General features: G+C 47.6%; 2 protein-coding genes and 1 long non-coding RNA gene across 9 annotated transcripts; 1 reads left to right on the top strand and 2 right to left on the bottom strand.

Moving 5' to 3' along the window:
* Nucleotides 1-21,531: 21,531 nt before the first annotated feature.
* On the bottom strand, nucleotides 21,532-37,949 carry LOC144097429 (uncharacterized). Of its 2 annotated transcripts, XR_013307018.1 has the most exons (6): nucleotides 37,650-37,949; nucleotides 32,945-36,613; nucleotides 30,553-30,668; nucleotides 27,738-27,893; nucleotides 23,865-23,974; nucleotides 21,532-21,621 (listed from the first exon to the last, which is right to left on the bottom strand). It is a non-coding gene; the product is annotated as an uncharacterized LOC144097429 (long non-coding RNA). The 2 variants fall into 2 exon arrangements; XR_013307017.1 differs by lacking the exons at nucleotides 30,553-30,668; nucleotides 32,945-36,613; nucleotides 37,650-37,949 and having other exon boundaries at nucleotides 23,865-23,972; nucleotides 27,738-27,790.
* A 70,241-nt stretch (nucleotides 37,950-108,190) lies between these two features.
* On the bottom strand, nucleotides 108,191-216,730 carry LOC144099520 (sphingomyelin phosphodiesterase-like). Of its 6 annotated transcripts, none has more exons than XM_077632883.1 (14): nucleotides 216,580-216,730; nucleotides 175,642-175,783; nucleotides 157,661-157,836; nucleotides 153,840-154,031; nucleotides 152,631-152,789; nucleotides 145,391-145,621; nucleotides 143,879-144,048; nucleotides 139,492-139,602; nucleotides 133,277-133,357; nucleotides 132,401-132,488; nucleotides 122,399-122,481; nucleotides 120,899-121,106; nucleotides 109,475-109,665; nucleotides 108,191-108,738 (listed from the first exon to the last, which is right to left on the bottom strand). In XM_077632883.1, the coding sequence occupies exons 3-14, from the start codon at nucleotides 157,817-157,819 to the stop codon at nucleotides 108,624-108,626; spliced, it is 1,788 nt and encodes a 595-aa protein (XP_077489009.1). In that variant the 5' UTR covers nucleotides 157,820-157,836; nucleotides 175,642-175,783; nucleotides 216,580-216,730; the 3' UTR covers nucleotides 108,191-108,623. The 6 variants fall into 6 exon arrangements, with proteins under 6 accessions (XP_077489009.1, XP_077489010.1, XP_077489011.1 ...); XM_077632884.1 differs by having other exon boundaries at nucleotides 175,642-175,801; nucleotides 216,580-216,680; XM_077632885.1 differs by lacking the exon at nucleotides 216,580-216,730 and adding an exon at nucleotides 216,437-216,455.
* Nucleotides 209,066-210,294, top strand: LOC144097430 (arylamine N-acetyltransferase-like). The gene has a single exon (XM_077630150.1). It carries the CDS (start codon nucleotides 209,330-209,332, stop codon nucleotides 210,248-210,250), a length of 921 nt encoding a protein of 306 aa, XP_077486276.1. The 5' UTR covers nucleotides 209,066-209,329; the 3' UTR covers nucleotides 210,251-210,294.
* Nucleotides 216,731-268,484: the final 51,754 nt, after the last annotated feature.

Here is a 268,484-nt window from a genome sequence, read left to right on the forward strand (position 1 = left end):
CCCAGGTTCGAACCCGACCACGGCGGCTGCGTTTTTATGGAGAAAAAAACACTAAGGCGCCCGTGTGTGCGGTCGAAATTATTCCGGAGCCCTCCACTACGGCGCCTCTTCTTCCTTTCTTCTTTCACTCCCTCCTTTATCCATTCCCTTACGGCGTGGTTCAGGTGTCCAACGATATACGAGACAGATACTGCGCCATTTCCTTTCCCCCAAAACCAATTATTATTATTGTCATTCTTACATTTCAAATATGTGAAAGAGAAAGTTCAGCTTTTAACGGCTAATTTAGGCAAATTGTCAAAAGCAAACAAAGGAATGAAAGGAGAGCACTTAAAGAAGTTATATACTTTAGGGATAGAAAGAATGATAGTGTATGGAGCCCCGGTAAGGTATAGTAATAAGGTGGTGATAAATCGGAAGCTGAAGTCAATCCAACGAATTCCTCTAATTCTTATAACTAAGGGTACAGAACAACGGCGAACGTAACACTTAATGCAATAGCGAACATACCTCCAGTACAATTAAAAATCCAACTTGAAAGGGACATATACGAAATAATGCAAGGAACCAAAACATATCAGTTTAACGATCAGATATACGCAGGTAAAGATATAGCAAATAAGTTCGATCTAGGGGCGTATCATCCGGCAGAGAAACTAGCCTATGATTATACAGAAGATATTAATTCAGAAGCAGATCATAAAATATATACAGACGGGTCACAAGTAGAAGACAAAATAGGTGCAGCCTTTGTGGTGTTTGATGCGACAGGGGCACAGGTTGAAGCAAAGCAATTTAAGCTCCTTCAGTATGCAAACAATTTTGATGCGGAAGTCGTGGCAATAAAGAAGGCTATAGAATATGTGAAAAAAGATGAGATAAGCAGAATTCAAATTCTCACTGATAGTCTCAACACTGAAAAGGCAATTAAAAACCCAAACAGTAGAAACCCAGCAATTCAGGATACTAAACTAGAGCTCAGTAAATTGCAAAACCAGAACATTACTTTAACGTATATCAAAGGGCACAGTGGACATAGAGGAAATGAATCAGCAGACGCTTTGGCTAAGGATGCTGCGATGAAAGGAGAACAGATAAAAATTCCAATATCAAAACAATATATATCAAGAAGCAGTTGACGAAGGCGATGTATGATAAGTGGAATGAAATGTGGAATCAGGAAGGAAAAAACAGCAGTACATTCGAGTGGATTGGAAGCGTTAAAAATTTCCCCGAACACTTCCCAACCAATCATTACACATCGCAGGCAATCTCTTCTCATGGGAGATTCCCATTTTATTTCTATAGATTCAATATCTCAAATTCATTGAAATGTATGTGCGGAGAAAACGCCATAAATTTTGATCATTATCTGGAAAAATGCCCAGTGACAAGGAAGGAAAGAGAACACCTAATCAAAAGATTGGGGCCCAATTTAGAAATTAGGAAACCAGAGATAATCAAGCAATTAGATAATTATAACATACATAACAATATGGTACAAATAATATTAGAAAAGTCGTATGAATTACCATAATAAAAAAATTATCACAGACAAAAACAACGTTATAACAGGATGGCATGCCTCTTCACCGTGTGATGGGTGTGGGGGCCCCCCAAGACCAGCCTGGTGGACACTAGCTGCCCGCCCCAACTGCGCACACACGGGCGGGGAGGCGCGCATCAGAGTATAAAGGCAATAAATGCACTAACATTCAGTGACCAACATTTTGAGGAACCAGTAAGGTACACCAAGTGTAGTGTATCGAACAATGTATTGAAAATGTATAAAGTCGACACTAATAAGGAAGTGTTGAAATAGTGATGCGTACGATCAATAAATGGCAATGTGGTGTGTGAATTAAATGACATCAGTAAACACAGCGGTGAAGACGCTGGAGGCGTCGGTGGTGCATGCTGGCGTAAGTGCAACGTGATTAGGATGTGGCGTCAAAGGAGTGTGGGGCAACAGGCTTCGAAGTGAGGGACAAGTCGGGCCACAGCAAACTAACAGCGGTAAAGAAAACCGGAGTGGTTGTATGTGGTGATGTGTGTTTTAGTTAACTGTACAAGATGAAAGCAGTGGCAAGGCATGAGTACACAGCAATAGGCACTGCACCGAAGTGAGGGACAGGACATGTTAAGCGAGAGGAAAAGAACAGCGTTGAAGTAAACCGAGAGTTGGTGTGTGTGTGATCACAGCAGTGAAGCATCTGGAGTGGTCGGTGGTGTATGATGTTGTGAAACGTGCGTCATGAACAGGAGGTGGTGACAATGGAGTGTGCGGCAATAGGCTTCAAAGTGAAAGTGAGACATGTCGGGACACAGCAATCTAATAGCGGTAAAGGAAACCGGGGTGTTTGTGTGTGGTGTGATGTGTACTGTAGTGATTTGTACAAGAGGAAGAGGAAAAGTGGCGACAAGAATGAGTGCACAACAAGAAGCACCGGAAGGAGGAAGACGTCAAGTGACAAGAAAAGGACAGTGTTGAGGTATACCGAGTGTTGTTGGGTGTGATGCAATGTAGTGAAAAGGTGCAAGGAGAAGCAAAGTGGAGTCTAAGTGAGTGTTGCGGCAACAAAGCGACCGGTATGCAAAGATATGAATAACAAGTGGTGAAGAAAGGATGCGTGTGCTGCCACGAACAAGAATGTGAGGCGTGTAGGTGTCAGAAGAAGGCATGGAGCGCCAAAGCAACTAGAGTGTTGTGTGTAGTGTGCCAAGTGCTATGGTGATAAGTGTAATGCGAAGTAACACATTGAGGTGTTACGAGGAGTAAATCATGGTGTGAGAAGTGCAGTGAAGAATAGGAAGACACAAGAAAGCAACTCGAAGACAAGACAAGCCGGTCAAGACTAGTTGAAACAAGTGCAGTGCAACATTGTATTGTGATATTAAAAAAAGGGATCAATAAACGCCGCTAGTCCGGCCGGCATCGCTCCATTGGCTGGGGACGCTGACGATAGAACGCACTTCTTCCTTTTTTCCTCTTTTATCCCTATCCTCTTCCCCTCCACCCTGTCCTCTTTCATTTTATTTTTAAAAATTCTTTGGTACTAGACCTTTTTTATACAATTTATATTGGTATTTTCATGACACGAGATACATTAGTGGTGCGGGAGAGTCCCAATCAAGGGCCTCAATCTACTCCGCCCCTACTCTCTAGCGAAACCACAACCAAGGAAACGGGCTTGGCAAAATCAACGGGAAAAGACCCTGTTGAGCTTGACTGACTCTGTGAAGAGACATGAGAGGTGCATCATAAGTGGGAGGTCGCGGGATACGGCCTCGCTTCGGCGGGGTCCTCGTGGCCGTCAGTGAAATACCACTACTCTCATCCTTTCTTTGCTTAATCGCTAGAGCGGAAAGCGGACCTTTGTGTTGTCCACGCTTCTATACCAAGTGCGAGGGCCTCCGTGAACCTTCGGGCTTTGCGGAAGGCCTGCACGATCTGTTCCGAGGACAGTGTCAGGCGGTGAGTGACTGGGGCGGTGAGTTGGGAATTTGACGTGGCCTCGCACGCAGGCTTGTCGCTGCGGGTAAGGCGCGTGCTGCGCTCCAGGGCCTCTGTCCGAGTGGCTTTTCACGCTGTTCGTTCGTGCCAGGTGGGTCGTATGGTGGCGCGTATTTAACGAGTGCACGCGGATTTTTTCCTGGGTGCCCGACGTTTTCTCCATCCCTCTGTCGTTTCCGCCGTCGCGCCCTCTCGTCTCTCTTGTGACCGGGCATGGTCATTTTCCCGCATATTTGTACAGGTTCATGATTGCGCCTTCCCAGAAGTGTCCGTGTGGAACCCCTGATGGTAGTGTTACACATTATTTGAATGAGTGTCCATTCACGCGCGATGCGGTGGCCAGGTTGCCCGGTCACGGGGAACCGCCTTCTGCTGCGCTTTTTCGTCGATGGCTTGACGATCGCCGCGCGTCTGCCATCCTGTGTCAAATTGTATCCACAGTCACTGCTCTCCTTCATATGTTCGCGGGAGATGTTAGCGTTCCCTCACCTTTTTTTCGGTTAGCCCTGCGGCCGGACGGCCGTTCGGGCCTGTCCGTGGTCTAGGCATTCAAAACTCCCGCTAAACCTTCTTAGTGTTGAGGGCGTGTCCTTGAGGTGCCCTCTCCTCTTTGGGGTTTTGTTTGGCCTCTGTATAATGTGTGTCTGTATTAGGTGTCATGGCCCTCATAACTCAGGCCAATAATTATTTCTGTTGAGGGCGCGCCCTTGAGCCGCCCTCTCCTATTTGGCCTTCTTTTTCGGGCCGTCCTCTAGAGAAAAGTTTCCGATTTCTTCCCCGATGTGTCGGTTTTCTTTCCCATGGCATTGTGCTTTTTCGGAGGAGCCTTTCTGGCCATTCGAGGTGGGCGATTCATTGTCGTCCGCTCCTCTGGGAACCACATGCCGCGGTTTTGTTTGTGTGTGTGTGTGATTGTGTGTGTTGGTTTTTAATGTTTTTGTTAAGAGTGTGTTTGATTTAGAATTTTTTTTCATTTTTCTTTTCCGGCAGGAATTTTCCTGCACCACTCCTCTTTTCTCCTTCTGTGTCTTTTATCTTTTGCAGATCTCTTCTGTTCATCTCCTGCCCGTCTCTTTACTACCTTGCAATTCACCTCTTCACTCTCATCTTTTTCTTTCCTTTTGTTTTCTGTGTCTATTTGTCTTTTCTTTTCCTTTTGGGCACCCTTATTCTGAATAAAAAATAATTTTTCATCAATAAACCAGCCCGCGCGGGGATTTTTCATCCCTCTGTGCTCGTTGCGCCCTTAGGACACCATTTCAGTTACCGTGCCCACCATTTTATTTTTATAATTGGCATTTTCCACCAAATTAAATTTTTGGCCGCTTGGGCCCTGTTCATTTTTATTTGATAGGTTTAAGCCTGGTGATGCTTTTTGCAGGTACAGGCTACTTCTCATTCCCACTTTACTTTTCACGTTGCTTTCCTCCATTTAACCGGGAATGAGACTTCGATTGGGGCGGTACATCTGTCAAACGGTAACGCAGGTGTCCTAAGGCGAGCTCAGCGAGGACCTCAGCGAGGAGCTCAGCAACCCCCGGTGCGGGCTGCAGCTCCTGCCTGCCTGCTGCCGGTGCCTGGGCCCTTGGGCCCGGTCGTTTCCTGCGGACCTGTCACCATCTGCGTGCCTCTTTGCGGAAGCCGCCGACGGTTTTTCACCGCATTTTTCGGGGGTTTTTTGCCGCATTTTGCGGCCCTTTGCTTGGGCGCGGCGCTTTTACACCGCGGCCGGAGAGGACGAACTTTCTCCTCTCGGGTGCCTGAGCTGCGCCGCTGCCTTGGGGCCCTCTGGGGTCTTCTGAGGCACGCTTTTTGCCCGCGGTCCCTGTTCGTGGTCCTGCCTGCGGTGCTTCGGCGTGCTGCGCGGTCCTGGTCCGCGGTCCTCCGGTCGCCTTTGCGGTCGGGGGCTCTTTTGCGGCTGCCCGCTGGACTCTGCCTGTTCGAGGGCCTCCGGTGACCAGCGGCCGCTGTGCCCGCCTTTTTGGCGCCGCGGACTCGTCACCCTGGACTTTTGGGGTGATTTTTCACCTTTTTACTTTCGGCACACGGACTTCGCGCCTCGCACTGAGGCTTGGCCCTTGAGAGGCCTGAACCCACCGTCGATGTGTCGCGGTGGTGGTCGGCCGCTGTATCTACAATCGCTGCGGTCATGAGCACAACGGGCGCTACCTCGTCTGCGTCGCCCACTGGGGCGAACCGTCCGGTGGTGGCGCTTCGTTTGCTTGTCACCGGGCGCGACCGCGGGCTCGGGTGCCCCTGAGACCCGGTCCGATCACCGTTCTCGGAGGCCGGGGACGACCTCTGGGCCTCTGTCCCGGAGCCCCAGCCCGCCGGCCGCGCCGTTACTGCGACTTCAAGCGAGGAGGCCTCCCTGGCCGGGGAGGCTGCCTCGCCTTCCTCATGTGACCGGGACACCCGGTCCTCTGCTGGGGTCTCGGGCCCTGATGGCGCCGGGCCTGGCCCTGACCTCCTCTGGCATCCTCTGGTTTTGGCCACGCTCGGCCGATGGGGATGCCCGCGGAATCTCTGCGCTCTGCTCAGGTCCTTTTTGCAGGACCGGGAGGTGGTGTACCGCTCTAGGGCGGGAGACGCGGTGGCGCGTCCCACCTAGTGCAGTCCGCAGGGTTCCCCGTTGTCGCCGCTGTTGTGGAACATTGTCGTGAGTGGCTTGCTCGCGTTGCCGATGCCGGAGGGCGTCTCCGTCCAGGCGTATGCAGATGACGTCGTCATCCTTGTGCCTGCGGACGGCAGCAACGACATGCAGACGGGTGCGGAGGATGCGCTCGGCAGGGTGACGTCGTGGGCGAAGGAGGCGAGGGTAACCATCTGTCGGGAGAAGACGGTTTGCGTGCTGTTTTCCCCTCCTCGTGGGGGGATGCGCCACAGCCATCCCAGCATCCCACTCGACGGTAGAGGTTTGACTTTCAAGTCCTCCGTTAGGGTGTTGTCTTCGACCGCACCCTCTCCTTCCTGTCCCATGGCGACCGTCTGAAGGAGCGGGCCGTCTCGCTTACGGGGCGCCAGTGTGGTGGTCGCCCAGGCCGCATTCGGGCTTCGGGTGCGCGTGCTCTCGGTGCAGCGGTCGCCGCTTCTGGCCTTCGCGGGAGCGTACTGTACCGCGAGCACGAGGGCGTTGCACGTTCTCTTGCATGCGCCGCCCCTGGCCATGGAACTGGACCTAATTTGCGCGGAGTTTGATTTGTTCGATCGGGCCAGAGACGTCACCTTCGGTGCGCCGGCGTTGAGCGCTTCCGAGGTGGCGTCTCCGTACGACGAGTCGCTGGTGCACCCGGCTGCGGCGGTGCGGTCTGGGCAGTTCGGTTGGGCGTGGACGATGCGGTGGCGTGGGCGTCGTCGCCCGCGTTTCACGTCTACACCGATGGTTCATTCTTGTCGTTCGCGGCCGGGGCGGCGTTCGTTGTATTCGGCCCCACCAGCCGGTTGAGGGAGGTTGGTCGTTTCCGCGTGAAGGATGCCACGGACTCTTATGCGGCAGAGGTGGTGGCCTTTGCGGAGGCGGTCGATTGGGCGACGAGGTTGTTGGAGGAGGGGTCTGTGTGTTTTTACACAGAATCTTTGCCCCTGCTGTCCGCTCTCGCCTCCCTGTCGACTGTCGACGGGCGGATCGCGTCTCTGAAGGAGGCGTTGCGCGAGGTGGCGGCGCAGCGGACCATTCGCCTGTTTCACGTCCCGGGTCACCGGGGTGTGCTCGAAAACGAGTTGGCAGACGTTTTCGCGTCTCGTGCGTCGCGCTCCCCGCGGATTCGGCGTGTGAAGCGTGCCAGGGCGTCGGTGCGCTCCGCGTTCGGGGCGGTGGTGCGCTCCCGGTGGGCCGAATGGTGGAGGGAGCATGCCGACGGCACGGGAATAGCCGACTGGGTGCCGGACGTGCGGAACATTCTGGAGGCCTTCCCGCCGCCCCGTGCTTTGACCACCCTGCTAACGGGCCACGGTCGGCTTCCGGCCTAGTTTTGTAGGTTTGGTCTAGCATCGTCTGCGACGTGTCCGTGCGGGGACACCGTGGGCGACGTAAGGCACTACTTGTCATCCTGTTCCCTGACGCGGAAGATCGTGGCCCGTTTGCCGCGATGTGGTGGCGGTCAGGACAATGCATTTTTGTAGCGGTGTTGGCGAAACAGTGCGCGGTGCCGCGCGCTTTTGGCGCGCGTCGTTGCTGTAGTGTCGGCAGCGTTGCCAGAATACAGGAGAGGCGAGTGGGATTTTTTTTGTGCTGCTGGAATGTGTCTTTGGTCGCGGGGCCTTTGTGGGCCGGTCGAGGCGGGTGCGTTGTGCCCGCCCCCTGACCTAGTGCATCCCGTGGCTTGTCTTATTTATTTATTTATTTGTATGTATGCGCGTGTGATGGGAGTGTGGTTTAATCTTGTTTTGCGTGTTTTTGTTTGTGTGTTTTCGGGGATTAATTTTTCTTAGGTTTTATGTTTTTTTATTTTATTTTGGACAATTTCTTATGGGGGTTTGTAAAAATCTTTTGTACAGTTCTTTGGGTTGGGTTTGGTTTTTTTCCCTGCGGTGTTGGTACTTTTTGCTGTGATTTTTTATCTTGACAGGTCTCTCGATTGTGGATCTGGTGCTCTGTGAAGGTTCTTGAACTTTCACACCTCTAACCTTCACATCTTTAACTTGTGAAGACGTGAAGGACTTCTGGCTACCATGCTGTGGTCTTTTGCATTATTCTTTTGGTCCCCGGATTTTTTTTCCTTAAGTCTGGAGATTTTTTTTCCGGGGGCTTCTGTGTCAATAAAATGTGGTTGCTTGTCAGTAATTCCAACTTGCGGGCGGGGTGGGTTTGTTTTCTCGCTCAGGTGGTTGTGGTTCTTTTGATTTCCGCCTCTTTTTCTCTGTTTTTCTCTTTTATTTGTTGTTCTTTATTTTCTTATTTCGGGCACTTGTTTTGATTCTTTTTGTGAATTATTAAAGCAGCTCACGCGCAGGGTTACAATCTGTGCTCGCTGTACCCGACGCCTTTCAGGACATCGTTTTGCGCCACGTGCCCGCCTTACTTTTTCGATTGGCTTTTCATACAAGAAATTAATTCCGCGCTTTGGCCCCTTTTCTCGAGGGCCCTGTTCGTTTATTTTTACCAATTGGTTTAAGCCTGCTTAGAGCCCAGCTGGTCCAGGCAAATTTCCCTCACCTTTATTTTTTACTTTGTTTTTCGTCCGCCGAGGGTTTCACTGGGGAATCAGTATAAGGGGCGGTACATCTGTCAAACGGTAACGCAGGTGTCCTAAGGCGAGCTCAGCGAGGACAGAAACCTCGCGTAGAGCAAAAGGGCAAATGCTTGCTTGATCTTGAATTTCAGTATGATTCGAGGCCGCTTCACAAGCATTCAGCAGCAGCGGCCCCGCCGGAGCTGTTATCCGGACCCTAAAACCTTCACCTTAAATTGCATGTAGTTTTTTTCTTTTTTCTTGCATCTTTTGCCATTTTCATTCTTTCTGGTAGCCGCTGCTGCTGACTGCTCGCTCTGTCGTGACAATAGAAAAAATGACACACGTGTCTTGCATGCAACGAAGAGCTTTCTGAGGATGAAGTGTTTCTAACGTGCTCGGAATGTCAGTATATGTATCATATTGGCACATGTTCGGGGCTAAATGAAGCCACATACAAAAAAGGCAGAAAGTGCAAAAAAGCATGGAAATGCCCAGCATGTAAAACAGCTAAGGCCCGAAGCAACCAGAGTGGTAAGAAAACAAGCGAGGAACCGGAAGCAAATCTTGCAAGTGAAATTGCGGATATCCGTCTCGTTCTCACAGAAGTACTTAAGGTTAAATCAAAAATCGACACACTAGGAGAGATAAAGGCCACTGTGGATGCTATTTAGCAGTTTATGCAGGAAATTTCCGCAAAATATGACTAAGTTTTGTCAAAAATGAAACAGCAGGATGCAGACATATCTGCCCTCGGAAAGCTCGAGGCTCAGGTAACAGAACAAGAAAACCAGGTATTAAGGCAACAAGTTAAAGAACTAGAGCAGTACGGCAGACGTCAAAATTTAGAAATACTTGGGCTGCCCCCCCCCCCCCATGCTAATGAAAACCTACTGGAAAAGTTAAATGTCTTTGTCACTGATATCGAGCTTCCGCTCCTGTCCGAGGCAGATGTTGAGGCTGTTCATCGACTGCCCTCACAATCTATCAATGACAATGAAGTCGGGGAGAGTGTTAAGAAGGTTGCACCTGTTCTTGTACGCATGGCTTGCAATAAAGGACAGCTAAAGGAAACGAGACCTAAAATATTGTTCAATGAAAACGTGACTGCACAGAACAAGGCGCTCTTTTGGAAAATGAATAAACCGGCAAAAGAAAAAGTATCAGTTTGCCTGGCTAAAGAATGGAAAAATGTTTGTCGCGGCCCCTGCAGCCGAGTTGTCAGGACGACAAACGATCTGGATAAGGTAAGTTGAGTAACGGGCGGTAACTGATAGCACTGAATGACAGTCCCGTTCACATATTCTTACCATGATGTGATTCAAACATTCAAAGCACCTACGAGAAAAACATTTTTTTTTATTCCATCTCAATGCTCAAAGCCTTCGGAATAACAGGATTCTGTGAAAATCTTTCTGAATGCATTAGGCCATAAATTTGAATTTTTAGCTTTTACTGAAACTTGGTTCACCAACGATTATGATGCTATAGAGTTTCCAGGATACAAATGCGTATCAATTTCACGGAGTGATAAGAGAGGGGGACGTGTGGTAATTTATATAATGAACTACTTAAATCATGTTACCATACAAGATTTTTGTGTAATAAATCCACACCTTGAGTGTCTGATGTTAAAGTGTGTCGGTACCATATTTGCCGTTGTATACAGGCCGCCTTCTGGATCACAGGCTATTTTTTTAGCATTTCTTGAAAATATGTTAGAGCAGTGCATGCTGTTCAAGTTGCCTGTAATTATCTGTGGTGATTTCAATATCGATCTTTTATTGCTTGATTCTAATCAGCAAAGAATGCTTGATATTTTTGTCTCGTTTGGTAGTGAAAATGTAATACATATGCCAACTAGAGTGACAGACATGTTCCATACTTTACTAGATGTGTGTTTTGCAAGCTACAAAAAAGATGGTGTGCAAGCAGGTGTACTAATAGCTGATATTAGTGACCATTTACCTATTTTAATGCTCTTTAAACCCTACTGTACACTACAGAGTGATTCCAAAACATGTGCACCCATTACATACAGATACATTAATGATGCTAAGACCACAGTATTTAGAAACTTGGTAGCAGAAACAAGCTGGGCAGATGTTCTTCAACTGTCTGACCCCGTCGCAGCATATGACGTCTTTATTAAAACAGTTACCGAGCTCTACAATCAAGCCTTCCCTACAGTATTCAAAAAGTGTAAAAAGCCAGAAAGTCATGGATAAATGCCGCCCTTCTGTAAAGAATTAGAGAGCGTGACAGACTGCCTCTTTTATCGGAACGAAAAATATGGACTGTTTGACTGAATATAAACGAATTAATAATAAGTTAAGCTCTGATATTAAAAAAGACAGGGCTTGTTATTACGAACACAAGTTACTGATATCTGCAACAACCCAAAACAAGTATGAATACAGTAAACAAGCTAATGTACAACAACAAAAGATACGGCATCTCTGAACTCGTTATAAATGGTGTGCCTTACACAGGGGCGTCGCTTGCTAGAAAACTTGATGACCACTTTCTCATATCAGGGGCTTCAAGTAAATCTCAGGCAAGTAACTGTGATTGTACAACGTATATCACGTCCTACATTCAAAGCTCAATGTTCATGTTTCGAACTGCAGAATTAGAAATATGCATAGTAATCAAAAACTTAAAAAATAGCAGTGCATGTTGTGCTGATGACATTACCGTTCAACCTATAAAACCTATCAGTCACATAATTAGTCAGCCACTTACGTATATATGCAACCTGATTTTGAGTACCGGAATATTTCCAGATAAATTAAAAATTGCTAAAGTCTCCGTCATAGACAAGGAAGGTGATAGAAATGATATAAATAATTATAGGCCAATTTACGTCCTACTAATCCTCTCGAAAGCAGTTGAAAAAGTTATAAACATCGGGCTAATGAACTTCTGCAAGCGAAACGATATCATCTCCGAGCAGCAATCTGGATTCCGAAAAGAGAAATCTGAAATGGCGCTAATAAAAATTAAGGACAAGGTAACAAACAATTTTGAGCAAAAAATATATACAATAGGTCTTTTTCTAGAAAAAGGCATTCGACTCCATTAAGCACCGTTTTACTGTACAAGTTATATAAATATGGCATTAGAGGAACGGCACTCACATTAATAAAGAATTACATCTTAAATCGTCACCAGTACACAAATATTACGAATGCAAAGTCCAGCTTAGGTCAGATACAGCACGGAGTTCCGCAAGGATCAATCCTTGGGCCGCTGTTAATTCTGCTTTATATAAATGATATCATTAACGTGCCGTCTACACCAGAAATCATACTGTACGCTGATGATACCAATCTATTCAACTGCAGACAAGACCTAGAAGTCCTCCAAGCAGAAACCAATATATGGCTGGAAAATTTGTCGACGTGGCTCCACGGTAATGAACTAGAGTTAAACACGAAAAAAACTAAGTACATTATATCCCGCGCTCGTAACAACTGCATAAAACAAGAAATACTTATTCAATTTCGCGATGAATCTATCGAACGTGTAACATCACATACATTTATTGGTGTCATATTTCACGAACACCTAGACTGGACACCTCACATTGAAAAAGTCCGCATCGGTATCTCTAGGTCCATTGGTATCATGTATAAAATAAAGGACATTTGCCTATATGTCTAAGCCCCGCCGCGGTAGCTCAGTGGTTAGGGCGCTCGACTACTGATCTGGAGTTCCCGGGTTCGAACCCGACCGTGGCGGCTGCGTTTTTATGGAGGAAAAACGCTAAGGCGCCTGTGTGCTGTGCGATGTCAGTGCACGTTAAAGATCCCCAGGTGGTCGAAATTATTCCGGAGCCCTCCACTACGGCACCTCTTTCTTCCTTCTTTCACTCCCTCCTTTATCCCTTCCCTTACGGCGCCTGATCAGGTGCCCAACGATATATGAGACAGATACTGCGCCATTTCCTTTCCCCCCAAAAACCAATTATTATTATTATTATTATTATTATTATTATTATTATTATTATTATTATTATATGTCTAAAGAAACAACTATACTACAGACTGGTACATTCGCGTTTCCACTATTGTCTTGTCTGGGGCACAGTACCTAAAACAAGCATAGAAAACATATTTATTACAAAAGAAATTTTTGCGACTAATAGATACTGCACCATACCTTAGCCACACGGCCTCATTGTTTAGGAAACACCGACTGCTTACACTGTGGAATGTTATAAACAAAAAGATAGCGTTAGCTACTTACGTACAAATGCATTCCGATCCAACCACTTTTTGTCATCAATAGCTAACAAAAGCACACACCTACAACACCCGGCACATATGTTATAATAAGTAAAAAATAAGTACAAACTACGGCACCCAGAAACTTAGCTACCGAATTTCCAGTTTTTTAAATTATCACCATCCTGCTGTAAACATTATTCAGGAAAGTAAGTCATCAAAATCTTTCGAAAATAGCATCACTATGTATCTGCTGTCACTCCAGGCATAACCACTACTTTCGTCTTTACCGCAGCGGTGGCCAAGTGGTTGAGCATCCGCCTCGCACGCGGGAGGTGCGGGGTTCGATCCCCAGTGCCGCCGGGTACCCACCGGTGATAAAACGGGTACAAGCTTTTGACTGGTCTGGTGCTCGGCTTATTTAGGGTGAAATGCTTGGAAAATGGGTCTTCGACCCAACCTTGAGAATTTGAAAATACCTTGTGCCATGGCGCTCTTTGGCCATAGATGCCCTTGCGCCATAAAAATCCATCCATCATCATATTTTCGTCTTTATTCTGTTGTTTCTCACAGTATTTTCCCAATTGCACATAAATGTTCAATATGAAATAACTCCAGTTTCAATGTTAACCAACCATTCTGTATTTCATCGTTTAGTGTTTATTTTATGCGCTGAATGTCTTGTGCTCTCGAATGGGAGCAACAAGGGCGCAGACTATGTCAGGCATCCATATGCCTTTTGGTCTGCGCCCTAGGCAACCGTACCACACGTTGTCTAAATAAACTCCGACTCTTTGACTTCAGTATTGGAGACAGCGGAGCTCCGCCATAATACTCAGGTGGCGTGCGATAGGAGGGAGGAGGACACGCCCTCCCAAATTGCACTGCGGGAGGAGGCGGCCACTTTGGATCTCGGTGGGCCAGACGATCGGCCATTCGCGCGCGACGAAATTGCGTTGGCGGTCTCACGTGTGCGTGTCGGGACGGCGGCGGGACTGGACGGTCTCACGCCTCGGGTGGTGCGTGCTTTGTGCGAGGACCACCCGCGATTCATCCAGCTCGTCTTTAACGCGGCGCTGCGGGTGGGGCATTTTCCCATGGCGTGGCGGCCGCATGGTTTTTCTGCCAAACCTCAGTAGGAGTCCGGAACTGACCACTTCCTACCGGCCCATTGTGATCAACTCTGCGCTCGGGAAGGTTCTGGAGCGCCTCCTCTATGGCCGCCTATATCATTTCATGGCGGCTGGTGGTTTTCATCACACTGCCCAATTTGGTTTTACTCGGGGGCGTGGCGCTATTCAGACGCTTTCTGCCCTCGTTTCTAAACTGCGGGAGATTCGGGAGGCCCGTCGCTACTCACTAATGATTCCCATTGATTATCAAGGGGCATTTGACAGCGTGTGGCATCCTCTGGTGCTGGCCATGCTCGGTCGATGGGGATGCCCGCGGGATCTCTGTGTTCTGCTCAGGTCCTTTTTGGAGGACCGGGAGGCGGTGTACCGCTCTAGAGCGGGAGATGCGGTGGCGCGTCCCACCTTGGGCAGTCCGCAGGATTCCCCGTCGTCATCGCTGTTATGGAACATCGTGGTGAGTGGCTTGCTTGAGTAGCCGATGCCGGAGGGCGTCTCGATCCAGGCGCATGCGGATGACGTTGTCTTTCTTGTGCCTGCAGATGGCAGCAAGGATATGCAGACGTGTGCGGAGGATGCGCTCGGCAGGGTGGCGTTGTGGGCGAAGGAGGCGAGGGTTACCATCTGTACGGAGAGGACGGTCTGTGTACTGTTTTCCCCTCCTCATGGGGAAATGCGCCGCAGCCATCCCAGCATCCGATTCAACGGCAATGGCTTGTCTTTCAAGCCCTCCGTTAGGGTGTTGTCTTCGACCGCGCCCCGTCCTTCCTGTCCTATGGCGACCATCTGATCGAAGAAGCGGGCCGAGCAGCTCTCCGCGCTGGTGTCTGTGTTCCTTTGCCTTGGCGGGGCGTTATCACCGGCGCGCTTGCGGCAAATTTATCGCCAGGTCGAGCTTCCGACTCTTGCTTTCCCAGCTCCTGCCTTGGTGCCTGTCAGCTCTGGCTCGCGCACCCCCCAGTGCGAGTGCCTGCTCCTGCTACCGGGCCCTTGGGCCCTCCTATACAAAATGTCCTATGGCCGGCTATAGACATTTGGCATAAATAGCTATAAACCTTTCTTATTTCTATCTATAGGTGTAGATACAGGGTGATATATTTTTCTATATAGAGCTTAAGACAGTTGTATGGTTCCAAAGCTGTAGCTTCAGTGGCATAGATTTTTCAATAGCTGGCAATAAGCCCCTCTGTGGGTGCTTATAGACGTTCATAAAAGGACATAGACGGACATAGCTTTTTGCACAGACGCCCATAGGACGTTTTTGTATGGGCTGGTCTTTCTGCGGTTCCCCAACCACCTGCGGGCCTCTCTATGGAGGTCTTCGACGACGTTAGCGGTTTTCCAACCGCATTTTGCGGTTTTTTACAAGTTTTTTCGGGCCCCCCCTTAGCCGCGGTCGCCTTTCGCCGCGGCCGGGGCTGACAATGAAGTCATTTTTTCCGGCTTCCTGTGCTGCGCTGCTGCATCGAGGCCCTCCGCGGTCCTTCCAGGCGCGCTTTCCGGCCGCGGTCCCTGTTCGGGGCCCTACCTGCCAGAGTCCTGCCAGGCCCGCGGTCCTGGTTTGCGATCCTCCGGTCGCCTTCTGCGGTCGCGGGCCTCCGACGGCCGGTCATGGTGTCCGCCCTTCCCCGCGGCGCCGCTTTGCCGCGTCGGATTTCAAGGTACAGATTCCGCCCTGTTCCCGCGCCCGACTCCGTTTCTTACCGGCTTCCATTTTTTGGTACGCCGGTGATTTTTTCCCCTTTCACTCGGAGCTCGGACTTCGCGCCTCGCTCTGAGGCTCTGCCCTCCGTCGCCCTGTTGCGCTGGTGGTCGGGACTGGTCTCGGTCGCCACCGCAGCCATGAGCGTGTCGTGGCGCTTCACCGCCTTTCCCCCCGACGCGACCACGGACTCGGGCACACCGGAGGCCCGGTCCGACCCGGACCACTCGCCGTTCTGGAGGCCGGGGACGACCCGGAGGCCGGTACCCCGGAGCCTCGTCCTACCAGGCGACCTCCCGCTACGCCTCCGAGCGACGCGGGCTCCCTGGCGGGGGAGACTCAGCCGCATCCCGGACTTGTGCTCGGATCCGACGCCCCGCCTGACTGCGCGTTGCCCACGGGCAACGACCACCTGCGACAGGTCTCCCGTCCAGACGGCGCAAGGCAGGGGCCTGTACCTGACCAGACCATCCCTCCCGGTGACGCTCCGGAAGCCGGTGCCAGGCTCGACCTGGCTTTTACGGCGATGCCGGACTTTGCGACCGTCACCGAGCTTCAGGAACGCCTCACTGCGTTCCTGAACACCGACAAGAACAAGATATCTATTCAAGCTCGCAAGCACACCTCGCACATGTTTGGCGAGCTAGTACTGCGTTGCGCAGCATATCGCGCACTGGCGTCCGATGCCAGGGGTCGAGCGGAGGTTCTTCGCACCATGTGGTCGGCGGAGCGCCGGGAGTCGGACGCCAGAGCCCGTGTCTCCGTCGCGGAGGCGCGACTCGAGGTGGCGGCCCCGCTCGTTTCGCGACCCGCGCCGCCTGCAGACGTCCGGCCTCCTAACTTTGCGAAGGTCCTCCAGGGCTCGGCGCCGCAAGCTCCCACGCCATGGAGTGTCGACGCCGTCACAACACCTCGGCAAGTAGCACAAGATCATGCTGCATTTCTAACGTCGGCGTCAAACGTGTCGCCGCGCAATTTAATCACGACACTCAAACGCAACATAGTGCCTGAGGACGCGGGCATAGGCCCTGTTTTGCGCCCGACGCCTACTGGCGTCACTGTTCTCGCGAAGGATCGGGCGGGCGTAGAAAATGTGTGCCGCGGTGCGGTCCAATGAGACCACGCGTACAGTAATGATCGCTCGAGTGGCGGAGCGGCGTCAGGATCTATCGCGGCGATCCTGACGTCGCCAACGACGAGGTGGTGCGCCAGTTAAATGCCAGAAAACGCGGTTTGGACTCAGACCCGCGAACGACCACCCGTCGTTACACTTTCACGCAGCGGGACGGGGCCAGGACGCACGTCCTCTCCCTCGCCCCGGACGCCTTCTCGTTTCTAGGGAGAGAGAGGGTCGCCATCGGCTGGCCCTCGGCCTTCGTGGCCGAGGAAACCCACGTGCCGGTGTGCACTTGCTGTGCGTCCTACAGCCACTCGCAGAGGGCATGCCGTCAGGCCGATCATGCCGACAAGGCGGTCTGCACGAAGTGCGCCGGCGCCCACCTGGCCGAGACGGGTGCCGTTCGCGCTGGCGTGCGCTGAGTGTCGAAGGGCGGGCCGCGAGGGGTCCGCGCATCCCGCGGGTGCGGCGTCCTGCCCCATAAGGCAGCAAGGGTCTCCAAGTTGCACGCCAGGACCGATTATGGACAAACTTAAAACGAGGCTACCAGCGACGAGTGGGTGGGCGGCCGCGCGTCATTCTTGCTTCTTGCGCAGAGTTTCGCGCCGCCGTTTCACGTATTCTTTTCTTATTTTTTTGTTTATCCTCTGGCGAAGGCATTGCACTTTTCTTTATTCCTATATTACGCAACTTCACTGCGACGCTCTATTTTCGAGAGCTTGCATCTCTCGTACCTCTTCCTTTTTGTTTATTTTCTCTTTCGCGCTTTGCCTTGGCCGACGCATTTCTTTTCATATATCTGGCGCGGAATGACCGCCCACTCGGTTCCCTGTACCTCGCCTCTGTTCTCGCCTTTCCCTCGTTCCCGTCCCGGTCGCCGTCCTCCCTATCGTTTGTGGAGGGGGGGGGCGGGGGGAAGCGCTCGGGACTCCTGTTACCCATGCGCCAGCAGTCTTCTTGTGGTCCTGCTTTCTTTTTTATGGTCTTCACTTTTCATCTCCCTACGTTTTTTCATGGCGTTTATTTCCCTTCTTTGATACAAGCGAATTTGGACCACTGCAGGCGCGCGACGAAAATTCTAGTTGGCAGGATAGAGGACGGAGATTTTGACTTCGCCCTCCTCTCCGACCCCTACGTCCGCGACGATACGATACCGTCTGCTCCCCAGGAATGGGCGGCGTTTGCCGCCCCGACCGGCCCGCGGTGTGCCATTCCAGTTAGGCGACCCCGCGTACACCTTTTTCCCACCTACGCGTCCTCGCGGGTAGTGGCCGTTCGGTGCACGCCCTGCACGGCCTCTTTTCGCCGCCGCACTCTCCGATGGCTCCCGTCCTCGGAGAGGTTTCAGGCTGCCCTCCCGCTGGCAGCCGATACTCCGGCGGTGGTGGCGGGGGACTTCAATGCGAAGCATAAGGTTTAACGCCCAGAACTTTGCGATGCCCGCGGTGGCAACTATTACGCTTCGCCTCGGCCACCGACCTCGTAGTGCTGAACGACCCTGCGTCTCCGCCCACCTATTCCACACGATACACAGACAGTTGGATTGGTGTAACGCTTGCCACTTCCAACATGGCGCTCGCGCGGTTTGCCTGGTCGGTAGCAGACGCGGAAACTTTCCAGGAACATCGCCACAAAGAGGTCCGTTTCGGAGCAGCCGACGTGCCCCGGGATAAAATTTTTGACCACTCGCGGTTTTGCCCGCGTTATGGCCGCAAGGCGTAATTGATGATTCTTTTCCGAAGCGGTCGGCGGCGACCTGCGATCGGGAACCGCATTGGAAATGACGATAACAAAATTTCATGAAATTATCTACCGCGAGCGCCGCCGCTACTCGTCCGCCGGTGGGGAGCCCCCCTCGGGAGGAGGGAAGGCGTCCTGGTGGACGGCCGGGCTGGCCCTCGAGCACAAGCGCGTGCGCGCGCTGCGCAGGCGGTATCAGCGGGCGCACGACGACTCGATTCGCGCTTATTTAAGGGCCGACTTCAACGCGGCCTTGGCCCGGTTTAGAAACCGCGTCGCAGCTGCGAGGGAGGCGGCCGCGCGCGAGCTCGCCCGGGAGGCCGCTTTACAAAACCTATTCGGAAGACCGTTTAAGAGGGCGTTCGGCCGTTTGCGCGGACCCCCTCTGCTCCCTCCGGTATTGACGCCGGAAGGAGGTCTGACCAATTCTGTATTGGAGACGGCCGGCACCCTGCTCAAAACACTCGTTCCCGGTGACACGACAGAGTTCGATACGCCTGCGCATGTGGCGGCTCTGCGCGCAGCGGCGGCCCGTCCTGTCTTGGGCGGTCCGGAGGACGTTCCCTTTCAGTTTGGCGAGGTCGAGTTGGCTGTCTCCCGAGCCAAGCTGGGAACGGCCTCGGGCCTCGACGGGATCATTCCCCGTATGCTGCGCGCACTTTGGGCGGCGCATTCAAATTTTTCACTATTCATTTTTAATGCAGCGCTCCGCCTCGGTTATATTTCCCCCGACTATGGCGGAGGGGAAAATCTTCCTTTTGAAGCCCGGTCCGCCGCCCGATGTCCCCGCGTCGTATCGGCCCATTGTTATAAATTCTGCCGTGGGGGAAGTGTTGGAGAGGCTGCTATTTAATCGCCTGTATTATTTTTATTGCGAAAGCAACACTGCTCGAGGTTTCCGCTCTTGGCCGCCGTCCCGGAGAATCCATCACTGACCTTTAGCGTGACCTATGTGTGACGTCATACCAGCTGTGGAAAAGCGGGGCCCCAAATCGGCTCGTCGCGATCGTCCCAGCGAATCCTCGATGCTGCAGCTGCACGCCGCTGCCGCGAGGGGCGCTCGCTGTACGTGACGTCATGCCAGCTGTGGAAAAGCGCCCCCCCCCCAACTCGGCTCGTCGTGATCGTCCCAGTGAATCCTCCACGCGCCGCTGCCGTGGGGGAGGCGCTCGCTCTACGTGACGTCATGCCAGCTGTGGAAAAGCGGCCCCCAACCGGCTCGTCGCACTCGTCCCAGCGAATCCTCCACGGTATGTCGGATGACGTGTATAAGGTGAAGCTGCAACGATGTGCTGCAGCTAAGAAGCGGCGGCGTGCAGAAGAAACGGATGAAGAGCGGGAACAACGTTTAGCTAAACGGCGTGCATATTGTAATCGTTATGGTGAGCGCGAAAGAGACGCAACGACAGAACGAAACGAGCAAGAGACAACGCGCTCAAGAGACGCCGGAAGAACGCGCCGCAAGACTCGAGAAGCGTCGTAACGCAGATGCGGCTAGAAGAAATGACACCTCCCTTAGTGACTCTTCAACTGCGGAAGAGACCGCTTTGAATTCTCGAGAGCGTCGGAATGAGACGCTGCGTAGACGACGTGCCGAGGAAACGAAGCCTTCGCAATTCGACTTGGGTTAACCAGAGCTAAACCACACACAATTTTTTGAGCCGTCGTGGACTGCATCACGAGGCCCAATTCGGATTCACGAGAGGGCGGGGGGTTGTTGAGGCCCTTTATGCCCTCATTTCAAAATTAAGGCAGATGCGAGACGCCGGCCTGCACGTACTGCTTATGTCCATAGACTTCCAAGGGGAATTTGACAGCGTGTAGCAATCCGTGGTCCTGACATCTCTCGCCGACGGGGGGTTCCCAAGGAACCTCTGCGCGTTGCTCCGGTCATTTCCACCTGACCGAGGGGTGGTTTTCCGCTCCTTCGCGGGAGACGCGGTCGCGCGTCCCACCCTGGCCAGCCCGCAGGGATCCCCGCGGTCTCCGCTGGTGTGGAACGTAGTGGTGCGTGGCCTTTTGGCGGTGCCCATGCCGGAGGCCGTGTCGCTCCAGGCGTATGCGGACGACGTTGTCGTTCTGGTGCCTGGAGCCAGCCGAAAGGAGCTTGAGCTGTTGGCGGACGATGCGCTCGGCCAAGTCGCCGCGTGGGCGAATGAGGATTACCATCTCGCGCGACAAGACGGATTTCTCCTCCCAGGAGGGAGATGGGCCGCACCATGCTCGCAGTTCACCTTGGTGGCGCCCGCCTGTCCTTCAGGCCCGCCGTCAAGGTGCTCGGCGTCGTCTTCGACCGCACACTCTCGTTCATTCCCCATGCAGAGAGGCTCAAGGAGCATGCCGAGACGCTGTCCGCCCGCCTGGCGACTTTCCTGCGCATCAGCGGCACACCGGCGCCGGCCCGTCAGAGGCTGCTTTAAAGCCAGGTCGTTTTGCCGACACTCGCGTACGCATCGCCCGTTTGGTGCACTGTAAAAAAAAAATGCTCCGCAGTACAGAAAAACCCGCTGGTAATGCGTTGCCGGAGGGTTTTCCGCAACATCAGGTACGGACTAAATGTCAGAAACAGACTCCGTATGACGACTGTCACATTCTTGGTAACGGAAAGTTATGCTATGCTATGCACGAGACCAAAATCGTTTTTTCACAACGAATGCTTGTTTTGTTCTTATTGAAGTTTCCGCAATAAGTACGCATACGTCCTCCATTCACTCGGGAGTCATTTCATCTAGAGCGGAAATTATCTGTATTGTAATTATGTACTTTCTGTGGTAAATGAAAATGCGTCTTTGTATAGCTTCTGCCCACAATGTTCACTGCAGATATAGCCGTCTAGGTGCCGAAAAAATAAGTATTATGTACAAGGCTTTCCTTTACGCATACTATGTATTGCATACGTACAAAGAATGAAGCTTAGAATGAAAGAGTGGTAAGTGTTTGGGTGAGTACAAGTACATACGTTTTATTTTCATGGCAAACTACACACATTGTACATCTGCACATTGCTGTCGGATCCATCTGAAAAGCATAAAAAAAATCCTCATTTAGTAGTCACACAACACCAAATATAAATTTCACAAATACATTTCAACCATCCGCTATTGAACAATCGGCTTTCGTAGAAGCTTGCAAAAGCCATTCACTGAGAACCAACCCGCTATAATTTATTGCCCAAAATTCATTTCTCATAACAGTAAACAGTAAAAACCACAGGTCCAGAAAGAAGCAGAGAAAATGCGCTTTCCCGGGCGGCACTGTGCGCATGAGTCTTTACGGTTGTCTATCATTTTGTGCAAATAGAAAGTAGCTCAGGATGGGCGCCAGATACAATTCAATGCAGGCGCCTAGATTGGTAACATCTGAAAAAGGCCAGACACTTGCCGAATTTATCGTCCATTCAATTTGTTATAGGCAAGACAAGACGAAGTGAAAGTACCGCACTCAGTTTATATCCAGTTCCCGGGCCGAAAAACGCAGTAACATCGACGAGTTCACTTCAAAGCGAGAGGCTCCACTTCAGAGCATGCCGCCAAGTTGGCTGTCGAGCATCTGCTGCGTACACTATGTGCTATATGTTTGATGTCACCGTCCGGTTTCTTCTACCCTTTTCACCGCATCCGAACTGCCACTTCCACTTCAGGCGTTTCAACCAATCAGGTGTGCCCGTTGCGGCAGATTATGACGCTTTTTATTATGACACAAACTTGGAATACGGCCCCAGGAAGCACACTTCTCCCAAACCGCATGTTTTCACTCATAGTTTCCATTATCTCAGCATGTGCAAGAAAATGCACTAATATCTGATGTCAGTGAAAATGCAGTCACACATACCAGAAGCAGCTCATTAAGGCATTCCAATATCTCTGCAGTGTGCCTCACGAGGAACGGATGCTCAAGTTTCAAAAAAGGGCTCGTTGCAGAAATTTAACCAAAGACCGTTGCCATGTGAACCTTTTCAAAATGATGACCCAGAAAGACGAAGTGTCCTCATGTGTCTGATGCAAAAGAAGGATGAAGGCATGAGTCTTTTTGCTTTTTGAACAGCTGTGATACATTTTTTACTGGTACTGCTTGGCGCAGCTTCAGTCTCCTTGACATTTTGTGAAATAATTATGTATCTGCGAAAGATCTCGCTAGCAAGAGAGAGAGAGAATGAAAAGGAAATGCAGGGAGGTTAACCAGATGTGAGTCTCCGGTTTGCTACCCTACACTGGGGATGGAGGATAGGGGTTAGAAAGATGACAGAGAGGAAAACGCAAAAAAAAAAGGAACATGCACACATGGAGACACACACACACATGGCGTTCCAGTTAAAGTCTTTCACACAGGCCGGTAGATTGTAAGAAGCGCAAAAGCGCTTGCACGGCACTAATGGAGAAGCAAAAAGACCCATGTCCTAGGCCTTTTTTTTTTACACTAAAGGAAGGCTCGCCTTTTAGGGTCATTGATTACGAAGAGGTCCATGTGGCAACAAACTTTGAGAGAATTTCTGCAATGGCTCTGTGTTCTGATGCCTAAGAATTTCTCATGAGGTGCCCTGTAGATATATCACAACACCTCAGTGAGCTGTTACCAGCCCTGTGAGTGCACTGTCACTTGACATCAAGGGTATGTACTTTTCCTCGCCATATGCAGCAATGATGTATATGGCAAGCGAAAGCATAAAAGATTTCTAATGTGCAATTCCAGATTGCTTGCGGAGGAAAGCACAAGAGTCTGGCCATGCTCAGCTGTTACCTTTGCTTCTTGCTTGAGTTCTACAGTGAGTACTACGTAATGACAGAAGGAGTCTGCATCAACTCATATTTAACACCTGTCCTGTGCGACCTCCATCTTGCATTACATGACAGGCAACTTAATAACACCCTTCATGCAAAGAGTGTCATCAGGGTCGGTGTGTTCTGTCAGTTTCCTGGTCCTGTGGTTTGTGCTGTGTTTTCTACTCTTAAATTATTTACTGCCTTCATTCTCCACTCCATGAAGCCTGAATGTGCTACACGGGGCTGCTCCACGCGTCGTGGAGCAGCCCAGTGGCCATTTCTTTTTCATACATCGGAGGCACTCAGCTCGAAAGCCATGCTTACTATATTCAGCAAACAAGGGTACATGTGAGACACATCATTAATAACCTATTCTCACAGTGGTATCTGGTGCAAGAATATCTAAATACTACTCAATTTTTGCTTAAGTTTTCAGATACACTTTTAGATTAAAAACATAATTTGGCTACATTAGCAGAAGCACAGCACCAAGGTACTCACCAATTGCCTGAAGCACTGTACGCAAGTTCACGTGCCATCATGAATACAGCACACTGTCCACGTCTTCATAATGCCATGTCACTCCAGCACTTCGGTAGCAAAATTTTCCTCTAAAAAAAAGAGTAGTTTTGTTTATGTTAGACTGCTCATATTTAATTTTACTATATACTATGTACTTCTCATTGTACTGCCCCAGACTAAAAAATACCAATGATCATCACGCTTTGAATTATGTCATATGATCACCAAATTTGGTGTAATTAATATGTTCTTAGAAATTCTGATAGAAATAAATCTGACAAAATATTATTTCAGAAAATGTGGCACAAGGAAGAAGGACGCTAGCTAGATAACCTGGATGTATGTTTTCAGTTGTATGCAGCCATTTGCACCATTGCACACAAAATGTACAATAAAGTGGGTTTTACCTTTCCAAATGGAATTTCATGCTGCAAACATTTAAGTAAAAAAATTTCAACCTTCCATTCTGCATAAAGGAAAGAAAATTCCTCTGGTTTTTTTCACAAGCCTCTGCAAGTACACAATTCAGTGAATCTACTCTACAAGTACTTGAATCTTGAATCTATCAGCACGAGACAGGGACGAGAAAGGAAACAAAACAGGCACTGACTCGCAACCGAAGTTTATTGAAGTGAACAGGGAGTATATAGAAAAGCCGCACACCACAAACTACACAATTACACATAAGCTACATCACAACATAAGTAAAAGATTGCCCTTAACATTCCTCTCATCTAGACAGTCCAACCCGCTGCATGTTAATGCTATGGGCAGCACACTCACACATTCGTCACCGAGTCATGTGTCTAGCCTCGATAATTTTCCGGTTAATCTGCTGTGAACGTAGCGCCAAAATGCGTGTTGCCGAAAGGAATGGCTAGGAGCCTTCACATCCCTTGCAATGTGCAGATAAGTTACAACCCCTACCTATATCCAAATACCTCTTGTGCTCCTGTAGTCTTACATTGATACAAATTCCAGTTTCACCAACATAAACCCAACCACATGATAATGGTGTCCGACACACCACATACATTTTGCAAGGCACATTTATGTTGCCACGTTTCACTTGACACATGTGCTTTTCCCTAACGAAATACAGAAAATTATTAACAATTTTACACATTGTAGACAACTTATTAGGGCCGACAACACCATTTTTACGTCATACCTTCTGGCCACAGTCTTCAAATTTTGCAACAATTTATGTATGTACAGTAACACAGTCAGTCTTTTGGCATCTCACTGGCTGGCCCCGGCCTGATCGTGCCAGTCCCTGCGAAGGGGTTTCAGCTTTTAACATGCTTAAGGGAAGAATGGCGCAGCATCAAGTAACGAGGACAGCAGGACAGCACACCCACGCACAAATGCCAACCCTGGAGCAGATACAGAATACAAGAGTGCATGATTGACATTCAGCGTTGACAGTCAAGGAAACGAGGAAACACGGATTTGAACGCTAAAGATTGAATAAGCCCGAACCTTGGCTGCCAACGCTGAATGTCAAGCACGCGCTCTTGGATTCTGTATCCGCTCCAAGGATGGCACTTGTGCGTGGGTGTGCTCTCCTGTTGTCCTCGTTACTTGATGCTGCGCCATTCTTATTTTTAGCATGTCTGACCAACTTGCCCAATCTTATATACTCAGCTTTAACAATTTATCGCATGCTCCTGCAATAGCATGGTTGGGAAATCATGCTTTCATTAGCCTTAAAATCTTCACTTGGAAACCAGTTGTCAAGCTGTAAAAGCATGGCTTCGCCAATACCGAGCCTAGACTTGACGACGCAATGCTATCTTTCACTAGCTTAGAATCGTTCGACCAGCAGTCAAGTAGCTGCTTAACACTCCTGGGTGAATATAGCTAGCACAGGCATGTGCAGAACATCAAGGTAAGGTTCAGAAACCGCAGCTCTTTTTGTTGGGACATTTTCTCCAAGGTAAACTTAAGACAAAGGTCTTGCTCCTTAAACAAGTTCACAATATGTACAGGTCCCACACTATCGCAACATTTGTAAAAGACCAGAAAATCATAGACGTAGCGAAAGATTTTCCCCCCAGCCTATGCAATTTCTTGGCAATCATTCCATCCACCCTGCTTAAGACAGTATTGCTTAGCACAGGGGCAACCTTCGAATCGATACATTTAGCAGACTTTAGAACATATGCCGCACTGCCATACTCCACAAACATGCTCTTCCCTTCAAATAAAAGGAGGCAAGTGCCAAAAAAGACTTATGTTACACATCCGTTCCTAAACACAAGCTCATCGTTGTGCTCCAATATACACATTCATAAGCTTTTCACGAGATCTTCATACGGGATAGAATAAAATACATAGACCCTAATCTACATTTCTACATCTACATCGACCCTAATCACAAGACAATCTGCTGGATTGTCATTCTTAAGATACTCAACCACACTGCGAACTGAGTACAAGAAATGGATCTTCAAGATGCGAAGTAGACAGATGCTTTTGCAAATAACCAGAGATAATTTTGTATGAATCCTTTTCTGAAATTTATCTGAAGAGCATGTTATTAAATAGCATTTAATTAAGAGCATGTTTGTAGAGTAGTGCAGTGCGGTATGTGTTCTAAAGTCTCGAATATGCAGTGGTTCGAAGGTTGGCCTTGTGCTAAGCGATATTTTCTTGAGTAGGTTGGATAGAATAATTGTCCAGAATGTGCGTGGGCTGGGGGAAAAATCTTTTCCTATGTCGATGATTTTCTGGTCTTTTATAAAGGTTGTCATAGTTCGGGACCTGTACATCTCAAGTTGTTTAAGGAGCAAGGCCTTTATCTCAGGTTTACCTTGAAGCAAATGTCCCAAGAAAAATAGCTAAGCTTTCTGGACCTTACCTTGATGTTCTGCACACTTCATGTGTGCTGGCGAGTGTTAAGCTGCTATCTGGCTACATGTCGACCATTCTAAGCTAGTGAAATATAGCATTGCACTTTCTGGCGCGGGCTCAGAATTGATGAAATTATGCTTTCACAGCATGACTAGTTTCCAAGAGCAAATTTTAAGGTTAACGAATGCAGGATTTCCCAACCTTGTTACTGCAAGAGCATATGATAAATTGTTAAAGAAGCTGAGACAGTTTCACGGTGACCGGCACAATCAGGCTGGGGCCAGCCAGCGAGATGCCAAAAGACCAGTTGTGTTACCGTATGTACATAGATTGTCGCACAATTTGAAAAATGTGGCCAGAAGGTATGATGTAAAAGTGGCTTTCTCGGCCCCTAATAAGTTGTCTAAAGTATGTAAAATTTTAAGAATAATTCTGTGAATGTGGCTCGAGAAAAGTACACGTGTAGAGTGAAATGTATATGTGCCTTGTAAAATGAATGTGGTATCAGATATTATTATCTCGTGGTCTGGTTTACGTAGGTGCAACTGGAAGGCGTATGAATATAAGACTACAGGAACACAAGAGTGTAGGAGCTTGGCTAGGTGGTTAGGGTAACTCTTCTGTACACTGCACGGGATGTGAAGGCTGCTACCCTTTCCTTTTGGCAACACGCATTTTGGCAGTAAATTCAGAGAGATTAAATGGGAGATTATCGAGGCTAGACACATCTTATGACTCCGTGACGAATGTGTGAGTGTGTTGTCTATCGTGTTAACACGCAATGAGTTGGACTATCTCGATCAGGGAAATTGTTGAGGGCAATTTTTGACTCATGTTGTCCTGTATGCTTATCTGTAACTGCGTGGTTTATGGTGTTGCTTGGCTTTTTATATATTCCCTGTTCACGCCAATGAACTTTAGTCGCGAGTCAGCACCTGTCTTGTCTCCTTTCTCGTCCCTGTCTTTCGCACTGGTGGATTCACCGCGATGGCTCACCTCTGCAGAAATCCAAGGCATGACATTTTCCTCTTCACACTTGTGGTTCAGCGCATAATATGGCTAAGGCTTTTCAATTCCAAGGAAAGTTCATGGCTCCATTTAACACTGCCTCCTGCTTACAAGACACAGAGCAGCAATCATTGTAGATTCTACCTGCGACACAAAGAGCAAAGTTTTAGTTTGAGTGGACTAAACTAGGAAAGAAGCACAATATATCTTTAGCCAAATAACTGAACTGAAAGAAACAGAGGGTAGTGTAATAGTGAACACACTGATATATTGCAAGCAAGATATATGCATGATATATTGTAATATCCAACACTGCTACCATTGCCTTAGCAAACTACTTCATAAATAACAATAAATGCAGTATCACAAAAATACTGATAACATACTATTAGTGTTAATAGTAGCAGTGCAGGTTCCATGAACAAAAAAAAGGACCCAGTGCTGACTGTCGTTCCCACAGCAGCCTAGTGACCAATGGCCGGTGTAAAGGAAAGAGGAGAAATGACTTAAAAGAGAAAGAGCCAGGGGGAAGGAAGATAGGTATAGAAGGGCTTAGGATATGATAGGCAAATAAGGTTGTTTAGATGGTGAGCACAAAATAAACATTACCACACAAGTAAAGACATACAAGACCAACCATATATATCATTGTGCAGTGGCAAACTTGATGCCATTTAGCCCAAAATATGTTTTCAATAAAGTGATTATAATTATTAATAGCATAACTGACCGAGTGAAACCAAAACAGGGATGAACAAGGAAGTTGTTTGATATTCTGGCAGAAATTAAAAGAAGAAAATGGATCTGGCCAGGGCATACAATGCAGAGAATGAATCACTAATGGTATCTTAGGGCAACAGAATGAATTTGATGGATTTTAATGGCACAAGGGCATCTATGGCCAAAGAGTGCCTTAGCACAAGTTAATTTCGTCTACTCAAGGTGAGATCAGAGACTCATTTCCCAAGCATTTCATTCAACGTAAGCTGAGCACCACGCCAGGAAACAGTTTGTGCATTGTATCGCAACAAAATGAATTTCACCAGAAGCGAAATACAGCAGGAGATAGCTGATTATAAGCTCACTAGATAAGATTAGAAGATTTCTGATAGTGTGGCATGCAGCTGGTGCAAGACACAGATAATTAAACTGGAAGAGGCCATTGTCCTGAGGTGAATGCAAACTAAGCAATGAAGATAATGAAATTCGCTACACTAGAGCAGTTAAGAATCAGCTCAAGAGATGATGCAAGTTTGCTCAGTGAAAAAAAATCATATAAGTTCACCCAAAAATTGGTATCTTGGCGGTATCAGGCTGCAGGTGCAGATGAATTAATCCTGCCTCAGAGAAGAGCTACATAGAGCACAAAACATTTTAGGCCAGTCCTACACTGACAGCTGTTAATAAATATTTTAAAACTGTTTTTCATTGCACAAACAATAATACCCAGTTTGTGTTGGTCATGTGATTATGTTACTGAGGCTCTCCTAAAAATTCTAGCCAGAGCTAAAAAATACAAGCTGTCTCAACTTAGTTTCTATAGCAACAATGAAGAACTTAAACACATGCAGATTATTCAAGTAGAAGTTTTATTTTTCATGGCGTGCCCTACAAATTTTAAATTATACTGAAAAGTAATAGAGTGGAGTGCTTGTGCCACAAAAACTAAACCTCAACAACAAAGAGAACACAAGATAAAGGCAACAACATATTGCTCAAAATTTGAATGCTTGACAGAACAAATATGAAAAGAAAACCTCACCACAACTGGAACAAAACAGCGTGATACCGAGTACACATTTGAAAACCGTTTCATCCAAATCCCCAGTCTGGTGCTCCAGCACTCGTCAGCCAGCATGTCATGAAATGTACCATAGTTCTGGTAGCTGATCCAGCATTTTGATATGTGAACAATAACCCTCAATGACCACCAGGCTGAATACTTTCAAGAGGCTGTTCTAGTAACAAGACTGCAGTGAAACACTTAGCAAGTTATGTTGGCGTAATAATGCAAACCGTTAATCTGAGAGTTCGCTACCACGCAACTCTGTAGTAACTCCTAAAGTGTTGCAATCGAATGCAAAAAAAGGACTGCCTATTATATAAACAAAAGTCAAGAGGCTGCAATGCAATGCCACAACGGAAGTGCTGCAATACAGCAATAGCGATACAATGTACACTTTAAGCAACACAATGAAACATGATCTTTTATCCTTAATTATCAGAATTTAAATATCTGTTTTCCTTGCTCTCTTGCAAAATTAAGTTTAGATCGTGAAAGCGCTCAAAAAGACAAGGCTACAGGAAGAGATTTCCACACAGTGCGCTTACTTCCAGTGTCTTTTTGAGCACATCCACTATCTAAACATGGTAACCCAACTAGTCTAAATGCTGTCGTTATTCCAAAATTAAGCCTTTCACAAAGTGGGAGGCCCTTTCCCCATACAAGGCGCACCATAACTAATCCAACACTTTTTTCATGATATGTTTTCTCTAAGAATAAACACTGCTTGAAGATTTTGCAATAATACTTGTCTTTTCGATTCTACGAATGTATCATGCAAGTGTTCAATGAAATGACCATCTGCCCATCTTGATCATTGCTCAAAATCAGAGTATAATGCACCACGAAGGGCAGGCTCTGCTTGATTTTTATGTTTTCTTAATGAAGCATGTACATGCAACCCTTCTGCTGGCTTGTATGCAGCAGGTTTGTCTAGATAGGCGAACTGTGGTTTTGCTATAAAAATGAAATGATACTTTGGAAGTGAATGGCTTTCTAAAATGCATTTAACATACATACCGGGGCTTTAACAGCACCTGGTGTAAGCAACATCAGTGGGGGGACCGCAGGAGTGGCCTAGTGGTCCGAGCATCTGCCTCGCAAACGGGAGGTGCGGAGTTCGATCCCTAGTGCCACTGGGTAACCAGCGGTGATACAATGGGTTGTCTCAATGGCCAGTTAAAAACTTGAAATAACCATGCTGCAATATATACAAAAAATGATTTGTGTGCTCTCTCTTACATAACATCAGTTAATCATATCATAGTGTTGGTAGCACACAAAATGCATCTGCAGAACATAAACATGCACTGTTTTTGTTAATATCTTACCTGCTATGTGCTGTTATGGCATGTTATGTGCTGGGAAAGCAACAGATAGTGAGCAATGTTGTGTTGCAGCCTTTCTTCTGGTGGAATTTGAATCATGTGAAGTGCAGCTGAAACTGTTTCATACATAAGTATATTTCATGCAACACAACAAAAAGTGCCCAGCCCCATCATGAGTTGTGAGCATTTTACTACTCTATTTAACATATGATGCAAGTCAGTGACGCTGGAGGCACAAAACTAAATACTGTGAGGTAACAAGAGCTAATATGAACAATCATGCCTTTAAGAGATATTGTCAATATACATTTTCCTGAATGAACTAAAGTTATCCTTAGAAGCATTCAGAGGAAGACAATTTTGCTAAATGCCTTTTGCCAGAATAGGCCTTTTATGAACCAGCTGCAAATGAAAAGACCATGCTATGCATGCTCTAACGCCAAAGTAGTTGCATACAAGCAGTATACTATACCCCTAGTTTTATGGTGAGCCTGTACTGCACAATTTTCACGCAAGGTAGTGGAAAGTATGTGCCATGACACAGACCTTTGCTTGCTGAAACTGGCAAATAAATACTGGGTTTTTAAGGCAGGAAAGAAGTTACAAAGTTCCTTCTGCAGGTTTTGAACTTCAGGCTAGTAATTTGAAAAATATCAATCCCTGACCTGCAATGATTGAAGTTTTTAGCAAATAACATTTTCATTGCAACAGTGGAAACGCTCTTTTATTTGAGGAACGACTTTTCAAAAGCCTGCGTTTCTTGGTGGCTGTCAAGTAGCCCTGATAAAGAGAAAGCAGTCACGACACACAACCAAGCCCCCCCATAGCACATTTTCAACTATACCCTCATGACGTAGCTTTAAAGTAAGTGTTAAGCAATACAAATACAAATTCCTTGATCTCCTTCATGATTTATCACTGGTGTATACATACAAAGATAACCGTACAAGATGTGGAGTGCATGGTAGAGAGAGAGTAGGCAGATGGTTTCTTGACACTCACAAAGTGCACAAGGGAAGGAAAAATCTCAGCGTGCTTGCCAACGTTTCGACAAGACAACTTGTCGTCTGGGGTCAACATATACAGAGGAAACAGAATCTCTCAAGTACAGGGTTGTCCACTCTTAGTGCGAACATGCGAGCACACGGCTGTGCTCTTTGGGCCACTGCGTCTGACATTGCCGCACATCGAAGTGTAACGGATGACACGTAGCACCACATCCAGGTGCATCTCCTCCTGCGCCATTTTGCAGCGATGAGTGGCTGCGCCGCACGCAGTAGACCTCTAAAGAGTGCGGCCATGCGCTCACATGTTCGCACTAAAAGTGGTTAGCTCTGTACATTCCAGAAGTGGCATAATTATTTGAAAAGGCCTTGCACATGGTCAGAGGTTTCCCAACCCATAATTTCCCCCTCCTTTCCTGCTTTCTTTAATTTATCGTTATACTTTAACCTTACTCCCTGCACCTCCTGATGTCGGAACCTTCCTCGGAACCTTCGCTGCCACACTACTTCCCCTCCCCCTTCTTTTTGCCTTTTCTCCAAACCTGCCCTCATTTTCTCTTTTTCCTTCAAATTATTTGCCCCCCCCCCCCCCCCCCCTGGTATTTTATTCTGCCATGCTGCTTAATTCCTTGAGGCAGAGTAGCGGTGCTGTGAGGGAAGAGGTTAAAAGGTCAGCCCCCCACTCCCTCCCCCGAGCAAACCTAACAAACGCAAAAGATTAGGCAATGGCATGTGACAAGCCAACTCGTGGTGTGTAGAACCAAGCCACGCCGTGAAAATAAAAACATCAAAAACGAACGCGCTCACGAACGCCGCGGATACCTACACTTTCAGCCAACTGTGGGTTACCAACGAGACGTCGTCGTTCTAACCGCGTTGTGTTCTAAAAACAGCGTCCCGCACAACACATGAGTCTTATTCTGCAACAAGGAAACGGCACCGAAAAGCAGGAAACAAATAGCAATGAATTTTGTCGCAGTAGTTAACACTACGTTCCGCTGTTTCGTCGTAGCAACAATCGTCCCGGAAGTGAAGACAGTACAACGTAAAAAAAAAAGTAGGGCTCTTCAGTGTACTCACCTTATGCGAAGTTCGATTGCAAGGTGGCCCTGCTGCCCGGACGACGCTGCCGGCAACGGCTGCTAGCATGGCGACGAACATGAGAGGGCTCAACACGGGAGAGTGGCACCGATTCACAGCGTTTGGTTCCACCGGCGTTGCCCAAACCAACGCCTCCTTTACTTTGAGATGCCTGGCACGTCGACCGCGCCTCTATTGTACTCCCTGGGCCACTGCGCTTTTCCGGCTTTCCGCTAGATGGCGCTGGCTTCTGACACTATGGTCTGCCGAGTTTTTGATAGAAAAGCACTGCACTAAGCCAAGTTTTGAAGATAAAATAAGAAAATGCATGAAGTAAAGCAAAAATCACACTTTTTATTTAGTCAGTAATGCAAGCACGCCTCAAAGCTTCAATGCTTTGCGTGACAACGGCTTGTTTTTGTAGAGTTTTGAAACTGCATTTTTGTCGGTGAATTTTATACATATGAGGTGTACAAAAGCCTTCCTGAGTTCATCACTGCAGCTCTCACATTTCAATACAGGCAAGCCTGTGATCACATTCACGCTTTGATGCAAGCATTGCTCCAGAGGTCTCAAGAGAACTTTTCTATCTGCTAACATTATCTCCACGTATTTCTTGAGGCCATAAAGAACTTTGATGAGTTCTTGTGTCGGGTAGTGGAGGCCACCTCTGTCTTGGTGGGAAATCAACCCATCCATAGGAGCATTTCCTTTTGCTTTTCGAACTAGAGCCACACAGTTCTCACACGCAATTTTTTCGCTCACTACCCGAGATATGTATCCTCCAACAAGTGCAAGGGCTGCCATATCTGGTGTCGGCAAAAACGACATCGACGATAAGCAAACTTCTTTCAGTGTTTGTTGCGCCCGATTGGCGTTCACACAGACAGCTGTTGTGCTGCCCCTTCCTTCACTTTCAGTTACACTCTGTGCAGAGCAGAATGATGCGGAGCTGCTGACATTGCTTGTGTCGGATGATGCAACGATTCCAGTCTTTAGGATCTTCTCCAGTCCACAAACAACACTTCTGACATCCATGACATCGTTGCAGCCCGCACTCCGGCGGAGAAAACCAAACAGATTCTATGGGATCGCTTGAAAACTTCCTTGTCAGCACAAACATGAAGTTACATTCATTCAAAAGAAACTGAATGCATTGCACGTTGGGAGACGGTGGTGAAAACTAGTGCATGATAAGTCTCCTTGGTCAGGAAGTTCTCTGGTGGGCTTGATTTCTTCAGGATTTCGATGCACTCAAGGAAGACGAGCTGTAGCCAGTGAAGTCAAGGATCTTCAGCATCCGAAAACTGCCTAGTGTAGGGGTTGTTTTGGTGAATATGCTGCTGGCAGTTGCTGACATCCATTGAAGTGAACCACCTGCACATGTTGGTCATAAACTCCACCGTAGGTCCCACACTTGAAAACTTGGCATCACAAGTGTGTCCTGTTTGGTCTTTCAAGAAACTCAGGCCAGCGGTGACAGGAGGTGAAAAAATTTGAATTGCGGCCCTTACTCCCATTTTCTCGATGTTTGATGGGTACACATGCTTTCTTGTGAGAAAGCGAACTGGCTTGACCTAGGAGCCTTGCTGCATTCTATACAGGTCCTTTAGATAGACAGAGGATATTTCTTGCTGACCTCCCATTTGTTTTGACAGGAACTGGGAGCGAACATTCTTGATAATATGGCTCTGATCAAAGGCAAGAAATAGGCGTCTTGAAGGATCAGCTGGGTGGCGTATCTGGGTTTGAAGTTGACCTAGTGACATCAGCTCCATTGCAGCGACATTTACTTTATGATTGTCAGCTACTAGGTGCACAATTTTGAATCCAACCTCTTCTGTATTTCTGATTACATGCCGCACTGTTTTTGCAAGCATTTCTCCGGAACACCCCTTTGTAAAAAAGTACCCTACCGGTATCTTGAAGCTTGCATGCAGTCCACACAGCAAAAAGCACAAAAGAGCATTTGCAAGCTGACACGTTCCTGATGCTGGCAGAAGATGATTGAGGTCGGAACTCAGATCAATGTCTCCAAGAAATACATCGCGTTGCTTGTGGTATTCAAGTTTCTGTCGGATGCGCATCTCATCCACAACGAGACTGCAGAATTTTGACTGGGGTGTTGGGAGACACTCCACCTCAGCACACAGCCTTCTTTTGACAAGGTCACTAAATCCAACTTCCCCAGAGGAATTTCCCAGGTATTTCCTCAGTGTATTTCGGCATGGGAAAGAGAGCAGCTTTTCGGTTCTCATATGCTCGTAGGATTTTGCTGAGAGGTGGCGCAAAATAGTGCACTGCCTAATAGTCGTTTCTGACCATGTAGGCTTTTTGGCCTTGTAATTAATAACTTGATCCAAAATGATTTGGGCCTTCGTGCACGCAAGTTCCGAGTCTTTCACCACGTGAAGAAACTTGCTAACGTGGCAATGCTTCTTCAACTGTTGAAGCTCTTTCTTGTACGTATCAACCGTTGAAAGCAGCCTCTCTCATTTTGAGCCTTCAATGCCTTTTCCTTCTCGCGCCATTTTTTGCACTGCAAAAAAGCCGCTGAAGAAACACGTTCGTCGGTCTGCGTGCCAAATGACCTCATGGAACGTGCAGTGCGGACGAGATATGGCAGTGTCTCTCCGGACTAGCTGTATTGAGACCCGCAGCAGAATTTTCATTGGCAAGGGACGTGCTGCACTGCTGCGTGAAGTCTTGAGAGGCGACACTGCCGGTGTCAGACGCGGAAATATCACAGTCAGCAGTCAACGTTGTCTCCGGCACATTTTTCTGCGCTGAATGAACACGATTTTCAGGCGTGCAATTTGACGCCGATTTTGCTGGTGAAGACTCTCGTTTCCTTTTCGCAATGCTTCTCTCATTTCGCGGCTTCAGCGGTGCTGGCCTGAGGTAAGAGGGGTATTGGGGAAACACGCTGGGCACAGTACCTGGCTTCAGCATGCGCCTCTTGGTATCTTCGCGAAAGTCTCCGTCAAGAAAATGAAGGCTGCAGACAGCTGAGTAATTCGATGTATCATTTGGCTGCCAGTTCTTCCTTGAAATTACTTTCAGCCATTGTTCCCTCAGCGTTAGGTCCGCAGGTATCTCGTGGAATGACACCCCAGTTTGCTTCTTTCTCTGGCTTGACGTGCAAAACGGCACGCAACTGTACCGCATGACTAGTTGATTAACGCTTCCTCTGCGATTATAAAATCGAGCACTAAAGCGGCAAAACACATACAATAAAAGTAGCACGTGGGGCGCCGAGAAAAACAACGATCAAAACAGCAGTGCTCCTTCCGAACGGGCTACCGTGAAGACTGCGCGGGTGCGAGGGCGCCGGCCGGATAGTGTCAGAACAGAGCGCCGCTCTGTGGCGGCGGCGCGCGTAAACCGGAGAGGGTATGAAGGGGGGGGGGGGCTCGGTGCTGACGCGCCAGGCATCTCAAAGTAAAGGAGGCACTGCCCAAACACACCCTAAATACACAACGCATCCTAAGGCCAAGCCCGGACGATTCTGTCTCGAGATAAGCGACTGCCGGTCGAGGGAAACTGACTGCACGTTCTTCAAAACGCTTTCCTCTACTGGCAGGCGATGAGCCACAGCACTGCTGTCGTCACGAACAGATGCCGTGCCTACGGCGCTAAAACTTTCACTGAGAATGCTCGCCAGAGATGCTACAAAGGGGAAAAGCGAAAGCTCTTACTTACACAACCGCCGCACTGAACGCTACAGACGCCAAGCCGCGTCTAGTTGCCCGATACAACACAGCTTTAGCTCTCTAAACAGGTTCAAACGTAGTTAAACCACGGGTAATTTTTACGCGACAGCGTATACAGCTCGTTGGGTGGAAACGCCGTCGGCGTAGTAGTTGTCGGCACCGCGCGTCTGAAATATTCCTTCCCTCACGGCGCGGTTCGGGTGCCACCGAGAGTTGAGATAGGCGTCATTTCCATTCTTTAAATTGCCCAACGGGCAAGGCGTCGCAACGCGCCCCCTGGCAACGCTGCAGCACGCTATCGCGTCCAACTCTTAAACACGGATCTTAAGTGACCTTCAATTTTTATTTTTATGATTTCGAGCGACCTTCCGCCGGAACATTCGAAAACGACGCTTTCAAAACACCAAACTAGAAAGAGATTGTAAAACACGGCCTTGGGGTCCATTAGAAGAGAAATGTGCGAAGGTACTCAGCTCAATGCTATCTCTCGTGGCACGCTAAGCATCGCTTCGAATGATGACAAAGGGTCAAAGTACTGCGCGTACACACGCTCTCTCGAATGTCGGGAAGCCAAACGCAGACTCAAGCACGGTGCAAGCCCACATCAGAAAAACACCAACACAACATTTTCCCTCCGCACACAAAAGTGCTGGCATAAATACGTCGAGTACAACGCGGAGTTCAAATGCCTTCCTGATTAGTTAACTAAGTCGGTTACTGTTTCTCGTGCAGCCAGAAGTACGGTTTACTTAACGCGTCCGAGAAAGCCCGCTGCAGTGTTCTCAATTCGAATGCCCGTTATGATCAGGTGAATTAGGCCCAATCAGAGCGAGAAAAGTGTGAATGCAGTTCACGTCGCGCCAGCGCGTCGACATCTATACTGAGCGTCGTGCTTTCGTTCCGGCTATGGAAGCAAAAACGTGGCACGGAAGCGCGAATAGTGCTTTGGGAAACGCTAAAGCAAGGGCAGTGCAGAACGCTGACAAACTCACGGCTTCCGCAGTCGAGGCAGGAAGACAGTGGGGGCAATCCATCAGCGGCGGAAGCCACGGCCGTGATCAGTCGAGACAAACGGCGCCACAGCACCTGGCACAACACAGACATCAGCCAACAAACGCGCACAAGACTTCGAGGCAGAATGACTGGGGATGCTGCAAAGCCGAATTCACACTGAAACGCAGGCCTTTGTCCGTCCCTGGACGAACGTCGCTGCTGGCCAGCGTGAGAGCGCCCTAAATTCGTTCTCCCTTATGCCCTGCTGCCGCACGCTCTGTTCGAAGCGCGTGAAGAACATCACTATAGTTCGACGCACAGCGCGATGACGCCAAAGCTCTTCGTCTCATTGGTGCAAATCTCGGCGGTAAGCGACTTTCACGCCACTCGCGGCGTAAAGACCAACTGCTCGCCTAGAGCCGTGGCCTCCGCGATCGAAGCGCGCTTTTGCTCCGGCCATCCCACTCGCACGGAGAGAGCGTAATTCGAGAGAGCGGTGCGACTGCTCCTCTCGCCGCACGGTGGCGCGCTTAACCCATGCTCGCTTAACCCAGAGCATGAAAAATATGTAATGAATAAAGCTAGTAGGAATGCAGCTGTCATGAAAAATAGGGCACTGTGGAATTACAATAGGTATGAGGTGGTAAGAGGGATCTGGAAAGGGGTGATGGTCCCTAGCCTGACCTTCGGGAATGCGGTCCTGTGTATGAGGCCAGATGTTCAAGCAAGGCTGGAAATTAGGCAACGGGGAGTAGGGAGGTTAGCTTTGGGAGCACATGGCAATACACCAAATCAGGGGGTACAGGGTGATATGGGATGGGCGTCTTTCGAGAGCAGAGAGGCTAGCAGTAAGATAGCATTTGAGGAACGATTGAGAAGGATGGAGGAAAAGCGGTGGGCTAGGAAAGTTTTCAGATACCTGTATATAAAGAATGTTGACACGAAATGGAGAAAGCGAACTAGAAAATTGACAAGCAAATATCTGGACAGCAGTAAGGGGGCAAATCAGCAATTATCGGTTAAGAAAAAGGTTAAAGGAACAGAGAGAGCTTTGTGGAAAACAGGGATGCTGACGAAATCGGCACTAGAAACATACCGGACCTTTAAACAGGAAATTGTCAAAGAAAATATCTATGATAATTGTAGGGGAAGTTCTTTGTTGTTTGAGGCCAGGACTGGAGTTTTGCGGACTAAGAAGTATAGAGTCAGGTACCAGGAGATAGACACTTTGTGCATTGCGTGCGGAGAGGAGGAGGAAACGGCTGAACACTTGATACTTTTCTGTAAAGGGCTTCACCCTACAGTGGAAGGCAGCGGGGCTGACTTACCCAAGGCATTGGGGTTTAGGGATAGTGAAGGGAAAGTGGATTTTAAGAGGTTAGAAGTAACCAAGCGAAGGTTATCTGATTGGTGGCTAAAAGCAAGACAGGAGTAAAATTTCACAAGACATGGCTAGGTGGCGTGAGCCACCGCCCGATGTAAAGGGTTCAGCCGTATCCATCCATCCATCGCTAGAGAGCCGGAGGCGCGCGGCATATAGGCTCCCTAATGCTCGCTTTCCCTGCGTGTACCACGAAAACGCAGTTGCCGCAGGCCTGTGTGCGATGCGCGCTTGAAAATTGCCGCACAGCAGCGCCGGCAAAGGACGTGGTAGCTTGCTGGTGTAATATCTTCCTAAATTCGGAAGCAGATCGCCATTAGAGTGTTCGTTGTGCAACACGCACGTATTTTTTATTTTTGCATTTGTATATGGCACAAAACATGAAGTACTTTACATCTGAGCACAGCGGTCTATTTTAATTTTGCTATTCCGGTAAAAATTAGTTTAGAGCCTTAAATTATAGAGAGAAATGAGAGTTCTGTCGGTTTTCCTGTGCAGCAATGATATTTGATCTAAACTTTAATGCATCCAATAAACGTTTGCTTTCGGCGCTTGTAGATATCACCCGATACATTTTCCCTGCCGAATGTTGGGCAGGGCCGTGCACAACAGCCTGGAATGCATGATTTTTCGGCGCATACGGATTGAACCAAGGCAAATTTAGACTTCTTTTTTCCGCGCGCTGTAAGCAAAAATGAGGACAAATAAATTATTTGGAGATACATAGGATATACAATACTTTATTTACAAAGATTAAAGGAGATCTATAATGTTTCTCACATAGTGTTAACTCTAAACACGGAGCACTTTCCTGTGGAGCGGCTTGCTGGCGAGCTTTTTGCGGTAGGCTGCCCTGTCTGTGACAGTAGCGCCTACGTTAGATAAGAGTGGCCTCACGAACTTATCGAACACCACAGATACTGTGCTTGCGGCGTGGTCCTCCCTCGCTTCGCAAACAAAAAGAGGGCATTGCTGAATTCTCGGAAGTAATAGCTCAGCCAGCTGCTGCCGCACGTTGCTTTTTTTTATATGCGGCAAGGCAATATCAACAGCCTTCTTAATGGCCACAAGAACGCTCACGAGCTCTGATCTTGGGTAGGTTAACCTCCCCCCCCCTTGACTGTAGGCTAATGAGCCCCATCAGCAACGGACTCCCATCCGACTGGTGGAGGGCAGGGCAGAAGCTGCACGTTCTGCGTTCTTCAACAGCCCTCGCCACGAACCCTGCTAGGTAAGCGATGCTGGCATTTGTGATGCTTGATGGCGGCCGCTGCACTGAAATAGAAAATGCCCATATTAGTATCCCGAATTTTCAAATCATAGGCATTGTTGCCACTCAGTTATTATAGCCTTAACATAAAGCAAAGTGGTCGCTTTTTGGTTGCACTTCATGGGTGGAGTAGGTGAACGAGTGGGCACTTACGAGGCATCGCTTTCAAGGATGTGAAGAGCTCATCGATTTCCTTTACAAAATCTTCAGTTCCCGTGCACCTGAAACATATGTATACAATTCTTATGAGACAGATATATGTGCTAGACAGATGACTACTGGCAAACTAGGAGCTAATGAAGCATAAGCTCTTGGAAATCATTTCATGCAACCTATACCTGGTTGAGGCAACTTGCACTGTTTCGATCGAAACATGTGTGGTTGCCTGCACTGTTGCTTCAGCTGCAGCATCTTGTTCAGAGGACGCCGCAATCAGGGGGGCACCATGTATACTGCAATATGTGTAAAATAGTTACCACACCTAGTAAGCAGGAGCCAAATAAACACAAAAAAGCTTGTAACATTGCCCATGAGCACAGCAGGTTTTGCATGCTCATGTTGTCTGAACTGTAAAAACTTCCAGACAGCGCGCAGGCTACAACACTTGCATTGTGAAATCGTAGTCGTACAAGGGACTAAAGAGGGATAAGCTCTCTATTTTTCAACAAGAGAGAGTGACTGTTCACAACTATGAGAACTTGTTCAAGAGCTTGAAGAACATATGCCTACCTCAAAACAGTCTGTCCGTTTTCAATGTTTGAAGCTTGTGATGGGCAAAGGCTGCTAGTCCGCAAGATCCTCTCCAGGCCAAAAGTCACGGCTCTAGCATCCAGACAGTCGTTACCGCCAGACATTTGGCGCAAAGAACTGAAGAGGAGCTCAACGGGGTCGCTTGAGAGGTTCCTTGTTAAAACATAAAAGAAGCCGTTCTCGAGGAGGTACTTAATGCATAATACAGTGGATTTGCTTGTTAGCAAAAGAGCTTCATAAGTTTCAGCACTAAGAAACTTTTTCCCGCTACTTTTACAGGCGTTGCAGATAGTTTCGAGGTAGTTGGGAAACTCCTCCTCCAGCCACTGTAGGCGTTCGTCAGTAGCGCAAAAGAAGTGCATTTGGTCAGGCTTCCTCTTATGCACATGGGCTGTTCGGTTTGCCACATTGTGGATAGAAAACCACTTCTGTATCATCTTCATGAAGAATACTGTTGCGTCTGCATTTCTGAACTGTTCCGCCTGAGGGTGGTAACCGGGATAGTCTTTCAAAAAGGAAAGCGCCGAGATGACTTCATCAGAAAATAGTTGCACGGCTCTTCCCACAGGCATTTTCTCGAAATTCGTAGGCTCTATATGCTTCTGTGTCAGAAATCGAACTGGTTTTACGATTTCTTGTTTTTGAAGAACATAGAGCTGCTTCACAAATTGCCCAGTAATTGGCTGGCTTCCATCCGTCATGTCCCCCTCCAGCAAAAGGCTTCGCACGTTTTTTATAATATGACACTGGTCAAAGGACAAGAAAAGGCGTCTTTCTGGATCGCATGGATGACTGACCACTGGCTTGAGCGAGCCGTTGCCCAGGTGGCGCATCATTGTAACGTTAATCTTGTGGTTATCGGTTACAATTCGGGTGACGTAGAGCCCACACTTCTCAACTTCAGCAATCACTTCTTGTGTCAGGTGATACAAGAGCTTTCCACTCAATCGGTTAGTGAAGAAAAAGCCACAAGGAATTTTGTACGACGTGGATAGGCCTGTTGCAACAAAACACAGCACTTTGTTCGCAAGCACGATGTTGTTTACATTCCCTTCTGTCCCAACATCTTTCACAGTCTGCTGACCAAAAAAGCAGTCCATCTTGCGATCGTAAATGTATTTAGAACTTATAGCCATTTCATCTACAATAATTGAGCAAAATCGCGCTTGCTCATTCAGTTGCCCCACCTCTTCCTTTAGGCGTTCTTTCATCACTGGCGTGATTCCACTTTCACTGTTGGATTTGCCAACATAGCGAAGGAGCGTATTTTTTGAAGGCAGTTTCAATAGGCCTCTGTTACGTATGTAGCGGTATCCCTTCGGGGACAAGTAGTACAATACTACACATTCACGGACAAAGTCTGGTGACCACACGGGCCGTTGCCTTGACGCGTTGCCGATCTGTTCTATTAGGCAGTCTTCTAAGCAAAACTGAGATGTGCCCACCTTGTCCAAGCACTTTCTCAGAGCCGTGTGCATAGTGTGGTTTTCAAAACCATTGAGCCTTTTTTTTAGGCGCCTGTTTTCTTGTTGCAGTCTCCTCATAGCATCTGCTTTCCTAAATAACTGCACTCTCATTCGGTTGATATTCCGTGAATCTGACTGCTTGCGCGGAAGGAGGTCATCGGTGGTTTGCGTTGCGCAATCAGCTGTCCCTCTAGACTGCGGCAGTTCACCGACTGCATCTTGTGCACTTCTTTCCTCATATTGTGCACCTTTAGGATTTGCTTCTTCATCTCCTTCCAAAGGTGTGTGAGTCAGGCTATCTTGATAAACTAGAGGAAACGAGCAGGCAGAAGCCGACGAATCGCCTCTGTTTTTTTCGCGAGCACAGGCTGTATTAGCAGCTTCATCATGGCCGGTCGATAAATTAGCTGTCCTTTTCAGATCTGGAGGAGTATCCTGCGGCAGTCGCTCCAACTTGCGTCTTTTTCTTGGCTGTTGTGGCTGCATGTAGCTCGGGTAACCGGCGAACACGCTGGGAACAGCGTCCCGTTTCAGGCGCCGCACCTTTGCGGACCCCGAAGAATAATCCGATTCTAAAAAGTGAAGGCTGCAGACGACACTGCTTGCGGACTTGTCATTTGGCACAAAATCTTTTCTTGATATGGCCTTCAGCCATGCTTGACAACGTTCCTCATTCGCAGGGAATTCATAAAAACTTAGTCCCCCTTTCTTTTTCCGGCTGGAGCGGCATAAAGGCACACAGCAGTACATTTGTCTGAAAAATAATGAAACAGCATTGCAGTGCAAAGCTATAATGGCAGATAACTGTGCAGTTCTCATCACACAACAAATAATGCAATAGCAGGATCATATTAGCTACGGGAAACCACGTTCACATATGCATCATACCAAAGCAAAGCTTGGGAGTAATTCTTGCTTCGAGAGCAAAATAGCTGAGCTCAGAACTACTGACTAGTGTAGTGGCGTATAAGTAATACGCGAGCGCTTATCTTGATTCATTATGTTGTTCGAGCCAGCGAGAGCTTCGCAGTCATATAGCGCGGCAACTTTTGTAACACGTGCACACACTCATAAGAAAAAACTCAGCGCGATGGCATGCAATTTAGACGACATGCTGCACGGTGAAAGCCTGCGTTGCACCCATCAACTCTTATATTACCACAAAAGCTGCATGCAGAAGCAATTCGCAACTGTTTAACAACGTACCTCAACTTCTTGGTCGCTTCAGGAAAGAGTCAGAAAAAAACATTCAGCGTCGAAGCACACCAACAAAGCTGGTGCAGCGGCTGAAAGTGCAGGCAGTGCCGGCCGGGCGAGCGCCTCTCGATGCCTGGGCTAAGACCGCCACCTCGCGGCGTTTTAGGGAACTAGCAGTATTACACTCTTCTGCTGGGCGAGGCGCCGAATGGGACGGCCGGAGCAAAGGCGCGCGCCGCCGCCGTAGCAGATCGCGGCAGCCACGCTAGAGCAATGCCTCCTGAAGAACATGCCTGAAACGTCTTCTCGATTTCAATGGGCCCCGAGATCTCCACGACAATGCGCAGACTGGCCGCTAGGCGGCGCTAAAAGATGATCAGCAATTTAGGTTTCCATTGCTGGGAGACTGTGGTGTGCGTCGCTCGCTCATGTGCTGTTTCATCCTTTTTTCGGGCTTTGAGCAACAAATTTTACTTTGTTAATGACAAAAAAACATGTTTCTGAATGTCTCAGCGTGCAGCAAATGCTTAAGAAGTCTGAGCTGATTCCACATAATACAGAAAGAGGATCATGAGTTTCGATTTCGAAATCTGAAAGCGTGCTCTGCACGCCGTTCTATCATGCCGTTAGGACCTTTTGTCTGCTGCATAATCAGTAACTTTTTAACGATTTACAACGAGAGGAACATGTACGAAACAGCCATATTGCTTGAAGTGGCCAGAAATGATGCAAAATAAGTATTTACACTGCATGGTGCATGGTTGTATTGTGTACCTGCCGATGGCAAGAAATCAATAACTACTTCGGGCAAACAAAAAAAGGAATATAATTGATGACATAGAATAAGGATAGGAGGAAGTCCGGAATTATCTGAGCTCCCAACTGTAACGAGGTGACTCGTGGGAAAGGAGGACTGCATGGCGCTCAATGGATGGAAGCCGGAGACGTCGCGGTAACCTGCCTGGGGAGTCGTTGGCCCGCAGGGGGTACATTCCTCACATTTAATGTTCTTAGAACTTTATGAAGCGCGCGTCTGTTACAATCTTGTTGCGGAGCATTGCGAGAGATGTTTGGATCAGGTGAAGCACATCTTGGAAGGCCCAGCCTGCGTTGTTTCTGGTGATTTTTCCGACGAGCTTTCGCCGAACGGTAACACTAGAGTCTTTATTTAGCGACACTAGGTAACACCTTGAATAACGTAGACAAATTTCAGATTAACCCATGCTCCTCTTCTCTATTCTTTCCGCAAGAAACACAGTTCACTAGGTTCCTGCGTGATGCACACGCGCAAAGTGACTTTGGGAGTAACACAGAAGGCCTGACTGACCGGATTTCTCCAAATCACAAGCACGTGCGTTAATGAAATGACAACTGAAACAAGGCAAGTATCAGGCATGGCAAGCGACTTGTGAAAATACAGTATTGTGCGTTTTTATCGCTGACTCATTAAAAATTCCCCCGCCTCAACCGCTGGCTCATTTGCGGTGAAACTGCACACAGAGCTTGCGTATTATGGTAACTTTTGTATCGTAGCAAGTTTGACAATGATACTTACTTAGTTCAGGCGCACATGATGCGAAAACGTAAGCGTCTACGAGAGATCGGCGAGCCAAAACCCGCAGGCGACGCTTTTTCGCTGAGAACCGGCAGTGGCGCCATCTGTTTTCGGCAGCGGAAAGCGTCACGACTAGGCCGCCGAGGCGAGCGTTGCAAGGAGCGCGGGCTCGCCTCTTTAAATCAGTTGTTTTGATATTTTTCCGCTCAATTAGCCGAAAATGTAAGCGCTTCAGTTGAATCAGGCGCAAATGCCGAACGGCATATTCAAAGGGCCCGCGTTCTGCCTTGTTGATGATGATTCGTCCTTCCGGTGTGGGGACCAGGCATCGTAGTCGTAGGCTCTGGGGCACAACCTTGGTTTCCTTGCATTTCTTGGCGAATTCCAGGTGTGTCTGCAACACCGAGATGCCTTGCATGGTCTTGATGTATTTCTTGGCAAGCTGCATAGCTTCTAGCCCGAAGTCTGCACGGATAGATTGAAAACTAAACATTTTGACAGATTTGCCTGTCTGGTTGGGTTTTAAGACTTATAATAAACTGCACAACTCCAACCAAAAATTTTAACTTTAACCCAACGTTTCGAAGCCGACTCGACTCCTTCATAAGGGGTGACTGAGGGCAATAGCTAAGCGTCTTTAAGTATGGAGGGGAAGAGGGGGAGGTCAAAGGAACGACAGCTGTGACGCGAAAGGCGCAGAGGAGGGGGAGGGGTTTAGGCTGTTAGTCACGCTGGCGCACTGCAGGGAGGTGGTGACGCGACTTTTTTTCGTTGAGTTGAAGAGGGAAGTCCCTGGGCATATACTGGAGGCAGGTTTCCTTTTGTGCGGTTGATATTGTTCGGGGTGGTTTGGATATGCCAGGATTCCAGAAGGAGCGTTTTGTGGTAATTTGTTTCGGTTCCGAGGATGCAGATTTCTTCGAAGTTGATTCTATGGTCGCAGTCATCGGAATGTTCGGCTACTGGATTCAGTTCTCTTGCGAATTTGCGGACGTCGTTTTTATGTTGCCGAATTCTTTCTTTGAAATTTTTGGTTTCGCCGATGTAGCTTGTGCCTGCGGGCAGTCGGCGCATGGAATTGTGTAGAGAATGCCTTTGGCTCTTTCTCTCGGCGGCCGGTCTTTGTGAACAGTATAGTGTACTAGAATACTCTAGTATTCTAGTTCACTATAGTGAACAGGTATGCAAAGCGCCACAGTGTTTGTGGGCTTGTGCGCAACCTGGCGACTCGATAAAATTCCCCGTCAAACGGGGAATTTTACCGACAAGTGAAAGGAACACCAATGGGAGCATCCATCTCTTGTCGTCACGGCCACACGGCAAATCTAATGTCATTCCCATCGAATGACATTTGTTCGACTTAATGCCATTTATTCTGCGTGCTGCGACACCGCCAAAAGTAATGCCATTTGCAAATGATGGCGATTACGATGGAGAAAAAGTGCAGCATAAAAACATTTAGATCTATGCTTCAATATGTTTCGAAAAGTATTGTTTTGCGAATGGAAACCGATTTCAAAATTTTAATTCTCGTTTCAATAACGCGTTGATCACTGCTTTCGAACCCGACCGCGGCGGCTGCGTTTTTATGGAGGAAAAACGCTAAGGCGCCCGTGTGCTGTGCGATGTCAGTGCACGTTAAAGATCCCCAGGTGGTCGAAATTATTCCGGAGCCCTCCACTACGGCACCTATTCTTCCTTTCTTCTTTCACTCCCTCCTTTATCCCTTCCCTTACGGCGCGGTTCAGGTGTCCAAAGATATATGAGACAGATACTGCGCCATTTCCTTTCATCAAAAAACCAATTATTATTTTTATGATCACTGCTATCCACCAGGAGTCCAAGCCAAGCCAAAGTTCCGCCAGCGGCGGCAGACAAATGGCGGATGTCACTGCGTCGCTTTGTGCAATGGATTCGCGGCAGCGGAATGCGATCGCTGCGAGTCTATGCTTGCGAGCACAAAGACGCAGCAGGCTGGCCCTGTACAAAGGCAGATTAGCGCAGCTGAGGGTAGCCATACGCCATCAAGAAGCAGTGAGCGCTGACCTTGAGGATCGACTTATCGCCAATGCCTTCGCGATAAGTGCAGCTATTGCTGAAAGTTTGCCAGCGGTGCCTCGAGAGCGATGGACATTCCAGAGGAGCGAAAGATGGTTTGAAGAAACTTTGCCGCACTTGGGTGAACTGCATTTTCGACAGTCGCTTCGCGTCACTTTTGACACGTTCCGCTATATTGTTGACGCGCTGAGCTGTGTCCTGGAACGCGCTACTACAAATATGCGGGAAGCCATTCCGGTTGAAAAACGCGTAGCGATAGGACTCTACCGGCTGCGTTCCAGCGCTGAGGACCAGACCATCGCCCATCTATTTGGTGTGGGACGGTCAACAGTGAATCTCCTCACCAAGGAGTTTTTTGCCGCAGTCATTGATGTGTTGGGAGGGGAGTGGCTTAACATGGTCAGCCGGCAAGAAATGCCCAATCACATCCGTGAATTCTATGCGTTCAGCGGCTTCCCCCAGGCTCTCGGCGCCATGGATGGATGTCACATTCCCATCTCACCACCACAAGAGCATGCAGCTGATTACTACAATTATAAAGGGTGGTGTGTTTTTATCTTTTGTGTGTTTAATCTGAAGCCATTAATCAAGCAACCAGGCTATTCTCTGCCGCTTTTTTTATGTACTGACTTCTGTGCCTTCAATTCAAGGTCTGCGAGCTTAGAACAATGCTAACGGTGCCTTGGTTGATGACAGAAATATTGCCATGTATTTTTGTGCAGAGAAAAATTGCGAAGTTCCTCTCGTGATTGTTAAGTGCTAATAATGTCCAATTTGTTCTGTTTCATGCAGGCACAGCATCATTCTTTTGGCCATTGTTGACCACAAGTACAGCTTCCGGTACCTGAATGTGGGGAGCCCTGGAAGATGCCACGATGCTTTTGTGTACGGGCGGTCACAGCTCTGCAAACACATCAAGAGTGACTACTTCCAGCCACCTGTGTCCGTCATCGAGGGAGTAGCTGTGCCACCGGTGGTGCTTTGCGACCAAGCTTTCTCTTTAACTTCAAATCTTCTCAAGCCGTTTGCGAATGCTCTTTCAGGCTCGAAAGAAGCACAATTCAATTACAGTTTGTCAAAGACAAGAAGAATAGTAGAGAATGCCTTTGGACGACTGAAGGCTCGCTTCAGATTCGTCATGAAGCGAATGGAGTGCAAGCTTCCAACCGCAAAGCGAGCCATCAAAGCAGCATGTGTTCTGCACAACATCTGCGAGGCTCTAAATGACCCCATAGAACAGCAGTGGGTGCAGGAAGTGCACGAGTTTCATTCCTTGTATGCACAACCTGTGCATAACACAACTGAACCCAGCAGCCATGGAAATGAAGTCAGGGCAGCCCTTGCCACTTCATTCTCTAAAAAAGAAAGCCTCTGCAGAGCATCCCGCAGAGCAGGAATCTGAGGAGTGTTTAGCTTGCAGCAGGAAAAGATTGCACACGCTGTGAACCAATGGTCCAAGCTCCGAACTTGCAGCTGTGCTTCAAAATATGTACAACTGCAGCTTCTAGTGGCAGGTCTTAATTTTTTATAGTACATTCAACACCGCAGCTGCTTTTTCTTTGTTACAAATGGTGTATATGTGCTTACTGTTACAAGATGTGTGCATGGTTCAGCAGTTTAATCCTCGTTTCAATGACGCGTTGATCACTGTTGTGGCACAGTCTGTAGCCATGTTCATACTTAAACTGATACAAAGTATTCACTAGTTGCCTTCTGTCCCTATTGTTTATGATTTATTAGCCCATTTTGATCTTTTATTCCATTTTTTCTCATAAGGTGCCTTGTAGTATTTTATGTTAAGAGTTTTTGTATAAATCTTGGTGTGCAAATCCATGAGCACGTCTGTACAAACTCCAAATGCAAACCTAGCCATCACATGTGCAATGAAATTCCGGCAAGCTACAAAAATGGAGCCTGTGTGTTCAGCTGCTACATGCAATATTTTGGCATGTGTTGAATGTTAAGCTGCTCTCGTCATGTGACTTCTTACCATCACTGAAAGCACCATGCAACATAAACAACCAAAGTGCCAGTAATTGCTAATTTTATTTATGGAAGCACTTTTCTAATAATGAAATCATGCGCTCTTCCCTGTCAGCAGCCTTCTTTTCCCGCTCGGCAGCTTCTTCTTGCATCTTCAGTGTTCTTTCCCCGAGCTCAAATTCTTTTTGCTTCGAATTTTCGAATGCAATACGCAGCTTCCGCTGCTCTTCAATGCGCTGGCTCAGTAAGATGTCCCTTTGTGGCCTTTTTGGGCGAATGCACGGGGACCGCTGCTTAACCATCAACTGCTTCTCCGCTGGTGTTTGTGGTCCCGTAGAAACAGTTCCTTCTGAAATTTGGTCAGGGCTACCAGGGGTGGAAAGCTGCAGGGGCGATGGGCCGCTGGGTCTGTAGGACCTGAATATACGGGGCTTTCGTCTTGCCCGTGCACCATGCTGTGGAAAAGCTGAACCAGTAATACATATCAAATGTTGGTATGCAAAGACAAAGTAATCAAGAGCTTGAAGCACAATAGATTGACACATCATATAGGTGTGGCTTTAGAATCTCTATGGCAAGGGCTATAGTCAGTGTTTAATCACAATCACAAGCCATGACAGACAATAATATACAAGCTATGTTGCATACTGTGATAAACATATATTCACCTTGTGTCATCATCATATGAGTGTTGGTAAAGAAAGGTGCGGCTTCAGAACGGTACATTCCTTCCCCCCCTTTCCTTTTTCAACTTATGCCTCATGGCACACTTCTCGAATAAAAAAAAAAGAACGGTACACTCCATGGTACATGCCTTTCTTGGCGAACAAAAATAAAACATTTTGTGTCACAACAGTACTGACTGAAAACCATGAAGGTGTAGTACTGACTGAAAACCATGAAGGTGTGGCGGCAGTTCAGAGACTCTGTACATGCAGCTCTTTTTCTTACCTGCTCAGCTGTGGCTTCCTGGCGACAGACTGTCTCTTCCGCCAGGCTTGAGTCATTAGCAGGAAGTGTGCCTAGGAATTGGTGTAATTCCCAATAAAATTTCCATGCTACTGCTCCTTGCCCCGTTGTTTTCTTCCTCAGCTCCCTGGAAAAGATGGTTATTGTTCATGAAGTTTTCAGAATTGCTACGAGAGTACAATGTTTAAGGAGAGAAGGACCGTGGCACCATGATAAAAGCCACTTTGATGAAACAAATCGGCACACGGTCGTGCAAGTAAACGCTTGATTCTGTTGTTTTTTCAAGTTGGGTGCTGTCACTTTACGCAGCGAGGACTACTAAATGCAAAAAAAAATTCGGCGGTAAACAACTAGCACCTTAAGGCTGTCTGGTTAGTCAACTTTTCACCAGAAATTATCAGCAATGGGCAGTGACATGAAGACGGAACAGGACGCGCACTGCCGTTGCGCGGGTGTCGTCTCCGCGTTCTATGCCCGTGCTGCTGCGCGCTGCTGGTTCAGATCACGTACTACATAACGAAAAAAAAGGCAGTGCTTACCTGTACTTGTTCCCAGGTTCTCGATTTTTGCCTTGATTGCCTTAAGCGGCTTTTCAATGCCCTCTGCGTGGAGGGCTTCGCGAATAGCAGCATAAACTTTCGCGTTCCTCTTTGTCCGGCGCAAGTCACAAAGGTGATCCTGCCACACTTTGATTAGAGCGTAAGTCTCCGACTCTGTCCACTGAGCTCGGTTTTTTGCTCCGCCCTCGGCCATCGCGGATCCAGCAAGAATAAGTAACAAACAACTCCGAGCGCACAACTACCGCAGCAGTTGACACAGCCAGCACCCCGGACTCCGGCAACACAACGCACGCGCCTGCCGCTGGCTCATGGGCGGGCTACGGCTGGCTTTGGGCCACGCTACACAAAAAAAGCCAATAAACATGCCTGCTCGTCCATTCCGGTTGGCTGGTAGCGAGAGTGACAGTTTTATTTTTTCTGGTGCTATTCGGTATTATTATATAAATAAATGAACGACCACAGAATTATACGGGCGTTGAAATATTATAATGCTTGTGTCACGTTTGAAATTTATGTTCGGTGCATATTCTCACCAAGTCTGGTGTCGAGGGAACAAATTAGCTCGGAGTTTGCTGGCGAATGAGTTCTCCAAACTCATTCGATACCTAATGTCGTTTTCATCGAATGTCATTATATTTTCTTGTGTGGCAGCAAACTAATGTCGTTTTGAACGAATGTCATTCGATGGAAATGACATTAAATTTGCCGTGTGGCAGGAACACATCGAACAACGCATGGAACACATCGAACAACGAGCCCTCAACTCATTCCACCCGAAACCCATTTTCCTCGGGTATGTCGACGACTGCTTCGCCGTCATCAAACGATCTGAGACTCAAAATTTCCTTCGTCATTTAAACTCCGTAGAACCTGACATTCAGTTCACGCTAGAGGTGGAACAAGGAAACTCTCTGCCTTTCTTGGACGTCCTCGTGTCCCGAAACGACAATACCCTTCAATTCTCCGTATACCGCAAACCAACGCACTCAGGCCGGTATCTCCACTTCTCTTCGAACCACCCGACAGTACATAAAGCATCAGTGGTGAAGACGCTGTTCAGAAGAGTTGAGACACGCTGCAGCACAGAACTTGACAGAAGAAAAGAACAACGCACCATATTCAAAGAACTCATCATGAACGGCTACCCAAGACTTTATTCAAAAAACCATTCGACGTCAAAAACAAAACATTCGTCACGGAATCAACGCACACAGACCAACGCTATCACCAAAATACGTCACTTTACATTATGTCGGAGCTGTCAGCGAGACCATCGCCCGAATCCTGAAAAAAATCGGGTCTCCAGGTTTCGCACAAGCCCGCAAACACTGTTGCGCTTTGCCTACCTGTTCCAAAGACCGGCCGCCGAGAGAAAGAGCCCAAGGCATTGTCTACAAAATTCCATGCGCCGACTGCGACGCAAGCTACATCGGCGAAACCAAAAATTTCAAAGAATGAATTCGGCAACATAAAAACGACGTCCGCAAATTCGCAAGAGAACGCAATCCAGTAGCCGAACATTGCGAGGACTCCGACCATAGAATCAACTTCGAAAAACCTGCATCCTCGGAACCGAAACAAATTACCACAAAAGGTCCTTCTGGAATCCTGGCATATCCAAACCACCCCGAACAATATCAACCGCACAAAAGGAAACCTGCCCCCAGTATATGCCCAGGGACTTCGCTCTTCAACTCAACGAAAAAAAGTCCGGTCACCACCTCCCTGCAGTGCGTCAGCGTGACTAACAGCCTAAACCCCCCTCCCCCGCGCCTTTCGCGACATAGCTGTCGTTCCTTTGACCCCCCTCCACCTCCCCTCCACACTTAAAGACGCTTAGCTACTGCCCTCAGTCACCCCTGATGAAGGAGCCGAGTCGGCTTCGAAACGTTGGGTTAAAATTAAAATTTTTGGTTGGAGTTGTGCAGTTTATTATAACTCGGCTATAGTGAACGTATTCTAGTTCACTATAGCCTCGGCGCATGCCTCTACATTGCAGCAAGACTTTCATTTGAGCTAGTTGGTTGAGCTTGACATGGTTTACGCAAAAAGCGTACAGGCACTAAAAGACGAAGACAAGCCCACTCAAGACAGGACAGGCGCCTGTCCTGTCTGGAGTGTGCTTGTCTTCGTCTTTTAGCGCCTGTACGCTTTTTGCGTAAACCATGCCTCTACATTGCTTCCGCGCTCAAAACGCGAGCATAGTTAGGAAATAAACGTAACGGTATGCGTTGCAGCATACTGCGGATACCTCGTCTTCCAATCTCTAGGCAGCGCCACCATCTAATAACCTCCGTGAAGTGGCCGCAAAACATGGCGCGTTTCAGAGGGGAGTTTCGGAATGGCAATGTATGATCAAAAAGATGTCACCTTCTAAAGAAGTTGCCTGCTAGAATCAGGGAACTTTAGACTGAAATCTATACGAAATTAGCACGTAACAAAGTATCGCCTATACAAAGTTTAAACTGTATAGTTCACTTGAATAGGAAGCATCTTGAAACTTCTCCATCTCACTCAACTGAAAAGGCAGTTGATTTCTCTAGTCAGCGCTCTCAAAATGACACTAGGTGGCATCTACTTACTTACCGCCACTATGTTGCTCGAAAATAATAATAATAATATGCTCGAAAATAATAATAATAATAATAATAATATGATAATAATAAGTTTTGGGGAAGGAAATGGCGCAGTATCTGTCTCAGATATCGGCAGACACCTGAACCGCACTCAAGGGAAGGGATACAGGAGGGAGTGAAAGAAGAAAAAGGAAATGGCGCAGTATCTGTCTCAGATATGAGGAAGCGTCTTTTGCAAATTCCATTTCATCATCTGGGCTTGCCTGTGTCTTCCGCGGTTGTTCTTTCCATTGGCGCTTCTTTGCTTGGACGAAGCGACAGGAGTGTGCGCTCTGCTGTGCAAAATTTTCTTCAAGAAACGCAGCGACTCCCATTCTAATTTCTTTTTCCTGATCTCTGTCAGTAAGGCATTGCAACATTACAGGCATTGTGTACTATTATGCACATTAAGCAATTGTCCCGTCTTCGATCTCCAAGTTAACTGGACCCCTTTCCTTCCCTCTTCCAATCTATCAGACTACATACTATTTCCACTGCTTTTCCCGTCAAAAATTTCCTAAATCCAGTAATTAACCGCCTGTGTCTTGGCCACTCCCCCGTAGTGGGTATGTGCCAGCAACGTCTGAGGCCTTCCTTCCTTCCTTCCTTCGGCAGACACCTGAACCGCGCTCAAGGGAAGGGATACAGGGGAGTGAAAGAAGAAAAAGGAAATGGCGCGGTATCTGTCTCGGATATCGGCAGACACCTGAACCGCGCTCAAGGGAAGGGATACAGGGGAGTGAAAGAAGAAAAAGGAAATGGCGCAGTATCTGTCTCAGATATCGGCAGACACCTGAACCGCGCTCAAGGGAAGGGATACAGGGGAGTGAAAGAAGAAAAAGGAAATGGCGCAGTATCTGTCTCAGATATCGGCAGGCACCTGAACCGCACTCAAGGGAAGGGATACAGGAGGGAGTGAAAGAAGAAAAAGGAAATGGCGCAGTATCTGTCTCGGATATCGGCAGACACCTGAATCGCGCTCAAGGGAAGGGATACAGGGGAGTGAAAGAAGAAAAGGGAAATGGTGCAGTATCTGTCTCAGATATCGGCAGACACCTGAACCGCGCTCAAGGGAAGGGATACAGGGGAGTGAAAGAAGAAAAAGGAAATGGCGCAGTATCTGTCTCATATATCTTTGGACACCTGAACCGCGCCGTAAGGGAAGGGATAAAGAAGGGAGTGAAAGAAGGAAGGAAGAATAAGTGCCGTAGTGGAGGGCTCCGAAATAATTTCGACCACCTGGGGATCTTTAACGTGCACTGACATCGCACAGCACACGGGCGATCGGCGATATCATTTATATGGTGTGGGCGTGTAGTAAAAACCCTCACCTCCTCCCTTCCCTTACCCCTGCCCGAGAGGCATGGGAGCCTGCCCTCCTCAATTGCTCTGCACTGGAGTCCCAAAAGGCTCTAGTAGAGCGGGCGCGAGATGGGGCCTCGTCGTGCGGTGTTCCGGACTAAGGAAACCGCCATAAAGAGGGGTGTTCGGACCCCAAAACTCGCTTTCTGAGTATTAAGAAGTCTAAAAGCAAAAGCTTTTGCTACTTTCATAGAAGCGATTTCACCGTCACCGCGCGTTTGACCTCGAACGTCCTTGCTGAGCCGCTGCCATAGCAACGCATCACCGCAAAAATTTCTTTTGTAATAAATATGTTTTCTATGCTTGTTTTAGGTACTGTGCCCCAGACAAGAAGACAATAGTGGAAACGCGAATGTACCAGTCTGTAGTATAGTTGTTTCTTTAGACATATAATAATAATAATAATAATAATAATAATAATAATAATAATAATAATAATAATAATAATAATTGGTTTTTGGGGGGAAAGGAAATGGCGCAGTATCTGTCTCATATATCGTTGGACACCTGAACCGCGCCGTAAGGGAAGGGATAAAGGAGGGAGTGAAAGAAGAAAGGAAGAAGAGGTACCGTAGTGGAGGGCTCCGGAATAATTTCGACCACCTGGGGATCTTTAACGTGCACTGACATTGCACAGCACACGGGCGCCTTAGCGTTTCTCCTGCATAAAAACGCATCCGCCGCGGTCGGGTTCGAGCCCGGGAACTCCGGATCAGTTGCCGAGCGTCCTAACCACTGAGCCAGAGGCGGGTTGCTAGATACCGCAGACCAGCCGTTCCAGGCGAGCGCGAGTGACGCCACCGGAAGTTGGACGGCTAGTCCTGAAAGTAGGAAGTCTGCTGTGTATTAACGCGAGAGCGTTAAGAGCCCCGTGTCGCAGAAAAGCTAGTGTCGTCGGCGGCGTTGGCAGTGAGCGAAAAATCCCTCCTCCTCCTCCTCATGCTGAAAAACAGCGCGTACAATACAGGGACGAAGAAAGGAAACTACAACACGAGCGCGTTGTCCTCCTCCTCCTCGCAATGTACTCCACTGCCCCAACAGATGCAGCGCCTCCCGCTTGACTCGTTCGGGCGCAGTGGGGCCGAGCGGGCACGCAGGAATCACGCGGTGAGCGGCGAACAACGCAGCGCACATCCAAACCGCGGTCACCACGAAGCTTGCGGCTTGCTGCCCGTTCGTTCGGCGCGGAAGCTATGCTGGCGTTCGTGGCATCGGGTTTGTCGACAACGATGTGCTGACGAGCTACGACTGCAACTTGAGTCCCGCGCGTTTCGGCAAGGCGCCTGGCAGCGCTTCTACGTGGTTTGCCACTCCGCGCGTCCGTTTCACCGTACGTACCAGAGCGATGTGCCTAACGGGCGAGGCGTCACGCCGAACGGGCGATGCCGTTCCTGGTACTCTCTGGCAGTGCTGCAACACGCTGTCGCGGTCCACTCTTATAAGCGAAGCTTAAGCGTCCTCCTATTTTTTCAATGAAAAAGCCGCATTTTTCATTCTTTGCAAAATTGTAAAATTGCTGTTTAGGTAAAGGAAATGGCGCAGTGTCTATCTCACACAACGACGGACGCCTGAAGCTCGCCGTAAGGGAAGGAACAAAAGAGAGAGAGAAAGAAGAAACGAAGAAAGAGGTACCGTAGTGGAGGGCTCCTGAATAATTTCCACCACCTGAGGATCTTTAACGTGCACTGACATCACACAGCACTCGGGCGCCTTAGCGTTTTGCCTCCATAAAAACGCAGCCGCCGCGGACGGGTTCGATCCCAGGAACTGCGGTTCAGTAGCCGAGCGCCTTAACCACTGAGCCACCGCGGCGGGCATTTTGTTCGCAATTTTTCGGGTCCCCGAGAGATACAGAGACAAAAATAACTTATTCCCACCCGTCAAAAAAAATTAGCTGTGATTGAACTACCGCTAAACCTGGTTAGAGAGCGAAAGCTGTGCTTTATCGGGCAATTAGAAACAGAGAAATAAGTTATATTCCCACCCGTAAAAAAATTAGCTGCAGTCCAACTACTGCTAAACCTGGTTAGAAAGCGAAAGCTGTGGTGTATCGCGCAATTAGACGCGGGTTGGTGTCTGTAACGTTGACTGCGTTCCGCACACTGCATTGGCAGTGCGCCTACGCTGCCACCCTAGCTCCTTTACTCAGTCGACCCACATCTGCGATCGACTCCCACCAAAATTGCTCGCCACTTGGAAACACTTTATCACCGACTTCGCCTGAATGCTGCGTTTACAAATGCTTTGCGATACCGTTTCAGACACACAAAAAGTCCACTTTGTGACAATTGTGTCTCGATCATATCTGTGGAACGTATCCTGCTTGAGTGCCCTGCGTATGCTAACGAGCGTGCGTGCTATGAGCAGTGCATGGAAAAACTCTCCCCAGCGCCTCTAAGAATGGACAGTGTTTTAACGCGACAGCGTTAAAGGGACCCAGAAAGGGGGTTCCAATAAAGGCGCGATATGTGTGGGATGTTAAAAGACGACGGTTCATAATTATCCCCCAGCACGAATGATTTTAATGCGTTTTGAGGTAGCTGAGTTATATGCAGACAAAATTTGAACTTCCGCATCTTCGGGCCTTTCCCTGTCCTCTCGCACGCCAAAACGGCGCCGCTCCTCCGCCGGCCCCTGCTAGCCACCAGATCTCCCTGCATTGGGTGCCGGGCCACTCCGGCATTGAAGGCAACGACCTGGCCGACGCTCTGGCCAAGTTTGCCCACACCGATGGGTCCCCGGTATCCTTTGCAGTGACTCAACATGACTTTGCCCGCCCCCTCGTCATGCAGATGGTACGGGCACTTCACCCCGACCGGAGTATTACAGCCTACAAGCCCTTCCGCCGGCTCTCAGACCAGCTGCCCAGGCGGGACCGAGCCCTCCTCCTGCGCCTCCGCATGGGTTGCACGTGGACGCCCTCCAGGTTGTACGCGTGTGGCAGGGCCCACTCTCCTGCCTGCCCCTCCTGCGGGGACACGGGGATGCTCGGCCACCTCCTGTTGGCGTGCCCGACCCATGATTACCCCAGGCGACGACTCGAGTCGGGATACCGGGCACTCGGTCTCCCGTCTACCACGGAGCACGACCTCCTCTTCCCGGCTCTCAGCTAGCTCCTGGCGCATCGGGTCCTCCTCTCCTTCCTCGAGGAGACCGGCCTGAGCATCCTCCTCTAGACCTTCGCCCCGTCCAGCACGAGGCGATGGATCTGAGTGGACCGTTGCTCATTCCCCCTGCCCGGTGCTTGCAGACTTTCCCAGTGCACCGAGGCTCCCCTCCCTGTTGGACGCTGACGTTGCTGCGGCGGTGCGACTCCAGAACGGCTTGGGACGTCCACGGAAACTGCGGCGGCCCTCCCCCTCTCCCCCTACATCCCCTACCGCCCCCCCCCCTGGTCCCCAAGAGTGATGCCCTAAGGGCCAACATAAGTCGGGACCAGTATCCCCCTCCCCCCCTTCATGGCAACAACCACCACCACTCACTCGGCCCCTCTCCTACCTCCACCGGCTGCGACGCGCGCGGAGTGGCCGCGGCCGCGGTAGCGCGTGACGTCTGAAAGAATTTGGCGCTCTGAACCAGTGATTGCCCCCGGCTGCTGACGTCATCTGCAAGACGTGGCGTCGTCTGCCAGGTTTTCACGCGAAAGCGGGAATTTTTAAAAATGCATCGTGAATTTCCCGCTCGCTTCTCAGGTCTCGTACCTGGCATTGGCGCTCGGTGACCTGTACTATACATAGTGCAAGCATTTTAAAGCCAAGCTCAAACACCCCTTTCTGTGGCCCTTTAAGGACGCCGTGTCACAAAAAAGCCGGTGTTGTCGGCGTCGGCGTCTTTGGACGTGAGCGAAAAATTCCAGAAGCATTAATAAATAAAACGGAGTAGGAAATTGGTGGAGTTGGGGAATCGAGCCAGAGCCTCAGAGTGCGAGACCAGCGCGCTAACCACTCCGCCACGCCAGCTTTCTTGTGTCTTTATTGCCTGTTTCGACAGTTTACAACAAATCACAAACATGTTCTGCGCTACATTCTAAAACATCAAGGGTGGACATGCGTTTCACTCACGTGAGAAAATCAAAATTGTTTCAAAGAACACAACTCTCCCATCAACTCGATAACTTCACCTCCAAACATAGCTCTTTGTACACTTCACGCAGCTTAAATATGTTTTCTTTGAAGTAATCTCGGACAGACCGCGCATCTTCATCGCAGTGTCGTACAGGCATCCTGCTTCACCAAATGCTGTGCAGGCCAAGAAGGAAAATTACATCGTATTTATAAAGATCCGGCTCAACGTCCAGGAATCGTATCTCATACGGCGTCAAGGGTAGGTCTTTCTTTTTGTACGCTAGAGCACGTCTCAAGAGAGCAGCGCCTCCCAGAAATCAATAAAGACGTGTTCTATTGACTCTGGTTTGTGACATAACAAGCAGTCAGCACCCCTAGCTAAAAAGAATCCCTTCTCCTCCATCCATGTTTTAACCGGCAACGTACCAGTGTGAAAATTGAAAAACGTCTTCACACCCGTGAGCACCACCATTTTCCTTACTCTTCTTAAAACATTTCCTCCTTGGCCTCCACTATACAGAGATCGATATATTGGCTCGGGAAAGACACAGTCAAGCAAATCTTTTAGCAATTTCTTACGCGTGACATTTGAAAGGTATTCCAAACTGAACCGACCACTTAGAAACCGGAAAGCAAAGACCACTACTTTCAAAAATCTACTTGCACTGTATCGGATCCCGTCTACAGTGGAAATAACATAGTTTGGCAAATCCGAAGAAAGCCTCACTTGAATAAAGGTCCACAGGAAAGGGTCGCGTTGGTCTCGGAGAAACATAAATCTTGAACCACCTGCCTCAGGTACAAGTGTGGCAAAGAAAGAACCCCCTTTTCTCAAATGCAGAAATAAATTATCACGTTTAGTCCTCACCCATGAGGATCGACTGCCAAACAAAAACGGCGAAGAGACGTTGAAACTTTTGAATGTTAAGTCGAGAGCACGAAAGGGCCTGCAGCAAATATCAGAGTTTTTACACTAATATGTTTGCGCGCGCGAATATGGACAGCTCCTTTCCCGACCATTTCTGTGTACGCGTGGACAGTTCTTGAATTTTCTCCTTCCAAAAGTCATCGTTATTTCGATACTTGTCAACAGGAACACATAGGTACTTGAAAGGGACATGTGACCATTTTACACTTGCATGAAACAAAGGCGCTGATGTTCAGTTCCCATGCCAAAGGCCCGCACATTTGTCCAGGTTAACAACACTAATGGTTACATCAAAAAACCTGCGAACAATCGACATCGTATGGTGTATGCTGCTGTGATCGCTACAAAAAATTGCCACATCATCGGCATAAGCCAAGATTTAATTCCACATGCTTATAGTTCAAAACCCCGAATAGAGTTGTTTTAATTACAATCCGGAAAAGTGGCTCTAGGTACAGAGCCAAAAGTAGCGATGACAATGGGCAGCCTTGCCGCACGGATGCTCTCACGGCATTTCTGTCTGTGAGCTCTCGGTTAACAACCAGATTCGTGGTACAATTACTATAAGCCATTTCAGCCCCTTTTAAATTTACTTACCCGACACAGGTATGTCGGGGAATTTTAAAAAGAATGTCATGTCATACACGATCAAAGGCGTTCTTTAAATCAATCTGCAACATTGCGGCTCGCCTAAAGTCAGCGTCACAGCATTCCGATATACTTCAAGTGGCATGAACATTCGTGAAGGTGGTCCGCCCTTGAATTCCACACGTCTGGTGGGGGCCAACCAAGATGTCCATAACTGACTGTAAACGTTTGGCTAATACTTTCATAAAAACTTTTAATCAACATTGCTAAGCGATATCGGCCGATAACCAGTAACTCGCTTAAGCTTAGCAGGAGTTTCAGTTTCCGGTATAAGTACTGTATGCGCACGAGAAAATGACGGCGGTAAAAAACCCATTCTAAATGACTCTTCGTAAACGCGTTGTAAAATGGGAGCCGTTTCGCGCTTGAACGCCTTATAAAATCCCGCTGTTATCCCATCAGGACATGGCGGCTTCCCCAAGTGAAGCTCATCGATAGCATATTCCAATTCCGCTCTTGATAAGTCGGCAGACAGGAAGTCAGTGTCTTCACTGGTCATTTGGGGTAACAGATTTAAAAATTCAACCTGAAAAGCCTGTACATCCGCCGATTTGGAAGCGAACAAATCACGCTAATACTTACTGAAAGCCTCGATCCCTTACCACCTTCGGATTTTCCGTCAGAGTACCTTTGCTTTCAGTTTCTACGATATCTTTCCTTCTAGCGTATCTTTTTTCAGTCGTCAAATTCCGCCAACTGGGCATATCATCTGCCAGCAAGCGACCAGTTCGTGTCCGGATTGCAGCTTCCTGGCATTTACACTAAGTATGAGTCTTCGGAACTGGGCCGGCAATTTATTAGGAATTATTAAATACCGTGTTTTGCAAAAGTCGCGGGCCGAATGGTGTTCTCGTAGTGACGGATTTTGCAACTAAAATAGGCGTCACTAGCTCAGTGACGTTGGCAGGACACCACACGCTGTCATTCCCTAGAGCCACGGCCACCACGACGTCACGGGCACACTTCCGGTAGCCGTGAAACTCGTCTGCTCGTGCCGCCACGCGAGCCCCTCGGGCAAGAGCGAGCCAGGTCACTGCCTTCGCGCATATGGTTGCAGTTTACCTCTGCCGCCTCTTTCTGTCGGGAGTTCCGGAGCCACCCGCAGTGTCTTTTTCGTACGCAACAACAGACGAAAAGCAAAAGAAACCGACGCGCGCCGCAATCCAGAAAGGCGAAGAAAGACCGCGGAGACGCTGCCGATGCTGCTGCCGGGTCGCTGGGTGCGGCAACCGGAAGTTTCAAACCGAACGTCAGCGGATGACGTGTTCATAGGCGGGGCCCAGTCCCAGACCTGTTTTCTTTTATTTTTTTTTCGTGCCCCGCGTGAACGAGTTGAGAGGAGAGGGAGGAGCGTAATTTTTAATCGTCTCTGTCTTGGTTGTTACTGATGCTAGCTCAATGATTTTTGCACTGGGGTGACGAGTGATCGAATACCAATCTCTCGTCTGCTTTATGTAACCTCAATTAATTTATTGCATAGTCCCTTTCACTTCGCTGATAAGGTCGGTGTATAGTCCCGGAGCTCTATTTTCCTATAAAATGAATTTTTGCAACATCTGTTTTAGGTTCTTTGTACAGCTTTTTCAGCATGTTTAATTTCTACGGACTTTTCGATAGCGCTCATTTTGACATCAACTTTAAGTTCCTCCCACTTTTCTGCCGATCTTTTCTCATAACTCAACCAAACTTTTTCTAACACGTTCTCTGTTTCTAAAAGAAACGTGTCGTCCTTTAATAATTTTGCATTGAGCTTCCACAAGTCTCAGCATAATTTCGCTTGAGGTGCCAGGTTCCTTCCAATGGTGAATATGATACTACAGTGATCGCTAAATGTAACCGGTTCGACGATGTAGTTATCGCAAATCGCCGCTCGCTCAAGGGAAACGTAAGCACTATTTAGGCTAGCATGACTGCGCCCTGGGAAATGCGTATAATGACATCTCATTCCTCCCTTTGCAAACGGCTATGTCTTGAAGTGAATACTTTTCAATGTTCCCAAGCTCTAACCGTGTGCTTGGCGCATCATAGCCTAAGTTGCTTTTGCGCCATAAAAATCAATATAACTAACTAACTAACTTTTCAATGTTCTCTTTCAAGTAAACAGCACTTTCGCTTTCGGTGACCGCTGAGCCTGATCAGTCATCTGCACTGAGAACACAATTGAAATCCTCCAAAAGGATGACAAGTCTATTGCATTCGATGTGCGCACACAGTTCCTGGAAGAACAAAAGACGTTTGCCCGGTTTTGTAGGAGCATACATACAGATATCTCAAATTTTCCTCCCCGTACAACAGACATCAGAGCACAAACCTGCCCCTCGTGCAACACACGGCTGCTTGTTCCTCGATATCAAGAGAGTTCTTAACAGAACACAGCCCGCTGATGTCCCCACTGCATGACTAACACGCATGTTATAACGCGACTTGAACTGCGCAACTCGTCTGTCGCGCTCTCACTATCTTTGTTTCTTGTACTGCAAAAATGTCAAGTTCTTTCTCATACAACAGACGCCTAAGCTGGCATTGTTTATGCCTAGCTGCTACTCCACGCACTTTTAACGTGCCGCCTTTTAAATTTGACGGAAGACAAGCCACATTCCTGAGCACGAACAGGATACAGGTGGCTTACCAGGCGTGCGCCTTACCCCATAAGAAGGAGCGATTAATCGCGCGCGCCAGCTCGATGGTTTGGAATGAAAAACGTTGGCAGTGGCTTAGCTCCGCTAGCCAGGATATACGTAGCGGGAAGTACGTTTCCCTGGCGGAGCTTGTTGTTCTGGTAATGCCAAACGAAAAGTGTCATACATTGGATTACTCAGTGGCGTCAAGTCCTTTTGGTGCCGCTGTCTGTCGCACACGCTACAAATGTGTCCAAACAGATTTTTCACAAAGTGTGCTTCAAATGTCCGGGTCGCGGATGCACTTTCGTAAACTCGAATGCTAAGATCAGTCACAAGACGGGCCTTCGCATCCTCTTCGGTTGGTTCCCGCTGACTGACGCCTTCCATAGGCTCCATCTCGGCGACTACGCGGCGTCTATTACGCTCGGCAGTCTGGCGTATGCGTTTCGCAAAGCGTTCCTCTCTGTTCTGGCGTCTCCGCTGCTCTTTTCGCCTTCTGACGCTCTTTCTCTGTTGAGCAGCCAACTGCCATGTGACCACCTCAGGATCGGAGGAGTTGTTCTCTTGTCCATACCGCCCTTTAGCAGCGGCTGGACTCTCCTTCTGTGCATTCATATCAAGCGTCGCGATACAGCCGCCGATTAGATCTCCGCCTTTTATACGCAATTGTGCGCATGCGACGACGCGCGGCTCGTGTGATAGAGCGGCGTGCGGCGAGGCGGTGGTGACGAACGCGGCGCCCGTGTGGGGTCTCTCTTGTTACGATAGTATCGGCGCATGCGCAACTGCTCATCCGCGTGACGTTACATTCACCTTCGACAGTGTAGCGGGCGCGCGGGCGCGGCGACGAAGCGTGCGGCGCACCAACCGTGCGGCGCACTATCCTTCTCCGGTTCCCATGGTAACGGCGCATGCGCCCAACTGGCCTCTCGCATGTACCGCGAAATCTCGACTGGTACTCTAGTGTAGCGTAGCGTAGGTAGTGTAGTGTAGCCTTAGCGTTTTGCCTCCATAAAAACGCAGCCGCAAGGTCGGGTTCGAGTTCCCGGGTTCGAACCCGACCGCGGCGGCTGCGTTTTTATGGAGGCAAAATGCTAAGGCGCCTTTGTGCTATGCGATGTCAGTGCACGTTAAAGATCCCCAGGGGGTGAGTGAGTGAGTGAAAAACTTTATTGAACATTTGCGTAGTTCGGCGGCAGCAGGATCCGCGTCGTCTTCATATCAGGCGATCCCGGAAGCCGTCTTCGCAATGTCGGGCCCTCATTCCAGGGCTCCGCTGAGCCGCGCTGCCTCGTAAGCTTGCTGCACCAGGGTCCTATGGACCGTGAGCTCGCTGCTGACGAGCCGGCTCTCCCATTGCTCCGCACTTGTGTGTTTGTGTTGCTGGAATTTTATGTTTCGCTCACACTCCCATGTGATGTGGTACAGCGTTGGTACCGCCCCGCACCACGGGCATGTGGCTCTGTATTGTGTCGGAAACATCTTGTTTAGTAAGTGTAAATTTGGAAAAATACCCGTCTGCAGTCTGCGCCACTCGGTAGCCTCTTCCTTTGTTAGTGCCTTGTGTGGCGGAGGATATTTATACCTTAAGCCCCTGTATAGGGCCAGGTGCTCTGCATACCCCCCGTCGCAGGCTCGGGTGCAAAAGTCGTCCGGTAATCCCGCTCGGAAACTCATCGCTCGAGCATGGCCGTCCGCTCTTTCATTTCCCTTAATACCTGCATGTCCGGGTATCCAAACCAGGCTGTGTATGTGTTTTGTGTCTGAGACACGCGCTTTTCTGAGTATGTTCATGGCTGCGGCACCTATCCTTCTTCTAGTGTAGTTCCTACATGCCTCTTTCGAGTCTGTAAGTATGTTTAGAGATTTGTTTCCCTGGGAGCTGCAAGCGACCGCTAGAGCTATGGCAACCTCCTCGGCTTCTGTTGCTCTGCCGCTGCACAGGTGATCAGTTCTCCCTGGTGGTCGACTACTACAGCCGCGGCCGTGCGCTTCCTATCCATCAGGTACAGCGCCGGGTCCGTGAAGACTGTTTTTTCCAGATTGGCTAAGCCTCGCTCGATATACTCGGCTCTTGCTTTCCGTCTTCCTTCGTGCAGGTTCGGATCCATGTTCCTGGCCAGGGGTGTGACCCGAATGGCTTTTCCAATTCCATCCGGGACGTCCCTGTACCTGTCAAGGCGCTCTTGTGTTTCCACCCCTATTCTTTTCAGCAGTTCCCGGCCTGTTGGCGTGCCTCGGAGTCTCGTATACTGTGCCCTGATTTAGGCCTCCCTCAGCTCTTGGAAGGTGTTACTAATCCCTAGCTGGAGTAGTTTCTCGTTCGGTGTGTTCCTAGGTAGATGCAGGGCGGTCTTATATGCCTTCCTTAATATTACGTCTATCTGTTCCATGTCGGCTTTGGTTGGTATCTGGTAGGGCAGTGAATAGGTGACACGGCTGACTATCAGGCTGCTCACGAGTCTGAGCGTGTCTTCCTCTTTCATGCCGTACCGCCTATGCGAGACTCTGCTGATCATTCTTCCTACCTGCTCTGCTGCTTTACTTATTAGGCTGATGGTGTGGCTGCATTTCCTGCTTCTTTGCAGCCACATACCTAGCACCCTTATCATGTCTTTCTCTGGGATCCTCTGCCCTTCCAGGTAGACTTCTAGCTCCGCTTTAGTGGGATGTCTTCCGACTCTCAGCAGCTCCGATTTCTCGGTTGAGCATCTGAGGCCTCTTTCTCTGGTGTACTTCTCCACGCACGCGGCTGCTTCCTGTAGTCTGTCCTCCTTCTCCCCCAGAGAGCCCTGGGTGACCCATACCGTGACATCGTCGGCATACATCGCGTGTTTTATCCCTGGTATCCTCTCGAGTTGCCGCGCAAGCCCGATCATCGCAACGTTGAATAATATCGGTGAGATGACCGATCCCTGGGGAGTGCCCTTGCATGGTGTGCCGAAAGGGTCGCTTCTAAGGTCTCCAAGCCCGACTGTCGCAGTTCTATCGCTTAAGAAGGCCCTGACATAATTATGGACTCTTCCTCCGCAGTTGGTGTTATTGATTCCCTCCATGATGGCGTTGTGGCTGACGTTGTCGAAGGCCCCCTTTATATCGAGGGCCATGACCACGTTTTTCCCTGCTTTTGGCATCGTGGCTAGAACCTCCTCCTTAAGGTGTATTAGGATGTCACCAAAAGGATTCAAACACATCTGGAAGGAGGAAGGTTATACCCGGGTAGCATGTACGGTTTTAGAGCGAACCTGTCCATCCCCAGGGGGTCGAAACTATTCCGCAGCCCTCCACTGCGGCACACCACTCTTCCTTTCTTCTTTCACTCCCTCCTTTATCTCTTCCCTTACGGCGCGGTTCAGGCGTTCAACGATATATGAGACAGATACTGCGCCATTTCTTTTCCCCAAAAGCCAATTATTATTATTAGTCTAGTGTAGCTCCTGCTACAAAAGGCGCTCTAGTGAATACGGTGTTGTCTTAAACGGGCGCTTTTCCTTTACATACGGCGCGGTTTGGTATCCACTGAGATATGTTTCCTTTCCTTTAATTATCCGGGCAAGGCGTTGCGCCGAACGGACAATGGCGTTCCGTGGATTCCTTCGCAACGCTGCAACACGCTGTTGCGTCCTGCTTTAAAAGACGAAGCTTAAGCGTCCTCCAATTTTTTAGGTCACTTACCGCCGCATTCAAGAACGACACTTAAGCTTAAAGTACGACTTAAAGGGACACTGAGGAGAAATTGAAGTTGGCTTGTATCGATAGAATACCAGCTCCTGATCACAAAAACGCCGCTCTTACTGAAAACAAAGCTCTTGTAAGGTAGAAAATAGTAAGAACCAAAATACAGGTATCGCCGCCACAGGCCAAACTCGCAAGTACAAGCGTGGTGACGTCGTAGGACAAGAGAAGCCACCTGGGAGGAATTATCCTTCCTACATGGGGCGCGAATCTCTGAGGCTGACAAAAAAAGATTTCGCGGTTCAATATTGAAGTACGTTTTATTTTAAAATTGATAGTGCACTTTTATCACACAATGAAGACAGACAAAAGGCAACCTGAATTTTGGAAGCAAAGAAAATTGATGCTTGGCGGCGCCACAGGCGGCCAAGAGAGTTTCGATTTGTTAAGGCGCATCGCGTCTATGAGCTTTGCGTGCCCCGTGGTTTTGTTTTTGACGCCCCTCGATTTACAAGCGCCGAACAGCAGAGGAACTCCAAGTGCCGCTTCAGGTGCTAGTTAACCTTTGAAGGAGCCTGTTAAGGCTTGTCAGATGATCGCCACGGTCGATGAAAAACTATGATGGCACGATGGTCGGTAATTGTACAAGTGTACAATTGTAATTGTACACTTGTGTATTTGCACGCTTGCCCGGCGAAACATTCCCGGATGTACCAGTCAACTTCAAACTACTTAACGGAGATCGTTTATTAGGGACGAGAGACAAGGTACAAGGCAGTTCAGAAAAACTGCTGATGGCCTAGCTCTGTTAGACCAGGATATACGCAGCGAAAGCGCGGAGATTTCTGTATCGGAAGAGTGCATTCACTAGATGCGCCTTTATTGATAATTGCTACTTGAGCCGTCGTGGCGGTGTGGTAGCGTCTCCGCCTGCAAATGGCCCTGGTTCGATTCGGAACCTCGGCATAGGATTTTTCTTTTACTCAATGAGTGTGCGGGGGGTTTCAGTAGCTCCCATAGATGCCGCCACCGAATACGTTGGTTAGCGGTTAAGCGCATGCTATGTTAAGGCGCGTTTATGCTCCGGCGTAACACACGCGCGCGCGCGCTGCACGGCGACGTCACGTCGGCCAAAGCGAGACCCTCAATACTCCAACTGCGCTTGACCGCCGACGCGTTCGGCGGCTTGGGCGCACTCTGACCGCACTGGCGGGGAGGCTTGGAGCATGTCTATTTCGCGCCGAGTGCGCCAGCCGCCGCCGGCCCGGCCAGACTGAATCGGCCCCGCGGCGAGGTGCGCGTTGCGACGTAATCCAATAACTTCGGCAGTTGGGCGGAGCTGTTCTTTTCGAGCTCTCGGCTAATTTGATCCATTCACAGTACACATCTGACGGTACATGCAAGTGGGCGAGAGAGCCCGATCCAGTGGGTCCCGTACCTCCGAAGCCGTTGAAGCGTCGTACGTCGGCTGTACTTTCAAGCCGCCTACTTTAAACGCGAGCGCCCTTGATCATCCCCCCCCCCCCCGTTTTTGTGGCAAAAAATAAATAACTTGCCCCTTGCAACCGTAGGAGACCTCGACGCCACCTGCTGCACCGTGCAACCGCGCGTCCAAGGAATCACAATCCGTTGGCCCCAAAGCCCCGGCCAGTCTCCGATGGGCGCAACGCGCCGACCTTGTCCTGGCGCCTCGGGACTCCCCGCACTGGGATTATGATATTTAGTTTGCAACGGCTGCTCACTGAGGAAGGGGGAAACGACCTGCCGGCGCCTAACCTAACCGTGCTCCCTCAAAAGCATCGCACGCTATGTGGGGCTGATGTCGCTGAAATGCAGGCCGGAAATTTTGCGAGAACTACGTCTTCGGGTTCGGGAACGGGACCCATCGCAACGCTGGCAAGACGCCGGTGCAAACGTAAACAGAGCGACGGTGGCGACCCCCGATAGATGTCTTCAACGTGCGGCGGCGGTGGCTTTCATTTCGGCAGCTGCTAGACCAAACCGCTAGCGGCCAGAAATCGCGGAGTCTCCGTTTACGTCACGTTCACGACACTCCGTCCTGTGACATCATAAGAGTTCTCGAGTTTGAATCGGAGCGGCGGGAAAAACTTTTTCAACTTCGAATCCAAATTTCTTTGAAATAATTGCATCTTTCGCTCCCGGACAAGCGACAACAAAGCCATGAAATGCCGAACGATCAGATTTTGCTAACAAAAAAAATTTGATACGGTTCTCCTCAGTGTCCCTTTAAGTGACTCTCCGGTGCTTAAAGCGTTTCATAAACAGCACTTTCACTTAAGTCAAGGTCAAAGGCGCACTTATCGACCCGACAACTTAAGCTAGGCTCTCTGCTAGCTTAAGTGACTTTCCGCTTTCCGACATGGCCGAGTCCTACCGCAGTTTTTGGACTTCGTCAACTTCTGTGCTGCCCCGCCGCGGTGGCTCAGTGGTTAGGGCGCTCGACTACTGATCCGGAGTTCCCGGGTTCGAACCCGACCGCGGCGGATGCGTTTTTATAGAGGAAAAACGCTAAGGCGCCCGTGTGCTGTGCGATGTCAGTGCACGTTAAAGATCCCCAGGTGGTCGAAATTATTCCGGAGCCCTCCACTACGGCACCTCTTCTTCCTTTCTTCTTTCACTCCCTCCTTTATACCTTCCCTTACGGCGCGGTTCAGGTGTCCAACGTTATATGAGACAGATACTGCGCCATTTCCTTTCCCCCAAAAACCAATTATTATTATTATTATTATTCTGTGCTCGCGCCACCGATATCGCCGAGGACAGAGCCTACAGGTACGCGCGCGCTCCGCGGCCAGTGCTCAGGGATGGGCAAAACCCCATGGAGATATACAGTATTGTGCGTTTTTATCGCTGACACTCAAAAATTTCCCCGCCTCAACCGCTGGCTCGTTTGCGGTGAAACTGCACACAGAGCTTGCGTATTATGGTAACTTTTGTATCGTAGCAAGTTTGACAATGGTACTTACTTAGTTCAGGCGCACATGATGCGAAAACGTAGGCGTCTACGAGAGATCCGCGAGCCAAAACCCGCAGACGACGCTTTTTCGCTGAGAACCGGCAGTGGCGCCATCTGTTTTTGGCAGCGGAAAGCGTCACGACTAGGCCGCCGAGGCGAGCATTGCAAACAATATTCTTTAAAAGGTAAAGCCTCGTTAAATCATTCGTTCTGATATTTTTCCGCTTAATTAGTCGAAAATGTTGTAAGCGCTTCAGTTGAAGTAGACGCAAATGCCGAACGGCATATTCAAAGGGCCGCGCTCCTTGCAACCCTCGCCTCGGCGGCCTAGTCGGGACGCTTTCCGCTGTCGAAAACAGAAGCCGCCACTGCCGGTTCTCAGCGAAAAAGCGTCGTCTGCGGGTTTTGGCTCGCCGATCTCTCGTAGACGCTTACGTTTTCGCATCATGTGCGCCTGAACTAAGTACCATTGTCAAACTTGCTACGATACAAAGTTACCATAATAGCAAGCTCTGTGTGCAGTTTCACCGCAAACGAGCCAGCGGTTGAGGCGGGGAAAGTTTTGAAAGTGTCAGCGATAAAAACGCACAATACTGTACAACGACGCCGAATTCTTGAGCCGGTACCGCTTCTCGAAGCAAGCGGTGCTGGAGCTGCTTGGGAGGCTTCCGTTGCGCGCCAACACCGACGAACGCGGTCTCCCGGTGCCGCCGCTGCTTCAGCTGCTGGTGGCCTTGCGGTTCTACGGCGCGGGGACCTTCCAGATCGTCACCGGCGATCTTGTGAACGTGTCTCAACCGACAGTGTCGCGGATCATTGCGCGCATATCGCACATGATAGCCGAGTCATTGTTCGCGGAGCTCGTGAAGTTCTCGAGCGCCGCCGAAGCCCCGAGAGTTATGGAGGAATTTTACGGAGTGGCGAAGTTCCCTGGCGTGACCCGCTGCATCGACTGCACCCACATCCCGATAAAAAGTCCGGGAGGAAATGACGCAGAAGTGTTCCGCAACAGGAAAGGACACTTCATCAATGTTCAGGTAAGTTCTGCGATGAAGAAATTTATGTTCGGCGAAATGAGAAAAAATAATGTTCAGTATTCGGCGGGAGGCACCATTTAATGCTTCGGAATGCCCTTCGCGCTATAATTGGTTCCAAGGTATTGAAGTAGCGTGATCTTTTTTTTTTCCCTTGAGCTAATGACGGTATGTCAGCCACCCTTCGACACCATGCTTGGAGAAGCCAGCATTTCAGTTGCCCTGGCGCAAACAGGATTCGAGGCTGCGTTACTACCGTAATTGTATTTTTAATTTTCTCGCCTCCTCGAGTTATGTTAGTACTGATAAGGTAAATTCGTATTTTCACCATCGTTACGCTGTTTCTGCCGATAATCACAAAAATAACAGCATAACAAAAGAATATGTTGCTACTAACGAACAGTTCTGTGAAAAATGCTTAAATAGGCGATTTTTCCTGGATTTGCAGCTGAGTACAGGCAGTAGGAATGTTGTGTTGTATGCGAACTTAATTCTTATTTTTGAGTAGAGTAAGCTTTGGCAATAATTACCTGGTCCTATTTCATCACAAATAAGCCTTCGTTTTAATTGTTTTCAATGCAGAGGTAACCTATTACAGTAGTGAGTTGTTTTGCATATGTAGCACATGCCTTCAGTAATATGACAGGCATGAAAATAACATAACAGTACGAGACAAGTGTGCATTGTTGCTGCAACTTTTTATGCAGTGTCCACATATATAAATTGCTCAAAACAAGCAGTGTTGATGTTATATGCAGGTGGTTTACACAAGCACGCATTTTTATTCAGCTGCCCAACACTATTTACTTCCATATTCCAGAATAACATTCTGGCCGCAGTGCAGGTCAAGTCGATCTTACCCGTGATAATTTAATTATTTTGCAGGCACTCACAGGTCCCAAACTTCCGTTTCTGGACCTCGTTGCCAGCTGGACCGGTTCCGCTCATGACAGCCGCATTTTTGATAACAGTCGGGCCAGGGTGCAGTACGAACAGGGGGACATTCCCGGCATCCTCCTTGGTGACATGGGCTATGCATGCAGGCCATACCTGACGACTCCGTTGAGAGATGATGTTCTACCAGGAAGTCCACAGTACAAGTAAGTTCAAGCTGTAGTTTTAACAAAGGTAAAGGCAGCTCTCAATAAAGAAAACGTTTATTTTTTACAGGTACAACAAGTCACAAATAAGAACGCGATGGACCATCGATCGAACCTTCGGGGTGTGGAAGCGAAGGTTTCCATGCCTCGACATGGCACCACAAATCAAGACGGCCATGGTGACTATCGTGAATACGGCATGTGCGGCGCTGCACAACTTGGGCCGGCTGCTCAAGGACCCCGTCTCACCCGCTCTACTGTACGATGCCACTCGTGATTGTACTGCGCTTGTTCCTGTCTTTGGAGCAGCCCAGCCGCCAGCCACAGTGCCACTAGTAGATTCGGCAAGTGGTTTTAGAACCAGAGACAGGATCATTGCCCTGTACTTTCATTGAGGGGCATCATCATGCTGGACATACAGCTTGCAGAAGTAATGTGTGAAGGACAACTATCTTTTTCTTCGCCTGGTTTCTACATAAAAATCTACATCCTAGCCTTTCCTTCAAGAGTACACTATTATCCGTGGAATATTCTTTCTTGTTGCATTGCACATGTTTCAAATATTTCTTAAAATCGGTATAAAAATCTTAAATTGTGGTGCTTAATGACCTGAAATGACATGAGTTATAAAAGAGGCTCTAATGGAAGGCTTGGGAATAATTTAGAACAACTGGACTCGTTTAACATGCGCCGACATGAATAGCACGACATACGCATTGTACACTTCTCTGGTTCTTGCATTTTCGCCCTTATTACCTGCGAAAAAACTGTTTCCCTTGCACCTGTGTATTTCTGCTTTCACAATATTAGTAGTGTTGTACTGAGACTGTACTGTATCATTTTCTGTATCATATATCTGTATCATAATGTATCATATTGTACTGTATCATATTTCACTGATTTTTTCATGCACTGTTGCAATACACCAGTTTTTATTTCCTTATTTGTTGTTGTGTCCGCCAGGTAGTTACGCGCAGTGACCGAATGCTCAGCGAGTGCTACCTTGGACGACCAACAGCTGGGCGCCCCCTCCAGCTGTAGTGAACATTGTGCTGTGCGCGTTTTTATTGCTTCACCATGAACTAATCACGCGCGCAACCTGTACATATTTATTATTGTGTAAATAGTTTTTGTGTACATTACCTCTCCGCCCTATCCTATCTTGCTGTTCCCTCACCTCTTTCATTTCATTTCTTCATTATGCCTGCTATCCTTTACTTCTGCTGGCCCAACTCAGGTGCTTCAGTACCGATGGTAGGCTAGCAAAAATCTTTTCCTTTATTTTTTATTATTATTACTTTAATAAACCACTTAATTACTTGCTTGTTGTACATTTTTAAATGATCCACCGAGCGTCCGGTTCAAGCCTTCAGACATTTACAGCCTCGGCGGCATATGATTACGTATTGTTGCAAATGGGTCGCAAGCCCCAAGGGTAGCGTTGGCCTGGCGGCCTGGGGCACAGCTGGAAACATCCGAAAGTCCTGGCAAAGGATGAGTCGACTGCCAACAGAACAACTTGTTTATTCTAGCATCGCAAAAGAGCAGCCGGTCAGGGCGACCACGTTACTCGACGGAAGAAATCGAAGCCTCTCTTTGGCGTCCGGGGCAGCTGCCTTTATACCCTCGTAGTCGAGGGCAAGAAGGAACGGCTCGGGATGAAGCGCACGAGACGGCGACGCACGGACATGTTGAGACGGGACGTGTCGCGTCCGCCGGGCCGGCGCCGGTCAGACCTCCTCGCCTCCCAGTTGGGGAGCTCCTCTCCCCGGCTGCCGCGCTTTGACAAGCGTGGGCACCAACATGCACACACACACACGCACACACGAAGACACGTGGCATTGAAACCTGCCTGGACGCGCTTGGCGGGAGGCGTTGCGGCAGCACTGAACGGGCCAAAATGACCGCCACTTTGAACGAAGCCCCGGCGTCCGTTGCATCCGCGCCGGCTATACCGCGCGTCGTAGGCGAAACGTAACAGACCGCCCCGCCGGGAGGAGATCCCGATGGTCAGGGGACTGCATCCGCTGTCCGGAGGGATGTCGCTCGATGATGCTCGTAATCGAAATCGGTCGTCCCTCGGCGTTACTTGAGCGCAGCGCACAGAGAAGGCCTCGTTCTCAGGTTCAGGTTCACACAGGATACTGCAAAGTGACTTCGGGAGAGTTGCCATTTTTGTTCTCGTTCCCAGTAAGCGTTAGAACTACGCCGAAACGCAACCGCTCAGTCAGCAAGCACGAGACAACCCTCACTAAGCTCTGCCAGGCTCCTTCCCCTTTTATACTACTGCCTAGTTCCTTACAGTAGTCAAGCAGCACTCAGAACGCGTCCACAAATGGGAAAATTGCACTAGAAAGCACGTCATCACTTTGAAACACTAAACAAAAGCAATATGTTAAAAATCCTGCCTCAGGAAGAAAACATCAGTAACAAACAACTTTGAGGCGGATTCCTACGTTAGGGGCCTCGACTTAAGCCATCGGCGTTACCGTTGAGACTCCCCTTTTTGTAACGCACCTCAAAGGAATATTGTTGCAAAGCGAGGCTCCAGCGCAGGAGGCGGCCATTTTTGGGAGAGATGGTCTGCAGCCATTGGAGAGGGCAGTGATCCGTCTCAATGATAAACCTCGAGCCGGCTAGGTAGCATGACAATTTCTGAACGGCCCACACGAGACACGCACACTCTTTCTCGGTGGCGCTGTACGCCTGCTCACGACAGGTCAGCTTACGACTAGCATACAGGACGGGGTGTTCCACTTCTCCATTTTCCCGTTGGCACAGTACAACGCCCATGCCTCGCTCACTAGCATCGCACTGAACAACGAACCCTTTTGTGTAGTCTGGCGATCGTAGCACAGGCTGGCTTGTTAGGGCGCTCTTTAGGGCGCTGAAAGCTCTTTCCTTTGTCTCGCCCCAGACGACTGTTTGGGGCTCTGTTTTTCTTAGAGCATCCGTCAGGGGAGCCGCGATATCGGAGTACCTGGAGATGCACCTCTGATAGTAGCCGGCGACACCTAAGAACGACCGAATATCGGTCTTCGTGCGCGGTTGCGGGAAGTCTCGCACAGCGGCCACCTTTATTTCAGAGGGGCGGCGACGACCCTGTCCAATCACGTGACCGAGGTAGACAACCTCGGCCTGTGCTAATTGGCACTTGGGAGCCTTGACTGTCCAGCCCGCTTCGCGCAGGCGGGTTAGCACTGCCCGCAAGTGTGCCATATGCTCAGACCAGGATGCGGAAAATATCGCTACGTCGTCTAAATACGGTAAAGCGAATTCTTCCTGTCCCCGCAACACTTTGTCCATGAGGCTTGAAAAGCAGTATGGCGCATTCTTCAAACCAAAACTCAAAACTTTAGGACGGAATGTTCCCATTGGTGAAATGAACGCCGCATACCTACTAGCCTCTTCTGTAAGTGGAACCTGCCAATAACCCCTGACAAGATCTAGTGTGGAAATAAACTGAGCGCTACTAACTTTCTCAAGGCGCTCCTCGATGTTAGGGATCGGATAAATTTGATCCTTAGTGATGGAATTAAGCCTGCGGTAGTCGACGCAAGGACGAGGTTCCTTGTCCGGTACCTCAACTAAAATCAAAGGGGAGTTATAATCACTCTCACCCGCCTCAATAATACCGAGCTGTAGCATTTTCTTTACCTCAGCCTCCATAATATCGCGCTGGCGGGGTGACACCCGGTACGCCTTGGATCGTACTGGCTCTGGGGAGGTAAGTTCTACTTCATGAGTAAGGACAGAAGTCCTACCAGGCCTCTCAGAGAACTGACCTTGAAACTCTTGTAAGAGTCGGTGTAGTTCGGTTTTCTGCTCAGCCGACAGCGGTGCTTTAATGATTAAGTCACTAATGACCTGCTCAGTGTCTTCCCTGTTCGTCACTGAGCCTAGTCCCGGAAGCTCGACCGGAAGCTCTTCTAACTTTCCCGTGTCGGGCATTTCCTCTCCAGTACCTGGTGCCTTCAACGCTACAGGCTCAATTTTATCCAGTTCGGACGTGCTCGGAATATCAGCTTGCTGCGCCTCCGACCCTTTTTCATTGTTCGACAACGTCGGCCCCGCAACTACCGCCTTTGCAGCGAGCTCCCGAACTCTCGATCTGGTTAAGGCCTGAACGCTAGCCTCACCAAACAAAAGCCCCTTCTCGCGCAGGAGGTGATCTGACCTGTTCGAAAATAGGTACGGGTACTGGGGGGGGCAGCATAGATGACACCGCGGCCTCCGTCTCAAGTGCTCCGAAAGGTCCTTCAATAAGCACTTTTGCTACGGGCAGACACACGCTATGAGCTTCCACGGCTTGCTTGATCCATGCGCACTCGCCCGTGAACATATCGGGTTCTACGTAAGAGGGGTGAACTACATCCATTGTAGCTGCGGAATCACGAAGCACTCGGCACTCTTTCCCGTTCACGAGGAAGTCTCGCATGTAAGGCTCGAGAAGCTTCATGTTCTCGTCAGTGCTACATAATGACAAACACACGACTTTTCTTTTTGTTTCTGGACACTGCGCCGAAAAGTGACCCGGCTTCTGGCACGTATAACACACGCGCGCTTGCCTCCTCTCGAACCGCTTTCTGCGTTCGGCTTCGGCTGCCGCCGTCTCCTTACGTTCGGTAGGACTGCTTTCACTCGCATCCGCACTACGTGTGTCCCCCCTTGCTCTTATGGGTGTGGACTTCGGCCTCTCAGACTTGGAGCCAAATTCACCCTTTTGACCGTCCTTAGCTCCGCGAGCCCGACGCGTCACAAACTCCTCGGCTAGCTCGGCGGCTCTAGCCACTGTACTAACGTCTGGCCTATCCAAGACCCAGTACCGCACGTTCTCAGGTAACCGACTATAAAACTGTTCTAGCCCGAAACACTGCAGAATTTTCTCGTGGTCACCAAACGCTTTCTCTTCTTTGAGCCACTCCTGCATGTTTGACATAAGCCTGTAGGCAAACTCTGTATATGACTCACTTCTGCCTTTTTCATTTTCCCGAAACTTCCGACGGAACGCCTCCGCTGACAGCCTGTACTTTTTTAGCAGACTCGATTTCACTTGGTCGAAATCCTCTGCCTCCTCTCTCTTCAAGCGAGCGACTACGTCGGCCGCCTCGCCGGGTAACAAAGTGAGCAAGCGCTGTGGCCACGTTTCCCGAGAGAACCCCTGCTTCTCGCACGTTCGCTCAAAGTTAACCAGGAACAAACCAATGTCCTCTCCAAGCTTAAACGGCCGCATCAGGTCAGTCATTTTTAACGATACTCGTTCTCCTGCACCGTGTGCCTGACTTCCATTACGAGCGCGTTCCATCTCTACCTCGAGACGCTTCATTTCCAAAGCGTGTTGACGGTCGCGCTCTTCTTTCTCTATCTTTTTGTTCTTTACGTTCGCGCTCGTCTTTCTCTTTTTGCTCTTTACATTCGCGCTCGGCTTCATCTTTTTGCTCTTTACGTTCGCGCTCGTCTTTCTCTTTTTGCTCTTTACGTTCGCGCTCCTCTTTCTCTTTTTGCTCTTTACGTTCGCGCTCCTCTTTTTGCTCTTTACGTTCGCGCTCGTCTTTCTCTTTTTGCTCCCTCTCCTCAATGGTCTCAAGGCATTCCGACAGCTCGTCATCCTCAGCCTCCAACTCAAGAATTGCCCTTAGCAGTTCTGGTTTTCTGAGTTTGTCTGAGACATCCAGACCCAACTCTCTTGCAAGCTCCAGAAATTTCGGTTTGCGCAACGACTTCAAATCCATGGCTGCTCCGAATGCTGCTTTCTCTACTGCCTACTATTGTCTTGCCGCAAACTAACCCGGCAGCAACGACAACACAATTACCTGCTCTGTTTCTGACACTAACAAAAGCCTGGCAAAACTCAGAAGAAGAAAGTCCCGCACTCACCAAACCTCGCAGCCAAGAATTCAGCGCAGTCGTTCCGCTGCAGGCAACCAGTCATCACACAGGGCTCGTTGCACTGCTCCCGGATGGTCGTTGTGGTGCTCAGCATACAGTTGACCGCATATCTTCGCTGCTGGCCTCCGTTGTCGCGATCTCACCGCTGGCAACCAGTTGTTGCAAATTAGTCGCAAGCCCCAAGGGTAGCGTTGGCCTGGCGGCCTGGGGCACAGCTGGAAACATCCGAAGGTCCTGGCAAAGGATGAGTCGACTGCCAACAGAACAACTTGTTTATTCTAGCATCGCAAAAGAGCAGCCGGTCAGGGCGACCACGTTACTCGACGGAAGAAATCGAAGCCTCTCTTTGGCGTCCGGGGCAGCTGCCTTTATACCCTCGGAGTCGAGGGCAAGAAGGAACGGCTCGGGATGAAGCGCACGAGACGGCGACGCACGGACATGTTGAGACGTGACGTGTCGCGTCCGCCGGGCCGGCGCCGGTCAGACCTCCTCGCCTCCCAGTTGGGGAGCTCCTCTCCCCGGCTGCCGCGCTTTGACAATCGTGGGCACCAACATGCACACACACACACGCACACACGAAGACACGTGGCATTGAAACCTGCCTGGACGCGCTTGGCGGGAGGCGTTGCGGCAGCACTGAACGGGCCAAAATGACCGCCACTTTGAACGAAGCCCCGGCGTCCGTTGCATCCGCGCCGGCTTACCGCGCGTCGTAGGCGAAACGTAACAGTATGCACCATAATTCTTCCTGCTTCTAATAAATGCTAATTTCATTCAAATTGCTTAGCGAAACCCTCTAAGGACATATAGTTTTCAAGCAAGGCAGGAATCGCTGATTAGCATGCACCTACACCCAGCCACACAGCTACAAAAAATTATGGTCGGTGACTGCATTCCTTCACTTCTATTGCAATACCTGACCACAGAAAGCTTTGTTGAACTCTTGAGTATGTAAATTGTTGAACAAAGCACGGATAAGTTATGACGAAGATGCAGCGAATCATGCAACTCACTGTGCACACAGCTGCCTCCAAGAAACCTTTAAGTTTCAATGTCACTTGGAAGAACGGGCAGTTGGAGCCTAGATTTTGATGTTTAAAAACACCTGTGCCAGCACTTAGAAAAACCTACTCACTGTGCACATCCATGAGTGGTGCCGGAAAATTAGGATGTTAGACACAAGCGGTTTTTGCAAGCCACTAGCTCAAGCCCCTAATTTTAAGTGACCTCCTGGACGTACAGCTTCTATGTTATGGATATGAGAAAATGCCAGTGGAAAGCTTTGTATCACACAAATTTGCATTCGTTGCGGCCAAAGGTACCAAAGTGTGAAAAGGACATTGTTCTATCTTTCTAACGGCCAAGTGATACATAAATTCATCCCGGTACAAGGACCAAGCCTATGAATACTGCCCGTTGGGGCAGTTGCTCTACAAACCAAGCTAATCAGGGTGGCTAGCAGACGCCAGTGCAAGACTGAACTGGTCAACTTCGAAATAAGAATGGGGAAATGACGCGGTTGTCCTCGGTGAAGGCTGGCAATATGGGTCCAGTAATGTTGGCAGTGGTAATCAATGAACCACTCAAGTGGCATATCAGTGAAGAAACACCCCAGCAATGGTCTGTTTTCACTGATTCAAAAGCAGCCCTTCAAGCTCTACAATCTGCTCTTCGTCATGGGTTCCATGAACAACTTGTCGCCGAAATCCGAGAGCTCCACCACACAGCCATCAACAGAGGGCACGATATTGTTTACCATTGGCTGCTAGGACACAGCGGCATCACAGGCAACCACCGTGCGGACGAGACCGCGCGAACTGCTCACCACGGGGGCGATTGTGTGTCCAGCCCCATCACGAGAGCCGACGCAGCACTGTTGCGGGATATCACGCTTGCCGCGTAGAATTCAGGCCAATTCTCACATTCGCGTTTAAAAACCTTATACCCAGATCTAAAGCTTCGGCTTCCATCTGGCCTACCGCGATGTGAAGCAATTTTGTTGCGTCGCCTGTGGCTTGGTGTAGCTTTCACCAAGCACTACTCCTTCATAATAGGTATGTGTGACAGCCCTGCTGTGCCGTCTGCGGGCGTGATGAGACTATAGCCCACATTCTTTGTGAATGCCCTGCCTACAGCGCCGAAAGACAGTCTCTCTGCCGTGCACTGGAGAATCTAGACCTGCGCCCACTGACGGAAACGAAGATTCTCGGCCACTGGCCACGGCGGTGAAGGCCTGCAAGGCACTGCTCCGCTTTTTGAAGACTTCCGGCCTGCACTATAGGCTGATTTTGCTGAACGCTGTGACTTTACATACAGACTTTAATTTCCTGCAACTGTCTTTTCTCCTTCATCTTTTTCTCCCCTCACTACTTTCCCCCCGTGCAGAATAGCAAACCGATTATTCACTGGTTAACCTCCCTGCCTTTCCTCCTCCTCCTGAGAAAGCCATCCCACCCATTTTTTTTATGTGTAGTTTGCGAGTTTATAGAGTCTCTCAAAATTTGTTCAGCATATGCCATAGTTTGGTGAATACAGTGTTTTCCACAACTCAAGGAAGTTTTGTAAATTGCACTGTTACAAAATGAAGAAAAAACCCTGTGTGCACTTGCTGCTGCATTTTATTTGCTTATTTATGCAATACCCAGAGTGGCCAACACTGGGGCATGAACATCACACACAAGCAAAAACTTGACAGTGTTCCCCAGCAAAAGTGTCCATAAAGTGAGTTGGCCGTAATAATGAATTGTGAAGAAAAAGAAGCAAATATTCTTTAAATAAAGCGTTGGCTGCAGCCTGCTATAGTGGCACGTGGAAATTGGAAAACACGGGAGCGTTAGTGTAATCGCGAGTAGCTTTAAAACCATCAATATCAATATACAAGGGGTAGAACATCTGGTAGAGGCACTTGGGATTTGGTTGTGATCGCTGTCCATAATAACAAGACAAAATACATATGTCCCAATAGGCTATATGCATTTTCACCCTGTCCATTGTCTCGACATAGACATTGCATTTGAATGAGGCATAAATACAATCCAAAAGTTTGGTCCCAGAAAAGCTGCCTCTTTCAATAGGAATCAAATTAACATGGCCTGACTGTACATTAGATTCAGCAGATGATCATACATGGTACAAAGCTGTAAAGAAACCTATGCGCTATGCAAAAGAAATAATGAGAAAAACATTGCTGGAAAACGACTGTTCCAAACAAAGGAAGAAAAGTATATTTCAAAACAGCATTCATTTACATATGCAGGAAACCTGGGAATTAGCAAAAAATAGCACTACGTACACTTCAAAACATCAAACAGGAAATGTAGCAGAGGCGCTTTTTAAACCAGCTTTTAGTCTAACGCCGTGGTTCCGGGAAAGAAGTGGCTGGACCACAAGAAGGTTTAAAAAGTGCAGTCAACCAACCCCGTAGGAAGTGCCAAGTCGGCCTCAAAGTGGCAGTTACGTCCTTATGAAATAACTCAAGGCAGGAGTGCCGCGCTCTTTTCCTCTATTGATTAATAAGAGCGACAAAACATTTGGTTCAAACAGAACACATTACTAAAACCATACTCACAACCATGTGGCAGCTGAAAGCAGAGTCTGCATGCTTATACCCTGCATAAAACCATACTACAAACTGGATATAGCATTTGGATATCTTTAAGGGGGTTTAATGTCCCAAACTGAGTCGGGTTATGAGGGACGCAGAAGTGAATGGCTCCGTAAATATACACTCCTTGGGGTTTGTTAACGTGCACTGACATCACACGGTACACAAACCTGCCTCCACCAAAATTCAACCGCAGCGGCGGGGATCGAACCTACGGCTTTTGCGTCAGCAGCCGAGCGCCATAACCACTGAGGCAATGCGGAAGGTTGACTATCCTAAACACCACAAACATCCTGTAGTAAAAAGCAACTAAGAGAAGCTGGATGAGGTTGAAATTCAAGTAAGACTTACAGGCGCTGTGAAACACCTTCCGAGGAGAGCACATCAGCTCCCTCAATCACTGCATTGGGTTGTCATGAACATCCTAGACAAGTAATACACCTCTACACCTGCAGAGAACCCACAATTACGCGCCAAAGTTGGCCAGCACTTCCCGGCGAATTTTTCATGCTCGCACCCTTCTCCGTCGCTCACAAATGCGTATACAAGTTGAGAGATGGCTACTGGTTACATTCTTTCAGACGTCGGGCAGCTACTATGGCCGCGGCCAGTAAGCCGCGTAGCTCTGGTGGGTCAGGAAGCTTCGCACCCCGGAGGTGGGGCCGGCGGAGGAGCGCCGACCTTCCAGACCTTCCAGCGTGCAAAGTGTGATGAGAGGAAAGAATTCAAATTTTGACTGCAGAGAGCTCAGCCGCTACAAAGCGCATTAAAAAAATTCTTGCTACACAATATTCGTGAACTGGCGTGCTTTAACGTCCCAGGCATATTGTAACTTTACTAGAGCCCCTTTCAGAGCTCCTATAAGAGGTTACAAATTTTTCACCTGCTGCGATGGCTCAGGGGCTATGGTACTAGCCTCTTGGCTGTGGCAGCTGCATTCGTTAGGGGGCAAATTGCAGACTCCTGTGTTCTATGCGATGTCAGTGCACATTAAAGAACACCGCAGAGTCTGGCATTATATCGACTTCATCTGGCTCCTTATTAGTATACCCCCCCCCCCCCCACTTCATCCCTTCTCTCAGGCGACCTGGCTATAGTTGCAGCGCTTTCATTTTTCAGATTATGTCCCCCTGCTCCACCTCCAACATCACCCTCCTCAAAGTTACCCCTTTACTGCTTTTATTTGCAGCTCCAAAAGGATCTTTTTCGACCGTTTCACGTCATTCTTAAGTTTAAGCTTTTCCATCTCAAGCTGATGGATTGCCGCTCGCTTTGCAAGCTTGTCGCGGTGGTCTGCTCGTAAGAGTCGAATCCGCAGCCGGTGCTCTTTACACTTTTGTACCCTCTCAGCAGAAATATTATTAAGGCGAGCTGCTAGCTCTTGCTCGACCAGCGACTGCCTATGCGTGCCCGCAGTGCGGCTGGTACCTGCTGTGCTTTCTGCAGAGGCAGCAGGAAGCACAGAGGGTGCTGCGGCTGCCGTTTTGGCTGATGTTAAAGAGGCTGCCGTGGCCACTGGCACCTCTTTCATTTGTTCATCTTGCTGCCGGCTACCCTCTTCATAGTGCCAGGACCACAGCGGGCCCTCTGCATCACCTAATGTGGAGGAAGTGCTTGCGATTAGACCTTGAAATGAAGGCAACTCCAATGCAATGTCGCTTTAGATCAAGAAACACTTCAATCTTTGCTAGTACTGTAGGCTACCTTAGCCTTTGAATCGTTTACAATGAAGTGGGTACTTGAAATGCATTCTGCGCTATTTTGTACGCTTGTATTCGTTGCTTTCAATGTCCTTTAGGTGACATTTTACCATTTTGGGTCGTGCAGTAACTCAATCAATGCTTCAATGAGTTCGTTTATGTGACAAAACAGGAGGCATAAAACATGCACTCAGCCTGCTTCGAAGGGAAACATTTCCGGAATACATTTGTCACATACACTGCCAATCATGCTCCTTGGATGACCACCTTGGAAAATATGTTCGGCCAGTGCATTCGCACCTCTTAGCTGTAACTTTGATAACATTGGTCACACAGCCCAATATTTTAATGGCAGGTCAAGCCAACACAGATGCCACAGAAAATTGGACATGGCTACAGCTGTTATGCACACTTTAATAATAACAGAAGAGCTCATATGCTCAGAAAAAAAGAAAATAATAAGCACAGAAGCAGCCTACAACAGCAAAAATGGTCAGGCACAAGCGAGAGGCAGGGATGCTGCAATTCATTTTGCTGGTGTGTTTCATCTAATCCTCTAGGCATAAAAACAGAAAAGCAGTACATACACAGAATATGTAATCCAGGAAAAATAATTTCATATATATTTTTGGAGCTTGCAATACAATATATATATATATATATATATATATATATATATATATATATATATATATATATATATATATATATATATATATATATATATATATATATATATATAGATTTAAGAGAAGTGGGCACTTCTACAAAGACACTTTTATTTATCAACGTTTCGACCGCGGTACAGTCCTGAAGAAGACCGCACCGCGGTCGAAACGTTGATAAATAAAAGTGTCTTTGTAGAAGTGCCCACTTCTCTTAAATCTTTATTCTGCGGAGCCAACGCAACCTACGTTCGTAATATATATATATATATATATATATATATATATATATATATATATATATATATATATATATATATATATATATATATATATATATATATATATATATATATATATATATAACAGTCCTACCACTGATTCCTGGAATAGCAGCCTCTTGAGTGCGCGAAAGCAGGGCGGCCACCGATGGTGTGGGTTGGGAGTCGCCGCCTGTGTCTGCTTGGTGGCGATCACTGTCGAAGGGGTTCGCCAAGCAAACCCCCATATGGGATGCAACAGTGCCAACTCTTTGCAGCTCTTCAGTGAGCTGGCTGGGGGCCGCTGAGCCGCCGCCTAGGTATTCATAGAAAGCGCAGTTACAACCACTGGAAAAATCCCTCGATGAATATTCAAAAACACTAAGCACATTCAATATGAACGCCAAAGTATCTTTCGGAATTTAAGCGCTATGAAGCAACGAAAACATGCATGTTTATTCGCGCAAGCAGGAGTCTTTTTCTCTGACAGAAGCACGATATTTGCATATGTTTAGTAATACTCTCCGGGTGAAACAACCTTAAACATGCTGACTCCAAGCTGCGGGTGCGTGAAAGCTAGATACTAACTGTGGCGGTGAAAACGCACAGCAAGAAAATTGGCAGTACCAGTTCCAGCACCTCACAATTCACAATTGGTAGCGAGGTGCTGGAAGTGGCAGAGGAATAGGTTCACTTAGGGCAACTAGTGACAGCTCATCGGAATCATCAACGGAAATAATAGAAGGATAAGAATGGAATGGAGTGCATATGGCAGGTTTTCTCACTTCATGAATGTCAGTGTACCACTGTCCCTCAAGAGAAAAGTGGAGGCTAACGAAAAGGGTTCAGCTTAAGTTAAGGACAACACAGCGAGCGACAGAAAGCAAAATGGTAGGTGTAACGTCAAAAGACCAGAAGCAGGCAGAGTGGGTGAAGGAAAAAACGCGGGTTAATGACATACCAGTCTAAATCAAGACGAAGAAATGGGCTTGGGCAAGGCATCTAATGCGAAGGCAAGATACCGCTGGTCCTTAAGGGTAATGGAGTGGATTCCAAGAGAAGGCAAGCGTAGCAGGGGGTGGCAGAAGGTTAGGTGGGCAGATCAGATTAGGAAGTTTGCAGGCATACGGTGGGCGCAGCTGTCAAAGGACAGGGTCAATGGGAGAGACATAGGAGAGGCCTTTACCCTGCGGTGGGTGTAGTCAGGTTGATGATTGTGACGATGTAACTGAATGAGCAACAGGAAATTTCTTAATGCACCTGTTTAGAGTTTTATGCTACCGTCTGTAAAGCATTACCCAGACGCGAAACAGCTCGTCACATAGGTTGTAAGCTTCCATGCCGTCGCACAGCGTTATTAATACATAACTTTAGCCTTCATGACAACTCTGGAAGTGCATAAGGAGAGAGACAACTGATTTTGAGGAAAGAAAATGACTCAGTAACTGTCTCACATATCTCCATGGATACCTGAACTGTGCCTACAGGAAGGGATAAAAAAGGGAGTGAAAGAAGAAAGGAAGAGATGCTGTAATGGAGGTCTCAGGAATAATTTTCGACCACCTGGGGATATTTAATGTGCACTGACATCTCACAACAGCGGGTTGCCTTTTGCGTTTCGACATCAGACTGCATTTCCCTTTTGAAGCGAAATCTTCACTACATCGTGCTTCGATTTCCGTGTGCCTAGTTTTCACCTTCAGCCAGGGACTCCCGAACAGGGGGGGGGCAAGGAGCGGCAGTTCTCCTCCCCCCAGCCTTTCTCCAGAGAGGGCAGCCGCTCCCCCCCCCCCCCCCGTGCCTTCAACTTCTTTTCAATTTTAGGGCGTTATTAATGTAGAGCACAGTGGAGCTGGGCTCACTGGCTTCATAGACAGCCTTTAAAATGCTTAATTTAAGTAACCTAAATCCATCATGTCCCAACAGAAACTGTTAATTAACTGAGCTTTGTTCATGACCATGATTACTAGCATTGAAATAGTATGGACAAACTTTTTTTAATGCAGTCGATCACTCCTCATGTGCACATTTAATATATATATATATATATATATATATATATATATATATATATATATATATATATATATATATATATATATATATATATATATATAATTGCCCACTAAGCTTCTGAAATGCATGTTTGGACAGGGAAGTATGAAAATATAAACAAAAAGTAATTAAAATTCAATAAACATTTCATGAAAGCATGGAATAAATAAAATAAATTCGAAAACCTGGACACCCCACTCGGAAAAAAGTTCCGGAGTCCCTGCCTTGAGCTGAGGTCAAATTATGAAAAAAGGAAATTCAATCAATATCAACGAACGGGAGGGGAACCCGCGGCTGCGCGAACAGATCTTTAACGGCTGTTGGGCGAGACCAATACGCTGCCGTCGGAGCTGACACAACTCGTGTTTAATTGCACCACATTCTCGCGCCGTGAATTAGAGAGCGTCGTCTTCGACTTTTATTTGCTCCGTCCCGCGGCACTGCCTGCTCACCGTCGTCTTCTACGTACCACAAATACTTGCTTTCGCTCAGATTCGAATGTCGTAAACATTCTCTGTAGTTCTTTTTTTTTGAGGGGCGGAGGGGGAAGCTAGTCATAAAATGCAGGCAGCAAGCAATCGAACAGTTCTGTAATCTGGGAGGGAACCTCTGAATCCGTCAGGAAAAAAAGAACTTACCGGTCTTAAATATCTCCCGGTTGTCGCCCGCTTTCCCCTTTCGTCACTTATTTTTCAGTAATGGCTGCATTTGGGCGAGTTGGTTTTCCATTCTGAACGTAAAAGCGCAAAAACACAAGGACACAGACTAAGGCAGACAACACGAGCGCTTACTTCCAACTAATTTTATTTTATGCAAGAAGCGAAATTTATACTCTTGATAAGTGTCTGCACATGCTTACAGGGCAATTACCACAGAGTTATGACTGATACCAGTTATCATGTAACACATATGAAAGACGTCAGATATGCCATCTCTTTTTGGGACAGCAGAATTGATGGAGCACTTATGCAATCATCCCCAGCTCGCGCTATCTCCAAAGCTTCAACAATTTCTCGGGTAATTTGGCATTTGTGCACGTAAAGGACTTTGCACTTGTGAAAGAGAGGACGACAACCCTCTTTACTTTTTATTTTGCACTTTAAACAATGAATGCTCACGTGCCCCCCTTTTTTGTTGTTCACAACGTAGTCATGCTCGCTCAACCGCTCGTTCAGGCATCGTCCCGTTTGGCCTATATAGTATTTTCTACATGATAAGGGCACTTAATAAACAACACCTTCTTTGCATCTCACAAACGGCTTTTGATGCCTGATTATGCAACCAGTTTTTCTTTGGTTTCCTGAAGTACTTTGCTTACATAATGACATCAGCTTATTTGGGGAAGAGAACATCACGTCAACGTTTACCCTGTTACCAATTTTTTTGAGATTGTGTGAAATCTTATGTTTATAAGGAATGACTGCAAATTTCTTATTGGCTTTTGTCTCTCCGGCTCGTCCTGGCACTTGGCTTCCCATTTTTTCTTTTTGACAAGTCCTTCCGCCACAGAAACCAGCAGGTGTAACGGATAACCCACATCTTGCAATTTGTTGGACTGCAGGAGAAGGCTTTCTTCGATTGCATGTTCACAAGACTTCTTTATACAATTAAGAAACCCTAAACGAGCTATGTTTCTTTTTATAAGCTTTGAGTGCGCGGAACTGAAGGGTAAGGGCATTTTTCTATCCCTGGGATGATAAATCCAGCAAGTGTGGTCTACTAGAAAAGTTAACGCTTTCTCGATATCAGGTTAACTTTTCTAGTAGACCACACTTGCTGGATTTATCATCCCAGGGATGGAAAAATGCCCTTACCCTTCAGTTCCGCGCACTCAAAGCTTATAAAAAGAAACGTAGCTCGTTTAGGGTTTCTTAACTGTATAAAGAAGTCTTGTGAACATGCAATCGAAGAAAGCCTTCTCCTGCAGTCCAACAAATTGCAAGATGTGGGTTATCCGTTACACCTGCTGGTTTCTGTGGCGGAAGGACTTGTCAAAAAGAAAAAAATGGGAAGCCAAGTGCCAGGACGAGCCGGAAGAGACAAAAACCAATAAGAAATTTGCAGTCATTCCTTATAAACATAAGATTTCACACAATCTCAAAAAAATTGGTAACAGGGTAAACGTTGACGTGGTGTTCTCTGCCCCAAATAAGCTGATGTCATTATGTAAGCAAAGTACTTCAGGAAACCAAAGAAAAACCGGTTGCGTAATCAGGCATCAAAAGCCGTTTGTGAGATGCAAAGAAGGTGTTGTTTATAAACTGCCCTTATCATGTGGAAAATACTATATAGGCCTAACGGGACGATGCCTGAACGAGCGGTTGAGCGAGCATGACTACGTTGTGAACAACAAAAAAGGGGGGCACGTGAGCATTCATTGTTTAAAGTGCAAAATAAAAAGTAAAGAGGGTTGTCGTCCTCTCTTTCACAAGTGCAAAGTCCTTTACGTGCACAAATGCCAAATTACCCGAGAAATTGTTGAAGCTTTGGAGATAGCGCGAGCTGGGGATGATTGCATAAGTGCTCCATCAATTCTGCTGTCCCAAAAAGAGATGGCATATCTGGCGTCTTTCATATGTGTTACATGATAACTGGTATCAGTCATAACTCTGTGGTAATTGCCCTGTAAGCATGTGCAGACACTTATCAAGAGTATAAATTTCGCTTCTTGCATAAAATAAAATTAGTTGGAAGTAAGCGCTCGTGTTGTCTGCCTTAGTCTGTGTCCTTGTGTTTTTGCGCTTTTACGTTCAGAATTATTTTTCAGGTTCTCCCAGCATTTCTTCAGCTGGAGCCATGTCCGTGGGCTCACGTTGTGACTGGAGTTGAACTGGGTTTCTATAAGCTCCCACTCTTTCCTTTTCCGTGCAACTGACACTGCATCAGTTTTCTTGTTTTCTAGTACGGCCTTGTGCTTGTCGGCGAGGTCGAGGAGAAGAGCTCGCTCTACTCTGGAGAAGTTTATTTTGTACTTCTCCGGTTTCTCCATCACGCGCGCGTCGCAACACAGCACCAAAGAATGACGCAGTACAGAAAACAAAACACACTACAAATGTCTACACACTATCAATAAATATAATACAAAAATATATACGATACAAGCAGTGAATTTACAATTAAAATGCGCGATAACAATACAAAGCAGAGACAAAGAGCTGGCGATGCTGGCGATGATGCAACCGATGGACGCGCGCGAGCGGAAAGACTACGACGTCGACAGGAGCAGTACTACGCGCGCTACTACAGTGACGTCTTTGTCTGTGGCCAGACAAATTATATTAGTTCTCCAAAGCTAGCTGAAAAAACTTTTTGTTGTTGTTAAAACGTCAGTTGAGACTTGTACTATGTATTAGCAGTGCTGTTGTGGCGCTTCTGTTCTTTATTTGTTCATGAATTTATTAGATATGCAGAAATGTTTACTTAGCCTCGTTCCCATGGTGCCTGCTTACATCTAAAAGCGCTACTTTCATAAGTGTTGCTTAAGTGCCGTTTTTGAAACTTCCTTCGCCACTCATACTTTACTCAGAACTTAAGTCACGAACTTAAGTCACACCTTAAGTTTCATTCTTGAATACGGCGGTTAGCCTGTCCTAGTCAACAGAGACATTCAATGAACTTTTTGTTCGCGTATTTAAAGGAAATTGGACATCTCAACAAGCCCTAATTTCATTTAGCAGGTTGCTCTCGCATTTTTCTCAATTTTTATCGAAGAACTTTGTTACGCCATTTATCAGATTTTGAACCTAATCATTTCCTATGTTACATCCTTTCTCGCCAATGCTCCTTAGTAGGCATTTAATGGCCGCATTTTATGTTCTCACCTTATTTTTTCTTTCTCTAATTTAACCTTTCTCGCACTCCTCTCTCCGTCTTTACCTCCCAAATTCCCTTCTGGTCTGCGGCAGACGACCTCTTGAAGCTCGTTGACGCGCTGTTTGGGTTTCAGAGATGTGGTCTATCCGCATCAAAATACCTGCTGCGAAAGCTGTGGTTGCAAAATGTGCATCTGTGGTTAATCACCACTACTTTTTCGAGACATGCACATCATTGCTCAATCCCATGACAGACAGATTATTCCTGTTTTGTGATCTATGCCATGTCAGTTCTACAATTTCAACAGAGAAAAGTGCAGGGAACTTTTTTGTGATTCTTGATCTAAAGAAGCAATTTTCAGGACTTATTACTAAACTGAAGGATACCTTTTTCAAAATCTTTGCCAGCTGAGGCAACAAGCACATGGAGGTTGTCAAGTGATGCACGATATAACCAATGGCATCATTCCCCGAACTTCGCATCAGAAAGCGTGCTCACCTGGTCTGATGTTACGGTCGCTGCAAACACTGATGAAAGCTCTCTCTTCAAGTCATCAAATGCATTAGTTTGGCCTATTCAACTGACAGTGAATGAGCTGCCTTTACCAAAGAGATATCAAAACACGGCACTGGCTGGATTGTCGTTCGGGCACGAGCATCCAGACATGCGGTTGATCCTGGGCAAGTTTGTTTACCTGTTAGTTAGGACAAGTCAGACACGTTTGGGAGCATGGCTCGACTTCGATCTACACCAGAGTCTATGCTACATGCATCTGCGTCGATGCCCCTGCCAAGGCATCTGTGGGCAACAATGTCCAGTTTAATAGATTTTTCGGCTGCCCGTGATGCCTTTCATGCGGAATGAGCATAGAAGGTATGCCTTTCATGCGGAATGAGCATAGAAGGTATGCCAAATTCCGCTAAATATAATGCATTCACAGATAGCATGGGCATAGAAGACAGAGCTGATTGCTTTCTTTTATACGGTCAAAATATTACGCGCATTGTGAGAATGATTGGTCCATCATTTGCAATATTACGAATGTAGAACAAGGAGAAGCACATAATCAGGCTCCACCGCTAAGGTCTGCACCTTGGCAACAGCAAAAAAATGGCTACAGCTGACAATCCCAATATTTGCCTTTTACTTCAGTGTTTTTTTGCTCCTTGTTACTGGGTGATCTTATGTATTTTTTCATGTAATCACTTTCTAGAACGCCTTTTGCCTTGTATTTCCTGGCCCACATATATTTCTTGCCCTCGTCTGTTTCGGTGACAGAGGTTCTGATCTGTTTTTTTTTTCATTATTACGTTACTTCTCGATATTGGTTCACACCCAGGGTTTATAAGCTACTCAGTGCCCTGCACATTTATTGCGAAGCAATACTACTTTAGGTCGCACTTCAGCCCTTTCCGTAGCGAGGCGGTGGTAGGCACCATTGACCTTTAGCGTGACCTCGCTGCGTGACGTCACACCACGTGACCTAGAGTGACGTCACACCAGCTGTGTAAAAACGGGGCCCCATCTCACGCCGTCGCGAGGCGAGGCGGTAGCCACCAACGGCGGCATAACTCCCGCTCCTCTCACCAGGGGCGCTACGGTCAGAGTGACGTCACATCAGCTGTATAAATGCGTCGCAATCACCAGGCTTAACCAAGCTAAGCCACGGCCGTTTTTTTATTCTTATCACATGCATGTATGCTGCATCCCACCTCCAATATCAGTAAACCTCTGTCATATTTGTGTGTATGTGCAGGTGGGTTTGCCTGTATGTTTTATGACGCATGAGCAAATAAGGCTGTCTTGTGCTAAACACAGTGTTGACAAAATAACTGAAGTGCTGACGGACTGCTAGTTTTAAAGGGTTACAGTTCGTTTTTGATATTTCCTTACGCTAAAAATCTCTAAACACAGTGTTGACAAAATAACTGAAGTGCTGACGGACTGTTAGTTTTAAAGGGTTACAGTTCGTTTTTCATATTTCCTTACGCTAAAAATCTAACACCCACATTAAATTTAACTTTGAATTTCCTTGCTGGAGTAAGTTGAGGTGCAAAGGGATACGTTTACTGTAAAATACATTAAGATGCTTTTTTCTTCCTCTCTTGAAACTTTGCATGAAAATAAAATATAGTTTACTGCAACCCGTCCCTTTCTGTCCTCTTCCATCTTACGTTGCATAAATTAGAATAGCCATGTTTTTCTTAAGGCTTTTACAATAGCTAATAATTTAAGGCAATAATAATAATTTAATGCTTTTACAATAGCTATTTTCTTCATTTCTTTTCTTCCCATATTACTTATTGCAGGCAGATGGCTATACCGCGACTGTGCGCCTGGTACAGAAAGGACCAAGGGGCCATCACCACCGGCAAACATGCCTCACCTTGACCTTGTGTGGTGCTACACAGTTAAATACATGCACTGTGTTCTTCTGGGTATCACCAGGCAGCTCACGAAATACTGGCTAGATTCTTCCAGCAGCCATGAGCCTTACTTCATTGGTAAGTGTACACAGCGGCAAGTGGGAGTGAAGCATCGGAGTGTTTTTAAATTTTATTTCTCGAAATAGAAACTAAAAATGGAAGATGTTAAGCATGGCAGATGGCTTCTAGTGTACCTATCATGTCTAGACTTCAGTGTTGCGCCACCTTATGACAAAAGTTTTCGGTACGAGTACAAAAGCGAAAGTGTGCACTAACACGACACCATCTATTCTTGCAAAGCATTGCAAATATTGCAATATAGTATTCATTATTCTTCAGCAGAGCAGGAATCATTGTATTGTAAAATAATGCAAACCTTTCAAAATATTCATATTTTGGTTCTTGTGCTTGAACTCGCTTTATCACCGTAAATGCCCCCCTTATTTTGCTGTGTATCCCGTATGGGATGGTAAGAGCAAGAAAATAAATACGGTTATTTGCACAGTTAAATGTGGACATTATACAGCTCAAATGATGAACACGTGACTGGCGGCATTGTCGGGAAGAGCTGGGTTACGAAAATGTACTTCAACAGCCTATCTGGGAGTTGTATATTAGCACTCATTGGGACCAAACTCAGCCTTGGCAAAGCATCTTATATTTGCAAAGAACGTTTCGTTATGAAGCTTGGCAAGTTAACATGTTCTGCCTTAGGTTTTCACTTTGCCTAGTTGGGTATCACCTATATGTGTTGTTTCTCAGATTGATAACCGCGAAAATCATATGCTGTCTTTTTCAGCATATGTCTGTTGCATAAGAATTGATACTCAATGGTAAGGCTGCTTCTTTCGTTGTACTGCAGGACGCCCAAGCTTACTTCAGGAGCTCAACAAGCGACTTCTAAGCGTACGGCCGCCTCACCACTTCACTCGCCTGCCCCGCAACTTGCGGGAAAGGTGCTATTCGAAAGCTCATGAGTGGAGAAACTGGCTCCTATTTTACTGCATTCTTTGCTGTCGCCACATTCTCTCGGAGGGGTACCTTCAACACTTCGGGCTGCTCTCAGAGGCAATATTCACTTTGCTACAAGAGTGCCTCACATTGGAGGTAACACATCGTGGAGGTGAAAGCGTTATCTCAATCCCAAGCCCAGAAGTGGGGCAGTAGCGCAGATTATGAACTGTTAACTTGCAGAAAACCAAAGCAGCACAAATAACACGATGACGAAAGAGGAAGAAAGACAAAAAAACATGCGCAGACTTCAGCACGTGCTTTTCTCTTTGTCGTCAACCATTTGTTTGCACTCGTTTGATTTTCAGCGGCTTGCTTGCTGGCACTTTAATATCTTGCCTTGGTTAGGTTTTTGAACAGCTACCTTGACTAATCATATCAGATGGACTGCGTGCTACCATTCATCTCATATACCATTTTGCCAGCTATGGCAACAGCCCTTCAATAGAACCTAAATGTATGTGCTGTGTAATGTGAGCACAAATTAGAACCTAAGGGATCTAAATTAATCCGAAGTCCTTCGTTATGGCGTCTAATAGCTTATGTGTCACTTCAGGACACTCAAACACCACAATTAACATTTCGGTGCAATAACTGCTTGTAACAGTGCAAAGCCCACTACGCGTTTCGGTATACACAAGCAGTAAAAAGAAAATAACACTTCATCTGAAAGAGTGTGCGGTTGCCGTTTTTTTACTTTCGTTCCATTTTTTTTTTCAAATTATTATCTTTGTCATGGTTTTTAGCTTTTTTTACATGATTGAAGTGTGCATCTTTGAAAACATGCTAGCAGAGGAAGTGTTGAAGGTTGCTTCTTAAGGCGACATTTCCTCAAAGCAAGAAAAGAAGAAAAATGAGGGATGATGAGACACTTATAAAATTTAGAGTGTCGAAAGGAGGGATGTGATTTTAGATGTCTCAACATCACTATGGTGTGCTCCTACAGGCGGGTTGCACTGTACTGGTTTTATGACAAAATAGTCGTCAGCATCAGCCACTGGAGGGCAAAGGCCTATCCAATGTCTCTCCAATTAACCTTGTCCTTTCCAGCTGCGCCCACGTTATGCCTGCAAACTTCCTCATCTCATCCGCCCACCTAACCTTCTGCCGCCCTCGCCTTCTCTTGGAATCCACTCCGTTACCCTTAAGAACCAGCGGTTATCTTGTCTTCGCAGTACATGCCCTGCCCAATCCCATTTCTTCCTCTTGATTTCAGCTAGGATTACATTAACACGCGTTTGTTCCCTCACCCACTCTGCCCGCTTCCAGTCTCTTCACGTTACACCTATCATTTTTCTTTCCATCGCTCGTTGCGTTGTCGTTAACTTGAGCAGAACTTGTTCAGTATGTTCGTAGATCGTGACCAAATACAAACTCCCTCTTTCCTGAAAAGGCATCCGAGACCTTTCCTGTCGGAAGCCTTCTCTTTCACCCCCCCCCCCCCCCCCCCCGCACGTTGCCGCCGTCATCCCCGCATTGAGTGCTACTGTGAAGAGCCCCCTCACTCGAACCGTGATTGACGGTTGCGTCAATGGCGAAAACGTAGGGGAAAGCGCCGCACGCCAGGGGTGGCGGTGCGCTCAGCCAAGAGGGTAAAAGGAGCCCCGCTTCCACGCTTTGGGTCGCACCAGCGAAGTGCCGCGTCCGGGCACGCGTCGTTCCGCCGTTTTCAAACGACGCCATCGTTAGCTCTGCTGAAGGGCGACCTGTTGCAAACATACAGCGGCACCGGCGTGCATGCGTTTCGAGCCGTCATGAGATGGGTGACTGCTTCCTCGATGTCTAGAGAGATGGCGACACGGAGGCAGACCGTGCACAGGGCATCTTGTTTTCTCCTTCGTCGCTCGCTATAATCGGGATACGCTCGTACGCCGGCCACCGAAACCGCCACCAGTGTGAATGTGCATTTGGCTGAGTGCCCCTCCGGCGTGAGAGACCTCGCCACAGCGGCCGCAGCGAGTAAATGATTCCGACCATCTTCCCACAAGAGGAGCCGACACGGCCGCGTGTTTCCCAGCACGTGCATCTTTGTACAATGGGAAACCCTTTGGGTGGATCCTTGGCAGGCTCGTCTCCGGCAGAGTGGCGCCGCTCTATCTTCTGAGGGGTAGGCGTCATACACTTATAAAGATGAATGTAACGCAAACAAGCGTCGGCCTTACAAATGCATTAAGAAGATTGTATTAATGTTCGACCAAACAAAAAGTAGCATTGCTCAAATGTGCTACCTGGAAAATTCACAAATGGTCATCAATAAAATCAGGGCGCGAGAAAAATGATAGGAAAAAACTTGTAAAGGAAGGACAAACATGATGAGCTAGATGAGGCGATTGCTACCGCGCCCCCCAAAAAATCGTAAGCTACTGCCCGCCACATGTTCGCACCATATCCACTGATATTGATCCCATGTAGGACCGAAACATTATAACAATGTTACTTATTTTGCTTTAGTCGAGAGTTAATGTAAGTTCTTGATGCACTTTTTCTAATGTTTTTGCAATGTTATATATTTAACGTTTTTATAGCATATATAAAAATATAGCACTATATAGAAATCAATAAAAATAAATGCATCATTATCAAAAATGTTACAGCAACCTCCCACTAGCATTCGAATCCACCAGTTGTGACGGTAAACAGGTTGACACTTTTCAAAGACGAACTACGGGGGTGGCACTTGAGCTCCAAACACAGCACAGCATTCAAGTCATACGTTCGCCTTCGAACAGATACTATCGTGTAAAGCCTATACACCCGTTACCAACGGGTGGCTGGTGAGTAATAGTGACGAATAGGTAATAAGAAAAACTTCCTAACGAAATATTGGAGCTCTGCATATAGAATGCATGGCAGACACAATATAAGAGATTTAGTTCCAACGTATAGCTAGTCGAACATTATATTTACTGTAGGAACTGTGATAAAAGGCGTGGACGAATATTTTGGACTTTTGTTTGTATATATGATTCCAACATTGTAATAAAAATAAGAGGACCATACTAAAACAATGCTCGTTTAGAACATTAAACTAATGTTTTGGCACAAGATATAACATTGTATGGCAATTTTAACAATATATTAACATTAAAAAGTCACAATATCAAAATAACGTTTAGCTCAATGTTGAACTAATGCTTTCTTTATAACACATAATGTTATTTAATAATGTTCAACATTAATATAACATTCCAATCCGGGATTTAGCGTTACAGCCATTATTCCAATGTTCGTTGTGACCCGCGACCGATCCACCTCGCAAGAACGCTATTGTAATCGAGCGCCCTTTACATGACGTCCTTTACGTGCGTATATGTTTGTTTCTGTGAGTGCCATCTTTACATCTTGGGTCCGGAGCCTCGGCGCGGTGATTTAGCGGGTAGTGCTCACGACTGCTGAGCCCGAGCACGCGGGTTCGATCCCGGCCGATGCCGCCGCGTTTCGATGGAGGCGAAATGCAGAAGGCGCCCATGTACTGTGCGATGTCAGTGCACGGGAAAGAGACCCAGGTCGTCGACATTATCCGGAGCTCTCTACTACTGCATCCCTCATAGCCTGAGTCGTTTTGGCACTCTAAACCCCATAAAAACACACAAGTTTTACGACAGAGAGGCGAGTGTCCCTTCCCCTCGGAAGTCGCGCGGCGTTCCTTTAACCCCCAAAGTGCGCACTCGGGGACAGTGGGGCAAGCAAGCCCTTGCACGTGTGCGAGCCTCGGTGTCTGTTTGTGCTTCAGTGTTTGTAAGTGGCCGGTTGTCAATGGAGCTGAGAACAACCAAGACAACAGCGGACGAGAGAGCGGCGAGCAGTGTGTGTGCGGTTGCTGCACTGTGTGAATTCTCGAGCAAGATCGAGCGATGTGTATGAAGCTGCGAGCGTGCATTTATCCTGTAAATAAGTTTGCGTGGAATATGTACTCTTTTTTTTTTGTTTTCAGCGTACGCGTTCAACTGTTGTTCCATTCAATGTGATATACTTTCTAACACTATCAACCACGAGGGACTCCATAGCCAGCTTTGTCTCGTGCGGTCCCGAATGATGGACATCCGACGCTTCTTCAAGCGTCAGCGGTTGTCTGACGAAGCGTTATCCAACTGCGCCCCTGAAGATTCTGGTGTGACATGTGGCAACGGTGTAGCATTTGACCAGAGCGATGCAAGCTTTCGTCACCGGACAATAGCTGATGTCGTCGACTCCATGGAAGGAACTCCTCCAACAGCGAGCTCCACTCACGCAGTAAGGCGAGGCGATTCCATTTCTCCTTGCTTGGGATTGGAGTCCGAAGACAACAGCAAGAAAACAACTTGCCTCAATAATATGAATTAGGAGAGTTTATAGGCAAAGCTAAACTCACTGGCATCCCGGACTTTTTGAAGTTACGTCTTCTTACTAAGCCATGAACGCCAAATGTTACATACGACTTTAAGAAGGATGTAACACCTGGAAAGAGGCCTTTCGCCACCAATGGCAGGGAGATTACGCCTCTTGCAGCTTGCGTACTCAGTGACAGCGAAAGGCGCCTTTTGTCGTTTTTGCATCACTCCTGCTCCGCGTGTTCAACGGGGTACTCAAGGTAGTTTAATCGTGCGTGCTCTCAGTAACTGCAGAAAAATGCACGAGGCGTGCAGAGATCACGTAAAATCTCAATGGCACCAGGAGGCAATGACGGCCTCACAGAACTTTATGAACGTGATGAAAGGCAAGCAGCTACCCGTTGTACAGCAGCTGAACAGAGCCCTACACGAGCAAGTAGAAAGGGATCGTGACAAACTATTTCCAATAGCTTGCACCATTGTCTTTTCCGCGACGCATGACTTGCCACTTTTCCTCAAGCACTCCGATAGCGGAGTCTTCAATAATATCCTTGACTTTAGGGTGGAAGCTGGAGATACTCGACTGCAGGAGCACTTCGCTTCTTCTGCTGGCAATGCTAAGTACACTTCTGTCCGTGTCCAGAACGGGATCATCACAATCTGTGGCGACATCCTGAAAGAGTTGCCGAAGTTGCCGAGAGAGTTGAGAGAGTTGCTGAGTTGCCGAAGCTAACACAGCGTTTGCTTTTTCCGTTCTCGCTGACGAAACTGCAGATATTTCAGGAACAGAGCAGGTGTCTATAGGCGTTCGCTTTATTGACTAGGCGGGAGCGGAAGTGCGCGTTCGAGAGCAATTTTTGGGATTTGTAGAGCTGGAGCAATTAAACTCCGCTTGCATCGGCGCTGCAATCTTGAAGCATTTGACGAATACCGGGCTGATTCTTTCGAACCTCGTCGTACAGGGGCACAATCGATGCTCTACAATGGCTGGAAAAGAAGCAAAGAAGCTGGAGTGAACAAAATAATAGAGAAACAGTTCCAAAAGGCGCTATTTTTCCACTGCGCAAGTCACTAACTAGATCTAAACGATCTGCACGACGTCTCTGAAATTCGAAACACAATTGGGATAATCAAAAAAACCATAAACTACCGCGAGATCGTGCTGCGGAGAAAATTGGTGCCCAACATTCCGATGCTGTGTGAGAAAAGATGGTCTGCAAAATACAAGTCTATTAGGAACTTCTCTCACCATTACGTGGCCATAGTCGATGCACTCGAGGAGCTGCTTCAACGGAATCATGCTCGAACGCTGCAACTAGACAACGAGCTCACATCCTGTACTGCGCAACAACAAGCTCATCTTTCATCGTCTGCTTGCACATTGTAGCGAAGTGCAGCGCTCGGCTCGAACCAGTTACCAACGTTTTGCCACCTGTATCCATGGGCTTCCATTCTGTGCATGACCACATCACTGAGCTGCAACCTATTTTTCGCGGCCACCGGACAAACGCTGTAGAGGAGTTCTCTGACATCATGAACGCAGCAAGGGAGGCAGCCAGTGACTTAAATGTGGCGACATTTCTATCAAGACCAGTCTCTCTTCAGGCCCACCGAGACAACTACGGGATTCAGTCGCCGGAGGAATAGTACCGTGTGGCAATATATGGGCTGTACTTGGACTCTCTCACTGCTTCTTCAGCTCGCCGCTTTTCCGAAAGCAATGAGAGGAGCCTCAAACTTCTCCAGCTGCATCGATCAAAATGAAGCACTTGAGCCGTGTTGATTTCGCTGCCATCGCCGAAGAACTCGAATGCTTTTACGGCATCGACAACTTCAAGGAAGAGGCCATCTCTTGGTACGAGATGTGGTGCAACAAAACTGGAGACCCATTAGAAATAACTTACAGCGAGCTTCTACATCTGGCCAAGACATCCTTTCCTGGTGTTGCAAAAGCTATTGAGGTGGCTCTGGCTTTGCCAGGTAATACTTGTACGGTCGAATGCTCATTAGTACAATGAGGAGAGTGAAAACCTGGCTACGCTCAACGATGACAAACGACAGGCTGGACGGCCTTTGTATGATGAGTGTGCACCGAGAGCGTGTAATGAAGCACAGAAATGACTTTATCACCCGCGTCATCACGCAATTCGCCCAGAAAAATCCGAGGCGTGTGCAGTTGCTGTTCAAGGAAGACACACTGAGTTACTGTAGTTGCGTGTTTGTGATAATATTGTGCTGTGTGCTGGTCATGAATACGGGTGAGTCGAGAATCCGCATGCAACAAGACTCAGCACTCTTCTCCACGAAGTAATAGTATCTTTTACATTTTTTATTAATTTAAATTGTTTGCTCGATAATAAACTCCAATGTATCTCTCCAAGTCACGCATTAATTTGCTATTTGTATTTTTCTTTCAGGTGTGTATTTTACTTATTTATTTATTTATAAATAAATTAAAATATTACTCCGCAGATAGTGCCTCTTTGCTGCGAACACACCGGTGACCCCCCCCCCCCCCCCCCGCAAAAAATTCTGCGGACGCCCTTGTCGTCCCCTCGTTGGGCTTATTGGTGGGTGGCTGGGACTACGGCCGAAGAACACGCACATTTTATAGCTCCCCCTACCCAAAAACGATCCCCCTCACACTAGAGTGCGGACCGAAGTAAGAGCTCAGTTCGGAACGAAAAAAACAAGAAACCTTTCAGCAGTAACACGCATTTAAAAGCGGAAAAACCAGCCAGGAAAATATCTACATTCATAGTTTCTCTGACGGATGCCTTGAGCCTTGGATACAACGTGACGAAACTAGCCAGCGGTGACATACTCTGTGACCAAGCACAATATCTGAAGCTCCCAAATGTAACAAATTTTGGATGCATCTCTGTCTCTGTTAGTGCGTGTCGACAGCTGGACGCAAGGTGTGATTTCTGAAAAGAGATTTTCTGACTCTCACCGAAGAAGAAACATTGGAAGGTCTTAAATTCCAAAATGTCACTGAAATCCGCCGAATAAACATCCGCAATTGTGATAAGAAAATACCCACAAAGCACATTGTACAGACTTCTGCCTCTAGCCAGGTCCCAGAATTCATAGATATGTAGTATCTGAGGATAACTGTACGATACTTTCTCCAATATCCTCGACAGTGCTTCAACTGCCAAAATTTCGGCCATGGCTCCCAGACTTGTTGCGGCCGCAAAGCCTGTGCTGAATGCGTATCAAATGATCACAAATCCGATAACTGCAACGTTGAACCAATGTGCGCGAACTGTGAAGGGGACCACGTACCGCGTGTACTCGCGGTCGCGTTTGACCTGGAAGAACGAATAGGAGATAATAGCCATAATGACAAAAGAAAATATAACTTTCAGTGAAGAACGTCAGAGCTTCAGTCAGACACATCCTTGTGCACGGCAAGAATAAATTTCGCACCCCACCGGGCTTCAGCACCTGCCCGGGCCACACACAGTGAGCCTGAGGGAGGGCCATCCACGCCTCGGGCAGACGCAGCGACAGCTGGCCTGCCACCGTCGAGAAAGGACCAGCCGTCCTCTGAGTCGGCCAACTGCAGGGATTTCCCCAATCGGGAGAGGTTTGCTATACACCGGTGGGTTCTCCGCTGGCCTCCAGAGCCTCTAGTGAGGCAATGGACGTAACGCCGAGCTCACCTCCGCTGCAGCGGCGGCGGAGCGCTCTTGGACGAAACGAGGAAAAAATAACAATAATAGGTCCTAAACAAACAATGTTTGCGAAATAAAGCCCCAGGAAATCATGTCATTCTAAACAAACTGGAATTGTAGGGGACTATCAAATAACTCAAACGACATAAAATACATCTTAGCCACATTCTCACCTGTGGCCTTATGAATACAGGAACCAAACTCGGGTCCCCGACACACAAATATATTCAAGAAATATATCTTTCGCCGCTACCGAGAGAAGGCAAGCCGGCTCTCAGACGGCATAGACATTGTAGTATAATAAAAAATGCCGTCGCAGCTCGCGAGCTTGTACTGAAGACTTTATAAACTTGAAGCTGCAGCAACAACTCTGCTTACACAATAAACAGTAACACTGTGTTTCACCTAAGACTTTACACAATGAAAGGGTTTTTGAGTTGGATGTTTTTTCGGCAACGCAATCAATGCATCCGTTCGTGCTATGTAAGATGCTAGTGAATTGAGATGACGGTGTTGAATAAGCCCGGACATTGAACGAGGCATAGGATGAAGGGTGAATAGATAAATCGCACAGCTTTCCTCTGTACCCTTTGGAGACATTTTTTAATGTCTCGAACTTAGTTCGACGAGTTACTAGCACTGGAGAGGTCGCTTTGCCTGCAAGCTTCTTGAAAGCGCGTGTTTTTGGGCGTGATGCAGCCAGACATTGTTGGGCCACAGCTCCGAGGGTAACCGGGTTAAGCTTCTTGATCTCTTAATATACTCCGTCCTTTCACACAAACACTGGGGTTCTGACAGGGCAAGCCTTGCACAAATTTGTGCCTCTGGTTCGATCCTGTTTAGTGGTTGCGTAGTGCATGGTTTAGTAAGGCTGTCCTACATTTAATTCAAGATGGCTCTGGCACTCCACAATATGAGCGGAAGAGGCTGGCGCCGACGTGGAGAGAAAAAGGAGGAAGGCGGCTTACACCTTACAAACGTTGACTCAAGGCAGAAGAGAATTGTAGACTGTCCTGTAAGGATTATTCATGTACTCGGTTCATGTGCTTTCCTTCCTAAAACGTCGCTGTTCACTGTTGTTTAAAAACTCACGAACAGTTATATCCCAGATTACATGTGTGAAAAAATCCAGGAGGAAGAGGAAGACGAAGACGATGTTCGATCGCCTGTCGCCTCAGCTCTGTTTATTTAGCTAATTTTTCCTAATTTACCTAGTTTTATTTGAATATTCAAGGACGGCAGCATCTTCAAAGCGGTACTGTACCTACGGGAAGAGTACGGCTGCTCCGGCGCCGGCAAGCCTAAAGGGACCACGCCATTCAAAGGACGCTGGCTCGGAAGAGGCGGCCATGGCTTCCCAGGCTGTGGAGCGACCAGAACATGGACTCGACCATCCGTCCAGCGAGACCTCATCGCTTAGTGGGGCTGAGTCAACGATCGTGGACGATGACGAGTCAGTGGCCGATATGGCTGACGTGGAAAACGAGGGCTTCAAGTTGGTGAGTCATCGCAAGCAACGAACGGTAGGGATCCCGGTAGTGGTTGAGCCCACAGAAAGGGGGTTGATTTAAGAGAGAAGAATCCCGTCTTACTTCTCGCGGCCATTCAATCACTGCTGGGATCAGCTCTGATTCGAAGACGGTTCACCATGCACGGGGCTCTTCAGCAGGATGTCTCGACGGAAGAGCAGGTTGAAAAGCTCCTGCAGAGCTCTCAGATTTTTGGCATCAAAGTTAACGTGCGATTGCCCCATTCCTATATGAAGAACACCTGTGTTATTAAGGGTGTACCAAAGCGGTATTCAGAACGCGACCTACTTGTTTATCTGAAACCACAAGGTGTGCTGCACGTGAAACGACTTGTGCGTCGTGTGGAGTCTCCAGGAAAGGAATGGGCTGCGAAACCTACCAACTCTATCGTGTTGACATTCGCTCCCAACTCAGAGCGCCCCGAAAAAATTGATCTGGGATTCACAAAACGCGCAGTTGCAGATTTCACTGAAGCTCCTACACGGTGTTTTAGATGCCAACGGTTTGGGCACGTGGCCAAAGTTTGCACAAAGGATCGATGCTGTAAGCGGTGCGGAGGCGACCACGACTTTAGAACCTGCAGGGCAGATTTTGCTTGCGCCAGTTGCGGTGGCGATCATCCAGCGAGTTTCGGAGGATGCCCCTTCCGTGTGAGCGCTCTGCACCGTCGGATGTCCTTTATTGCTGGTCCAAAACTCCCACCGACTGAGACGCCTGTCCCAGGATTAGACGAGCTCCCAGTATTGGAGTCTGATGTTGTTGCGTTGCCCAACAATGTCCCTAAGAGACCTGAGTCCAGCAAGACGCCAAGGCCCAGTGCGCGCGAGTCGACTGTTCGACCTCCAGCAAAAAGTGTCCATGTCCCTGAGCGGCCGGATCACAGCCAGACTCCACGGCAAGGGGGACCCTCATTTGCACAAGTGACAAAAAATACCAGCTACTGCGACCAAGAGTGTGTCTCCGTCGGCATCTTTTGTCGGTGTTGTGAGTGCGTTGCGCAAAATAAGGAGCTCAAAAATCAAGGTATGTCTGACCTTCTTCATGTTTTGTTTGGGGCCCTGCGTTCACATGTTCCAGCAATGGCGCCTGGTAACCTGAAGAACTTCCTTCAGCTGGTGCTTTCTTTTGAGTCCCTAATTTCCACATTCGCAGCAAACTTCCTTGCGAACTAAAATAGATGGAGCTAAACCTCGTGGATCTCATATGCACCGAAAAGTGCCGTTTATATTGCAGTGAAACTGCGATGGGATTTTAAGTCGGTTAGCTGAACTAAAACTATTTTTGAAAGAGACTTGTGTTCCAGTATTGGCCCTGTCAGAAGCTGGCCTGCCAAGCGGGAGATGTTTGAATGGATATGTCGCCCATAAAAACTGCAGCATAAAGTCATTTCCTGCAGGAAGTGCTGCGCTTTACATAAGAAGAGAAATTCCACATGTTTCTCTAAGCGTTGCCGATCTTTGCACGGATGACATTGAGGTAGCGGCTGTGAGAATACAGCTCGGCTCTCGAACCCTTTCTATTGCATCCGTGTACGTGTGTCTCCGCGGAAGAAGGCAGCATTAGATTTGTTTCTACAGCAGCTCTGCGACCGCTGCCCAGCATCTAGAATCATCTGCGGAGATTTCAATGCCAAACATGCCGTTTGGGGTGACAGGAACACGAATTCCCGTGGACGCAAACTTGTAGAGGTTATTGACAATTTGGACCTGTGTGTTGCCAAAGACAGAAGCCCCACTTTTTTCCGGCCTCCAGCCTCAGCGACAGCTATAGACCTGACACTGCATTCACCTGACGTCCGCGTGAGTTGGTCAGCAGCGCCTGACCACATGGGAAGTGATCCCTATCCGATTTTTGTGTTTGCTGCCGACTTTCGTATGCATGGTCCTAAAATTAGCAACGTGGTCAACTGGGACAAGTACAGAAAGCACCTAGAACGTGTTTCTGGTGATGTTGTTGACAAAATGCTTTCTAGTAAGCTAGTAGCAGCTACGGCGGTCAAGTTACCTGATCATTTTCCGGCCCCGGATTTAAAACTAAGGAACCTTTGCGCTGCGAGAAGAGCGGAGCGCCAACTCGTGCGGAAGAAGGACGACAGGCAACTGAAGACGACCTTCAATAGGCTGAATTCTATTAGACGGCACACGAACAAGCTGTACAGGTCGCAATGGGCCTCATTCTGTGCTAGTTCGACTGTGTTCTCACCGATAACGAGAATATGGCGAGTTATTGGCAGCCTTGCTGGAGAATCTCGCCCTTCGAAGCCTTTTGAAGCTCTTGCAATACGCAAAAAAAAACTATTGCGTGCTTGGGAGAGTAATTTGCAGACGCACTCGTACGCGATGATTCTGGAATAGATATATATACACCACCTGCTTTCTCCAGGTCTATCATGGACGTCCCGTTCACGCTTCGTGAGCTTCAGACTGCGCTCAGTGGCCTGCGGCGCCGGTGTTCACCAGGTCCCGACGGCATCACCAATCAAATGCTGAATAATCTGCCCTCGCAACTCAGAAAGGAGCTCCTCAACTTCATCAATCGAGTTTGGGAGACTGGCGATGTTCCTCCGTCATGGAAGGTGGCACATGTAGTTCCAGTACTGAAGCCTGAGCCTGGCAAAGACATGACAGACCTAGCCTCGTATCGCCCTGTGTCATTGACCTCCTGTGTAGCTAAGTTGATGGAGAAGCTGGTAAATGAGCGCTTATCATGGTGGCTTGAGGACAGCAAGGCACTGCCATCATGTATGACAGGATTCCACCGAGGTCTTAGTGCCCAAGATAGCGTCTTAGACTTGACCAGTCACATTGAACACCAGAGAGCTTTCGGCCTTTCCACCTTAGCCATTTTTCTTGATGTTGCGAAAGCTTACGACAGCGTGCTTCAGAGCTCAATTCTAAACAGTTTGCAAGGCATGGGCATACAGGAACATATGTTAAGATTCATTTACAAGTTTATAAGTGATCGCGCGGTTCGTGTACGGTTAGGGAGTACGTTAAGCACCGAAAGAGTTCTATCACGAGGTGTGCCTCAAGGAAGTGTTCTTTCCCCCACGCTCTTTAACGCCGTAATGGCTGGCCTACCCGATTCGTTGAAAAAAAGTTGCAGGCAAGTGCGTATGTCACTTTATGCTGACGACATCTGTATTTGGATTACTGGCTACCAACACAAGCGATTAGCCCTGATAGCTCGACAGGCTATACTTTCGGCACAAGCTTACCTTCAAGGTGTGGGGTTGTCTCTGTCAGTGACAAATCCAGCTTTATTCTGTTTCCAGGTGTAGGAAGACATCAAGCGCGTTTGAAGATAGACCTCGGTCACTCTTACATCCGTCAATTCAACCACGCGCGTTTCCTGGGCGTCATTATTGACTCCCGTCTACAGTGGCGAAAAGCTGTAGACGCGATTGCTTCATCTGTATCTTCTCGTCTCAATGTGATCCGTAGAATTGCACGTGAGCAATGGGGAAACCATCCTTCTTCAATGGTAAAACTTCATGAAGCGCTGGTGGTCAGCCGGATAATGTATCAATTACTTTTAATTTCCCCCTCGGCATCACAACTTGAGCGTCTCGAAGTTGTCCACAGAAAGGGCCCAAGAAGAGCCAGTGGAGTTCCCCAGGCGGCTGCGAATAAGGCAGTACTTCATGAGTCCCTATCGAAACCTCTTAGCCTTATCGCTTCTCAGAGACTATTAATGCATCTTGACCGCTTAGGAGAGACGGTAGCTGGGCGATCCCTTCTCAAGCGGCTCTGCAAGAGATATGAGTCGAAGGCTTACTTGGCACTCAATACTCTTAGTTCTTTAGGCATTAATTTCCGAAGGCAAAGGAAACGGTTGAAACCCCCTGGTCTTTTCCGACCCTCGACTGTGAGGTCACAATTCCCCATGTGAGCGCAAAGCGCAGCTCTCCTTTGGCAGCAACGCGTTCGCTTGTACTGGAATACTTGGAAACAGAGTATGCCTGCCATCTTCAAATTTTCACGGATGGTTCTGTGGACAAGCCCAAACAAGCTAGCGCAGCGGCTTTTTACATTCCTTCTTTCGACTGTAAGTGGTCCGTACGCTGTACTGCTGTAGTATCCTCCACAACGGCTGAAAGTGTTGCTATTGAGGCGGCTTTACGGAAGTTAGGGTCTTGTCCGGCTCAACCTGTTGTCATCCTAAATGATTCAAAATCTGCCCTTCAGAGGTTAGAGTGCGGATTTCCTACGGACGCCTTGTCTCTAAGCTCTCTGCACTTGGTGCAGAATCTGCACAGCAGATGCTTTAGTCTACATTTCCAGTGGGTGCCCCCTCACATAGGAGTCAACGGTAATGAGGTGGCAGACAGTCTCGCCCATAAGGCTCTCAAGGATTCGATCAAAACAAGTACCTCAAGATGGGAAAAGTCTCTGCAGGAAAACGGTGCTCGATCACTTCAGTACCCTGTGGAGTGCGTCCCACAAGCCATGTGTGACCATGGGACTGAGAAGATCTCAGGCGACCCTTCTACATCGAATTCGCACGGCCTCTGCTCGCACTCCTGCATGGATGCATAAGACCGGCATAGCATCGTCTCCGCTCTGCTCTTTATGTGCTGTGTGCGGGGATATCGAACATTATAGTATGTACTGCCCAGAGTACAACGCGGAAAGGCATGTGATGTTCGCTTCCTTCAAGAAGACAGGAACCCGTCACAGCACAGTGCAGGACATTGTCTACCCGAGTGGAAACCAGACATGCAGAAGAGAGGCTGCACGCCTTCTTTTAACATTTCTGCAGAACACGGACCTTGTTTTTAAATGGTGATAGCAGGAACGGACTATGGCCTACTTTGATTGAATGCGTGCGTAGATGGTGTCTTCCGGAGTGGACCACTTTATACTGTGAGTGAATGTGTGTATGGAGTGTGGCACTACAATGGCCTATGTTCTACTGTGACCGAATATGTGCATAGATGGTGACTTCTGGAGTGGACTGTGATGTGAACTGTGTGGATTGATTGTGTGCATAGATGGTGACTGCAGGAGAGAATGTGTGCTATTATAAGAGACTGTGCGCTTAGCGGGATAGATGGGTAGATGCGGCATTGTTAATATTGAAGGGACGCTGCGGTGGAGCAATTGCCGGCAGATAAAGCAAGGCTAACCCCACCTGTACCATTCAACACCTCAACCTCAACATTATGATATCCCACAGAAGGAACTCAGCTAAGGTATTCCGAGGTTCTAATGCTTTCACCGCGTGGGCTGTTGCTTATGATTACCCGAAAGCAAATTTGAAGGAATCTGTGAAAAACGGAACAACGCTGCCGGGCCTCTTCAAAGGATCATGTGGTTGGCAAAGGTAGTGGAGTCTATGCGTCATAGAACTTTTTACCGCAAACCGAAATAAAAAGAAGAAATAGACAGAAAGAGAGACGGTCATTTTATTTAAGAGGGCAGGTCAAGCGCTCTGCGTATCCTGCGCTTGGTTCACCAAGGCGAGTTGGTTTCCAGGCTGCACCGGTGACAGCCAGGAACCCCAAGGGAGAGTAAAGGAAAGGGTGTGAAATAGGTAACTGGGACAGAGGAACAGGAGAAACACCACGGAATATTTCTTTCTTCATTTTCGTTTCAGTTCTCGGAAGCAAGGCTTGCGATGGCACGTAAGGAACAAAACCACAAACCCAGGCCCCAGTAAAATGAGCACTACCACACTTTGTCAGGTACTGCTCAGTGCAGAAAACATCTGTCTGGCCCATGATTTCACACGATGTTAAATCAAACGAGTCCAGTGTCACGTTGCTCTCCCAATTGTGGAACCAAGGGTGCGCTCTGTATTCATAATGGTTAATTCACTATTGCAGGCATCTCCTGAGGTCAGCCGACTTCGACGTGCGCAGCTTGCAAAGCAAGGTTCGACGACAGGAAGAGTCGCAGGGCTTCGCAAGAGGATCCTCTTTTCGGTGGAACCTGGGCAGGAAAGAACATGAAGAGCTGAGGTTATGGCATACAGTCTTCTTAATCACTCTTAGGCTGCGTGTAGAACCGTGATGTTCATCTTGGATCGGGATATTGTTTATGGGCGACAGCACGAAGAACAAATCGATGACCGTTTTTCCGAAACTTACACAATTCATTCGTCTTGGATTAATGAAGTCAGCAGCAGCCTGAACCAAACATTTTCGTGCAGCTAGGTTTCTTTACCAACTTAAGGGATATCACAGACTGGAAGCAAAAGAACGTTTTGGTTGCAGCAACCAAGAAACCAACGGAGAAATGCAGCTGCTCCGGAGGAACAAAATTTCAAACCAGGTCCAGTGCCACGGCGCCCCCGGTGCATCCTAAACACCACGGAAGTGTTGCGCTACATACACGATTTCAGCAGAAGGGGAGGGGGTGTTATGCGCTAAAGGGTGAAGTAGTCTACCTGTTTTAGTCTGGCCTGTGTTAGGAAGGCAGTGTACGAGTGATATAATCAACGATGTGGTGAACTGTACTATATTCTCAAAAGCGCCCACTCAAAATGCCGACATGTTGGTTGAGTGGGGCTCTATGTGGCCTGCGAGATAGAGTTATCTGGTACCACTTGCAACACCGCCGCCTTCACCGCCGGCAGCGCAGTTTACGCCGGAGAAGATTCCTTATAAGGTTATCGATGTAAAGCGTACGCTACTGTTTCTGCTACTGCTTCTCCTCGAGGGCTCACCTGTAGAACTTGTTGAAGAGCCGAACATCGCTCTCCATCTTCTGCACCAGGGCATCCCACTCTTTGGGCTGCAGGGAGGTCATGCCCCAGGCGCTCTTGGCCGTGTACTCCAGCTGCCACAGAGGCTCTCGCGTAGGGCTCAAGTTCGCCTCCGTCACGTTCATCAGGTAGGTTTCGTGGTCCAGGACGGCCTGAGCACAGAACACAGTTGCCATTCTCTGCTGCCAGTCTGACTATGAATCGTGCCAAGCTCATCTGCATGCAGCGTTCCTTACTGAACTTCAAGTTTGCTTACTACTTGTACAGTTCCCGGAGTACTATGTGTGATACAGACTTTAGAAATGTCAATGCTATTCTTTTATCATCCTGAAAGTGTGATGAATGCTGACAGTATTTGCGTATTTACTTTCATTTATTAAAGCAAATCAAAGCGCCTGTTTCCTGAGATAGCATGGGGGGGGGGGGGGGGTGGGGGGGGGGTCGGCTGTACTCTCAGTCACGGCGAAACAGGGCCGGATTAAGAAAAATGGGGGCCCTGGGGTAATGCGCATGCAGGCCCCCTTTCCCTATACTGACCCCCCCCCCCCCCCCCGCCCCTGTCGCCTGCTACGCTACTGGAAAATATGCCATGTTTTGTTTTAACTCCACCAAGTTAAACAGAATGAAGTCCGTTCAACGGGATTACTATTATTGTTATTATCATAAGTAAAACAGCAAAATTTGCTTGAAACGCGTGCTGTTGTAAACACCGACACATATGTTCACTTTGTAATTAATCTGCATTCTGTTTTCAGCAAAAGCTAGGATTTAAGGAAAAGTTTAATGCACTCAAGACGAACAAGAACGCAGAAAAGACAACACAGGTTCTTAACTATCAAAAGCAACAAGATAACAGTTCTTTCGCTAAAAATCACAAGAAGAAAAAACAAGGGACAAACAATGAAGATTTGCATATCTTGAATTACACTGCTAAACGTTTCATTGGCAACGTGGAGGCTGGGAGGGGACACAACGAACTTATTGGAACTATTTATGTATAGCGCGAACAGTCCTTTTTTAAAATGGCATCTTTCGCGTCTTCGCTTTGGCGAAATCAGATATAGTCTGTTCGAAGGATAGATCGCGGAGGAGGTCGCTTTCAATGGACATGATAGCAAGCCAGTTCACCGTGTCGTCAAGGGAGCTCGAATGAAGGCGATTTTTTATCAGCGATAACTTGGAAAACGATCGTTCGGTGTCACAGTCTGCCAAGGGTATGCTTAAGTACATACGCAAAGGAATAGAAAGGTTCGGAAACACATCAATATGCTTTCTTTCGTGCAGCAACTTCATTATTCCCACGAAACTCGTATCCTGGAAAACAGAGTTGTGCAGAAAGTTCGCAAACTGAACGATTTCAGTGGAAAATGTGGCTCCAAATCATTTTTGTAGGTTTTCACCAACTTCTCAGCCTGCTGTGCCAGAGAGGCCTCGCTCCCAACTTCTGTCAGCAATTTTAGGAATCCGAAGTTTTCGCGGAGTTCAGTGTAGGCAGCCTTTTGCACTCGCAAAGAAGAGCCTGGACTGTCCAGTACAACATTGTAGGTCTCTACGATAAACTTTTTTCTACCTTGTAGCGCACTATCGCTTTTTCCGCCCAGGGGCTCACTCAAAACGATGCGTTTGCCCTCATCCTGATAACATTGATCGGTACTTAGCGTGCGTGCTCTCTCTTCGAAAGTATCAAAGAGAGGTCGCAAAGAATTAACAAAGCCTTCTAGAGAGCTCAGCAGGTCAACAGCAGTTTAACTGTCTAGGCCCGGTTTCTGAAGTGCTACGTTCGTTTTGTCAAAGCGCTCCAAGATTTCACTCCAGAAAATCGCCATGAATGCAGTCTCTAGTTTTGTCATTTTCTTGAAGAGAGAATGCGCTTCGTTCCTAGTGTCACCGTTTTCTTCCTCGTTCTTTGATATAGCTGCAAGACAACACAAGACTGCATTGAAATTTTTTAGAATGACCTTACATAATTCAGCGTGTATTGACCACCTGGTCTCAGAGAGACTTTTCAAAACAAGCTGCTGGCCAGTTCCGCCCATGCTGTGCAAAAGATACCTCCATCGCTGAGGTGAAGCAGCAAAGAACACATACAGTCTCTGAATTACAGTAAAAAATTTGACTGGTTCAAGGCAACTGTCAACGCTACACGCGCCAACAAAGTTCAGTGAATTACCAGCGTACGGGACGTAGACTGCCAATTAGTTCAGGTATTTGATTTGAGCTTGCAGTCCTTTGCATTTTCCTGTCATATTACTCGCATTACCATAAGCTTGGCCCTTACAGTCATCAACTGAGATGTCATTGGTCGTCAAGAGGGACATCATGGTATCGAAAAGATACAAGCCGGTATGCGATTCGATTGGAACCAATCCAAGAAAGCGTTCGTACACTTTTCCATTTAAATAGTATCGTAAAACAACTGACAGCTGATCAACGTGAGTAAGGTCTGGAATCGAATCAACAATTGAAGAGAAGTATTTTGCGCGTTTCACTTCGTCATCGAGACGTTCCTTGACAGCCTTTGCTATATGCTCGATAAATTCATCACAAATGGTTTTTGACAGATACGATGGGTGACCTTTTCCTTTGATCTCGTAGCGTTTGATGTGCTCCTCTAGAAAGGAATCAAACTTGGCAATGGCCTCAAACACTACCATATAACTGCGATTTCTCGGTGAACCAAAAATCTCCTCACTGCCCCTAAACGCTAGTTTGCGCTCAGCTAAAAGCTTAACTACAACGACTACGCCCTTCAACACCTCTGTCCAGTAAGCGGTCTCAGCGACAAGATGCTTAATTAGCTCCTTGTCAATTGTGCTGCTCGAGTTAGAGCGGGCGGGCCATGCTGCCACGCAGTTCCGGTGCTCGACGCTATTTCCATGTGCGCAAACCTTTCCTTCTGCTCTTTTCTAACCAGAAAAGCCGTGCGCGGTGAAAGCACTGGGGTTGCTTGGAATCGAAAATAGTTTTTGCACATGAAACTGTAAATGGAACCTTTGGACTCCGAGTACATTAACCAGTGTAGCTCGTACGCCTCTCCATTTACAGCCTTTCGCACGAAAAGATTAGGCAACATATAGCGTTTCTGAGTATTGTATTGCCTTTCGGAAGACGAAAAATTTCCTTCGCGATTTTGAAAATACAATGGCCCTTTTTCAAGGCATACACTCCGAAAGCTGTCAGTAATAACGTCCTTCCACTTAGCAGGGTCACTTCGGAGAATCTCGCAACGTACCTCTTCCTGCAGAGGTGTCTGTACTTCTCTGTTGCCGCAACGAGAAGCCGTCTCATTCTTCCTCTCGAGGCACACTTTGTGGCTGGGAACATTATAATTTGAAGCCAAACTAACAGGAAACAAGTCAGTCGGTTCTTGGAGTGTTTCCTGGCGCTCGTCAGTAGCAGGAGGCTCATCGGAGAGGTTCGGCACCTGTTGATCAGCAGTAGTAGAAATCGGGCGTGGTGGACCAGACACCTGGAGCTCTGTGGCAGGGGTCCGGTCGAGTAGCATAGACGTTGCTGACTCAGTAACAGAACAGGGCTCGGTTAGCGTCGGTTGCTCAGAAATATGGACGACCGAGGTTGGCATCGTTTTCACAGATCCGGACAACCAAGATGAGTCAAACCTTGCATGTTATCAGGACACCGTGGTGTCCTGATAACAAGCACACAAGTCCCCCACACAACAAGCACACAACAAGTTGGCAAGTGGCCCACAGAAGCACAGTCGGTACTATTGGGAGTTTAACACGGACTCTGGGTAGAGCGATCATACTGCCCCGCAGTAGCGGCATTCAGTAGGTACTTTGGCATATTTCGTAGCTTCTTTTCACGCTCTTCTCTTTCTAACTTCACCTTTCATTTAGACGCACCACTTTGATGCTTCCGACCGAGCATTTTTGCATGAATGGATGCTAATTGTTCACCGCACCGGGCACTTGGTCAGTCCGACGCGACCGCAGGTGTCCAACGGTGGCCGCCCCGATGACTGGCGCACGCTGCCTGGATGGTCCGTGGCTGGCCGAGAGTGGTGCGTCCCCCGGGAGCTCCTCAGCGGGCGGGCTTATGCAAGCTTAACCGGCGGCTCGGGGCTGAATCGCAGTCCGCGATCAACTTCCTTTCATAGGCGCGCGTCGCGTCCGTCTGTTACTAGCACCAAAGCAAGCGTTCACATACGCATAGAGTTCCTTGTACAAATTCCCTCCTTCTCCGTACAAACTCAGTCCTTCTCCCGTTTCGGTCCCATCTGCCTATTGGCTAGGAGCAATCGTCTGTTCTGGGAGGTTCTCGATTTTTCTTTCGCCCTTTCGACGCCGAGCGCGAGAATGAAGGTGAGTGGGCGACTCCTAGCGCCGGCGAAGTTAAACGCCCTCCGTCGCCTCTGAGTCATCTTTTTCTACTTCTCTCTGGAAAGTTCGGCGGCCAGTCTGACCTACTTTTCCCGTCGAGCGCGGGCGAGGGCGCGCAGCCACTAGACAGGAATGGGCCCTGTAGACAGGCCTTTGTGTCCAGCTCTCTAATTTCCCCCTTCACTCTTCCACAACCCTAGCCCAAACAGTGAACGTTCCATGCCCCACGGCACGCGGACAAAAGCACGTGTGACGTCTTCTTTCCTTTCCTGCCTGGACTCTGCCATCAGACTCATCATCATCTGCTATCGGACTCATCCTCCCCCGCCCAAATTACCATCACGGTAAAGAAAAGCTGAATGAGAGACTGTTGGGTACTGCTGCACATCCTTTCCATAAGAAGGACGACGGCGGAACTATTTGAAAGGTTGAGGGTGGCGTGGTGGTATCGAGGGGCAAGGGAGATTTAGGTCCTCATCCCATATTATATGTTTTAGGTGTTTCCCCCTTCCCTTCCTTTCTAGACAGCACTAGACAGACGGACTCACAGGAAACCACAAAAACTCTTCCAAGCAAACGCACCTCACTTCGTAAGAAAGAGGGCCCCGCCGGGGTGGCGGGGGATTCCTGTTTTTGCAGCTCGAGAAGCTCTCTCCAAATGATCAGGCTAAACCACGGAGGAAGACTATTTAGGAGTGGAAACTTCGCTGTCTGCGGCGACCAGAAAAGGTCACAAGCCCGCGGAGCCACTATCATGCTGGCGGCGCCTGGCGGCCTGGAAATTACCGCCGTTTCGGTTGCCAAGGCAACCGGTCGAGCGTGTTGCTCCCGTTTGGCCGCGCGCGCCTGACTTCTATTGAGGGCACTCTCGCGCGTTTCTTTACCGCTGGTAGCCAGAAGAGCAACTGGTGCTACGCTTCAACCATTTGAGCACAGTAAAAAATAAAACGTGTTCTTTTCCATGACCGCTATAAGATTATCAGTAGACACTGGTTGTACGCAGGGCTTTTGCTTGACATCCACGCAATGACTTTGATTGGATGGGTATAAGCGCTGCTGGCATTCGCCAAAGGCAAACACGACATCACGTTCGTCGAGTATGAGACCACGCCAAGTTTCATCTGCTGGAGGAGAACGCGGGCGTCGTACGGCGCAGCGCTTATGACTACACATCAGCCGCGAAGGCAACAAGCCGCTACAACTTCTCACCTTGCTCACCTTCTCCCTGCAACACTTGTAACAGCTTTTGCAATTTCGAACAAAACACCTGCGTGCCATCTTATTCTAGCAAATTCTGAAGGAGGCCGCACTGCGCGTAGCAGCGCTGTTAGTATTACAGCCCTCGGACACCGACAAGAACTGTTGCTGTTTTACTTAAGGGCGCAGAAATACAACGTCACGACGTGCCCGCTGAATCAAACACCCTCGTCTGCTTGTCGTCTGCTTTGAGCGCGCGCCGGAGCAACAACCAGGCCGGAGCCGCCTGCCCGGGCGCTGCATTTTTTTTTTTTTCACTGCGGCTTCTACGACGCGCCGCATGGCGCCGCCACTGCATACGGCAACGTCGGCGCTTATAATTGCGACCTTATCTGGTCGCCTGCGCTCGCTCGCGCTGACGGGAGTTTCACCTCCTAAATAGTCTTGCTCCGTGGGCTAAACGCATGCTGTTACATTAGGCGGGCGGCCCCGTCTGCTCGTTCTGGTTTTCTCGCTTCATACATGTCTCTCGAAGTTCCGTTGCCCATGGTTCCATATAGTAAGGAGGTTAGAATAAATGGGCCCCCTTCTCCTACTGTCCAAGGTGATGCCTTGGGCTGCAGTCCCCTTAGCCACCCTTAATCCAGCACTGCTGCGAAGTCCGATAGTCCCAATAACACACCCTAAAATTTCAGCGGGAGCTTCAGCAGGCGACTGTATTATTCTGAACTCCACAGTCGATTTTCGTATGTGCGTACGTGTGCGGAGTTTCATTGATTTAGGCGTTTAGAAAATAAGAAGGGTAAAATCAGAGTTCAGATCAGAGAATGCAGCTCTACGTAGCAAATAGATAGTCCTTCAAATTACTCGAAAAGCGGCCAATTTAGTCTGAAGACTGTTCACCAGAGCATGAAGCTTCACTAAAAATAACATTTAGCGACAATTTGCGGCAGTACTACTTTTCTATTAGACCGATTCCCCCACATGCGCCTCCTGTCTACTCTTCGTTTGAGTTTACACTGGCAGCTTCTCCTTACGAGATTTATTACATACTGCCGGAAGGCTCGTTCTCGATGGTGGATAAAGCAAATTGTGACTGACTCTGTCCTGCTATTATATATTTCACACTTCATATCACATTTAGGGCTACTTAAACCTCATAAAGACCAGACGACACTGCCATCTGGTGTCACCCCAGTAATTATCGTAGTTTTTATACATGTCCAACCCAGAGATACTATATGACGGTCGTCATCGAGTAATAATAATAATTGGTTTTTAAGGGGAAAGGAAATGGCACAGTATCTGTCTCATATATCTTTGGACACCTGAACCGCGCCGTAAGGGAAGGGATAAAGGAGGGAGTGAAAGAAGAAAGGAATAAAGAGGTGCCGTAGTGGAAGGCTCCGGAATAATTTCGACCACCTGGGGATCTTTAACGTGCACTGACGTCGCACAGCACACCAGCGCCTTAGCGTTTTTCCTCCATAAAAACACAGCCGCCGCGGTCGGGTTCGAACCCGGGAACTCCGGATCAGTAGTCGAGCGCCCTAACCACTGAGCCACCGCGGCGGGTATCGTAATCGAGTAGGAATTATAATTCCGACCACCTGCGGCGACCACCCGCAAAAGAATCCCAGCGCATAAACGGTCTTGCTTTTATTTATTTAATTACAGACAGTCTAAGGGCCGAAGCATTATCCAGGGTAGTGGGTTATTATAATGCACTAACATAACAGGTGATCAATCACACAGGCGGCATATGGCTGTTCGGTCTTCTACTTTCTAATCAATTGTCTGTCACCCACACCGTAACTGATCAACTAGTTCTTTTTAATTTATAAACATCAAACGTAGAAAAACAACACATAATTCCCCTAGGCCTTTCTTGGTTTTGGAGACTTTTGGCTCCCTTTGAATCAGATCAATCAGTTACACAATACTAGCCAGCTCAGTTTCATTATTTAGAACGCAATGAAAGTAGCTAACGTTACCAATGCTTGCTGTCAATGCATGAAAGTGGTTCCAGAACGTGAAGTTTTAAGAGGAACAATTATTTTTTAGAGTAAAAATTATTTTTGAGAGTAACAATTATTTTGCTAGAACAATTATTTTTGATGGCGACTAAGACGAGGCGAGGCGTAAGTTTCTAACGAGATAAATTCTTGAGCTAGTATAGACTGATGATAGTTTTATAAAACAGACAAAGGCGGTAGGCTCATCAGCGAGCCACTATATGTTAGGCTGATTGAGATAACATTTCACCAGTGTAATGCTAGCAGTTCCACTGTAGCTAGAAAGAGTGAAGCGCCCTGCATTAGTCTGAGCCATTTCAAGTTTATCGATTAAACTGACGTGATTATGGTCACAAATCGAGTTGAGTGCTCTAATTTCGACCGTTGTAATGTTTTGTGCAGGAGGAGTTTTAAAAACGAAGCGGAGAGTGCCCATTTTCTTCTTATATATGATAAAGTACATCTGGCGCTATTCATAACGTAATTATTGGGCAGGTTCAGTGTATAATTGTCTATGTGGACGCAGCTAAGTATTTCTTGAACGTTACTGTATGTAATGGTGGCCCATTAAGGTAGTGAAGAGGAATGAGCATGTGCATCCGCCTCGCACGGGGATGTGCGGGGTTTGATCCCCGGTACGGGATCTTCAGTACCGACCGTTCGGTCTTAAGACGGGAGCAGTCTTCCAAGGAAGAGTCGTGATGGCCAAAGCAGATGGCGCACTTCAAGGTAGTCGCGCAGCAGATGTCGCCGCTTTGTGTCTCGGAGCACCTCTGGCACACGATGGAGTTGTTGCAGGCGCCGCTCATATGACCGATCCTCATGCACTTCCTGCACTGTAGGTGCTTAAGGACGAAAGGTTGAGCTGGGTATCGAAAATGCCAAACCTTCATGCATGATGGCACACAGTCACCCTTGAAGGTCAGCTTGATAGATTTAAACATTCCCAGGCGCTGGACATTGATTATTGAAACGCTGTTGGTCGCCGGATTGATTAACATGGGCAAATCGGTGTTGAAAATAGCGATGTACGCCATCCGCAGTGGCGCTGTCTTGTCGCTGATATTGTCGAGTTTGGCGATAGCCGTCAAGCATTCTAGTGCGCTCCGCTCCTTGGCATCAATGGCAATCAGGCTTTAACGCGAAAGCTTTACTACGCCATGTCCCGCGAGTTTCGCCGACCGCGTATACATTTGAGATTCAGCGACCTTCAGCGCGCGCGTGGCGGTTGCAGCTACGTCGAAACCGATGAAGAGCGGGACCTTCGAAAACAAAGGAAAGGCGCGTAACTGTCCCCCTGGGAAAGTGGACACCTCAGTCGCGCTTTAAGCTACGCGGCGGTAGTGACATATGTGCGCTGCATGCGTTGGCAATGACAATGTTGCGGCAGAAACGCGGCACTGAAGCTATATGTCGTCGGCGTTCATTGTGTTCCTTGGCGTTGGCGTTGACACTTTCTATAATGATTTTCAGGAAAGGAAGGGCGCATAACTGGCTCCCTGGGTCAGCGGGCGCCTCAATCGCTCTTTGAGGTACGTGGCGGTGGTGATAAAGAGGGATGTGGGCTGCACTGCATTAGCGCTGACAACCTTGTGGCAAACACCTGGCACTGCAGCAATAGCCCGCGGTATTCATTGAGTAACGAACCCCTCGCGACCAACCATTAATTTAACTGCCAAGGTGGCAGGGTGAACGCGCTGCCTATCCAGTGTGCGGAACGCACTCGAAGTTAATGACGCCAAGGCGCGTCTAGTGGCCCGATACACCACAGCTTTCGTTCTAACCAGTTTCAGCAGCAGATACACCGCAGCTAATTTTTTTGAGGGTTTACTCACGTATTTGATCGCTCCTGCTATTAGTCTTTCCAGATGCACAGAGGTGGCTTGACTGTTCAGGGGGTTCAGTTTGTCGGATGGTTACTGTGGCACAAGCAGTAAGCACCGGAGCACTTCGTGACCTGATTATCGTTAACGGGCTTGATGAAGACAACTCGGCGTGTCTGCGCCGTCCGCGCTTGGCCTTCTTGCTAATGACCGGTGCGAACCCTTCCGTCGTCGGTCAAGGAGTCGTTACTTGGCGCCGAGCACACCACAGTTCCTGGCTTCTTGAGTCACTCAGATGGTAGAGGCGCTTTCTCTGGGCGGCCGCTGCCGACCCACCGGTTTGCAAAGGAGGCCTAGCAGTCTCCACTTCCATCGCCGTGCCAAAAAGAGAGCGGTGCCTCCCTGGTTATGGCGCAAATACCAAACTGCAGAGCCGTGAAGACAGCGTTCTGAAACGAAGCAACTTCTTTGTCGTTCCCTTGAAATCAAACAACGCTGCATATTTAGACGAATACAAAGAAAGACGTGACAGAATGGGCACTGTCATGCCATTGTGAGGCGGATGCTTCGGTGTCCTTGTGGTGGCCTTGCGGTGGCCGCGCGGCATAAATTCTGCCTCGCATTCGGAAGATGTTGATTTCCATCTTCAGTGCCGCCGGTAATCAACCGTTTTTTTTTTAATGTAGAGAGGTCCCCTCGCAAATTTGTGCTTAGCCTTCTAAGGGGGTCCTGTCTCAAAAGGCGATGTATATAGTGGCTCTGAGCACCATTGCCAACGAGAATACCTGGCGCCCTTTACCGACAATGGACGGCACCATCGTGGAAAGTATACCGCAGCCATGGGAGGTACCTATCATGAGTGTAGCCAGGTACTTGCGGGTAAAACAGGTACGAGCGAACCACCCGGCCTGGTGCTCAGCCCTTAGAGTGGGTCTGCAACGCTCGGAACTCGGGAATACCGCAGGAGGTCAGCAAATCTCGGATCATCCGACCTGGTCTGTGGGAGGGCATCCTGGGTGTATCGGAAGGGAACGCTCCGGCATAGATGGCCACAGGTGTTCTCCGGCCAAGTTTTCGGCTGCTTAGGAGGCTCCATCTGGAAGGGGCGCCTATGGCGTTCCTTCCTACGGAGGTCGCAGGGCTTCCCTGCCTAACCATGGATGGCGTTGTGGTTTAGCATTCGGCACGGCCGTGGGAGGCACGTTGGTGTCCCCGGGAACCCACCGGTAAAATAGGTACGCGCCCGCTCCTGTACTGTGCGCTCGGCCATTAAGGACCGCAACGCATGGAATGATGACCCAGCTCCTTCTGGGAAATTGCCCTTTGGGGCGGCGATCTCTTACCGAAGCAGTGGCCTTGACGTAAAGCATATGCCCCACATTCATAAGGTGCTGGATTTCATCCCCAGTGCCGCCAGGTACCAACTGGTCTTCAAATGCGTACAAGATTTCGCCCGCCTGGTGCTCGACTCTTCTGGGATGAAATGCTTGAAAAGGGACCGTCGTGCTTGCTGCCAGTATCCTATATACCCAGAGAGTCGTTGTGGTGGCTGATAGGCTGCTAATAAAGCAGCGATTTGTTTGCACGATATGGTTCTGTAGGTCCCTGTAATTTTGTGCTGCAACTCGCCGCATGTCCTTCTCGCTTCCATCAAAGGGGCAGGAACACCTCATGGCTCTCTTTAAGACACTGTTTACACCCGAGGGAACAAATCATAGGAGGGGGCTTCCTAGCTTCTATAATTCCTTCAAGACTCTGATCTGGATTCCAAATCGTGACAGAAGCATTTGATGGCTATTTTGGTCGATTGTGTGCACGGCGACATAGATCGGGCAGGTCAAAGATTTATACCTGAAATCCTCGGGCTTGATTAATATGGAAGTGCCACTACGGTGGAGGAATTTCCGGCTTAAGAATCATGAGGCTAACCCCACTGCAGCTCACAACAACCTCAACCTCTCTTATGAACACTTATGAACAGAAGGGCTATGAAAGCACTTTGCTCACCCATGTGCTGTTGGTGTAGTTCCCATCAAGGACGTAGATGCGGAAGGCAGGGTGACCCGAGTTGAAGGTGGTGGTGCTAGGCGCCACATAGGCGACCGCGTACGGCCGCTGGCGCTGCGATCGTCCTCTGCCGACGAGTTCGTAAAAGAGCTCCAGCTCATCGTTGTGTGTGTGTCCGAAGAACTGGGCCCGCACCGTCGACTCAAAGCTGTGACAGGTAAGGAAAGGGCGTGATGCACAGACATTTCAGGTATCGAGAAAAGACTGGGAAGTCGTTGAAATTTATGAGTACACCTTCGCCGGCCCCAAGGGACAACTAAGGCGCACCATGCGATTTAACAGACCTTCACTAATTTAGTGTTAAAACAAAATAGCGTTTTCGCCACTACACATATACATTCTCGTAATGCGTTTTCGACTTTTAAACAAGTACTGCTCTCGCCAGCGCAGCAACAATTTGTTTTTGGTGGCGTTTGGTTGTGTCTGTGGGCTTTGCTTATTGTTGCTTGCCGTAACGTGAACAGAAAGCTGCTGCTATGGTGTCTTCAAAGCGACGGCACAAAAAGCGAAACCTGGTGCGACCGCCTGTGCAGAATAATGAGCCAGAAACGATTGCGAAGGCACTCGATGGGCCTAGAGCTATCAGTTCATTGTACACTGCCATATGGTTTTCTGGCTAGGTACACCTTCGATGTTTTCCAAACGTGGACTCCTCAAACGCACGCTTTCATTTCGTTCTCAAATTTGTAATAGATTACTGTTTCTCAAATGATTGTCCGGCTCCAGTACTGTGACGAAATCCAGCGCGTAAACATGCAGGAAGTCCTCTTGTTCCCTTTTGGACATTCATGGGAACACGGCTATTAGATACGACCGTAAAAGTGAATCTATTCTGCTCCAAATTTCACGAGCACAGGCAATTTTCCAACTGTCACTTCAGGGGTGAGTGACATACTTTTCCAAGGTCTAAGAGGTCTCAAAAGCACGGAAAGTAGAAATTAGCTAAAGAATGGTGAAGACCAGACATGCCACCTTTAGCTTGTACATACACCGCTGCATGCACTTCCTAACAATGCCACAGACATGTAAATACAGTGGTTCTTTACATCAAGTGAAAAGTTTTGACATCGCCTCCAAACAAAACAAATTTGTCTAAGGTTGCATGAAAAATATCAGCAACCTCATCGGTGCTGTAGTTGCTACCGCTTGTTTGGCCAGTAGAAAACTTATTAGGCCGCTAGCCCATTACCTCCAGTCGCAATAGCGAGCGCTGCTAGCCCGGTACGTGTACTCCTCCTCTGTCCGGACACTCGATCCTTCGTGAGGTATCATCCACTTGCCAAGATCCAGAGTCCTCACAACAGAATAATATTATGTGGACTTCCAGAAGCAACATGTTTCTCCTCGCAGCGCTCGCTTTATTTAGCGGATGTCCACCTCTGCACGAGAGCACAGATTGAAGTGCTGCAACAGTGTACATTCAGCATCCGCTCTACGCACCGTCTGATGATGCTGTTGTAGTTGGCGCTCCAGACGTGCAGGCAATCGCCCTGTCCAGGAGGGATGTGGCCAATGATGTGGACCTGTGCAAAAGAGGTTGCATGCTGGATACTCCTCGCGAAACACTAGAATTTCAGAAATTCTAACCGCATACGATACATTCCAAATGATGTGACTACTACTCATGCCATATAAAAAATACATCATTTGATTTTCGATATGTATGAAGTTGAGGTGAACATCTTTTCTTCGCAGGTAACAATTACGCAGGCATCATTACGCGCGTTAAAGGCGTTGTGAGAAACGCTGATGCAGCAAACAACAGGCAGTTTAAAAGCTTTCATGCCAAGCAGGTAGAAGAAAAGAATGCATTGGTAAAGCCAGGAATTTGAACAAGTGGGCATCGAACCGCCACTGAATTTTGAAGATGAAGCTTACCGACCGCAACAAGTGGCTTCCTGCCTGGCTCTGCAGAGCAGAAAAGTCACTAGGGGGATGCAGGTTTGAGGAACCCTACGGCAGCAGTGCTAAAGGCGGGTGAACATTTAACAGCGATAGCTGTTAAGGCCAGCTTTGGCGTTTTTGTTACCTCGGTGTCTTCGCCGTAATACTCCAGGTGCAACAAGCCCCACTGATTGGTTATAATGGAATGGCATCAAATAGTAGGAGCGTTATTGAATATAAGAAATCAAATTCCCAATCAGTTCAGAGCACCAGCTTCACCTTTCTATGACTCACTCTCATATTCGTTATTGTCTCCTGTTGTGGGGCACCACTACTGCTTCGAGTACGGAAAACGTATTTATCGCATCGCAAAAAATACTCAATTAGAACCATAGATTGTCTTCAACCTAGTGCACGTAGTCTTTCCGGGACAGTTACAGAATATTGAGGGTAGGCCAGCTTTACAGGCGCAAGCTTGCGACCTACATGCATACCGAATTAAGTAAAGGTTGCCTAAATTTTGAACGAACGTACATGGCAATTACTCAAATTTTTGAACACAGAACGATAAATTGCAGGGAACTGAAGCCGATGACGGATTGCGGTCAGTATAAAATACGAAAATACATAAACTTAACAATAAAAAGGATCCAATCACAATAACTGAACGATAGCCACAGGTAGCTGCGTTTAAGGGCGCTCTGACCGAAGCAACGCTTCCTTGAGTTTATTCAGTGTACTACTGTCCTCACCAAGTGAGAGGTGAGTTTAAATATATATGCGCTTTTTCAACACATGGCTTATGGGGTTCAATGTCCCAAAGCGGCAGAGGCTATCAGAGCCGCCGTAGTGTAGGGCTACATATGATTCTGATCACCTAGGGCTCTTTAACGTGCACTGACACCGCAAGATTGCACGGGCCTCTAGTATTTGGCCTCTACTGAAATGCGACGAACCTGAATCGTTTAGGTCTGCATCCGAGCACCATAACCGCTGAACCACCGCGGCGGCTTCCTCAACACGTGATTGGTGCTTTCATTTTTCAATTTTGTGCCTCATGTGCAGTTGTCTCTGTGCGATATGAAATTGGCAGTTAGGCCGCGGTGCACCCCGGGCACCTGGACCGCACTGTATGATCGACACCAGAACCGACGACCGCCCCATGACTGGCAGCAAGTCCGCTGTCGACCGATTGCTACCGACTGCAACATTTCTAGACAAAACTGCGCGGCTGCTGTGTGCCTCAAGAGGGTGTCAACTACAACAGCTGCTGGCTTCATAAGCAGCGATATGACGTGCGTTGGCGGGAGTTTACCAGTTATGCACCTCGAGCGCCTACCTAAGAAAATCTTCTCTTGCAGGTGAACGCGGAGTTACATACTTGTGAACCCTACGACATACGGCGAAACGTGTGCGTTGCTGCCGAACGACAGCCCTTGTGTGTGTGTCCCTGCTTTGAATTCTGTCGAATTCAGAATTACAAAGGGTACGCGGAGTAACACGAATCCCGCTCAGTTGTGTTCTTGCAGTGAGGTGAAAAAAGAGCTTAAATCCACCAGGTTACCTCAGGAGGAACTCATAGAATTAAGGCAAGAGTTTTGTGACCTCAAAACACTCAAGGAGGAGATTCAAGACATATAGTCCTACAAAACAGGGATCTTAAAAACCAACCAGAACTCTTTCGAAGGCTTGAAAAGTTGCAACACTCTATGGGTTCCGATAACCTCGAAGTAGAACGCGTCCCTCTGGAAGGTGACGCATTGGCTATCATAAAGAAAATCGGGCATCTTGCAGCAGAAGTGGTTGACGAATGCGCCATTGATATTTGGTTTGGTTTGGTATATGGGGGTTTAACGTCCCAAATCTACTCAGGCTATGAGGAACGCCGTAGTGAACGGCTCCGAAAATTTCGACCACCTGGGGTTCTTTAACGTGCACTGACATCGCACAATACACGGGCCTCTAGAATTTCGCCTTCATAGAAATTCGACCGCCGTGGCCGAGATCGAACCCGCGTCTTTCGGGCCAGCAGCCGAGTGCCATAACCACTCAGCCACCGCCGCGGCGCCCATTGATATATGCGATTGAACCCCAACTGCCAAGCATGATGAGTCAAACATAACTGCTCGTTTTGTGCAGAGAAACAAAAAGAATGCCTTGCTCGCCAAAGCCAGAAAGATGATGTCAGACAACAAAATGCTTGGCTTTGAGCACGACGAACCTGTGTTCGTCAATGAACATTTAACAAGGCTCGCCAAACAGCTTTTCGGAACCGCCATCAAGAAAAGGAAAGATGTTAATTGGAACTTTGTGCGGATGAATGGCGGCCCGACAAACTAAGTCGTCTCGAGTTCTGCGAATATTTTCTGTCGACGACTTCGATAGCAAGACCACTTTAACCAGTTAGCAAGACCACTTTAACCAGTTATGTTGCACAGAACTAGCCAAAAACAAAACAAAATTATATGCGAGCACTATGGGAACACTTTGCGGCAAGGCGAAAGCCTTTGGCCTTGACGACTACAATTCTAGTTTCGCAGGTTCCCATACCAGTGGCACTCCCAAAGTCTTCTACCTTGCCACACTTTCGATCTATAGACGTCGTCGGCGCTTGCGGTCTGCTTCTCGGACCTTCTCTTCTTCTCTGGCTTCTGGCTTCTCTAGTGGTGGCGCGCATGTGGCGCGACCAGCGCGCGCGCCATTACCATGATGACCTCGGGTGTGACGTCACCCTTTCCCGTCGCTATATCGATTTCCGCGCTATATCGACGCATTTTGGTTGTTTTTGTTATTATTTCGCTATAATTGGCTGTAAGTATTTAAATAATCACTCTACAGTCATCAAACTTGGCGCGGAGGTCCCATTTTGTCCCCTCAATCTGATGCCGCCGTTCGTTTTCTGCTATTCTGATTAGTTGCCGCGTTATTCGTGAAAGACAGCGTTACACCGGACACGCGAGTAGGAGCCATTAAAGGCTTTCGCCTTGAAAGGAAACGGCTGGACACGTACCCATGATTATGTCTGGTGATAGTACAAGAAAGTATTATGGCTATGCTTTCTTTAATGAGACACCCTTCACAGGTGTTTTTAAATACTTCACCTGGTTACGCGCAATATCAGAAACAAACACGATAAACTACTTGATTTATTTACAAATACCGCACCTCAGTTTGGTTTGGTTTATGGTGTATAAACGTCCCAAGACGACTCAGGCTAGAGAGACGCCATAGTGAACGGCTCCTTAAATTTTTACCGCCTGAGGTTCTAAATTTAATGTGCACTGACATCGCCCAGTACACGGGACTCTAGCATTCCGCCTCTGTCGAAATGAGACCGTCAAGGCCAGGATCGAACCCGCGTCTTTCGGGTCAGCAGCCAAGTGCCTTACTACTGAGCCACCACGGTGGCTGGTGCACTTCAGTTCAATGTGATACTTATTTCAGAAACTTGGTTAGCAAGTAATGACAACCCACCGCAGCTTGGCAAGCACGTGTATCATTGCCGTGCCCGAAATTCAGTGAGGAGGTGTCGCAATCTACACCCAAAGGCGTTTACCGCATGAAGTGGACCCTGAATTTTCTTTCATCTACCAAAACCTTAAGTGCCTGACAATTAGCTTGAAATCAATGATCGTTTCAGTCATATACTGGCCGCCTTGCGGAAATAAAAGAATTTTCTCTTGCCGATGATATGTTGAACTGAATGCGCAACAGAGGGGATAAGTTGCTCTGGCGTTTTAACCAATATTATGAATAGTATGCTTCAGATTGGGGTATTTGTTGATGAGCTCTAGATAGCAAGAGTGCGCCTAATTTATAAGGGTAGGAGTCATTACTCAGCCAATAGTTTCCGTCCTATATCAGTGCTCCCCGTCTTATCAAAAGTTTTCGAAGGTATTAAACATGAGACTTGGTTTTATATAAAAAAAAGTAAAATAATCAAGGAGGGACAATACAGATTCCCAAAAAGCAAGTCAACTGAACATGCATTATTAAACATTAAAAAACAAAATTATACACAGTATGGGCCCCGCCGTGGTGGCTCAGTGGTTAGGGCGCTCGGCTACTGGTCCGGAGTTCCCGGGTTCGAACCCGACCGCGGCGGTTGCGTTTTTATGGAGGAAAAACGCTAAGGCGCCCGTGTGCTGCGCGATGTCAGTGCACGTTAAAGATCCCCAGGTGGTCGAAATTAATCCGGAGCCCCTCCACTACGGCACCTCTTTCTCCCTTTCTTCATTCACTTCCTCCTATATCCCTTCCCTTACGGGCGCGGTTCAGGTGTCCAACGATATATGAGACCGATACTGTGCCATTTCCTTTCCACGAAAACCAATTATTTTTATCATTACACAGTATGGTACAACGTCTGTTTACAATAGGGATATTTTTGGATCTACAAAAGGTGTTTGATTCGATGGGCCACGAAATATTGTTTATTAAGCTTTATGACAGCGGTACACGAGGCGTTGCATGAGACCTAATGAGAATTTATTTACAAATAGATCCCAGTATGTCACAACATATAATGCATCTTCGCCAAATTCTAAATGTACTCTGTGGCGGGCCACAACGATTATTTTTAGACCAATATTGTTCACTCTGTGCATCAATGATGCATCCATATATACCAAAATGACCCAAATTAGTTATGTACAGAGGTGATACCAATTTTTTCTTCTCTGGCAGATTACTCCCTCCACTTCATGAAACAATGAATAAGTGGCGAAACTCATTGTTCCTCTCACTGGATATTAATAAATGACGGTTAACCTTCAACTTAAACTAAACATGTAATCTTTGCACCAATAAATAATCCGCTATGCTGTGAAATTGCCGTGTGCTTCCGCAGTTATCAATTACATGAAGTAGTGAAGCAAAAATTTTGGAGTATACAGTTTCAGAGCAACTTACCTTGCAATACACATGCCAGCCGGCTAGCAGGTGAGCTAAGCCAAGCAGCTGGCTCCCTTACAAAAATCATCTATAGACAGTCTGTAGACTTATGTACTCTATTGCCTTCCTATAGATATTTCTTTTTGTCTATTCATAGTCTATAGACTGTCTATATGCAAAGTCTACTAAAAGTGTATGGCCATAAATCTATAAATTGTCTATAGACTCTATGGGATTTGTATTGCCTATAGGCTGTTCTTTAATGATTGTCTATAGAGAGTCTGTAGACATTATAGACAGCTAGAAATCTATGGACAGTCTATACACTCTCTAAATAAATTTTTGTAAGGGCTGTCTTTATAATACTTCCTCGTTCTGCATTGACCAAAAACAATATTTGATTACAGTCCGTTATACTCCGGGCTCTCTTATGGCGCACTGGTCTGGAAAACTAAAACAGCTCAAAATTATATTGAGTTAATATCATTAAAAAAGATAACTTTGATAGCATTTCAAAACTCCTGTGGCAAACCTCACCTTCTTCTTGCACGTCCACTCTTCTCAAAACATTTCTTAATCAGGTCTATTATTATAAACCGTTCCCGAACATAAAGAACAAGAAGCTTTATATAACTACAACACCATTCTATTCAGAGACACTCAGAAGGACACCTTTCATAAGAACAAACTGCGGCCAGCAAGATAGCAACTACTAGACACCGCTTTTGGTGAATCGTGCCGATACGTTTGTCAGTTTTAACAAAGCAGTGACCAAAAATTTTCTTAAAGCCCTACTGCTCAAACATGACATTTCTTTTGTATAGTTTCCAGACTGTTCATTGTGCTTTTGTTGCACCTGAAAAATGTGTGTTGTTTCTTTTCACAATTTTTACCAGTGCCAAGTACTATATTTAAAAAAAAATTAGCGGTGTAATCTGTGCTACGCCTAGATTAATCGACTGCAGGAATGCACGCGTGCTGACCCATATTCTGTTACCATAAACAATGTACAGTTTTTGAGGAAACCATACTGAGAAATTCTGGACAAAGGCATTATTGAGCGGGAAACCATTTATGAACGCATTTTTTTGTTCACATAATCTATAATTTCACTGTAACAATCAGTATGTCCCCAAATCACCGCTCAGCAGCCTTGAATTTGTTTCTATTCACGTTTCTCCAATCGTCAAAAGCGTTCCCCATTAGTTTTCCTTAAATGTTCAATGCGATCTCTGGAAACACTTTAAAAGAAAGATTTTGCTACATATCAGAATAATGGACCATTACCTTCAATATTTCCATGACAGTGTCTTACAGTTTTCCAATTTCAAAATTTTTGCCCGATACAGCTGAACTTGTTACTATCAATCACCTGTGTGTTCTGTGCTGTCGCGCAGGGCAGCAAGTAACGGCATGTGGCAAATGAAGTAAGACATGCTGGCTACATGTACGTGTCGTGCAAAGATGCAATCAGTGCAAGATGCACTTCTGGTAGTGGCTTGAACTGGGTTGCTAAATATTGTGGACCCGAGTAGTGCGCGCATGAACACTGGCAACGACTGTGATTTCTTAGGGTCGACTTTAAAGCAGCCGCAGATGATGAGGGGAGCGTCCGGCGCCCGCGCAATGCATGGGCCCACGTTCGCGTAGTTCATAAAAGCCTTTCCCGCGAAATCTTTTATGTCCTTTTGGGCGGTACGCGCGCTCATTGGTCCCGAGATACCGTATTTTCGACAACCCGGCAGACAAAAGGCGTCATCTGGCGCCACCAACGCTATTCTTGTTTGAATGGCTGCGTACCGGTTCGCGGCGGCAAATCCTTAGCGCCGGGGAGTACGCGCTTGAAACTCTCCCAGAGTAACAATCTTGTGCCCTCATAATGTCATTATTGTAGGCAGTAATTAAAAAAAGTTTGCAGTTAGTACTGCATCACTTGACGACATTTGAAGTAATACAACAGACGAGAATTTCTTAAACTCCTCTGAACCTCGCTAGGGCACCTATGGATGTGCCGTAGGCTTGGTGCAAGGAAACATGATGGAAACTGTGTATTGAAAATGTATCCGTTAAATGCATTCCTGCATTAATACCTCCAGTATCAGGGTTTTTATTGTTTTTTTAATGTGCTTAATTAAATTTTGATCTTTGGTTCTTGCAATACAATTAACAGTATGTAAATCTTAAACCGTTAAATGTCGTATTTCAGATATTTTTTACTTTTTCCATCTTGCGTAGCCCACATTCCATGCGACCAGATTTCTGTTTACGATTTGTATTCATGTTTTGAAGTGCTCTTGTCGAATGCTCTTAAAGCGCGTTCCTTTGCCTGCTCGCCGTACGTCACCCGGAGCGAAAGCCTTTGCCAGGCATTGCATGCAGTCTTTAGCTCTTTCGCTCCGGCTTTCTGTAATGGAAAAGAACAAATAAAGGTAAAGCCGCAATACGTGGATACTGACCGTCCTATGAATTTTGTTTTTTTGCTTTTGTTTGCTGAATTCTGTGAGAGCTTGGTTTACCATTTTTTTCTGGATATGAGTAAAAATAGATTATGCATTTTTTATTTCGTATAGTGCTGTTTTCTCCGCATGCAGTTTACATGGGCTTCCGTACCCGCTCAGGCGCTAGGAAGCACCTTCAGACCGGGACAATTTGTTTCTAAGTTCCTTGTGCAGTGAAAGTAAGAAACTAAGGGTTGCGGACTAAAAGTGCTTTCTTGCGCATGACCGGCTACAAAGAAATAAAGAAAAAATGATTAAATTCAAAAACTGTAAGGACAATTACGATACTCTCTAGACCGAAATTTGAGCTCCGCTCTGTATGTGTTTTGATTGTGCTATATATTGAGATAAAGAATTCGTGAGATACGTGTATGTATGGACATCTACAAAGCACTCTATTTTCCACGGATATTCGTTCAAGTAACACTCCTCTCCCATTCTTTCACTGTCATAAAGGCGGCCTTGTGGTCAGAGAAATGGATGGAGATATGTTCAGCCTGCTACACCGATGCACGGTTCATAAGCAGACTGTTTATGCAAGGGCGGCAACGTTGTGAATGACGTGGCCGACACGAACACTCTATCGCGTGCAGCTCATTCCCGCCAACGGAGCGGAGCGTGGCGCGACTGCGAGGAGGCAGCGCGCGGGGGCGCGCGCTGCCGCAGACCAACCTGCCTTCCCATCGCCATCCACCTGCAGTTGTGGTGGACGACAGCGCGCACGGCACGCACCACTCGGGCCCATCTACGAGCGAGCGGCGGTCGTTCGCTCGGCACAACCGGCCTCGAGGGGAGCGCGTTCGCTATCATCCCTTCACCTCGCTCCTCTCACACTCGGTTACACCGACGCGACTCAACCCATGAACGGGCGCACAAGAGCCGCGCTCTAATACTGTGACGTGATGACAGCGCACCAGGTTGTTTGTTTAAAACACAGTGACGGCCCTCTTGACAATACTAGTTCTCCTCTCTCTCTCTTTCTTCTCCCTTTCATCTCCCTATTAAAAGTGCGCTTCACCGATTCTCTCACACAAGACGCCGCGTATACGGACGGGGGGACAAGCGATCGATCGTGCGTGACCGTGGTACATGGTCTTGCCTGATGGACACCTTCTCACATCCCTACCACACCATCCATGTTACTGGTTACCGCATCCGGTGACTGCAAGACTGTCTGCAAAATGGCAACGTCATTTTTCACCAACTTAGGGGAAATTCACATTACCAAAAGGGTGGTAATGCTGCACCACAGGAGTAAGCATCCAACAAATATTTTTAGTCTAATTTTTACAATAATATCTCGTGCAACAGACAGTCAGCTTCCAAATGAAACTGGTCACTATGATAAAAAGTGTAGGTCATGGAGAGGGGGTGACTTATGAGGCCACCGCAGCTGATGTCGCTGACCCTATTGACATACCACTGCTCGGAGCTGAGCGCCTCCTGCCTAGTCTCGACCAAAATATGCTCCTGAGCCCGCCAAGAGGCAATAAATCAAAAACTTATGCACCGTTATTTGGCCACGCCAGCAATCGAAGCTTCAGCGTTTTGGTTGCAAGGAATGTTACCCACCCCAAAACAGCAGAAATCCGAATAGCCCTGGTGCGAGTCTTGAGGGATGTATTCAATGCTAACGCCTACTTTTATCCGCTGAAGCAACGTTGCAAGCTATGGCGGGCCGAAACAGAATGCTTCAGAATAACTTTTACTACGTGGCAAACCTGATTTCACATCAGCAGCTTTCTGCACTTCGTTCCCGTCGAAGTGGGTCCACCGATGACTGCGTGCTCAGTAGTTCAACGGTGTAGCCACTGAGCCAGAGTGGCTGGTTTGCGCTCGCAGGTGCCGACGCTATGGACACAGGACGGGCCATGGCGGAAATGCACGTACTTTCCAGCCAGAAACATGCCTGAGAGCAACTGATACCGATACCCGCAGTAATCGGCGTGAATTGAAAGTTCGCTTCCTGTTCCCGCTGAGCCATAGGACATGCGCCAATCACCGTGCTCGGTCATATTCGCTCAAGCACAGCAATGGTGGGGGCGTGGTGTCACTTGAGATAATCACAGACAGCGGAAACACACGGAATGCAAGCGGACTAGGTGCCGTAATGTTATCATGGCACCGTAACTATCGGATGTTTCCAGATCAAAACGACACGAGTTACCTTTTCACCCTTGCTCTCGGAATCCTCCAGCTCGTTGACGAGAAATGCCAGCTGCTCGGCCGGGTCACGTGGATCCAGCAAAAGCCACCTGCATTACCAGACGCCGACTTTAGTGGCTGAGGTGTGTCTTCGAATTGCACCTAAAGGGGTCTGCGTTGTCACAATGTATGCGATTTTTTTTTTTAAACGGGCACACGGCCTAATCGTTTGCTATGGGCGGCGTGGAATCGGCTACCCTGGCTTGTTACCCCCGACTATCAGACCTCAGAAGGGTCACGAACCCGCATGACCGATTTTACAATCTTTGGGGCAGTTCGCTATAAGCAAGTCGTCTGGGAAATTCTGCGAATATTCAGGCAGACCGTGCTTGGCAGCCTCGGTCGTTCGTTCTAACAGCGTGAATTGCTCCGTAGCCGCCGTGTTGAAGCGGCTCTCCGCCTTGCATTGCATGCCGACGTGTTAAAATATAACACCGTTCATGCCTAAATGTTACTTTCGCAGCTTTCTCGTAAGGAAATGATTTTGCATAAGAGTAACTAAACGGACTTGGAAGTTAACGGAATTAGTAGTCTACAAACAACGTATTCTAGACATTAACCTGTTTTAACTATTGTACAGGTGTGATCATAAGTAGCAATGTTAGCAATGGACGACACACTGGATAGCACTCTCACTGTTGCATACACTTAGCTCTAGTGTTTGCAAGAAAATATTACCTGCAAATTCAGTGCACCTCCAGCAGTACTATTTTTTTTTATGAAATGAAAGAATGAACAATGATGCCGTAAGTCGTCGATTTTCCTGTATATTGTCCTTAAGCAATTTATCTTCCTTTGCTGGCGATTCTAATTTTTTTTACTTGAATGAAGCACTCACCAGTTCAACGTGTTGCAGTAGTTCATGTTGAGTGAAATAATCTTCAACCCCGGAAACGGTCTGACGGCGTAGAAGGCTCCACTGTTTGTATAAAACGGGACGAGAAAAAAAGCAACGAACGATTAATAGCCACCACACAATTGCTTTCAAAATAAATTCGCCTTCCTTGCAGTAAGTGTAAGTGTTTCGCATGTGTCCAAATCCCCTCCGAAACCGAGCAGCACGCTGCCACAGTACTGAAACATGCTTCAAGTTACGAAGATGGAAACGCATATGAAAGAAGCCAACAGTCGCTAAACCAGTCAAAGCGTAGGGGAATGTTTCCATACTTTTTTTTTTTGCTTGTGTCGTTTTTCAACAGTAAACTAAAAATTTCCGGGGCGCTTAAGGAACTTATGTTCAAGTAACACGAAAGTTTTGGAATTTTGGTCCAGTTCTACTCCGGTTTTATTTTAATTCAGTGCTATTCTTTTGAATTCGGTGCAGTTGTAAGTACTAGAACTGGTTATTTTTACCATTTAGTAATTTTCCTCCTTGGATTATGTCACAACAATTCGACCAATTTCGACTTTTTTAACGGAGCCACTATAGAGCGACGGCGGGTCTCGTGTCGATGAGCCATCTAGAGTTGTCGCATTTATAGTGTAGTTGTTTAACGGCTTATATACCGGATGTCCCAGCTAACTTGAGCCGAAGGTGAAAAGATAAATTATTAGAGGCAGGCGAGTGAAACAAGTTGCATATTGGTGACAGCCATCTTGCGCACCAAAGACAATTTTTGTTCCTAATTTAATTAATGGTTTAATTAAGTTTAATTCTGTAAGTTATTAGATATTGGCTTTAGACAACAAATTACATTTAAAGAGTTGTCGAGCACCTTCAGAAACCCCCATTCCATCATTTACCATAAGGAAACCCTCACGTGGGTCTTTTTTCCGAGCTCCAAAGAAAGCCCGCGAAATACAACATAAACCACGTGACTAACGCACTTGCGCGCCACGATCGAGCCTATGGACCTCCTTCACCCCGCGACGTCACGAAGATGCGGTGGCGCTGATGTTAGCAGCGACTTTCGCATGGTAGGCAAAACAGGTTCCGCTTGCCCGTGCCTACCGCAGCTGCCGCAGCTACCAGCGGCTGCTTCAAGCCTGTGCACTGCAGAAGCAGCATATATTGACCAGCTGCGTCACTGCTGGATCCGCGTAGTAGCATAAAAAATATTAAATTAGCCTCGATAGGTTTCTCGCGCATAAATGCCGCATTCGGAAACTGGCTAACAGGCATTGGGCCACGGTAGTAAAGCGCGAAGTCTGGGAGTCGATAGGCACTGCCACTCAATGCACTTAATAGCATGCAAGTTACTACGTTCATTCACCTTAACTTCAGGATAGTAGGCTGATAATTGCTCAAGGAAAAAAAAGACATATGTAGCTGCACACGTACTTATCACCTTGAGCCGGAGTGCACGGGGCGCCGACAGGTTCACTCGCCCCCAAGGAATGCGTTTTTTTGTTAATAGCACACCATGTTTAAATGGCGCGTTTTGTGACATTTAATAGTTACTTGAAACTGTTTCTTGATATGACGACGTAATTATTTCATTCGAGTAGAAAGAAGTCTGGTAAGTTGTGCCAATCTTGCGCGGTCGCGTTGGTGTGCTTAGAATAGCGTACCTTGTGCTAAACGCCATATGCTTTTTCATTGCATCATGCATGTGTCATGTTTCATGAGATAATACATGATCGCGAAGCTTGTTTGGAAAGAAGCAGCCGCAGGCGTGCTACTAACAGACACGTGGCGAGATTGAGAGGGGACGCGGCATGAAAAGTGTTTTCGTTATTCATGCATGCGATATGTAACTAAACTTGGTGAAAATATGAAATTCCTACGTTAGTTTCAGTCATTCCTTTTATTTATAGCTATGCCTGGTGCAGTTCTGGGTAATTATAATTAACACCGTCGTCAAGTCCCCCCAAGGTCTCAAATAATTGAGTAGATAGTGCGCAGATTTTTTATGCCAGCATGTGCATAAAGCCCTGTTCTGTATGATGACGCGATTAGTTCTTTTTCTATATGATCAGTACTTATGCATGCATAGTTACATGAATACGTTTCTTACAAGAAATAACTAACACAGTACTGCACGTGTAGGGAAAAATCACCGCTCCTCAACGTCTCAGGAATAGTTTGCGACAAAAGGAATCATTTGATTTTCATGCGAATTACGAAGGTGAGTGATCCAGTCGCAGAAAATGTGAGAGGTCAGAAAACGAACCTTAAAGTTTATTCCCTCGTTTATGGCATCTTCGCTTTCGCTTTGGTCAAAGAAATGCGGCACTGAAATCAAAGAAATTACCTCACAATTTTTGACGACCATACTTCTAAAAAGCGTAATTTATAAATTTGTACTCAATATTTTGCTATAATTTTTCGTCACGAAGCTAGACTTCAGGGCTAGGAAAGAAAATAATTCTAGAACTCAAAAATTTTCACCAAATTGACCAGCTTAACAAGAGGACAAGTCGGCCTGGCTGGTGCGTGGTCATGCGGCTAAAAACAGCGCTAAGCGAGACAGGAGATCGGGGACACGACGCTGTCCCCACATTTCGCGCAGCGCGACACGTACGTATGTCAGCTAGCAGACGATGAGCGCATGTCTGCTCCGACGAAACAACGCCAGCACTTCCCCTCACTGCTGTCCCAAAGTAAAATCATTCCGGCTAGTGCAGAGTGTCAAAACTTGTTTTATTCAATGCCTAGCGCATAAATAAACGGCAGGAACGCTTTCTACATGTTTACTACTAACCATATATACAATACACAGTGGCAAACTATTTCTCTTTATAGGCCGCACGTGGACAACGCGAGCTCATGTACTTCGACAAATTACTAAGTTGGAAGCATCGACCATTGCTATGATTCGCAGAAACTGGAAACGCGCCTACAAGCCTTGAAAACCCGCGCACAACACCTATCCGCGACGCCACTCCCCGACCTTTTGCCTACCACGAGCTGGCTAGCGACTGCAGCACCACCTCGTTTGTTTACAAACATGCAGGAGGTCCATATGTTGGCGGTGGTTTCTCGTCGACGTCAGCAAGTGCCCCGCATGACCGTGCAAGTTGCCGCCGCCAACATATCGGCCTCCCGCTGGTGCGGGGCGATCGAGTCAAGGCTGCGGGTGATTTCGTTTTCTCAAACCACGCTTGAGAGCAGCACAATCGTGGCGCGCAAGTGCGTTAGTCACGTGGTTTATTTTGTATTTCGCGGGCTTTCTTTGGTCCGGGGAAAAAAAGACGGACGTGAGGATTTCCTTATCATAAATAATGGAATGTGGTTTTCTGAAGGTGCTCGACAACTCTTCAAATATCATTTGTTGTCAAAAGTCAATATTTATTAATTTTGATCATTAAACATAATTAAAATGTTAATTGCGAAACAAAACTTGCGTGTGGTGCACAAGATGGCTGCCACCAATATGCAACTGATTTCACTCGCCCGCCTCTAATAATTTATTTTTTAACCCTTGGCTCACCCCTGGGACACCCGGTATAAGTGATTAGAAAGTAAAAGAAAAAACAACCACATGCCGAAGGCGGGATCGGAACTACCGACCTCAGAAGTTTACGTACAGTGCTCTACGAAATGAGCTACAGCAGCGGCTGTCCGACCTTCTACATTGAGAAGTATTTACGTTGCGTTTAACCTGAACGCGAGAGCGTTCACTAGCGCCGTTCTCGCCCACAGCAGCGGACGTTGTACGCCCCGTATTACCACGAGGGTCGCGTGGAACGTGATCGAATGGAGAACTCTTTTTCGCTACCTGTGGCATTAAGAGTGCCAGAACCGACGCCCTCGTTAAGCTATTGAGAAGACAAGGATTGGGAAACGAGGGGCTCGTTATAATATAAATATGAAAGAAGCGAATGTCACTGAACCAAGGAAAGCATAAGGGACTGTTACTATCCATTGTTTTATTTTAATTGGGTTGACCAATGGGAAATTCATAACGGTAATTAAATAATATTTAATAAATCCAATTATAGTTGAAATCAGGTAAGACACACCTATATATGTCTCTAACCTCATATAGAAAGCAAAAGGCAGTTTTTACGAGTTCCAAAAATTATAAACTCTCAATATGCCGCTCGTAACAACAAAATATTATAGGATTGCACTGGTCTGTTCACCAGCGAAAATGAGAAAGCATTTCCCTTTTCTGGGTTTCTCCTTCCATATATCTTTTTTTATTTTTAGGATTAGTAAATTTATTCTTTAATTTGTTGTCTTTGTGTCTGATTTTTTGTTTTGTTTTGTTTTAATTTTTATTTTATATTTTATTTTTGTATTTATTTTGTGTTTTTATAATCTCTCGCACGTTGCAACTTGTCTGTCCGTCAGCTTGAGAATCCCAATAATTCAATTACATTAATTATTAATAAATCAATTTTTTGCTCTCATTATAACCACAGCATATTTTTACACTCTTTATTCAACATATACACAGAAAGCGACGCTTCGAACGAGAAAATTTAAATCAATTTAATTACTTAACAAATTATCAATCTCACCCCTGCATATTACACACTCGTTAATGTATTACCCGACTCCATAAAACTTTTTCACACTTATCTAATCAGGCGACGTTTTCGTGCTGACAGATTTTGCTGACACATTTTGCTGGCACGTTTTGCTGACAGAACAAAGTCATATAATGATTCGGCATTAGAAATGTACACTCTGTTGTAGCTATACATGCATTGAACAAGGGCATGCTATTTTAGCAGATGGCATGTGGTTTACCAGCCGTTGCCATTATACCGTGGATTAGTGATGACAAACTTAGGCCAATATAGACAGCTTACTAGAATGGCAAAACCAATTCTGGCAAACAGCGGGCTAACAAAGGCAAATATGACCTATAGTAGCTTTAAGTTTAGGATGTCTTCCACAAGCAATGGTAAACAGTAGGAGAATTCTGTCTAACCTCACCCATTATAGCCAGGATTTACGGCGACACAACCAATACTGGGAAAGCAACGGCCAATCAGGCCCTTCATTGGATGCGTTAACGAGCGCGACAGACAATTTCAGATACTCAATGGCAACCCTGGGCCTACTTAGGGTCACACTTTGCTCGCGGATTTCTAATATTGGCCCACGGTCATGCACTACCTGGGACTGGCACCAACTTTTCACCGCAACCTCATAGCAGTGCTCGCTGCTGCCAGTTCTCGGACCAACTTTTCACCGCAACCTCAGAGAAGTGCTTGATGCTGCCAGCACTGGGACCAAAATTTCACCACAACCTCATAGGAGTGCTCAGTAGGTAGGTAGGTAAAGTATAATGGTTAAAATCAGGGGAATGTTTCTTGAGGCTTTTGGGTGGGGTCCTCGTTCCAGGGCTCCACTGGCTTGAGCTGTCACACGAACAGCTGTCAGTGCTGCCAGTACTGGGACCAACTTGAAATCGCAACCTCACGTAAGTGCTCGGTGTTGCCATTACTGGGACCAATTTTTCACTGCAACCTCATAGCAGTGCTCAGTGAAGCAAGTACTGGCATCAACTTTTCACAGCAGCCTCATGTCAGTGCTCGGTGCAGCCATTACTGCGACCAATTTTTCCCAGCAGCCTCATGTCAGCGCTCGGTGCTACCAGTACTGGTGCCAATTATTCACAGGAGCCTCATGTCATTGTGCTGTGCTGCCATTACTGGAACCAATTTTCACTGCAACCTCATAGCAGTGCTCAGAGAAGCAAGTACTGGGATCAACTTTTCACAACAGCCTCGTATCAGTGCTCAGTGTTGCCAGTGCTGGGACCAAATTTTCACCGCAGCCTCACGTCAGTGCTCGGTGCTGCCAGTACTGGGGGCCACTTTTCACAGCATCCTCACGTCAGTGCTCGGGACTGCCAGTTGTGGGGCCAACTTTTCACTGCAACATGATGACAGTGCCCAGTTCTGCCAGTACTGAACACGCCGTACAGCTGCGCTTTTCGCTAGAATTACGCAATGCGTTCTTACAGGCACTTGAGTTGCCGGAGCTAGCAGCAATCACGCGAGCATCTAAACAGTGTGAGCAAGACCAGCAGCACATAACGTCCGCTCGTCATCCGGAGCATGCTGTGTGTTGTCCATGGCACACGTATTTCACCGTACCAGGTGGCTTGCATCCTAGGTAAAGGCGGTGCATTCTGTCAGCGTATACCTCACCTTTTGGTGGTCAGCCTTGCGGATTCGGGCAGCCACTGAGACCACTGGGACGCCAGGGCGTCGTACAGCCACGCGACAGACCGGTTTCCCTTCACCGCTGGGATAGGAAAGCTGCGGATAAAAGATTTTCGCCATCAAGTTCACGAGCCCAAGACGCAACCAGTGTCAAAGCAGATGATGAATATCAAGCAGTGGCTTAGGCCCAAAGAACGTCAAGCCTTCTAACTCCCGAAATGCAATCGTAAAAAATGCAGAAAAAGGAGATCTTTAATGAAAACTGCACTATAAAGGCGACACCCACGACAAAGGAGTTGAAGCAGTGCCTCTTACAAAAAGGAACTCCAGCATAACAGATTTACTGCATAGGTAAGAAGAGGCGATAATAAAATAGCTGTTGCGTCGTAACACAAAAAAAACGCGGGAATATTTGAAACACTGTGAGGGCATTCCTCGTGATTTTGGCTGTAACCTCCCGGGAAGTTGACTGCATTACTGGTTACACAAAGCTCTTTCAGAGTAAAATAAACATCAAACCAGCTGTTCATGTCTTGGCGACGAGGGCTAGTTTTCCTTCTTTAAGACATGCTTTTGCCGCCTGTTAGGCACAAAAATTAATTCGAGGCAATACAGAAAAGTAACGTGAACGCAAAGCTCATGCCGACAATTAGGTTGATGTATCGCATTTAAGACCTATTTTTACTGCCTTGATCGCGAACATGTCTGCGTTCTGCACTGCGGTTCTAAAACTCTTTTATGCTTTTTCTACGATGCCTTTAAGGATCAGGCTGCAACGCAGCAGTACCCATATCGCTGCCATTCCATTTACTTTTGTTGCTACCGTTCAAATCCGTGTGCTTATTCGGCACCTTTCTTTAACACCGCATAACTCCTTGGAACACTCCATGAAACGCATAATAAAGCTTTCGAAGCAAAGAACTTGGCGGCAATCTTAAATAAAATATGCGACCACATTTCGATTGTCTTCTGTGGTGCCCACAACGAGTTTGTAGTGATCTTGCAATTTTCCCGCGAGAACTCTGGTTGGAACCGGTTCCATTCGCTTTCTACAGTGCTCGAGTACCTTCGATTGGGTTATCATATAGAATTATGCTAATCCGACCCACTAATTTTTCTAAGTTCACCCACTTATACCCAACTAATTCACCTTAATCAATTTTTTTTTAGGTGAGCCCATTTCCTAAATTTTGGGTGTCCTTTGGAATATTTACGAGTGGGTCAACTTTCCATTTGGGTGTCCTCAAATTTTCAAATTTCGTGGTGCACTTTGATTGCTCCACTGGCGGTCATGGGGTGTTGATGATGTCACGGCCCTCTCAATAGCATTCACAGACTGCAAGGAGTCCCCGTACCACTACAAGAACTGGGGTGCAGCGTTTAAGTGATGCGGCCCTGCCACGGCAGGTGGCTGTTTCAAACAAAACCGCTGGTGGGGCTTGTGGGACCCAGTTTGCAGTCCCCGAGCTCCTGTATGGCTCATGCGCAGCACCACGTTGTGTAGGTGGCAGCTGCATTGAATTTGCAAAAGGTGGGCAGTTCGCTCACAGTTCGGTGGCCAGGTTGTGGCGACGTCACAAGGTCACGTGGCCTCGTGTTTGGGTGCTTTACAGCGCGCAGAAACACGGACGAAGGAAGACAAGACATGACGAACGCTGATTCGCAACTGGCACTTTATTAGAGAGAAAAGCATCGCAGAAAAGACTTCTCGCTTCCTAAGAAAGTTTCAGTTGTGAGTCAGCGCTCGTCGTGGATGGATGGAAACAACTTTATTGGACAAAACAAAGGCTGCCTGGGTGATCTCCTACTGGTGCAGGAGTCCACGGGTGCGAGCTCCACGTTGGGCTCGGCCCATTAACCATTTCTTGGCAACAGGCTGAGCGGTCAGCAAAGCAGCCTCCCAGTTGGAATGAGTGAGGCAGTGGATGAGAAGGGAGGGAGGAAGGGAGCTGCCTGCGGAGAAGGGCCGTATCTTGTCTTCCTTCGTCCTTGCTTCTTCGCGCTGTTCACCACGCAAGCATGTCAACCAACCAAACTGTACAGCTTGCAGTTCTTACTCACGTCTCTCGACCAATCAGGTAATTTCGTTACGGAGAAACCGGAAACTACATGACGAGAACCTAAATACTATCGCATTAAAACGTAAATCAGTTTCTCAAATCTTTGAGGCTGCTTCCTTCTTTTGAACAGAAATTCATTCTCCTGAGGCACTTTACCAGTCTGTTCAGTCAGTTGCCAGCAGTGTGCAGAGACAAAGCTTTGATGCCTTTTCCTTAGAGGGGTAAAAACATCAAATTTTTGTTATATATTTCTGCTTTGGAATTATGCGTAAGACATTATAACCAGTGATGAGTGCGTGAAATTTGCCTACATTCAGTAAATAATTTATAACAGAATTTTTTCGCTCATGCGGTTTCGGTTTCAGGTTGCCAAACGATGGTTAAGACCTCACAAATGAATATGAAGTCACGTGAGGCACAGAATAATTTCTGTGTAATCGCTCTTTGTCCATTCGCTGTCATTTCGCCTTTATTTAGCAGTTTATCGTAATAGTGTCGTGAATTAAAACGACAAAACTCCGATTATACTGCAGCTCTTCTATGCATCAGCTAGTGGTGGTGGTATGACACGCTTATTAAACAGCCTTTATGTGCGGCGTTTAACAGGGCCTGTCCCAAGGTGGCGTGGGCGCGTTGCTGCGTTGAGTCCTGGGAGGCGAGCCAGACGGGCGACGGTGAGGTGGGGGGGTGAAGAAAGGCGGGGGACTGGAAGGCTGTTTAGCACACTGTAAGGTAGTGTTCTATACTCGCGTATGTGTGAACAGTATATGCAGGTGGGCTTAGCGCGAGAAAGCAAGGACAAGAGAGGGACTCAGGACAAGCACACGTCTTGTGTACTTCTCTTGACCTTGTTTGTCTCGCGCTAAGCCCACCTGCAAGTCAGGACTTACCAACTGTCCCAAAACTCTACTTTTCTCAGGTATAAGCAGTGACGTGTGCAAGCGTAGCGGTACAAATTTGGTTTGACTGGCGTGAGAAGCAGACTGAATTGTATTTGGCGACGGCTGCGACCTTCACGGATCGATATGGTGGGGTGTGGAGGAGGTAAGGAGGCAAAACAGCTAAGCCCAAGTTTTGCTCCGTGTAGTAGTCGTGGACAGTGAGCCTCACGTGACCTCATACTCGTAGCGCACAACCATTGTTCGGCAACCAGAAATCCAAATTGAAAGCGAAGCGCAAGAAAAAATATTGACTGCTGGCGAATTCCACGTATTGAACCATGTCTACTAATGTTATACAAATGTGCCGCCGCGAAGGCTCAGTGGTTTTGGCGCACGGCTGCTGCCCGAAAGATGCGGGTCCGATCCCGGCCGCAGCGGTCGAATTTCTATGGAGGCGAAATTCTAGAGGGCCGTGTACTGTGTGGTGATGTCCGTGCGCATTAAAGAACCCCAGGCGGTCGAACTTGCCGGAGCCCTTCATTACGGCTTCCCTCAGCGCCTAAGCCGCTTTGGGACGTTAACCCCCCCCCCCCCCCCCCCCCCCCCCCCAAACCAATCGAATGTTATAAAGACCATTCCAAAGAAACAAATGCAGAAGCGAAAAATTTAGAATCTCCGCCACATTAAGAGGCTGCTTGTACTCGAACTATGACCTGGAAAGCCAGGTAGTTTGGCAATTCGGTGCACGGCTTACACGAGGAATCAACGCGCTTCCACGGGGAGCTGTCTTGAGGCGTATGGCCACACATGATGAAAATCCCTGACGAAGACATAAAGGTTTCGGTCCAGTGTCTAGGGGAATCCGCTAAGGTGGAGTAGATTTGTAATAAGGGATTAATCTTTTATTAGTAATTACTCATAATTACTCTTGCTTTCTTTAACTGCGAAGTTTCTGTGGGAGCTGTAAAACTTTCCTTTGTAGCCATATGGCTGCGCCTAGGTGGATGCTAATGAATAATTAATCCCTTACTAGACAAGCATTTCATTTCCTCTCGTTCTTCTTCAGCTTCCCTCTTTGCGTTGTCTACAAGCCTAAAGCGTTGCAGCTATGCTAAACAGGTGATGATGATTGCAGATTTGTATGGCACAAGGGCATCTATGGCCAAAGAGCGCCATGGCACAAGGTATTTTCGACTTCTTAAGGTGGGGTAAAAGACCCATTTCCCAAGCATTTCACCCCAAATAAGCAGAGCACCAGACCAAGGGAAAGCTTGAACCCATTGTATCACCAGTGGGTACCCGGCGGCACTGGGGATCGAACCCCGCACCTCTCGCATGCGAGGCGGATGCTCAACTACTTGGCCACCGCAGCGGTCTAGTGCTAAACAGGTGCTCGTGCTCGAAATGACACTGAGAAGATGTGTTCTCTACCTGTCGACGGGGTTACCCTCGTGGTTTCCCAGCGCTGGGAAGATGGGTACGCCAGGCAGGTACTTCTCCAGGGCATCAACCGTGTACTGCATGATGTCCAGGTTGCGGGCACGCGTCGTGTTCCATATGTTGTGCGCCACCATGTCTCCTGTCCAGATGACGTAGTCGATCTGCGTACAAGCGCGCACGCACACTTTAGGCGGGTGTTCTTTCGAGTTACATAAGGAAAACCGAGGGCCGCAGGAATCAAACGCAATCACCACCCGAGTAAACAACACAACGTTGCGCCTCTTTACGATCCGCTGTCGTGGACACCAGCCGTGATTCGTGATTTTTCGGAAAGGGTCCTGCGTAGGGTACTGCCACCTACCGGCTGTGTAACGATGTCCTGCGCGAATCTCTGGAATTAACCCATAACGATTCCGAAGTTTGAATCCCTTCCTATAGTACATGCACAGCCCCGCTAGAGCACTAGGAAGGCACGCTGTCATTCCTTGCGAACATTTGAGGCTTCCTTCTGGGCTGGATTCGCCCTTGAAAAGTACTAAAGTGCATGAGGGATAGTATATCCCCCCCCCCCCCCCCCGGCCCTAGGCGCCTCGTCACTGACGCCAATGAACTCTGCAGTGCCGCGTTCGTGCGCTAAAGACAACTACGCGTAGCACTACGCATGTGTATATATACCACCGTGTAGCATGTATGCAAATAATCAATGACACGAGCTGATTTTCGACACTACGGGCATATCTTTGCCTTTATAATGTAGATATAAGAATGCTGAAGGAGAGTTTAAAGTTTAGTTGCTTGATGCTGACCCATGCCTATTGCGCATCGCAATCGGAGACATCACAAGAGCAAACTATGCCTAGACGATTTTATCAGCGCTTGCGCCTACAAAACAAGGCATAGCAGCGGAAAACTTCTGGGAAGCCTTGAAGGCTCACCCAATACGTAGCCTTCCGCTCGAGGTCGTACACAAAGTACTCACCACCCGAAAATAGAAACTTCGTGAAGTCCCACACGCTCGTTGCTCACGTTGTAGATAATTTTAAATGTATTAGTTCGGTATCCTTTGGAAGGCTTGAATTGCATCGCTTGTGTGTTAAACTTCACTGTGCTGGTTGCTTGCCTTTGTGATCCCGCGTCGCATGTTTCGGCAGAAAGGTATTTGCTCCAACTGCCTTCTCAAATCAAGCTTAATGCTTGTTCTTTTCTTACAATCACTTAGACAGCATTGGTTATCGGAGGAACAAAGACTTTGACGGCCCCGATCATCTGCACACCATTCCGTTTCACGACCGTCTGCATCATGCTTCGAAAACGGCTCTTTTATTTATGTAAGACATTTTATTCGCCTTAGCATTCCAGACCATTCCCAGGAAAAACCCATGAGCAGGTAATGGATTAATACAGGAGTTAGGAACACTTTTTTGCACTACGTTTGCAGCGTATGACGTAGCTCCTCTGTCTGTGCAGCGCAGAATGCTGGGACTCCCAGGCCTATTATATCACCTTGTGGTTGTCCCTGACGTTCTTAAGCATGTTCTCGAACGTCCTGGCGGGTATGTCACACGTCTCAAAGGCTCCCCAGTGGCCTGCCTCCCGGCTCCTGCCCCCCGAGCGGGCCACATCGCCGGCGTGGCAGCACAGCGGCTCGTTGCAGTCTGCCTCGCTGCCCTCGTGGTACTCGGGGTCCACGTGAGTGTCACTGATGTGCAGCACGCGCAGCGTCGGAGCACCTTCCTGCGAGAACGGGCCTCATGTGAGCTTTGAGGTGCTAGTGGTGGTGAGAGTGTTTTACAGACACGCTTAATAGGCGAGGGACCGACATGGTCGGAGTCCCAATTTTGAGAATCCGTAGGCTGATGCTGCCGCCTTTGCCCGGTTGATGAGCCGGACTTATTTCTCGACCTGCGAGCTCGTCAGAGCCAACTACCTTTCACCCATTTATTGGGCTTCTCAGAACATATAAAAACAACGTGAAAGAAAGAGACAGGAAACTCGGATCAGCAATGCTTTCCCACGATTAACGCCAATTAAAAATAAACGAAAACGTGCTAAATGCTCAGAAGATAAAAAACAATTAAGAAAAAAGCAGAGCAGAAAAAATGAAAACTAAAACTAAAAACAAGAGGAAACCAAAGGCGCAGCACAGTCAAACTCACAGTCACAGGCAAACAGTAAAGCACAGATTACCGGCGACGACGAAAAAAATAACATGAAAAACCCAAAGTTACGGTGCAGTCAAGGTCATAGTCATAGCCATGCAGTCAAAGCACAGCATACAGGCCACGACGAGAGGCACCCATGCCCAAAAAGGGAACACGGAGCCTTCCTCAGTGCAGATCTTATGCAAGAGAAATGACAAGAAAGGCAGAAATCAACGTGGATCATTAGGAGTGGTGTTGCTTATGAGATGAACCATTTTGAGTGCCTCGTTTAGTTTGCGCCGACGTATTTCCATCATGAACAGCCTCCGACTAGCCCAACTTCCCATCTTATTGAACAAGCAGCAGGGTCTCTTAGAAGAGAGGGGTGAGTAGATGGTGTAATGTCTGCTGAGCAGAGACATTTTAAAAGGGAAACGAACGAAGCAGTAAGAGAAAAATCCCTGAAGTAGTGACTGATGTCTTCACATAACATTCCACGGGAACAATTTGAAGACTGAGGCAGGCCAATTTTTTTTTAATAGAAAGGAAATCTACCATGCTCAGTGTGTAGAGTAATAAGAGGATGTCTCGGTAGAAAAATGAGGGAATATTTAGTGTATCAGGAATCCAGTTGAACAGTTATGTGCTGCCATTATTCTCGCTCGAAAAAGTGCGACATAAAAGAAGTGAAGAACGATGTAAAGGGCAGCGCAAACAAATGATAGAGATTTTTCTCAATGAAAACAATTGTCGGGTTAAACGAAGTAACTGCAGACAGGGCAGAAAGTCAAGATAGAGAATTCCTTTTCGGGCGCAGGGGGAGGGTTGTTAATAGCACAAGCAACAGCAGAATGAAAGGCAATCAGCTCAGCGGCATAGCCACTAGAAGGTTGTTCTAAAGCGAGATGAACGTATACAACATTTCGTGCTAAACTAAGAACAACAATAGCAGCACCAGCTGAGTTTCGATCCTTCGGACAAGTCTGAGTTCTCAAAGTTTCCTTTCCTTTGGTGAGCTGTAGAAAGAAACCATACAACGACAAAGGAGTTCCTGTATCTCCGCTTTTTAATTCCCGCAGTGCCTAAAGGTATATGCAATAAATAAATCAATCAGCGCTGTCATTCCTTAGTGTATGATGCTGCCATTTAATCTGAGTATTGCAAGCGACGTTTATAGCGAAGTCCTGGCACCGACCTGCCAGTAGCTGCAGCGATATTGAAGTTGTCTCTTGATGAAAATTTGGCGCTGTTCGCACGAGCTCAGCACTCACGGCGGAATTCATCTTCGACATCTTTAATTTCAAGAAATAATAGCAGTGGCCGAACACCGAGCTGACCCCAGTCAAAGGTGCTTTGGTCTCACAACTTCTGCGGTAGATACTACCTGTAGAATGGCACGATCGTAGCAGCATAAGCAGAGATTAGAAGTTTCCTTCCGTTCGGTTTATTCCCATCAAAAACCTCTATTTAGCAGTGTTAGATGCCTACGTATGTACGTGTGTACAGCTTTTGTCAAAAACATACAGCCAAAGGGGTTTGCCTCTAAGACATTGAGCAGGGCAGGCTAGCACATATAGCAGTGCTAAGCTCGAGAGAGTGGGGAATGCCAGGTTCACGTCCAGAAACTAGGGTCTCTGAGAATTCAAAATGAGCCTCTATGCACGGCTCAGAAGCAAAGCCCTTGGGCTGCATATTTTTGGCAAAGAGCAAAAATATATTAAGGCTGTGCGCACGTACAACCTTTTTCATAAAATATGCAGCCCAAGGGCATTGTTTATGCCCTTACAAACATATATACCCAGACGCAATACAAGCATATATAAATACAAACTCTTCTGTCACCATCAACATCATTGGCCTACTACGCCCACTGCAGGACAAAAACCTGTCCCACGTCTCTTCAATAAGACTTTTCCGAACCGCCAAAAAAAACCAATAACCCAAACACGTGGCAAAATTATTACGAAGCAGAAAGATCCTACAGGTATACAAAACTAAACACTCGTTTTTTTTCTTCTACTTTACCCGACATGATTCGTACAAACCCACGTCAATTCTGGAAGTGTAATAATCCTAACCCCATCAGAAATGTAGCACTGTGTGACGATGATAATAATCCAATTGAAGATCATGACGTTGCGGAAGTTTTGAATTTATCATTCAGCTCTGTTTTCACTCACGAATCGGATAACAATTTACCCGATTTTCCTGCCTTTATTTTTCTACCTATGCCGGACGTGAGCTTCGAACCTGATGGTATTGTCAAATTAATCGAATCTTTGAAATTAACCTCTTCAGCTGGTGTTGACGGAATAAATACTAAAATATTAAAAAATACAAAACATACCACTAGCACCATATTGTCTCATATCTTTCAGCAATCCCTTTCATCACCCATCATACCCCATGACTGGAAAGTAGGCAAGGTCATCCCAGTCCTCAAAAAAGGGCCTTCATCTTCTAGCCATAATTATCGACCAATATCCATCACATGTATCACTTCCAAACTAATGGAACATATAATTTTCTCTCAAGTAATAAAATTTCTAGTGTCCGTCAACTTTTTCCACCCTAACCAGCATGGCTTTTTAAAAGGTTTATCTTGTGAAACACAATTAGCCCTCTTTATTAACGACCATAGCTCTAGCATAACATTCCTGTTGATGCCCTCTTCCTCGATTTTGAAAAAGCATTTGACAGTTCCTCACTAACGACTATTCCTAAAACTTTCTCGTCTCAATCTTAACGGCATGTTTTTAATTGGATATGCAGCTTTCTCATTAATCGGCAGCAGTTTCTTTTTGTTAATAAATGTTCATCTCCTTATTCCTCTGTTATATCTGTGGTACCTCAGGGCACCGTCTTGGGCCCCCTCCTTTTTCTCATTTATATTAACGATTTGCCTGCTAACATATGTTCTAACATTCGCATATTCGCTGATGATTACGTTATCTACCGGCCTATTACTAACAGCGATGACATTTTGCTTCTTCAGTCTGACATTCACACTAACCTGGTGTAATACATGGCTAATGTCTTTAAATGTGAAAAAAACATCTCTGCTATCATTACACCGACGTCATTCACAACCATCTTCAAGATATCTAATCGGGAATGCTGAAATCGCTTCAGTATTAACTTACAAGTATTTAGGCATCCATTTACCACCTGATCTAAATTGGTCTTTTCATGTATCTCAGATTACTAACGAGGCAAACTAGCACCCCCATCAGTGAAATCCCTTGCTTACTTAACACTTATCCGTCCCAAATTAGAATATGCATGCGCGATCTGGGACCCTCATCCAAATAACCTTTCCACTACTCTCGAATCTGTACAGAATCGCTCAGCTCGTTTCATTTTCTCAGCCTATTCTTATCATGTAAGTGTAACTCAACTAAAACGCAATGCTCAACTCACAACTTTAGCGAACCGCCGAAAAATTTCCAGACTGTGTCTCTTTCATAAATTCTGTCATAATCCACATCTCAACTCCATTATCAGTCCCGCACATCGCATCTCCAAACGCACAAACCACGGGAAGGCAGTCTACCCTCCCCCTGCCCGCACTTCTGCGCATCTGTCATCATTTTTCGTTCATACAGCAAGGGACTGGAATGACCTGCCAAACGCCATCGTTGATCAGATCGACTCATCGTCATTCAGATCGTCAATTGAAGAAATTTGCTGCTGAGGTTCCAGCCCCTCATGTAATACCCCTTCAATGGGGCCTTTGAGGTATTAATAAATAAATAAATAAATAAATAAATAAATAAATTAACCGTGCCCTGTGTCTGCTACGGCCACCTTATCCCCGCAAACTTCTTAATCTCATCCGCCAACCTAACTTTCTGCCGCCCCCTGTGCTACGCTTCCCTTCCCTTGGAATCCAGTCAGTTATCCTCAGGGACCATAGATTACCTTGCCTCCAATTTACATGCCCTCCAGAAGCCCATTTCTTCCTCCTCATTTTGACTAGGATGTCATTAACCCGCATTTGCTCCAAGACCCACTCTGCCCGCTTCCCGTCTTTTAACGTTACACCTACAATTTTTTTTCCATAGCTCGCTGCGTTGTCCTTAACTTAAGCTGAACCTTTTTCGTTGGTCTCCACGTTTCTTCCACATAGGTGAGCACCGGTAAGACACACCTGTTATATACCTTTCTCTGAAGAGATATTGGTAAACTGGCATCCATGGTCTGAGAGAGCCTCCCATATGCACTCCACCCCATCCTTATTCTTCTGGTTATTTCGTTTTCGTGATTCAGAACTGCGGGCACTACCTGACCTTACCTAAGCAGCCGTATTCCCTTACTACTTCCGGCACCTCTCTACCAATTGTGCGCTGGTGTTCCCTTCTTAGACTTTTGAACATTACTTTGTTTTTCGGCATGTTGATTTCTAGACCCACCGTTCTGCTCTGCATGTCTAACTCAGTGATAATGTTTAGCAGTTCATCTCCTGAGTGACTTAGCAAGGCAATGTCATCGGAGAATAGCAGATTACTAAGGTATTCTCCATTAACTGTTATCCCCAACTGCTCCCAATGCAGGGCTCTGAAGGCCTTCTGTAAACAGGTGCTGAACAGCATTGGCGAGATCGTTTCTCGATGCCCGACACCCTTTCTTATTGTAATTTTTTTCCTGGCGTTATGGAGAACTATGGTAGCTGTGCACTCGCCATAGGCATCTTCCAGTATTTCTACATACGGACCTTCTACACCACGATACACCAATGCCTCGGTGACTGCGAAAGTTTTGACTGAGTCAAATACTTTCTAATAATCTAGAAAGGCGTTATATAATGCTTATTTACATTCGGCGTTTTTCTCTATCACCTGATTGACAGTGTGAATGCGATCTATCGTCGAGTACCGTTTACGAAAGCCTACCTGATCATTTGGTTGATTGAAGCCTAAGTTTGTCCTCATAATACTTTATAGGCAACGGGCAGTACGCTGATCGGTCTGTAATTTTCCAAGTCCTTGGCGTCTCCTTTCTTATCGATTAAGATTATGTTAGCGTTCTTCCAAGCTTCTGGTATGATCATTTTCTTAAGACATTGCGTATGCAGGGTGGCTAGTTTTTCTAGCACAATCTCCCCTCCGTCCTTCAACAGATCTGCTTTTGACTGATCCTCACCAGCTGCTTTGCCCCTTTGCATTGCTCCGAAGACTTTCTTTACTTCCTCTTTCGTTACTGGCGGGATGACGCATTGCTGTTCGCTACTGTCTATCTTGTTAACGTCCTGATTACATTTTATACTGTATAGATTTATGTAGAGCTCTTCAGCTAGTTTAACTGTTGTGTAGTATTACGTATTACGTACTCTGCACGTACTAAGCACGTAATCAGGTGCTTATATGCAACGTTCTATGTTGGGGAAAAGGCTCACCATAGCAAAGCCGACTGATTCCTTCCAACTCTACGCTCCTCTTTCCCTCCGCTGCGTCGTCTACACACAGCACGTGACATTTCCCTGTTCGCAGACGAAGCCCCCAAGGCGAGCTAAGCAGGTTCTGAAGGATTGAATCTTGTGAGTCGAGCGACATGCACCAGCTGGGTCTTGCGTAAGCGTCAGCCATTTGAAGTAAGGCACGATATGAATTTTTAGTTTAAATCAATGGTGCGCTCAAGCAACGTAAAAAGCTAGTGTAGTGTGACAGGAACTTCTGACACAAACAACGCTTGCGGAGCGGCGTCCACATCCGCGCTAAATCCCTATATACATCCGCGTATCGGGTTATGGGGTCCACGCGCACGACTGCCCGTCAGTTACCATTAGCAGACCGTGTAAAAGGACCTAAAAGCTCAATGTTCACTTGTTTAAATGGTGCGGTTAGTGTCGTGACCATACACATATGAGTATTCTTTGCCCCAAATTAAGAATGTTTTGCATTATATGCTTGTTGTGTCTTTTATAGAATAAATGAGCAATTCTTTCAACTCTTATGCTTTCGTAAACATTGTTTTAGGAGGGAAAAGAGAAAGACTTCGGAGAGCAGCAAATTGGGCGCCCATAATTTACATGCAGTGCACTATCAATGACAGCAGATGATAAAAGCAAGTCTGAGGAAGTCCGAGCGGTCCAGGCCCCAGGGGTAGAAGGTTTAGATGTCTTTTAAGATGAAGCGATTATGAACAAGCAGGTGTCAAATCCGCACAAAGCGAGCCTCCCAGAGGTGACATCCTTTTTCTTTCTTAGTAAGCGAGGCAACCCATGACGTGTTCATGGCGCCGCCGTGGTGGCTCAGTGGTTGTGGCGTTGGGCTGCCTACCCGAATGACGCAGGTTCGATGCCAGCAGCGGCGGTCGAATTACGATGGAGGCAAAATTATAGAGACCCGTGTATTGTGCGATATCAGTGCACGTTAAAGAACCCCATGCAGTCGAAATTTGCAGAGCCCTTCACTACGGCATCCCTCACAGACCGAATTGTTTTGGGTTGTTAAACCACCATAACCTAATTAAACACGTTCATGGCATGAAGAATGGCGGAAGCCGCAACATTGTAACAGGCTGACGATGAAGGCTCGAGTCACGTTTAAATGTTCTTCATTTCAGTTGGCGCGTGAAGGCGGCAAAGCCGTTGGCGTACGCACCGGTGGCAGTGGCACGGGCGTGACGGGAGGCTTGGGCCTTGCGGGCCATGGCACGGTCCAGTTGACGTCGCCGCCGTAAGGGCACTCGTCTGGGAAGACCATTCCGCAGATCTCCGAAGTGCTCAGCTTGCTTCGCGCTAGCACGTAGAAGAACTCGTCCTGCGAAGCGCGTCACAGGAGACACGGCTTTTACGGAATCCTACGTTGTGCAGAAGCGGGTACTACCAGAGCACCGCTTACTTCACCCTTTCACACTGTTCCCAGAAGAGTGCATTTAACGTATCATTGAAAACTAAATTAGCAAGTTGAAGGAAACCCGCATAAACTAGGAGAGTTCGTTGAATCCTAATACTTTAATTAAAGGACGCTTTGAACAAACTGAAGTTGGTCTGCATCTAAAGGAATATAATTACAAACGCACCACGGAGATTTTATACGGTGGTAAAAACAAAAAAAGCGAATACAAATCTCGCCATCACCAGACGATATCACAAGTGCATTTGGCGACATTTTTAGCGTGGATCCCAGAGAACATGCTACACCACCATTCAGTTCAAAACGGTGCAACCCGACCTCCTCGGTATGTGCTCGGTTCAACCACAATTCGGTTCAACCACGGTTCAATTTTCAAATTGAAAATTTTCAACCACACTTTTTTATTTTTTTTTGCCACAAATATACAGAGAATCTATTTTAACTGAGAACAATATTTGTACAGAGTCGTGCTCAGTGTCCGTTCAAGCCAATTCTTTTGAGCCTTAGTATCGAGAATGACCGCTGCAGCCAATAATCACAAAAATGCCTTGAGAAAAGAATCGGTTTAAAGACACTATCCAAATGTATAGCGTTTATCGAGGTGTGCTTTCTCAGTTAATTTTTTTTTACGGTAGTATGACTCCCTCAATATTCCTCCTCGTCAATAATCTAATATGAATTTCCAAAAGCTAGGTCAAACCTTAAATCAATGCAATCGTCTACGGTGTGCAGAAGTAAGCTGCGTGTGTCGAAAAAAGCACGGTTTGGCGTATACTCTCGAACATTGGCTATCGGGTCCAGGGTATTCATTTTTCATTGCCGACTCAGAGGAGGAACGTACGGTCACACCCTCACAAAAAGCGCGCGGCAAATGCTAAGCGCGCCTATGTGCAAGGAGTTTCTTCGCCAACGGTGCTGTACCTTGCGCAATGCTGGAACTGTCCGTCCCCTCACCTTGAACCGGTCGACGAGGCCTCTGCAGACGCGCGGCGTTTCGATGTCGAACCTCTCGCAGGCGTCAAGGAGGAAGGCGGTCATCTCGGACTGGGGCAAGCCCCAGTGCAGGTACGTGCGAAGCACTGTAGTGGACGCCTTGCAGGCGCTGCAGTATGGCACCGCACTGCCGGATGACAGCGACGACAGGTCCTGCGGTAGGTTTTACGTTTCGCTACCGTCCACTCGGGCCCCTTGACTTTCGGCGCATCTACTAGCCTGTGTGCGGCCTTCGATAGACTGCCTACTTGGCGCCAAACGAGAGTCATCGGCCTTTTTGTCGTTGTACTTGCACTGGCCGGATTCTTAACTGCGCTTGCACATTAAGCAAGATAAAGCCATCAGTGTTAGCATAGAGACGCAGTCTTTCAGAAGGAGGGCTCTCCTGCGCTCCAATATACGCACACTGTGGGCGAGCGACGAATAGATGCTCGCGTCTCTTGCGCGTTTAAAAATTACCCTTTCCTCATACGCGCAACTTTTTACTTGTCCAGGAATCTGCTAAGTGTGTACGAAAAAAATAGCAAACCTAGGCCACTGCAGCTGCAACTATTGGGCATTTGATCTTTTGATGTACACTGGCCCGTGTGTTATAGTATAGTGACGTGCACGTGGCGAAATTTCGGCAAATTTTGAATTTCGCTCTCCATGCTGAGGAGAGCGCTACCGTCTGCCTCCGATATATTCCCTCAGTTGGCGGTGGCTGGAGGAATGCTTGAGAGTCTTTGCTTAACAATATCACTTATAGACAACTCTTGTGTCCATGTCCTCACCAGTTGATTGTCAACGCTCTTACATATTCCCTGCTTCAATACCGTTCCTGACGAGCGCATGCGCACTTGCAAGCTTAGGTGTACAACCCCAGCGTAGATAGTATGCGGCAACATGGCATGCTACAGAACTTTCGCACTACTATAGTCTTTGTGCGACCACTCCTTCTCCGCGTCTTCTTAGCTTCCAGGCACAATCTTAACCGAAGGCTAAGTCCCTATCTCTTCGACACGTTAAAGAAATGGATTACTAAGTTTCTCGCGCTAGCCACGTGTCACCTCCACATCGAAGACCATGAAACGAAGACTAGACGGAAAGGAAGCCTCAGTTTGGTAGCGTAGGTTTCGACACGAGTCCATGTTTTCGTCTGGGGCTGAGACAGACAGGTTCCGGCTAAACGTTGGCGAGCGGACTGAAGCATTCCTCCCCTTGAGCGGCAGCGGTAGCTCAGTGGCTGTCGTGCTCAGCTACTGACTCGAAAGAGGTGGGTCGGATCCTTGCTGCGGCGGTAGCATTTCGATGTGCGATATGTCAGTGCACGTTAAAGAATACCAGGTGGTAGAATTTATACGGAGTTCTCCACTACGGCGTTTCCCCTACCCTAAGTCACTTTGGAACGTTAAACACCATGAACCAAACCTAAGCCAAACCTCACTCCCCCTGTTCATTTCGTGTTTTCTAGGAACCCTATCTTCCTTAAATCCTCTTTATTGTGGCTCTACAAAGGAGATTGCTTTTGCGAGGACAGTTGAAAGCTCGCTGGCGGCAGAAAAACACGACTTCAACACCTTTACAGCAGAGTTTTTATGACTACTTGAGCAAAATATTCCTTCTGTTTATTCACCTGGACATCGGAATCAGCACTATCAGCTACACTTCTTGTGCATGATGCTGACCTCTCTGGAGAGGCAAGACAGTCACAACGAGCCCCCAGAAGGAGTGAAAGCTGTTTGCTGAAATCGCAGTACACAACTCTGAACTCAATTTCAGGAGGACGCTGTATGTTTTAACAGACAATTTTACGCTCCTGGCGATTGATTACAAGCATTAGCAGACAGTCCGTGCATTTGTAGAGAAGATAATTCCTGTTTATCGACGCTCGTAATAACATAGTAATACTGATTTTCTCTGTTTTTTTGTAATTTTTAATGCCAGAGCGTTAGTCATGTGACCTTGTGTCGTCAACGCAACCTGCCTACCGGTTTGTGAGCAACTGAGCACCGTAGCGCATGGCAGTTCAATTAATTATTGCTCTCTAGAGGTTGCTCGGAAGAGAAACCTGTGTCGCACAAGCCCCACCGATGGCAGCACCTGCCATCGCAGGGCAGTGGCGCATCGCTTAACTGCCGCACCATTGCACCAGGAGTGGTATGAAGACTCCGACCGATCTATGAATGTAAACGCGAGAATCACCAATTCTGTGCATATGGGCACTAACCCTTAATTAACGCTGTCGCGTCATACGCATAATCCGGAGCTTAAATATCCATTCCAGTCTATTTTCTTTGCGTCCACATCGTATGCATGCCCTCTATGCACGTAAAATAAACAATCACTTCTTAGCAGCGTCGTGTACTCGTCTATTCCTGTTTGACATAAGCACCATCTTTTTTTCTGCTTTTGCTTAATACGTGATTTAGTAGGACGTTCTTGCGGGCTAGTTGGTTCGTTCCAGATAAAAGGTATGACTGCGCGAATAGGACAAGGCAAGTGAAAGAGGAATGAAAACGACAGCGCAGGCGCAGATCTCGTACTTGTGGCGACATTAACTTGCGTTTTAACAAGTACGCCAGGACACAGGACTCACAGGTGGTCACAGCGATGAGGTTCACACGCGAAAACGCAGCATCATGCTTCGTTTGTACACACAAAACAGAGCCCAGGGTAAAAGAAATGCGATGTAGTAGAACGTTCCTGCGTGCCAACTGGTTCAGCGGGCTAGATGATTCAGTTGGTTCGTTCTAGTTGGCTGTGTCCTGGCGTACTGCTTAAAACGTAAGTTAGTGCTTCCACAAGTACCGGTCCGCGCCTATGCTGTTGTTTTAGTTCCTCTTTAATCTACCCTGTCCCATTCGCGCTGTCCTACCTGCTATCTTCCATAGTACGAGAATGTAAAACAAAACTCATTTTTTATCTGCTGTCCTGTGCCCGCAAAGTGCCCGAAATAATTAATTAGGGTCAAGGCTTGACTGGTTCGTTCCTTTTCTGAGAAAGTGTGTCAAAAGAAGCTCTGAACAGGAGCGACAACCCGCTTGCTGTTCCGGAAGGCCCACGGCCTTCGAGAACAGCCCCGTGTCGTGGTGAATGGACTGTCGCTACACCCCGGCCGGTTATCGTATGCTTGTGTTCTACTTCGCTTCAATTCGACTTTTCGGTTCATTTTATTATTCGTCTGTCTTCATTAATTGCAATCTCTTTTGCGCGAATTGCATGTACCCTAGAAGCAAAATGTAAAACGTGTATATAGTGCTCTGTTAGTAGCTACCACATCGCATTCATTGATTAATGTAACGACGCGTTTGGTCTGCTTGTGTGCGTTTTACTGAGAATATATTTGTTATTGTTGCCTAAATTGGTGGCTCTGTCTCATTCGTAACGCTGAACATAAACCGGCTAATGGTGGGTGTCAAACTCCACCCCCTTTCGGTTTTGTTTCGGAAGGTGCCTCGCATTTCTCCCCGAGCCGTGACACCACCGCAGCATTTTGTTAATTTTATTTTGACATATTTATGGACAGCAAAGTTACAGCGGCATCATATCTTCGCAAAATTAGACTCGGCACTCGGATCCTGGCACCGTCCATGGCCATAGGTTCTAGCCCACCTGTCGCATTGAGAGCTCCCGGAACTGCACGGCGCTGGATAGCGCGAAAGGTATGGAACCGCCAGCGCATCGTGCACGCCAAACAGAAGTTCCACAACACACTAAATCAAAGCGCGAGGTGAAAAGCGAACAAAAGTAGAAGCAACAGCATGGAATACATGGATCCATCACGCAGCACGCTCACCTACCTGGCCAATGAGCTGCGTCGGCAGTGCCATGTTGTACACGCCTCCGGCCAGAAATTTCCTCACCGCGTCCCAGCGTCGGATCGTTGGCGCACACTCGCTGCCGCGTAGGCTGAAAAATGCAGCCAGCAGCAGTAGCGTTGCAACCACACTGGGCTTCATCGTCTTACGTCAGGCCTCTGCGTAAAGAGCAAAAAAGAAAAATAAATAACGAGGCATGACTACAGAAAACAAACTGCACCCCGTCTTCGGTGCAAAAATGTCTAGGCCGTAAAATTGCCTTCGCGAATTCCTTTCGCGGCTCCGGGATTTCCGTCACCTGCGTCGAAGAACCCTTATTATAGGAACTTTTTTTATTGTTTTCTTTTTTTTTTACAGCGTGGCTATGTGCCGCCCTCATCACAGTTTTACACCCCACCTTTCATGAACAAGCATGCGCAGTCCGTGCCATTTTTTCGCCTTGAATATAACACTGGTGGCAACCACGACAGTCAGAGCAAGTCTGATTTTAAATGGACCGCCTATTCAAAAGTTTGCAATACACTCCTGCACGTAATAAGTACGCGGCTGCGAGAAACATCGTACAGACTGCAGTACGCACCTATTGTCGCACTCGTCACATCTATCGGTGAGTTGAGCCGGCTTGCAATACACAGCGCCACTAGGGAAATTCAGTGTTTGGTGTGGGCTCTAGCGTTAGTCTCAGTACGCTGTGAGCATGAGGTTAGGGCTCTGTGCGCACACCTGAACTGAAGCCCGCCTGAAGTGGGCGCGGCAGCGGTGCACGATGAATACCAACCGTTTTCTCAACCTTCTGTAGGCTTCGCTCGGTTTGCTGCTTGTACCAGTGGGACCAACAGCGAACACCTCTACGCTAGAGCTGCACCCGCCCATCATCGGATAGACACCTGGCGGCCAGAATGATGAAGCCCAGCTCGACATCAGCATTGCGGTGCCGGCTGGAGCCACGCTGTCAACATCGGAAACGGAAAGCGGATCATCGTCGACGTCATACTGCCACACTATCCTCAGATCGTCAACCATATCATCAGCAACCATAGCCACAGATCATAAACCAGTGGGCGCGGAAGTGGTGCCACGATGCGGGCCAACCCTTTTCTCTACCTTCTGCAGGGGGGAAAACGCTATGGAAAAGTTTTGCCGCAGTAACAGCGTCTGTCTTTTTTGCTGCCGTGCCCACGGCCCTTGATTGATTTTGCGTACTCGGTGCATGCTCTCTTTCAAACTCTTTTACTGCTCAACGGGGTCATGTAAACAAATCTGGGCCCAGATGATGTGCCAATTGCAGGACAGCTAAAAATTATCGCGAACGATATCCAGGAAACAAAAAAGGTAGAGCGGCGGCTAACCAAAAGTTCGATGCAATCGAAAAAAGTTCGAACAGATCGGAATGCTTCAGAAACAAGTCGCCGAGAGCAATAAAAAAATAGCTGCACTCGAACAGAACGTGTTTTTTCTGGCAAGAAAGGTAGTCCTACCTCAAAAATAGAAGTCGTAGGTCGAACCTCAGCATCTATGGGTTGGATGAGCAAGAGGATGCATCCGCTGACAGTCTCCGTGAGGCTGTAACTGGAAACATTTTTAAAGATAAACTACCAAATGAAGTCGGAGGTATTGAAAGGATTCATCCTCTTGGGCGAACAACAAATGACGAAGTAACCCCCAACAGGCCAATAATTTTGAAACGTTTGGACTATCGTGCTAAGGTGAAGATCTTCAAATGCTGCTCAGAATTAAAGGATTCAGGATAATCTATCAGTGAAGACTTCTCACGTCTTCTCACGGAAATTCGAAACTGTGGGACAAAACAAGATCAAACCACGACAGAAAGATAGAAGGCCTTCTTAACGTACGATAAAGTAAACATCAATGGCCAGCTTTTCAAATGGGACGAGGAACTTAACGATATGATCGAAATTGAAAAAGTGAGAAAAGGAAGGCGCGAAAAAGACGGAAACGCGAGCAACCCATCAAAAATAGCGCGCAGCCGCCGATAACCCTGTCAAATATAAACGGCCACTGCCTTCTAAATAAAAATCGACCACTTGAAAGCCACCCTTCTCGTATTGATTCTAGATGTTGCTGTGATCACTGAGACTTGCCTGCACTCGGGCTTTCATGGTCATGATATTGTTCCTTCAGGCTATGACATCATTCGCAAAGACGGAGAAACTATTGGTGGAGGAGTGGCCTTCATCTTGAAAAATGATGTACCCTCGTCGAAAATGCCTGCCATTTCAGGTGTGCACTCTAAAAAAAAAGGTAGTTGTAGTTACTAACTTTCAGGATAGTAACTGCTTGTAGCATGTTACTACCTAGGTAGTAACTGTAGGTAGTAACCGCAAGTTATTAACGATTACTACCTCTGAGAGGTAGCAAGCAAGAACTACCCTTCGTAGCATTTACTACCTCAGAAGGTAATAACAGCAACTGCCTTTAATATGATGATGTTGATGATAGATTTTTATGGCGCAAGGGCATCTGCGGCCAAAAAGCACCATGAAATAAGGTTGTTTTTTTGTTATAGTAAAGGTGGGGCAAAGACCCATTTCTCAAGCATTTCCACCCTAAAGAAGCCGAGCACCATGCAGGGGAAAGGTTGTACCCATTGTATCACAGGCGGGTGCCCGGCGGCACTCTTGGGAGGGGGGGGGGGGGGGGGGGGGGGCACCTCCCGCTTGCGAGGTGGATGCTCAAACGACGAGTCCACCGCTGCGGTACCTTTAATATCAGTTACCATCTTCGAAGATAGCTACAGGAACTACTTAAGCAACTTTTACCTCTAAAAAAGCAGTAACAGCAGCAGCAACCTTTAGCAAACGGAGCTGATTTCTTTTTGTTGAAGTAACCCTTAATCTGAATTCTGGATAACACCCAGGCACTGCCTCATCGCTGCAACACTTTGAATCGCAGAAATAAGACTCCAGATGAATTAGAAGCATTATAATCAATGCAAAAAATTCCACTCCAAGGGGAACCTGGTTGAAAAAAGTTTCACATTGACAATTCCACTGACCTGATTAGAAAAAATTTTATTTACATATGTACACATGCCAAGGTTACCGGATACATTTGACATTCACAAGTTGACATTACGCTCAGCATGTAAGGCGAGCCAATTAGAGTGCCAAAACATCTTTGAATAACTAACAGGAATTTCTTGTGTGCGATTTAAAGCGGCGTGGCATGATTATTAACAGTGAGTGATACGGAAAAATCTGACATGGAAAAAAAAAAGGGGGGGGGGGGAATAAAGAAGAAGACCTTAGCGCAGTGTTGTGTCTAAAGACCAGAACAAGACGTTCATTGTTAACAGAAATGAATGGGCATGACCACTGCCGGAGAAACTCTTCCTCTCCCAAGAAAAAGAGCTCCTCTGACAAGAAACTGATCAGCTCCCTTCTAAGACGGCCAAGTATTGGCCACACAGCTCGGCGTCGAAAGCCACCAGCGACCGCGGTACATCGATTGCGCCATAAACTAAAAAGACCTGCAACAATTAACAGGCGAACAAAACGGCGCCCGTCAGTAATGTATAGACAGCACCACACGTACGAGCAGGAACGCGCGGAGTAGGAGTGCACCACTGGCGGATGTGCATGTGGCGGGCAGTTTTTCCCGACTTGCGTATCGAAATTGTGCCGCAACTGTTCGTCGTACACCGCCGCCAGTGGTGCCATACAATTTCTCGTTGCATATAGCATTCGTCTCTTAGTCTGGAGGCTAGCTCCCAACCGGAATTCGAACTGTCGACATGTGTACCTCCAAGTGTATGCCTTTTCTTTCGTTCGGAGTGGTGTCATATGAGTGGCAGCCGTATTTACTACCTCCGCTTTTGGTGAGGTGGTAATGGGGTAGGGCAAAGATAGTAACTGGCAAAACGTAGTAACTGAAACTTCATTTTAATGGAGGCAGTAACGAGGTCTTAAGAAGGTAGTACAAAGGTAGGAAATGTTCAAAAAATGCAGTAACAGCTGCCGCCAGTACCTTTTTACTACCTTTTGTTAAGAGTATAGAAGTCGTTTGGTGCAACCTTCACCTAAAATGAAATTCTGTTAACGTCGGCGCGGACTACAGGCCGCCAAATGCTTAAATTGTGCATCTAGATGTCTTGTTTTATTTGATGTATAAATACGTCTATAGCTCTATGATCATAACAGCTGGTGATTTCAACTGCCCACTCGTTATTTATTAACTCGAATATTTTAAGTTCAGTTGATGCAACAAGCAGTGCTATGTTTCATATCATGTTTACTTTGGAACTTCTACAAATTGTTAATAAGCCTACTCGTGCGCAAGTAACATCTAATTCTATAGTAGACTTGGTGTTTGTTAGTAACCACTTTAGAACAGATGACTGTAAAGTGGAAGCGTCAAAAGGAATTTCGGTCCATGAAACGACATATGTACGCAACACTTGCGAAACTTGGATCGTCGGCGGGGGTCCTACGAAATATGTGCGCGCATTCAAGAGAGCGAATGATGCGGCTGTAATGACTTATGACTGAATTCCATTATTCTGTTCAACTGTATGTCCATAGTATAGTACTACTGTTGACGTCTTATGGGCAGAATTTAAAGAGCATGTGATGCACTTCATCACAACTTTTATCCCTTTGATAAAGAAGGCTACAAGCAAGCACCATCCGTGGATTACCCGATAAATAATTCCCATGAAAAGAAAAATTAATAGGTTAATGAAAAGAAATAGGCAACGAGCCAACTTAGAATTAAAGGTAAACATAGGTTTCTTAACAAAAAGAATAAAGTACTCCAGGCTAAAGGACGTTTTTGTGGAACTACACTGAGCACCTTCATTAAAGATTCCCCGAACAAGTTCTGGAGGTATATACACAGAAAGAATGTTACTGCCAGTTCGCCTATATACGGAACACAGCAAGCTGACACATTTAATAGTTACTTCCATTCGATTTTCACAGCCTACGATGTTGTTTTAGGAACATTAGTGTCATAGTAATGAGTCAACACAACTTTTAGGCGCTCCGGCAATAAGTGTACCTAAGATTCTTTCTCTTTTGTTGAACGTTGATGAAAAAAAATAGAGTTCCGGTCCTGATGGAATCAATAATAATAATAATTGGTTTTTGTGCAAAGGAAAATGGCGCAGTATCTGTCTCATATATCGATGGACACCTGAACTGCGCCGTAAGGGAAGGGATAAGGGAGGGAGTGAAAGAAGAAAGGAAGAAGGAGGTGCCGTAGTGGAGGGCTCCGGAATAATTTCCACCACCTGGGGATCTTTAACGTGCACTGACATCGCACAGCACACGAGCGCCTTAGCGTTTTTCCTCCATAAAAACGCAGCCGTTGCGGTCGGGTTCGAACCCGGGAACTCCGGATCAGTAGTCCTGATGGAATTCCGAACTGCTTTCTTAGGCGTTATGCCGAAGCAATCAGTGAATATCTCTACTTCATATTTTCTAAGTCACTTCAGAACAGCTTTCTGCCAGCTGAATGGAAGATAGCAAATATAGTTCCCATCCACAAATCAGGTGGCGCAGCGCCCTCGTCTAATTACATGCCTATAACCGTCACATGTATTACCTTTTGCAAAATTCTCGAGCATATCTTATTAAGCGTTTATAGAACATACCGAGACCAACAATAACATGCACCATAACCACCATGGCTTCAAAGCAGGATTGCTCTAGTAGCAGAAATGTTTCATGACCTCGCGCAAAGAATCGACGATCGAATACAAACTGATACAATTTTCCTCGATTACTCGAAGGCTTTTTATTGTGCGGCACATGTCAAACTGAACTTCAAACTAGACAAGATACTTGGTGATGGTCCTGTTACGAGGTGGATAGCCAGCTACTTATCGGAACGCCGACATTATATGCAATACAATGTCCATGCCTCTGATATTGTTCCGGCCATTCCCGGCGTGCCGCAGGGCTCTGTGCTAGCGCCATTTTTTATTTATTTTATACATAAACGACATAACATACCTCTTCGCGGAGTATTGCGTGCTATATTAAAAAACAAACTCTCAAGAAGACAAAGGAAAGCTGAACACAGCTTTAAGCAACGTCATACAGTGGTGCAATACGTGACAAATGGTGATCAATATGAAAAAAATTGCAGTGGGTTAGCTCGGCTATGACAGGACATACGTAGCGAAAGCAAGTGTGAAACTCCCCGGTTGGCCCTGTTCACATATTCCACAACGTATGAAGCACAGGCATAAACGTCCAGTATGACCTGTAGGTCCATGTTTGATTTCAGCACCGAGGCTATCCAACCTCAACAAGCCAGACTTGATTACCATCCTCAGTCAGTATTAGTTTCATGTTGCTGCTTGCTCGATATGTACCCGATGCATGACTGTATGAAAGAATGCTTTGAGACATGTTTGAACGCATGCTTCGAAGACCAGAGTTGGCGACTATCTTCCGTCTTCTAATCTTCCGCCCTCGATGTGTCCGCTTATGAATGCTTTGATTTCTTGTGTTTTTAAATGTAATTGCTGGCTTTTGTATAATTGTTTGTAATTTGCATCTTTCTTGCCTACATATCCGCTCCTGTAACAGTCCCAAGTTGGCCAACAGTAGTTCAAACAAATAAATAAATAATAACCGGAAATCAAGAAGGATGCACACGCACGCTGCTAGACCGCACATTTTAAGTGTTCGTTGGTTAAGGGATCATGGTTATCACTTACTATAATTATTGAATTTTTACGAGCTTAAGTTGTCGAAGTGCCTATAATGCATACATCTGTCAAGGGCACCGGATCAATTCCTAAAACGCCAAGTATTTAAACAACCCATAATCCTTCTCCAAAAAGGGGAAGCTATAGTCTTCAATTGAACGCGCGACTTCGTGCTCTTTAGGAGAAGGCCATCCACTGCCTATGGGAGTGGATGCCTTGCATGATGAGTTTTATTGGCACACCGTGAGATTTGGAAAGTGGCCTTGGCCCTGTTCTAAGCCATATTGGCTGCCGCGGTGGCTCAGTGGTTATGGTACTCGGCTGCTGACCCGAAAGACACGGGTTCAATCGCGGTCGCATTTCGATGGAGGCGAAATGCACTCTGCGGTGTTCGTGCACGCTGAAGCCCTCCAGGTGGTTGAAATTATCTGCAGGCCTCCGGTACGACGTCCCTAAAAGCCTGAGTTGCTTTGGTACGCTAAAGCGCATGAAACCTTAAGACAGATCGGTGACATTCTGCAATGTTTCCCTGATAGGGAAGCAGGTCGGCTACTGAGCGTCGTGTGGGCTGCAATCTCGACGAGTGATTCATTTGCCGTCACATATCAGTATATACGTATGGCCGCACTGAATACAGAACTTTCATTACCTGACGTGACTGGCTGCTAACGTTGGAACAAGCGATGAAGCGACCTGCGTCAGCGACGGCCGGCGGCAGATCGACGAGTGACTGAGGCAGGAAGGGAAGCAAGCCCGAGCTGCGCCTTCTTCCAGCTTGTCAGGAAGAGGAAAGAAGGTCTACCCCACTGGCAGAAGTGCCTACGTCGCGCCGTCGCTCGCTCAAATGCATCGCTGCGTCATCAGAGTCGCCTAGTGGCCCGAGAATGTCGCGTCCATTTGGCGCGACAGGGGGTAGTCGTCTGCAAGCGACTGCTCTTGGCTTCATGCAAGGAGCGGCACACACGATGAGCAGGGAAGCTGGCGCGCTTCCCAGCGTATGCCTTCAATCTGATAAGGCGCCGGCAAGCTGCACTCATTTTGTCCGGAACGTAAAATCGCGCATCAAGCTGAAGGATTGGAACACCGTTATGGAAACATCCTCGGAGGACCGCCCCTTGTAGCAGGAATATGGACACAGCGCTAAAAGTATACCCGTCACTTTACATAGTTTTTTGCGAGCGCCTGGGCGCCCTGGGCACTTCTGTGCCCGATAGTGCGTGCTCTCGGGATACACCGCACGCTGCATACCGCCTACCGCCTGCAGACGCTCACGGATACAACCAACGCCATCCTCTACGTCCGTGCTCATCGTGGACAACATTGCATACAGCGACTACCTCTCGCACGGGTCCAGCAACCTCAAGCAACACCAACAGCAAACCGAGCTGGGCAGCGCTTTTGAGGGAAACGGATCAGTAGCGAAATTACGTGCTTCTTTCGAGATACCGCCACTCGAGAAGATATCGGAATTCGACCACGAAACGCGAAAAACGTCGACTCGTGCATGGATCTTTTACAGGACATCTCGACGCCGAATGAGATAGCCGACGAAAAGCGCCTAGGCATCTTGACAGTAATAGGCCTAGAGGCTTATAAAATACTAAGGATTATCACTGTGCCGGCATTTTGGGAATAAATCTCGTACGAACGAATTAAATGTATGCTGAAAGCGCAGAACAGCCCCAAAAGTTTCGTCGTAGGGGAGGAGCGTAAGTTTAACCGGCGCGTGCAAAAGGAGGGCGAAAGCGTCGAAGGCTTCATTATAGAAGTTCAAAATTCAGCCAGAAATTTCGACTACGGTGACTTGTTACAAGTCATCCTCCGAGACAGGCTGGTTGACAGCATACGGAATGAAGAACCACAGCGTACCCTCTTCGCTGAACGATACCTTACATTTAAAAGCGCCTGTACAATCACCCTTAACAGTGAACTGCCGGTGCGGTACACTGCGCAAATGCTGTCAAGAGAACAAGACGCACCGGTGCTCGTAGTGAAAGACCGACCGCATCAACCCGAGGCAAGCTAAGCCCAGGAAAAGGCAAGACAACAAGAGTGGCAAGTGTGAAACATGAGGTAGGAAACACTCGTCAGAGAGAGAACACTTTATTGCGGAAAAAGACGGGTTACTGGATTATTAGTAGAAGAGCCAGGCGGCCGTTAGCTGATTACTCGCGGCGACCTCTTCGGCAAGCTCAATATCTCCTGCCTGGACGGCGGGGTCCGATCTGCGCAACACTTCTTCTCAGGCTTCTGGTGAGGGAGCTTCTATAGGAGCTTCCGGAGGAGAATCCTCCGGGCAGTCCCATAGCACAGAGCCGCTAATCTTTGCAGTGTTTGTTCCTTCTTGAAATCTGCCGCCACGCCAATTTGTCCCTTTGTTTGCGACGCAAGACGCGACTAGAATTATCTCGACTGATCGCAGCCAGGCAGAGCTGATTCTATATTGTTCCGCAATGTTCTAGTGCATTTGCACGCTTTATCTTAAAAGTTCGCTATCAGCTTTAAATTGAGCACGGCCGACAGCGGCGGGGATTCTGTTCGATGACCGCCGGGCAGCTTGTCGCTACGCCACCACCGAGTGATTCAGTTCATTGTGGGCGCAAGTCAGCCCAATAAGCAGTTTTCTTTTAGAACAATTCTGACTTGCCTGGTGAGAAGATCAAACCGGATCCATTTAGCTGGTCTTCGATGGCGTCAACGGCTTCTTGCTGCGTGTTCTCAATGTGACCATCGCTGCCTCCCGGAACCCACAGCATGATGTCATTGGCGTTGATGCTGTGCCGAACCCCCTCGACTCGAGAGACTCGCTTGGCGACCCCGATCATGACGAGGTTGGATAACAACGGCGAGATGACCGAGCCTTCTCGGTTGGAGCCGTAGATCACCGGCGCATATCTCCGTAGTCCGCCCCGTCAGAAAGTTCTTGATGTGATTGTGTGTCCGTGCGCCCATGTTGAGTCTGGACACTTGGGCTAGGATCGCTGAGTGCTTCACTTTGTCGAAGGCGCTCTGCAGGTGCAGCCCTAGGATGGCCTTGTTGTCTTTCGCTAGGTTGTCAGCGTCAACGATATCTTTCTTTAGCAGAATCATCGTGTCTTGGGTGCCGAGGGAACGCCGAAACCCGATGATCGTGGTTGGGTAACGTCCCGACTCCTCCAGGTAGTCCTGCCACCTACACATGAGGACGTGCTCCAACACCTTGCCCACGTATGACGTGAGCGAGATGAGAAGTAAGTTGTCCGTGTTCGGCGGCTTGCCTAGTTTGGGGATGAGGATGGTTTTGGCAGTCTTCCACTGCTGGGGCGCTGACCCCGCCCACCAGCACTTGCTGTAATAACCGGTGAGGTTGTTGATGGCTACAACGCTGAGGTTCTTAAGTGCTCTCTCTGTTGGATATGTGATCCGGGCCGACCGCTGACCTGCTGTTTAGTTCGTGCAGGGTCGCTCGCACCTCCTCAACGCTGATGTCGCGGTCGAGCTTCTAGTTGGCTTGACCGCTGTACTCGGGATGCCTTTCCGTGGGTGTAACCAGGAGGTACTTGTTATCAATGTGTCTGATTACTTCGGGTTCCCCATTTTCCTTGACTGTTCTGTAAATGATCTTTGTGAGGCAGTCGCGTTGGTGGGATTTTGTACTACCCGTGGAGCAGATGCCTCATTAAGTTCCAGGTCTTACCGCAATGCATTTGCCCGTCCGCGGCGCTACGATTTCGTTCCACTGTTGCGTGCAGAGCATCCGACAATGGGTTTTGATGGCGCGATTCAGTTCCGCCACCCTCTTCCTTAGGCGCCGATTTAGTCGTTGCTTCTTCCACCTATTTAGGATAGATTGCTTTGGCAAATTCGATTAAGTGGCATTCGATTAAGTGCGCCAGGCGGCTGCCAATCCTGTCGACCTGTTCATCCCTTTCTATGATCTTCGTCGCCTCCTTGATGTTCCCCGCGATGTGGGCTGACCGTTCTTCTATGTTCTCGATTTCCTCCACCTCCGCTGTGGACATCAGCGATGGAAATTCCTCAACTCTGAGAGACGCTCGTTGTTGCTGCTGCCCTTGTTGTTCGGCCATCTTGCACTCCTGCCGCTTTCTACCTACGTATGGGGTCTTGTACCTATTCCTAAAAACCTTGTCACCGGTCGGATGTGGCCCTCCGCACAATTTGCAAGTGGGGGTGCATCTATGATCTTCCTTGGGGTGAACGGCCCCGCAAGCAAAGCAAGCCTTCGCGTGAGGGTCTGGACAAACGTCGCAGCGGTGGCCCCCCTTTTCGCACTGCTTACATATATCGAATTTTTTTCGATTAGGCTGCACCTGGTGAGAACGGGACCATGGCACACGTAATTCGGGACCTTCAGGCCATTGAAAGCCACTATGACTGTAGTCGAGCGACCAATCCTTTTCGCGCCAAGTGCCAAGAGATTTCCAGAGTTAACAATATTTCGGTCGATTGCGGCCAGGGAATCCGTATTGGGATACCTCCAATAACGCCTTTAACGGTGCCACATGGCGCGGTTTGAAATGCGCCAACCACATGTTAATTGCCACCAATGCGGCTCGATATTATCTCGGCGTAACGTGAAGCACGTATATCGTAGGGGGTACTCACCACCATAATGTTTTGTTGCAAGTTGGGGCAGAAAGTATCCGCTGCCCCGTCCTTCCTTGATACGTTCGCCGCCATCATGACGGCCGATGCCACGGTGACGGTCTGAGTCCTCGCGATGTTAAGGTCTTCTGGAGGCCGCACTATCACCTTGGTCTCCTCTCCCGGTAGGGCGTCCGGCGTCCTTGCTGCTCTCGACACCGAAGCTTTCGCATTCCTGGCGAAGTTCTTCGTCGTAGCTCTTGAGTAGCGAGCGGCAATCCCCTCGCCGGCCAAGGTCTTTATACGCCGCCCTAGGTGCGACCAGTCTGCACCGTTGTTGAATTCCTCGGAAGAAATTTCTTCCCCTTGTATTTCAACACACATCTGGCTAACTCCGGAATTCACCGAGTCCCTAACAATGGACGTCTCCATCTCGGTGGGCATGTTTGTACAGCTGCCGCCTGAAGACGCCGGCCTTTCCTCGCCGAGGTTAGGCCTGGCTATGGACAGTTCAAAGCTGTTCTATTAGGCCTAGCGGAACGGCGCCGACCTCCACAGAAATTGGCAAAAACCGTACCTTTTGGTAGCCACAGGTACCGGTTGATAACTCCTCGTAGTAGAGGGTCCGGTCGGTTAGACATGGGTTCAGCTTATACGCCTATTCGATCTAGAATCTCTCTTCCCGCCGTAGTGCTGACCAGTCCTTGAATGTGCATCGCCTTGTGCGCAGAGACATTCGTCAGAACACTCGTCAGAAGTTTGTTTGAACAAAAACTCTCCCCCGACTTTACAAAAGCGGGCCGGGGCTAAACAGTAACCTTATCCTAGATAAACATATGCTTTCAGTGGATGATCATGCTTGTTACATATTTCACTGATAAAGAGAGGTTAGTCAACGTTCATAAATTTACGCTTGCAGCATATTCTAGAAAAACGAGCAAGTCTTTTTTAACGGAACAAGACTTCATCTCATCCCACGGGCTGATTATCGCAAACAACAGCAACAATCAAGAGGTAATAAGACGGCTGGCAGAGACGACTGAACACGTAACAAGAATGATCGGCATAATCACCATCAGAAGAAGAGGCATGAAAAATGGACACCTTGCGGCTAGTACGGGATTTTATAATCAGCAGAATTGCGTACGTCGCGCCGTACCTTAGGTTGAGAAAAGTCGGCAGAGATACCTGTCTGCTTACGAGTGAGAAGGAGTAAGCCCGCCCGCTCACTTCGTGAACGAGGGCGCCGCTCGCTGCGGCGTGATGAAACCCGATGCCACGCACCTGGCAATTTTACCTCTGCATGGCTCTACGTATCCGCCGCCGCGACGCCACTGCACCTCTTCTTATCTTCGCGCCAACTTTGTGACGGATGATCCATACCAGCGCGACAGACGGGACAGAGAAGAGAGGACACAACACAGAGCTCTCCCCCCCCTCCCGCACTACCGCGGCCCGCGCCCCCCTTCCCCCTTCCCAAACCACTGGCCGTAGCAGGCCGCATCGTCCTCAGTTGACTCCGCGGAGCGGGCTCAGGAACGGCAGGAAGTCCACGATGCGAAGCCGTAGAACGCGAGCTTAGCGGAGCAGTAGCCGGAGTCGCTCTCTTGAAGCCGAAACGTCCCTGACCCGCCAGTACCTCCGCTTCTCTGTTCTCCCCCCCCCCCCAAGCCTTGTCGTCGTCCTCTTCTTCTCCTCTCCACCAATCATCTCTTTCCACCTCACCGATGCTTCTTCTTCATCTTCTTTTGTCTTCGCCAATCCACGTCAGCTCATCACCAACCTCGTCGTCCTCCTCAAGTCTCTTTCGTTCAGAATTTCATTTTAGACTCCCAGTTACATGGGACAATCGCACAAATCCCACCGGTGGCTGCACCTGCCATCCCAGGGGATTGGCGCACCTCTTCATTGCTGCACCACTGCGCCGAGAGTGGTGTGTGCGGGACACTGGATGGTACCCATAAAAGATGGCAGGTGGCGGTTAAATTAATGACTGGTCGAGCGAGGTTGCTCTCAGGAAGAGCAACATGGATCGCTGTCACGGATCTCCCCGGAGAAAACTCGGGCAGAAAGAACGCACTAGGCGACAGGTGTGCCCACACAGAAGCACATTCAATACACCCTACGTGACATACACACTAGCGCAGAAAACTAACAAAACTAACACAAAACACAGACTATTAATACACCCGACCCGGGAACACTGCTACCAGCGTCTACTCCTAGCGTTCTACTGTTAGTGGTCGGCCTTCGTGCTCACGGTTGGTTCGATGCGGCTGCGGCGTTGTATGAGTCCAGTAGCCGGCGTCGAGGTGGCGTTCGACGTGCTTGGGCTGGCGTCGCTGGCGGCGTCGTTGGCTGCGTCGTACAAGCTCCCGGTCCAAGCGCTCCTGGAGGTGATGCCAGTGTTGCTGGCGTTGGGGGCACCACCGCTGGAGACACCCCTGGCCGTAGCAGGTGGTGGCGTCCGCAGTTGACTCCCCGGAACGGGCTCAGGAACGGCAGGAAGTCAACGATGCGAAGCCGTAGAACGCGAGCTCACCAAAGCAGTAGCCGGCGTCGCTCTCTTCCAGTCGATGCGTCCCTGACCCGTCGGAGCATCCGCTTCTCTGCTGGTCCCCCCGTGCCTCGCTCTCCCTCGCCCTTTTATAGTCTTGGCGTTAGTCCACGTAAGCCTCGTCGTCGTCCTCTTCTTATCCTCTCCACCAATCATCTATTTCCACCTCACCGATTCTTCTTCTCCATCTTCTCTTGTCTTCGGCCAATCCACGTCAACCCATCACCAACCTCGTCGTCCTCCTTAAGCCTCTTTGGTTCATAAGTTCATTTTAGACTCCCAATTATATGTGACAAGGGCCCCCTCTGTGAAGAGTTTTTCCATGAAAAACTGCTCGCGTCATCGTCATCTTCAAGCCATCCAGCCGACCGACTATCTTCTGTAGCGATCCTGGACCCAGCACACAACACACTGCAGATGTCTGGCACACACCAAAAGCTCACCACTAACACAGCACACCAAACTGCATTTTCAAAACATCAACACACCACTACCGTTGTCCGTACAGAGTCCTTAATAAACATGTTGATGTCCACAACACGTTTCCTTGTATAATCACATAACAATAGAAACAACAATAACAAATCAGCAACAACGCCTGAAAGATACATTCCAGAGATGGCTAGAACCTTTTATTTGGCTCTCTCTGTAGAGAGGTCTAGCTTGCAACATATGACCTCTGTTTTGCCCCGCACATCTGAAAACACCTCCCCCTCTATTTGGAGTAGAGCTGTGATCGTCTGTCTTAATTCAAATTGGGGTTCATTTGTGCCTTACCCCACCCTACCCTTTCTTGCCACTGCACGTGGGCACCTCGGCAACATCATCTGTATCCTCGGCCACTACCGAGCATGCTACCTTGGAGCGGACAGCCGTACGGGACCTCTTTCTTCATAATTCTTCAACATATTTATAGGAAAAACCTTCTCAGTGTCATCTATCAATAACTCATAATCCAAGTCCTTTTTCTTCCACGTCACAAGGTATGGGCCCTTCTATTGCATCAGTAACTTATTATGATCCGTGGGTAGCAGGACGAGAGCCCTGTCGCCCGTATTCAGATTTCTGTGAGTGGCTTTCTTGTCATAGTAGCCCTTATAGCGTTCGCGCGCCCTTTCCAGGCCTTGATGTGCCAGCGTGCATGTTTCCTCCAACTTGTCCCGCAACTCAAGAACGTATGTGTATGTTGTCTTGAGATCTGATGCAATCTCCTTATTAGCCCACAGCTCCTTGAGTATTGTAAGTGGACTTCTAACGGTTTTCCCATACAACATCTCGAAGGGCGAGAAACCAAGACTCGTTTGCGGAACCTCGCGGTCAGGCAACAAATGAGCTGGGAGATATCTATCCCAATCAGTAGGTCTCTTTTGGCATATTTTCTCGATCATATTTTTGAGGGTGCCGTTAAACCGCTCTACAAGCCCATTACACATGGGATGATAAGGCGTTGTCAGTAACTGCCGCCCTGAAAAAAGGTGGTTAACCTCCTTCATTAGTTCCCATGTGAAGTTCGAGCCTCGGTCACTCAAAACTTCCCTCGGGAACCCATAACGCGAGAACATCTCCACCAGACCCTCCGCCACTTGGATGCTGTCAATAGCCTTCAATGAAATAGCGTCAGGATAACGAGTGGCCACGTCAACCAGAGTAAGCACATATCTATTGCCTTTGGCGGATACTGGAGAGATTGGCCCCACAATGTCAATAGCCATTCGCTGAAACGATAAGTCGATGGCTGGCATCTTGCCCAGAGGCACGGGACCAACTCTTCTCTTCAGAACTGTGCGCTAGCACACGTCACATGAGCGAACAAAGCGTTTAACGTCACTCTGGACACCTGGCCAGAAGAACTCCTCGGTGATCCTAGACACCGTTTTTTGAACACCCTGGTGTCCGGCCATAATGGCGTCATGTCCTAAGCGTAGCACTGTCTCTCGCATATCTCTCGGTAACAACAGCTGTGGGACCTGCCTTCCTGAGGTAAATATGCATTGCCTGTGCAGAAGACCAATAAATAATTGATATTCGAATGACGTACGGCTCTTCTTTCTTTTCACTTTTTCCCCAACTCTTTCGAAGCAGGCCTTCAAGCTCGGGTCTTCTCTTTGCCTAATTGAAATTTCGCCAGTTGTTACGCTCAGGACCATCGTAGCAGGAGTAGAGAGCGAACGCTGCGTTGCTCGGGCAGTCGCTTGAGCTCTTGTCTCCACTGTCGACGAGAAATTGACCGCAACCGCCTGAGCTGTCGCGGGCCTTTCCTCCTTTGGATGTTCTTCAACATCGAGCTTCCTTCACTCGGGATTGGTGTCCTCGACACTTCTTGCACCCGTAATGTTTCTCAAGACGAGATCGTAGATGGGTTGCTCTAGGCATTTTGCCACTACCTGTCCAGTATAATATGGCGTAGACACTAGAATCCTGGCTTCAGGAAGGTACCTTACTGTGCTATCTACAACAATGACGGCCGAAGCTTCCCCTGTAAGAGCGTTGCCCTTCACCAGGTTTCTCCGAACCAAAATTGTGTTGGCTCCACCGTCTCTAAGCACCAATATAGGACGGTCCCCTATTTGCCCAACCACCACCGGCATTGCTGCTTTCGACTTGGGTGTTCCATTCACCGCCTCATTTCCCAGCGGCGTTTGTTCGCCTTTCATCTGTTGAACTTCAGGTGGCGTGACATGCTCTACCCTAGAGTCGATAACGCGTGCAGATCGATCCTGCGCTCTGTATCGGCACTCATCCAGAGTATGACCCCTCCTCTTACAACCTGTGTCTTTTGAGCAACGCTACTAGTCCGACAGTCAACTGCACTGTGTCCCACCTTGCCGCAGAGAAAACACCTTACTGGCGCCTTAGATGCGCCGCAATGTGCTCTTGGTTTTGTCGCATCTGTCTCTAGGACCTTCTGGGCTTCCTCCTTTGCCTTACTCAAAATGGTCTGCAGTGTCGGCGAACTCTTCCAATGAATACAAATTTCTTTCTCAAGAATAGCGCTAGCTTTGAGCTGCAACATGATGAAAATTGCCCTGTGACCAGCTTGTCACGCACCCCTTCAAAACTCTTTTCTGTGCTTGTCTTATCAAGCCACCTATCGAAATAATTGTTCAGCGTGCAGGAAAACTGCTTAGCGGTTTCAGAATATTCAGGTTTCGCAGTGCGAAATCTCTCACAGAAACCCTCTGCCGTAAGCGTGAATCTTTGGAGGAGTGTCTTTTTTACTTTCTCGTAGTCCATGAAATCAGCCGCAGGCATCCCCCTAAACACATTCAGCGCCTCTCCGACTAAACACATGCTCAATGCCGTGGCCCATTGCGCTCCCAGCCTTGCCTCGAAGCTATCCGCTCGAATCGTTGCAGATATGGGTCTAAATCACCTCTCCTATCATGAAAAGGACTCATCAGCTTTCTCGGACAAACTCTAGCCGGTCTAGGAGATTCTGTAAACAAACTCTAGCCGGTCTAGGAGATTCTGTAAACGCTAAGGAACTCTGATCATTGTCCGTGATCTCCTCATATCCTCCCGCGACATGCGCCTGTTTCCACAAAATAAACTTCTTCTCCCGTTCTATCCTTATTTTCTCCTGTTCTGCCTCGCGAGCTCTTCTAGCTTCCCGCTCTTCTGCATCGCGAGCTCTTTTCTCTTCTCGCTTTTCTGCCTCGCGAGCTCTCTTATCCTCGCGCTCTTCTGCTTTGCGAGCATCTGCGCGTGTTTGCGCCCTTTCCTCTCTCTGTGCCTATCTGCCTCTTCTTCCTCCTCGTCCCAAAGACGCGTCGCCTCTTCCTTGTTTAAGCCTAGCTTGAGCACCAGCTCTAACGTTTTTGCCAAATACATACTTTCTGCCGTCGAGAGATCGGAAAAATCCAAGGCAATGCAAAAACAAAAAAGCAAATGAATCCTGGCACAGGCTCGCCCCTTATCTTTGTCACGGATCTCCCTGGAGAGCACTCGGATCGAAAGAATAGACTAGGCGACAGGTGTACCCACACAGACGCTCATTTAATACACCCTACGCGACACACACACTAGAACACAAGACTAACAAACTAACACAAAACACAGACTATAAATGCACACCACCCGGGAACACTGCTACCAGCGCCTCCTACTAGCGTTCTACTGTTAGTGGTCGGCGTTCGTGCTCACGGTTGGTTCGGTGCGGCTGCGGCGTTGTATGGATCCAGTATCCGGCGTCGAGGTGGCGTTTGGCTGCGTCGTACAAGCGCCCGTGGAGGTGATGCCGGTTGTGTTGGCTTTGGGGGCACCACCCGGACGGGTGGCAACAGCGCTGGAGAGAAAATTAGGCCTGCCGATTTTACACCTTGAAGTTAACAGCGGAGAAAGCAGGCACGAGTGCGACAGGAGTGTACGCAGTGAGTGCCGACTTTACACAACGTTCAACATAAGGATACGCTCTCTTATACCGTGCGAATTTTCTGCAGAATCTGTCGCATGGGCTTTATTTCCCTTAATGTATTACGTATAAAAAGGGTATGTTACTTTAAAATAAGCGTTGTTGAAAGTTTGCGTTTGTTTGGCCCAATTACTTCGTCCTTGTTTTTTTATTTCTCCGTAGTTAATCACAAAAAGGGGTTAAGGGTGTGACTAGAATTTTTTAGGCAAAATTACTTTTCCTCATCACTTTTCCTCTAATCCTCATCATAATTTCAGGTTACTTCAAGTTATGGACCTGCCACTATATATCTTTAAATAAACTTAAATCTTTAAAGCTACTTTCATGAGTCAGAACATACTGGATCTAGAAAGCCCGCCGTAGCGGGGTCGTCTGTGTCAACTTTGGCATCCCGTGGATTCTTTAAAGGTCGCCACAGTGGTGATTTGATTTCACTATGCCCCTATCGCGGCCGGCATATGAATCCACGGCATTGTGCTAAGTGATAAGACAAGCTTTTTTTTAAGGTTGTAAACTTTAAGGTGGAACCGCATGACACGATTTCAGGCGCGATTGACGCGCGGATGGTGGGACGCGCACGTCGTTTTGACGCGTGCCCAACATGATCCGTCACGAAATCGCGCCGCCGCGTACTGCTGCTCGGAGTAGAAAAAAAATGCCTCGCGCTGCGTGTCTGCCAATCTGAGTTCAGGTATGTCACGTGCCATTTGGTCACGTGGCATTTCGGTTGTTTTTTGCCACAAGGGGCCAGATTACGCAACTGTAAATTAGGAAAATTGTCAGAAACTTGTCACAAAGGTGCCAATAAGCCTCGCTCCTATTGGTTGGTCGTGGCCGGCGACCATTTTGCTTTTTGGCGTCATGGGTGGCTGCAAATAACGTCACAGATGTGGCAGAAGTGATGACGTTGCACACCTAATTATGCAGCCGCTATTTGACAGTTTTTTGTCACAGTTTTGAGGCCGTCAATTTGGCCGTTGCCTTTGTGACAGAAAATGGCGGTGGTCACGGGTGGTGTACGCGGCAATACGACTGAAGGCGGCTGCGCTGGCGCGAGCAACGGCGAAGGAAGGCGCACGAAGACGTATTTGACTTGCCGGACGAGCTGTTTCGACGCCTTTTTCGACTGGAGAAGCATACTGTGGAGTGGCTATGCGACGAAGTCGCCGATGAACTGAGAGGTTTGCATGCGAGTGCGCTGTCGGTGCGGCGGCAGGTGCTATGTGCACTGCGGTTCTTTGCCACGGGCGGCTTTCAGGCTGCCGTTGGTAATGAGGCGTACGTCTGCATCGCACAACCGACGGTGAGTAAATGCGTACAGCGGGTGTTGGGGGCAATTTTAAAGTTAGTGCGCAGAAAGTGTGGGTTCCGTCGTCACTTCTGTGACACACACCTACATATCAATAAGACACGCTTATGATGGCAAAGCAGTTTATTTTTCCCACCAAATGGCACTTCGTTGCCGTCTTCTGTTTCCCAAGGGGAAAGAAACAAACAACCACTCGTCACATACTGCAACGCCTCACCTTTTGGCATTTTTGTCATCGATCGAAGAAGCTGAACAACACAGACTTCAACAAGGTGTCTTCGTCGATTTCTTATCAAGCGCTTCTTGCAAGTTCGCTCGGTAGTCACGTAGCTTTCACTGCATTCGTTGAAATTTTTCTCCGCACTTAGATCAACCGCACAGTAGCTCGATTCCAGACGCCGCTCAAAAAAAGAATAACACGGCGTGAAACAGCTGCTTTCGTGCAAAGCGGCCTTCTAACTGCCGTCAGCACACCCCCGCGGCACCAAAAGTTACCGACCAGTCAATTTAATAGCACAACTTCGAACGCTTTCTGTTTCGCTTAATATTATGAACTTTAAACACAATGTTTTCGCCAAATAAAATATCAGTTATTTTCATCGTTGCTTATTTCTTATTTCTTTTTACAAAAGATTAAGCAGACGGTCCCTCGAATACTCTCGGGCCGCCGCCCTGCTGTAATTGGCTGATTCCTCGTTACGTCACGTGGTGACGTCTCATCGTGTCGTCATTTTGACGTCACTGTCAATACTTGACAGAATTTGCCACAGTTGCGTAATCAAGCCCCAGATAGCCCTGCTCTCTGCGCATCTCGGCGGAACCTCTTTGGCGCAATTCTTTTTCTCGCAGAACCGGCGCGTACGTTGCACAGCTTCGCGCACAATGTTGCTGCTTGAAATCAAGCTTGATAAATACACTTCTAAAAAATGTCGCTGTCTAATTACACTCAGATTTTTTTATTGTAGTGTTCTGTAAGTTTAAGGGCATATTGTATATGCGGTAACAGAGACAATTCACGTCGTTGGGAGTTATGTTGTCTGACAACCCGCAAAACGTGACGCGAAAGCGCCGCTCCCTTTTTTCGCGCGGGTGCTCGCGTGTCGGCGGCAACGCGGGCGTTCGCCCCGCGTCACGTTTTTCGCTCGCGGAAAACGCACCATGCGGTTCCAGCTTTACAATTCTCTGGCTGAGTAAGTCGCCTAAAAGGTAACATAAAAGCAACTCATCCCGTTACAAAGATGCGTACCTGCTAAAAGCTAGCCATAGAACCTGATGACTTCCGCAACAGCTACTTGCTTGTACACTATCTGCGAAAGTGCGATGTAGCGTGTTTGTAAACGTCATGTCATGATATTGACGTCCGCTAGCTGTGCTGGTAGAGGAATGAAACTGCAAGATGGTGAGATATTTTGCCAGTCTAGCCACAGACTACGTAAGAAGGCTACGCGCAGGAGCCACTGAACTAGGGCTGGTAGTAGTCGCTGGTAACGCGGTCAAATAGGTAACAAAATCTGCTGAAATAAAGTAACATTCCTAACCATTGTGCCCTTCGTAATTTGCGGGGTATTTTTTTTTGCCACCGGCCTTACGTTGTGTGAGAAATAAAGCCTATAAGAATTTACTTCTTCTAGTTCTGACAAGCACCCTTCGCAGCTTCTCATTTTGGCTTTGGCGCTCGGCTGCTGGTGCAATACTCCTGTGTACCAGTTTATTAGTTACCAAAACACACTAACTTCAGTCGATTGGAATGACATTACATCTTTCACTATGATGCGGCTATCATTTCCCAAACATTACTCGTCCGCTTGCATTCACAACTGCGTACACAACGGGTTCCACAGGATACTGACGACTCGCATGCGCAATGTCGTGCATGCACAGAGAAGATAGAACTGCGCATGCACTTATCTCCGGTACACATTATATATATATATAATATATATATATATATATATATATATATATATATATATATATATATATATATATATATATATATATATATATATATATATATATATATATATATATATATATAAGTACAGTATTACGACAAACGCGACTGTTCGTTTTAAAGGTTTATTGTGCCAACAGTTTCGGGAATGGTATTCCCTTCGTCAGGGCAGGCTTACAATGAAACAGTCTTGTCAATATAAGGACACAAAGCGGGCGAGGATGTATAAACTCCGCCCTCAAAGCAAACTTGAAAGTGAGGGCAAGGGGCCGTATAATGGACCGCGCAGCAGCTGTGGCCAAATTAAACACAGAAAAAACACAGAGCAAAACGGGGAGGTGGAAATAGTAAAGGAGTAGAAAAGACAACGAGTTTGAACAGCGATAGAAAAGGGAAAGGAGTGTTAAAACCGGCTCTCGGCGCACCGGGAGGCCGCAGTCCCCCCCTTTCTCTACGACACTCCCGCCAGACGCCGCCGAGTCCGCGCCGCCGGCCCGTATCAGGTTTCCTGAGACGCTTGCTGGGGACGCGCACGAGAGACACTTGTTGCGCGCCGCAGCGGCAACCTGCAGTGGTGTCGCATGCGTATCTTTGCTTCTTTTCTTCGGTAGGCCCTTCCGTCGGGCTTTGTCTACCAGACATCCTGGCGCACTTCTTCCCATAAATAAACTAGGCGGTTTCAACTAGAGTCCGGCAGTGCGCTTCCCGTGAAGAAGTGGCAGCCGTGGGGGAAAAAAGACAACAAATATTGAGCGAAGCCCGAGTGCGTAATGAGAAGGCAGAGAGGAATTTGGGAGAGAAAACGAAAAGGAAAAAGAGAAAAAATTAGTAGCACAAGAGAACTTTGAAAGAAGAAAATATTAACACACACAAAAAATAAAAAATAATAAAAAATATATATATGAATAGAATGGGGCGCCAACCAAATACCAAATGGTTAATGAGAATGAATTGGGCGCGGAAGACATAGCACAGAATTCAAGAAATGTATCGCACGGTAGTTAAAAAAAGAAGAAAGAAAATAATAATAATACATGTGTGCGGAAACCGTGAAAGGTTTGCGGCCCGCGGGGCAGCCGCGTGGTCCCAGTAGGCTAGGTGATAGAGTTAGAATATAGGTGTTTATTCCAGATAGAACACGGAAGCTGGCTGTAAGTTGAACAAAGGAGATTACTGACAAAATAAACAATATACAATAAAATAAACAGCTACATTCCCAGCCATTTAGAGCGTGGTTGAAGTTGGATGAGATAAAAAGAAGGCAGGAAGTCTCCAACGATAAGAGCAAAAAACTAACACGCGACAAAGTTCCGCTTCCTTCAGACGAATATACGGGAACCAGGTCGTCCAAGTTGAGCTCTAACGTTCGGTTGGCAGCTGTTGGCCGTGAGACCGTTGTCCCATCTAAAGAAAATGACACAAAGGCTCACAGCTCTCCGAATGGTGTTGGTACGGGGTCCGCAGCTGAGAGCTGTGAATCATCGTGTGGGTACACAAATGTGGTGAATTTTTCACAAAAGGTTCTCACGCCTGCCCAGCTGAGCCTCCTATCCAAAGGTTTAACTTTTTGTCCAGCATCTGGTAAGTTCAATGAGTTTCAACTCTTTCAGGATCTGGACAATTTCGCACGAAACCTCCGCCTTAGGGAGTATTTCCACGAGCACACCAGCGACAGACAACAAACGATACCCACTGTCTCAGATAAGTTGTGGACACCGAGCGAACAACGCGACAGACACCTTGATATGTATATATCTGCGGTGCAGAAGGATATCATCAAGGCGTACGGAAAACAACGTCCGGTCCGTAGTAATCTTTCGAACAAGGAACGACAGGCTTTGGAAACGTTGCGTAAAGACGAAAACATAGTAATAAAACCGGCTGACAAGGGTGGAGCTATAGTAATCCTGGACAAATCAGAATATTTAAATGAAGGCCACCGCCAGCTTAACGATGCTCAGTTCTACAGGAAACTTCCGAATGACCCCACAAGCCAACTAGTGACAGTAATAGAGGACACTCTTGCTGGACTCGCTGAGAACGGTAGAATAAGTGCGGCAATGTTAAAATCAATGTTGCCGAGCAATCCAGCTCCCGGCCGGTTTTATCTCCTCCCTAAAATACATAAGGCCAACCATCCTGGCCGTCCAATCGTGTCCAGCAATGGGGCTGTGACGGAGAACAGATCTAATTTTATCAACTTTCTCATCAAGGACATCCCTCCCAGTTTTCCTTCTTACATCAAGGACACAAGTCATTTCCTTCGGGAGATTTCCAGCTTGATCATCCCCACAGGAGGCCTTCTAGCGACTATGGATGTTTGCTCCCTGTATACAAACATCCCGCACTCCGACGGCATAGCGGCAACACTGGCAGCCTTCGAAAGCTCAAAATCTTCGGTAGATTTGGACACTGGAACTCTTTCCGTCCTTCTTGAACTGGTCCTGAATTCGAACAATTTTGAGTTTCATGGTGAGCACTACCTCCAGATGAGCGGTACTGCGATGGGCACAAAAATGGCACCTAACTACGCCGGAATATTCATGGCGTCACTAGAAATTCCGTTCCTTGAGAAACAGCCAAAAAAACCACTTTTCTACAAGCGTTTCCTGGACGACATATTTCTTGTATGGGAACATGATGAGGCAAGCCTGTTGGAATTCATAGCTCAGTTTAATGCCCTGCACCCCTCAATCAGGTTCACCCACAGTATCTCCGACTCTATAATTAATTTTCTCGACGTGCAGATATCGGTAGACGGCAACTGCCTTTCGACTACACTATACAAAAAGCCCACAGATAGGCAGCAATATCTTCATTTCCAGAGTAGCCACCCGAAACACTGCAAAACAAGCATTCCATACTCTCAGGCGCACAGATACCGAAGAATATGTTCTACAACAGAGGAATTTGACCAACATACAAGGACTCTCAAAGCCGCTCTGTCACGACAGAAATACCCCGGGGAAATAGTCGATGACGCGATTGAACGCGCTCGCAACCTAGAGCGCACATCCATCCTGGCAGAAAACAAGGTCAAAGACGACAGCAAAACAAACTTAATCCTTACATTCTCCTCAACGGCTCCCAGAGTAAGTAACATACTAAGCCGTCATTTTAATATAATCAGACAGAGTAATAAGTTGTCACTAATATTCAAGGAACCGCCCAGAGTGGTGTACCGCCGGGACAAGAACCTGAGAGACTTGCTTGTCAATGCGAAAACAAAGAAGAACTCTACCCAGGGTGGGTGCCACCCATGTGGAAAACCTCGGTGCAAAGTCTGTCCGCACATTTTAGACACCAAACTGGCAAAATCCAAGTTCGACAACTTTGTGTTTCACATAAGCGAAGACCTCGACTGCGACTCAAGCAATGTGATTTACAAACTTCATTGTGAGGTGTGTGGACAAGAGTATATTGGTCAGACCAAGACATCATTTCGCTTCCGCTTTAATAACCACAAAGCTCACGTGTCATCATTACCCAGCTTACCCCTTTCCAAGCACCTGCGTTTGCCACTCCACAGTTTCGAAAACATCCGCGTCATCCTTCTCCAGTCCGGGTTCCCTAGCACCTATTACAGGGAACAAAGGGAGTCATACCTCATTCACAAGTTTCGCACGTTCTCCCATGGCATGAACGCTACTCCTGGGAGGCTCTCCTGCTTGAGGGAGGCAACGTAGAAAATTTCACCCGTCATAGGATCTGGACAACATTATAAATCAAAATACGCCGGATGTTGTTCTCGACAACTTCAACCACGCTCTAAATGGCTGGGAATGTAGCTGTTTATTTTATTGTATATTGTTTATTTTGTCAGTAATCTCCTTTGTTCAACTTACAGCCAGCTTCCGTGTTCTATCTGGAATAAACACCTATATTCTAACTCTATCACCTAGCCTACTGGGACCACGCGGCTGCCCCGCGGGCCGCAAACCTTTCACGGTTTCCGCACACATGTATTATTATTATTTTCTTTCTTCTTTTTTTAACTACCGTGCGATACATTTCTTGAATTCTGTGCTATGTCTTCCGCGCCCAATTCATTCTCATTAACCATTTGGTATTTGGTTGGCGCCCCATTCTATTCATATATATATTTTTTATTATTTTTTATTTTTTGTGTGTGTTAATATTTTCTTCTTTCAAAGTTCTCTTGTGCTACTAATTTTTTCTCTTTTTCCTTTTCGTTTTCTCTCCCAAATTCCTCTCTGCCTTCTCATTACGCACTCGGGCTTCGCTCAATATTTGTTGTCTTTTTTCCCCCACGGCTGCCACTTCTTCACGGGAAGCGCACTGCCGGACTCTAGTTGAAACGGCCTAGTTTATTTATGGGAAGAAGTGCGCCAGGATGTCTGGTAGACAAAGCCCGACGGAAGGGCCTACCGAAGAAAAGAAGCAAAGATACGCATGCGACACCACTGCAGGTTGCCGCTGCGGCGCGCAACAAGTGTCTCTCGTGCGCGTCCCCAGCAAGCGTCTCAGGAAACCTGATACGGGCCGGCGGCGCGGACTCGGCGGCGTCTGGCGGGAGTGTCGTAGAGAAAGGGGGGGACTGCGGCCTCCCGGTGCGCCGAGAGCCGGTTTTAACACTCCTTTCCCTTTTCTATCGCTGTTCAAACTCGTTGTCTTTTCTACTCCTTTACTATTTCCACCTCCCCGTTTTGCTCTGTGTTTTTTCTGTGTTTAATTTGGCCACAGCTGCTGCGCGGTCCATTATACGGCCCCTTGCCCTCACTTTCAAGTTTGCTTTGAGGGCGGAGTTTATACATCCTCGCCGGCTTTGTGTCCTTATATTGACAAGACTGTTTCATTGTAAGCCTGCCCTGACGAAGGGAATACCATTCCCGAAACTGTTGGCACAATAAACCTTTAAAACGAACAGTCGCGTTTGTCGTAATACTGTACTTACACTTGTAAACTGGCGCATTGGAACCCCTACAGAATACTATATATATATATATATATATATATATATATATATATATATATATATATATATATATATATATATATATATATATATATATATATATATATATATGGGCTCTGTCTCTGGCCAGGGCAAAAGTTTGAAGTAGCGCCTGTGATTGTTCCTCCCCGTAAGTCGCTCTGCTTTTTTATTTCCTTAAGTTGTCTGGAAGCGACACTTAAGCCAGAAACATACAAAACAAAATAATGGTGTCGCGGTTCTTACGCATTAAGGAAGGAAGCACGGGTTGGAAAGAAACTAAAGCAATACCTCTTGCAGGTGCCGGTGCAGAAAATTCCTTCAAATCATTGCTATTTCTCTTTGAGTTCGCGACTTTCACTTTTGCTGTTGAAGACTTCACTTTGGTTCTCACTGGGCTCTTACCGAATGCCAGAAAAAGCAGAAGGAGCATCACAGGTCTCCTGTTGAGAATAGAAGAACACTGCCGGGCCTGTGCTGGAGTAATGATGCTGCAGCCAACTAGTCACCCTTATACAGGGGCAATGCTTGCAGAAGCAGCAAGAATACTGATATCTCACCAGGAATCTGCAGCCTGTAGCCGCTTGTGAAAACAACTCAGCTTCCGCTCAGTGTTCTGTTTTTGCTGTTGAGTTTCGCTGACGCATTGTGAGAAGGGGAGAGTGGATTGCGGGAAGGACGCGGGCAGTAAATGCCTCGGTAGCGATGGGGAAGAAGGAAAGAGAAGCTGTAATTGAGATTTCTCTCGTTTAATTTCGACGACAAGGGTCTTTTTTTTTTTAGTGTACACTTACAACGTACGCAGCACGGACGGTTTCGTATTTCGCCCTTCCACGAAAGGCAGCCGCTCGAGCGATGTTCTCAACAGCAACATCGTGCTCAGCAGCCGAACACCATGTCCGCTCCGCCAATGCTGCCTGAAGGCTTTATAAACGACCGACAGTGTGGCCAAGTATGAAATAAATAAATACAACAAAAAGCTGGCGCCAATATCTTTTAAAAGATTTCGCTGAACAGCGACCTTGCGTTGTACGAATTACGAGTACGGCTTATATCAGGAAGAGGATTACGAGTATAAGAACGGTTCTGATAAGTTTCGGTTTTTATTAGTGCCAAAACACTTCTAGCCGCACTCCTCGGGTTTCAGCGCTGTCTTTGTGTGTGATGTTTCTGAGTAGCAAGTGTAACTGGCTCACTGAGTCAGTGGACACCTCAATCGCACTGTGAGTAGGGGGTGATGTCCACCTACAAATTGACGAAGTTATGCGCCTTTTTTGTTCCTAAAATCAGCGGAAGATTTAAACTTCGTTGATTTTTTACGAAAGGAAAGGCGCATAACTGGCTCTCAGGGTCACTGGACATCTCAATCACATTTGAGGTACGTGGCGGTGGTGTCCACCTGCAAAAAACCGCGCTTTCACTATTTCGTACTTACCAAAGATAAACCACTAGCCGTTTCTTTTAAGAGGCAGGCATGTTCACTGCAATATTTTACTCATTATTGCATTCTTTTCGCATACAGTGCGGACACAGAACAAACTACTTGATTTCTTAGTCATGTGGTGTGAATGCGAGTTATCGTTATCTCGTGGAACCCGGTGTACACAAAGCTGTGTCTGCAAGTACATGAGTAACTTTTGGGAAATGATACTTATATCACACTGCAAGGTGTAATATCATTCAAATTGAATGCCGTTAGTATGTTTTGTAACTAAGCAACTGCTGCACAGGAGTATTGCACCAGCAGCCGATCGCTAAATCCAAAATGAGCAACCCAGGTGGGCGCTTGTCCGAACTAGAAAAAGTAATATCTTATATCCTCCATTTGCCATACAATACGAAGGCATGCCAGAAAAAATTTATCAAGCAAGTTACGAAGGGCACAATTATTAGAAATGTTACTTTATTTTAGCAGATTTTGTTACGCAATTTGCTCCGTAACCGTTGGCTATTACCAGCTCTAGTTCAGTAGCGCCTGCGCGAACCATTCTTACGTCGTTTGTGGTTTTGTTGGCTAAATATTTCGCTATCTTGGATTAGCAATGCATTGTATTCACGTTCGCTTCTCTACCAGCACAGCTAGCGGACGTAAATCGCTTCGCATAACCGTTATACATAGGCCACATCGCAGTATCGCAGATAGTGTACCAACAAGTAATTTCGAATGTCATCGGTTTCTGTGTCTAGCTTTTAACAGGTACGCATCTTTGTTGTGGGGTGAGTTGCTTTTATTTGGTGATTCAGGCCATTTATTCCGCCAGAGTGCGGCAGAGTAAATTTGACATGAAAAAAAAAACACCTTCACTGAGCACGATTCCGCGGATTCATGTGCCTGCCGCTATATGGGCATAGCGAAATCGCCACAGTGGAGACCACGCGAAGCCAAAGTTGACCCACACATGCGTCCGCTATGGCGGGCTTTATAGCTTGTTTGCTCTGGTTCAGGAAAGTTAGTTACAGAGTCCAGAATAACGATTAACCCCTTCTTATCAACAGCGTAGAAAAACAACATGATACGGGATAAGTAGGAGCAACGAACGCCGGCATTCAACGAAGTTTACTTGTAAGACACACAGGCTTTTTATAGGTTATGCATGAAGGCAAATGATGCAAAAGTCAAAAGTCCCTTTACCTCCTTGTCATACTCGTGATATTCTTCCATGCACACGGTATAAGAGAGCGTACCTTTCTATTGAACGTTGTGTAAAGTCGGCGCTCGCTGCGTACACTCCTGCTGCACTCGTGCCTGCTTTCTCCACTGTTAACTTCAAGGTGGAAAATCGGCTGGCCTAATCTTCTAGCAAGCACTCCTTAACGCTGGCTGTACTTACGTGCCTATATGCTAGACATTATGGGCTTCAGAGACATTCAGATGCACCGCCCGACAAACGTGCCGGTCAGAGGCCCTCTGTGCAATTATCCGCTCGTGAAATTTAAAAAAAAGATAAGGAACAGCCCACACCGGCAAATAGGGTATGAGAACGAAGGAAACCAGTCCTGCTTAGCTGAAAACGCCGTGTCACCGGCCTTCTTTCAATTCCTCATTGGCAGCCAAACAGCTGCCTGCCGTGTCATAGTAAGGCGGCTGTCCCTATTCGTCACACTGACACGAGGTCGTACTGTCCCTGTCCCGACGTTTCACTAAGCACCGCGTTCTAGGGCAGTGCAGTACAGTGGAACACACGACGAACATTTAACGCTTATCTCGTGTTGGTTCATTAAGCCCTTCTATCTACGTTGATCACATTTATCAAGAACGCGTTGTGAAAGAAGCGCGTTTCTTCCTCTCTATATAATTAGACTTTTGCGAACTTACCGTCACTGTGTTAAAATTGCACTCTGTGTGCGGATAAGCTAAAGAGCAGGGGCCGTGACCTCTAGGCTAAATGGTGAACAAAGCCATCTGACTGCTGCTTCACTCCCTGATGTCCAGTGGCCTAAGCATTATAGTACTCATGTACTCCATAGAGATAAATGTATAAGTTCTTCTTCTGTGTTTTGTCTTTCCTCCCTCATTATGCCGTGCTTTCGTGATTTTAGTGATCTTTCCCCTGGTTTTTTTTTTCATGACTTTTTCCTTCTCATTTATAACAGTCGACCATACTTTCCTTTCTGCGGTGGCGCCAGCGGCCAATTAGAATCGGGATATTGCGAACAATAAAGATTTGAAAGCTCATAATTATTTCCTGCTGTGCATGTTAAGTTCTTTATCTGGAAAGGTAGTCGAGAATTCACCATAGGCACAGCCTCAGTCTGGTTACAGAGAAATGATAAGAATGAAACAAGCGCCTATTTACAGCGTCTACAGATTACATTGACAATAAAAAAAACTTAATTCGGTAGAAACATCCGTGGACATAGATGTGTTGAGTAACAGAGGAGGGGAGGAGCCTGATGTAATGGCGGTAGGAAATGACTTTGCGCTCTGCTCAGTGACCGTAGTTTTCTGTGCGAAACGTAATACAATACAGTACAGAAAGAGGGTGAGGAAACATGCCCCAATCTTCTTTGGTATCCCAAAAATTTTGAAAAAGGTTGTTTTGAGGGCTGGACGACGAAATGTTAGGCATGGGATTAAGGAGAAATCGTTTATCTGGTCTGTCCTGATCGCTTAGGGCTGCTAAATAATGATGGGATAAATTGTAGCGCATATTTGAAACCTAAATCTGCAAAACAGTGTGATAGGAGTAAAAGTGGTATGAAGAAAATAAAATAGTGTTCAACAGTATGCGAATGGAAATATTTGCGGTGGCCAGTGAAGCGTTAGAAGTATAGCCAAGTTTCCTCCACCTAGGTCACGTCGTGACGGAGAACAATTTTCTCGGCGCCGTCTGGAATGCACGTCTGCTGACGCTCGATTGACTTGGCCGCCAATTTCCTACCTGCTTGCCTCTCCTGGGCTCGCTGTTTCGCAGTTTTCAGCTCGTTCTTCTCTAGCGGCACGTATCTTCCTCCTTCGCTTGCGAACCATTGTCCTGGTGCAGAGAGTTCCTCGGGTGTAACCGTGGTTCCTTCGATAATATCCATATTCACACCTTTCGCTGTTGGGGACGCCGCGGGGACGCGGGCCCGGTCGGCCGCGGTAGGCTTAGCGCCGTTAAGCTCAACTCATCTACGTGCTTCGTCGAACACGCAAAGTGCAAAAATCGCGAAAATAAAGTCCCACTTGCCGGAAGAATGGTATCCTCGCGGTCCTCCGCTATGCCGCCGTCGGTTTTGTACAAAAGCCAGGAAATCAAGATCGAAAGACTGCCGGAAAAGGCCAAAATTAGCGGAGCCCAAGCGATGCACGAAGGTTGCCCTCCGCCTACCCCTCAGCACCTCTACTACCCGGCTGCTCAACCTCGGTACCCACAACACGTTTGAGGAGCTGGCAGAAGCCACCCTAACAGCACAGCTGACTCGCCTGTCGAGTACCGCGGCAGGCCGCACTCTACTCTGTCAGCTAGGCATAACCCCGATCCCCCATCCTACCGAGGGGGTTCCCCTACCTCCAGACCTACGCTCCCATCTCATCATCCTTCCAATCCCTAAGAACATGCACCCCGAGCACGACGGAGAACGCAGGACAGCCCGCGCCAAAGCCCTGCACAAGCTCTACGGCAACAGTCGCGAGGTAGCCTACGTGGACGCGGCAGCGTACTCGTCGGGCTCCCGCATGGTTCTCGCCGTCGCTAATTCTCAGGCCCGACTAATCGCATCAGGATCCGTCACCACAGACCCATCGGAAATTGCAGAGGAAGCGGCCATTGCACTCGCTCTTGCCTCCACCTCTGCCACCAAAATTATCTCCGACTCAAAATCCGCCGTATCCAATTTCGCCAAAGGCCTGATATCCCGCACCGCGGCTCGGCTGCTACGCTACTGGCACCCCCCCCCCCCCCCCCGTAACCCTTATCTGGACCCCCGCACACGCAGGCCTCCCGGGTAACGAGGAGGTCCACTCCCTCGCCCGAGGTCTCACTTTCCGGGCCGGAGTTGGACCTCCTCCGCCATCCGAGAGCGTCTGCTTACGTTCAAAGATATTCGTGCCTACCACCGAGATACCCGGCGCGTTTACGCACCGCCGGTCCCTCCCTAACCTTAATCCAGGCCTCCCACTGGCGCCGACTCCATACCCGAACTGCTCCCTACCCTATTCTCCTTCATGCCCGCTACCCCGATCAATATCTTTCTTATTGTAAGCTCTACGGGAAACCGGGAGACTTCCTTCATGTCCTCCTCACATGTCCTGCCTTCCCACACCCTCCATCCCCCACCATGGCGGAGTCATACTGGGAGACTCTCCTGGCCAGCTCCGGTGCTGCTGACCAGCGCCGGATAATTTCCGACGCCCTGAAGCGGATAGCTCAAAGGGCTGTCCTTTGCCCTGCAAGGGCAGCCCCCTAAGGGTTGCCTCGTGCCATGTTAGGGGGTTTGCCCCCCTCAGTATTTGGCAATAAATGTTTCCACCACCACCACGTCGTGACGGCCCATACGTGCGCAGAATGGGTGAGGTACAGGAGGGCAATGAAGAGGGTAAACTGCAGGGTAGAGGCCTCTGCCCAAGAACCGTTCGAGGGTGCAGCAGAGTCAGATGGGGGAGATGAGAATAATGTATTTGCGGAGATAGAGCGGGCACAGCTAACGTAAGAAGGGACTATTTGGGGGTCAAAGGGAGAGGTCAGTCGTGCTTTGCACGTTGTTCGGTGTATGATGATGATGATGCACGAAACCAGGCTGCTTCTGCCGCTGATTATGATGGCGGTTTTGGATCACCAGGTGCGGCAGAGCCCGTAGCTCTTGGCGCCCTCCTTGTTACCGTAGACTGAAGTCAACAGAGCTGTTAACTTCTAAATTACAGCGTTGCTATGAAGCAGCAACTGAAATATTTCAACGCGACAGTGTTAAGGAGCTCGTGTCGCAGAAAAACCGGTGTCCTCGGCGTCGGTTGTGAGCGAAAAATCCACCCTATTCCTCCTCCTCGCCATGTACGCCCCTGCCCCAACAGATAGCGCGCGACGGCAGCCCAAGGAAAGGAAGGGACGCCTCTCACATATTTCGGTGGACAACCCGGACCGTTCCGCAAGGGAAGGGAAATGAAATGAAAATTTTAAAGAAAGGAAGTGAGGCCTGTCTCACATATCTTCGTGGACACGCGAACCGCGCCGTAAGGAAAGGAAAATGAAATGAAAATTGATTTTAAGGAAAGGAAGTGATGTGTGTCACATATCTCTCGTTCGGGCACAGTGTGGCCGTGCGGGCACGCAGGAATCACGCGGTGAGCGGCGAACAACGCAGCGCACATCCAAAGCGCGTTCACCACGAAGCTTGCGGCTTGCTGCCCGTTAATAATAATAATAATAATAATAATAATAATAATAATAATTGGTTTTGGGGGGAAAGGAAATGGCGCAGTATCTGTCTCATATATCGTTCGACACCTGAACGATATATGAGACATACTGCGCCATTTCCTTCCCCCCAAAACCAATTATTATTATTATTATTATTATTATTAACGGGCAGCAAGCCGCAAGCTTCTTTGTTCGTCGCGGATGCTATGCTGGCGTTCTTGGCATCGGGTTTTTTTAGAACGATGTGCCGACGAACTACAAGCTGCAACTTGAGTCCTGCGCGCTTCGGCAAGGAGCCTGGCAGCGCTTCTACGTGGTTTGCCGCTCCGCGCGTCCGTTTCACCGTACGTAGCAGAGCAATTTGTCTAACGGGGAAGGCATCGCGCCGAACGGGTGATGGCGTTCCGTGGACTCCCTGGCAATGTTGCAACACGCTGTCGTGTTCCACTTTTAAAGGCGAAGTTTAAGCGTCCTCCAATTATTAAGAGCGTGAGCTCTTACTCATCACGTTTGAAGATTTCGTGGGGTCTGCTACCCCCCTTAGATCACAGTGCCATCTGTGGCAGCAACTGCTCATTACGTTGCGAGATTTCGTGGGGTTTCACTACCGATGGATGGATGGAAGGTAGGAGCTTTCCCTTTGAAACGGGCGTGGGTAGTTGCCACCATGCCCAGTTTTTTTCGTAACTTTTGTTTAACTCTGCTGTAAATTGTTAATAAAACTCGCCATTTTCTTTAAAATACGTCTTCCTACACTTTAAAACTTATTTCACCTCTCTGCTTTTGAGCCACCAATCCCTCAACCGCTTTCTGCTAATTTCCACCGCAGATTTATTTACATGACTATTGTTATCTCTAAACCCTAAGGCCTCAGGAGTAACTGTGCCTGCATCGACATCGGGATGGAATACCATCACATTTTAAATTGAGGTGTTCTATTGTTTCTACAGATTTACCACACACAGCACATGTGTCAGCTTCTTCGTTAAATTTCTTTTTGTACCTGCGCGTTCTAAGACACCCTGACCTAGCCACCGTGAGATCACAGCGCCATCTGTGGCTACAACTAGAAAAAGTACAACCCGCAATGAGACATTTAGAATTTTATACAAATGCATACATATCCGGGGACAGTTGTGTAGGCAAATACTAAAGCCCTACGGGTTGCGGTATAGAAATAAAACCACAAATCAGTAATAGTTAAACATTGTACACATGCAATTACTAATTGAAGCTTTAGCATATTGCACCGCGAGCCGAATTCTAGGTCCACCTTGACCCCCCAAACGAAGCAAGTTCCGTTTGGGACGGATGGATGGATGGAAGGTAGGAGCGTCCCCTTTGAAACGGAGCAGTGGTAGTCGCCACCATGCTCAGTTTTTTCCCTTTATTTTTGTTTAACTCTGCTGTAAGTTGTTAATAAAATTCGCCATTTTCTTTAAAATACGTCTTCCTACACTTTAAAACTTATGCCACCTCTCTGCTTTTGAGCCACCAATCCTCCAATCGCTTTTTGCTAATTTCCACCGCAGATTTATTTACATGACTATTGTTATCTCTAAACCCTAAGGCCTCAGGAAGAGTGACTGTGCCTGCATCGACATCGGGATGGATACCATCACATTTTATAATGAGGTGTTCTAGCGTTTCTACAGATTTACCACACACAGCACATGTGTCATCTTCTTCGTTAAATTTCTTTTTGTAGCTGCGCGTTCTAAGACACCCTGACCTAGCTTCAAAGAGGAGGGCAGTGCCTCTAGAGTTATCATTAAACGTTTCCTTCCTGATCGGCTTTTTCCACCATCAATATAGTTCTACACTATGCTTCTTTTTCATTGAATCTGTCCAATTTTTACCTTCGACGTTTATAACCTGTCGTTTAATGCTCTTTCTTTCTCCTTCCTCGTCTCTGGCAAACTTACTGGCCAGCTTTCTAGTTCGTTTCCCCCACTGTGTGTCAACGCTTTTTCTGTACAGGTATTTAAATACCTTAGCTGCCCACCTGTTATCGTCCAGTTTCCTCGGGAGTTCTTCGTATAGTACTTTACTCTGAGCTTCCCGTGCTTCGAACGTTGTCCAGCCCATATCCCCCTGCACTGCCTCGTTTGTGGTTTTCCTGTGGGCACCTAGTGCTAACCTTCCAAAAGTTCTCTGATTTACTTCTAATTGCGACTGAACTTCAGCCCATAAACATAGAACCACATTCCCGAAAGTAAGCCCCGGCACCATTATTCCTTTCCAAATACCTCTGAGGACTTCAGACCTGTTGTACCCCCACAATGCCCTATGTTTCATTATCCCGGCATCTCTTCGCCCTTTTGCTATGAGAGACTGTTCGTGCTTTTCCGTGTACATATGCCCGTTGTTTACCCATACCCCGAGATATTTGTATTCGGCCACTCGGGGTATTTCATGGCCTTGTAAGCTCCTGATCAGTTGCACCGTTTAAAACTATCACACCTGACTTAGTTGCGCTAAAACTGAAACCTAGACTGTCTCCTTCGTCTCCACAGCAATTCACCAAAGTTTGCAAATCTTCCTGGATATCTGCTTACAGTACAATATCGTCCGCATACATTAAACCCGGTAGTCGTTGCTCAACAACCTTTCTGCCTAATGTGTACGACAGATCATAACTTAGATTGCTTCCTTGTAGCCTTATTTCTATACTTATCATATAAAGCATGAACAGCAGCGATGATAGAGGACAACCTTGCCTTAATCATTTGTGTACCTCGACAGTTGTTGTACTCTTAATTCCTTCCCATGTTATTTCAACTTCATTTTCGCGATATATTTCCTGTAGAAAATTAATTACCTCATGACGGACATCTTCTCCTTTTAATATGTTCCACAGGAGTTCCCTGTTCACGTTGTCGTATGCACCGCTTATGTCCAGGAAGGCTAAATACAGAGGTCTGTTTCCGCCTTAGGTATTTCTATGCACTGGGTAAGCACGAACAGGCTATCATCTAGGCGCCTAACACTTCTGAACCCGTTATGAAGTTCTCCGAGTATTCTATTACTTTCTACCCATGACTGCATTTTTATTTTCACCGCCTGCATCGCCAGCCTGTATGTAACTGATGTTATCGTAATCGGTCGGATTTTATGTTCGTCTTATTGCTTTTCCCTTTATAAATCAAATTCATTTTACTTTACTGAGTTTCCAGCTGTGCGGATTTTGCTGATTTGTTATGACTGCCTCCAATACTTTTATCAGCGTTTCCTTGCCTCTTGGGCTAAGTTCATTAATTAGCTTCATTGGACGTATCTAGGGTGCCTGGATGCGCGCCCTTGCCCCCGCGCGAACGGAGTGGGGGCGAGGCGCGCATCCAGGCACCCTAGACGTATCCTGGTGGGGGCGCAACCTGGCGGCGCAACTCAACAACGGGTAGACGTGCATCGTAATTTTTCTAATAGATGGCGCTAGGCGTCGATCGTTCCTAGGGTGCCTCGATGCAAGCGCCCCCGCTCAGGGTGAGGACATCTGCGTCGTCTGCGACGGCGGCCGCCATTCTTGCTCCCGCGGCATAATAATAATAATTGGTTTTTGGGAAAAGGAAATGGCGCAGTATCTGTCTCATATATCGTTGGACACCTGAACCGCGCCGTAAGGGAAGGGATAAAGGAGGGAGTGAAAGAAGAAAGGAAGAATAGGTACCGTAGTGGAGGGCTCCGGAATAATTTCGACCACCTGGGGATCTTTAACGTGCACTGACCCGCGGCATGCAGGTTTCGTTATCGTGGGGGAGGGCTGCTCGGTTCTTGCTCGCCACGGGCGCTCAAAATAAGAAAAATAAGGAGTCTTGCGGTGTGCTTTTGTTTTAAATGAGAATAGAATACAAAATTTTGTTGGAGAGCCTCCAGCTTTTAAAAACGGGACAAGCAGCCAACATGAAGGAGTCGACGGTAACAAGGAAAGCGGGTATGCAAGATATGCGCCAATTATGTGAGTGAAGCTTCTCTAGAATCAATCACTACAGTTCAAAACCTATCTGTTATGCACTGACCCCGTTGGTGCGTCGAAACAACACTCAACTCCAGCATAAATATGCGTCGTCAGCTAGCTTACTCGCGTCAAGCGACCATCCTCCTAGTGAAGCAGAGGAAAAAAAATTCCTGAAAACGTTTATTTACCGAGTTTTGCGATAGATTGGGATGAAGGGAACTGTTACTAAGCAGAGGAGCATGCAATAAAAAGTTTTGAGCCGCTTTTAAGATTCGTTAAATCTCGATGGCGGTTATGTCAAGGCATATTCTCGTACCACCGCGGGTATTGGCAGGCCGATTGGTGCTGTGCTTCATACGCATGTTTAATCTCCGGGCGAAAAACGCTTGAAAAATGCCACAAACCACTGCGTGGATGAGGCAGTTTGAAAATTTAATTTAGAGCACACCTCCCTCAATTGAAACTTTTTAATTTTGTCCACTTCTTTTGTAGTTAATTTCAAACTACCAAGTTTAATAGAATTGCAGAAACTAAACGGGTGATTTATGTCCAAGCTTCTTTGGCGTTCTTTTTAAAATTTTTTAGCTATAAATGTCCCAATACAAGTGAGTGCAATTGATGGGTAAGAAAACTGAGCAGACGCGGTCATCGACACAGCATCTTGGTTTCGCGGGCGCCTGCAGATGAATTTTTATTGGAATTAGCCCCACATTCTGTGCTCGAGAATGAAAACAATGAACAAAGCACGCAAGAAAACAAGGTAGTCCAAATATATCAGTCGAATTACACTAATGTGCGCCTGAATCTGCACATAACAACATATTCTGTTAATCTCATTTACTGACCTAAAGCGGCGTCGTTGGACGAAGCATCGGGCTAACAGTCAGCGCACGCTACCCAACCCAGCATACGTTTCAGAAACTCAAAAATCGTAAGTAAATGAATTTGTATTGATTTCTAAACGACCCAGATGGAGAGCGATTGCAAGAGCGTATGTGCCCTCGCTTGTTCTCGTGCTCTGTGCCTTGATTCGTGCCGGCTGCGGTTCGCTGACCAGCTCCTTGTAAAGGCAATTATTCTCTAATGAACAGAATCGGCGAAAGCACGTTTGGTACGCATTCACGAGCGAAAACATTGTGTCATGCAATTTCGGATGCACACCGGCAAGCGGCAGGCAATGGCCGGTTCGGCGCTGAAACGTGCCTTTTTTTTTTTACGCCGAGCAAAACGTATAGTGCGGAAATGACATCTGACCAATACAAATGCTGTACTGCACTTAGCTGGCTGAACGCAAAAGCGGTAAATCGCAACAAAAACAGCACTGAACCAACATGAGGCAATTACACTACAGATACATAAGGAGTTCGTCGGTTGCTACTTGTCACGCTTGATCCGGACGAGCCACAGAAGCTTCCTTTTCGAATCTCTTGGAGAGTGGAACATCCTCCAACCATTTCTCGAATGGTTGGAGCACTGAGGAACACAACATCCAGGAATTGCACGGCGATGAAAGGCGCGCGAACGCAGGCGCGCAGCAGTGACGCTCGCACGACAGCAGAGCAGCGAGGTCGACGCGGGGAACGCAATGGCGGAGGGAGCGCGAAAAAACAGGTTTCGGCGGCATCGAGTGGTTCAAAGGGTGACTTCACCCTAAGCGGGGGGCGCGCATCGAGGTACCCTAATCGCTCCGCTATGTGGAAAAGTTAACTTTTCCGAACCGCTCAGGCTTTTCTTCTCTGGCCCCACTGGATGCGGAAAGACTCGTTTTACGCACGGCCAATAAAGCTAAAGCTCGTTACTTCAACGTCTTCCAGACGGTGGCGGCCTTTTTTTTCGAGTTTGGCAATGGCTCAGACAAGAAAAAAATCTGTTTGGAAACTCATAATCTTTAGGACACAAGCATGAGTCTTTTGATTCTCTTCATTGTGAACTGTTGTCCAGTAAAGCAAAAACACAAACTGCTCAAATTGCATGCTCTCGTGAAAGCTTTTAATGAAGATGGATTTCGATTTTTTGTTGCTCTTCACATATTACACAACATAACGCGCGGGAAGAGCCCACTCAAGCGGTGTAATAAAAGAATTTCAAAGCCTTTCGCACGTCCTTAGTCAAAGCAGAGTCCTTCAATGCTTTTATTGAAGGACTCTGGTCAAAGGAACCACTCTAGACGAACTCATATCACGCCGATGTGGGTGCACCTCTTCCTACACCCACGTAAACGATGTGACCAGGGTTGCCACACCTCCTGTACGCGCTCTCCGGCTGAAGTGTTCCCGAAATCTTCACTTTAATTTACAGCAACGCACGCCGCCCTCTTTAAGGACGCCATTTTGGTTAATATCGGCTGTCATAACGAAGGAATGAATTAATTGTCTGAGAAATATGGTTTTTCGGTAAACTAAAAGCTAAAGGCGTGCTTAACGACTCAGCTGTTTTTGCAATTTTTTCCCCCATAGTACTCCAGGTTTCACACATTGGTTACCATATGATGTAAGGCAAGGCCATATGAACTTAAATTGAATAAAGAGACGGCTGCTCTCGTTTCTTAATATAAAGACGCGCTGAATGAGGCTGTTTGAGAAACAGCTGCACATTGACGAGAAAGTTGAGCGACGAGTTATCGTTAGCGTGACTGCGGGAAAGTCTACAGCCGCAAATATCTTATATACATCACTTTATCAGAAAAAAAGAAGTCGTTTATGACGAGGATGATAATGATAAAAACATTTTAATTAAAATGAAATTGGTGGTCTGTCGCCCTATTCCGGCTGGTCACCGGATATTACAGCCGCGTAGCCCGTTCAGTGAGCTCCTGCTTATCTTGCGGGTCTCGGCTGGAAAGCATTTCCGTCCACCGCTCAATCGACGGTCTTTTTATGCCGTTTATTACTGTGTTGTTTGGTCGGCCCATACCATGTGGTATACATACGCCTCTAAGCCACAGTGTGCGCATTGTGGCTCATAGTCCTCTGAGTAGATTGCGTGGTCTTTTTGGGCTTTAGCACGTGTTTGTTTGCATTTTACTCCGTGTTATTTCCCGCTCCTTGTCTATGTCCAGCGTGCATTTTTGCAAAATTTCTAAATATGTGGTCATCATGTTTGAGTAGCTGTGCTCGTCCCTGTGTTTTGGTGCCCAGGGTAGGAGTGCTCGGGCTGCGGCGTGTTCTCCTTCGTTTCCCTCCACTAACTGGTGCGTTGGTGTCCGTATGAACTTTGATTGCTTTTCGGCTTCCTTTATCTCCTTCATGATCATAAAGGCTGCCTGTCCTATCCTGCCCCTGATGTAATTCCTGCACGCTTCTTGCCAATCAACGATTATATTCAGTGTGTGTGTGTGTGTGTGTGTGTGCGTGTGTGTGTGCGTGTGTGTGTGTGTGTGTGTGTGTGTGTGTGTGTGTGTGTGTGTGTGTGTGTGTGTGTGTGTGTGTGTGTGTGTGTGTGTGTGTGTGTGTGTGTGTGTGTGTGTGTGTGTGTGTGTGTGTGTGTGTGTGTGTGTGTGTGTGTGTGTGTGTGTGTGTGTGTGTGTGTGTGTGTGTGTGTGTGTGTGTGTGTGTGTGTGTGTGTGTGTGTGTGTGTGTGTGTGTGTGTGTGTGTCCCGATTGATGCGCTAATTCTGATGTTGCCATCCGAGTCTGTGACTGTTACTATCATGACACCTCCAACCGACCCTGCCGCGTCTGTGTATAATGCGTTTCTGGGTTTGTTGTTGTTTACTGTGTTCTGTTCCCCGAATTTCGGAGGCCATGGGTTCGAATCTCGCCGACAGCATGTGGTTGATTTTCTTCTGCTTTGTAATCAGTTATCTTTAAGCGCTAAAATGATAATGCCATATAATCCGCTATTTATCAAAACCACAAATTAAAACAAAAACTCGTGTGCTCCTTGGTTTTCGTTGACAGCTGGCGTCCTTCATGAATGTCATAACGAGCTTCGCCTCTCTTGTCTGCTTGTTGCTCAGCTCATCGAGGGCTTCACGTCGGTCTTATGTTATGCTTATGTACGGCAGTCTCAGTCTGTCTAACACCGCTCTGCTGGTCCTCCTGATGGCTAGGCGATATTTCTGCGATGTTAGATGGGCTTAAATTTTTTTATCCAGCGTGATGTGGATTTTCAGTTCAGTAGCCTTTCTGTTGACGCGCTCTTTGGAATGGCGAGGGCGTTCTTGTACGCGTTGCTTATCAGGGCGTTTAGTTTCTCCTTGGATGCTTGTTTCACTCTAATATCCGTTACGACATACGCAATTCTGCTGATCATGAAAGCCTGTACTGGCCGCATGGTGCGCTTATCTTTCTTGCCTCTTCTCCTGTTGGTGATACTGCCGATCATTATTGTTTCTTCTTCTGACGCCTCTGCTAGAAGTCTTATAACCTCTTGATAGTTGCTGTTGTTTGTAACAGCAAGTCCATGTATTTGGCCTGTGGGATTTCCTGAATGGTGCTTCCAATAAGACCTATTTCAATAAGGTTCCCGTTTCTTCCTTTCCTGAATATTAGGAGTTCTGATTTTTGCGGGGCGCATGTCACGCTGTATGCTTCTACATAGGCTTGTTCTGTGTTTGCAGTTGCTGCAGTCGGTGTTGTATTTCTCCTACGTTGCTGTTGTTCGCCATATTGCAATGCCATCGGCAAAGAGGGCATGCTTGATGCCCTCTATGGCGTGGAGTTTATGCGGGAGCCCTAGCATTGTTAGATTAAAAAAATTGGCGGTGGTTTAGCTCGGGTTAAAGCTGGAGTGACGCGATAGCTACAGCTCGACGAGACGAACTTGCTGAGATGAATTGCAAAGTAAGTCTTTCGCCACTACGTTTCGCTGGGCGTTCCTTCATCTTCGTCCCACTTGACACGGCGCATGCGCACAGCTGTTGGAGCTCGGTTTCGCTGGCGCACCGCGCCGCGGCAGCTGCTCCGCACCACGTGTCTGGTCACGTGACCAACCACGTGACAAACTACGTGATCATCCACGGCGCCGCGCCGCCCGCAGCTGCTCCGCACCACATGACCAACCACGTGACAGCGTGGCGGCGCCGCCACGCTGAAGGCTCAAAATGTTACCGTAATGCTTCCGTAATGTAGCTATCGCTACAATAGCCTTAGGGACTATACAGCGCCTTGTGGCATCCCCCTGTCGCCCATTTCTACTTTGGCTTTGCCTACGTTGAGATTGGCCGTGCGTTTTGCATTCAGGTTTTTAATATGTCTGTACGTCCTTTCACCGCTGTTCGCATTCTTTAGCTTGCTTAATATGACCTTGTTCTTAACACTGTCAAAGGCCCGTTGGAGGTGTTATGCTGGTATTCGTTTGGGTGCCTCTCGGCGCATCTGTTATTGCCTCTTTCAGCTGGAGGAGGCTGTTACCAGTTGATGTAGCTCCTTTAGAGGCCACCTGAATGTAGTTGTTGTACACAGAGTACGCCGGAAGCGTACATTTGCGCACGTTGGCTAAACTCTCCTTATCAGTGAAATATATAACAGGCAATATAATGCACTGAAAGCATATATTTATCTAGGATAAGCTTGCTCTCGCTGCTTTATACCATGTACGGTCTCATATTAGATACTACAGCTTGTGGGGTACCCCTGTCGCCCATGTTTATGGCTCAGCTTTGATCTTTCCTGCTTTGGGAGTGATGGTGCGTTTCGCCTTCTGTGGGTTGTTTAGTACAATCTTGTGCTTAGCCATGTAAAATAACCCCTTGAAGTCTAATGCTAGCATAACTTCGGTTGCCGAGAGGCAACCAAAGTTATACTATATATATAGATATGAAGAGCGATAGACTTTTCCCTCATTCAGCTAGAGGAGGACGCTATGGGTTGGTATATAGGAACCGAAATTTTATTCATCGCTGGTCGTCGTGATTTGTTTATTACTGTGTATGGTTTTTGTACATTTTAGCCTGCACGGCGTTTTAGCGGGTTTAAACGACGTCATATTATATCTGAATCGAGAACTTGGCGCTCAACTGCTAAGCAAAGTAAATTTTTTGAACATTGAGTTTTTTTTCGCATGGGCTTAAGTCATATGGGAAATAATGGTCGAGCGGTGGACGCTTGTGAGGACGTGTCATCTGTGTTCAGATGGTACACGTGAACTTTGGAGCTGGTGCAGTTTCGAGGGGAGAGGGCAGAATGTTGTAAAGTTATCGCTCGTATTAGCCCTGGCGAGAGCGAACTACTGCCAGTTCTTTTTTCATTGAATTTTTTTTGCTTCCGCGTGAACAGATGTCACACAAATGTATGGCTAAAATTATGGTGCAACATAATCCAGTTTCTTACTGTCATTTCAGTAGTCAACACTTGAGCCCCTGCTGTACTGCAGATGTAAATGTGCTTATTTGTATTTTGCATTGTAATATTGCAGAAGCAGCAGCGTCAGAGGCGTCTGATGTTCCTGGTGGCCAACTTCTTGACGGCAAAACTGATTCACTTATCTGTGCAGTTCAGAGCAGTCGCCACCAGCTAATGTCGCAGGACATATCTAATGCCTACGCACAAACCGGTGTTTTTTTCTTCCCGCTGTATGCAAATGTGGATCATTGAATGAAGAGCAAACAAAGCAGGCACACTCAAGTCTGCGCCGGCCTGAGGAAAACAAGCTGTCAAAGCTTTAATGCAGCATAATTATATGGCGCATTGGCAACGACACCAGGCGTTGGCGTTGACCATCAGTAGTGCTCTCAATGAACCCCGATGACGTCACCGTAGTATCAGAGAAAAATAACACTTTCTCCCGCTGAGGCCAGCTATTGAATAATCCCCTTGATTTTCGTTTCATGCCTTTTTGATTTTCTCCTTTCACATATTAAACGCGTCTTTTAAAATCCTGTCCATCTTCTTTGTTCCAAGAATCACCCAAATAAACCGTGGCATCTCGTGAAACTGCCTCCATCATGCACTTATTACGTGTATTTACTGAAGCCTTTAATGCCTCCGATTCATCACAACTGCACTTGCATACGTGTGCACCTGCGACGGATGTAACATTTTGCTTTGAACTCTATGGAGTGTTTTCTGAGACTGCGTATAAAATTGTTATCCGCGTTTCTATGGCAGCTCGCGTGAGAAATAGGCATTCGGTATGAGACGAGTTTTCACTGTTTTTTTTCTTCCATATGCATTTTCAAAACAAGCACTAAAATGTACTTCACCACTACGGCCGATTTGCGCACTATCCTGTCTAAAAGCAAGCAATCTGTGTCAAATACAATGTTAACACAGTCAAATATTCCATAACATGTCATTGGCGTCATGGGATCAGATGCGTGCTAGCGCATGAAAGGGGCTTTTCCACTTTATACATTCGTGGCACTGGTCGGCCCCAGAGTACGTATTTAACACCAATGACAACCTACTTCGGCATGTCGGCTTGTGGTGTAGTGGCAAGTGTGCTGGCTTTGCACCGTGCACGTGGCTCCGGGTTCGAATCCCACTAGTGTCGATTGATGTGTTAGATTTCGTTGATAGTGTGTAAGTGTATATGTGTGCTTTGTGTCAGTAAACAGCGGTACTTGGCAGCGGGAGGTCCCGCAAATACAAGAAAATGCGTTATTTAAAAAACCCGCTTTCGGTGCGCGCCCTACACAAAAACTGCTCAGAGGCGTTTTAAAATTCGTTCCGGATCAAGCTTCAACGGCGCGCGCTATATGCGGTACTTGATTAAGAGCGTAATCCTGTCTAAAGTCGCGGTTCCCTTCTTCATCTTCAAGATGCAGCCTGTAGGACCAACTGGCCCAAAACTTCACCCTCTTCAACCATATTAGTTCGTAGTATTGCTGCATCTGACTGCCCATTGAAACGCCCTGAACTCTGTCAGCGGTCCTGCGATCCAAATCATTCTACACCGCCTCCGCTATCATTAGCAAATATATGATTAAGGCCCTTTATCGCTGCTAACCAATACTTTCTCAGCACTTCCCTATCTGTACGTTCGCCTTTGCAAACATCATGGATCTGCTTCAGCCCTTCATATCCCCGCATCTCTCTCGGCGTCACTTATCACCCCTCCTATATTGACAGCCATTTGGGCGCGCACTTTACGATGCCATGGTGAGCACTAATCTTATCTTATCAGAACTATTGTCCTGCGGTTTGGTAAGCTCGGTTTGTGTCGATAATCTGGCCCACTACTATTCCCCTTTAATCTCGAAGGCGAACTACATGCGAGTTCGCAAGCGTGTACCGAATATTTGTGTATCCACGTGTCATGCAGCCCGTGCTTAATAGTTACAAATGTGTTTGCATTAGAAGTCAGAAGGCTCTGTGCAAGCGGAAATGGCGAGCGCCGTCACGCTTGGCCTTCTCGGATATAAAGAACCTTAGTGTTCCGCCGCGGATACACCCAACTGTAGTATACTACCTCGGAGAACAAACCATAGTACACCACCACGAATATAACCAACTTCAGTGTCTGAATCTCGGATATAACGGGCCTAAGTGTGTCACGTCAGATATATGAAACTTTTGTGTGTTGACGTCTGATATAACGAACTTTGGTGTTTAGACTTCGGATACAACGAACCTAAGTGCGCCACCAATAGAAAGGGAGCAGTCAGTGTGTGTCTGCTCGAAGGAAGCGATACAATGTGTTGTTCATGGTTTAAAGGGTAACGTCCCAAGGCAACTCCGGCTATGAGGGACGACGTAATGAAGGGCTCCGGCAATTTCGACCAGCTGGAGTTCTTTAACGTGCACTGACATCGCGGAGTACACGGGCCTCTAGAATTTCGCCTCCATCGAAATTCGACCGCCGCGACAGGTGGCAACTGCCCCATCGGGCATTTCATCGACGCTTTACAGACAAACCGTTCGGCAGTGTGTGGTGTTTGTGAACATAGCCATGCAAAGGAACCTTTCGCTCCGCACCAGGGTTAACGAAAGTTTATACCACAGCTAATTTTTTAACGCACACTGACATCCCACTGCACAAGGGACTTCTTGCGTTTCGCCCCCGGCGAAATGCGGCCCCCAAGGCAGCGGTTCAGTGCGATGGCCTCGTGCTCGGCAATCGTTAGGTTGGGGCAGCCTAAAAAGAACGGAAAAATAATACGCTCCTGCCCGCACCACTAACGTACAACAAGCTTAATCCAATCGAAGATAAATGAAAAGGTCCGAAAGCAATGATATAATTTTACCACCCGTATCTGGGGAAAATGAAAAAAATGAGGGGCGGGGGGGGGGGGGGGGGGGTAAAAAGCTACATAGCGACCCACAGCCGGGGGAGCGGGCACGGAGAGCCTTCCCTGATCTCCCCTGGGACGTAGCGGAGAGGATGGGTGAAATGGGTTATGGGAATTGGGGTGTGCCCGCCGCGGTGGCTCAGTGGTTAGGGCGCTCGACTACTGATCCGGAGTTCCCGGGTTCGAACCCGACCGCGGCGGCTGCGTTTTTATGGGGGAAAAACGCTAAGGCGCCCGTGTGCTGTGCGATGTCAGTGCACGTTAAAGATCCCCAGGTGGCCGAAATTATTCCGGAGCCCTCCACTACGGCACCTCTCCCTCCTTTCTTCTTTCACTCCTTCCTTTATCCCTTCCCTTACGGCGCGGTTCAGGTGTCCAACGATATATGAGACAGATACTGCGCCATTTCCTTTCCCCCAAAAACCAATTATTATTATTATTATTGTTATTATTATTATTATTAATTGGGGTGTAGTTTTTAAAGAAATCAAAATGGGGCAGTAACTGTCTCACTTATCTCGGTGGTCTCCCAAACCGCGCCGTAAGGGAAGGGATCAAGGAAGGACTGAAAAAAGAAAGTAAGAAAGACGCGACGTAGTGGAGGGCTCCGGAATAATTTCAACCACCTGGGGATTTTTACCGTGCATTGGCATCGCACAGCCCGTGGGCGCTTTTTGCGTTTCGCCTCCACGAAAACACCGCCGCCGCGGCTGGGTTCGATCCCGGGTACTTAGCCGAGTGCCTTAACTACTGAGCCACCTGCGGCGAATCGAACCCCAAAGCCGACAAAGCGGCTGGTCAATGCTTGTAAGTCATACAGTATGGCGGCTAACACATTATGAGTAGTTTTCACTAATTTCTCGTGGAAGAACATCAATACTTTAAGTGTTACGCAACCAGCATTTCCCGACGTACTGTCGGAAGCAAAAGCGGCATACTCCGTTCGGCTCGTGGCGGAGCTAGCGAAAACTGCATCCCAGTGCCATCTGCAGGGGATATCTGGGATCGAGGCAGCCGACGGATGGGGAACCCTTTCTAATCTGCAGGCATGTCGTTTGAGTAGGAGGAGGAGTAAACTTTAAATGCTTTTTTTTCGTCGTTAGGCCGCTGTCGCCCCAGGTGGCCTCCATTTAAGCAGCGACCTCGAGGATTCAATCTGCGATGTTGGCTTCTACTTGTTTGTCTTCACTGCGTATGATCTTTTCGCAGCTGTCAGCTGGGGGATATGGGAGGAGCTTTCTGGGGGGGGGGAGGAAGGATTTCCTTGGCGTTCACAGAGAATATAGTCATCATCTGCGTTAAGTTTTTTTGCCACAAATTTGGCAAACAGGGTTAACTTTAGAGAGCGAGGCACTGCAACTCGCCGAAATGCCGAGCGCAGCAGCAGTAGCGATCCAGGGCACCAAAAGGTGCCTGTGCAAGCAGCCGATATCTTGAACGGTATTCGTGACAGTCCGCCATGACTTGTATGATCACAATCCCGGCTCAGCCTTTCGTCTGGAGGAAATTAATAATAAAAGCGGCGCATCAGTCTGCCTTTTGTGCTCGCTTTCGTGCACGAATAAAATGGCCCCGGTTGTCCTAATTAACGAGCGGCGGCGCATTGTCGACATGTGCATTCACGGAGTGCCTCAACGGATGATTTGTCGCCTGACAGGAAGAAGTCGAAAGGCAGTGATAAGAGCCTACAGGGAAGAGCAAGGTCGCCTAGATGTAGCGATTAGACAGACTGCCTGATAGTTGCCGCTGCGGTGGCGGATCCTATCAGCTGCGCGAAAGATGTTAGAGACTGTTTGAACATGACGAAGGCTAGGCGAGGCTCGGCAGGGGCGTGGCTGCACAGAAGCCCTGTTTAAGTGACAGACAAAAAACATTGGCTGCGGTTTAGCTCTGGGTAAACCTGGAGTGACGCGATAGCTACAGCTGGCCGGGTGGTATTTGCTCAGCCGAATTGCAAAGTCAGCCTTTCGCCGCTCCGTTTTGCTGGGCGATCCTTCTTCATCTACGTCGCAGTTGACACGGCGCATGCGCACAGCTGCGGCAGCTCGGTTTCGAGGGCGCCGCGCCGCCGGCAACTGCTCCGCAGCACGTGACCGACCACGTGAAAGCGCGGCAGCGCCGCCACCGCCACGCCGAAGGCTCAAAATGCTACCGTAATGTAGCTATCGCTACAAAAGTCAACGACACGAGTTCGCGCGGACAGTGAAAGACTAGGCTGCACAGGATTGGCAAGAAGTCGTCTTCACGGATGAATGCTCGTTTGCAAGCAGATGGGACCAGCAGCAACGTGTGTGGCGCCCCGTCGGCTGTAGGTATAAAATGAATATTTTGTGTTACCGTAACAACTGCACGTAGACACAAGATATGGTCAAAGCTGGCTGCAATCCCAATATTTGTATGCTTTTGTAATCCTGAAATGGACAGGTGATGTTTTCTATCGCTACCTGAGTCTTTCGATATTTTAGGGATTACTGATGAATAAAAAATTATAGTAGCCATATTTTTGCGTTATATGTTCTGCAAACAAGTCTATCATTCATTAGGAGGACGGTTAGGCGATTTCTGAATCAATTGAAAATAACATGTTCTGGTGTTGGTAAGCGCTCCTCCCGCCATGTATATTTGGGACACCGCCAGAATATCACCATTCGCGATATGCTTATTATTTGCAAGCATTGTTACTACACAATGCACTGTGAGGCCGCACAAGGGATAAAAAGATGCCCATGACCTTAACATTAGGTATCGCCGGCGTACTAGGTGATATATCAGTTGAAGAAGTCAACTACGCGTATGAGTCTGTTTTTTGCCTCCTCCGCCATGCAGGGAATAAATTCTACGCGACTACTGTTGCAAAATTCAGCAAAAGAGTACTGCTTTGCTTGCTAAAACTCTAAACACATTTTCTCAGAAAAAAACATTTTACTCTATGTATTTCTGAGACTATACCTGAGATCAGCGCGCAGGCCGAGACTTTTATCTCTCGCGGAAGGCAGGCGAAAACTGCGAGGCCATTGTAAACTAAAAAAGAGATGTCCAATCCAGAAATTCTGAAAGGCAAAATATGGAGCATCCAAGTTTTTTTACTGCCCGGATTTGAAATTGTAGTGTAAGGTGTTTCGCCCCAGAAAAGACTATCACTGTTACCGCAAATAATCCAACTGAAACACACCACCTTTACAACATTTACAACGCTTACAGGCGTTTTGTAAAATGTGTCTTCACAACTTCTTATTGATATCCGCGGTCACAGAGTCCTTTTCTGAATGGACATCACGAGTTTGAATCAAGTGGCCCCGAAACTTTTAAGCTGTTTTCTCAATAATAAATGCTGCTTTCTCGGCTCATGAAATTTCAACCAAGCCAGAGCGACCCAGAAAATCGATTTGTGCAGACAACTGAACTTGCGCTGCGTGCCACTACTTAGGGAATGCATTCCAGTCAATAGCCCCCAGAAGCTCGTATGCTCTGTTCGGGCTACCTCTTTGTCCTCTTTCGTATTCTACCTCTTCGTCACCCTCTTCTCCTTGCGAACGCACCTGAATAACACGAATAGCCTACCCTCCCACCCACGTGTCCATGTCTGCCAAGCGCGATTCTAAGTCGTGAGTGGTGTTTTTGTTACCGCGCAAGCTTTGACTTGGGCCGTGATTCTTATCGCCACTTGTGTCGTAGGTGCATCCTGTTTCCTTTTAACGCAATAACGTTAAAGAGCCCGTGCCGCCGAAAAGCCGGCATCGTCGTCGGCGTCCGCTGCAGGCGTCGGCGTAGTTGACCGCTGAGAGGTAAATCCACGAAAAATCCCCAAGAAGAAAACAAGGTGACAGGTGGGCCACTTAGGTCACGTGGCCTTGTGGCGTCATCACAACCTTTCCACCGGATTGTGAGCAAAATGCGCGATGTTGTACGTGGCAATTAATGATTACTCGCGAGAGGTTGCTAGGAAAGAACAACCCATCGGTTGCACCGGGTCCACAGGTTGCAGCACCCACCGTGGCAGGGCAGCGGCGCATAGCTTAACTGCTGCACCAATTCGCCAGCGGTGGTAAGAGGACACCAGGGATCCATTAATGTAATGTCGAGAGTGACCAGTTCCGCATATATGGGCATTAACCCATTAAAGTTACCGCGCCATACCCTTAAGGCAGACATTGGGTGTCCCAACGAATTTTTGACTGTACGTTTTCCTTGATGTCAGCAATTAACCACTCGCACACAATTTCCTTTGCCGTCACTTGTTGCAAGAAAACTATTCCGGCAAAGGTCTTTCGCTGCCTTTCAGTGAAATGCGCCTCGCAGAATTACCAATCGCAATCAATCGCAATCACCGTCGTGAAGCATCGACGTCCAGCGGAGGACAATTCCTTTCATTTATTCCTGCCCTTCACACATCAACCCCACAGACGTCAGAATGCCATCTGAGTACCTGCCCACCTGCCGCACGACTTGTGCGCCTACCATCTATTGTTACCCATTATGGCACCGTATCGGACTATAAGCTAAATCTCCGCATTTCATACCACGCGCATGTCCATTTTTTTTATGCTGAATTTGCTTGGATATCATTGGCTCCCTTTAGCTCCAAACCCATTCCCCTTAAATTCACCGCAACTATTTTCCTTTCCATAGCTCGATACGCAGATCTTAGCTAAACCTCAAGTCAATTTCGTTAGCTTTCAAGCATGTCCCCATAGAAAAACAAAGAAGGTAGTCTTTCAGCTTATAGACGAAAAGATGTGCCGTAAACACCGAAATTCTCGCTCTAACTGCAGTGTTGTTCTCATGATTGCACAATATCATTTAATCAGTAAAAAATCCGCCTTTTTTGTGGAATATATTATACCCCCTTAGTAGACTTGACAATGAAACGACGCAGACTCGTGACTGAGTTTCGCAACACACGTCATTGTGAACGCCGCGTTTTCTTTTTAACTCTTTCGGCCGCACACTTTCGGATGCAGAAATGCTGTGGCAGCATCTCAACGCTGTGCCGTTGACTCAGAGCAGTGCCAGCTGTGGATGTTTTCGACAACGAGCCGCATGTTGCCATAGCGGTACACACGCGACAGGCCTGTACTCCGGGGCACCGCACTAGAGAAACAGGTGGAGTGGCAACGGAAACAGACACAGGACGAAGTGAGCTGCATTCATTGTCTCTTCATTAACATTTGTGCTACACGTTGAGCGCGACGCAAGCCTCGGTAGGAATAATCGCTGATTTTCAGTCCGACCACGAAGAAATGTTCGACCACCCAGACCCCGAACTGTTCGCTGAAGGGTCAAAACAGAAGATCGATTTGAGCCGCTACCGAATGGCTCCACTGACTGCGCGAGAACTTGATCTCTACCTGGACTTACTGGAACTTGATCGAGCAGGCCTGACTATGCAAAACCTCGCCACCCTGAACACCATAATTGCGGCCCACGTTGACCGACTGCCCTTCCAAGCGATCGACACGTTCGCTGGCGACCTGCCACTGATGGACGACGACTCGGTTTTTCGCAAGGTGATTGTGCAACGACGCGGGGGCTTCTGCTTCGAGCTCAACAATGTTCTTGGCAGGCTTCTGCTGACGCTCGGTTTCAAATTCCATCTTCGAGGTGCCAGGATACGTTGGGGCCGTCCTCTGGACACACCAGTGACCCCGCTGGGGCACGTCCTGTTGTGCGTCGACTTGGGCGATAAAGAAGGGGAGTTCTTTACTGACGTCGGTTTTGGTGGCCCTAATCCTTTTAAAGCACTACCCATCGAAGGCGACGCGGACCCTTACCGCATGCGCAAACTGGACGGCGAAGACTACGTGGAGGTCGCCGTGAAGTCCACCGGACGCGATGGTGCTTCGGCGCATTGGCGGCCCGTGTACCACGTCTTCTCGGTGCCTCAGAAGTGGATCGATTTTGTGCCTCAGTACTGGTACGTCTCGCTTCACCCGCAGTCTCTGTTCCGAAACATCTTGTTGGCGGGACGCTTCACGAACAACTCGTGGGTGACACTCGTGAACGGACGTCTCCGCCGCCGCTCAGTGAGTGGCCGAGTGGAGGAACGCCGTATCACCAACGCAGACGAGGTGCTGCGTGTTCTCGAGAGTGAGCTGATGCTGAAGCTCAATTCTGATAAGAACTTGAAGCGCCTGAGACTGCGAATTCAGAGTATACTTTAAGACTGGCTCCCACTTAACACACATGCTAGAGCTATTGATACATGTAAAACATTCTTTATGGCGTATTTTGGAAAGCATTTGGTGTAATGTCCCTTCCTTTGCTCCTTTATTGCTGCAGAGTATAGAGTAAAGTAGAAACATTTATTGATAAATCAAAATAAAGACAAAGTATTTTGTGGCGGGTTGTGTTCTTGTTGGAGGACTCCAGTGACTAGGGCTGTTTCTCTTGCCTGAGACACCAGGTTACGCTGGATGGTCAGGTCAGAGCTGGAATGGGCGGCCTCCTACGGCTCCCACCGCACTGTGTTTGCACGTCGTCCAGTTTTTCGCCCCTGGAGCCCCACGTGACGATGTATGCTGTGGTTCCCTCGTCCCACTACTCGCATGCGTCTTTGTACTCTTCAGGGAATATTATGCTGCATTTATGTACAGCTCCTAACCTCCTGTGCTCTCAGCCCCTTGTGTAGTGGGGGAGAAGTTGACACGTTGACCGAAAGTATTGTAATCTGGTGTGGCAGGCCGTAGGTATTGGTGCGGTGTCTACTTGGGCGTCGTGAGTCTGTGTGTAGCCTGCTCGGCTTGTATGTACTCGACCTCGAGCTATGCTATCTAGGACCTCGTTGCCCTCGAGTCCTGAATGTGCTGGTATCCAGGCGATTTGGAGGTTGAGCGATGGGTTAGTCCTTGTTTATGAGGTCATGAATCGTAACCAGCAAAGGTGCCGCTCGCCAGCTCTGTAATCGAAAACTTCGGAAACTAGTCAGAAAAATGCAGAGCAGTAGGGGTAAGAAATGTTTACAAATATATCGCCAGAATTATTTGGCTGGCAGTTTTTGAGGTAAGCAGGCTTCCCGCAAATCCTAGCGCACTTTGTGTTCGCCATCGGGTTTCGGCCGTCCTTCACGTTTACAGTCGAGAATCGGCCATCATTTCCTCGAGCCGATGTTGCTATGCTGATTTTTTTTTCTGACTGGCAATCACTTTCATGACAAAAATATCACTTGCCTGGCAGCGGAAGTTCTATCCTCACCACAGAGGCAGGTACAGCGCTAGAAACAGTTAACGCGACAGCTTTAAGCCTCCCCTCCGCAGAAAATCTGCGCCGTCATCGGTGTCGTCGTCGGCGTTGTGAGAGAAAAATGCTCGCAGATGCAACATGCGTGGCAATCGAAGGTCACGTGACCTTGTGGCGTCATGACAACCTGCCCATCAAACTGGGAGGAAACTGCCCACTGTAGCACGCGGCAGTTAAATTAATGATTGGTCGCGAGATGTTGTTCGGGGAGAGCAAATTGGGTTGCACAAGCCCCAACGATGGCAGCACCTGCCATCGCAGGGCAGTGGCGCGTCGCTTAACCGCTGCACCACTGCGCCAGGATTGGTATGAGGATTCTCAGAAATCTATGACTTGAAGAGTAAGTAATCTAGTATTATGTTACGAGGGGTTACTGCGCGTTGCGTACAATGTAAATACAAAGGTAATCACTAACAGAATCAGGACAACTTAGACGTCGATCTGCCAAAAAAAAAAAAACCCATATCCACACTATCGCTCAGGTGACAGAGAAATGCGCCGAATATAAGAGTCACGACTTTTTCCTCTTGTTTGATGATGTTAGGTCAAGCTGTTGACGTGAAGTGGTAGAGGGCACGTCTCGTGAAGAACCCTGGGCGCGTGCTTCCCGACTTGAGGATTCAGACAAAAGTGCAGGTCTTCTGTAGGTGATACACTTGAAAGACTTTCCTCGATAAATTATTGAGTACACTATGTACAAAACTGATTTAGATTTGTCGGAATACTTCGGAACACGGCCGGCCGGCACAGAGCCAACCTCTCTGGCCGCCGCTCGAGGAAATTCCGTGTCCAACTCTACGGCCCCGGGACCACTGCCGGCTTCACACGACCGACCTGCCCAAGTGCCGAAAAACCAACACCTTGCGCTCTCGCTCGCCCAACGCATCGCATTCCCGCCAAAACTCCGTCCTCAGCCAATGGATAAATCCCACACAATAGACAATTCTGCCGCCATTACTTCCTCCTCAGCCAATAGATGATTGCCCCAACATTTCTCAGAAATAAGGCACTAATACAAAAAAATAAACAGAACAGTATTAAACATATGCTTCTCTCTTAGCCGCACTAGATAGCTAGCCGAAAAGAATGAAGAAACGCACGGCGCCAGTCTACCCGAGGCATCTTGTCGACGTATCGTGTTTCGGACAGACTTAGAGAAACAAAACATTGCTCCCTTGCTTCGGCTGGGTAACACAAAACTTGCCATTTGCGCGCCACTCCCCTTCTGCCGACGCATTCCAATGCTCTATTTCGACGGGGCACTCCTCGCGTTTTCCAACGACGCACAGTAACTCCTTCCTGACAACAACCAACCATTGTATGTGCTCCGAAGGTTACGAGAAAGCATTTGACTCAGTCGAAACCTCAGCAGTCATGCAGGCATTATGGAATAACGGCGCATAAAAGGCATATAGGAGAGGACATATAAGCGCCGCTTTAAGGATGTGATGCGATAGCGTTAATGAGTTAATGCCTGTACATCCGGAATAAGTCATATTCAACTTTACATCCGCATGTCCCTGGGAGCCGTCATACCTCTCCTTGCGCAATAGTGCAGCGGTTAAGGGATACGCTACTGCTCCGCGGTGACAGGTGCTGCCACCGGTTGGCCTTGTGCGACCCAAGTTACTCTTCCCGAGCAACATCTCGCAATCAACCATTAATTTAACTGCATCTTGCTGGTTCGGTGAGTTTTCTCATAATCCTATAGGTAGGTTGTGATGACCTCACAATGTCACGTGACCTAAGTTGCCCACCTAGGTTGCTTCTTCGGAGGTGGCTGCCTGGGCCACCCTATTTAAGTCTCACCACGCCGACGTCGGATTTTGGTGCCTTTAACGCCGCCGCATTGGAGGAGACACTTAAGCTCCATGTCAAGAGTACGACGTGATAGCATAATGAGTTAATTCCCATATAGGCAGCTGGTAATTCTCTACTTTCCTGGGAGCCCTCATACCCCTCTTGGCGTATTGGTGCAGCGGTTCATTAAGAGATGGGCCACTGTTCTGCGATAGCAGGTGCTCCCAGCGGTGACCCTTGTGTGCCACAGCTTGCTCTTCCAGAGTGGGCAATTATTAATTTAACTGCCACCTGCCACGGTGGGCAGTTTGGTGACTATTCGGTGGGCAGGTTGTGATGACATCGCATGTTCACGTAACCTAAGTGGCCCACCTCCCTCCTAAGTTGCTACCTGGGGACCGCCTGCTACAGCCATGCCCGTGATTTTTCGCTCACAGTGCCGACGCTGAATTTTCTGCGTAACAGGGCATTTAATGCTATCACGTTTAAATAATGGAAGATAACTACAGCGGCCGGACAGCTTCCATAGTCCTCCATAAAGACAGCAATAAATTTCCCTTAAGGAAGGATGTCAGGCAGGGAGGCACGATCTCTCCAATGTTATTAATCGCCTGTTTACAGGGCTTATTCAGAAATCTGGATGGGGAACAGTTCGGGATAAGAGTTACTGGCGAATGCCTTAGTAATCTGTGATTCGCTTGTGACAACGCCTTATTGAGCGACCGACGGGATGAACTGCAAATCATGATCAATGATTTAAAGAGGCAAATCAGAACAGTGCGTCCAAAAAATTATTATGCAGAACCATTAAGTAACATTCAGCAGTCTCAAAAGGGAAGAGGAGTTTACGATTGGCAGCGAGGCGCTGGAAGTGATAAGGGAATACGTCTGCTTGAAGCAGTTGTGACTGCCGATCTGGATCACGAGATCTAGATAGCTACAAGAATAAGCACATCCTTAAAGAAGAAAATGCGGCAGCATTTGAAAATTGGCCCTCTACACATGTTCCAAAGAACCACCAAAGTTTGTAAGTAGGCCCATCTCAGAAAATGGGTTCATGCGGATTAGTGGATGGATTCATCCAGATTTCTCGAGGTGGATTATTGTGCATTATTGAGGATTGGCGGCTGGGTTAGGTGGAAGAGTGGGCTGGATTGGTATGGGTGGATATAACGTACTCGCAGAATCTAGTCCTCAGATTTTCCAAGTTTGGTGCTGCTGATGACGTCAAGACCCTGTCGACCAGCCAGGCAATTTCATTAGAGAAACCAAGTGGTTTTTGCAAGACGAAAATATAAATGCGATCGCAACAAAAATAATGCTTAAAAGAATTGCCCTCCCCCCACACGACTCTGGACATATATTTGCCAACTCATCGGGGCCTTACTTGATGTTCTGTTCGGCACGGGACTCGTCTACCGGCTACGGCTGGTTACTATCCTTTGTTGCGTACTCGAAAATTTGCTCTCGTATTTTATGCTCACCGACACGTATTATGATATGTTTTTCTCCTAATTCCCTAGTGTTCAGCGAGTCGTAGATAGATATAAACACCTGACTCAACTATTTTGCCGGAGACAGGCAGTTAAATCGGGCTTCTTTGAGAACACCAAGTCCCGCGAAGTGTGACCGTGTGGTATCACGCTTGAGTGCAACTGGCACTTGTTTTGAGGCGATGCCGCAGTGCAAATTCGAGTCGGCATCGCCAAAATGGAGCACAAATTATGTGCATGCAATATCATGAGCTCTACACACCACTGCAATCCTGTATGTCGAAATCGGCTTCAACGGCTCCAGTAAACGACTCTGTAATTAAAGAGGATAGCATTTCTCGGCCTTATATGCCTCGGAAGGTCGTAACGCTGGTTTCCACCGACTTTTTACTTTGCACTTTTTTTGCACGACCTGAACTGCAGAGCAAAACACATCGCGCCTTGGTATGCCTTGGCTGAAAGCCGCCGATATCCCTGCCGGGTGGCGGGGGAGTTGTTCAAGTCGGCGGAAAGCAGCCCCTCACGATAATGTGCTCTTCGTCAAAAAATGTTCATATCCCTGTGCTGTGGAGAGTCCAATGGCGCAGGAGGGCGGGGCTGGGGTAGAGCCGCGGAGGATGCTAAGTAGTCCGGAGAGTTAAATTTTTTTTAGCAAAGGTATTACTCCCGACTCATCAGCTTAATGCTACACCATTCTTTACGCTATTTCCAACCCCTGGGACCTGTTGCTTGGACGTTGCTAGATATCAGCAAAGGTCATTAGCACCGCTCGTGCACAAGAAACGTCATGTTTACTATGAAGCTGCCAGGTTTGGAAAGACGCTATCACATCGAACTCTGCAGCGTATATTGTACTGGGTGATGACAATCGCCTCCCACCAAGCCTCTCAACGTGTGGCAATCGCCAACCAACAAAGAAGCGGTATTAAAGTGTTTCGACTGGCTGCAAGTCCACGCTCGCAAGACTCGTCTGGCTCACCATTTGTGAAAGAGGATTTGCGGATGCATCGTTTCAACCAACAAACAGAGAGTGCTAAAAATGTAGTATCTAGTCTGTTAAGCAAATTTCAAATCACAGATACATTTGCATGAGTCGAAATCACACTTCACAAAAATGATTAGGAAAAGCCGGTATTGCAAAAATGCATGCACGTCTTCCTGAATGTCCCACGCGTTGTTATCTGATGTTAGACCACAGGTAATGGCTAAAAGGTTTTGCTATGCTAACAGAAATATGACGCCACTGACGGCCCCTGCCAGAGAGAGCCACAGCTCTACATTTAGGTATACAGACAATCCTGCTGGGATGAACTACACAACAAGTTTACAGGATTACAATCAAGAGGGCCGACACGATGAAAAGGTGTGCGGCTCTTAACATGCATGTACGTGTTCATAACTTACGGCTGTTCTATGAAGTATACACAATGTGAAGGTCAGCTATGGCACTTTAAGAAGGCTTTGTCGTGTAACAACCAAAAAATAGAAAACCATGTCATCGAATTTTGGTCTAGATACTTCGCAAACCCTCATCTGAAACTCTTTCCAGCGCGCTTCAGCCGAGCAGCATCAGGTGTAGCGAAAGAGCGGACATCGCCAGCAGGTTCTTGATGTTAGTCAAACTATCTTGCTCCCTCGTTGGTGGTAATCTTTGCAAGAAACAAAAAACCCGTGAAACAAGTAGCGTCTCTATATGATGTCTGAAGAATCTAACATGCCCAACACTGGCAAATCGATAGCTATTTCTGCGTCGCCCTATTTACTTAAATGCGGTCTGATAGCGACCCGTCAGAAAGGACAGCGGTGCTCAGCGCTCACCAATCCAGGCGCTCTCGAAATGCTTGAGCCTCGATGGCGCTTCGAGGAAAAGAGCGCACCACGTTGTACAATATGCGCTTCCGACAATGACGCCCCTTCCTAGCAGTTCGTAAAAGAATGAGTTGATATGACGATCCGCTTACCTCAAATCGAAATCGGATGGGCGTCCGCACCTTCCTTGACTTCCTTCCGGCAGCGCGCTCTCGTCACCACTTGTGACGGCGTAGCTCTGGCTCGTCGGCTCAGCGATTGGACCTCCCCGCGAGGCTCGCCCCGCGGTAACGTCACCTTATCTCTCCGTCGCGACGTCACACTCCCCGCTCGGGGGAGTTCTCTATCGCGGGGTTCTGCTGCCCCCCTCCCTCCCTCCTTCTCCCAGTCCGATTGGGCGCACTTGTGAGCGAACGTGTTTTGCGGTGAAATCTGAGCCGCCCTCGTGATCGCGTGATGGAAGCCATCCCGCTGCTGCGGCAATCTTGAGCGGGGCCCACTGACCTGCGTTGGAAGCCGTTGCTAAGTTATAAACGGGGCTCCAGCGCGAGCATCGTTGAGAGCGTGAATAATTGCGAGCCGGACTATTCGAAATTTCCGAATAACGAATCGAATATCCTTCCGTGCGGTTCGCTGAGCAAATACATGTTTAAAATTAATACAAACGAATCGAATCCTTTGCTAAGTTTTCCAGTAATTAACGCGACGTTTTAATATGCCACGTGGTAATAGATTTTTTTTTTGCGTCAGTTCTAAAACCAGGGGCTCACAACGTCGTCACACAGCATACTGTAGCTATCTGTCTGTGCGGGAAGTAGAGTTAAGCGCAGCGACCATTGAGAAAGGCGTCAGCAGGTCTCGCTTGGAAGCAGCCAGCACGTCTGTTTCTCTGCATGGGTGGCTACGAGCACCTCCTGTCTACTCGATGACGATTGCTCCCAGGCCTGCCGTCATGGACCACGCGGAGAGGGCCTGGCCGCCATTTGGCTCCATTCACCGTGCTTTGCCGCGTCGGAGTGCGGGACCCCAGAGAACGACGGGATGAAGTTCTAGCACAACAGGGCCCAATTTCCGGTGTCTCCTCACGTGTCAAACGCCGCCGAAGCCAGCAGGCGGGCGTTATCTCACCCATTTGCAGCGATCATGTCGGAAGACAAAGGGCCTCGTTTCCGGTGGCTTTTCGGCGTGCTGAGCACCACGGCGAGCTATCGTGCATCATTCCAACCATCGCAAATATCTCTAAGGAGAAAACGACCGCTTTCCGCCCTTTTTCCCGACTCCGCGTTCATGCCTTGCGCGATCGGTGTCATCTGATGAACAACAGGCGTCGGCAACGCGTGTGAACCATCAGCTGGCTAGAGAACATCACCTACCGCAGTCTACGTTAGGGTCCGTTCACACAAGCGACTCGCAAAGGGCATGAGACCAGCAGTCGCTTGCGACTAGGCAGCAGCTCTTCAACACGGTTGTCCACACTTGCAAGGGCGACCTGCGGGTCGCCTTCTCGTTCGATTCTCGAATGAGAACTCAAGGGAATGACGCCGTTCACGTGCGTTCGAGAGTTTCGTCTCCTTTGCCCGCGTTTAATGCGCTCGCGCTCCGTCCTCGAAAGTGCTCTGGTCCCTCGCTACTAGCAATGCACTGTGACGACCTGAGCGAAGAGGGTGATGTACATAGTGGGGATGCGCACCGTGACCGTGCAAGGGGACTGCCAGCTAGCCTGGATGGCACCCGCTAGCGTCAGAAAAATGCGCTAGTTTATAGCTTGTGCTCATTCGTACCACGGCTGTAGCTACCACCACCATCATCATCATCAGCCTGAATACGCCCACTGCAGGGCAAATGCCTCTCCCATGTCGTTCCAATTGACCCTCTCCTTTGCCAGCTGCGCCCACCCTATGCCCGCAAATTTCTTACTCTCATCCGCCCACCTAACCTTCTGTCCACCCCCCTGCTACGCTAGCCTTCTCTTAAAATCCACCCTTTCGCATTACATGCACTGCCTAAGCCCATTTCTTACTCTTGATTTCGACTAGGATGTCATTAACCCGCGTTTGTTCCCTCATCCACTCTGCTCGCTTCCGGTCTCCTAATGTTACACCTATCATTTTTCTTTCCATACCTCGCTGCGTTGTGTTTAACTTGAGCTCAACCCTTTTCGTTAGCGTCCATGTTTCTGCTCCGTAGGTGATTACTGGTAAGATACAGCCACTGCACACTTTTCTCTTGAATGCTATTGATGTTAATTTTTAGACCCACCATACTGCTCTGTCTGTCTAACTCATTGATCATTATTTGCTGTGCATTTCCTGAATGACTCAGCAAGGTAATGTCATCACCGAATCGCAGGTTATGTGGGTATTCTCCATTAACTCTTATCCCCAACTGTTCCCAATTCAGGACTCGTAATACCTCCTGTAAACAGGCGGTGAATAGCACTGGCGAGATCGTGCCTCTCTGCCCGAAGCCCTTCCTTTTATTGCTGACTTTATGGAGGACTATGCGACTTCTGCGACTCGCAAGTGTGAATGGGCCTTTACCTCGACGGAATCCTCCTCTCCCTCAGGCTCAGCCCGTGACTGTGGTGTGTCCATAAATGCAGGGGCGTGAGTTTTTGCGCACAAGGGCACGTCTGAGGCCTCCTTACACAGCAATTCTGGATAAAAGCATTTATGAGCGGGAAACCGATTATGAACGCAATTCTTTCATATTGTGTAAATTTCACTATAACAATCAATATGTCCGCTGATCACCCGACGGCAGTCTTGTATTTTTTTTCTACTCACGTTTTTGCTCTCGCCAAAAGCGTTCACCATTGATTTTCTATGGCAGTCTTATCTGTTTGATGCGGTCGCTGTAAACACTACAAAAAAATAATGGACAATTCAATATTTTCATAACAGTGTTTTACAATTTTTCAATTTTCAAAATTCTTGGCCGAGAAAGGTGGACTTTTAGGGACTTTAGCGAATGAGAGCCCTGTATAATTCGGCAGTGAGTGCAGCCGAGAGATGCTCTCGTTTGTTCTTTACGCTTGTAAATATGTAAATGAACTCACCGGTAATCTTTCTCCCCTCACCTAACTACTTCACTCGAGGGCACTCCTGTTCTGGTGGAACGGGCGTCTACTTGACCGCGGTTCCGTCAAACAGCAGCTGCTTCCAAACCACCCTCCCCCCCTCTCCGCTACAGCTATAGCTGGTTCATTCGTGAGGGGGCATTCATAATGCTCATACATATGACCTTCAAGAACGAGCATCGTGGTGGGATTGAGCAGGCTTAGTAAACGCGGCCTTAATGTTTAGTTTCGGAAGCCATGGCTCAAAGTGTCGTTCCTCTGATAAATTGAGATTTGGCACTAGCTTTTTTTTTTATTCGAAAATGAAACTGAGCACAATTCAATATGTACAATAATAACTGGACCCATAGCCAGGGGCTAGTTTCGGGTCCAACACAATACAATACAACATATTTGCAGCACGCGGAAACGAACATTTCTATTCCTAAAATGAAAATTAGAACGTTATAAGATTTGCGGAGAAAAAATACAGGAATACAAACAAAACGCTCACAAAAAACATATTTCTCTTCGAAACAAAAAGTAAAAATTCATACCATATACTTCACATATTCATCAGGAACATTTTGAGGGATTGTACAAAATTTGTTTCTGTTTTAACCTCATTAGGAATGCCATTCCAGATTAAAACTCCATTGAATTCTAATAATCTTTGCCCGTAAGTATTGTGACAGGCGGGCAAATTGAAATGTTTTGCACTAGCAGCCCTAGTCTCCCTTTTAGGAGTTATAAAGATACTGTGGGGAAGCGGATTTGTGCTGCCGTAATCAGTATGAAATGGTAATTTTCCTATGTGCATGTTTTGACGGTTTATACTGATTTCGCGTTACGTGTCCCGTAGTGGAGAAAAGTGTTGAGTCTTTACGCAGCTACAGTCTTACTTCCATGACTTTTAAGCGTTTCGCTTGTTTCGCATCAGTACTCGTTTTGTGTGAATATTGTCTCTAGTAACGAATAATGGCCGAAATATTCGATTCGTATTGAGTTCGGTTCTTTCACTATTTTATCCGGGTTTTACCTATGCTACCCGTATTCGATTCGGTTTCGATAAAGTACTAATCGCACACCCCTTTGCTCCAGTACAGACCAAGCTCTGGAAAAGATTATTTAGCACAGTGCAGAGCCATTTTCTTCAGGCACAGCCTGCTGCCTTCTTCTTTTTCTTTCATACAAATCTAAGTCATTGGAGCCCGCCATTGCCCCTAGGCATTATGCAGCGTAGTTGATCAGAATGCTTCTGCTCAGTAGATACAACCCGAATGGAACGAAGGCGGTGGAATTTACTTTAAAGTAGCCAACTCACGCAGGCATGCAACGCGAAGAAATGTTGTGCTCTATTACTCCCGTACATGGCGTGGCATCGACGACTAACCAGCCGTTTGTCGGCCTCTCTTCCACTCTGTATACGAGTACCGAATATCCATATAGTAGGATATTGGTAATCTTCATGCAGCAGCATTCTATATGAGAGAAAAGTAAACAACAGCTCTATATTAGCTGTACTCACCCATAGGACAGAAACGATGAGGCTAACAAATACGGTTAAACTTAAATTGAGGACAACGGAGCGAGCTATGGAAATGAAAATGATCGATATAACGTTACGAGACAGGAACAGGGCAGTGTGGGCAGGGGAACAAACCCGGGTTAATGACACCCCAGTCGAAATCAACTGGAAGAATAGGCCTTGAGTAGGGTACGTAAAGCGAAGGCAAGGCAACTGATGGCCGCAAAGTGCACCAGACTGGATTATAGAAGGCAAGCGTAGCAGGGCAACACCCTCTAGAGAATTTGAGAAGGCTTGAGTGCTCCTCCCGTTACGTCACGAAAAGAGGCCGAGAGTCGCCGCCACTTACGGCGGAGTTTAAGGAAGCGCGACTGGAATCAACTAGCAGCAATAAGCCTCCATTTATCAATCCACATTTTCTCTTTAGTTAAAATGCTGGAATGAAGAGCAGCCACTTTACGCGGAATTTATTTAGAGGCACTATCTGGAAACACCTGTGCAAAGATTCTTTGAGGACTGATGTCAGCAACTCTATTGCATTGCGCTTTCTCATATTTCTCAGTAAAAATTTTTTTTGCGTTACATGAAAGAAATTTACCAATGTTTTAAAACTTTTCCCTTTTCCACCTAGTTTTATGGAGCGCAGCGATAATGAAAAATTAAACACTCTGGATTAGCTTCACAACTGCGTATATATTTTTTATTGGCGACACATGTATTTGTTCGAAGATTATATTTGAAATGAATATGATCGCTTTCGATACAGATACATACATTGCCACAGTTTACGTATTTACAACATAGCAAGTGGGTTTAGAAGTTGAGATATAAAACGCTCATGTTGCTGTCTACAAAGGAACTGCTGCCTTATTGCGCAGAGTTTCAGCTTTTTTCTTTTTTGCTTTGGCGTTGGCATTCAATATTTTGTCATTCATCTTGCAACAGTAGTTTTTCAGCAAAATGTTGGTGCTACACCATAACAGGTGTTTCAACACAAGTTCACACTTGTGGCCATCCTCGCAGGTGTCAAACTCTGAGGAATCGTCACCGGCGAGCAGTTCAAGCGTGATGTCCGTGACTAAATGACGCTGGTTCGACAGATTGACGAAGTCTTTAATTGTTGATAGTTGCTTAACAACTACGTGGTTGTGTGCGACAGCGTTGACGGCAAATGTTGCTGGATAAACAAGCCCGCCCCTGTCAAGTGGCTTCACAAGGTCGCATCGTCCATCCGTGTCGGATACTGATGTCATCCTTTTTTCGGTTAGCGCATCCCTGCATTTTGTGCAGTTCAGCTTTTTAAGTGTTGCGTACACTGCATAGCCTGCCACTTAGACCAGCACTGCGGGACGATGTCTTTTTGTTCCGACAGTGCATCTTTGGTCACCACTACATTTAGGATAGGGCGTGGATAGTCTGGTCGCAAGTGAAGCTCATCCCATTGCTCATCCTTACTGATGACTGGCAAAGTGCTTTGCAGCATTAGCTTCTTTTCGCATTCATACACTTGCCTCATCGACACATGATACCGGGATCCAGCTAGCATCCTGTACTTTCCGAAGCGCTTCTCCAGACTGTCGGTTTGGATTTTTCCTAGCAGGACATATGACAGCTGGAGCTCTTTGAAGCAGTACTTCGTAAACTCCACAAACGCATATGTTGTGTGGTCGATAGCGGCATGGGTCTCTCTTGTTAGCGTGCCACTGTCCAAATGTTTGCCTCTCCACTCCTCCAACCAAGCCGAAAGATTGCGCAGGAAATCAATCTTGATGTCATTTTCCGAAGGAAACACTGGTCCTTGGAACTTGTCTCGAACCCTTTTTTCCCTTCCAAGGGGTCTTCACGTTCACAATCTTCCACCATTTAACCACCAACTCAATGAAAGTGGCAGTCCGTTCGAAAAATAAGAGGTTGTGCTTCATTTCGCAGGGCCTGAGGACGGTATTCATTGAAGATTTGTAAAGCCAACTTGACATTTTGCCGTTCGATGTTAGATGGACAAAGAGCCTTTCTTGACACTCTGTAGCCATAGCTTCAACAGCCTCTCGCACTCCAAGTTGTAGAGATTCCTGATGGTAGGAAATGATGCAGAGAGCATTCGCTGTCCTGCAGTGATGTTTTTTCTGAACTCGGGAAAGTAGAAGCAATGTTGGTCGTTTTTTTGATTAAGCCAGTTGTTGCGTATACACTTTAGTATGTGTACCAGGTCTATTACAAAAAAGATAGGTCTTGCAGGGTCCGATGGATGCGAATAAACAATTTGTTTAGAAGGAGGTGATGAGAAGTAAGACATAGCTTTGGTGTTGATGGCATTGTTGTCACGACACACACTACCCTGTAGCCAATTTCTTCTAGTCCACATATAACTTTTCTAAGCAACTGGTGCAGATACTGTTATTCTGCTTTTTGGACAGGGACGATGTGAGCGACTTCCTTAAATTGACACAAGAGGCTCTGCACCATAAAGACAAGTGCGCTGGTTTCTGCACGTGAGCTGTTCAGAGCAGCACCTGTAATATTGCCTCCTTTGTAGTCGAATTAAGGCTTGATGTGAATTTCATCCACCATCAGTGTCACGAAACGGTGGCGATCATTCAAGTCGGTGATTCTTCCGGCCATGTACCGGAGGAACAATTCCCTCTGATGTTCGATTGGAGGATTCATGCCGTACGATGAGCATATTGAGCGAATGGTCACTGGGTGCGGCAGAGTCATGATTCCAGATCCGCGAATATATTTGTACGCGTGAGGCGATACAGTGAAGAGTAGACAGCAAGATATCATGAAGTCGGCTAGGGACGTCTCCGAACTTTCTTCATTGAGAGAAGCTTCAACTGCTCGCTAAGAAACTGTATGGCATTGGTGCTTTCATCTGTGGGCTAAAAAGATAATTTTTACAGCAGGAGAAGAATCTGCTTGCAGATGTCTTCGTTGACGGATTCAGGAGTTTGATTGAGGTCGCCACTGCTTTTTTCAATAATCTCAAGAAGCTCCAACATTGCTTTCTTGCTGTTGCTACAGTTGGGATTGAGAAATTCGTGCCTAGTTTCGTTATCGGCATCTTTACGAAGTGAACTGTCAGGCTAAGATCAGCTTTTACTGCAATTGAATATTTGATGCATGGAGCTCCGTCTTCAATGATGTGCACTAATATAACGCTTTCACTTCCTTCAATAGCATGCCAGAATGCAGACTTTTTGCTTGCTAGATATTCGGTCAAGTCTTTTAGGTTTAGAACCCTATCCGCTTCCTGCTCTTTGCGGAATAATTCAGTTGACTCTTCAAGCGCTCTCCTCAAACCAGCAGCCTCTAGACGCATGCGCTTCCAGTCTGGACCATCCCTTGAGTTGCTTGGTTTCGAAATATAAGACGGGCATCCCGGAAACTTAGATGGGATTGCGCCTAGGGGAAGGCGCAAATGCGAAAGTGGTGCAGTGGTGGTGTGCCCTGTAACCTCGTCGATGTGGGAGGCCTCTCGCACGATGTCGGCTTCAGTGAAGTTAAGCTCGCAAACCTAGAGGGAAGTTAAATTTTTGTTTAATTAGCAGCTGCAACTTCGCAAGAGACATTTCTTGCAAGTCTGCATTTGCTACCTGCAGTGTTAACCAGCTGCCTAGTTTAAATACACTTTGTTTATAATGAATGCGCATAACTTTATCGTATTTTTCAAACGTAACTATTATTTGAAGAAGTTTCGAACATCTTACCCTGGAGTGCGGTGATACAAAGAAGTTCGCTCGTGGTATTGCCCTAATCCAGGCATTCTGTTCTTCTTCATCCCGCGGAAACTTGAACACGTGGTTTTTGGGACCCGATTCGTAACTAGTCCGGCAGTTGGGAACGCAGCACTTACTAGGCATATCCTGGCAGAAGCGTAATCCACATTCCACTCCAGCGACGGCGCCAGAACATCGTCTCGACGGACACAACCGCACGCGCAGCACAAGGTGTAGGATCTGCATGCAGTCAACGTCCAGAAAAAAAGTGCGTTCAGAAGCATGTCGCGACTGGCCACGACTTTCCACGAGGCAATGAAGGAAGTGTCACGTGTTTCCAGAACCGGTCGCGTTGTCGTCGCTGTCAACCCCCACTCTGACTTCTCGGTATACAGGTGGGGTTAACCACTGTGTGCACTTCCAGGCCTGATTCTCAACACCCGTGCGCCGCTCGTAGCTTCGAGACGTGCTGCACGGAACTTCTATGTCGGCCTCTCTCGCGTGACGTAGCTCGGGGGGGGGGGGGGGGGGGAACAGCCATCAGGCCTTAAGTTCTTTAGAGGGTGTTGAGCAGGGGAGGCAGAAAGCTAGGTGGGCGGATGAGATTAAGGAGTCTGCGGGATAAGGGGGCCGCAGACGGCAAAGGACAAGGTAAATTGGAGAAACATGGGACAGGCCTTTACCCTCAGTGATCGTAGTCACGCTGATGATGATGACGCATAAATCTGCGATCCAAACCGGAATGACGTGAGCTGCCCGAATACACAAAATAGCGTTTGATCGGTTTCTTCGATTTCTCTTTTTTTTTTAAGTAGTAGGCTCTGCTGATAAAAATTGCAACGTAGACGCCAGCACCCGCTCTTTCTAGGATCTCCTCTAGTGGGAGATGTTTGGTCACACAAATCCCATTCATATTGAGTCAAGCTAGCTGGAAGAACGCGCTGAAAAGACGCGGCAGAAACTGCTCATGCGCGATGTTTGTCGAATGAACTCTTGGAAGACCGGTCCTCTCTCTCTTAAAAAACAGCCGCCGCGGTGGCTGAGCGGTTATGGCGCTCGGCTGCCTGCCCGAAAGACGCGGGTTCGATCCCGGCCGCGGCGGTCGAATTTCGATGGAGGCGAAATTCTAGAGGCCCGTGTGCTGTACGATGTCAGTGCACGTAAAAGAAACCCAAGGTGGTCGAAATTTCCGGAGCCTTTCACTACGGCGTCCCTCATAGCCTGAGTCGCTTTGGGACGTTAAACACCCATAAACCAAACCATTTCTCTTATACAACGGCCATAGATTGCGCGTTTCCAAAGTGTAAGAGAATTAAACGCCAGTCGGACGATTCCCGGACTTGGGGATGAGGTTGCAATCATAAATGTTCCCGTCCCCCTTTTTGGTTTCCATCATCCCTTCCCTCACTTCTCTGTTCAGCTATTTACAGCGAGATGATCCCTGCGCCCTCTCTTTATTCATAACCTCCTCCTCTTGAGTCACCTTGAATAGGAAATATGGGTTGGATTGTTTGTCAGAGCCTCCCTGTTATTTTTTGGCGTAATAAATATTTTTCCGGTGATTATTTAAAGTTGTCACCTTGCTTCTATTGTCCGCCTTGCTTAATGAGAAAAACAGGTTTTTAGGTGTTTTTTTTCCGCTTAACTCGACATGTTAAATTATGAAAAATAAAGCAAGAAAGTTTACAATGAAAATTACGAGGCAGGTTATGAAATGTTTACTGTCAGGCTTCTCAGCATGCTGTGTTTAATGTATTGAAGACTACGGCGCGATCGCAAGAAATACTGACACAAAACAGCGTCTCTGTTTGTGTCAATCCTGTCCGTGTTGCGACCGCGCTGTAGTACTCAATATGTTGAACCAACAGGCCAGCCACTACATGTTAAGCTGTGTTTAATCCATCACGTCAATATGATCTATATCTGACGCAAGCAAACCCGATGGAGAACAGAAAGCGTAAGACAGGAGATATTTATATTCGCGAGTACATAACCAGTTCGACTTGTCACGGTCTACACAATATTTTGCCTAGTTCGGACTCGATCAAACAGGACACTAAGGCTCCCTTAGAGTAGTCTCCGTTGATTGCTAAGTTCTTTCGCCACAATCTGGATGTGCTATCGCGATGGAAAGAAACGCGAACAACGTGGCACCTACGCGCTCCGCTGTTCGAATTTCTTTTCATCGCGTTTTCACTTCCGTGATAGCAAACAGACGCTAGAGTCGTCCGTGATGCATTCTACGACGACACTAATGTCTCTTTCTTACCGCCAAAGAAAGAGCGCCATCAAAATAAATTCGAATAGCGGAGTGCGTGGGTGGCACGTTGTTCGCCTTTCTTTCCATCGCGATAGTGCGTTCAAAGCAGACATGAATAAAGCTACGAATATGGAGGCTTTGCTGTTATACTAAGAATGGCCCGTTTATGAGTGACTATGGGGAACCTGCGCTGCCAAGGTGGCACTGCGATTGTTCCATTCGGTGACTCAAAACTGCTTTTGTCAGCCGCTTGGGCCGCTGCAAACACGAGAACACATTCTGCGCGATTAGATACCCACGTTTGGCTGACAGCATTCATTGCCTATAGCTTCTCTCGCCGTAGCCCAGATAGCTGACGCACGGCGCGTGCGCCTTCGACAGAGCGCGGAGGCTCACGCCAATAAGTGCCTGAATGTGGCGCGTAAAAGTACTAATAGTACTACCCAAAACTGCTTGCTCTTCTCGACAGGCAGTGTGTTATTGCGCTGCAATCAACACCGCAAACTTCAGCGCAAGTTCCCCATGGATGCGGGCTTGTTCAAAGGCTTAGCTGCTGGTACATACTTTGACATCGCCGGCGCTTGTGTGCGTGGCCGCAGTGACGTATGCGGTGTCATAAAGACCTGTAGCACAGCCTGGAGCGTCCCCTTTCCATGTTGGTGCCATCTGCCATTGGCGCCACCTGGACGGAAGCGTCGCTTAGCGCTACCGGCCGCCTCCGTACCTCCGGAACATTGCTTAGTCAATGGTACATTCTTTTCGCAATATCTCTATTTCACTCTCGTTATTCCCAGCAATCGAGCATATGGGAATGCATTTTTTGTTGTTTTTCTTTTTACAGCGATAGCTGTGAGGCGCCCATCCCTGGGTTTCACGTCGTCGGCGTAACCTATGGGTGCGCCAGCACCCGCCGGTTGAGCCACCGGCCAACCTGTGTCGCGTAAGCGTATACGGGTGGCTCTATTTCGCATAGAAAAACGTCCTATGAGCGTCTAGGAAAAAGCTATGTCCGTCTATGGCCTCTTATGAACGTCTATAAGCACCCCCAGAGGTGCTTATTGCCAGCTATTGAAAATTCTATGCCACTAAAGCTATAGCTCTGGAACCATACAACTGTCCTAAGCTTTCTAAAGAAAAATATATCAGCCTGTATACACAGCTATGGATAGAAATAGGAAAGGTTTATAGCTATTTGGGCCAAAATCCTATAGCCGGCCATAGGACATTTTTGTATGGGTTGGAACAGCCTCCTTCGAGTGCAGGGGCTGCTTCACGTGACCACTGCACCAGTGCGCCAGGAATATGTCCTCAAAACTAAACGCCTAAACAGCTATCGCTGAATCTCGTGTTACACAGTCGTAACCCTCCTGTGAGTTTTTTCTTTGTTGGCAGAGTGGTGTACTTAAAGGAACCCACACATGCGTTCGCAAGAAAACCCCAGTTCTTTGCCACCGGGGTTATTTATATATTTATTCATTCATTTAATTTTTTATTTACAAATACTGCGGTCTCAAGGAGACCAAGTATAGTAGGCATGTCGTACAACTTTTTCTTCCAATTAACATCAATTAAAACATTTGCTCTTGCGTTTAACATGTGAAAGAGAACAAAAGTGAATGAGCACGCATTTCATTTTTGTAGAATGATCTTCACGCAATCTGAACAGAAATGAACTTGTATCCGCTGCCCCTCAGAATAATGATGACCTGATGAAAGAACGGAGAAAACGGCACACAATACCACGACGCAAAATACAGCAGCAGCGCCTGGTCAAAATTGTTAGCGGAAAAAATTTCAGAGGGGAGACCATTCCACTGACTGATTGTACGAGGAAAAAAAGAATTCTTATACAAGTTAGTGCGGGCATGGAAAGGCATCAAATTGTGAGCGTGACAGTGCCTTGACACGCGTGGCAGGTAGCGTTGAATGTATGGCCGTCCGTTAAATTCCAGCGACTTGTCATACATCGTGACAAGAAATTTAAGTCGTGCTATAGTTCTTCGCAATTCTAAGGTAGGGATCTGGTTGTCAGCAATGAGTTGTAACGGGGAATCAGTGGGCCTGAACTTGTTGAAGATGAACCTCACTGCCCGCCTCTGAATTGTTTCAAGTTTATGGTTATTCTTTAGATGAAAGGGATCCCACACTATGGCTGCATACTCTAATTTCGGCAATATGTAAGTTCTGTAGGCTTGCAGCTTCAAATCAGGAGGTGCTGTTTTCAGCTTATGACGGACGCAGAGAGCCGACTTTTCGGGAGGCTAAGTCTTTCATTTGGGCTAGTTGGTTGTAGCTGTGAAGCGTGTGTCCTGTCTCTTACACTTACTTTGGTCCCTGTCTGTGTATGCGCTAGTAAATATGTTATCTATGTGTTTGTAAACGTTACGCCTAGGTATTTGTATTCTGTGACTTCCTTTATTTGAGTATTATTGATGCAATAAGAAAATGAAATTGGCTGTTTTTTGTTCGTGACGCGAACTAAGACCGTTTTTTCAGTGCTTAGGGTCATTGACAAAGCCGTGCACCATGCATTCATTAAGTGTGGCTAAACAATTGTGTAACTGAAGTTGATCGTCACGGCCTGTAGCCTGTTTAAAGAGCAGACAATCATCCGCGAACAGTCTGATGTTAACATGAGGATGAACGGTACTAGTTATATCATTAACATAGATTAAGAAAAAAAATAGGTCCCAGTACGCTTCCTTGAAGCACTACGGACGAAACCGGTAATGCATTGGAGGCGTGCCAATTAATATCCACGAACTGAGGGCGGTTCGAAAGGCACGCTCTTATTCAGTTTATGATGAATGCAGGAAGGCCAAAATTAGTAAGTTCTTCAAGAAGTTTGCCGTGAGGAACGCGATCAAACGCTTTGCTAAAATCAAGGAAGATAAGATCAGCCTGCCCAGAAGAATCAAGTGTTAGAGCGATTTCATGAACAGTTGTTAAAAGTTGGGTGCATGGCGACACACCCCTTCGAAATCCATGCTGAAATCGACAGAGTCAGTTGTTTGCTTCAAGAAAATTCTTTATGTAGTGAGCGATGATGTGTTCTAGTGTTTTGCAACTCGTATATGTCAGTGAAATTGGGCGGTAGTTTACCACAAGATGGCGGTCACCTTTTTTGCGGAATGCTATGACGCGGGCCGCACGCCAATGGTCGGGTAAAGTTGCCGTGCTAATAGATAAAGATAGCTGTTAAAATGTGTGAAATAGGCTCGGCGTAACGATGAAGGAAAGAATTCGGTATGCCATCTAGGCCTCATAAGATTTTTTGTTTAACTTTCAGCAATAATGAAAACACGCGCTGAAAAGATATGAAGTGTGACACCCTTCCTGCCCGGCATTTAACACGACAGCGTTAAAGGCCCCATTCTGCAGAAAAATCCGGCGTCGGTGTTTTCGTCGTCGGCGTTGTGAGCGAAAAATCACGAGCATGGCTCTGGCACGTGGTAGATGGCAGCTGACATGGCCGGACACAGATATTGGTCGTAGGGTTGTGCGACATCACGTGGCGTGGTCGATTTGGGAGAGACTGCCAACTCGGGCGTCTCAAATGAGATGCGAGGCCGAGGAGAATCGAACCCTCCAGCACCAATTCCACTGCGAGTTGTACACGCTCCCCATAGGCCACGCAGGCACGCTATTGTGGCGCTCTACATGGGCGTTAACCAACTAAAGCTATCGCGTCATACCCTTAAGCCTCAGCTCAGCAAGTGACTCATCCGGTTTTATTTTTCTCCGCAGTGCTCACTCGCAATCCGGCGTTGCATATGGCCCGATCTCCCTGGCAAGCTGTTCCTTTTTTTTTTTCATTTCTACCACACGCCTGAGCATACTAGCCCGAGAGGGCAGCTCGAGGTGTCGACTGACGTGAGAAAAGTTATCCGTGGCAGCTGTTACAAAACTCAAGTTCCGGGAAAGAGATACATGAAAAATGAGTTGCCCTGATAGACAGTCAGTGAAGGTGCAGAGAGGGTCATCTCAGGGGGCGTAGTAAGTAAACGACCGAAAAAAAAATACTTTTTATATTCCTCGTAGAAACTGTCAGCACACCTCAATAACACATCCCTCAAACGTGCCGCACGGATGAGCTTTAAGTGGGAGGCACTTAAAATTAACGCCATCCGCACACTTTAATCGTGTTTGACGGCATTTGAGGCAAGGATTGTTTACACGGTTATTTGTAGTATGAAGAAAAAAAAACAGCGTAAAGCGTGTTTTTTTCCCAATAAACAGGTGAAAACACACTACTTTTTCTATTTCTGTTTCTGTAGTATTTCTGTTTTGCGGGCTCTGGCTCATTTTGTTGGTGCTGGACTGCGATCATTGTTCGCTTTTCATGCACACTAGTTCTTGGAGTTTATATAAAGTGCGCGGCTGCTTCCTCCTCTTCGAACACATTGTGAAGGCAACAATGTCTCCGTTTGCTACCATTCCTACAAAGAAATGCAAGTTTAGCGGAAGCCAGTATGTCACACAAACGGTATGTCACAATGTGCCGCTGGGCCCTATGGGCAACACTTGGATAACAAGGACAGGTTTTAGGCCCTCTGTCGAAAGCAAGAAGACAGAGAAGGTAAAGGGATGCACCAGGAAAGGCTTCATTAAGCAGAAATGACACGGAAAACAGCGGACTGGTTATATTTTACGATTGTTCCATAGTTTCTGAAAATAGCATTTTCGTTTATTTGAGGAACATTTGCTTGGTACGCAATACACTTTTCACCACCATGATGATAATGATGAAATCAATTTCCTGGCACCCGTCAAAGAATCAGAGGGCGATGAATACTTGAGTCTTGACCGCCGAACAATTTCTTTTTCAAGCTTTACATCGTGTCTGCTGCAAGCACTGAAATGAAGAAAAGTGCTTTGGTTGAATTTTTTTCTCAGAAAAAGTTTACGGACGTGCGTAACTTAAACCATAACTATATAAAATTTATTTCGAAAGAGTTTTAAAAGTAGTTTTGCGGTTCTTGTTCAAAACAAAGGCCACATTCTGAGGAAAATCAGGAAAAAGCTTCACTGCTGTAATTTAAACCACCGTTTCAAAAATCTTCCTAAATGCAATGCAAGGGGAAAATGTCCAAATTTACTTTTAAATGGCATATGTATGCTTCGATGTTTCTTAATAAAAAGATTCATTGTAACGAGCGTCTTGTAAAATTTCGTCCTTTTGGTTTGAGCATAAATATCGGCAAAGAAAATAACGTTGCATGTACCCTACCACCCCTCCGTAATATTTCCTTAATTATAAATAGCACATGGCGAAGAGAGCAACCGATCAACCTGAGCAAAACACGCCACCTCGTGCAAATAAGGTTAAAAAAATAGGAACAATAGTACAAACTTATTTAAAAGAGCGAAAGAGCCACCGCGGTGGCTGAGTGGTTACGGCGCTCGGCTGCTGACCCGGAAGATGCGGGATCGATCCCGGCCGCGGCGGACCAATTTCGATGGAGGCGAAATTCTAGAGGCCCGTGTAGTGTGCGATGTCAGTGCACGTTAAAGAACCCCAGGTGGTCGATATTTCTGAAGCCCTTCACTACAGCGTCTCTCATAGCCTGAGTCGTTTTGGGACGTTAAACACCTTAATCCAAACCAAACCAAAAGAGCGAAAGAAAAAAAAAACAGAACTAGACCGCTTAAGAGAATAGACTACCGTAAAAGATTGTGGCCGAAAGCTGCGGTCCTATCATTGTTGACATGTGATAGCTGTTGTTTTTTTTTTTTGCTGATGCATGGGAACTTAAGGATTTCAGCCGTTTTTTTTTTTTTCCAAAGATAGCGCTGAGATTACAGTGCAGAGAAAAACAAGGGATTAGCGGGGGTTCACATAGAAAGCGCTGCACTTGCGTCTACGTGATTCATGCTGATGCGCCTTTAAAAATGCGCACAGTGAGAACACAGTCACTGCATCGCTACGATGGCACATGTTCCCGTCAACCTAGTGTGCAGCGATGAGTAAGCGCAGCCGGCAGCTGACATGCCAGATATCGTGTCCCTGTCTGCAGCTTCTGAGAGCACCTCGTACTCCCCGTGGAGATAACCAGGAATCTGATGCCTGGCCTGGAGTGCGGAACGGTGAGGCCGATGAAAGTGAAATTGCGCACTGACGCAGTGACTGCTTTGTTTGCTTTTTCTTTAATTTTTATGCCTTTCCTGGCTAAGATAACAAGCTCTGCGCTGTAATCGTGCTTCTTCCTCTTATAGTTCTCCCTCGGCGCGGTGGCGTATGTTGCACTTTACAGGAGAATCGCACGGATAGCAGCAGATATGAGACCGAGGTGCGAAGGCTGAACAAGCTATTGTTCGTCAACGAATGCGCATAACCAACCGCACTGTCCCAAGCCAACGCGCTAGAGTCTCCAGTGGTGGTCTGCTTTCGCTGCTGTGGAAGCTGTCGCGCTTCTTTCGCGTGTGCGGCCATCGTCTTCGTCTCCCGCGCGGTGAAAACCACTTCGGCACCGCGTAGCCGCTTGCGTATGTGCTGTGGAGAGAAAAGAACTCCTCCTGGCCGCCTAACTGGCATTCTTGTGCCAGCATTGTTTGAGGCCAACCAACCAACTAGCATTCAGAACTGCGCATACGTGAACTACCAGGCAGAGTGGAGGAGAAAATTAGAAGTGCATGGGCGAAGGAGTAAATGGTATATTTTCTTTAGTAATGGACGGGTTTTCGGCCTGTATCGCAACAAAACTGCAGACATGGTCTCTGCAGGTTTACGGATATTTTTTGATGCGTCCAACATTCGATAATACTGACCAAGAAAGGTGAATTCAGTTGCATAGCGCTACATTTATACCAAGCGGCAACCTTCTTCACCAGTAGTAGTTTCATGAATATGCACCACTTTAAAAGTTGGCGACGGGACACCCATAAGCGATTTTTTGTTCGCAGGGAAGTACAGTGCGCTCGTATCTTTTAGTTCGTCTACAAAAAATACATTGTGCGAATAGGATACCCCCTCCCTGGCCACTCCCTGAAGTGTTACTCATCGATGTGCTTCGGTTATTGAGACTATTTTGTGCTCTCAGGGTTGGGCAGTCAGTGTGACAGCGACTTCAAATGCACGAACGGGTCATTAGCTTGATGAAAGTCGCCGAAACCTACGAAGCGGGTTTGAAATTTTCAAGGTGCATGTAGACCGTAAATTAACACATATAAGCTAAAGCACTTCATCGTTCAAAAAGGCTGACGTGTGTTCAAAAATTATCGCCACATGAACACAACCGCCGACATTTTGCTCACTTCACAGCTCAATGCTTGTCTCCAATCTCGCCAGCTGTATCCTTAACAGAATGCGCACTTAGCATTAAATAATTCACTCCAAGGCTAATGTAACCCTTGGATCCTTTCCTTTTCACTATATTCTCTTCTGATGATCAACTCCACGAAGCAGTCACTACCAGCAATACTCGGGCGTCACATCACATAAACCAAAGACAAGAGGTGAGGAGACTGGAAACATACTAAAAACTAAAACAAGAATTCTTATATTATTCCGGCCCCAAAGGTCACCAATTCCTGGCCGGTAATTGCTTGCCCAATACATTTTCGCGCGTGCGTCTAGCTGCTATTGAATACTCACAGTTCCCGGTTAAAACCGAATGTACGCACATTCGTACCTTTATCGGTATATTCTTGTTTTTACGCGAGTTGGTGTCTCCTAGCTAATTGTTTATTTTTTTTTACATTCCTGTAAACCGGAGTTATTTCTCGCGGTTTCTTAGAGGGGTACCTTTAGCGCACGACGTCGCGCTCATATTTCGATAAATGTGCCCATGACACACATTTAGTAAGCGCGGCAATGGAAATAAAAAAAGAGTTTGCCCCACCATGCTGGAGCGAACAATGCACACTTATAAAAGGAACACAAAATCACAGGGGCACTACATTATGTGTTGGCATTACGATGGCATGAGGGGCTGTTGATGCCTTCACATCGAGTTTTGTGCCATGCACGCTATGCGGAGACCTACACATATCTGTCGGCACCCAGCCAGACATCTCTCCGAATCATCTAGCTGGTAGTTAAAGGTTTCTCCGCAGGTGCCTCGATGTGACGCCACGGACGTATAGTTCTCCGTTACGACGGAGCGGCGTGTCACTTCTTTTCAGCCAATGAGGGAATTTCATCACCGACCACTAGGTTTCGCTGATAAGGCTTCTGATGCTACCGCATTACCAACAAAAATAGAAAGAAAAACACGCTAGGATTACAACTGGAGTTTGGTATAGAAAAAAAAAGCAATATAGGGAAACGCCCCGAAGAAAACGATGCATAAAATAACCCTCTCCTCCCGCCAAAATACTTGAGTCGCATCCAAGCAAGGGGAATCTCACCTCTGATTAACAGAAGGCAGGCTGAAATACGCAGAAGGAGAACCCCACTTTTTAATAACCAAATCTTTCGTTCCCTCTCGTGTCAGGTAATCTTGATGGGGAAGGGGGGGGGGGGGAGGGGGGGTTGCTCCTATCATACGATAAGGAGATGCAGCGATATCTTCGGCAATGCGTGGACAGGTTTCTACTTTCTAGCATGACTTATGTCACATGTCACCCCTCCGCTTTCTTAAACCTGGTCCGCATGAAGCGTTCTTGGGCGAAACGCACTTGTCTGTATGCCACCTAACTTGCACTCGCACGGGCCTTTATCGCCCCCAGTTCTTGCGTCACCTCCGCTGCGATGGTTCAAGTTTACGCGGCGCGTTTTCACTTGCAAAAAACGCTCCATATGTGCGCCAGGCTTTGCGCTCGGCTTCGTTCCACACTAATCGGTGAAGATCAACTTGCCAACCGAATTCGAACCGGACACTAACCCGGAGCGCCCAATCATTCGTAGGCGGGTACTTGTGTTCATTCGGTGGCAATCCAGCGGCAGTGACAACCGTGCTTGGCGTCATTATGGTGTTGTTCACTTCGCGAACCAGCTAACGCTTATCCCTCCTCTAAACTGAGGGTAAGAGGCTGCAATTTTTTTTGTGACCCACCTCGAGTGACAAGGCGCGAAGTTCAAAATTGGTTTCCTTCTTTGCAATGCATTCCCGGTAAACAGGCTGTTTACAAAACCTCAGGCTCGCATTTTATAAAACCGCCGGCAGCCGTCCTTGGGTAAGTTGCACGTGCATTAAAAGATCTCGCATAGGTTGAAAAAGGCTAGAAACTGTGAAGCCGTTCCAATCTTGTTTCTCTGTACGTAACAAAAACCTAAAAAAGGAAGTGTGCAAAGGAGCACTGCGACCGCTTCGGGGATGATTTTCAAACAGCTATCACGAGGTACGCAATTTCTGTTTTGAAGATAGCGACTGCTGCCCGAACGAAAGCTTACGTGTGCACCAAAACAAAGAGTCCGCAAGTGTGATACGGCACCTGAGCGTGCACTCTCGACACTGCTGTCGCCGATCCTTGTTGAGTGAATGCCGCATGCAGCGCAGGCATAATAGCGAGCTGCATGCGATACAATGCAGGCGCATAAAATACAGAAGCGAAAAAGAGCATGCGCCAGCGCTCCTTTTTATTCATTTATTTGTTTGTTTATTTATCTTTACCCCCCGAGCCGTACAGGCATTGCAGAGGGGAGTGGGCAGAAGAATGAGCAGCAAACAATGCTAGAAAACACGGGTGCATAAATGATTACTCCTAAATATACAACGTTAGCTAAGAATAAATTCATTAGTACAGAACAAAACAGTTCGTGTTTATACAATGCGAATTAAGACTTTGCGCAAGTTATTTATGCCAGAGAAATATACAATTTCATACGGAAGATCGTTCCATTCTTTAGATTTAGGGGGAATAAATGGGCGCAAAAAAGAAACTGTTTTGCGCAAAGGGATGACAGCTTTGTGGGGATGATCAATGCGAAATCGGACTTCTGAGAAGCCGATGAGGCCATGATTGGGTGGGTCTGCAATGATCTTGTTGCGCTTTACTTCTAGCGAGCGCATGGGTTTATAACGGCTAACTATTCTGAATATTGTCAAGGCGTTTATTTGAAGCACAGGTCGGCTGGTCTTGGTTGACCGGCGACACGACGGGCACACTCACAGGCGTTGTTCGAAAAACCCAACTGCACTTCGTCTGCTTCTTCGTTGTCCCGCTTGAACTCGTCCGCTTCTTCGCTGCGCTGCGCCTGTCGGTCCCATTACAATTACTCTCGCTCCGAAAAAGGAGCCATCCTGGCGACTTACGGAGAGGAGAGGATGGGCGGGTCATAGTAAGGCTTGAGGCGCTCAACGTGCACAGTTTCGCGCCCCCGGCGACGGTGGTCCGAAGAGGGAACGAGCGGCTCAACGATATAAGTCACCGGAGAAGTTTGGTGGACAACCCGGTAAGGTCCGTGAAAGCGAGACAGTAGTTTCGTGGCGAGGCCGGGAGTGGAGGAAGGCACCCAGAGCCAAACGAGGGCGCCAGATGGGTATGACGCTGGAGGGTCCGGGGAATCCCGACGGTGTTTCTGATCCCATTGTTGCTGTGTGGTGAAAGAGCGGGCAAGTTGCCGGCATTCTTCGGCATACAGGTGAGCTTCGGAGAGTAAGGTGGTCTCGGAAGGGTCAGGGTGATAAGGAAGGATGGTTGTTACGTCTCGCCTACGACGCGCGGTATAGCCGGCGCGGATGCAACGGACGCCGCGGCTTTGTTCAAAGCGGCGGTCATTTGGACCCGTTCATCGCTGCCGCAACGCCTCCCGCCAAGCGCGTCCAGGCAGGTTTCAGTGCCACGTGTCGTCGTGCGTGCGTGTGTGTGTGTGTGCATGTTGGTGCCCACGCTTGTCAAAGCGCGGCAGCCGGGGAGAGGAGCTCCCCAACTGGGAGGCGAGGAGGTCTGACCGGCGCCGGCCTGGCGGACGCGCCCGTCACGTCTGGACATGTTGAAGCGTCGCCGTATCGGGCGCCTCTTCCCAAGCCGTTCCCTCTTGCCCTCGACTCCGAGGGTATAAAAAACGCCGCTGCCCCGGACGCCGACGAGGAGACTCCGATTTCTTCCTTCGAGTAACGTGGTCGCCCTGACCGGCTGCTCTTTTGCGATGCCAGAATAAACAAGTTGTTCTGTTGCCAGTCGACTCATCCTTTGCCGGGACCTTCGGATGTTTCCAGCTTTGCCCCAGGCCGCCAGGCCAACGCTACCCTTGGGGCTTGCAACCCATTTGCAACATGGTGTCCATGGTGGATGTAGGCTCCCGGCCATATAAGAGGAAGAAAGGAGGAAACCCCGTTGTTGTCTGAGTAGCTGTGTTATACGCGTACGTGACGAACGGGAGCACTTGATCCCAGTTGGAGTGGGCGGTGTCAACGTACATGGCGAGCATGTCACTCAGAGTGCGGTTGAACCACTCAGTCATGCCGTTGGTCTGGGGGTGATAGGCGCTGGTGTAGCGATGAACGATTTGGCATTGCTTGAGCAGGGCCTCGACGGCGTCCGAGAGAAAAACACGGCCGCGGTCACTTAGAAGTTCTTTTGGGGCGCCGTGACGAAGAACAAGACTGTGTAGAATGAAGTGTGCGACATCGTTTGCGGTAGCAGATTTGAGAGCCGCCGTTTCGACGTAACGGGTGAGATGGTCAACGGCAACGATGATCCACCGATTATTAGCCGAAGTAGTTGGAAGCGGGCCATAAAGATCAATGCCGACGCGGTCAAAGGGACGGCCAGGGCAAGGTAACGGCTGCAAAGGAGCGGCGGCGGATTGGGGAGGTTTCTTGCGACGTTAGCAGGCGGTGCATGACCGAATGTTCTGACGTATGTAGCGGTACATACCTCGCCAGTAGAAGCGCTGACGAAGGCGAGCATATGTTTTCAGTACACCGGCATGGCCGCATTGTGGAGCGGCGTGAAAAGAGGCACAGATTGTAGCACGGAGGTGTCGAGGGATGACCAACAGCCACTTCCGGCCGTCGGGGAGGTAATTACGGCGGTATAAGAGGCCATCACGAACGGCGAAGTGGTGGGCTTGGCGGCGAAGGGTCCGGGTCGAACGATGCGGCGAGGGAGTGTTCAGGAAGTTTAGCAGCGAGGTGATCCAAGGATCCTTCAGTTGTTCGGAGAGCATATCAGGGATGTTGAACGAAGAGAATTCGTAGGCACAGACGAGGGCAGAGGTTGACTCGCATGGGAGTGGTGAACGAGAAAGGGCGTCGGCGTCCGAGTGCTTGCGGCCGGAGCGATAAATGACGTGTATATCAAACTCCTGGAGACGTAAAGCCCAGCGGGCGAGTCGGCCAGAAGGATCTTTGAGGGAGGATAGCCAGCATAGGGCGTGGTGGTCTGTGACGACATAGAAGGGCCGGCCGTAAATGTAAGGGCGGAACTTGGCAATTGCCCAAATGATGGCGAGACATTCTTTTTCTGTGACAGAATAGTTTGATTCCGCCTTGGTGAGGGCGCGGCTGGCGTAAGCGACGACGTATTCCGGATACCCAGGCTTTCGCTGGGCAAGAACTGCGCCCAAGCCCACACCGCTCGCGTCAGTGTGAACTTCTGTCGGACAGGCGGGATCAAAATGGCGAAGGATGGGGGGAGAGGCCAGCAGGCGACGTAAAGTGCTGAACGCGGTATCGCAGGCGGGGGACCAAGACGAAAGGTTCGGGCTGCCGGCAAGAAGCTGCGTTAAAGGGGCGATGATACTGGCGAAATTTCGGATGAAGCGGCGAAAATATGAGCATAAGCCTATAAAACTGCGAAGTTCTTTTAAGGTGGTTGGTTTGGGGAAGTCAGCGACGGCGCGAAGTTTGGCAGGGTCAGGAAGAACGCCGTCTTTGGAGATGACATGGCCTAATATTGTGAGCTGCGTTGCACCAAAGTAACATTTTTTCAAGTTTAGTTGGAGGCCGGCGTCAGTAAGGCTAGTGAGTACGCGCTGAAGGCGGTGCAGATGGGAAGGAAAATCTTTGGAAAAAACGACAATGTCATCTAAGTAACACAGACAAGTTTCCCATTGAGGCCACTGAGAATAGTGTCCATCATCCTTTCGAATGTGGCTGGAGCATTGCAGAGGCCGAATGGCATCACATTGAACTCATACAAGCCGTCTGGGGTGACGAAAGCGGTTTTCGGCCTGTCGTTCGCTGCCATCGGCACCTGCCAGTAGCCGGAGCGTAAGTCGAGGGATGAAAAATACTCCGCTCCCTGCAAGCAATCCAGTGCGTCGTCGATTCGGGGTAGAGGATAAACATCCTTGCGTGTGATCTTGTTGAGACGGCGGTAGTCCGCACAGAACCTGATGGAGCCATCTTTTTTCGTCACCAAGACAACAGGAGAGGACCAAGGGCTGTGAGAAGGCTGTATTATGCCGCGCCGAAGCATGTCGTAAACATTGTCACGGATGACGCGGCGCTCGTCGGTGAGACTCGGTACGGTCGCTGACGCAAGGGAGCGTGGGTACCAGTGTCAATTGTGTGAGAGACGGCCAATGCGCGCCCCAAGGAGGGCTGGGAAAGGTCGAAAGAGTTGCGGAAGCGGCAGAGAAGTTCCAAGATTTGGTCACGGTAAGCAGACGGAAGGTCGGGAGCGATGTTACGACGAAAGACGTCGATGGAAATCGGATCGGGCGCTGTCGCACAACAGGCTAAGGCAGTAACTGGGGAGCAGGCACGGGTATCGGAGAACTCGGAAGCAAGAGCAGGGTCCAGTTCTTCAATAGAGCCGAGGCATTCACCGCGAAGAACATACGACGGGCAAGAAAATGGGTTGGTGACATAGATGGCGCAGTGGCCATCGGAAATCGAAACAACGGCGAATGGAATGAGGAGGCGCTGATGGCGAGTGGCTGCTGCGGTAGGTGTGAAAAGAACAGGGCCGCTGAGGAAAGAGTCGGGGCGGAGCGGAACGAGGGCTGAAGAGGAGGGAAATATGTCGGTGTCGGCAGCTACAAGAAGCTTAGCGGAGCGCACAGGTAGGTCACACAACGAAACATCACACAGGGGAGAAAGCTCAAGTTCCGCACGAGCACAATCAATCACTGCACGGTGGGTCGAGAGGAAATCGCAGCCGAGGATGACATCGTGAGAGCAGGCGGTCAGCACAACAAACTCGATGGTATAGGCGACGTCGTTGATAGAAACGCGGACCGTGCAGGCTGCGATGAGGTGGATGCGCTGAGAGGTGGCCGTACGTAGTGAAAAGTCAGACAGTGGCGTTGTCACCTTACGAAGTTTGCGGCGAAGAGCATCACTAATTACTGACACTGCAGCACCCGTGTCGACGAGCGCGAGAACGGGGACGCCTTCAACAGACACCTCAATCACGTTAGCAGGAGAACACGGAGGACTTAAAAAGTTGGCAAAACACGCAGTTCTTGCCTCCTGAACTGCGGCAGTCAGTTTTCCTCTGGGAGAGGGTCCGGGCGGCGGAGCATCGGAGAAATGGAACGTCGACGAGGGGAAGGCGAGCGGCGAGTAGGGTACTGGGAGCGATGTGTAGAGGAGGCAGAAGAGACATTAGGCAAGGGCGGCCCGGAATCGTAGCGGAAATTGCGCATGAAATCGCCAGAACGAGGAGATCGCTGACGGCAAAAGCGTGCGACATGGCCCGGAAGATTGCAGGAATAGCATATCGGTCGATTGTCCTCGGTACGCCAGGGGTTCGAAGGGTTTCGGCGGGGTCGACGAACCGGGACCTGCGGCGGGGGTATAGACGGCGGTGGAGCATAAAAGGCCGGGCTGCTAGGGTAGGCGGCCGAGGTGGGCGAGCGCCGTGTACCGGTGACTGCTTCAGCATAGGTGAGCGGCGCTGCCACAGGAGGAGGTGGGGGACTGGATGGCAGAACTGCAGCGACCTGCTCCTGAATAGCACGACGGATAGTGGGCGTGAGAGATGGCGCCAGGTCGTGCGGAGGGCAGACGGGGTCGGGAATGTGATGCAGCAGAGAAAGCTGGCGAGCGATCTCTTCGCGGATGAAGTCTTTAACCTGCTGCATGAACAGGGACTGCTCAGCAGACGAGCCACCAAGGGCCAAGCCAGCAAGACCCCCCGCAGGCGCGCCGGACTGCCGCGTAGATGCGCGTTGCTTGCGGAGTTCGTCGAAGCTTTGGCACAGCTGGATGACGGTAGCGACGGAGGTGGGGTTCTTCGCCAGCAGCATCTGGAAAGCGTCATCGGCTATGCCTTTAAGTATGTGGTTGACTTTATCCCCTTCGGACATGGAGGGGTTGACACGCTTGCACAGGTCAACGATGTCCTCAATGTAGCTTGTGAACGTCTCGGAAGGGAGCTGAGATCGAGCACGAAGACGTTGCTCGGCGCGAAGCTTCCGGACGGCGGGGCGGCCGAAAACGTCGGTGAAGCTCGTTTTAAAGGACAACCAGGTGGGAAGATCGGCCTCATGGTTGCGAAACCATAGGTTGGCAACATCCGTTAGGTACAAGAGGACGTTGCTAAGTTTCACGGAATCGTCCCACCGATTGTAAGTGCTGATGCGCTCATAGGAGGCCAGCCAATCGTCGACGTCTTGGTCATCGGTGCCACTGAATGGAGAAGGGTCACGCTGGCGCTGCACCCCGTGACAGAGTACGGTGGCAGGGATGGGCTGCGATGGTTCACTCGGACCTTCCGGCATGGTGGCGGAGACGAGGAGCGTTCCACTTCGAAGTTCCAGGATGAGGACCGGGACGGGAACCGAGGCACCTCCACCAAGTGTCAAGGCGTTTATTTGAAGCACAGGTCGGTTGGTCTTGGTTGACCGGCGACACGACGGGCACACTCACAGGCGTTGTTCGAAAAACCCAACTGCACTTCGTCTGCTTCTTCGTTTTCCCGCTTGAACTCGTCCGCTTCTTCGCTGCGCTGCGCCTGTCGGTCCCATTACAATATATTCAAGCGTGTTTTGGATAAACGCTATTCGAAAGTCCGCACTGCATTTCTTCGTTTCTAACTTGACGATGTCTTTATCGTTGTATTGTAAAAACCACGACTTTAACGACATTCAGAGCCGTGGAACATTATCTAACAACGCTTACAGAAGTATGGATCTGGGGCCAGTTGGTCATCGAAGGGGCCAGTAGACTTTCAGAGGCTTTTGTTGTCAAGCCGAACATCATTGCGCGCGGTCGTCACTGCATTTTGTTCCGTCGATATGGGACCGCCGTGCACGGGATACCTTCCAAAAATTCCGCCTCACGGCAGCGCGCGCAACTTGAGAATTTGCATGTCAACGACAAGATGAACGGCGCGGGCGAGTGGGGAGGCTGAACAGCGGGATGGATAGCACAACTCGGCTTGGGGGGCAGCAGGTACGCCACTTACGAAGGTGACATTTCGTCATCGTTTATGCTTGCTGACCCGAGGAAACAAAAGGCTTGTGCTGGCGTCATTGTATCGCGTGTTACCTCGCGCTACCCCTAAAAAGAATGTAAAAATGAAGTGTTAGGATAAGCGCCACAGTTCATGCCACGCTCACTTATTTGGCGTGAAAACAAAGGCACTGAAGGCCTGCTCGCGAGCTACTGCTGGCAGCCTTTGTTCGCGGTCACCCGCTGTTTGGCGACCCCCATCTACACGGGCTCGTAAACACAGGAAGCTTAAACACGAGCGCGAAAAGTGTCGGTTTTTATCTTCTTCCATGACCGTGTGCAAAAGCTGACCGTTCCTATCTCTGCCAAATCCCTGGCAATCGTTCCGCCTTGTGCGGCGACACTCAAATAAACAGAGCTGATCGCTGCACGTGTCCGCAGGCAGGGTAGTTCATCACAGTCAGAGTTGTACGTAACTGATTACTTGTAATTGTTAACCTGTAATTAATAACATTTTTGTTATATTGCAATCAATTGATTAGTTTTTTTCAGGCGGTAATGTTTCAAATATTGTTTTTATGTAATCGATTACCGGTAATCAATAACTTTCATAATCATAATAATCAATTTTTGTTAAAAAAAAGGCTACTGGGCCGAAGCGTCCGTGTCGATGTGATTGTAACAAACAGTTCGGCCGCGCATGAAGGTGCGCATGGTTACCTGATGTGTTGCGCTTTCCGCGGCATTCCTTCCTCGTGTAGCTGGCGCCAATTATGTTTCTTGCAATAGGACGTGCCAAGCTACTTTGTTGTAATTAATTTTAAAAATGCTTTTTCCTTGAACTGTTAGAAACAGAGCCAAGATGGCGTGGGCGATGAGAAGGAATACTTACAAGACGAGTGCCGACTACAAGCTGATTCATTTAGCTTCAAAGAGACACGTTCTATAGGTACAACCATCGTCCATGCACATCCATCACACTATCTATCAAACGATCAAGCGATGAACCTATATTTCTAAGTGCTGTCATTGCTTACTAACAGCACACACGCCACAGTCCCACACAGAAAAAAACAAGACAATCGATATAAAACCAGCTTTAACCTGGAATAAATTAAACGACAAATTACCTGTGTTTACCAATGCAAAATTGTATAACTCTTAGCCAGTCTGCGTCAAAAGAGGAAAAGGAAAAATGCGAAAACAAGGTAAAAAGTTGAAACCATTCTGGGGGGGGGAGTGATAAGCAAAGCAGTGTCAAAAATTTAAAAAAAAATCGATGCCAGTAAAAAGTAATCAAAACATGTAAGACAAGTAATCAAGAAAAATAATCAAGGTGGCATGAATCACCTTCCACAAAAAAAGAAACAGCTATCCTTCACGTGTCCGTCCATAAATCCCAGCTCTTTATCAAGGACTGAAACCGAAGGTGTGCCAACACACTTCTGTCCCGCTTAATAAATAAGAATAGCTTATAGATGATGCCTCCCTTCAGTTTGTCTTTGGCGTATGCAAGAAGCTTGGTTTTGTTGAAGAGCGGTTTACAACCGCAGCTGTTAAAAAGGTATGCCAAGAAACCGACGGTTTTTTTTACGTTCAAGTTGTGCTCTTAGGCCCCATCTTTATAGCATGTTCCCGCGTGCCCATTGTAAACACCACTGCAGGTGAGGTGGATCTTTAATAAAAGTTTGCTCCCGCATTTTGTGTACTTGGTGACGTGCTTCTCAGAGCATGATTTGTTCTTTCGATCACCAAGCTCTGCACAAACCTTACCAAGCTTGTACGGGGCAGAGAAAACCCCGTTGATGTGATATCTATTTGCCTTCTTCTTATATTGTGGGAAAGCCTGTGGAAATAGGGAATAACCTGGCTGTTCGCTTCATGCTTTGCCTTTCTGGCTCTGTTGTTTTGGTTTGGTTTATGGGGCTTAAACACCCCAAAGTGACTCAGACTATGAGGCACGCCGTGGTGAAGGGCTCCGGTAATTTAGACCACCTGGGTTCTTTAACGTGCACTGACATCGCACATTACACGGACCTCTAGAATTTCGCCTCCATCGAAATTCCTTCGCCGTGGCCGCGGTCGAATCCGCGCCTTTCGGTTGAGCAGCCGAGCGCCATAACCACTGAGCCATGGCGGTTCTGTTATTTTGTAGAGCAGCCTTTCAAAAATGCTGGAAAAAAATGCACTTTGGCAACCAGCACTGATTAGGCGACGCCCATGGCTGCCGAAAGTTTGACTTCGATGACCAAGTGAAAATCCCAAAAAGTAACGCAATACTAATCGATTACTGATCTGTAACTATTCTGTTACTTTTCTGGGGCGGTAATTGACCATCGTAATCGGTTACATTTCAGATGGAGTAATTATCATTGCAATCAGTTGCTTATTTTCTGTAACGTGTACAAGACAGATCATGGTAAATATGAAGCTCTACTCGGAATATTGCCATATAGGCTATTATTCTTCTGTCGGTTTGTCACGCTAACTGGAAAGTTCTTCGCCATCTTTAAAGAGAGTTCGAGCGATAGCGAGGGGCATTCTCATCACGACGAACGATATCTCTGCTGGTATCGCTGCCGCCGAGCTCAGATCTATTTATGGCTTATGTTACACAAACCTACACTTGGGTGTCGTCACCATCACGTGACATCTGAATGAAATAACTCTGACGAACGACCATTAGAAAGGTTTGTGTATCCGTATCCGTCTTCGGGGGGACCTGTATGCCCAGCAATTCCGCCCAAGAACTTACGAGCATGGGTTCATTCAGACCAGAACGGGCTACTCAAGTCAGTTGGTCCGCTTGCCGAGCACGAGACGTGTGTACCTCATTTTATTTAACTTGTGTGCAATCAGCGGTGCCGACCACGTACAAGAGGCTTTGCCTATTCGTGGGCGTCACAATACCACCTGTAGTTACTTTATAGGCTCTTTGTTGTTGTGTTTTTTTGTTCAGAGCAGCAAGAATGTTTTCCATTTTTTCTAAAAATTTGCGCACATTTGAGTTGGAGGGCCTGCACGCAACACCAGCTGTTATACCAGAGGGTGGAGGGATGAAAAGGGATTCTAGAACCTCTTTATAGAGAGAATTGTCATTCTGAACAACATACCGGAACGAAGGCATCACAAGGAATCCGCACCTCCACCATGGGTTCTGCCATTCCTAGAGCTGGAGACTACTTAAACCCTTGAATACGAATGTGTTTTTGTTTTAGCCGTGTATCGGATAGGGCTATTTGTCATACACGAAGTTGTGATTCAACAGGAACGCAAACTCCGGATGTTGCAACGCAGTATAGATAAGTATTCATGTCTGGAGTACTCGCGATTTACTTGGCAAGTAGAAAAAGCTGGGGCTCGATATATTAAAGTTCTAACAAGCGGTACACTGTTAGCCGACTGTCGCTAGATCCTCTTCGGTAGTAATATGTAGCATTCGAGAAGTTTCGCTCTTCCTCATTAGAATATTTACTTGGGATACCCAGGCAAATTTTGGGTAAGGCCAAAAGAATCTTGTTTTCCTGACAAGTGTGTTCGTTCACGTAAACAGGTTCGTTAGTGGTCAACCCCAATGAAACAGCTGTCAGCGTCTGTTTCCGTGCTCTTTGCTATATCCTACCTCTAGTTCTCCTCGAAACATACTTGACAACAATATTAGGCTTATCTTCCCTTTTAGTCGGTGCAGAAAGGATTACATCAATCTCTTTAGGGTGCAGTTCTGCTTTCAGGAGTGCAGCGCAATATTCGCGAGCACATCAGGTAGCGACTCTTCAGCATAGGGTGGGACACCTTTTGTCTCTATTGGTGTTGCGTCGGCAGTACTGCTTTAATTCCACAATTTCTTTCCTCATTTAATTTTAGTGTCCGACTGCTTCACATTTACAGTGTTTTCCCTCTGCCTACTGCTCGACCACGGACAGTTCCAGACAGACATTGTTAATACTTGTCCTCAGCTCTTCAAAAGTCTTGACGTGAAGTTCATAGCGTTTGTCAGTTCTTTCATTTCATCCAGGGATTTCCTGTTACCATCACTTATACATTTAACATCCGCACCTTTGCGGGTAGTGATCGCTTCAAGTAGAAGCGTTACCTCTGTGAGGACCTTAGAGAGATCATTTACTGTAGTGGGTGGCATATCGGCAAGCGTCGGTCCAAGATCTAACTCACCATGCATATCACCCACTTCCTTTGTTGCAGACGTGTCCTGTAGAATAAAAAAAAAGTAACGAAAATGGCGATGAACACAGTCTACAGATCAATATATAGACCGACCTGCAAGCAATCCAGACGCATGGAAATGTGCGGAAATATAACACAGTAAAGACGTACTCTCCACTCTTTGCCAAATGTAACCAGGCTGCATGGTTTACTTCTAGCTCGTATAGTAAAGCCGTAACGGTTTTTTCTGAAGATCAAAGAGGCCTTGGAAGCTGAGGACAAAAAAATTCTCCCTACCATACCGAGATTTATAGCTTGAAGGCTGGCATAAGACCTTCAACATGCGACTTTTCGGCAAATAATGGAGCCTGGTTACTTTTGGCAAAGACTGTACCTGCAAAGTACGAAGAGTAGGCTTAGTGCGCTGGACGTCAGTACGGCCCGTCTGGATCGCTCTGCAATGTGCTCGAACGGGGTCGGCGACGGCCCTTTTATAAAGTCTTGATGCGCACTTCACCAGATTCTGTGGCTGATGTGAGCAGCTAGTAACCCAAGTTCGACGCTTGACGTGCTGATCCGTAGTCCGGACCCAAGGGAATGAGTAGCCAGAAGATGTAGTGTTGCTTGCTCGGTGTTGCTTCCAAAACGGCTGCCCTGCGGCCGCAAAGTCGTGATACACCTGAAAAGTACGAAGAGTGGCTTATGCACTGCATGTGATTACGACCTGCCTGGATCACTCTGTGAGGTCTGCATCATCGCAGTGTCTGCCTTTCATCCCAGCATCAATTTTTGAACGTTCATTTGATTTGGTTAAAGGGAGGCCTTGTGAGGAATAAAAATAAAAAGTTTAAGTAATAAAATGAACCAGTAAACAAAATAAAGAACAGTGTCCGTGTCTGCGAAGTAGTATGCAATGAGGACCCCCAAATTTCAATTAGCAGATAAGAGTGAAGCATAGCCACGTCGTGTCGAAGATCCTCGAGGTATAGTTAAGAAACTAAAGTTTCACTGCCCAGCTTGATAACTACGGCTTTTGTAGCATTGCCCTCCATATTGCCGCTAATATTTGCAGTGTGTTCGTTTTTCAAATCTGCCGCCACATCACTTTATCGCTTTGTTTGCTACGCAAGACGTGACTAGATTTATCTCGATTGATCGCAGCCAGGCAGAGCTGATTCTACGTTGTTCCGGAATGTTCTAGTAACTTTGCGCTCTTTATCTCGAAAGTTCGCTATCAGCTTTAAATTGAGCACGGCCGACAGCGGCCGGCATTCTGTTCGACGACCGCCGAGCACGCTTGTCGCTTCGCCGCCGCCGAGTGATTCAGTCCATTTTGGGTGCAAGTCAGCCCAATAAACAGTTCTTTTAGAAGACCCTTTCGTCCGTCTTCATCGCTGCTTCGACTGCCGTCACCACTACGTGACAATATGAAGGGAACTCTTCAGCTGATGCATTGAATGCTGCCGGTGCTGGTAACCCCAATGACCAGCGTGCGGAAGAGTAGAGACGTTTATCGTGCCGACACCTTTATCGATGCGAAGACCTTTATCGTGCTTGAAAAGTAAATAACAAATGTTCTCTAAGCTCCTCAGCGTGAATGCGAAACACTTCCATGTCTGTTGGCATCCACCGAAACTTGAAAGAGCCGTGAAGGGTTCTTGTTTCTCCCACTACAGTGAGCCTGCCTACTTGCCCCTTTTGTTGCCGAGTGTGCAGGTGCGCAACATATGTCATCTGTCTGCCAAACAAGGATCTAGGAAGAAAGGCGACTGACTGGGCCAACGGCATTGCCATCGTCTTTTAAGTGAGCTACCGGCTGGGCGAGCGCCGCCGGCTCAAAGTCTGGCTCGCAGTACAGTTAAAACAATGATACAGTAAATATGTATTTTCAGTACCGATGCTCCGATAATTTAATTTTTTTTTTCAAGCGATATTAACACGGATACACAAGATCCATCGAACGACAGTATCGAAAAAACATGCACCTTCGATACTGCCTCAGAGATACTGCCCATGCCTGCTCAACACAGTAAATCCTAAAGGAGGGTTTCGGGAAAATAACAGAAACATCATGTCGCTACATACGGTGGACGAAAATTGCCTAAAAATAATTTAGATGCATCTTTTGTAACCTTTCCCTCATTTTTTACATACATACATACAGAAATTTTATTGCAAGATATATATATATATATATATATATATATATATATATATATATATATATATATATATATATATATATATATATATATATATATATATATATATATATATATATATATATATATACTAGTTTTCCCCCTTTTTTCTTTTATTTCTATTTTTTGCTTCCTCCCCCAATATTGTCCCGGTCTGCTCCCCGCACCCCCATCTTTATTTTCTTTTCTTCAGTTTATTGAACCGTTGTTGCTATTTGCGTGTTACACTCCTTTCTCCCTCCTCTTGAGCTCACAAACTTAAAACGTCCATCTGACGCGAGACCACTACAGTCCTGAAGAAGACCGCACCGCGGTCGAAACGTTGATAAATAAAAGTGTCTTTATAGAAGTGCCCACTTCTCTTAAATCTATATATATATATATATGCACTACATAGCGTGTGCCCGCAGAAGCGCTTGTGGGCGGGCCATGGCGGTCACAACAATGCGCGGTCAATACAAAACGCTGAAAGTACACATCTGTCATTCTTAGCAAAAAAAAAAGAAAAAAATAACCGTAAAACAAAGCCTATATGTTGCATATAGGTCAGTCAAAGAATTACCGATTGATATTTATGTAAAGCAAAGGAAATCTGTAGTCAATAAATGGAACACAAATTTCAATAACCAAATCCAAATTACAAAGCAACTCAGTATTTTCTTTCAACTTTCAATCCACGCTTGCATTCCGTGTGTACTGTATAGGGTTGCCCCAAAACTAAAGCGGAGCACGCTAGCGGTGGACAAATTGCTGCGCACGGCACTCTTTCAGTGGAAACTCATGCATATATAAGCAATCCTGCAGACCCATCCTGCAAGCTTCGTGTTCCTCTTATCCCCGGAGCGGCCAAAGCGCACTTCTTCCATCAATGGCGCTTTTAATGCTTCCTTTAGCGATTTGTCGTTGGCACGCATCTTAGCGCCGAAAGAGTTTGTCTTTGGCGGCCTGCGCGTTCTTTGCTTTCATTAATGCGAAAGCTTTACTAGGCTATGTCGGCGGCGATCGTGTCCGCAAAATGTGTCGGCAGCAGCTCTTGGCAACTCAGCACACACTAAACAAATTCTCACCCTTAAGGGTGCAAATCAGTTGTCCCCAGACGAACACCCTTTTGGGTGCTAAAAAGGGTGCAGAGATCAGCACCCTTCAGGAAGGGTACACAACATGGAAGTTTAGAGGGCGCACGTCAGTCCAAGGCTTTTGCATCATGGGTGGATCAATGTGGAGCACCCTTCCAACATGCATTCGTAGATGTGTTATGGAAAAATAATGCCCTTTAATGAGGGTGTAACCATTACATCCTCTACAGTATTATTAAGTGCACCCTTCCTTAAGGGTGCTGATCTCTGCACCCTTTTTTAGCACCGAACAATTGGAAAAGGCTGCTCGTCTGGGGACAGCTGATTTACACCCCTAAGGGTGAGAAATTGTTTAGTGTGCAGCGGTAGCGCCAAACGAGTTGTTGTAACCTGAAGAGGATGATGTGAGGATGCTGCCCCCCAAAAAATTTTTGAAATGGGATGAATAGTTAATTAGAGCCAAAAATGTCCAAAAAGTGAGCGTGGCCAGAGCAAAAGTGCCGCGAAATCTGAAAACGCCGGAAGTGGGCGGACCTACAGCGTAGCGCCAAATTTGTGGTTGGAGCCAAACCGTGGCGACAAGTTTGAAACTCGAAATGGGCAATCACCTGACCAGTGATTGATGCGTAACCGGGAGATAGAAGAAAAGAATAATAAATTAGAGGGAATAAGGTAATTAATGAGAGCAAAATGTAGTGGGCGGGTAACTAGCCTGGACGGGTATATAGTGAGTGGGCGGGAAATTTGAAAACTCGAAATGGTTGCCGGGACGAAACGAGGATATAATCATAGTTAATCGATAACCAATCAATCAATTGAACGAGAAAACAACCATGACGCCATATTTGAAAGACGACCAGTGTCGAGGAGGAGTCAACGGTTTTGCCTTCTTTCAATGCGGGTAGCCGCAGTTATCTCTAATCTTTTCGAGGATTTTCCATGCGGCACAAGATGGGGCAGTCAGTATACTACGAAAGGTCGTGCTGGCTGTTTCCAACCAGGAATGTGAGCAAGCTCCGGCTCATAGAGGTTAACTTCATCACCAATGCGACCACTTTAAGAGTGCATGCTTGAGTGCTTGCGGTGGCTCGCGATTCGCTTCACGGATTTCCTTCAACCACAGAATCACTGCATGCCAGCTATAAATTCTTGCTTAAAGCACTAAATGTGCCCTCTTGAGCACTCTTGGTAGCAGCTCTCCTGCGCCGGTGCCGTTGGCAAGCTGAGCTAAAGGAACAGTGCAGTTCATGCGTCACCTGCCTATTCATCCTGGTGTGAGACACTGAATTAGCGCATGTGGGTACACCGTAATCTAGCTGCCTCCATGCGCTTCAGCTCTGAAACACCTTTACCGTCACTCGGGTGCTCCGTTTATTTTTTTGTGCTCTTGCACATACGAGCCTTGGCTAAACTTTCAAAGAGTATTTATAACACTCATTTTTTTTTTATCTCTTTCGTGTTTCAGAGCACTCAGCGAGCCTCTGTAGGTATTTCCACGTACCACCTTTTACGCGGATGGCGTTCACCCAGTAATGCCGCATTAATAAAAAGTAAGTAGAGATAACTTGATACTTTCATCCAGGATTGTTAATACTTTTTCATGGTAAATGGTAACAGCCTGCATGAGAATACGCTTTTTTCTGCCGACACAACAGAAGAAACACAACACGAGAGTCGCCAACAAACTTTAACACAAGAGAGCAAAATATATAAATATCTTCGCACACGTGGTCCTGGGGTAGATCAAGGAAGGAAGACAGTAAGCAAGGATGCAAACACCTCTTCGTGGAATCATGAGCGGTTAACATACGATAATTCGATGTCTTGCACCAAGATGAATGGGCAGCTGATACATGAACAGCACAGCTGTTCCTCTAGGTGGTAGGAATGTGCTACCTTCACTCGTAGGTCGTAATGTTTTTAATCAGGCAAGTTTCTTCAAATCGAGGGAAGAAGCAGTACTTTCACCAATGAGCAGTTAGATGCGAGCAGGTGAGGCTTTGTAAGGAATTATTTTATGCCATTTCAGGCTCATGGTTACGCTTACCGCCCTGTCTGCCTGATATAGGAGTACATCTGTCCACATGAAAGCGTGATCTGCTAAATAGCGCCGGTGGCATGAATCATGAACATGATGACCCGTCTGAGGTCACAACCTTGCTGCCCACTAGTAGCCCCTGCATCCTTCGCACTGCAGCGCACACACAGCTGAATCAACCAGCGGAAGAAAAAGTGACCCGGACGCCAATACTGCGACGCTATGTTTTTAGGTTGTGTGAGATAGCATGGCTAGAGACATGCGACACAATTCAGTATAAAGCATGACCTGATCATGGCAGATACGATATCCAGTATGTCAGTAATGAAACGGATGAAAAAAGTTGGATAAACTAGGCTACTGCTTAGTTAATAGGCAAAACGTTCGGCTAGAGCAGTCATTCGCCGACGGCTTTGCGCCGACTATTCCAACAGTTTTCCTACTGCGTGCTCCTCGTAGCAATAACGCCGTCTGAGACTGCACTTAAGGTCCGCCCTCTTCGCTATGTCGCCGGCAGCACTGTCACCCTCATATGCCGGAAATTGGATGGAGATAAATTAAAAAAAAAAAAACTTTGGCTCCAATTCACGCTATGACGGTGGTTGGACAGCGAAGCTATAAAACGACACCCAGTTATCCAGATCGTCCTGCAACCACAGTCCATCCCACACGTGTCAAGTAAATCGAAATTCTACGTCGATAAATTTATTATTAAAGTTAGAATAAGGCCAATTGAAGTTGGCCCACTTATCAGCGTGGTACTTGCGTTGTTCCGCAGCGTCCTCTGCTTCACGTCGCTCCTCGTCGTCTCGGCGGGCTTGTCGATTGCGATCGGCTTCTCTGGCGGCTTACGCTGGGTCCTGCCTAGCCTGACGCTCACACTCGGCGTCGTGTGCGAGAGCTGCGGGGTTTTTGCCTGCGGCGCAGTTGAGCAAGACGGTTTTGTTCTTTTCGGCGAGCATTATATTCACGCTCTTCTTCTGGCGTCTTTACTATCCGTGTTCCAGCCATGGCAGCCTGGAATGAACTGTATGAGATGCTAGGCCGGTCTCCCTGTTAAATATGGAATCGTGGTGACGTTACTACGAGATTTATATGCCGTTGGGTACTTTTCCATTCGGAGAAGCTTACGCAACCGTAATCGTTGCCGGGAAACACACGCGAGGAGAAGGAACTTGCTTCGCATTGTTTGCAAACGCCGTTATTACGCTGTTTGCACTTCACACGAGGGCTTCGATTGACGTTCACTCCTTTGGAAGCAGCTGCAAACCTAATGATTTCCGGAACGCGTCGGACGGTGTTCCCATCGTTCACACGCGGCTTATCATCCATGATGTGGTTTTGATGCTTGTTTTGTGATTTTTCTTATTGAAAACGAATACTAAGCTGTATGTTGTATGCCTGATTTCAAAAGAGATATGCTGTTTGCATTCAATTTTTAGCCTGGGATCTTTTGCATACGACCGACAACCACTCGAAAATTTCTTTGGACAGCAGCGGTTTACAGCTTCGCTGTAAAGAGAAGCCCTTAACAAAGCGTGGTTTTGATCCTTCACTACGCCACTGTGCTCGATATTTTAATAGCCTGTTTTGACATTCGAAACAATGTTTAAAAAGCGCTAAAAACGCGGGACCATAGTTCGGCTTTATTCAAGCGAGTCGTCCGTAGACTTCTTGCGTAGGAGACAGTTTGTAGTCTATGGAATGAATATACCACCTGGACTAATCTTCTTGTGCAGTGGTGTAAGCGACCTCCTGCCTGCAGTGCCATCATTTGAGCTTCGTCGTACAGATTAGAAAGGACATTTTGGTGATGCAGTGTCAGGAACCTTATACACACTCATTTGTAATAGCCTTATCTTTCAGATGTGCCCCTGTGTGGCTCTCAACGTAAGGTCCAAGATTTAACCCATCTCTGGTGCATATTAAAGTGATTTGGGTCAGGAGCATCTCTGCTATGTTTTCGTGCGATATTGCAAGATGTCAACCATCAACCACTTTTGAAATTCAGCCACATCGTGCAGGTAAGAGAAAGCCTCTTAGCAAGATACAGCTCAGGAGGTTCTGGGGCTACAGTCTGCGGCACAGTAAGGCAGTGCACTTGCTATTGTCTGCTTGGCTTTCTGCATCTATGCAGGATGTCTGAATTTTGCTTCTGTTAAGGACCTCCGCAGCGAGCAACTTCATGAATTTACGATGATCCATTGCCCAGTGTTCAAATGCCACTGACAATGACATCATACGCATCTGTTTTCAGTTCGCTTATTTTCTTGACTGTGCTGTCACTCCTTGCCTTTGTCCGGTCTTACTTGCTTCTGACTCCTCGTTGGTCATTACAAGCGCACCTAACTGTGCTTTCGGTTCACGTAGTATATTTCACTTCAGCAGACTGCTGAAAAGAGCTGAATTTGACGTCCCCATGTTACCGTCTAGTTGGCATCCTTGCTGCAAGAAGAGCGATTTTGGGAGCACCTAGCGAGCTCCTCGCTGCCATCTGCATCAGAGCAACTGGCTCATCAATGCATCCATTGTAAACAAGGCCCAGGGTCGAAGCAATTTCTGTTTTAACATTTGGTTGAAGCTCGACACTTTCCCACTATCCAACTGCTTACCGTTTTAAAGCCAGCCAAACCAGTGAACTTACCTCATCTGTGGCTACTAATAATGTTTTCCTGACCATTTTATTTTTGTATGGGTATGAGCACTGGAGTCAATAAAGAATTAACGCAGTTACTGAAGAGTGTGGTCTCTTTTCATACTTAGCGCATTTATGGCTCATTACTGCAGCCGTATATCCCTTGTAATGCGGGCTCATTAATTGTTCTGGTCTTTGCACATCAGCTGTGAGCCCTATTTTAAAGGAGTATAGATACCTAAATTTTGGGTGCGCGTTTTTTTCTTTGTAATGATGCGAGAGGAATTATACATGGATTACCACCTCGTATTCTCCTACGACCGCTAGATAAATTATAATCGCATTTCTTTTTCGTGCGGTTTCGGTTTAAACAGCCGATTGAGGACTGAAGTCAACGTGTACCTACAGGGCACGTGAGACATTTAAAAACCTGCAATATAATCACTGCTTCCTCATTCGTTGTCATTCCGGCTCTTGTGGAAGGCTGGCTTCAGCGCTGCAGCAAATAAAAACGATGAAGCAGCGATTTTATGGACCTTGTTCCATGAATCACGTGACAAAAAAAAAGCACTCTGACGTCACATCCATCGTTCGGCTGTTGAAACCGAAACAGCACGACAAAAAATTCATTATAAATTATTTTGCCGTCGTTGGCGAAATCACGTGGTGATTCAAGTGTAGTAGTGTCTTCCGCATGATTACAGAGAAGAAAACATGCCACCAAAATTAGGTGTCTATACTCCTTTAAGCGTGTTCTTTAAGAAAATTGAACTGTTTAACATTTGTAGAGCTTTAGAGTATTTAAAGGTAACAGTAAAATCAGTCTTTAAGTGCGTAAAAAAATCCAGGCACCCGTTTCGGAATGAAAAACGGAACGTCCAAAAATTCGTGAAAACTCCCACCTAAGAGGTTCTCAAGACATCAACAAGCGAAGCGTTAGCAATGCCAATAGAGGGTTATTTGAAAGGTCTTAGTCTAGAAAACTGGTTCGGTAAAAATTATTTTAGATGATCAGCGTTAACTGACGGGCTAGTTGGTTTTCCATGGTGTTTTACCAGCGCAAGAAGGCGCGGACGAAGAAAAGCGCCAATTTTTTTCGTTTCGTGGCTGGCGAGTATTATACCGCTGAACCACCTCAGTTTGTGCGCCGTCTCCTTTCGTCATGCGCTTCCTACACCAACACTAGGAAAGAGAAAATACAAGCGCATGCGTCGGCCGGGAATCGAACCCTGGTCACCCGCGTGGCAGGCGAGTATTCTACCATTGTACCACCAACGACTTTTTTTTCTTTATTGCCTGGCTTTGGCATCGCACAAGAATGACCAGAACAAAATTGCAGGACAAAAAGAACACGTGCTACTGATACAGTCAGCCTGCCAAGGGCTGACTTCGTCTCATTAAAATTCCTTTAGGGCCATCAAAGGTTCCACCCTTGACAACCACTCGGAAACATCGCCATCAGCTCTGACACTCTCAACAAACCGATGCACAGTTTCACGAAAATAAATTCGTGCTGGCCGTGTGTAGGGATCACAGTAATATCCTGCCATTCGCGAGCGCCCAATACTGTGGAGGCCCATTAACATTATTAAATCAAATGGTACTTCATCCTCGTTAAGAATGGACAGATACCGTATTCCATGCGGGGGAAGTGGAAATTGTTTCTTTATCGTCCTTTGAAGTACGTCCCAAAAGTAAACCCTTCCCAAGAATGTACCCGCCACGGTGGCTCAGTGGTTAGGGCGCACGGCTAGTGAGCCGGAGTTCCCGGGTTCGGGTTCGAACCCGACCGCGGCAGCTGCGTTTTTATGGAGGCAAAACGCTAAAGTGCCCATGTGCTGTGCGTTGTCAGTGCACGCTAAAGATCCCCAGGTGGTCGAAATTATTCCGTAGCTCTCCACTACGGCACCTCTTTCGTCTTTCATTCCCTCCTTTGTCCCTTCCCTTATTACGGCGCGGTTCAGGTGTCCAACGATGATGAGACAGATACTGCGCCATTTCCCTTCCCCAAAAACCAATTATTATTCCCAAGAATGCAGAAAAACGTGACCTATCGTTTCTGGTTGCTTGCAGATAAGGCAGTGAGGACCCCAAGGAAGAAATAAGCCCTTATCCTGTAAAAACATTTTGTCTGGTAACGTTCTAGTGCGCAACTCCAAAAAGAAAGTTTTAACCCCTGGCTCGACGTGCATTCTCTTTACCCTAGCTGTTTTACACATTCCTTCCAGACCTCCACTGTACATCGCCCTGCACATGGATTCCGGCAGAACAATTGCGCATAAATACTTATACAACTTTCTCTTGTTCACTATAGATAAATATCCGTTGGAAAACCTCGTTGAGAGAAATCGCACACTTGCGACACCTTCTCTGAATCACCCGAAAATTCCGCCCGATAGGGTTTCAGTTGCCACCACAAAGTCAGGCAGCGCGCGCCCGAGCCTTACCTGGCACACGGTGCGCAAAAATGGATCACTGACATCACGCAGAAACATAAATATATTAACAATCCACCGACAGAAAAGGTGTCCCAGGCCCACTCCACCATCCTTAACTTTTCTAAATAAATTCGTCCGGCTGCATCTTTCCCATTGTGCAGCGCACACAAGAAGGGCGAAAATTCGATGTAGCTTCTGCATGTCCAATCTTCCACAATTCAACACTTGCATCACATACCACACCCTGCTAATAAAGAAAAGGTTGCACACGGTGGCTCTAGCGAAAACTGATAATCCTGTTCCTTTCCATCTTTCCGCCTTCTCAAGCGCATCCTGGGTCTGCGCTTTCCAATATGTCTCGCTATCGCGATCGCTTTCTAGCGGTACTATCAGGTACTTCATAGGGGTCTTCACGCAGGGTGCGTTTGCAAAGGGGTCAGGCGTCGTTTCCCAGTGCTCCGAGCCAGAGCCCCACTGACTTAGACCAATTCACTCTGCTGCCTGAGGTTTCGCAGACTTCTGCGACGCATTGAACGGCCTCAGTTACACCTTCTCGATTAACGGAAAAAACCGCCAAATCATCCGCATATGCCAGCAGCTTGACCTCTGCAACGTGCAGCCGAAAACCAGGAATTCTCTCGTTTTCAAAGATGTTTAAACGCAACGTCTCAATATAACTGGCAAACAAAAGGCTGAGGGGGCAGCATTGACATACCGAACGCTGCACGCCAATGGGGGCCCCCAGACTCTGGTTAACAATCAATCTCGTCGTGCATTTCCGATACGCCAAGGCGACTCTCTCCCGGATAACAGTACCACTATTCACGTAATCAAGTATGCACAGCAAAATTTTATGCGCGACACAGTGGAACGCTTTTTCGAGGTTAAGCTGTAAAGCCCGTTTCACATGCAAGCGAACCGCTCGCGAACTCCGCCGCGGCGGCGAGTACACCCTCTCTCAAGCGGCGGAGAAAGCCCCAGCGGCTGGAGCGGCGAGGTTCGGGCAAGTTGCAAATTTTCACGGCGGCGACGCGGCAGCACCGCATCTCAACCAATGACGGCCCGGCGTTGCCACGCGAGTTTGTACGCCGCACGTACAAACTTTTGTTTAAAAAATAAATTGTATAAAGTGCTGTTTAATGCTTAAAACGCAAGAATTATATTTATTTAAAGAAACTGTGAAAAGAATTGACAAAATAATGCTTTTCTATTACGCTTTTTTTTGTGTTTGCAGGCCAACAAAACTGGTTGCAGGCCACCAAAACCGGTTGCAGGCACATATCTTTTGCCAGAAACGTTGGTTTTCGCAGCGGTGGGAAGCGCGCAGCGGCGATGCATGTGAAACGAAAGCTCGCGAACCGCTTCGCAGCGCCGCGCCGCTGTTCGCCAATTCGCTTGCATGTGAACCGCCCTTAAGATGGCAACGCGACTATTTGTAGCGTCACAGCACTCGAGCACACATCTTGCCTTGTGTATATTAGACAAATAGACCGGCCCTTTATCCCACACGTTTGATGGCGGCCAACAATTTCCTTAATTACACCCTGTAACCTTTGCGCCAACACCTTCATGTAAATTTTATAATCCACCTTTGTGAGTGCAATTGGCCTGTACCCTGCTACGTGTCGCAACTTGTCAGCTTTATCAGTTTTTTGGAATCAGGACAGTGTGTTATTTACCATAAGACGGAAGCAATTCATCTACGTCGTAAGCTTCAATAAAGGCCGTCGTCAGCACTGGCGCGATTTTGTAAAACGCCGCGCTTAACCCGTCTCGTCCTGGTGATTTCCCAGAACTTAAATATTCCATTGCCATTTCTACCTCGGATTCGGTTATTGCGAGTTCTAACACGTCTTACTGCTCGTCGCTAAGTCGCAGCAGTGCCCCAAGAAACCTGTCCTTAAAACGTGTTCTTGTCTGCATCATTTAATGCGAAGAGCGCCTGGTAGTATTAAAAAAACACACACTGTATATGTTCGTTTTCGTCTCATAAGATGCCACCCCATTCTATGCTGTCAATGTTATTTCACCGAGCATGGGCCTTTTCAATTCCCAAGGCTCGTTTCGACGGCGTCTCCCCTGCAGCTACATCTTCCGCTCTGGCTCGCACCAACGCTCCGCGATATTGGTCCTCTTCTATTAATTGAATTTTTGTTTTATTTTCCCGATGTCATCGATCGATTAACCAGGCGCTTCACATTCCTTTTCGAGCAATTTTGCACGCATACACCTTAGATTGCGTTCGTTTAGATTCTCTTATTATGAACTGCACATCTCCAACAAAAATTTCAACTTTAACCCAACGTTTCGAAGCCGACTCGGCTCCTTCTTCAGGGGTGACTGAGGGCAGTAGCTAGCGTCTTTTATGGAGGGGAGGGGGGCGGGGGGTCAAAGGGACAGCTGTGACGCGAAAGGCGCGGGGGAGGGGGGTTTAGGCTGTTAGTCACGCTGGTGCACTGCAGGGAGGTGGTGAATGGCGACTTTTCGTTGAGTTGAAGAGCGAAGTCCCTGGGCATATACTGGGGGCAGGTTTCTCTGTGGCTGAAGACTTTTCCAGCCGAGTTCGTGAAATTAGAAAAAAGCTGTGGCAAAGCTGTGCAGTGGAGAAGGCTAACGGCGCTAAAGCCGAACTGATATTTGATAAGCTGGTTATCGACGGTGCTATGTTCGGATGGGACGAAGTGAAGAATGAGCCCTATCGTATATCTAAAAAGAGGGAATGACAGACGCATATTATGAACAAAAGGTTCACACTGATAAACGTCAACTGTCGAAGTATTGTCTGCAAAGCTACGCAACTTGAGGGCCTGCTGTTGACGTATGATGTAGAAATCGCTGCACTCACTGAAACCTGGTTGGGAAAAAATATTTTTGACAGCGAATTCGTACCACAAAACTACAAAGTTTTTCGCAAAGACCGAGATGGAAGGGGCGGTGGAGTGGCCATACTGTTCAAATCTTCACTGCAAGTCTTTAGAATGCCAGATATTGACGATGTAGAAGGCATCTTTTGTAAATTTTACAAAAACAATGTTCGTTACGTTTTAGGAGCCGTGTACAGGCCACCCAATTCCTCTGTAGCACTCCTAGTGAATCTAAAAAAATATATTGAGCGCCATATAAAACAGAATGATAGGCTAATGTTGACTGGCGATTTTAATTTACCAAACATAGACTGGACTGCCTTTTCGCATTCTAATAACATCATTGAGCAAACTATGCTTGATATTTCTATTGCCTTTGACCTGCTTCAGGTAGTTAAAGATCCTACTAGAGTCCACAATGGTTCATATTCAATTCTTGATCTATTTTTTGTAAATGGTACTGTCAAAGAAAATGTCGAATGCTATGTAACGACCGGTATTTCTGATCACAAAGCTGTTGTACTGACATTGATAAATGCAAACTTTGATCGCCGAAATACTGTCGGTTTCTTTCCTAATTTTTCTCGTGCACATGATGAATCTATTCTTGATATGCTCGACTTTCATTATGACCGCTTTATGAATTTTAATGGAAATGTGAATGACTTATGGCTATTTTTCAAAAGTGTTGTCTTTCAGTGTATTGAACGCTTCGTTCCAAAAATTGCAAAAAAGTCCCCAAAATGTAACCCTTGGATAACACGAGAGACATTACGCTCACAACGAAAGCTAAAAAGAATGAAAAAAAGGTTAAAAGCAGGAAACTATTCCCAAACGATCATTGATGAACAAACAGAAAAACTCAAACAGCTGATTGCCCATGACAAGGAAAAGTACTTTTCTACTCAGCTACCTACCTTCATTAAAACATGCCCTGAGAAATTCTGGAGGCAGATAACTCCAGCTTCACGATCTCATGATACTTTCAAAGTAAATGGAATATGTGAGCGTGATGATGCTTTGGTGTCCACGGCTTTCAATGACTACTTCAAATCGGTGTTTACGCAGGATGACAGCTCTCTTCCCTGCTATTCCGTGAATTTGCCTTCAATTCCTGATGTTGTGATTTCCGAGGCAGGTGTTCTCAATTTATTATTGAAGCTTGATGTAAAAAAATCTCCCGGACCAGATGACATTCCCAACGCATTCCTGAAGCGTTATGCAGAATGGTGTGCCAAGAACTTATGCATTTTATTTAACAAATCACTAAATGAAGGATCATTACCGGATGACTGGAGAACGGCAAGAATCAAACCAATTCACAAAACTGGAGACAAAGCATCTATTCAGAATTACCGTCCGATATCGTTAACATCTACAGCATGCAAGGTATTGGAACACATCATTCATAAACATATAGCAGATTTTCTTGAACAAAACGATTTTCTAACTAATGCGAGGATTTTCCACTGCCACTCAGCTAGTACAAACTATACATGATTTTGCGCAGGCAATAAATGAAGGAAAGCAGACTGACGCTATATTTATGGACTTTAAAAAAGCATTTGATAAAGTTTCGCATAACAAACTTCTTCACAAATTAGGTAATGTACTAAAAAATGACAAATTACTTGCATGGATTACAGCCTACTTAAGAAACCGTCGTCAGTTTGTAGTAGTAAATAATTCCCCTTCCCCTCCAGTTCCTGTTGATACCGGCGTTCCCCAAGGATCTGTTCTTGGGCCACTCCTCTTCTTGATTTGTATTAATGACATTGTCGATAACATCTCAGTTTCTGTTAGATTATATGCTGACGATTGTGTGTTATATGAAAAGATTACTACTACTGAGGACCAAGTACGGTTAAATAACGATTTCACTAAGATAATAACATGGTGTGACCAATGGCAAATGTGCGTTAATTATGATAAAACAGTGTTCATGCGTATAACCCAGAAAAAGAAGCCTCTTTTGTTTAACTATACTGCTAAAAACAAAGTTCTCTCTCAAGTGAATACTTACAAATACCTAGGTCTGCGGATCTGCAATAACCTCTCCTGGACAGAGCACATTGACAACGTTACAGCTAATGCCCTACGCAAACTATTTTTCCTCCGACGTGCTCTGAAGCTCGGCCCCCCCAGTGTACGTTCACTTTCGTATAACACTATTATTCGCCCTATGTTAGAATATGCCGTCATAATCTGGGATCCTTTCACTAAATCTAACATTGCTAAATTAGACAGAGTCCGAAAGAAAGCAGCACGGTTTATTTACAATTCATATAACCGCACATCTATCACTGCACTTCTTAATCAAAGTGGTTTGCTTCCAGTCTCTCATAGAAATCGCATCTGTCGTCTAAAATTTTTATTTCAGTTAATCAAAGGTCAGTACAATATTGACACATCCAATATTATATCGTTCTCCTCAGGGTACAACACAAGACAACGCCATGATTTTACAGTAACACCATTAAACGCACGAAATAACACCTTTAAGTACTCTTTTTTCCCCAGAACGATTACAGACTGGAATAATCTAACTAATGATGCAGTAACCCAAACTTCACTAAAAAGGTTTGAAAGCCACCTTTAACTTTTTTTTTATAATGTCGTACCGCGACATTTCTTTGTTTCATTGTTTCTTGATCTTAAATTGTTGATCAATTGTTCTTGATTGTTTGCTTGTTCCTGAGGTCGTTTTTGTTGTTTCCAGAATTTATGTATTGTGTGCCCACCCCTGCGAAGGTCTTGTAAAAGATCGCAGTATCAATAAATAAAAAATAAATAAAAATAAAATATTGTTCGGGGTGGTTTTGATATGCCAGGATTCCAGAAGGAGCCTTTTGTGGTAATTTATTTCGGTTCCGAGGATGCGGGTTTCTTCGAAGTTGATTCTATGGTCGGAGTCCTCGGAATGTTCGGCTACTGGATTGCGTTCTCCTGGGAATTTGGGACGTCGTTTTTATGTTGCCGAATTATTTATTTGAAATTTTTGGTTTCGTCAATGTAGCTTGCGTCGCAGTCGGCGCATGGAATTTTGTAGACAATGCCTTGGGCTATTTCTCTCGGCGGCCGGTCTTTGGGAACAGGTAGGCAAAGCGCAATATAGTGTTTGAGGGCTTGTGCGCAACCTGGAGACCCGATTTCCCTTCGTACGCAATGGCACTAGACCGTTCAACTGCTTTAGTTTTAAACTGTTCTTTGGAAAGTTCCCACTGTTGCCATATTTTCAGTTCACTACTATGCTCTATTTTGCTGATTTCTTCAATTACTGCGCTGTTAAGTCATCGTCCATAATTAGCTTATTTTCTACAGATCCAAACTAAAAGCACTGTTCCGTTTTTTCAACCCTATCTAACATTCTACTAAACAGTGGTCCAAAAAGACACCGACACTACATGGCAACTGTTGCATCTTGGAATCACGTCCAGCGATACATAGATGCGGTCAAGCCGAGCATGGCTTGTCCTCTGAAAGTGTGTGTACTTCACACCGCACGCGCCTTGAAAACACTCCGCCATGCCCTCAAGGTTCCATTTGTCTATGATTTGCGACAGTATCTTCGTACTTGCGTCCCTGGACACCCTTGAACTGGTCTTATCGCAACCACTCAGGACGCAGTTGAAGTCGCCCATGATGATAAGCTGTTTCTCTAAGCTAGGACGCTGTTCAACATTTTGAAAAAACGCGGCCCTTTCGTCCGTAACATTTGGTGCATATACACACAGACAACCCGCCACTCAGTGTTATTCAATCTAAAATCGACAGCGACACACCGACCTAAAGGGCGCGAGAAATGAGCGTGCACGACAAGACCCGGCAACTTTACAAAAAGGACGCTACCAGGAGATGTACCATTCGCATGGCTTACTACAGCGTAGAATCTAGACGTGAAACGTCGCATCATGCTCCCGGTCTCTTCCTCCCCGTCTACTTTTGTCTCCTCCAAGGCCAGTAGGTCGATATCGTACTCCGTTAAAGGCCGGTACACTTGGCATTGCTTCTTCTTTCCTGCCAAGCCCCTAACATTGAGTGTGGCTACTTTCAACGAGGTTAAAGAAGCCATTTTCGCATTTCATTTTCGCACAGAGTGAAGAGGCCAAGAGCATGGTGCTTACACCTTCCGTCTAGCACATGGCTAGACACCGTCGTTGCCACCGGAGCCATCCGCGGTGCAGGGCCCTGACCATGCCGCGGGGCTGCCTTATCGCTGACACGCTTGTCCGCCGAAAAGTTTGCCGTCGGTCTGATGATGAATTCCAATCGCAGGCCTGGAGCGGTCTGCAGGCTCTGTGACAGAGCGCCTGAATCCGGCGCAGAGCGCGCGACCTGAATTTGCGATTGGAGTACATTTTCTCTGGCCAGAGCATATAAGGCGCCGCTATCGCTGCTGAAAAAGAACGTCACGCAAACTTCCGGTCGGATCCGCCGATTTCGGCGGAGCAGTCCCGACTGCTCCACGGAGCAATTGGAAGACGCGATCCGTGCCTCAGATCTGCGTTTGGAATACAGTTGCTCCGAAAAGAGCAGGAAACGTTGCTCCAGAAGTGCTCCAACTCTGCGATTGGAAGTCACCATGAGAGAAGACCGTCGGGACTGAGCAGTTTTTGCTGGCGGCTCCTCACCACTGAAAGTGGCCCTTGTCCCCTTGCTTGCCGGTCAGGGCATGAGGGCAGCTCGCTGAACGGGCGCAGCTCTGGTCCTGCTGTTTCTCAATGCACATTGGCTCGGCGTCCTTTGTTACCGGGACGCTCTTCCCGTTTTCCGACGTGTTCGCCTGACTCGAAAGTAATTCTACCTCTTCAAGTTGCCATATTCACTAATGTCTCCGCTGGGAGGCCCTGAAACGTCGGTCGTCCCAGCAGCCTTTACAAATTCCTCGGCTCCTTTTGCCGCCTCCTCCGCCCCGAAGACATCCATCAGAAGCTCTGCCGCATCGTCTCTCGATACCGCATCGGTAGCCACCGCGTATGTGAAACACACTCACTGTCGGCGTGGCCGTAACGCCAGCATTTAGAGCACCGGGGTACCTTGCATTCACGTCGAACGTGACCCGTGGCGCGGCACCATAGGGACTGCATAGGCCGCCCAGGCACCAGAGCAAGATAAAGAAGGCCCAAATATGCCTAAGCATATAAGGTCCTGCCCGTCACGATCTTTGTGAGCCATGCTTTTCCGGTCCGCGAATTATTTCAAAAAGCAACGATACAAAAGCCAGGGAATTAATCGGAGCTTTTTGATTGCAAAGAAAGAAAGCATGTGCATCAGCGACAAATCCATATCTTTGTATAAGGCTGAGAACAATTTTTTGACTTGTTCATTATCATATCAACTTTGAAGATGATAGAATTCCTTGCGTGTAAGATGGTATATATTTGTCCGTGTTGCCTTCAAATAAATCAGTTGTGAATGGCGCTCCGTCCTGTCTTTCTGCCGTGTGTTGTGTCTGTTTTTTGCGCCTGTAACCGAAGATGCACACTTACCAACTTGCACGCCGCCGCGGTGGCTCAGTGGTTACGGCGCTTGGCTGCTGACCCGGAAGATGCGGGATCGATCCCGGCCGCGGCGGACCAATTTCGATGGAGGCGAAATTCTAGAGGCCCGTGTAGTGTACGATGTCAGTGCACGTCAAAGTACCCCAGGTGGTCGAAATTTCCGCAGCCGTTCACTTCGGCGTCCCTCATAGCCTGAGTCGCTTTGGGACGTTAAACCTCCTGAACAACTTACCCAGCGAGGCGTTCGTTTAAACCGGAGCAAGGGCCAGCTCCCCGGCGAAGCGTAACTTGTGTGGCAGGTCGTCAACCTTCATACCGGGTTTCAGTTTCAGAAGAACGGTCCTGGTTGTAGACCCCTTCTCCTTGATTCCTGAAACACGCCAACCCTCCCGGGTCACCTCCGTTACGTTGCCAAAAGCCGCAAGAGCCGTCCGAATGTGGTCATCGGCTACAACGTGCTGCATCCAGTGCAGCCGTAGTTTCACCTGTTGGTTGGCAGAATCGATGATAATGCAGCGCCGTCCTTTAACTTCCATTTCCTTGAACGCTGCCAGCTTCTTCGTTGCTTCGATACTGTTGAGCGTGCCCGCCCAAACATGGTTGACCTGAAACGCCCCCAACGCCACACCAGCGTTGGCGAGCGCGTGGCGGAAATCCTCGACCCTGTAGGGCCTAACTCGCACGTCGCCGTGCAAAAAAAAAAAACGGTGTTTAACACAACGCGACCGGTATAGGCAACGTAGGAAAAGTGATTTCGTTGTCCTGTTCTTCCTATCTTCAACCCTCTCTCCGCGGCTAGGAAAGGCCGCTCCGTTGGCATACTTTTCACCCATGATGCCACGTCCGCACGCGGCAGTAGAATGGTGAACCACAGACGCCGGTGTTTGTGAGTCGTCTCCTTTCGTCGTGCGCTTCCTACACCGACTCTCGGAAAGAAGAAAAAAACCGCATGCGTAGGCCGGGAATCGAACCCCGGCCACGCGCGTGACAGGCGAGTATTCGGACACTAAACCACTGACTTTTTTTTATTGCCTGTTTAGACAACGATAACAACTAACAAACCGTTAAAACACATTAACCTGCCTTCGGTCAACGTGGTTGCTTACAACTTCTTGAGGACTACAAGTTCATCTAACACGAAAAGCCATTCGGGTGGCTACGGTATCATTCCCGCACATTACACGTGCACACTTTCAATGAAATTTTCTCTTACCGGCCGAATGTTCACATCGGCATTTGTCACTGACATCCTGGTTTTCCAAATGCTGTGAAGGCTTAGTAGAATGATGGGATAATAAGGAACATCTCCGTCATCTTCGACCGCTAAGAACCGGATTCCATAAGGCGTGATTGGCAGGTCTTTTTTGATTGTTCTTTGTAGAATGTCCCAATGGAATACTGGCTCCCAACATTCAATAAACACATGCTCGATTGTCTTAGGCTTTTTGCAGAGCGAACAGTTAACCGTCCATGGCACAAAAATACCCTTTTGATCTAGACAGGTTTTCAATGGCAGAGTGTCAGTAAGAAGCTTAAAGAAAAAAGTTTTTATGTTAGGATTTACTGGCATACGTTTAACCCTTTTCAGAAAATCCTGCCCCGGGTCTCCGCAGCCTAGCTGTCGATACAATGGTGTAGGCAGCATGACATCCAACAAATCTTTACACAGCTTCTTCCTTGACACAGAACTTAAATAATCTAAACGAAAGCGCACTTTTAGCATGTTGAAAACCGTGACAACTTTGCGCCAGAATCCTCTTACAGATATCGTTATTTTATCAGAACTGGATACCACATACAAATGCAAAGCATTGCGCAGCCGCACTTGTACAAAAGTACAGTCGCGAGTAAGAAATATTAGCACACATGACGGAACACTGGAGCGCCGGAATGACAACACGTGACGCTGCGGTTGACGAAGAGGCTGATAACAAGAGTGCCGGGCCGTTCCCATTCTACAGTATTAGGGGGGTTCAGCGGACAGTCACGGCCCAGCAAAATTTATTTTTCTGTCTCACTATCTCTCTTTTTTTAACGCAGCCTTGCTTGAACAGCTCTGCATACAGGAGCTGCCATGGCCTCCCAAGGTAGCAGATTTGAAAGCGATTGTAAATATATGGGGGCTAATGAAAAAACGACTAGCTAAAAGGCAGCTGCACGAGTCATCGCCAGATATCCTAGCTTTGGGCGGCGGTTCAAGAGGAATAGAGCAGGCTCCAGGCTGTCCCTGACCTTAAAAGCAGCCTGTTTGATTCCTTCCCTGAGTGCCTTCAAAGCGTTGTGAGGGTCGGTGGGACCTATGCACGCCTTAAGTTCAACGACGCGTTTTCCCTCGCATCACGACAGCGA

The sequence above is a fragment of the Amblyomma americanum genome, chromosome 7, assembly GCF_052857255.1.
Source record: "Amblyomma americanum isolate KBUSLIRL-KWMA chromosome 7, ASM5285725v1, whole genome shotgun sequence".
Taxonomy (NCBI): Eukaryota; Metazoa; Arthropoda; class Arachnida; order Ixodida; family Ixodidae; genus Amblyomma; species Amblyomma americanum.

What these genes read in the sequence shown, in the direction of transcription:
- LOC144099520 (XM_077632887.1), bottom strand. Translation starts at nt 157,819, where the DNA reads ATGAAGCCCAGTGTGGTTGCAACGCTACTGCTGCTGGCTGCATTTTTC. An exon ending in CCGAGAGCAAGGGTGAAAAG is followed by an intron (nt 122,482 to 132,400) that starts GTAACTCGTGTC and finishes TCTTTTGCACAG; the next exon opens with GTCCACATCATTGGCCACAT. An exon ending in CTCTTCAACAAGTTCTACAG is followed by an intron (nt 108,739 to 109,474) that starts GTGAGCCCTCGA and finishes TTTCCTGCCCAG; the next exon opens with GTTCCACCGAAAAGAGGATC.
- LOC144097430 (XM_077630150.1), top strand. Translation starts at nt 209,330, where the DNA reads ATGTTCGACCACCCAGACCCCGAACTGTTCGCTGAAGGGTCAAAACAG.